Source organism: Enhydra lutris, unplaced genomic scaffold (genome assembly GCF_002288905.1).
Source record: "Enhydra lutris kenyoni isolate GAN:26980312 unplaced genomic scaffold, ASM228890v2 scaffoldscaffold24, whole genome shotgun sequence".
Classification (NCBI taxonomy): domain Eukaryota; kingdom Metazoa; phylum Chordata; class Mammalia; order Carnivora; family Mustelidae; genus Enhydra; species Enhydra lutris.
In genome coordinates this window covers 29,637,055-29,912,877 of record NW_019154108.1, presented here as the reverse complement: position 1 = coordinate 29,912,877, position 275,823 = coordinate 29,637,055, and the positions used below count along the sequence as shown (strand labels likewise).

The 275,823-nt window shown below is 47.3% G+C and overlaps 3 protein-coding genes across 6 annotated transcripts in view; 1 reads left to right on the top strand and 2 right to left on the bottom strand.

Moving 5' to 3' along the window:
• LOC111150822 (dynein axonemal heavy chain 14) overlaps positions 1-21,786 on the top strand; it is a 319,964-nt gene extending 298,178 nt beyond the window's left edge. The window contains exons 81-85 of the mRNA XM_022508439.1: positions 13,863-13,975; positions 14,867-15,006; positions 17,361-17,521; positions 21,031-21,177; positions 21,571-21,786. Of these exons, the coding sequence (XP_022364147.1) occupies positions 13,863-13,975; positions 14,867-15,006; positions 17,361-17,521; positions 21,031-21,177; positions 21,571-21,786 (777 nt within the window). The remainder of the gene's footprint in view (positions 1-13,862; positions 13,976-14,866; positions 15,007-17,360; positions 17,522-21,030; positions 21,178-21,570) is intronic.
• Positions 21,787-23,871: 2,085 nt separating this feature from the next.
• LOC111150734 (lamin B receptor) lies at positions 23,872-43,079 on the bottom strand. Of its 3 annotated transcripts, none has more exons than XM_022508300.1 (14): positions 42,996-43,079; positions 38,826-39,004; positions 37,163-37,366; positions 35,279-35,362; positions 34,834-35,029; positions 33,675-33,871; positions 32,639-32,693; positions 31,381-31,572; positions 30,698-30,801; positions 29,679-29,804; positions 27,080-27,248; positions 25,547-25,627; positions 25,328-25,450; positions 23,872-24,951 (listed from the first exon to the last, which is right to left on the bottom strand). In XM_022508300.1, the coding sequence occupies exons 2-14, from the start codon at positions 38,988-38,990 to the stop codon at positions 24,791-24,793; spliced, it is 1,857 nt and encodes a 618-aa protein (XP_022364008.1). In that variant the 5' UTR covers positions 38,991-39,004; positions 42,996-43,079; the 3' UTR covers positions 23,872-24,790. The 3 variants fall into 3 exon arrangements, with proteins under 3 accessions (XP_022364008.1, XP_022364009.1, XP_022364010.1); XM_022508301.1 differs by lacking the exon at positions 42,996-43,079 and adding an exon at positions 41,456-41,507; XM_022508302.1 differs by lacking the exon at positions 42,996-43,079 and adding an exon at positions 39,278-39,597.
• A 34,109-nt stretch (positions 43,080-77,188) lies between these two features.
• Positions 77,189-209,757, bottom strand: LOC111150887 (ENAH, actin regulator). Of its 2 annotated transcripts, XM_022508567.1 has the most exons (15): positions 209,721-209,757; positions 147,440-147,605; positions 137,195-137,372; positions 111,899-111,983; positions 97,951-98,255; positions 96,081-96,191; positions 93,588-93,892; positions 92,542-92,687; positions 92,335-92,392; positions 91,654-91,702; positions 89,730-89,796; positions 87,032-87,094; positions 83,785-83,863; positions 80,854-80,911; positions 77,189-80,060 (listed from the first exon to the last, which is right to left on the bottom strand). In XM_022508567.1, the coding sequence occupies exons 1-15, from the start codon at positions 209,723-209,725 to the stop codon at positions 80,023-80,025; spliced, it is 1,713 nt and encodes a 570-aa protein (XP_022364275.1). In that variant the 5' UTR covers positions 209,726-209,757; the 3' UTR covers positions 77,189-80,022. The 2 variants fall into 2 exon arrangements, with proteins under 2 accessions (XP_022364275.1, XP_022364276.1); XM_022508568.1 differs by lacking the exon at positions 87,032-87,094.
• Between the last annotated feature and the right edge of the window lie 66,066 nt (positions 209,758-275,823).

The following is a 275,823-nucleotide window of genomic DNA, read 5'->3' as shown; positions in this document are numbered from 1 at the left end:
AAAAAACTCCATGCCTTCTGGATCTGGATTTCTGTTTCCTTCCCCAGATTCAGGAAGTTTTTGGCTGTCATTCAGATAGCTTCAGTATTATTTCTTCAAATAAATAGACTCTTTTTTTATTTTATTTTTTATAAACATATAATATATTTTTATCCCCAGGGGTACAGGTCTGTGAATCGCCAGGTTTATACACTTCACAGCACTCACCATAGCACATATCCTCCCCAATGCCCATAACCCCCTCACCCTCTCCCAACCCCCCTCCCCCCATCAACCCTCAGTTTGTTTTGTGAGATTAAGAGTCTCTTATGGTTTGTCTCCCTCCTGATCCCATCTTGTTTCATTTACTCTTCTCCTACCCCCTTAACCCCCCATGTTGCATCTCCTCTCCCTCATATCAGGGAGATCATATGATAGTTGTCTTTCTCCGATTGACTTATTTCGCTAAGCATGATACCCTCTAGTTCCATCCACGTCGTCGCAAATGGCAAGATCTCATTTCTTTTGATGGCTGCATAGTATTCCATTGTGTATATATACCACATCTTCTTTATCCATTCGTCTGTTGATGGACATCGAGGTTCTTTCCATAGTTTGGCTATTGTAGACATTGCTGCTGTAAACATTCAGGTGCACGTGCCCCTTCAGATCACTACGTTTGTATCTTTAGGGTAAATACCCAGCAGTGCAATTGCTGGGTCATAGGGTAGTTCTATTTTCAACATTTTGAGGAACCTCCATGCTGTTTTCCAGAGTGGTTGCACCAGCTTGCATTCCCACCAACAGTGTAGGAGGGTTCCCCTTTCTCCGCATCCTCGCCAGCATCTGTCATTTCCTGACTTGTTAATTTTAGCCATTCTGACTGGTGTGAGGTGGTATCTCATTGTGGTTTTGATTTGTATTTCCCTGATGCCGAGTGATGTGGAGCACTTTTTCATGTGTCTGTTGGCCATCTGGATGTCTTCTTTGCAGAAATGTCTGTTCATGTCCTCTGCCCATTTCTTGATTGGATTATTTGTTCTTTGGGTGTTGAGTTTGCTAAGTTCTTTATAGATTTTGGACACTAGCCCTTTATCTGATATGTCATTTGCAAATATCTTCTCCCATTCTGTCAGTTGTCTTTTGGTTTTGTTAACTGTTTCCTTTGCTGTGCAAAAGCTTTTGATCTTGATAAAATCCCAATAGTTCATTTTTACCCTTGCTTCCCTTGCCTTTGGCGATGTTCCTAGGAAGATATTGCTGCGGCTGAGGTCGAAGAGGTTGCTGCCTGTGTTCTCCTCAAGGATTTTGATGGATTCCTTTCTCACATTGAGGTCCTTCATCCATTTTGAGTCTATTTTCATGTGTGGTGTAAGGAAATGATCCAATTTCATTTTTCTGCATGTGGCTGTCCAATTTTCCCAACACCATTTATTGAAGAGCCTGTCTTTTTTCCATTGGACATTCTTTCCTGCTTTGTCAAAGATGAGTTGACCATAGAGTTGAGGGTCTATTTCTGGGCTCTCTATTCTGTTCCATTCATCTGTGTGTCTGTTTTTGTGCCAGTACCATGCTGTCTCGATGATGACAGCTTTGTAATAGAGCTTGAAGTCCGGAATTGTGATGCCACCAACTTTGGCTTTCTTTTTCAATATTGCTTTGGCTATTCGAGGTCTTTTCTGGTTCCATATAAATTTTAGGATTATTTGTTCCATTTCTTTGAAAAAAATGGATGGTACTTTGATAGGAATTGCATTAAATGTGTAGATTGCTTTAGGTAGCATAGACATTTTCACAATATTTATTCTTCCAATCCAGGAGCATGGAACATTTTTCCATTTCTTTGTGTCTTCCTCAATTTCTTTCATGAGTACTTTATAGTTTTCTGTGTATAGATTCTTAGTCTCTTTGGTTAGGTTTATTCCTAGGTATCTTATAGTTTTGGGTGCAATTGTAAATGGGATTGACTCCTTAATTTCTCTTTCTTCTGTCTTGTTGTTGGTGTAGAGAAATGCAACTGATTTCTATGCATTGATTTTATATCCTAACACTTTACTGAATTCCTGTACAAGTTCTAGCAGTTTTGGAGTGGAGTCTTTTGGGTTTTCCACATATAGTATCATATCATCTGCATAGAGTGATAGTTTGACTTCTTCTTTGCCGATTTGGAGGCCTTTAATTTCTTTTTGTTGTCTGATTGCTGAGGCTAGGACTTCTAGTACTATGTTGAATAGCAGTGGTGATAACGGACATCCCTGCCGTGTCCTGACCTTAGCAGAAAAGCTTTCAGTTTTTCTCCATTGAGAATGATATTTGCGTTGGGTTTTTCATAGATGGCTTTGATAATATTGAGGTATGTGCCCTCTATCCCTACACTTTGAAGAGTTTTGACCAGGAAGGGATGCTGTACTTTGTCAAATGCTTTTTCAGCGTTTATTGAGAGTATCACATGGTTCTTGTTCTTTCTTTTATTAATGTGTTGTATCACATTGATTGATTTGCGGATGTTGAACCAACCTTGCAGCCCTGGAATAAATCCCACTTGGTCGTGGTGAATAATCCTTTTAATGTACTGTTGAATCCTATTGGCTAATATTTTGGTGAGAATTTTTGCATTTGTGTTCATCAAGGATATTGGTCTGTAGTTCTCTTTTTTGATGGGATCCTTGTCTGGTTTTGGGATCAAGGTGATGCTGGCCTCATAAAATGAGTTTGGAAGTTTTCCTTCCATTTCTATTTTTTGGAACAGTTTCAGGAGAATAGGAATTAGTTCTTCTTTAAATGTTTGGTAGAATTCCCCCGGGAAGCCATCTGGCCCTGGGCTTTTGTTTGTTTGGAGATTTTTGATGACTGTTTCAATCTCCTTACTGGTTATGGGGCTCTTTAGGTTTTCTATTTCTTCCTGGTTCAGTTGTGGTAGTTTATATGTCTCTAGGAAGGCATCCATTCTTCCAGATTGTCAAATTTGTTGGTGTAGAGTTGCTCATAGTTTGTTCTTATAATTGTCTGTATTTCTTTGGTGTTCATTGTGATCTCTCCTCTTTCATTCATGATTTTATTTATTTGGGTCCTTTCTCTTTTCTTTTTGATAAGTCTGGCCAGGGGTTTATCAATCTTATTAATTCTTTCAAAGAACCAGCTCCTAGTTTCATTGATTTGTTCTATTGTTTTTTTGGTTTCTATTTCATTGATTTCTGCTCTGATCTTTATGATTTCTCTTCTCCTGCTGGGTTTAGGGTTTCTTTCTTGTTCTTTCTCCAGCTCCTTTAGGTGTAGGGTTAGGTTGTGTACCTGAGACCTTCCTTGTTTCTTGAGAAAGGCTTGTACCACTATATATTTTCCTCTCAGGACTGCCTTTGTTGTGTCCCACAGATTTTGAACCGTTGTGTTTTCATTATCATTTGTTTCCATGAATTTTTTCAATTCTTCTTTAATTTCCTGGTTGACCCATTCATTCTTTAGAAGGATGCTGTTTAGTCTCCATGTATTTGGGTTCTTTCCAAATTTCCTCTTGTGATTGAGTTCTAGCTTCAGAGCATTGTGGTCTGAAAATATGCAGGGAATGATTCCAATCTTTTGATAACGGTTGAGACCTGATTTAGGACCGAGAATATGATCTATTCTGGAGAATGTTCCATGTGCACTAGAGAAGAATGTGTATTCTGTTGCTTTGGGATGAAATGTTCTGAATATATCTGTGATGTCCATCTGGTCCAGTGTGTCATTTAAGGCCTTGATTTCCTTGTTGATCTTTTGCTTGGATGATCTGTCCATTTCAGTGAGGGGAGTGTTAAAGTCCCCTACGATTATTGTATTATTGTCGATGTGTTTCTTTGATTTTGTTATTAATTGGTTTATATAGTTGGCTGCTCCCATGTTAGGGGCATAGATATTTAAAATTGTTAGATCTTCTTGTTGGACAGTTCCTTTGAGTATGATATAGTGTCCTTCCTCATCTCTTATTATAGTCTTTGGCTTAAAATCTAATTGATCTGATATAAGGATTGCCACTCCTGCTTTTTTCTGATGTCCATTAGCATGGTAAATTCTTTTCCACCCCCTCACTTTAAATCTGGAGGTGTCTTTGGGTTTAAAATGAGTTTCTTGTAGGCAACATATAGATGGGGTTTGTTTTTTTATCCATTCTGATACCCTGTGTCTTTTGATTGGGGCATTTAGCCCATTAACATTCAGGGTAACTATTGAGAGATATGAATTTAGTGCCATTGTATTGCCTGTAAGTTGACTGTTATTGTATATTGTTTCTGTTCCTTTCTGATCTACTACTTTTAGGGTCTCTCTTTGCTTAGAGGACCCCTTTCAATATTTCCTGTAGAGCTGGTTTGGTGTTTGCAAATTCTTTCAGTTTTTGTTTGTCCTGGAAGCTTTTAATCTCTCCTTCTATTTTCAATGATAGCCTAGCAGGATATAGTATTCTTGGCTGCATGTTTTTCTCGTTTCGTGCTCTGAATATATCATGCCAGCTCTTTCTGGCCTGCCAGGTCTCTGTGGATAAGTCTGCTGACAATCTAATATTTTTACCATTGTATGTTACTGACTTCTTTTCCCGGGCTGCTTTCAGGATCTTCTCTTTGTCACTAAGACTTGTAAATTTTACTATTAGATGACGGGGTGTGGACCTATTCTTATTGATTTTGAGGGGGGTTCTCTGAACCTCCTGGATTTTGATGCTTGTTCCCTTTGCCATATTGGGGAAATTCTCTCCAATAATTCTCTCCAATATACCTTCTGCTCCCCTCTCTCTTTCTTTTTCTGGAATCCCAATTATTCTAATGTTGTTTCATCTTATGGTGTCACTTATCTCTCGAATTCTCCCCTCGTGGTCCAGTATTTGTTTGTCTCTCTTTTGCTCAGCTTCTTTATTCTCTGTCATTTGGTCTTCTATATCGCTAATTCTTTCTTCTGCCTCATTTATCCCAGCAGTGAGAGCCTCCATTTTTGATTGCACCTCATTAATAGCTTTTTTGATTTCAACTTGGTTAGATTTTAGTTCTTTTATTTCTCCAGAAAGGGCTTTTATATCACCGGAGAGGGTTTCTCTAATATCTTCCATGCCTTTTTTGAGCCTGGCTAGAACCTTGAGACTCGAAATTCTGAACTCTAGATCTGACATATTACCAATGTCTATATTGATTAGGTCCCTAGCCTTTGGTACTGCCTCTTGTTCTTTTTTTTTGTGGTGAATCTTTCCGCCTTGTCATTTTGTCCAGATAAGAGTATATGAAGGAGCAAGTAAAATACTAAAAGGGTGGCAACAACCCCAGGAAAATATGCTTTAGCCAAATCAGAAGAGATCCCAAATCATGAGGGGGGAGAAAGGGGATAAAAAGGTTCAGAAAGGGGGCACCTGGGTGGCTCAGTGGGTTAAAGCCTCTGCCTTCGGCTCAGGTCATGGTCCTAGTGTCCTGGGATCGAGCCCCACATCGGGCTCTGTGCTCTGCAGGGAGCCTGCTTCCACCTCTCTCTATCTGTCTGCTTCTCTGCCTACTTGTGATCTCTGTCTGTCAATAAATAAAATCTTTTTAAAAAAAAAAAAAAGGTTCAGAAAGAAAAAAATAAAAAAAGAAACAATTAAAAAAAGAAAACCAATAAAGAAAAAATATAAAAAGGAAATATATATGTATATATATATATTAGATAAACTAGTTAAAATCATTAAAAAAGAAAAGGGTAAAAGTTAAAAAAATTTAGCAGAAGAAGAGAAAAAAAATTGAAAAAGAAAAAAAAATTAACTGCAAGGCTAAAGAATCATGGGGAGAAAGCCATGAGTTCCGTGCTTTGCTTTCTCCTCCTCTGGAATTCCACTGTTCTCCTTGGTATTGAAACTGCACTCCTTGGTAGGTGAACTTGGTCCTGGCTGGGTTTCTTGTTGATCTTCTGGGGGAGGGGCCTGTTGTAGTGATTCTCAAGTGTCTTTGCCCCGGGCGGAGTTGCACCGCCCTTACCCGGGGCCGGGCTGAGTAATCCGCTCGGGTTTGCTTTCGGGAGCTTTTGTTCCCTGAGCGCTTTCCGTAGAGTTCCGGAGGGCGGGAATCAAGATGGCGGCCTCCCGGTCTCCGGCCCGGAGGAGCCGAGAGCCCAGGGCCCCACTCCTCAGTGCGCCCTCAGAGAACAGCGCCCAATTACTCCCGTCACCCTGCCTCCGGCCGCGCTCCGAGCTGACCGAGCCTGCGACCGGTTCAAGGTAACCCCGAGCTTAGAGCTCACTCCTCGGCTCTGTCTCTGTAGCCGGCTTCCCCGTTCTAATACCTGTAAGCTCTGCGACACTCAGACACCCCCGATCCTTCTGTGACCCTGCGGGACCTGAGGCCACGCTGACCCCGTGTGGGCTTCACCCCGGTTAAGCCTCTGGAGCGATGTCCCTCAGCGGAACAGACTTTTAAAAGTCCCGATTTTGTGCTCCGTTGCTCCGCCGCTTGCCGGGAGCCGGCCCCTCCCCCCGCGGTCTATCTTCCCGTCGCTTTGGATTCACTTCTCCGCCAGTCCTACCTTTCAGAAAGTGGTTGATTTTCTGTTTTTAGAATTGCTGTTCTTCTTCTCTTCGATCTCCCGTTGGATTTGTAGGTGTTTGCAATGTTTAGATAAGCTATCTAGCTGATCTCCCGCTACCTGAAGTAGTCTCAGCCTGCTACTTCTCCGCCATCTTATAAATAGACTCTTATACACAGGAATTTCCTCTTTTCTTTCTCCTTCTGGGATCCCAATCATGTTCTTATTCTTGACAGTGTTGCCGAGCTCCCTGGTCTATTCTCCACCGCACCCCCCCCACTCCCCTCTCTTTCACCTGCGCAGCTTGATTACTTTCCATGACTCTGTCCTCCACATTGCTGATCTGTTCTTCTGCTTCTTCTAGTCTACTATTTACTCCATCTGGTGTACTTTTAATTTCATCTACTGAGTTCATCTCTGATTGGTTCTTTTCTATGTTTTCTGTCTTTGTGGAGGGTCTCACTGAGGTCTCCCCCCTTTCCTCAAGTCCAGCATCGGTATGACCATTACTTTATATTCTCTATCAGGCGTGTTACTCCTCTCCGTTTCACTTAGATTTCTTGCTGTGATTTCTTCATGTTCTTTCATTTGGGACATATTCCTTTCTCCTCTTTTGTCAACTCTGTGTCTGTTTCTGTGTGACAGGAAAGTCCACTACATCTCCTGCACTTGGAAGTAGAGACCTGATAAAAGAAGAGGTCCCACAATGCAGTGTCCCCTGGTCCCCGAACCTGGCACTTCAGGGTGTCTCCCTGTGTGTTGTATGCACCTTCCTGTTGTGGCAGAGCTGTGTTTGCCTTCAGTCCCGCCTGCAATGGCTCTCTGCCTGTTGCGGGCAGAGTCTGGTCCCTGTGGCGTTAGTGGGCCAGTCAAGGGCTGCCCTGGGCTTGAGTTGAGTCAGACCAGGTGTTTACCAGAGATGAAGTAGCTCCAAACTGCAGGCACTTTCCCTGTGTTGTCTCCTGAGCTTTTGGTGGTGGGCGGGGCCTGCAGTCAGACCAGCTGCCCACCCCCAGCCCACTGCTGGGGTCACAGTCAGACTGGCCTGTGGTTCTCCTCCCTCTCCCTGGAGTGGGGCTGGCCCCGTCTGGGCTGCTCGCACACTCACCCCAGAGCAGGGCTGGCCCCTGTCCGGAATGGATGCACTCCTGCCAAGGGACCATCGGAACGGGGTGGATCCACCACATGTGCGTGGGCAGGGGTGCAGGTGCTCGGTCTGTGCGCGTCTGCTGTGGGAGGGAAGCTGTGCTGGAGGACGGGCTGGAGGGGGTGTGTGTGAAGAAGATCCGGGAGGGAGCCAAGGCCGAGCTGCCAGCATCCTCGGTGGGGAGCAAGCCAGTTGTGCTGCTCCCGCAGGTGTCTATAGGATGGGGGAGGGAGATGGTGCTTGCCAGCCCCTTCGTTCCTGGAGGGCTCTCCCCAGGATCTCTGTCCCTCCCTCATAGGCTCTGTGATGAGTAAACAGCTTCAAGTGCTTCAAACCGGGGCCTCTGTGCTCTATCTCCACAGACTGCTGTTCTGTCCCTTTAAGGGCCGTTCCCCTCACCCTTCAGGCTCTACCCAGAGACAGGCTTGCTGATTTTTTTTTTTTGTTTTAAGTTCCCAGTGTTAAGCCCCAGTGATGGTTAGAACTCACAAAGTTAGGCCCCTCTGGTTTTCAGAGCCAAATGTTGTGGGAATTTGTTTTATCTGTGTGGGTCTCCCATACCTTGGGTGCCTGGGGTGGAGTCCGTTCCTCTTCCCTGTCTACACCTGCCGCATCCCTCCCTCTCATGGGTGGTCTGCAGGCCCTCACAGACCCTCGTAGACCCTTGCCAAGTCCATCCTTGCAATCCATGAATTACATCTTTGAAAATTTGCCTCCCCATTAGAAATTAAAGATTTTTTTAAGGTTTTATTTATTTTTACAGAGAGAGCAAGAGTGTGCACAAGCAGGGGGAGGGGCAGAGGCAGAGGGAAAAGCAGGCTCCCTGCTAAGCAGGGATTTTCCCCATGTGGAGCTCCATTCCAGGATGCTGGGATCATGACCTGAGCCAAAGGCAGACGCTTAACCAACTGAGCCACCCAGGTGCCCCTAGAAATGATTAAAGATTTTAGAGACAGAATACAAGTCAGGGGGAGTGGCAGAGGGAGAGAATCTGAAGCAGGCTCTTTGCTGAGCATGGAGCCCGTGATGGGGCTCGATCCCCACAACCCATGAGATCATGACCTGAGCCAAAATCACAAGTTGGATGCACCACCAACTAAGCCACCCAGGTGCCCCTAAAAATTATTTCTAACTCCAAAATTGCACTCCTGGTGCTTTGAGAGTCACTTACACACTTGTACGGAGGGGCAAAAAATTTCATTCCCCCACATGCACATTCCCAGCCGAGACCAAAAAGGTGACATTCTGTTTTCTTCTCACAATCTGTTTAGTGCTACATTTTTCACATTTTTGTGCTTTTTGTTGGTGATTTTATTGCTTCAAACAGCTCCCAAGTGTAGTGTTGGAAGGCAGTGTGGCTTTCCTGCGCAGAAGGCTGTGATGTGCTTTATGGAGAAAATATAGGTTCACTCGTAAATTCTACTGCTATTGCCCATGGGTTCAGTATTTATGAATCAATACTACAGAGAGGTCTTTAAACACCAAATGCACATAAAACCAGATGATTTATTGACTGGGTGATAGGTGATCAGGAGCAATAGTTCAGCGTTCACTAATGTAGTGTTCACAGAAACTGACCTACTGCAAATGAGAATCAGCTGTGTGTGTGTGTGTGTGTGTGTGTGGTGAGAACTGGAACAAAACATACAGAAAAATTTTCGTGGGGTGACAGCATTCGGAGTGATTTTTTATTGCTGCCCCATCCTTTCTATGTTTTCATACTTCTGCAATGAGAATATGTTGCTTATTATAGATAGAAAAAAATTGAATGACACTTTCAAATTAAAAATTACAAACAGAATATGAAATGGTTACTGGGACTTAGCCTTAAGCAGAAAACCAAGTGTTAGAAAATTTATTAGAAAAGGAATAAAATCAGCCATGACGTTCTGGTAGCAGGAAGGAGGAGATAAGCAAGGATTGCTGAAAAGGGAACATGATGTTGAACACAAAACCGTTGCTCCAGAGGCCACATTCTCCCTTTGAGCGAGCCTCCCCTCAAACGTTGACTCTCACACCAGATGAAACACCAGACACATTAAAGGATGCTTAACCTCCGTTGTCATCAGGAAAATGCAAATCAAAACCCCAGTGAGCTACAATTTCATGCCCACCAGAATGAGTAGAATCAAAAAGGCAAATGATAACCAGCACTGCAGGGATATGGAGAGATGGGAACCCGCGTGTGCTGCTCCTGGGAATGGGAAATGGTGTGGCCACTTCAGAAGGTGATCTGTAATTTCCTCAAAACATTAAATAGCATTACCATTTGACCCGGCAGTTCCACTCCTAGGTATATACCTGAGAGAAATTACAACCTAACCACACAAAAACTTGCCCTGAATGTTCTAGTGGCATTATTCATAATAGCGAGAAGACAGAAACAACATTCCTGATGAACAGACAAACGATATGGTAGGTATGTAGATCGCATCGCTATACACCAGCACGTGTACACAGCAGATTGTCACCCATCAAAAGGACAGACCTACTGACATGTGCTACCGCACAGACGAACCTTGAAAACAATGCTGAATGAGAGAAGGCAGCCCCAGAAGAGCACACGTGGTAGGGTTACGTTTCCAGGAAAAGTCCAGAACAGACAAATCCCTAGAGACAGAAAGTAGATTAGGGATTGCCTAGACAAGGTGGAAAGGCCAGTCCCGGAGTAGCTCTGGGAGAAGCTGAAGTAGGAAGAGAAGAGGGATGGTCTGGACAATACCAGCACAAAGGGGAGGGAAGGAGCAGCGGAGCCAGTGCGGAGAACCAGAGAGGAAGTTAGACTCGAAAGTGGTTATGGAAGCCAGGGCAAGAAGGATGACAGAGGTGACCTTCAGAGAATGGGTGCAAAGCAGGATAGGTGGGAGGGGTGAGGGCAGGCTCAGGAATAGGAAAAGTAGAAGGTTGCTGGAGACCCCTGAGGAAGGACCAAAGGCAACAGGTTCAGAGTCCGTGGGAAGAGGGGCCAGGAACCAGTGAATTTGTCAAGAAACTGGACCGTAAAGAAAAGGAGGTCATGGGGCAAGGGCTGAGGGGCCTTTCTTCTCCCCCACCGCAAGGAGGATTTTTTAACTTTATTGAGGAATGATTGACAAATACAATTGTGTATGTTGAGAGTATACTGTGTGATGATTTGATAAACATTGTAGAGTGATTGCCAAGATCAAGATCATGAATGTGGCCATCACAGGTAACAGAGTTAACTCTGCTTTAGGGTGTGTGGTGGTGAGGATGCTTATGACCTCCTCACAGCAATGTCTGAGCTCCTCAGCAGGTTCTTCTTATAACTGAAAATCTGTGCCTCGACCAGCATCACCTCCATTTCCCCCTCCCCAACCCCCAGCAACCACCAACCCATTCTCTGTCTCCACAGAAATGGCTTTTTTTTTTAGATGCCACACAGAAGCGATACCACATTTATCTTCTTCTGTCTAGCTTACCTCACTTAGCATCAGGCCTTACGAGCTCATCTGCGATGTTGCAAATGGCATGATTTCCTTCCATTTTCATGGCTGAGTAATATTTGATTGTATATAAATGCCACATTTTCCTTTTCCCATAATTCATCAAAAGACACTTAGCTTGTCTTCATATCCAGGCTCTTGTGAATAAAGCTGTGACAAGCACAAGACTGCATATTTCTCTTCAAAATACGGCTTTCCGTTCCTTCATGTACACTGGTGGAAGTTCACGTGGTAGTTCAAATTTTCATTGTCGAGGAAATACCATACTGTTTTCCATAATGACAATCATTTTAGGGGCACCTGGGAGGCTCATTCAGTTAAGGATCTTACCCTTGGTTTCAGCTCAGGTCATGATCTCAGGGTCATGGGACTAAGCCCGCCTGGGGCTCCATGCTCAGCACAAACTCTACTCTCCCCGCTCACGCAGGTACACCTGCTCTCTGTTTCTAAAATAAAATAAATGAACCATTTTCAATTCCTGGCAACAATGTGTAAGGGTTTCCTTTTTCCACATTGTCATCAATACTTGTTATCACCTGTCTTTTAATGAAAACCATCTTAACGTGTGGGGTGACATCTCCTTGTGGTTTGGTTTGTGTTTCCCTGGTAACTAGTCATGTGAACCACCTTCTCATGGACCTGTTGGCCATTTGTATCTCTTCATTGGGAAAAGGTTTCTTCAGGCCCTTAGCCCATTTTTAAATTGGATTGTTGTTTTTTCGCTGTTGAGTTAGATGAGGGCTTTATATGTTTTGGATTTAACCCCTTCTCAGGTGACTTGGGAATATTTTCTCCCATTCTGTACATTGCTTTTCTAGTTTACCAGCTGTTTCCTTTGCTGTGTAGAAGGAATATAATCTCACTTGTTTATTTTAGCTTTTGTTGACTGTGCTCTGGTAACTTATCCAAGAAATCATTGCCAAGACCAATGTCAAGGATCTTTTTTCCATATGTTTTCTTCTAGAATATTTATCGTTTCAGACTTCACATTTAAGTCTTTGATCCACTTCTACTTCTGTGAGTGGTATAAGATCGGGATCCTACGTCATTGTCTTGCACGTGAATATCCTGTTTTCCCAGCTTCATCTGTTGAAGAGACTGTCCTTACCCCAGTTTGTGTTCTTAGTACCTTGTCAAGATCAGTTGACCATACATGACTGGGTTTATGTCTGGGCTCTCTATTCTGTTCCACTGGTCTATATGCCTATTTTTATGCCAGTACTGTATTATTTTTATTACTACAATGTTGTAATAGAGCTTAACATCAAGAAGAATGATGCCTCCAGCTTTGATCTTCCTTTTTAGAACTTCTTTGGCTATGTGGGGTCTTTTGTAATTTCATAAAAATTTTAGGAAACTTTTTCTATTTTTGTGAAAAATGCCTTGGGAATTTTAATCAGGATTGTGTTGAATCTGTAGACATTTTCGCAATGTTCTTCCAATCCAAGAAGACAGGAAATCTTTCCATTTGTATCTTCCTCAAGGTCTTTCATCAATTTTGTACAGTTTTTAGTGTGTAGATCTTTTACCTCTTTATTCCAATTTAGTCCCAAGCCTTTTGTCATTTTTGATGCTATTGAAGATAGGATTGCTTTCTTAATTTCTCTTTCGGATAGTTTGGTGATAGTTTGTTGTTAGTTTGTTGTAGAAATGTGACTAATTTCTCTATTGATTTTATATCCTGCAACTTTGCTGAATTCATTTATTCTAGCAGGTTTTTGAAATCTTTAGGGTTTTCTATATATAAGATGACGTTCTCTGCAGAGACAGTTTTGCTTCTTCCTTCTGAATTTGCATGCTTTTAATTTTTTTTTCTTGCCTAATTGCTATGGCTAGGGCTTTCTATACTGTGTTGAATAGAAATAGTGAGAGCAGACATCCTTGTCTTGTTCTTGATCCTAGAAGAAAGGCTTTCAACCTTTCACCATTCGATATGATGTTACCCATGGGCTTGTCATGTGTGGCCTTTATTATGCTGAGGAACATTCCTTCTAGACCTAATTTGTTGGGGTGGTTTTTTTTGTATTTTTATCATGAAAGGTTGTTGAATTCCGTCAAATGCTTTTCCTGCAGCTATTGAAGTGATCATATGATTTTTTCCTTCATTCTGCTTATGTGGTACATCACACTGACTGATTTGCATGTGTTTTCCCTCCTTGCATCCCGGGGTGAATCCCACTTGATCACGGTTTATGATCCTCTTAATGTGTTCCTGAATTGCTAGTATTTTGTTAAAGAATCAAACAGGTAGGATTGAGTGTTGGGTGGCTGTGTGTTCAGGACAGAAGCGCATACACAGGGCAAAGAATGGAAAGCTGAAGCTACAGCAGAGAGGAAATGATCCAGAAAGGCTTTGCAGAACTGGAAGGAGGAGTGGCAGTTCACTAGTGGTGGGTGAGTTTATAGGATTTGGTATAGGGGAAGGCCAGGGAGTTCAAATTGCTCACATCTAAAGGCAAGTAAATTAAGCTGTCCAGAGAAAGGGAAAGGGGCAGATCGAAGGACTTGATATAGAGGAAAGCCTTCAGCCAGGATGGAAACAGCAGGTGTTTTGTCCAGAGCACAATTAAGATAATGCTGCTTTCCCCGGGTATTAGTTTCCCATTTCTCGTGTGCCCTCCGCTAGAAAATGGCATCTTCCTACCAAGTTACTTCTCCCTAGAGATTGAGTACATTACCAAAGTTTGCAGATATGTTTCTGATAACATCAAAGATAAGTCTTTAAAAAAAAAAATGCTGTGCCTGTCTCTGAATCCCAACAGAAACACGCCTACATGTCCTGTAAGGCACTGAGTTCCTGGGTTAATGATCTCATCCAGCGAGTGAATTTCTTCAATACTTGGGCCAAAATGGCTTACACCACGATACATCATCGGTATGGATGAAAGCCGCTTTGCGTCTCTTCCTTGTCTGGGCTTGGGGCTTCACAGCTTACCGCATCATTTCATATGCTTGGTTTTTGGGGTTCTCAGAGCAGCATGTGAAGTTAGCAAAGGGGAAGGGACTGTTGTCTTCAGTTTAGGATGGGGACCTGGAGACACAGGGTGCTGGGGGTCCTGTCTGCTGTCCATCCATTCCAAGGGACAGACAGGCCCAGACCTGGTACCTGTCTCCTTCTGTTACTCTATGCTGTGTCCTGGGAAACTGGCAGGGGGAATGTGAAGGGAAATGAGAATCCAGTATGTGTCATTTTTAAACATGTTTAATACATAAATTGAAATCATTTGAACACGAGAGCAGCTGACACAGCAGGACACTCCCACGTCCTCACATAGTTGTCATCAAGGGCCCTGTGACATGCAGGAGGCACTATCTTTCATTGTCCTAGCTGCAGATGTGAGCAAATGGAGGTACCAGACATTAAGTAGCTGGCCCAGAGATTTGCCCCCAGAAAGTGGGAGTATTGAGATTAGAACCCAGAAAATCGGGCTCCAGAGTCTGTCCAAACTCCCTCTTGTGCCGTGTAACTCTGAGTGCTGGGGCATGTCCTCTTCAAGAAACCAGCAACTCTGGAACAATCCAGATTCCTCGGGGCACAGCCAGGACCCCCCCCCCCCCCACATCAGCACCCCCCACCCCCCCAAACCACGGCTGCCTGGCACGGGCAAACCACAGCCGGTCTCCCCTCAAGTGCAGGATTGGGTCCCAAGTAGGGGGAGCTTGAGATGAAAGGGGAAGGAGGGGCCTGGGAGGGATGGTCACAGGAGCCCATGTGATGGCCGTGCCCTTGACCTCTCGCCAACGCCCCCCACTCTGCCTCTAACAGGTACATGAAATTCGTCACAACCTGGCAGCATTCCACGCCATCACCTGCCCAAGCCCCCAGATACCCTGACAAGGAACACAGTGATTTCTTTGAAGGATTTCCTGCAAGATACTGGCTCCCAGCTTTCTTCTTTCCACAAGGTGAGTATGAGAACCCAGGCGCGTCAGTGTCCAGGCCCCCTGCTGCCGGCCTCCCTTCTCCTCCCCTCCAGCATGAGAGCCCCAGGGCGGTCTCCCTGCCCCCCCCACAGGCTGAACCCAACCAGCCCTGCCAGACCGCACCTGCACTTGCAGGGCCTGGAGGCCACTGAACTGTGGGGTCCAAGGCTGACCCCACGTCCCTCTCGGAGGCCGCACCCTCTTCTCAGGACTCGTGGAGGTGGGCTCCTGCCCACGGAGTGAGTCTGTGCTTCGGCCATCGTGACCGAGTAACAAACGATGCTGGGTCTCAGGTGCCACACTCAGCACAGCCGTTGGGCAGGAAGGAGACCTCCCAGCTGACCGTGGCCACCGGTGTGTGACTGCAGGCGTAATCCGGGAGGCACGGGGGCAGCGCCAGCTCTGTCCTCACACCCCGTCATATCCCGAGCACCTGATTCAGCCCCTGACACCTAAAAATCTCTTGGCAAATATTTGTAGAATGATCGACTCTCCGAGTGAATGTATGTGACTAAAGAAACAAAGGAATACTTCCGGGGCACATGTGGGAGGACGGAAGCGGAGGTCAGGGAGGGCGACCAGGAGCAGCCTGCTGCCCGTGAGGGACGTCCAGGTGCCAGCGGCCAGAAGGACAGGACTGGCCCTGTCACGGGCTCGCCAAGAGCCTGGGCCGCTCCGAGGACGTGGGGGACACAGGCTCATCATGTCCTGTGTGCTCTTACGGGCTCCTGCATGTCGCCATCCTTGTGCTCAGGGGAAAGCCGCGGCACAGAGACATTACGTGGTTTTCCCAGTCACACAGCCAGATGCACCTGCAGCGAGCTGGGAACATGGTGGGTCTGACTCGGAAACCCACGGTGTCTCCGAGTGAGACACTAACCTGGGGGCCCCATATTTGTTAGAGCCAAAGGGCCCGATGCGAGAGGGGAAGAGCGCACAAGGGAGGTAGAAGGTTCCCACAGCTCGAGCGCAAGCCCCACGGCAGGCGAACAGTGCAGGAGGAAGCTGGAACGGTGGGCATGGACTGGCTCTGGGGGGGGCACAGAGCACCCGCAAGGGAGTCTGCCCCCTCCTGTGGCCCCAGGGGCCTCTGCCACATCCCAGGCCAGGGAGGAGCATGGGTAGGGTCTGCTTGATTCTCCAGGTAGGACTTGGTGGTGGCCTGAAAGGGGCCTGGAAAATAGTCCTAGATGGACCCCGAGGGAGCAGAGGGTTTGGAACAGTTCCCAGCTCTCTGGCCCGGACAGCTGGGCAGACACTGATGCCCTTTACTGCAGTCAGGGCACGGGGGAGGAGCGAAGTGATAAGCGGTGAGGAGACAGCCACCTGCAAGACAGAGACGCTGGGGGAAGACCACACGATGGCCAGTGAGAGGCTGGCCTTGCGGGGCTGGAGCTCAGGAGAGACGGGGGTCTCCACCGATGGTGAGGCAGCGACGCGGAGTGCTCAGGCCACTGTGGGACGGCTGCGGCCAGCAGTGCAAGGACGTTCACGGCCCTGACCCTCTCTCCTGGAGCCTGCGGAGCTCCAAAAGGCCACGGAGGAGGACAGGAGCCACTTGGGCTGGCCAGCGCAACCCGAGTTACAGGGAAGTTACAGGGAACTCAGAGAAAGGCTGTCCCAGGCAGGTGGCAGGCGCACAGACGCCATGGGAGGTGCCCAGAGCAGCAAGTGGAGGACACAGGCTGCGCAGCAGGGGCTCGACTGCCCAGGGGAGGCATTGCAATTCCCTCTGTGAGCACTGGTGTGGGGCAGGGGCATGACAAGAGTCCAAAGTAGGACGGAATTCCTTATGCAGGATGGATTAAACCAGGAGAGGAGCTGGCAGCAAGAACAAGGAAGAGGTGCGGGTAGGAGTGTTGGTACTGACACGCAGAATGCAACCCAGACTTGACAGAGCAACACAGAGTAGGTTCTAGGCTTGTGTGAATGGAAAGAAAGTCCAGTGTTTTGGCTTCAGGAATGGGTTGTTCCAGGTGACTGCCCTGTGTCACTCTCAGCCTGCCTCCTCATATCCTAGCTCTGTTTCCACTGTCTCGGTCTCATTTTTCCCACCTGCACACAGCATTTCTCATGCAACTGAGGGGAGAAACAGCCACCACAGCTTAGCAACTCCAGGGGAAACGTGCCTGCCTTTGCCCAGGGCCTGGAAGCCATTTCCTGGGAAAGACGCAGACACCCTCGGGTCTTGTACTGTCCCTGGGACCCAGCTTTGTTGCCAGGGGAATGACGTACATCAGTGTCATTTCCCTAGCCCCTGGGAACCCTTGGGGAGGACACAGCCCCTGATCCCCCTGACTCCCCAGGAACTGGTTGGTGTGTGCTTTTCTCCAAAGCCTTTCTTACTGCTGTGCTTCAAGACTATGGACGGTCCCAAGGAGTCTCTCTAGACACCCTCACCTTTACCCACCATGTGGCCTCGGATGCCACTGACATCAAAGACGAGTTCTCCATAATCATCCAAAAGAAACTCAACATCGTCAGGAGAGCCTTTAAGGTACTGGCGCACTTAAAACAGAGTGAGTGTCTGTCTGTCCATCCAGCCCCTCCCTCAGCAGCCCGCCCGTGGCCTTCCCCTGGGCCGGGTGCTCTGCAGGTCCGGGTATGCACAGATCCTCGTTTTTCCTTTCTTTTTTTTCTTTAAGTGAATTTTTATTACTTTTCCCCACTTCTTTTAATGGCAAAATACACAAAATGTAAAACTTTTTAACCCAGTTCTAAGCATACAGTTCTGTGACATGCATGCTCCAAGTCCGTCTCCAGAACTTTCCTCAGTGTGGATCTGTGGAGAAGGTGAGCCAGCTCTCTGCTCTCTCCTCACAAGGACATTAACCCTACTGGATCCGGACCCCACCCATGCGACTTCATGTGACCCTAAATACCTCCTAGAGGTCTCATCTCCAAATACAGCCATGCTGGGCAACGGGGCTTCACCACGGGGATCGGGGGGCTGGAGGGTGGACAAGATGTTCAGTCCATAGCGGCACGCTTCCTCTGCCAGTGGTCACCCGGGTTGCTCCCACCCCATCTGTTGTGGAGAGTGCTTCTGGGACCTTGGGGGCACAAGGGTTTGAATCCCTGCTCTCGAGTGATTTGGGTGCAAGTCTAGGCGTGGGGCCGTGGGACCATTTGGCTAATCCTGTTAGAGCAGCTGAGCCAGTCTGCATTCCCGCCGGTGGCCCACGAGGGTCCCCCCCGCCCCACATCCTCACCAACACAGAGTTTTCTGGGTTTTGACCGTAGCCGTCTCGGTGGATGTGAGGTGGAGTCCGCTGTGGTTTTGAGGTGTGTCCCCAGCGACGAGTGACACTGAGCATCCTTCGTGCACTCCTCGGCCGTCCGTGCACCTCCCTTGGAGAAGGTCTAAGTCCTTTGCCTGTTCTTTGCCACGGGTTTCTGCTGTTGAGTTGTAGGAGTTCCATGTGCAGCCTGGATATTAATTTCTTACTGGACATGTGGCTTGTATGTTCCTCAGTCCTGCTCTGCACCTCTCTGCTCCGGGACCTCGTCCTCTGCTGCACGGACGTTGTTCATTGTGACGCAGACGAAGCTCGACGTGTGTGTTATTTCTCGTTACTGCGCTGTGGGTGCCACAGCCAGGAAATTGCCAACAGTGCCAAGTCACGAAGCTTTCTGCCATGTTTTCTTCTGATGAGTTTTATAGTTTAGGTCTTAAGTGGTCTTGGATCCATTTTGAGTTCATGGTCTGTGCGGTGTGCTGAGGTCCAATTTTCCCAGTGCAGTTGGCGCCTTAGTGGCAAATCATTTGAACATATACGGGTTTATTTCTGGGTTCTCTGTTCTGTCCCACTGCTCTCCGCGTTCATCTTTTGGCCAATAGCACACTGTTTTGGTTACCGTCACTTTACCATAAGCTTTGAAATCAGAAAGTGTAAGACCTCCAACTTTTTTCTTCAAGATTATTTTGTTTACTCAGCTGTCCTTGAGACTCCTTATGAACGTAAGGATGGATTTCTCTATTTCTGCAAAAATACTGGGACTTTGATAGGGATAGCACTGACTCTGTAATCACTGGGCAGTATTGACACGAGTGTGGTCTTCAAATCCATGACCTTGTTGTCCCTTTTGAAAACTGTCCTGTGCATGCTTTCTCTTCCAGACAAATTTGACACTAGGCTTATTACATTTCATTTATGCATAAATTCAGCAGAGAATTGCTATCCGTTTAACATTGAGCCTCTCCGTATAGAAACATGGTTTGTCTTGCCCTTTATTCAGGTTCTGTTTCCTTCACACTTCTTAGGAATGTGTGGTTACACTGTTTTCCTAAGTGTTTATGATTGTTGCTATTGAAAATAGGATTTTCAACGCCCCACGTCTTACTCTCTGTCGTTAGCTCTCTACCTGGGGTTATTCGCTCCTGAGGTCAATAAGAACACGGCCCTCCGAGACTGCAGAGTCTGACTTCTGACACCGACCTCAAGTTTGGGGTTTCCCACAACGACCTCAGATAATTTGCTGGAAAGACTCGTAGGACTCCAGGAAACACTACACTTCTAGTTTTATTATAACAAAAGGATACAGAGCAGAACTAGCCAAAGGAAGAGACACATGTAGAGGGCAGACTTTAGGACTGGGAGGCCCCCGACACAAAGCTCCCATGTCCTCAGCAATGCACTACCCCCCCGGTGTCAATGTGGAAAAGACGGAGTGCTCACCTGAGCTTTGAGCTTTGAGGTTCAGAGTTTCTGACTGGGGTTTCACTCTATAGCCATATTTGACTGAATCACTGTCGGGCTGATGTCACTTGGCTCAACGTCCCAATCCCCCAATCTCGTGTTCGCTCTTTCCGTGGCTGGCCCCGATCCTGAACCATCTCATTAGCATAAACTCTCTGGGGACCAAGCCTGCAGGGTGGTCCCAGGAATAAAATCCTGGGGTCTACAGGTCACCTCCCAGGAACCAGAAAGAAAGGCAAATCAAACTTTTTTTTTTTTTTTAAGATTTTATTTATTTGAGAAAGAGAGAGTGGGGAGAGGGGCAATAGGAGCCGCAGGGGAGGGAGTGGAATGGGGAGAAGCAGGCTCCCCACCGAGCAGGGAAGAGCAGGGAACCGGTGTGGGACTCGGTCCCAGGACCCTGAGATCACCACCTGAGCAGAAGGCAGATGCTTAACTGACTGAGCCCCCCCCCCCAGGTGTCCCTCAAATTCTTTATTATACTTCCTTATACTCATTTCTATTTTTTTTTCTAATTTAAACTGGCCAAGTTTGTCTACTTTATTTCCTTTATCAAATACCAAATTTTGCCTTTATTAACTCTAATGGTGTTTTCTATTTACCTCTTTAGTTCCTTCTGCTTTCGGGGAATTTATTTTACTGCTCTCCTACTAGCTTGTGTTTATTTTCACCGAGGCGTGCCATACGAGGAACATGAGTATTCCACTCAGCACCCCCACCACGCCGTAAGCAAATGCGGCTGGCACCCCTCCCTGGGGACGTCCCCACACAGGGGCTCCCTGTTCTGGCCCTTCTCTGCCTCCGCTGTGTCTCCAGCTCTGACTCCCTGTGAGCGGGACTGTGCAGTCTGGACCCTCCCGTACCTGGGAGGGAGCACAGCTCTGCAGGGTCCCAGCGTGTTTGCACACCACGGCCGACCTCACCTGGGGGAGCAGAGAGCTGCTGTGTAGGCCTGTTGCGATCCGGACTGCGTGAGCGTTACCGTGTACGTCTTCTGATGGACACCAGTACCAGTTTGGCTCAGATACCTGCGACCTCAACTGAGGGCCATGGATGGCTGTACGGCTGTTTCACAGGGGTCATACTGACACACACAAGCACCAGGAACGTATAGGGCTGAGGTGAACAACATCGGCCCTCACAGACCAGGAGGGACCGCCGTACTCAGAGAACCTGGGAAGACACCCTGGGCTAGGCTGGGCTGGGCAGGAGGCGCTCTGTCCCCTCCGGGACCCTCCGCCAGAGCTGCGGCTGAAGGCAGCGTCGCACCAGGGGACCCACTGACGCCATCTCTCTTTGATCTTAGGGAACAGACAGCACACACGTTGGAGTACACATTTTTGGTTTATTCATCGAGGGGGCAAGGTGGAATCATGAACAGAAAGTTCTAGAAGACTCGCTGCCTCGTGAGCTGTGCTGCAGTTTTCCTGAAATCTACTTCTTGCCAACAAAGGTAACCACCCATGTGCTGATTAGTGAGTCAAGCCTCCAGGCTTTCCCTGGGGGACACCAGCCCCTCCTTCCGGTCCCCACTCCCTCCAGCCTCCCTGGGACGTTTGATGATACACTTCAGATGGCAAACGACATTTAAAATAGCCCAACATACTGAATGTGAACGTCTGAAATAGATGCTACGCCAGCATCCAATGTTGCTTCTCAAGACCGTGTTCTGTGCAGTCCTGACGGTCAGTCGGAAAGTTCCAGTCTCTGGCGTAACCCGCATACGCAGCCACAGACCCAACTAGAAATGTGTGCAATGTATGATCGTCCCCCAAATCTAGCGTGTGGAAGGTGGGAGCCCCTGGTTTGCAATGTGACTATAGGAGTTTTTGTTTGTTTTTTCAAGATCTCTACTGACCGAGCAGATGCTTCTGAGCAGACGGATGCCGAGCTCTACACGTTCGAGTGCCCCGTCTACCAGACACCTGAGCGGTCAAGAACGCTGACGACCACTGGCTTACCGTCGACCTCTCTAACCTCAGTGTATCTACCCACGAGGAAACCTCCTAGTCACTGGGTCACAATGCAGGTTGCGCTGCTGTGTGAGAGGAATGAGAAATAAACGCAGGTACCAAACCACCTCCTGTTTGACTTGCCGGATTCACGTGTTTCGAGACCGTCGCGGGTAGCCAGCACCCTGCACGGGGACATCCGTGTTCACCGCCCCCCCCCCCCCCGTGACCTGCAGGGGGACCCGCCGGCCGCTCTCTGTGCTCAGCTGTAACCCAGGTGAGCAGGGCTCCCTTTCCCGCACGTGGAAAGCTCCGCGCCCCGCGAGCAACAGTGACCTCTGCGGTTATGCACAATACAAGAGACATGAGGGCTAGTTCTAGGGAATTCGTTCCCTGGCTGCGCGGAGCCCAGAACGGGACCCCACTGGCCTGACCGCGGGCCTCCGAGACAGGCGGATCTTTTCAAAGGAGGGGTCCTGAGACGTCCCCAGCCCCAATCCCACTGGAACCCCAACCCCAAGCGGGCAGCACGCTCAGTCACCATCAAACTGTGCTTCCGCCGGCAGGATCCTTATTACCGAGCGTGGCGTGGAGCACAAGTCGGAACTGGGGCCCTCAGGCCACTGCATCCCACGGGGTGTTGGCAGCAGCTCGCATCTGGGCCAAAGCTGACGAGTCTCGCCAGAGCTCACTGTGCCTGGAGCGCACCCCGAAGCCACATCTGTGGCCCCCTACCCTCAGCAGCGGGCGCGTTGGCACAAAGCCCCCTGTGCGTGCGCAGACGCCCAGCGAGCCGCTGCCTCCATGGCGAGGGGACAGCGCGGGGCCCACACCCAGATCCGTGCTCGCCGCCAACAGAACAGTAACATCTTTTGTGTCGTCTACGAGCTTGAACTGTCTGAAGGTAACCGTCCAAAAGTCACATAAGCTAGTCAGACACAGCGGTGCCGAAAAGAATGAAGGAGACCTAGTCGCTGTCGGTTAGAAACGAAGAAAACGATAGTTGATCCAATTCACTTACTTAAGTAGCTTTCGGAATTAAGACACAATTTACTAACCGTCCGTGAGCTCCGGAAGCCGGGGCCTCTTCTCCCCGCATCCAGGAGTAGAGACCAAGGTGAGATCTTGCCTTCACTCACAGACACACAAACACCTCACGACAGGCTCAGTCTCTCCCGTGCTTAGATGTTTGTGTGGCTCGTATAGGCTCGTGAGAGCAGGACCGACTGAATGGTTTTGTTTCTCAATTTTCTCAAACAAGGACTAAATACATGGTCACGATCTGGGACCTGAGATCCTCAACTAAGCCCTTCCAGCTCCAGCCTATAGTGAGCCTCGATGCCAAGAGCCGTGGGCCCATGGGTCCAGTTTGCCTTTTGGAGCCCCTGTGGCCCTGGAGGGTGGCAGTGGTCCCCTCGGGGCTCCTGTGTTAGCACCAACGACCCCAGAGTCACAGGCAGGGAAAAGAGGCTCTCGAGTGCAAACGACAACATCTTTTTTATTTCCAACTTTATCTCCAACTTAAAACTTCATCATAAAATTTGTCAAATGTATCAAAACCAAAATGAACAACAAATCGTAGCTGAAATCCGGGAAGGCCACACTCTGCTGGCAGAGGCTCTCTTCTCCTTACTGGAGGAAGAATGAAACGAGCTCCTTCCTGCCCCCAGCAACCTCGGTCAAACGAGCACAGAACACACGGGAACGCTCATTCCGACACCAGGAGAAAAGCAGAATCCAAAAACTGCCTGCTTACGTCAGTGCGAAAAAACACGGGCAACTCCCCCAAAACAAGGCTTCAAGAGCAAACTGTCTTGGGGACCACCCTGACTGAGCCAGCCCCACACCGCCCAGAGGCCGCACAGAAGGGACACGCACACCCACGTATCTCGCATATAAAATGCATCCTTAAAAACCCAAGCACACACATATTAAATTCCCCTATATTTAAGATACTGAGAACAATTTAACTTTGAACACAAAAATTTTAGCGAATTTGCTACTGTTCCATTCTAGGACAATTAATAATGAGACACTAACAACTAGAACTCAACAGCTACAGCTAGCCGCCCTACACACAAGTATTACTAAAGGATTTTGAACTCTTGTTCTTCGAGGAACGCCACCCTCCTTTCCAGGGAGCAGCGTCCTGCAGCTCTAGGGATGGTACAAAATACAGTCTGAACGGCATGACATCAGCAGTAGCAAAACCACAGTTTTATTTCAAAAAGTCAAAAAACATACAAAAATATCAGCCTGAAATGGCAGGTTTTCAAACACCGATCTGTGTAAAAATGTTTAAATAGTGATGTTACTGCAAAAATATATATTCTATTTTTTTCTATGGGCAACAGTTTATAAAGGCAAACGAACGGCTGCAGTTGAGGTAGCAAAGCCAAATTCACAAACTTTGGATTAAGAAAAATAACCTTCCTATGTTTTAACAGCATCTTTATACAGCGTTAAATGAATTCTATTGCTTTGCCATTTTTAATCAACATGTATTTTTATAAAACTTAATTTAAAATACTGCAAATGTTTTTGTTAAAAAGATACTTAGTCCTATTTCACATTCAAAATACTGTACAGAAAAATCCGAGGTCCCCATATATTACACGAGAGCTGGGTATTTACACCTTCCAACGCAGCTCTAGAAGCTGAGGGCAAGCCAGTGGCTCCTGACCACCTCGCCCCGCCTCTCCCCAGAGAGCAGTTCATGCAGGACCGGGGTCTACGCTCAAATCACTTAACTAGGAAAAGGAAATGGATGCAAATCCTCTTCTCTGAATATAACAAAACACAAGTGCTTCGAGGGTCACAGTTGGTTTCACGTAAGAAATACCACTGACAAAACCATCACAATTTGAAAAGTCCTCGAAACCCATAGACACCTGTGGTATCCTTTTCAGTGCATTGAGAAGACTTTTAAGAATGGAGCATTTCCCACTAGAAAGCCAATTCTAACACCTTCGCCTGTTTCCTTCTGTTCACGGCTGTGATTTAGTAACGATAAACCTGGGGAGGTTAAAAGACCACTTGGCTCCATAGTCCCGACTGGAGCAGGAGAGTGAGGACCAGCGGAGGCGCGGCGGCAGGGTGGGAGGCAGCGCGTGGCTAGTAGATGTAGGGGATGATGCGGTAGGGCACATGGCGGCGGTACTTCTCCCAAGCCAGGCCGTACTTCCTCCGGCAGTGGCGCTCGTCACGGGCCTCGCGGTGCACCAGCAGCACAGCAAAGTAGATCACGTAGAAATAGGGCAGAATGTGCTTGAAACCTGCGGAGCGCAACAGACGCGTGAGGTAGCTTCCCTGTTTGTCCCCCCAGTCTTCCCAAGTGGACCGTGGGATTGCTCCCTTTTCCCCCATGCTGGGGAAGCCCCCCACCCCCAACACGTGGCAGAAGACGGCATCTGCGTGACAGGCTCTCCAGGGCGCAGGGCCAGCCGCGCCTTCTCACACGCCCGTCCTCTCCTGGCCCTCACCGGGTCCTCCTGTCAATGCTAACTTCACTCCCCTAAGTGATCAGGTGTAGCGGCCGGTGTGGGAGTGGCTTCCACCAGGGGAGTCACAGGCCCCCCTGTGGCCCCCCAACTCTGCCCCTAACCCCTACCCCCCAACACGGCACACATGGCGCCCCTATGCAGTGCTCACCACAGGGGAGGGACCACGCCAGGGCCATGATGAGATCACCCAAGTAATTGGGGTGACGAACGAAGCCCCACCATCCAGAAACTAGAAGATTTTTTCCGGTTGAAGTATGGATAGTTTTTAGATCTAGGTGAAAATAAAAATACATTTATAATGATCTCTACACCAACAGAGACGCAAAATCTTTATGTGAGGAAGATATAAATATAAACCGATACTTACGTGCAAGCTTTGGGTCACTGGGATTTTTCCGGAATGCATTTTTCTGAGAATTTGCACATCGGAAGATTACATATCCACAAACTGTAATTTTTTAAAATTTTCATGTTAACAATTTAGATCAATATAATCAAATACTTAAAAACATTTGTAACTTCACCTAGAAATGATTTCTTTGCTCTGAGGAAGTTTCCAAAGGATGGAATACTTTGAGAGGTTTTGAACTCAATCTCAGAATGTCAAAAGAAAATAACAATCCTGAAATTTCACCACCCACGAAGGGGATGCAAAACCAGCCCACGCAGTTACATCACCAATGAAACCAAATACAGCCCCGCCTGTAATAATCCCATCAAGGCTGGTGTCGGCAGAATCCAGAACACAGGGTGCAGCCGCTGGAGCCCAGCACCTGCAAACCCGAACACGGACGCCCGGGGACTCGGAATCAAAGCACAGCTCAGAGCGGGACCAGGATGGCCTGTGCGGACACCACCAAGTCCGCTGCCAGCCTACAAGCTGCCGGCTCTATCTCGGGCTTCAAAGGTCTAATGGGCCTTGACATATCCCAGCCTGTTCACCACACCGTCCAGCCTCCGGCCAGCGCGGGACACCAGGAGCCCACCCGGAAACAAGGCACTCGCCGTCCTGAGCAACACCCGGGCCTGGCGAGCATGGGTCACCAAACCAGCGATGAAATGCAACCAACGCCAGGAATCTTCTCTTCTGCCACGGACACTACTTAGCGGAGTAAAACTCGCTCTATTTGACGCTCGTGCTGCTGTTCCTACCCCACCTCGGGTGCGGGCCTTTACCACACAGTGGCCTAGAGGAAGAGCCACCCTGACTCGCGTCCACATCGCCGGCGATGCTCCTTGTCTCCCACTGAGCTGCACCCCGCCCCTCCCCACGCTTCCCGACCCGCTCACACGTGAGAGCAAACACCCTACCCTCCAGTGAGCCCTACACTGACTGATGTTCCCCAGAGCGAGTCTGCTCTGCCTTCACCGTGACCTTCCTTGGGCTGTAGGTCCCTGTTAGTGCGCCAGGCCCCTCAGCGTCTGACAGCAGGCCGGCCTAGCACGCCAGGACCAACCTTCCTGCATTCCAAGGTGCCCACCAGACAAAGCAGGCCTGCAAAAGAAAAACCACCAGAAAACGAAGCATCCATGCTCTCTACGGGCGCAAGAATCTTCTTTACAAGGGCACCTGGGTGGCTCAGTGGCTTAAGTCTCTGCCTTCCCTCAGGTCATGATCTCAGGGTCCTGGGATCGAGCCCCACATGGGGCTCTCTGCTCAGCAGGGAGCCTGCCTTCCCCCTCTCTCTCTGCCTGCCTCTCTGCCTACTTGTGATCTCTGTCAAATAAATAAAGAAAATTTAAAAAAAAAAAAAAAAGGATCTTCTTTACAGGCATCATGAACTACTTCCCACCTGAGCTCATTACACCCGCTGAAGAGGGCGCATTGGGATGCGGAGCTGTCGGAGCACAGAGACTCGGCACATGATCTTTAACCCTCACAGACTCACTCAGTACTCACGTTTCAGAGCAATAATCAGAGAGGCCATGGGCCAGGACACTTCATTGGGATGGTTGACGAGATAAAAGGCTTGCAAGCTGTAGATGAAGGGAACCCACACTAAGTCTCCAAAAGCCAGCATGAATCCAAACCCATCATGGGTGATGTCCATGGTTGTCAACAATGCTTCCTGCGAGGAAAGAGCGGGAAAAGCCATTTTTAATGCCCTTTGGGGGATGAAAGTTTCTATGTTTCAGTTATACAAAGTACTGGTTCCTAGTCAAATTCATACAGCACTAGGGGAGGGCACATCAACCAGAAGGGTTTTAAGGAGCAGGGGAGGGGGGTCTGGTTCCGGGGCACATGTCCCCCACCTGGTCACTCCACCATCTCCATCTCGGGTCACCCGACCCACTCACTCCGCGATGTGGAAATAACGCATCTTGGAAAGGCTGCAGGTGCTCCTGCCTCTGCTCGGAGCAGCCTCCTCCGACCTCAGCCTATGGCCCCCCGCCCCGGCCACCACCCCCAAGCCCCCTAAGCCACCTTCCTGCTCCCCCCTCCCCGACCAGACGAGGTGCTTCTCGACACTGCACCTGCGTGCAGGCTAAAGCCGCTCTCCGCAGCAGGCCACAGGACAGGCGGGACATCGAGTGGTCACCTTGTCCCCAGCATACCACGCGCCTGCTCCACAGTATGTGTTCCCGTTGTTTGCGGAAGAATAACATCACCAACAGCCTTTGCGTCCATTCCACGTGTGCCCATCAACCTTGCGATCGCATCTGGCTTTTCCTGTCCACCCTCCACACGGGCCGCCTGACCTCCTCCGCGAGCAGACACGCCCTGTATGGGCCTGGTCGGCGTGGGCCTGGTTGTGCAGGCTGGACTCCAATGGGAGATGCCAGTGGGGCCAAAACTCAGGAGGCCCTGGGATTCCCCGAAGGAATCCCTATTGACAGAGGACAGGCGGCAAGTGTGCACCCTGGGGAGGGACCGATGGCCCAGGTTAAAGAAACAAAGCAGTCACTCCAAAGACTGTTTTCCACCAGAAAGACCATGGGACACAAGAATGGGGGTCAGCAAGTTCCTGCGCGTGCCAGGTGATTCCGGGACATGCACCACTGACCACAGGGGGGTGGGGGCGCAAGTGCCACAGGGAGCGGGCACAAGGGGACCCCAGGAGTCCCGCAGAGATGCCAGGGAACGCTCGCCTGTGTTTCACCACATTTCTCAGTTCCTTCCAGTCACCCGACCTGGTGAGGCAACCCCCGCCGGGCACCTGGCCGCAGCCAGAGGCTGAAGGCGGCCTACGCAGAGGCCCGTTCTTCCAGAAGGCTGCGGTGCCCACGAGGCATGGGGACGGCCCCGCCCAACCTCATCCCTGTGTCCCATCCCAGAGTCGACAACAGACAGCATGTGGCCCAATGTCCAGAACCTAAGAACCCCCAGCCACGTCAATGGGACCAGCACTGCGAGTCAGAAAGCCCCAGTCACTGACAAGCTACCAGAAAGCGGGTTGGGAAAAAAAGCCTCTGAGACAATGAAGCAACAGGGAAGCCTTGTCCAGTTCAGGCCTCCAAGGGGCCACTTGCCACCTGACAGTGGGAGGCCACGCCCGCCTGACCAAGAGCACTTCTAGGTTTTCTTCTACAGCACGTCGCCCCAGGTGGAGACGCAGACCGCGGGAGGCTGCAGGAGGCCGCGGGAGCTCCCCAAGGCGCTGGGCCAGCAGCTGAGGCTTCATGCCTCTGAAGGCCCTAGTGTTCCCGGAGAGAAGGCAGATCACTGAAAGACAAACAGCGGGCCTGCCGAGTCGCCGTGACCATGCTCCCAGCGGCCAGCCTGGCCACCCGACCCCACGGCCCACAGGAGCCAGCCCAGACTCCAGATGCCAACAGACTGGGACGCAAACCCGCTTCAGGACAAAAGGACGTCAGCTGCCCGTTCTATTTTTAAAACTGAGAGAAATCTCGACTTGGGATCCGGAAACACGGATTACAAAGACACTAGGAAACCGGTAGCATAGGGGTCAAACATCAACTTCAAGGCCAATCTGTTCAGCTAAGACAAAGAGTCTTCAAGGGGCAGAAAACACTGACTGCTGCTCAGTGTGAGGGAAGCCACGGGTTAGGAACCCGGCTGGACTTAAACCGGTTTCCTCCATCATCAGGACTTCTGACTTCTTATCCGTCGGGCCAGAGCTAGTATTTTGCACATTTTGAAACACAACCATAAAACTTCCATCACCCTGTATGGAAGAACTAACTGTCTCTTGATGATCCGAAAAGCACTATCCTAATGATAATCTATCCTCTTTCGTTTGACACAGTAGTTAAGAAACTGAGAGTTACTGAGGAATCCGTCACACTTGCAGATCTTGAATCTGTCACACCCAGGAGCAGCCGAGACACAGCGGCACCAGCAAGTGCCCGCACACCGGGCGTTAGCGCTCACCACGTCCGCTCCAGGCTCCGCGCTGGCCTGGGAGGGTGCCGGGGGTGCAGGCTAAAGCCGCTCTCCGCAGCAGGGTGCCGAGGGGTGCGCGAGGGAGGCCGAGGCCCCGAGCGCTCAGGCAGGCCGCCCACCCGACTCCCGAGGCCTCTGCTCTGAACATAATTACCTCGTTCCAGAGAGCATCCACCACGTACAAGAGCTGGAAACTGTTCACCAAAATCATCGCCAAGGACGGAGCGGCTCGATTCTGTTCCTTCATCTCCGCCAAAAGCATCACCAAGTTCACAACCACCTGAAAGAAGAAGGGCAAGTACCGGCTCCAAGTGCCTCCCCAGGCCCCTGGCTGCCACCGGGGGAGACGGTCGCCTCACTGCCGAGAGAGCCACAGTCGCCAATGACCACAGAGTGACCTGCGGGGCCGAGACGCCAACACCACACACCGAGGTGGGACTCCCCAGGCAGGACACAGGGTCACCTCCATGGTGCTCTTATCAAAAACGCATCTCCAATCAGGAGAAGACGGCGGGCCCTCCACACAGTATGTGACCGGAACGCTGCAAGGGGCAAGGTCCCATGAGCCGGGGAAAAACTCCAGGAGACAAAGCCGAGTCACAACCACATGCATTGGAGGCCTGTCTGGCAAGGGTCCCAGGACAGAGAAGGCCAACAGTGGAAAAAGAAGGGAAACCCAACAGGTCTGTGGATTCAGCTGAGAATACCGAATAATGGTTACCCCCAGTCCTCGAGGCTACGTGCTTGTGCCTCATGTTCACGCGGGGGACAAGCAGGGAACGGAAAGGAAACCTGACTCCATTTCTGCAACTCCCCCACAGGTCTAAAATTAGGTCAAAATTCATTTTCTTTTTGAAGAGGACAAGAATACATTTTTTTCTTACATGAAATTTGCCTAGACTATCACATTCCTAATAAATACACTGACAGAATCAAAATAAAACATACCCTTAATGTTTCACACCTGTAACAAGGGCATCTTAACCACATGGACTCTATTTGCAGGGAAAAAAACTTCAAATACAGATTTGTAGAAATCTGTAATTCCTCCTAAAAGCAGCTATAATTATTCCTAAAAACCCACAGCTTCCTCGAAATGATCTACAGTTTTTTCTAAATGCAAGATTAATGTGTACTCCTGGACTGAAATTTAATGAGAGGAAGAGGACATACCCATCCGATCAGTCCGGGGCGCAATTCACAAAAGTATTTGAGATCAAAAGTACCAATCCGAGGATTAAGCTCACGGCCAATGAAGAAATCATAGACGGCGTTTCCTGGAAGGGAAAAGTTCTTACACAAACAGTACAGCCACTGGGAGGTTTATGGCGAGCACAGCCGCCTAACCCCAGGGCCCTAGTCCAGCCGCTTGGGGGTCCAGCAGGTAGTGGGCGGGCGGGTGTGTGCACCAGTGAGGACGGGGCGTGAGGACCTGACTGGAAGCACCGAGGCCTCGAGGGCCAAAACTCCTGAGTTTAAGGAACCAGAGCTTTTTTAAAATGTAGACTCGCAATTTTCTAAAATAAGCAACTTCATATTTTAAAATGTTTGAACACTTTAGGTCAAGAGTCAACCTATTTGTGATCTCTGTGACCTGGCTTGCTCTCTTTAAGGATATTGAACTACTTGAGACCAAAGGAGAAAATCCTAACTTGTGATGCTGAGGTGACTAAAACACTGGGGACTAGACTTAAGTCACAACAACAAGTTGTGATCGAGTGACTGAAAAAGGAGGAGAATCGACTAGGAGCATAGGAGAAAAATACCGAATATATTTTTTCCCTTTAAATATATTCTCCTTTCCGAATGGACTCCATGCCATTCTCCCTTCCTCCCCCTGGGGGTGTGCTGCTCACCAGAGCTGCCAGGGGCCAGGGCAGCCGGGGGGGCACCCGCAGCCCGTACAGCCAGGTAGGCGCTGAGGCCCACGGTGGAGGTGAAGGCAGCCAGCGCCAGCTGCAGGAAATGGTCGTAGACGTAGAACAGCTCCAGGCCCCAGAACACGGCCGCCCCAATGGCCGCAGCGGTCAGCAGGAAAGCATAGAACCCTGCACACGGGGCAACACAGACACGTTAGCAAGGCCCAGGCTCAGCCAGAGGCAGGGAACCTCCGGGCAGAGCCGTATGCTCACCCAGCTTTCTACCTGCTGGAACACACTTAAGGTATCCTTGTGCATTATCAACAGTCATTATGTGCTTTTAAGAGAAAGCTGAAAAGTGCACAGAAATTCACTATTAAAAAGCTGAGAAGGGGGGATTCCTGAGTGGCTCAGTTGACTGAGTGGCTACCTTCAGCTCAGGTCATGATCTCAGGGTCCTGGGACCGAGCCCCCTGCTCAGCAGGGAGTCTGCTTCTCCCTCTGCCTGTTGCTCCTCCCCTGCTCGCATACTCTCACTCTAGCTCTCTCTCAAATAAAGTCTTTTAAAAATACTAATGAAAAGGTAAAATATAAAAAAGCAGGGAAAGGGACCCAGGGGTCTCTTGGAGCAGTGCCGTGACAGGGCTAAAACAGCGGCCGTGGGACGCTCATAGGGAGGAGAGGACCATGTTCCAGGCAGGAGCCCTGCGAACGCAGCCAAGGGATGTGCAGAGGCCAGTGGCTGTGGCAAAGAGAGGCTGGCTCTCAGGGCAGGAGCAGCCAGGAAGGCCACACAGGATGGGACCTCCTGGGCCAGGCAGTAACCCCAGAGGATAAAGTACACAGACTAGGGTGATCGCTTCACTCAGTGCTAAGTATTAGCAGGAAAAGCAAACCGGGTGGCAGCAGGAGCACCCGAGGGGCCATCCCCGCACATGGCACGTGGAGCCCACGGGTCAGTGTGAGTCCCGGGGCAGCCAGCAACATGGACACATGCAGGAGCGCAGTACCCACGGGCTCTGAGCGAGCATCAGATCTGAGTGTTAAAAAAAAAAAAATCAGGAGCACCCAGGTGGCTCAGTGGGTTAAGCCTCTGCCTTCGGCTCAGGTCATGATCTCAGGGTCCTGGGATCGAGCCCCACATCAGGCTCTCTGCTCAGCAGGAAGCCTGCTTCCCCCCCTCTCTCTGTCTGCCTCTCTGCCTGCTTGTGATCTCTATCAAATAAATAAATAAAATCTTTGAAAAACAAATAACCATTCAATCTATACTTGAGTCTTCTTCCATCAGTAAGAGGCATTCCTTCCACAACCTGAAAAGGAAAAAAAGTTTTTTTAATTTGAAGCTTTAAAAAGCACAACACTCTCCCAACATCTAAATCCTGAATTTCACCACCTTTCAGCAGCATAGACAGTGACAGGTGGCAGACATATCAGTGGCACATCATGTGGGGAACCCTGCGGGGGTGGCTGACACAGCCATCTTGGGGAAACTGCTCGGCCCGGGCTGCTGGACCCCTGGCCCCGGCCCGCGAGCACTGGTTGGCCACGCGCTTGGAAGGCAGCTGCCGCAGCTGCAGGAACACAGCACAAGCCCATCGTCCCACGGCTGAGGTCCTTGTCTGCAGCCGCCCACTCCAAGCCCGGCTACCCAGCCCCCCTGCCCCGCGCCACATGCAGACTCATCCCACAGACTTACGTGGTCTTGGTCCTCACACACACACACGCATGCACACGCACACATACATCCTCTCAGTCGTTCCATGAACCCTCCATGACCAAGAGCTAGGGAGCAGCCCGCACGTGCACTCAGGAAACACACACCTCCCTCGGGCTGAGTTTAAATAACGTCCGCCTGCCAGACGGCAGCCACATCCTACTCCCCAAAATGACTGCTCAGCAATGCTGCCTCGTGTAGGAGACACCGACATAGTGTCATTCTGGGGCCGGACTCCTCCTCCCCCTCATTGGCTAGGACAGGGAACCCAGGCCTGGGGGCCACCACGGTGGCAGCGGAATCCCACATGCGGATTTCCAGCGCCCCCTGTAGGGTCCTTATCTAATAACCACCACGCGCGGCTCTAGCCTGTAAACGCGCAAGAACAGACACATACATGCAGATCTATCAAATCTGTAACCGTGGAAACTGCTTTTCTTATTCAACATTACCTAGTTTGAAGGTGGCTTACCTCAGCTAATCTGAATGTGTGCCTGCACTGTAGAGCTTTACCCTAAAGATGCCTGAGGTGGGGGGAGGGGAACCACAGCAGTGTGCCCTCCCAGCAGGAACTTACCTTCCCGATAGGCAGGAGGTAGAACAGAGCCTGAAGAAAAAACCAGAGCAGATAGACCCCGAACACTCTGGTTTCCCACAGATCAGACAAAGCTGGCAAGGGAGGTGGGAAATTCAGAAGACGGGGCTCCTTCTGTTTGCACATGAGCAGCAACAGGAAGAGGAAGGCCGGCAAGCCGAGCATGATGAGAAACGCACCTGCAAACACCGGGGACCATTTGAGGTTCCAATTTCAGGCCAGTCGATCCAGTGCTTTCACTTTTCCGAGGCAGAACCAAAGGGCAGCTAAACATCTGACCCTGCTAAGGTACCATCAGCAACGCCTCACCCCTATGGTGCCCGGGGGGCAAGCGCCCGCAGGCACAGAGACCAGCAGAGACAATGGTCCCCCTCACAGACCAGGCTTCATGGCATTTCAAGTCCTGCCACACGGGAGCAGACAGGGCGAGATGCCAGCAACCCAGCCATTGGAACATCTAAAATTCATGAACCTCCTCATAGAAAAGCCAGCAAACATCCTGTCCCCAAGCTTCCAGAACTGGGCCAGTGCCCCATGCACAGAGCACACGCAAACACGGTGACGGGGACACTGTCGCTCGCAGCCCAGCCAGCCCGGTTACAGCTACGATCCTCCCGGCCACGAAGCCAGGCAGGACTCTGAACCTGTGGGCCCCGAGTGGTTTCTTTTACATGAAATGGCATCATTTTCAAATTACGACCCACTTCAGAACACTGAGGACTCGAACACCTGAGACCCTGGGTGCTCGTGGCCCTGCCGGGCAGCTCAGGCACCCACCCCTGCCCGCGGCCACTGCTGTGCTTGGACTCCATTGTCCTCCGCTTACCCTTCCCACACCAGCCTTCCCTTTACCTGCTGCATTTCTTTGTTCAAAACCACAAGCAGGTTGCCTGAAGCTTTAAGTACAGCCACATGGGCACCCTCTCCACTCTAGGACAATCGTCAAAAATGCTCCCACTGCAGCCCTTTGCACCTGCTATGCCTTCTGCCTGGAGGGCTCCTCCCCAGGCTCCCACGGGGCTCACACTCCTGCAGAGGGAGGCCCTCCCTCCCCCGCACTGCCCCACAGAGCTCACTGCCACTGCCACCGCCACGGCCACTGTCACCACCCTCCCTGTGCTAAGCCAGAGCAGCAGCCTACCAGGGACTCCACCGAACTCCAGGGCCTTGGTCTGCGTGGCTGGCTCTTCAGAGGTTTTCCATAATGTAGATCCTTTTGTTGCAACAATGTTTTCTTCCTTAGAATCTATGTCTTTTAATTTGATCTCTTCTCTTCTTGGCCGAAGGCTATACTGTGTAGATATGTAACGACTTTCTTCTGACAAATGGAATTTTTCCTAATTAGAAAATAGAAAATAGGAAATGTTTACAGTCAATAATTATCATTAATGTTACCCCATTAACTGACTCAGCATCTTAATATAGCCGCTCACTAACAAGAAGAAATCTGTTAAATGACATTCAGTCCTAATTTAAGGACAGAATTTTAGAAGAGATTGTAAGATTATGGTATACAGTGTGACTCTCGAGAGAAAGTCACATTTATGAAGAGGTCAAGTGCCAGAGATGAGAAGGACGCCCTGTACCTCAGTGTTTCTGGGGGGCAGGCCGTCCCTCTCTGTGTGCTCAGGCTCCCCGTTGTATCTGCTGAGGCTGTTCCCAAACGGCTTCTAAGGTGAACACAAACCGTTATAAACATAAGAATCGTACCTTATTAAAGAGACCATTGTGACAAAAACTTGCTATTATGAAATCAAATAAAATAAACCAAAGATTCTCACAGCTTCGATTCTAAAAGATTTCAACATACTTTTGTTAAAAAGGAAAAGGAATAAAATTGATGAGAATTTCCCAATCGGAAAGGATTGGATTTTACAGTATAGCTTTCTATGTGAGATCTTTCATCTTTTAAACATAGACTGTTACAATGTCATTGTCCAATGGCAGACACTCTAATAGTCACTATGAGTTAGACAAAGTAAAAACTGGTCAATCAGTTCCCTGAGTGCTCGGGCGGGAGGGAGGGGGGGCGCACCCACATTCACTGCCCCCAAATAGCCACCAAGGGAAAACTAAGACATGGTGGGTACTCCGGGAGGGTCACCAGCAACCTGCAGACCGCCCCCCGCTGCCTGGTTTCTACAGAGCCCCAAGGTCCCACTGCCTGTGTCCCTCTCCTCAAACCTGCCTCCCCTTTAGGCAGCAGAGGGAACGCGTCACCGGACCAAACTGGGGAAGTGGTCCAGGGCTCTGCTGGCAAGGAGCACAGCCAGTCTGTGGCTCTTGGGTCACGAGGACTGTAAGAAAGTCACATTGTAAACACAAATGGGCACTAAATGCTAAAAATGAAAAAGTGACAGAAAGGAGCACACAGCATCTGTTCCTTAAAATGTGTCCCCTGGCGGGCCCTGAGTGCCGTTAACCGACAGAATATTCAAGCTCCTCAGTAATCCTCAAAGGCAAGGGAAAGGGGTGAGCCGACAGTATATGGCAATCAAACTGACCAAAAAAATTACTACTAGAATTCTCTGGATGAGAAAATGGGCATTCACACACTGTGGATCTTGGCAGAAACCTTGAGGCAATTCAGCCACATGCATCAAAGCCTCAGATCCGCTCCACCATCTGACCTGGAATTCCGCACCTAAGCACCGACGTTCGGGAAACCTCAGATGCTGTATAAGAGTATTTATTTACAACAGTGAAAATTCCAAGGAAAAGCGAAATGCCGATCATCAATAAGGGAGCTGATGCTAACAATCACATCACGTCCGTATGATTCACGGACAGCCAAACGGTTCTATACAGCAAACGATGTATAAAAATACAACTCAGGTTATTCCTAATGTTTTAAAATTTAAAAATCTGACTATAAAACTGTGTACCTAAATCCAGTTTTTTAGGGTTATTAAAAGTCTGTGTGCATTTTACCCAGGAAAGAAAGAGAATAAAAGATCATCTTTATTCAGTTCTTTTCCTTCAAAATCATTTCCATTTGGCCTACCATCTGAGACATCCTCGTGCGCAGGCCTGTAGCTCCTGCACACCGACCTTTCCGAGCTTCAGCTCAGAAAGCAATTCCGTTAAAATTATGATGCCCAGTAATGATGCCAAGACCAAGGATATGTTTTTGTAAAACACAGTTTCCTTATTTTACACAAGAACTTTTTCAGTTCAACCTACAATCCACATCTACGTCAAATTTAAACCCTGCTTTTTTTAAAGTCCCGATACTAAACCGCACTCCTGTAATGGAGTGCTCTCTTGCACTGGTGTTCACAAGTACTGTACTTCCCGTTCTTCCAGCGGGTCACGCACTCTTCCACAGTCATCACCTTAGATGCCACGCATCCCTGCCCCGTCGGCGCGACTCACTGCGGCCTGAGTAAGCACGCACACGAAGGGGAAGACGGTTTGGGAACGAACCCCGGACACGGGTGCAGGCCTCCCGCGGGCCTGACTACACGCACCAGCACCAGCGGAGTCAGCTTCACTTCCAGGACTTCCTTCCTCATCTCCTTTATGTCAGCCTGGTGTGAAGCAGAGGCGGATCGACGGGAACTCCTCGGTGGTCGACCAGGGGATCGGGAGCGTGACCTTGACCTACTCCCTCGGCGTCTGGAGGGAGAACTGGAAGTCGAGCCACTTTTCCTTTGTCTAAAGGAAGTTAAAGGCTAGAGAGGGACAAGAAGGCACAGAGCTTTAGCACAAGACAGACCTGAAGGAGAAGAAGATGCAAAGCGTGCCCAGTACCATCAACTCTGCGATCACCCCGGGGCCTCAGGGCAGCCAAGAGCCTGCTGGACCAGGCCAGCCAGACGCTGCCATAGTGGCCCACCTCCCACGGGACACACAAGGCCTTTCTCAGAAGGTCCTGCGCAGGACGGATGTGTCCAAGCCAACCACCTGTGCGCTCTGCCGACGGCACCTTCAAGAGCAGCAGCCCCTGACACCGGGTCAAACGGAGACGAGGGGACAAGTGGACCGCACCCAGCACCACGAACCCTAGCCCCCAGGGGCACTCGCAATAGCCACCCGGGAGGATCTGGAAAGCGGGGGCTCGGCTGGGCGACTCAGCAACACCTCCTTCTGCCCTCTTCTCTCCCACCTGACTCTGTGGCCCAGCAGCTAGGATGGCTTTACTGGTTGTAAATGATGCCAAGCAAAAACAGAAGAAACGTGAACCTTCGTGACCCGTGGGAAATACTTTAAATTCTCACTCCAGTGCCCATTAATAGTTTCATCAGAAAACAGCCACGTCCCCTCACGTCCCAACTACCTGAGCTGCTCTCGCACTGCAGAAACCACACGGCCCGTAACGCCTAAAACCATCACTATCTGGCTTTTGGTTCAAAAGCTTTGCCAACCCCGGGCCAAAGTACTCAGATTGTGGTTCAGAGGCTGTGGGTTCAAGAACTGTTTCTCACATCTACAACCAAAAACGAAATTGAGACTAGACGTGTAGAAGTCTTCACAGCATTTCGACAATGTGATTTTACACCTGTCGGATCTAACACTGCAAAGTCAGGGTTCTTACCGCACATCTGTCTTCCAAGTGTCCGGCAAGTCACTTCTATGATATTTCACGTAAGCACTTCTACACCACAGAGCAGATCATTTAAAGCCCCCCCCCCCCACCAGAGAGGCTGAGAAGCCCTGGGCCAGACCTAAATCTAATTACTGTCACTCTCCTGATGAAATCATCGGTGCTCGCGATGAAGCCCACATCTCTCCGGTTTTGCTCCCGTTAATCCTGGGCTGGCCCTCACCCCCTGCACACTTGGCCGCCTGTGTCCACACCCACCTCCCACCCCCTGGCCAAGCCTCTGACCAGAGCCGTGAGTTCTCCCTATTTGGCCTCAGCACCCCCAGTGCTCTCTGCAAGCCCTCCCTGAGACTCCACACACACCAGCACCACCCACCAAACTTCCCTCACCAAAGGCATGACACGATCACAGAAGCGGGAGCTTCTGGGACCAGGATACCACGACGCACTTGTGTCTCCCCCACCTGAAGCCCAAGTGTGGCCCTGCACCTCCACCCGGAGCCACCTGACCACTGTACGGCTAAAAACGCACCACCAGTCACCTCCCCATCTAGAAACAGACTCTGGCAAAGCAACGGAGCACTTACCTTGATATCATTCTCCTTCAGCTCAAGTTCGGTGCCGTCTTTGTACTTGACGGTGTAGAGCTGGGACTGGCTGTCATGGCTCAGAATTTCGACTTCATAGTAAAGCGAACTCCCAGGCCACCGACCTCTCACCACCTCGCCATCAGCAAATTTCCTACTTGGCATTTTGAAAAATCAGCCTGAATGGTTTAAAAGAAAAAACAAGGAGTCACTACATCCACACTCACATGTGTCTTTCTTCCACAGACTGAACACTAAAAAACGTCTTTCCAAAGTGTTTAACTGGCAGAGATTTTAGGACCAGAAAAGGCTCCTGGAGTGGCGGGGAGGGGAGGATGTCTGAGCCCTTACTGCAAAGGGGAGAACAAAGTACCAAGGACATGAGAACAGGCAGCACGAAATGGCAGAGTGGGGACGCATGAGGCTGTTGTTTCCGCTAGGGCGTATCTCACCTGGAGTCACTTTACACGGGGCGCTCTTGCCACCGCGGCACCTGCCGGTGACACGAACAAGCAGCCGGACAGAAAGGCACCAAGCGGTGTGCACTCTGCAAAATGCTATCACCCGAGTGACCAGACTTCTTGCTACTCAACAAGGCACGTCACAAAGGACACATTTCCTGATTTATAAATCCACACACAGGGCACCCTGCTGAGCCCTGTGACTCTTCATCTCTGGGTTGTGAGTTCAAGCCCCACACTGGGCACAGGGCTTACTGTAAATAGATAGATAAATAAATTCGTATATAGTCTTACAAAGGCTTTAAAACCTTATTTAATTTTGGGGGCGCTTGGGTAGCTCAGTCAGTGAAACATCTGTCTTCAACTGAGGTCATGACCTCAGGATCCTGGGATCGTGCCCCACAGTGGACTTCCTGCTCAGCGGGGAGTCTGGTTCTCACTCCCTCTGCTACTCTCCCTGTTTGTGTTCTCTCTCTCTCACTCACACACACAAATAAATAAAATCTTTAAAAAAAAAAAAAGTGTTGGGGCGCCTGGGTGGCTCAGTGGGTTAAAGCCTCTACCTTCTGCTCAGGTCATGATCCCAGGGTCCTGGGATCGAGCCCCACATGGGGTTCTCTGCTCAGCGGGGAGCCTGCTTCCCCCTTCTCTCTCTGCCTGCCTCTCTGCCTACATGTGATAGCTCTCTCTCAAATAAATAAATAAAATTTAAAAAAAAAAGTGTTTCATTTTTAACACATTACCTCTATTAAAAACAATAAATTCTAAGAAACCAGCCATCTGGGAAAATCAAGGAGGTAAAACTAACATTACTATAAGCCACCAACAAGGAAAAAATTATTTCAAACCCATAACGAATAGCAAATGTGGGGTGCTTTCATAAAGTTTTCAAGTCTTACAGCTAAAATCCCAAACACGCTCCAGCAGATCTGCCGACCACACACGGGTGGGCGCACACCCACTCGCAGCCGGCATCCACCCTCAGTTCCCACGTTCCTTTCCACATGGCCCCAGAGCCGCGTTTCAACCACTCCAAGAAACCAGACGCAGCCGGCGGGGATGACCACTTACGGGAGGCCTGCTGGCCACCCTTCCTCAATTATCAAGGAGGGCTGGGTGCTGGGTGCCTCCAACTCTCGGGCAGCACGCTTTCCCCGTCAACTGAGGAGCAGAGTCCCGCTGCCCTGGGACAAAACTGAGTGCCGCCCCACCTCCTTCTGCATCAGCAGCTCAGCATCTCCTCCACCTCCTTCGGCCAGCTGGCCAGCCCCCGCTAGCCGGTCCGGCCCCGAAGCCTGCCGCTCAGCCGGCTGCGGCCAAGACCCGATTGCCCGAGGCCGCATGGGCACGCCAGCAGCTCTCCGGAGTTAGGAAAGGGCGAAGCGGCGTTACCCCACCCCTCCAGCGGGAAACCTTTCATAAGCACATTTCCTCACTGTTAATTGCCTGAGAAAATACTTCACAAACTTCACTTGTTTAGAAAGATAGCAGCCAGGCTGGGAGATGAAAGCAAACCCAGCCACTTATCCAGTGATTAGAGGGTGTCAGTCCAGCACACGCGAGCGGAGAGGGTGCTCTGGGCCGGCGCCTGCCTGAGATAGCATCACGGGCTAATGAAGGGGTGCGGGCTCGGACCGGGGGAGAGGAGCCAGAAGCTTCAGTGCTGAAGTCACAGCCAGCTGAGGTGGCATCTCAGGGGCACTTGGCAAGCAGGGGGCAGTGGACGCCTTGGGCCATGGAGGAGGGACAAAAAGGAAGGTGACAATGGCGAACCTTGCCCGTTTCAACATTCAGGTGCGAGCGCCTCTCAATACTAAGAAAGAGGAAGGAAATGTGCACTTCTTCTCTCTTGTGCCCCTCCACCTCCCCGGACCCCCTAAAATCAAACCACTGTTACTGGTACTGATGTCCAGAGGCTGGTCAGCCGGGGTTGGGAGAAGACAACTGTATCTTTGTCCACGAAGACGCCATTCCAGTTTGAAACAACTCTCCAGAGACTTAAAAAGCCTCTGGAGCAGACACTGTACCTTTCTGAACGTTTATTTATTGCCATTTGTTAGCCAATTAAATATTTTGGGTCGCACAAATTAAGATATGTTATGGATATCTGTTAGGTTGCTAAGCTTAATTAAAAAAAAAAAAAAAAAACAACTAAGACTTGGAACTCACAGCGATGTTTTCACTGGTGGCCGAGGAAGCCAGCCCTCTCCTTAGGAGACCTCTGTGGTGTCAACAAATGTTCCAGAAGATGAAACCACAACACTGTGCACACCTCCACTTTGCCCAAGCTCCTCCCACCCTGGTTCTCCTCCCACCCTGGTGACGGCACCGCCACCTTCCAACAGACTCCTCTGCAGGGTGAGTCCACCAAGATGGGACACCCCAGCCTCACTGCCGCGATGCACGAGGTCCAGACCCACCGGGAAAGGCTTCATTCAGGAGGGACATCTCAGCCCAGTGGAAAGGAAAAGCTTGTTTACTGAGAGGCTTTTTGCTGTGAAGCCACACGCTTACTAACTTCCCTGTCAGCCCTAGAATCCTCACACATTTGAGCTGCGACTTGTTACTATTTATCAAGCCCACAGCCCTCTGCCCATGGAGACCACAGTGTTACAAGGATGTCTGGTTCTCTTTCCCTCACTTTCCCAAACCAGTCCAAATCCGGCTGAGAAAGGGAAACTCAAAGGAAGTCTGACGGCTTCCGTTGCACACCGGGGCCCAGGGCCCAAGGCCAGCCAGGCAAATGCCTGCCCCTGCCCCCGCCCCCCGCCCCCTGCCCGGGATGTAGGACACCTAAGAGACACCACCGCCCAGGCGTGCCTGGGCAGACGGCCCGACCCCCCTAAGCAATCTGAACACGCCAAGGTAAGGTCCATTCCCTTGCGGTTCCCTCTTACCCCTCCTCCCCTGACAGCTCTCGGAAACAAGCTGGGCGGCCGGTGCTCTGTCCACACCTGCCCTCTCTGGCCCTGCGACGCCGGTCTCTCTGCCACAGCTACTGCCACGGAGGCCGGGCACCAGCACACGCGTGCACGCGGCACGGAGTTGACGCCGCAGGTGCGGCAGGTGAGCGCGGACGCGGTGCGGGGGCGGTGGGGGGGTCCGGTGCGCCCCCGCCCGGGCGCCAGACCAGGCCCCTCCGCGCTCAGGTCTTAGAAATGCCGCTTGAGGCCGCGGGCCGGTGTCACAAGGGCTTTTTTTAAAAGCCTTAAAACGGAGAAAACACAGGATCGAGCGCGCACAGCTCGCTTCACTATCCGCTTTCAGAGCGTGGGAGTCCGGGAGCCAGTACGGCAGCCGCGCCCTGTCCCCGTCCACGCATCCCTCGTCCCCGCAACCCCCCCAGGTCCCCCTCCCGCCCCCCCGGCCCCCCATCCCCGTCAGCGCATCCCCCGTCCCCGTGACCCCCATCCCGAGTCCCGAGTCCCGCCCGCCCAGGCTCCCCCGTCCCCCCAGTCTCCCATCCCCGTCAGCGCGTCCCCGTCCCTGCCGTGGCCGCACCCAGGGGCCCCAGGCCCACCACCGCCGCCCTCCCGGCCGACACCGCCGCGGCGCGCCCAAAATGGAGGGAGGCGCCGGCGATTTCCACCTCCGCTCCACTTCCGCCGCGGCCCGGCCGACCCCCTGCAGGGGAAGCCGGGGCCGCGCATCCCCTGCCCCCGCACCCGGAGGCCGCGCCGCGCTGGGCGGCGGGCACGGGGACGCTCACCTGCGCCGGGCTCCGGCGGGACGTGAACGGCTGCGGGACAGTAGCCGAGCAGCACCCGGCGTCGGCTCCGCGCGCACGACGCCGCCCGTCACGCCCGCGCCCGCGCCCGCGCCCGCGCCCGAGCCCGCGTCCCCTCCCTCGAGCGCGCGCCTCGCCGCGCCCCCGCCCCGCCCCCCAGCGAGGCCACCCCGGTCTCCCATTGGCCCCTCGGCCTTTTGAATCGTCCCCGGCGCCGCCGATTGGTCGTGCGCGTGGCGCGTCCGCCCCGCCCGGCCTGCCCGCGGAGAAGGGGAGGAGGCGGGGCGCGGAGCCGGGCGGAGCCGGACGGTCCGCCCCGCGCCCGCCTTATCGCCGCCGCCCAGACGCCGCGCCCCCGCCCCGCCCCTGCGCTGCTGCCCCGCTCGGCGAGGCGCTGCGCGCTTGGGGCTGCGGGCCTTCCTGGCCAAGGAGATAATAAGAAGCTGCAAAGAAAACAATCAATCCGCGCGGTGACCAGTCCAGACCAACTGTCCGGGGCCGCGGGTGCTTCCTGCGAAGACGCTGGCAGAGCTCTGCCAACCGTGCTGAGGGTCTGCGGCCGCCCGGCGCGGGCTGCGCCCCACTAGGCGCAGGGTTCCTTTGTCCTGAAGGCGGCGGGACCTGGCCTGGGCCGCGGGGCCGGCAGGCGGGGGGGTGCAGCGACCGGAGCGGGGGACAGCGGTGGCGCGGGGTTCGGGGCGCCCGCGGGCCGGGGGTCCTGGCCGGAGGTGCCAGAAAGTACGCAGTAATGTGCACGCCGGGGACAGAAAACTCTTGCCCTAAAGCGCTGGCTACCACCCGCATCCCACAAGTCTGGTGTTAACTGGCCTGCGAAGTGCCTGTCGTTACGTTAACTCCGAATCTGGTGCGGATCCTAAACCTTTATTTTCTCCAAGTTATATTATTCGTTAGTTGGTTTCCTTCCTTTGAGCTTGAGAGTTTAAAGAAGTCCACTGAAGTTCCCTGTTTTGGCAGTGTGGTCTTCAAGTATTTGTTAACCCGACACTAGGCTAGCCTAATTTAACTAGGTTAATTTAAGTGAATTTCAATTTTGAAAACACTGTTGCTTAAATTATAGTAATAAACAGGCCTTTGCATTGAAAATGCAGCTTTGGCCTCAGGAGTTCTCGTTTTCTCACATTTATAAACTACAAGACACTCAAGTATACTACGTTTAAAAAAAAAAAGAAAGAAAGAAAAGAAAAGTTAATACATTGAGCTTCCTCAGACACTCACATCCAGTGCAAAAGTTTTCATCAGAGCCTTTCCAGAAAACAAGTTCTGATATCCAGTTGTCTTCATGGTCATGGAATTTTCATGGACACTTGAGCTTGAAATATCCACACTGCACTCCAAAGTCAGAAAACCTGATTTTTGGTAAAGCTGTAGGCCCGCATTGTCCCAACGTTTAAGGCAAGATAACACTGACCCTGTCTCATTTTTTTGCAGCAGAAATGAAAGCGCTATTCCAGGTATAAGGGGCCCTAAGGTAGTCACTGTTCCTAATGGTCACGCAGCACTGTGACCATGTGCTGGTGACAGATGACTGGCTCTCATCTGTCCTTCCCAGGACCAGGATTTCAGAGAACTTCCCTTGAGAAACATATTTGCATTTCCTGGATCAGTTCCGTCTGTGAAATAAAAGATTCTCTTAAAAAAACACACACACTTTGCTTTCTAAAAAGTGAGGTTTACAAAGCCTCATGACAAAATGAAGTTAAAAGATTGTAAATCACTAGAATGAGCTGAGTGAACATTCTACCTTATAAATGACCAAAAACACTTTTCAAAACAACTGATTTTGACATCGGAGAAAGTAAGCAATACTTACTGTTTATTTCTAGTTAGTAGACAAAAGGACGTTGTGAAAAATCAGACTGATACCTAGGTTAGTTTCTCAATAAAGGAAGGGTTGGTATGTTGTTCCTCTCAGGTTTCCTCTAGAGACTACTAAAAGTGTGTATACTGGGGAGTGGAGAGTTTCTAGGGTTAGTTCTCAGAGAGATGCTTGTCAACCACAATTAGCCAGTTGTGGATTTTCAGAAAATACCAAGTCAGAGTCACTCACAGAGCCATGTCTTGGCACTGCTGTCGTTAATATAGCTGTGAGTGGCACAGTCCCCTCCCCCACTGGCAAGGAAAATGAGGCCGTGGGGAAGAAAAGCTCATGGCCTGGGCCACTGCCATAGCCAGAGACCACACCCGGGGCCAGGAAACCTTGCAGGGGAAACAGGAGCCTCAGGTGGTGCGATCCCCCATGGGGGGTCTTTGCTTCTGCTTCCCAGAGGGTGTGGACTAGGAGGACTGATACAGTCCTTTTGAAAAAGAGGTCTAGACACAATTTCATATGGCATGACGAAATCCAGTTAGACTACTTGGGCACTGTTTTGTTGGTTTTGTTTAAAGATTTTTTTTTTATTTATTTGAGAATGAGAGAAGGTGCATACAGGAGGAAGAGGAGGCAGAGGGAGAGGGAGAAGCAGACTCCCCACTGAGCAGGGAGCCTGGGATCACGATCTGAGCCCAAGGCAGACACTTAACCAACTGAGCCACTCAGGCGCCCCGGTCCTGTTTTATAAGGAAAAAGTTGTTGGACACTGGAGGTGCAGAAAGCCTTTCATGACATGGACGTACCCCAGGGGCCATCTGATAGCACATTTCTACCATGGTGTTTGATCTGAATCATTCCTATTCACAGAAACAGAGTTTGTGGTTACCACCATGGAGTAATTAAGTCCATCTCAATAACAATGACCTTTTCATCTTTATTTGAAACACTTACACGTAACAACCAAGGTAACAACAACACGTAACTTACACGTAGCGCTCCTCTGCTTCTTTTTTCTTACTGTTTCACTATCAGAAGGGGCGGCGTTGAAGGCATGGACGCAAGTACCCTGCTCTCCTCAGCTTCATTGGAAGAACTGAAACAAAGGACTATCTTAAGCAATTCAGTATGAATATGTGATTTATTTTCTGCCCCAGTATTCAAGCTACACACTACCGAGAGCTCTTGGATCCGTACTCAAGCCAACTCTGTACAAATTTCAAATACATCTATGTCCAGGATGCTCTAAAAACATAGAATCACATGTACCTGTCACTTATGGAGGGGTGTGTTCTGAATAAAATGATTCACCAGACTCCTGTGCTCCAAATAGGTGTTAGGTTGTGCAACCAAATAGGAGGCTCTTGCTTCAAATATAGTGAAGAAGTGTAAAATGATTATGCAAATTTTATTTTGCATAATTAATTTATACAAATTAAAATTATGTTTAAAATATTAGGCTTCATCTCAAATATTTTATATCGTCACCCTCAAACATGTTTTACGCAGATCTGATTGCACCGGATATCGTAGGAAACGAAGATTACTGTGATCTAAAAGTGAGTCTTTGAAGGTGGGTGCTGGGAAGGCAGACAGACGAGTGGTCCTTCAGAGCCCAGACTTGGGGCATCAGAATTAAGAGTCCTGGAGGAGGGGTGCCTGGGGGGGCACAGGCACTTGATTTTGGCTCAGGTCACGGTCTCTTTGTCCACGGTATTTGTGCTTTTGTGACTGGTTTGTCCCACTCAGCACGATGTCCTCGTCATTCATCCATGGGGTAGCAGGTGTCAGAATTTGCTTCCAGTTAAAGACAGGGCGATATGCCCTTGTATGTACATGGCATGTTTTGCTTATCTGCTCATCTAGCCAGAGACATGTACACTGCTTCCATTTCTCATCTCCTGTAAATAAAGCTGCAGTGAACCCAGGTGCAGAAGTCTGGCTGCTCTTCGCGGGATATATACACCCAGAAGAGGAATTGCTGGATCATATGGTAATTTTACAAGCTGCTGACCACAGCGGCTATGCCCATTTTTATATTTCCACCAACAGTGCCCTAAGTTTCCAATGTCTCCACAGCCTCACCAACACTTGCTCTTTTCTGGTTTTTGCTTTTATTATTATTTTTTTTTTAAGTACCCATCCCGATGGGGGAAAACTGATCCTACCAATGTGCTCATAAAATAAATATTTGTTATTTTAAAATAATTTTATTATATCATACAAGCTTAGTCAACCCCACAGGGCACCCTGCAAATTCTGACTTAGATTAAGCACGATTGCTCAAAGATACTCAGTGGTATTTGTGCCATGAATTTTTGGGTTTTTGGTTTTTGTTTTTTGGGTTTTTTTGCACAGCACGAGATGGGTTCCAGCACAGCGTAGTTCAAAATCTTGCTAACGTCTTGAGGCCAAAGCTGAGAGTGAGAAAAATGCTGGCAAGCGTGTGAAGACTCTTCCAATTTCCTCAGGAAAATACGATTTGAGAAGAGCTGAAATATAAAATGTTAACAAAAGTAAATTACCGTAAAAGCACACTATTGGCTCGAGTCACTTCATCTCGGTGTAAGTGAGGCAGGGTGGGGGAGAGCCAGCCTCGTGGGACTGTCCTTTGCAAAATTAGAACATTTCTCCGAGGGGAACTCTGTTGTTAGCAAATGCTGGGGAAGCCACAATTAACCCACCCGGGTTTCCAAGGAGGAGAGACACATGTCAGACCCTGTGAACTGCACCCAGTTTTGCAGAGCAAGTGTTTTGGACACATAAGCACACATGGAGTCCAGTGTTAACATCTTCCTGTGAAATACACACAAGTGGCGGGGGGGGAACATCTGATTCTTGTTGTCAGCTCAGGTCATGATCTCGGGGTCCTGGGATCAAGTCCCACGTTGGACTCTATGCTCAGCGGGGAGCCTGCTCCTCCCTCTGCCTGCCGCTCCCCCTGCTTGTGCTCTCTCTGTCTCTCTAAAATGAATAAATAAAATATTTTAAAACATATATACACACAGGGAAATAGTAGCCAAGAGAGAGGATGGCTCTCTTTCAATTCCAAGAGTCCACGCCAGAAAGAGCTGGAGGAATTCCGTCTGTGGACTTAGGAGTTGGGGACACTTGCATTGGGGCCCCAGCCCTCTCCCCCAACAGGTACTTGGACTTTATTTTCAGACTGTTTCCTTATCTGTAAAATAAGAACTATAATAGCCACTATCCCCAGGGCTGTTGCAAGGTGTGAATTTAAAAAGAAGTAATCGTGAAATACTTCTAATTTCTTAATTTATTCCCTCAGCAACACTGGATTGAACTCTCAAGATGGAAGAAATTTGAAAACAATATTAAAAAAATTTTTACAACAAATTCGAAGAATGCCTGACATTTTTGTGTTTATCAAAATATGGTATAAATTAATGGGGAGAGGACGAAGTGTCCTGATTTTGAGGGATTATTTCAATAAGGCTTTCCAGCAAGGCCCCACATGCGGCCGGACAGTCGGACTGCCTGGAAAAGCAAGCGGAACCAGCAAGCTGGTGTTGAGCTCATATCCCCCATCCCCACCCCAGGAAGGGGACCTGCAGTTCCTTTACCATCCCTAAAAGACTTTAGAGTAACTAAAATGGAAAAAAAAAAAAAAAGAAAAAGGTCTTTGCCAGCATTTGGAAGTAACTCAGAATTCAAAAATATTCCCCCGAAAAGTACTCATAGTGCTTCATGATTTTATAGTCGCTGAGTGATGGCAAAATGCCAGGGACCAGTTGGCAGAAAGTCAGTCCTCCAATGGCTTGAGTCTGGTCTTTTGCTCCCACCCCGCCCCCAACCCTGCACACTCTGAGGCCTCTGCTACACATTCTGCCTTTAAATACATTTTGCAAAAACGGAGGCAATTCCCACGAGGGCCTCTGAGACAACCCCCCACGTCTGTCCTCTGAGGATCCACCTGAGGCTGCAGGAAGAAAGCTCTGGCCACAGGCAAGAGGGGCAGCCGGGGATCCTCAAGTTCACATCCATGCCCACGTGGGAAGGAACTTGCTTTGTCTGGCCATGGACTCAGGAGGGTTTCATGATGAGTTTCACCTTCTGTTGATGAGATCTGAGTTGTTTTTAAATGTTTATTGCTTGGGGTGCCTGGGTGGCTCAGATGGTTGTCTGCCTTCGGCTCAGGTCATGATCCCAGGGTCTTGGAATCAAGCCCTACATTGGGCTCCTTGCTCAGCAGGGAGTCTGCTTCTCCCTCTGCCTGCTGCTCCCCCTCCTTGTGCACACTCTCTCTCTCTCTCTCAATAAATAAATGAAAAAGATCTATAAATGTTTATTGCTCCCAGTGCCCGTGTGCCAAATGTTAGAAATTCTGAATCCACTTTGTTAATATTTAACGACATCACGAGCTCTTCTCTCAGCTCAGCCGCTGCTGGTGGGGGGCCGGGGTACTAGTGTTCATATTTCTTTCAAAGAGAGCGCAGTTTCAGGACGCCTGGGGGGCTCCGTCAGTGAAGCATCTGCTTTGGGTTCAGGTCATGATCCTGGGCTCCTGGGATGGAGTCCCACTTCAGGCTCCTCTCCCTGTCCCTCTGCCTTTAATAAATAAATGAAATCTTTAAAAAAAAAAAAGAGAGTGATTTCTTTTTTTTTTCATTTTATTTTTTTTTCATCATTTAAAAAAAAATTTTTATAAACATATAATGTATTTTTGAGAGAGTGGTTTCTAATCGGCAGGCAGGAATGGTGGAGCAGGGGCTTGCCTCACGAGCTCGCTGTGGATGGACACACAGGCAGGCTCACACGTGAGGACAGAAGTCCGTGTGTCTGGGCCCCCCAGCTCAGGAGACCTTCCAGAACCTCCTGGTGGCGGCGAGCCCACAAAACCGAAAGCAGAGGGGCCAGGAGCTCTTCCGCTGTTTGTCAGGCACCTGAACAAGCACGGAGAGAATAAAACAACATCTGAGCCCTTTGTTTTCTGTTTCAAGTTTTTAAACAGGAAGAACAGGAACAGGAAGAAAGAACAGGAGGGAAAAAGGCTCCATTGGCAAGAGAATTACCCAGCAGGGCCTGGGGCACCTCTTTAATTCCAAGGCTCCCTGGAGGAGGGGTGGGCCCCCATCAGGGTGCTCGGGAACCTGCAGAGCCCTGGGGTGAGGGTCGGGGGCTGTCGGGGTGCACCGGTTGGGCTCCGCGCGGGGCGGCAGAAGGGCCCCTTTTGGCCAACAGACCTCCCATGTCATTGTTTTAGTGGCCTTTGTGTCCCTGGCCTGGGATAGGCCAATAAAGACCTGTTGGGTGGATAAGGAACAAACACAGGCAGGGACGAAAAAGGCTGAGAAAGAGTGGGAAGAGGAGAGGAAACAAATGTGCCCCCCTGGGAGGCTGGGCCCAGCTTCGATGACACAGACGTCCTGGCTCAGCGAGGGACAGGACAGTGAGCGACCACCCAAGTCACTGCCCATCGCCTTGCCTGGGAAGGGGTGATGGAGACCTGGCGGAGGGCAGGGCAGCCTTGAGAAGCGCTCGGGTGGAGGCAGGCTGGTGCCTTCACAGAGATACACTGGCCCGGAGACCGAGCAGGGACTGAAGGGATCGCAGGGACAGGGGAGCCACCTTCGCCCACACCTGCCCGCCGCCCCCATGCAGGAGGAACACTGGGCCTCAGAAAGATGCCAGAGACCGGGAGGCCAGCCAGCCACGGCTCAAGCCCCGCCTGGGTCCCAAAGAGACGTGATGGGCTTCAGACACGCTTCTGTGGATCCCTGAGATCCACGATGTGTGGATCTGTGCCCGCGATCGGCCCTCCGGGCTCCGGGAGGAGCCCCGCTGGAGCGGCTGGTGGGTGGGTGGCAGGCCCTGCTGAGAGCTGGCTGCAGGGGTGGGGAGGCCTCGCTCTGACCTCACTTCCTGGGGTGTAAGGTCGTTGCAGGCCCTGCACGTGAGCAGGAAGTGGGCAGGGCCCGCCGTTTTGCCTGGTGGTTCATGAAAGAAGAAACAGACAAGTCATAACCTCTGCGGTTCAGTTTATGTTGCAACATGGAAACCAGGAAGCTTCCCTTAGTGGAGGCTGAGGTGCCAACCTCGGGGGGCCGGGGCTTGTCTGCTGGAGGCCGAGAGGGGGGCCGGCCTTTGTCCTGCATGGGAAGCAGCAGGTCCTGGCACAGAAACGTGCCCCCAAATGTAACCATGTCATCACAATGGGCCCATCAGACAGAGTTTACAAGAACAGTATTTTTTTTAACACAGAAGGAGTTTGGTTCTCTCTAAAAACCGACGGCCCCTCCCTGAGCTTGACACAAGTGAGAAGCAGCTGGAGTCAGTGGGTAATGGGAGCAGGGGACACACTGACGCCCTTGGGTGGGGTCACAGGGCGTCCCAGCGGGCAGAGCCAACCTGGCCTTCTATGTCTGTGGATCTGGTGGGTCTTGAAACCCTGTCGGGCATCAGATAAACAGTCAGGAGTCCCCACCTGGATCAGCAAGTGCTCACTGCCAGAAAGTTCCACCTGCAGGTGGGCCCCGGGGAAGCCACGGGGAGGGGCCAGAATTTCAGCGGCGATTTGCCGGTTAAGGACAGAAGTACCGATGCTTGGTGAGCTGAGGCATCGTAGCAGAGCCGCAGGAGGACACAGCCTCTGACATTCCCACTGGAGGCCCCCCCGCCCCGAGGCACAGGCTCCCAAGGCTTCAGGGACCACGGGGAGTGAGGAAGCCAGCCTCCCTGCAGCTCTCGGCCATGGGCCACCTGTCCGAGCAGGACTGGGAGTGGTCTGTCTGCTCATCGTCTGTCAATGCTGCTCCTCCCGAGTGTCACCTTGTTCCAAAAGATGAGACCCTATTAACCACATTTCCAAGTGCACCCCAACATGGCCCCCACTGCTGCTGCCATGTCCCTGGTGCCCCAGGAACATTGGGGGGCACCCCCAGGGTGATCATCAGAAGTACTTGGATCTTCATTTGGGGTTTAAAATAAATACGCATTTCCTGGGGCAGGGAGGTAGCCGGAAGTCCCAGCGGGTGGGGCTCTCAGGGTCTGGGGCAAGTGGGCTCCAGAGGCCACAGGGGGAGCTCCGCCAAGGGCCGGCTGCCGCTACCCAGCTGCCGGGGTGTGTCCCGAAAGCCGGTCCTCTGGCTCTGTTTGGCTTCTGAGAACAAGGACACCTGTCAGGGCGGGAGGTGCTGGGGGTGTGGCACGATCACACAAGGCCGCATGTCCTCCCAGGAGGACGACGCCCTGTTCATGGGGTGAGGGGGAGGTTTTCACATGGGGGGAGGGGAGGACATCTGCAGAGACCTGTAGTCCCCAGCCTTCGGCTGCTGCTGAAGGGACCTCCTGGCGGAGCTAGGGAGCGAGTCCCAAGTCCTGCCCAGAGAGGAGCAGGTATTTCTGCCCCGGGGCCCTTGCTGTCCCCCAGGGGCCCCCACCTGGGCTGCACTTTATTGGGAGGACATCCTGACCAGCAGTTCCTGCCGCGTTTGGGAAAAGGCCCCTCCCAGGGACAGACCCTGTAAATTAAAAGGTTCATGTCAGAGACACTTTTAATAATGCCAGATGTTGTTGCCAGCAAGACAATACGATACAGTTGGCATCCTTGAGGGATGGCATGGCAGGCTCTCGGCCCAGTCCTGAGATCCTGAGCCTGCGGTGAGCCCACTGCCCTTGGGACATCAGGGAGGGGGATCGCAGGGTCTTGCAGGTAGATGGTGGACAAAGGTCCCCTCATTCAGGCCAGTGTTTTCGAGCACCTGGCACTGGGGGACAGCCTGGCTATGGCCGAGTGGGAGAGACCAACAGGATAGCGGGCTACAGCGTGGGGACATTCCAAAGGGACCCAGCACGCAGGGGGAGGCCAGTCCCTGAGAGCAGGACCTCTGGCTGCCTGAGCCTCCCTCTTGTGCAAAATAGAGAGAAAACAAAGGAAAACAAAACAGTTCTGGGGGGCAGGAGGCCTGGAGCAGGTTGGATCTCAGTGACCATCCCTCTCCCAGAGTCCTGGCCTGGTTGTCCATGGTGCCTTGAGCAGGATTCAGGACATCGGGACAGACTCCTAGCATAGTAGCACCCAGAAGGGGGCCCTGAGACTGCCCACCCCTCCGCTCTTCACTGGCTTCATCCCCCTCCCCACCCCTCTGTGCACTCAGCTCTAGTCACTCCAGCCTCCTTGCTATGGGCTTCTACCTCAGGGCCTTTGCACATGCTGCCCTCTCTGCTAGAACACTTCACAGACACTGTGTGGCTCTCTCCCTCTCTTTGTCAGGTCTTGCCACCATATCACCATCTTGGTAAGGCCTTTCTTGACCACTCTGTTAAAAAACACAGCTCACTACCAACCCCAGACTTTCTTTCCTTTCCTCTACAGTACTTCACATCAGACACATATGTCACTCCTTTCACCTTCCTCTGCTGTCTGGGCCTAGAAGAAGAGCTCCCACGGGGCAGGTGGGTTGTCTGCTTTCCCACCCCTAGAGCAGTGCCAGGGGGCATAGCAGGGGCTCCCTAAATTCTAGGGGAGAGAATGGCTGTAGAGACTCGGCTTGGTAGAGGAAGCCACAGACTGCCCCTTCCTTCACAAGGACAGAGGTGTCTGTGGGTAATCGGATGCCCCGTGAATGGCAGCGTGGCAACGGGAGCGTCCCTTTGACACCCACTAGCAGCCAAGCCCCTGTGCAGGCTGGTTACCTCCTTCCACAAGGGCCGAGCAACTTCACCAGGTGGCCCTCTGGAGATGAGCCTCTGAGACTCTGTGTTCTGGCAGAACCTACCTCCTGGAAGCTTCATTTAACTTTTTAGAAAACTTTCTAAGAACCATGCCTGTCAGAAACCCTCTGACTTTGCTGTGTCCCCACCTGTCAGACTTGGTCAGGGAGAACAGGAGACCCAGTGGGAGGCTGGGAGAGGATGCCAGGCAGAGCCCCAGGTGCGTGTCCCCTCCGGGGTCTGGGAGCTCTGTGCAGGCTTCCGGTGCCACATGGCACATGGTGCCCCATGTGTCCATGACAGGTGTGTGCCCCCCCGCACCCTACCAGGAAGGCGGGCTCAGTGCCTGCTCCAGCCAACTGGGTCCTTTGCAAGGATGAGACAGGGCACCGTGGGTGCCAGAGGGGTGCAGGGCAGCCCAGGGAATGGACCTTGTCCTCTAAGTCTCGATTTCCTTAATCAGTACAATAGAAATGCGCTTCTCCCACCCATGTTGGGCGCAGCATGATTCACAGCAGCCATCATTCAGGACGTGCCCATGGACAGGCGAGCAGACGAACGAGATGTGGCTTACTGCATGTCTCCGACGGAACATTCTGCAGTCTTACAGGAAGAAATCCCAACACCTGCTACCCTGTGGACGAGGCTGGAGGGCATTACGCCAAGCGCAGTAAAGCAGCCACAAGAAGACAAACGCGTCATTCCCTTCTCTGAGGTCCCTAGAATAGCCAAATTCATAGAAACAGAAAGTAGACTGGTAGGTGCCTGGGGAGGGGGGATGCATACCAGGGACATTACTGATGAATGATCGCACGGTCTATGGTCTGAGAAGGTGGAATGTTCTGCTGATAGGCGCACAAAAATTTGAGTGTGCAGAATGCCTCTGAACTGGGCACCATACTTTTGTGTCTATTTTACCACCATACAATAATTTTTTAACTTCTAAATTCAGCTGCTTGCGTGAATACGTGTCTGGGTGCATTCCGGCTACAGAATCCCTTGGCTGGGGCGCTGCGAGGTACTTATGTGAGGGAGGCGTATGGTGTAGTGGGCAAGATCGTACGTTCTGGAGACACAGTTCCCACGTGGAGACCCCCGGATTCTCATCAGGCAGCCATGCAACCTTTGGAAAGTCAGAGCCTCCGGTGACACACAGCAAATCCTCCAGATAAGGGCTCACTCTTGTGAGCTGTTGCAGAGTGGGCGGAAAAGCACGCCGGACTCTGCAGGGAAAGCAGCTCCCCACCAGGGATTGGGGCCCATGGTCTTATCAAATCCAGCCTGTCGACGACCTGACATTTCCCATCTCGTGACTCAGCCAGAGTGACGGGGATGTCTGCGGAACAGTGCGAGTGCCTGCTGCCCCCCACCCCAACCCACAGGCCCACCCTTACAGCGAGTCTCGGGAGACCAGAACCAGACCAGTGTGCCAAGTGCTCCACACTCCACAGGAAATTACAAGAGGTCTTTAAGCAAAAGAGTGACCCAGTTGATTATTTTTTTATTCAAGAGACCCAGAAGAGTCCCCCCAAAATCTTGGAAAAGAACAGAGATGGTGGACTCACACTTTTTGATTTCCAAACTTACTCTCCGTAGTAATCAAGACTGTGTGGTACCAGCAACAGGATAGACATATAGATCGATGGAATGGGATCAAATCCAAATCACCCTCACACTTACAGTCCACGATTTTTGACAGGGGCACAGATACAATTCAATAGGGAAAGGATAGTCTTTGCAAGAAATGGTGCTGGGACAACTGGATATTCACATGCAAGAGAATGAAGCTAGACCCCTATCTCACACCATATAAAAATTAGCTCCAAATGGATCAAAGACCTAAGTGTAAGAACTGGAATAGAGGGAAATACAGGCATAAATTTTGTGAGGTCAGATTGGGCAATGGTTTCTTAGATACGATACCAAGCGCATCGACAACCAAAGGAGAAACATAGCTAAACTGACTTCATCAAAATGAAAAGCTTTTGTACTTTCTAAAGGCCATTTAAGGACACTATCAAGAAGGTGAGAATACAACCCTCAGAATGGGAAAAAGTTTTCCAAACCAAGCATCTACTAACAGACTTGTCTTAAAAACACACAAAGAACTCTTATAATTCAATAATAAGATAATTAACCTAATTTCAAAATGGGCAAAAGATCTGGACATATGTTTCTCCAAAGAAGATCTACCAAAGGCCAACAGGCATATGGAAAAATATAACATTAGCATCTGGAAAATGCGAATCAAAACCACACCACTTCATACCTGCTAAGTAGAGAGGAAAGAAGGGAAGGGAGGAAGGAAAAGGAAAGGGAAGGGAATGAAAGGAAAAGAGGGAAGAAGGAAGAGGCAGAGACAGAGAAATGCCAAGTGTGGATAAAGATGTGGAGAAAACGGACCCCTCGTGCTGTGTGGAGCAGGTTGTACAACAGTGCAGGCAAACACTTGTCGGCGAATTTCACAGCAGTGTTCTTCACAACAGCCAACAGACAGAAACAAGTCCTTTGGTGGAAACCAAGAGTCAGATGCTTAATGACTGAGCCACCCGGGAGCCCCAGCTGTTGTATTTTTTGAAGGTGTTCTCCAGCATGACTAGAGTAGGGAGAGCAGGAGGGTAAGAGGAGAGTAAGAAGGCTGTGGGGGTCATTCAGGGTGGAAACGACAAAGGTCAGGGTCCAGGACTGGGGGGTGGGGCCCGAGGATGGAGTCCTGACCCAGCCTGTCTACCTGCTGGGGCGGGGCTCAGGCTTACTGAGTACACCTGCGTGGCAGGTCCGCGGAGTAGCTCCTTCATTTCTTCTTCCCCATAACCCTGTAAGAAGGGCACAGGTTTTATGCCATGAGGCTGGGGCTTGGAGGGGTTCCGGGTTCCATCTCATCTAGGGTTCCCTCCTGCTCTCTCTCATGGGTCTCGGGATGTCTGCTGGAGGCTGGAGGGCAGGTGTGGGATGGTAGGGGGAGGCTGGGGGACACGTGTGGGAGGGAGGTGGTAGCCAAAGCCCCCTTTGGCTGTATTCAAACACATACAAACCCAACTGATCAAAGATACACAAATCGATCCCCTAAAAAGCAGCTCCCTGAGGAAAGCCCTCCTGTGGCTCCATAGGCCCCCCCTCCCCGCATGCTCCAAGCAGGGCGCTGGGCTCTGGGGGAGCCATGTCCCCGCTGTCAGCCAGCCTCCTGCTCCCCTGTGGACCCCGAGCCTGCACAGGGTCCCTCTGCCCCCCGCCCCCCGTCAGCACAGGGAACACGCAGTGGGCTAGACTGTGAAGACCTGGGGACCGGGCAGGCCACATCCCGGGGCGCAGGGCACGGGGAGGATGGGCCAACGGGGCAGGTGCAGTCGGGCTGCGGCACAGGGGAGTGTGGGAGGTTGGGAGAGATCTGCCTACACCAAGGCCCTGGGATCCCGGTGGGCCGGGGCAGGGGGAACGGGGGCTCGGGCAAGAACCAATAAAGTCTTATTGGAACACAGTCCTGCTCGACTCTGTGTACCTGACCTCCTGCAGACTGTGGACAGTCACTCACCCCTGAGTAAGAACGAAAGGACCAGGCCTCGCTGGCCACGGGGACTCAGCAGGGCTGGAGGCGGCGGGCGTGCAGCTGGGGGTCACCTCGGTGGGGCGGGTGCCGACCGGAGCCCAGGTGGTCAGGGCCCAGGGGGCTCAGCTGTGCCGGGAAGGCAGCTAGCAGCCTCCCATTCGCCCTGGCCGCCTGAGGCACTGGGTTGAGAAAGAGTCTGAGGATGTCATTCTGCTCCGCAGGAAAGGTGTGGAGAAGGGCAGGAGGAGGTGGAGACATGAGGACCCCGTATTTTCCCCTCACATTAAAAGGTCTGTTTTCAGTAAGTTGAAAACAGATCAAGCTTGACTGCTGGAATTTCTTCTTGGCTGAAAAATAAAAGACATCATCTTGGGATTTGCTCACGTCTGAAAATTCTGAGCAATTTCTTTGTTCCCTTGCTAATGCCTAGCCCCCAGAGGCTTGTCCGGGCATCTGTCCAGACTCAGGCCCCTGCCGGCGTGTCCACCCTGCATCCTGAAGGAGGAAGTGTCTTTGTGCTCTGAGGGCTGCCAGGCCCACGTGGAATCCCCCCGGGGTCCTGGGGCACAGCCCAGAGCGAGCCTGGGCCTTGGCTCCTCCGGAGGGAGGGTGCCCTTTCGGGGTGGGTCCGCAGAGCTTCCCCGGGCAGCGTGAGGCAGCGGATCCCTGCGCCTGGCTGCGGCTGCCCAGAAACACCCCGTGGGGGGCATCTCGGAGCCCCTGGGGGGCAGTGCTCAGGGAACAGAGGGATCCGCGGGCTTGGGATTCCCCTTGAGCCCATGGAGTGGGAAGGGGTCCCCAGAAGCCGAACATGGGTGATCTCCCTCCGGGAAGTGCAGGCTTAAAGTCAGATTCGTTTAGTTTAGGAAATGGTGTTTGCTGCTTTCACATTTCAGCATCACAGAGTGATTCTGTGGTAGGCAAGTAATAGAGACACTGACTTTAAAAAAAAAAAAAAGGCAATTCCTTGGAAAGAGGATGAGCAGCAGCACAGACCTAAAGGCAGCACAGCATCCGGGCTCCCCTGCATTCCTCCCATCCCCCACGGCGGGACACCATCCCAGAGCTTACACCACCAGGCCCTGCGGAGCCCTTGCCACGTGCCCAGCACAGAGTGGGCAAGTCTACCTGGGCTGTTTAGTCGTCACGACAACCTCTTGAGGTGCACATTATTGTTGTTCCATCACCCCAGGTTTGCAGATGTGGGAGCAAGGCACAGAGAGGTTGAGTAACTCACCAGAGGTCACACAGCCAGGACCTGGAGAGCCAGGAATGTCTCTACCGCTCTACTATGCTGCCTCTGTCAGGAACTGGGTGCCCCCTTCCCAAACACCTGACAAGTCACCAGGGAGGACATGCAGGAAGAAGGCGGACGGGCCGCCAGCACACACCTGTTCATGTTCCAGTCTACACAATAACCCGTTTCCTCATCTCAACCACACCATACTCCCCTGAGGAAACCGAGCCCCAGCACATTAAGTGACAGACCTGGGGCCTCTGCCTGGGGCCACAGCAGCTGCTGGGGACGGCTTTAGGAAGGTCTCATGCTCACCTCGTCCTTGGCAATCGCGGGGCCAAGGGACGCGGTGGGGGGGTTGTGGGGTGGGGGCAGGGGAGGGGAAGCTGCAGGCCCTATTGGTGCCAGGACACCCAATTCACATAAGCACCAACTTCATTCAAAGCCTTTCTGATCAAGCCCTGTGTCCCACTTTGGGTCCTGACCCTGAAAGCCACCAGAGGAGAGGCATGGATCGAGGTCAAGGTCTCCCTGGCCCAGGACCCCAGGACGGTAAACCACCCGCTGAGCCACCGGAGCCGCTGCCCACTTCCTGCCCGGGTTCTATGCTAGGGCGGAGGCTGGCTCTGGGTCAGGGTGGAGGCTGGCGTGCAGCCTCCGGAAGAGGGCAGGGCAGGGCCACGGTGGCGCAGGACCATGGAGAAGCAGTGCGCAGCCCTGGGAAACAGTGCAGGGGCAGCACGGGGCGGGCTGGAGCCCCTTCCTCTCTGTCCCTGGAGGATGCTGAGGCAAAGATGCCGCAGAGAGAGGACTGCAGGGCTGGGGAGAAGAGGCTTCTCAAGGTCAGAGGCCAGAACTGGCTGTCCCACCCGAGAAGAGGAGAAGGAGCTTTCTGGCCCCACGGATGGCACGATTTGTGCCTTCTCTCTCTTGCTCATTCTTCCAAACCAGAAGAAAGGAACCAGCTCCAGCAAGGGACTTGTGTTCTACCTGCTGGCCCTTCCTGAGGGGAGGGGGCCGAGCGCTAGAAGGTGGGGATGATCTCATGGGCTCTGGGCCAGGAGACGCTCCAGCCCGAAGTTAGGGTGGGAGGTCCCTAACTGAGAAGGCATGGCTGCTGGGGAGCAGGCAGGAGCTTCTCCAAAATCATGTACTTGCTCCTTGGCTCCTTCCAGAAACACGCAGAACTGAAAAGCAGGTGCCTCGCCATGGCCCAGAGGAGCTGCGTGCTCCCCAGATGAGGCCCTGACCCCAGGAGGGATTACTGGGCAGGAGCAGGAGGGGGCTTGCGCGAGGGGACCCCCGAGGGGCTTGCCAGCTCCACACCCCGAGCCCCTGAGACAGGAGGGGCGTTGCAGGTCGGAGTTCCCAGGGGAAGCTGCTACCGCCATCCCCCTTCCCCCCAACCCCCAGCCCTGTCCCCTCCCCCCACCCACCAGAAAGAAGGCAGGTCACACGCTGGGGCTGCCTGGGCACCCGCAGGAGCGTGCCTGGGCATTTTTGGGCCAGGAACAGACCCTAGCCCCAAGTTTTCAGGCATTCTGCCGGGTCCCCAGGGGATCACACACCTCATGCTTGGTGTGGCCTAGGGGCTCCTACCCAGGGAACTGCTCCCTGTGGGATCCAGAGTCCCTGTCCAGACCACGAGCTCCCCGCCTTGATGCTGATAACTATGGCAGTTCGGAGCTGGGGTGAGCCGGGGGTTGGTTTGTGTCCTCTCTGAACTCCTAGCCCCCCCGTACCCCAGAATGTGACCTCATTTGGAGAGTGGGTCTGTGAAGCAAATAGCAAATTGGTCTCTCAGCCCCTGGCTCCTGACCTAGGCAGGGCTCCCAGAACACTTGCCATTTCCTGGGGGACAGGAGGGTGTCTTTTTCTAAGGAGGCGACTCTGAGTGGGCTCCCAGGTGGAGGCGGTCACAGGAGAGACCAAGCCACAATTAGGAGAGGGGCTGGAAATGGACTTAGTGAGCAGTCATGCCTACACGATGAGGCCTCCATATAACCCCAATAGTAGGTTCTGGAGGTGCGGGGAGGGTGGTGCACCCCGCCAGGGCCCGGAGCTCACATGGACCTTGCCCCACACGCCCCTCCCTCTGGTTGTCCGTCACCTCCTGTAATAGATGGGGAAGCAAGTCAGTGCTTCTCTGTATTCCCTGAGCCGTTCCAGCCGATTAATCACCCCTCCCCGCCAGGAAGGGGGTGTGGGAACCTCCCTGATTTATGGGTCTGACGGAAGGGCCATCTAGCAGGACTGAGCCCTGAGTGGCACAATGCCCGGGTCGCCGGGGTCAGGATTGAGTTCTACCGTGGGACACACAGCTGGTGTCGCAGAATTGCTTGCTGGCAGGAAAACCCCACACCGTTGGGGACCAGAGGCGTCAGAAGTGAGATGCTGTGTATGAGTAGGAAAGGAGACACTTGGGGAAGAAACACAGCAGGGAGCTGAGCTGCTGTCTTCCCTTCTAGACCATCTTCAAGAGGTAGTCCAGGGGCAGGCGGCGAGGTCAGTGGGGTGGGCCAAATCCCATACCACTGGTGTGCTTGTGGGAAGTGAGGGTTTGGGTGCAAACACAGAGGGAGGGAAGATGGAGAAGACACAGAGGAAGACAGCCATCGGTAGGAGCCAACCTGCCCTTCCAGCCTTGATCTTGGCCTTCCAGCCTCCCGACTAAGAGTGGGTTCAGACACCCCGTCAGGGGTACTTCATCACGCAGACCCGGCTGACGAAACCAGAGCCCCTGTGGGCTCTGCCCTCTCTCTCTGGGGACCCCCATCCCTCCGTTTACTTGGGGGGGTGCTCCACAAGGACATGTCGCTGGGGAACCTCAGGACACCTGGGCTTCTCAGATCCCTTCACTCTTGTCTGAGGCACAGGCTCCTCTTGGCTTGGGACAGCTGCTGGTGCCCCCCCCAAGGGGGGGGGCCCCCCCCCCCGGGCTGACCTCCAGGTGGGAGTGCACCTGCTGTTACACCAGCCTCGCTGGGGCATTTGGGACCCGGCTGCCAAAAGCTCCCTGGGAGCCTTGTGTGAGATTTTCAGGTTGTGTAGCCAAAGGAAAGAAGTCAGGCGTAAATAAGTCAGCATGAAGATGGGCGTCTGTGTCTGCAGAGCTGGTCCGTGCCCCCAGCGCTGGGCATGCTCTCTCCGTGTGTTCGTGGCACCCCGCATAGCGCCTCGCATGTAGAAGTTTCTCAGCACATGCATGGCCCTCCGGTCCCAGTCCGAGCTCAGAGGAAGGAGGTCACTGGCAGGCTGGGAGGCAGCCTGCTCAGCGGTGGGCACTTGCAGCTGGCATTTGCAACCCCAGACTGGATGTCAGGAGCTCCTGATTCCCAACCAGCGGTCAGCTGGCCGCTGCTGGGTGACCTGGGGTGACTCCTGCTACCTGCTCCACAAGTGGGGACCCCCAGCACCCCCAAGCCTGCAGCTGGCCCTTCCCACGGGCATAGCAGGGAAGAGGGGACAGACACCAGCGGGCAGAGCGACCTGCGGCCAGCAGGTAACCAGCACACTGGGCCTGGGCTGCGGGCAAGGACAGGCTGGAGGTGAGAGAGGCTCAGGTCCAACTCTGTCACCCTGACAAAGGCAGTGGCACTTCCCACCCACCTCTTCTCCGAGCTGCCCCAGCCAGTCACACAGAGATTCCTGCTCAAGCTGTCTCTGCTGGATGTGAGACGAGAGGGGTGGGCCTGCCTGAGTCATCAGCCCAGTCTTTACTGGGGGTCTGGGGCTTGGACGGCTGGGAGAGCGCCCCTCTGCACTGGGACTGGGGAGGGGCACCCAGGAGTGCTGTGAAGCCTGCAGCTCCCTCCCCGGGACAGACCCCATGCTGAGTGACCTCTCAGGGGAGCCCCAGGCTGTGAGGTCCGACCAGGCCACTGGGACCAACTGGAGACCAGGGGGAGGGTGGTCCGCCCCTGGCTAACCTGAGGGGGGCATTGGCTCCAGCTCTGGAGCCATGGTCAAGGTCATCTTGTTGGCCCCTCCAGCCAGTGACCGAAGGAGGCAAGGTTGGAAAGCCTGGGTCCAACAGTGCACAAGGGGAGGGTCATCCCCCAGCACCCAAGCAGGAATGGGGCTCCCAAACCCCTGGTGGCCTCAGTGTCCACTCAACGGAGAGGCATCCACTAAAATCAAAACACCTAAAGAGACCCAGGGGAACAGCAAGGAAACCAAACCTAGTTCTCCCAGGGACCTGTCCCTGCCTGCCCTGCACTTCATTCCCCCTCCCCTGCTGGGGGTCAGGATGCTGTCCCTCATCACCCAGGGGTGGGGGACATGTCTCCATGCTCGCCTCATCCTCTCCCATAGGCCTGCAGCTCTCTAGTCATGTGCTCATGTGGGATTCACTCCCACAGTCTGTCCCCAACCACAGGGACACCACGGCCTCAGAAGCCGGGCACCCCAACCCTCTTCCTCGTGGCCTCCTGCCCCCAAGTCCTCCCTCATCCTCGCCTCTCAGTCTGGACATGCCATTTGCTGGTGACTTCCCCCAAGTGGGGTATCCAGGACCCAACATCATTCCCGGGAGGGGTCAGGTCAGCTGGGCCCAGGACGGCTCCACACACACCTTGGACACGCTTCGAGGTCCCGTCAGCTTTCTTGGACTCGGTGCTGACTGTGCAAAGAGCCAGGCTGCATGTCCCATTTCTGTCACTTCCACTGTGCACACCTCAGCCTCAGTTTCCTTAACTGTCAAACGGCTGGTGGCTGCCAGGGGGCGCCCAAGCGCCGCCGCTGAGCATACCGGAAGGGGATGGTCCCTCCCTGAACCAGCAGCCCTTCCCCCAGGCCTCACCTGCCCTCCTGGAAGATGGTGACCCACCCCCAGAAGGGCATCCAAACCTCAGGTGCTGTGGCCAGTGAGCAGGGGTGGGGGCAGTGACAGAGCCAAGGCTGGCTTTCTCCCCAACAGTCTCCTCTGCTCACCTGGCCTCAGGTGTCTCAAGCTGGTCCTCACTGTCCCCCCTTGTTCCCACTACCTTGCACAGGGCACCCACGAGCCTAAGAGCTCCCAGGACGGGGTCCCCTCTGTGGAGGACAGGCAGGCATAGGCAGGAAAGTAAAAGGGTCTGGGGAATGACACACGGGACACAGAAGCTGATACTTGAAGTTCACCTCTTCCTCTTGGCAATGGAATGGGGGCAAAACCTCTTTCTGGTCAGAGTGGGGAAGGGCACAAATGCTTACACAATGCCCCTTCCTCTTAGTGGGGGATGAAGCCGAAGGTTGGCATTTTGATCTGGCTTAGGGAAAAAGTTCCATTTCCAAAGTGTCTGCCAGGACTTTGGCAACCCAGGGAAAATCATCAGGAAGACGTATCTCTGACGGTGAATTTTACATGTCAAGTTGCCTCGACCATTGGGTGCTCAGACATTTGGTCAAATAGTATTCTGGTTGCCTCTGTGAGGGCATTTCTCCATAAGATTAACATTTAAATCAGCAGACGGAGTAAAGCAGATTGCCTTCCCAGAGTGGGTGGGCCTCATCCAATCAGTTGAAGGCTTGAACAGAAAAAAAACGCTGAAGCCCCAGAGGAAGAGGGGAAATCTTCCTGCTTGACTGTTTCTGAGCTGGGACATTAGCTTTTTCCTGTCTTCAGACTTGAACTGAAACCAGTCCTTCTTGGGTCCTGAGCCTGGTGGCCTTTAGATCAGAACTATATCATCAGCCCTCCTGGGTCTCCAGCTCGCTGATGCAGATCTTGGGACTTGTCAGCCTCTGTAATCACATAAGCATGTAATCACATGACATATCTACATATGATATTCCTTATGTGTGTATATACACATATCCAGTTGGTTCTATTTCTCTGGAGAACCCTAAAATGCAGGATCCTAATCAAAAGAGCAACACGGCACTGGCAGAGAAAAGTCCTTTGGGCATATGGAGGAAGATGGTACATGTGCAAATGTGTTAAGTCAGTATATCCTCTTTGGAGTCCATCCTTGCAAACAACTGTAGGCAGTGGAAGTGTCTTATGCACATAAAGACGTTCATGAGGACATTGTGGTTTCCTCCTCCTAGCAGCCACTGTCCCCCTAGTAAGGGGCTCCACCGCCTGGTCAGTCAGAGCAGCCTGCTGGCCATAATGACTGGCTCAGGGCTGACACATGGCCAAGCCAGGTCAATTAGCAAAAATGAGATTTTATTCAGATTTTGCAGGAACTGATTTTTTTTTCTTGTTAAAGGAGCTTGCTTTTTCTTCTGAGAAGGCTTCTGGCAGCCACCTTGTCACCATAAGGGAGATGGCCAGTCTGAGAATCCAAAGCGTAGAATAAAGTCTTCGAGCCACTTACGCCCCAAGCCTGAGACTTCCCTTGGTCTTTCATTGACATAAGCAACATTTCCCTTGTTTGATTCAGTGTAAGTTTAAAGTGTGTTTCTATAATCCTGATTCCACAGGTTGCACTGCTCTAATAGTGGGACACAAGATCATCCAAAGGCCATCAACAGTAAGTTGATGAACTAACTATCCAGAGTCCTAATAACAAAATGTTTCACAACAATTAAACAAGAGGACATGGATCTGTTTTTGTAGAAATGAGTCACTAGAGTACTAGGTTTTTTTAAAGGTACTAAAGCAGCAACAGAATATGACCTGGGAAGTATGTAGCAAGTACTTTACCAATGGTCACCCCTGGGGTGTAGAACTGTAATTTAAATATATATAAAGCATATATATATAAAGTATATACATAAAAAATATATATGCATATAATTTTTGTGTTGTCTTATCCTTCAGTGCTATCTTGTTACTTTTTTTTTTTTGAAGATTTTATTTATTTATTTGACAGAGATCACAAGTAGGTAGAGAGGCAGGCAAAAGACAGAGAGAAGGGGAAGCAGGCTCCCTGCTGAGCAGAGAGCCTGATGTGGGGCTCGATCCCAGGACCCCAGGATCATGACCTGAGCCGAAGGCAGAGGCTTTAACCCACTGAGCCACCCAGGCGCCCCAATCTTGTTACTTTCTAATCAGAGTAAGAAACAATTATTTTCATCTTGGAGAAAGAGACTATTTGACAATTTGTGTTTTAGAGCATTCTGAATATCCCTGTATCAAAATGGCCACTTCCCAACACACCTATTAGGATGGCGGGAATCCACAGGCTACAGCCAATGCTGGGGAGCAGGGGGAACAGCAGCATCCCCACTTGCTGGTGGGGATCCAAAACGGTGCAGCCACTTTGGAAGACATTTTGGCGGCTTCTTATGAAACATACTCTTCCCAGACCATCCAGTAATCACGCTCCTTTGTATCTACCCCAAGAAGATGAAATTCACATCTGCACTCCAATCTCCACATGAATTACCCAAACTTAGAAGCCTTCTATAGCTTCTGTGTTCTTGTGCCTCAGTACTCCCAGCCTGGGATGCCCTTCACACATCTACCCTCCAAGGCTGGTATCAGATGCCGCCTCGGCCACAAAGTCTCCCTTGTCCTTCATGCCTTCCTCTGAACTCCCCCAGCACCTTGCTCCTATGATAGAAACTGACTAGCAGTGGCTTGTTTTTCCTTTTAAGTATGGAGGAAGGTGGTTGCTGATTAGTTCAGTGACTCAGTAGCATCAGATCCGTGGTCTCTGAGATTCTCTTGACCTTACCCTCATGACTACAAGATGGCTGCAGTTGCTCGGAGATCATACACTCACGTCACATTCAAGGAAGAGAAGTGAGGGGCAGGGCAGGGTAGAACGTTTCTCATTTGCCTTTCTCCAATCCAAGAGTTTCCAACAGGTATCCTCTTCATTGTCGAGAACTGGACCAAGGCTGGACCTCTGCTTCTGACACAAAGGGAACTTAACTGAGACCTGAACAAAATGGGTCATGGCAGCAGGAAAGAAGTGGGGGAAAAGGCTATTCTGGGGATTCTTTTTGACCCTCTTTATCCATTTCACCCCCACCCCATGTCTGGCAACCACCCATCTCTTCTCTTTATCTCTGAACTTGCGATTTTGTTTTTTAGGTTCCACATACAAGTGAGGTCATATACTATTTGTCTTCCTGTGACTTCACTCAGCACGATGGCTCTCACGCCCAGCCATGTTCTTGCAAATGGCGAGTTCCATTCTTTCTTATGGCTGAACAGTACCCTGTGATCATATATGAAATCACATTTCTTTCTACGCTCATCCACACAGACACTGGTTGCTTCCACGTCTTTGCTGTTGCAAATCATGCTGCAGCGAATGTCGGGGTGCAGGTAGCTTTTCAAAGTAGTGTTTTCATTTTCCTCGGAGAAATATCCAGAAGTGCCATTACTGGATCATTGCCATTACTTTTAAATTTTTGAGCAAACTTCACACTGATTTCCACACTGGCTGCACCAGCTTGCATTTCCACCAACAGTGCATGAGGGCTCCCCTTTCTCTGCATCTTCACCGACACCTGTTATCTCTGTGTTGCCGATTTTAGCCATTCCGACAGAGGTTGGGATATCACTGTGGTTGTGATTTGCGTTTCCCTCTGATCAGTGATGTTCACCATCTTCTCATGTGTCTGTTGGCTCTCTGTATGTCTTCTCTGGAAAAATGTCCATTCTGATCCTATGCTCATTTTTACTTTTTAAAAGATTTTATTTATTTGAGAGACAGAGATAGCAAGAGAGAGCACACATGGGGAGCAGAGGGGGAGGCAGACTCCCTGCAGAGCAGGGAGCCCAATGCGGGACTCGGTCCCAAGACCCTGGGACCATGACCTGAACTGAAGGCAGATGCTTAACCGACTGAGCCACCTAGACGTCCCCTCTGCTCATTTTAAAATCAGACTTTTTTGCTATGGAGTTGTGTGAGTTCTTTTTATTTTGGATTATTAGCCCCTTGTCAGATATATGGTTTGCAAATACTTTCACCCATTCTGTAGATTGCCTTTTCATTTTGTCGTTTCCTTTGCTGTGCAAAAGCTTAAGTTGATGTCCCACCTACTTGCTTCTACTTTGCTGATTTTGGTGCTTATCAAATGGCAATGGATGGTCTCTGCCATGCTCCTGCCTCCCATCCTAGAGAAGGGGACCCTGGGCAGGCGTGTAAGGAATGCAGACTCAGTTTCGGGTACAGCAGGGAATGGGGCAGACGTGCTCTGAACTGCATGCAGTGAGGTCGCAGCTGGGGCCTGTATGCAGCCGAAAGGGGGGAAGGGCAGGCCGGCTATGTGAGGGGGGTGCCTGGCCCAGCTGGGGCAGGACAGAAGCTAGAGGAATGGTGAGGGGCTCATGCAGTCTCAGGGGAGGTGGGCCTGGGCCACAAAGGGTGGTGCGCCAGCACAGCCGCTCTCCTGGAGTTGGGAGACTCTGCAGGTGGCACGTGCATGTGGGTGCTGGGCTCTAGAGATGCGCCCAGCAGCCCTGGGTATGTGGTCGCCCCAGGACCAACTGTCCAGTGCACAGAGACTGCGAGAGTCTGCTGGGAGAGGAGGGGGCAGCCGCCCCACCTGTCCTGGTGACTTGGCATTTAACACCTGCTCCCAGAGCCTAAGGCCAGCCCAGATTTCCTACCTCCCGGCCCATGTGTGGCCATGGGGTAGGACAGCACTGACGGGGGTCTTTGGAAAGGCCTGGTGCCCTGCTGGAAACTTCCAGCACATTGGCACTGTGTCTGCCCGCCTGCCCTTGGGGTCCTCACCTTAGACCATCTGGCAGAGGGCTTTGGGAGGTGGTGTGTCGCACCCCTGAATGTGGAGACTGAGCAGCTGTCTATTTCAGTGTGCAGACAAGGCTTCTTGGCCTCTGCGCACAGGTCTGACATCTGATGGCCCTCAGTGCGCTGTGCCCTCTTGGAGCCCGGGCCACTGTCCCAGTGTGAGCAGCAGGCGTGCAGACTGCAACAGCCGCGGTGTCCTCCTCCGGGGCTGGCAGATGGCCCTGGGGGCATCCAGCGGGAGCCTGCCTGGCACCTGCCCCGACACAGCAGAGAGCGGCCATGGGAGCAGCACCACCTGTGGTCCCCAGGGAGCTGCCATGGCCATGGACAGATCCTCCTCTCCAGGACATGGAGCTGTGGCTGACAGTAGACCCTCCTAGCCAGGGGTTTACTGTTCCCAGGCCAGAACAACCCCATGGAATGAGACCAGGACTCAGACCCAGGTTCACAGGCTGCCTTGCCACCAGGGCAGTGGGGAGGGCCCTCCGGGTGACCAAGCCAGCCTCCCCCAGCGTCCACTGTTGGTGCTCTCCTGATGCCAGGACTGTAGCAGGTGGCTCCCCAGCAGGGTGAATGGGAGGCAACGACCAGACTCCTGTGGTTTTGCTCACTCTGGCTGGGAGCAGTCCAGGTGCTCTGACGGCGCCCAGGGTCCTGCTGGGTGTTGCCCGCCGGCCCACCAAATGGGACTCAGGAGCATGCCACCTGTGGCTTACATTCCTTATGCCCCCGTGGGAAGGGAAACGTGCCCCTACTGATGGCCCAGCAGCCCACCCGGGGCCCCCACCGCCACTGCCCAGAAGTGAGGACCCTGCTGTCCCTTTCAACACTGAGAACCAATCTCAACTGGTTATAGACCTTTCCCACACAGTGCACGCCGGCCAAGCCAGACACCACTGTGGGTTATGCCACACACTCGTACAACTTCTGCAAACTGCGCGGTCCTAGATACTCGAGATACCCTGTGAACGTCGGATCCACGCTCTGCCTCATGGGAACCTCTGAAGCCCTGCAGAAAGCAGTCTGGTGTGGCCCGTGCTGGGGTGCGGGGCGCAGTGTGCCTGCTCCCCAATTCTCTCCCTCTGCTCGGAGGCCCCCTCTGAGCATGCCTCTGCCTGCGGCTTTTATCCCTCAGCCCACCCCCAGCCCAGGAAGCCCCTTCCTATCCCCTCCAGGCAGCACCCATTACGTCATCTGCTCTGTAATGTCAGCAGATGTGGCTCACCAGGGTCCCCACCACCTTTGGGCACAGGGGTGGGCTGAGCTCCCTCACATTTGCAAACCAGCTGGACCGGGCTCCCCTCCTCTGCTAGAGGCGGCCACACACAGGGCAGCCGTGCCAGGACTCAAGCGGGATGAGCTGCCCCTGAAGGTGATCCCGGGCACATACTAGGCCCAGCACTGCTGCTCCCAGCAGCCGACACCCAGAGAAGCACCCGTGGGCTCGGCAGACACGTGCTGGAACATTCAGGGTGTAGCTGCCCGTGAGAGCCTCTAGCTAGGGGCTGCGCCATCACACACGGAACAGGGAGGCAAAGAAATGAGACCCGGAAAAGCACCACTGCACTTACACAAGCACAGATGAGGTCTCCCGTGGGCACAGACGGTGGCTGGGAGGGGGCACTAGGGGGTTCTGCGGTCACGGTGATGTCATTTCCTGAGCTGGGTGCTGGTCAACAAGTTGGTTTCGTGTGCTGCTTCGGTGAGCTGTGCGTGTATGTGCTCACATACGTGCTGTCTGTGCTTTACTTCAATTAAAAAAGAAGCCAACACAGTGGGGGATCCTGGCTGTACCCTTTCCTGGGGCTCGGGTGGCCCTGTCAGGGGACAGTGACAGGAAGCAGCCTTGACCAGCCTCTTAGCAGTGGGCCGGTATCTCCGGAGGCCGAACCCTGCAGTTCCGTGCCCAGCCACGTGCCCAGCCATGCACCCCCGTGCACCCCCGTGCCAGGTCTGCAGCTGCCCGGGAGGGTCAGAGAGGCACTCTTGAGTCTTGTGACACCGAATGTCACAGCCAGCCTGACATGTCTGTGGCGGGGACCCTGAGCCCCTGCAGCTGTGTCTCAGCACAGACATGAAGCTGGGGCTGGGATGGGCTCTGAATTCCCAAACACTGAACCTTCCAGCTGAGAAAAGAAGCACTAAACGCTAGTCCCAACGTCTCGCATGTCACTCGGCCGCCCCAGGGCATCCTGCGGTCACAACTCCCAGCCCACATCCCAGGATGTCACACCTCACAAGAAGCTCCAGAGCAGTGCATTCCTTGGGACCGAGGGGACTGGCAAACTGGTCCCCTGAGGGGGCCTGTGTCAAATGACGGGATTTAGCCTGGAACCAGAAGCATCAAAGAACACAGGAGACCGAGGGCAGCTCGGGATTGCTGTGTGCCTCGCACCCCCCCACTTCCTGCCCACCTTGGGGGATTCTCAGGCATTTGACCCGGAGAGGAGAGGTCAAGAACCTCAGCCTAGTTAGAGATGAGGCCACCAGGAAAGGAAGAGGAAGTTGCTCTAGTGGGTCGGGGCACTGAAGGGGGCTGCGCCTTCCCTGGCTCGCCTGACCAGAACGACGCTGCGCAGGAACTGAAACCACCAAACCGTCACGTCCTTCACACCAATGTGCCAGCGAGCCCCATACCAACCACATCCAAACACCCTTGGCTGGACGGACGTCCGATGTGGAATCCTTGTTAATGACATGGGGTCGTGGACCTGCCTTGGGTTTTCCAAGCTCATGGCACTGAAGGACGCTGCAGTGGCCCCAACCTTGGATCGCACACTAAACGCAGTCGGTGGTCCAGAGCACAGGGCATCTGGGAGGCCCAGAGAAAGACGAGGGTGTGTGCATCGCTGTTCACTGACCCGACGGGCTTCCAGGGTGTCTGGGCTGCGGCACTGGACATCCCAGCCAAGAAAGTGCCGAGATCCCTGGGGCGCTCTGGGGGACAGAGGGAAGGGTGGCACTGGGCATGGACGCAGGTAGCCTGACACCCTCCCCAGCGGCGGGGTGACATGCAGAAGGTACCCACAGAAAGCTCTTGAAGCTTCCAGAGTGGGTCGTATTTTTTGTTTTTTTTTAAGTTTTTATTTGAGAGAAAAGAGAGGGAGAGAACGCAAGCAGGGGCAAGGGCAGAGAGAGAAGCAGCATCCATGCCGAGCGCGGAGTCCGACATGGGGCTCGGTCCCAGGACCCTGAGATCATGACTTGAGCCTAAACCAAGAGTTGGCCGCCTAACTACTGAGGTTATGGTGCCCCAGAACAGAGTGTATTCTGGGGTGCCTGGGGGGCTCAGTTGTTGGGCATCTGCCTTTGGCTCAGGTCATGATCCTAGAGTCCTGGGATCGAGCCCCGCATCAGGCTCTCTGCTCAGCGGGGAGCCTGCTGCTTCTCTCCCTCTCCCACGCCCCCTGCTCATGTTCCTTCTCTGTCAAATAAATCTTAAAAAAAAAAAAAAAGAACGGAGTGTATCCTCACGACGGAATCACCACCTGTAAGGCGGAACACAAAGTCTCTCACACCGTCTTGGAAAACGAAGAACAGCCAGTACAATGAACGCATGTCTCCTCTGAATTATCTTGTCTTCTTTCGAAACAATTACGGAAAGCAAGCAGCTGAAGGGCGGAGCAGTTGAAACAGCAAAGCTGCAGAGGAAAGAGAAGGGGGGGGCTCCCAGTGATGTGGCCCTGGACACAGTGTGAGGCTGCAGAGCTCCACCCCATCGGGTCCCGGGTCGCGCTGGGTGTTCTTCTGGCAACTGACCCTTGGCTGTAGATGTTCTATGTGCGTCCCGTGCACACACAACAAACTTCACGACCATTCCCATGGCCACCTGGAGGGCACCACTCCGCGCACGGGCACTGCTCCCATTGGCCGGGGCCTCCCGCAGGGCCTTTCCTTTCTCTCCTATCGGAAACTTGGGCACAAGACCCGGGGGGTGCCTAATCCTATCTGCCCCGAAGGCCAGCCTGGCTTCACAGCTCACCCTCCCATCTACTTCCCCCTCTGGAAGTGGGATGCCAAGCTTGGAAGGTAATGCTCCCCGACAATAAGTCCCTCTGTCATCTGGGTTCACGGATGATTTGAGCCAAGCAGTAATCTACAACTTGTTGCTTTAAGACTAGTTGGGACCAGTTTCCTCCACTCCTGAAACTGAGCCTGGCCCATCATTCAGAACTTCTACGAGATAAAACACAGCGTTGTGCGTGTTTAAATAGACCATAAATTTTTTTTTCTTTCTTTTTTAAAGATTTTAAGAAAGAGAGAGAGAGAGAGAGGGAGGTCTTACGTGCACAAGCAAGAGGAGAGGCAGAGGGAGAAGCAAGCTCCCGGCTTTGAACAGGGAGCCCGAGGCAGGACTCCATCCCAGAATCCTGGGATCATGAATTGAGCTGAAGACATACGCCCAACTGACTGAGCCCCATAGGCACCCCTAACTATAACTTCAAAAGCATGATTTCTGTCCCCGCTGCTCTAAGAGGCTCACTCCCAGATTATAAAGCCCACATTTTGTGGGCTGCCTGTGTTTACATCTTTGGCAAACAGCTCTGCATGATCTTCTGAGGACATGTACACACATTTCTAGCCTTAAAATCTTTAGCAAAGCAAGAGAACATGAGAGACTAACCCGTCTGGACCATAAGAAAAAAGCACATTTAAATTTTATGTATTGTGCTATTCTACCGAATGCGTCTGGCCTATCGACCTGGTAGGTCTTGGGAAGGAAAATGTCTCTCACGTTCCAGATCTCCTCATGGAAACGGCAGAGACCGTGGAATTTGTCCTTCTCACCAGAAAGCCAACTCACGGCCTCCCACGTCCCTAGAAACAAAACACAGAGCTCCATACCAGCTCTCCGGTCCCTCAGATGCCTGCTCTCGGCCCCAACAGGTTGGCAGGAGGCGTGGTGGTGCTGGTTTTTGTTCAGGTCAAGTAAAGGAGGATCTGAAAACGCCTCCCAGAGGCGAGGCGACAGAAAGCTTCCCGCCAGTGCCACAGGGCCCAGCGGCTGCCTGCCCGGTCCTGACACACCCACGCTCTGCCCCCCAGCTCCGAGGAGAGGCTTTCTGTGCATTTCCATAATTACAGACTGAGGGAGGCTTCCTCGTTCAGCCTTATCAAGCAAGCCAAAAGAGGAATTTCTATGAAAATATGTAAATACTGTAATTGAGTTTGGGATATTTTGCATGAACTACAGATGTCTCGAGATAGAATTTTCCTTCTAGCTCATTCACTTTCGTTAGAAACACTTCATTTTCCCAAAAAAGAAACACTCCTAAAAGGAAGAGCATATCTTATTGCTAACACAGAATTCCAAAACACACGCACACCCCCGAGAACCACAGTCCAAGAACGTCTGCCCAACAGGGATCCTGTCCTGTAACGCAGACCTTCTAGGGCGACCTCTGACTGTGCCCATTACACCGTCCTCTTGTCGAGGCCAAGCAAGGACTCAGGACAACAACACTCACTCCAACAGCCCAGAAGTCGCTAAGATTAAACTGAGGAGCATTTGGGGAGGAGAGATGACCCATGTGCTCCTACGGAATGACAGAGGGCACGGGACGGACAGCTGCAGAACGTTCCTCCCTGAGAAACACAGAAAGGCAGCTTCCTCCACATGGCTCCAAGCCTGTTCACTGAAGCAGTTCCTGGACCAGAAAAAGTCCAAACGAGGATGTCCAGCTGTGGATTCGAGGTTGGACGTCTCACACGATCCCACAGCACCATGACAGCAGGTCTCTGTGAAGAGTGGCAGGTGCTTCAGGGCGGAGAATGCATGGACACTGCCAAGCGGACATCCATCGCCCCCTTGGGCACCACCAGCACCTTCTGTGACAGCCCTGACCTCCATGGTTCCCACGCAGGATGCATGTTTCTCAGTTATTAGGATCTAAGATTTAAAATACTTACAAACTGCACTCAAGATCGGAGAGCAAAAGTCAAGGCTTTCTTCCCTTCTCTTGAATCAAAAAAGAAATCAACCCACCAGCCACTGGTTGCAGAGGAAGGTGGAGGTAGACCTGAGAGGCCCGACCCCGCAGCCCCAGGACCCCACGCAGCCAGGGAGCTCCGGGCATCAGCCCTGGAAAGGGCCAAGGGGTGGCTTCCTCCAGAGTCTGGGAACACCACTCCCTCTCGAGCAGCACAAAGCCCTAAGTTCACGGTCAGCAGCTTGATCCGGGGGAAGGAGCCAGGGCTGTGAACACCGCCCACACCACTTAGCAGCTGAAACAATGCCAGGCTTTAACACAGCTTTCTCCTGAACGCCTATCCCTCCCGGCACACATCTCAGGGAAGCTCCCCTCCTACCCCTGCCAAGATTCAGGGAACAAAGTCCCTGCCTCCTGCAGAGCCTCTCAGGGCTGCTCCGGGCACGGTGTCAGTCCTTCATGGGTCCCGTCAGCCAATCCCCACCATGAGCACAGACACCGCCAGACTCGCGGGCACGCAGGGCCAGGGAAGCTCGGAGCCACCTGGCACCTGACGCCAGGGCACGCAGGACAGACCACGTATGCCCCTGAGCTCACCCTGGGGGGTAGGGGAGACCAAGGAAAATCCCAAGTTGACATTTCTCATCTAAAATTTAATGAAGCTAATTTAAAATACCTTTAATGTTTCAAAAAGGGACTTGCAATTTCCATGGGTGTGACCACAGGCACAGAAGGTTTGAAGGTTTAAGAACCAATGTTAAGCTGCCTGAGGCACGTGCACCACGGCGGTTAGCCAAAGACCTCTCTTTCCAGCCTCTGCAGACCAGCACCAAAACCCTCGTGCCAGCTGGGGGACTCAGTACCCCGCACTGTAGACTCCTCCTCCTCCAAGCATCATTTCTTGCGGAGTCCAAAGGACCAGCGGCGTGCTTTCCTGCTCATTCTATGCCTTCTCGGAAGAACCACCCCTTATGAAAACAAACCGAACCATGAACATTATTCACTGTTAGTGATTCCTTCCTCACATATTTAAAAAGTTCTGTTACCCACTGCTAAAGAGATCATTCTCGGAGGTGAAGGGGAAAGAGTCAAATTTACACATGACGAATGTGGAAGTTGCCATCTGTATACAGACTTTCCATTTACGGCGCAAACACAAACTTAGTCCACTAATGAAATACGTGAGCTTTCCCAACAGCTGTCACTAAAACAGAGTTGTGTTCTCTCGTGTCTAGAGGCTGGTGCCCTTGGTGCAGAGACTTCAGTTTCTGGAGTTTCCGGGCCATAGACTCCTGTCATAATTCAAAGTCTTCGCAGCTATGATTTGTTCAGACTTAACGGAAATAACCAATACATATGGCCATCATTCCTTCACATCCCAAGTCACTGGGACAAATTCACAGATTTACCCTCTCATAAAAATGGTTACCTTATAAGGAAAAACTGCTTAGAAAGGTGGGTGAATTCACACAGCTTGTACACAAGCAGTGTGTGAATGAGTGTCCTTCCTGGAAGACCCCGGCCAGCCCTGTTGTCCCTGGGCCGCAGAGCCCCGGCCGCCCGATGTTTGCTGTTGTAGCTGTTTCTTTTCTAATCAGTCTTAGACTTAAGTTGAAGGCTTTACTTTTCTAATATTATTAGGATGTAAAAAAATCTCTTCTCAAAAACTCTCTAGAATCAACCTAACGAGGACAGAGGAAGCCTATGGCCCGTCTGGATGTTGGGCCCCCACGGTGCTCAGTCACGGAAATGTCCTTCCCAGGAGGGCTGCCCACTCCAGCGTCTTCGCTAAGTGTGCTCAGACGCCAGAGAAGGCTACTCGTGTAAGAGCCAGCGTTCTTCACTTCGCACGGCACCGAAGGCACCTAGAACAACTCCGTTCACTTATATTCACAGGTTCTAACACATGCTTCGGGTTCTGACAACTTCAAAAGCATCCGCGTATAAATACTAAGTGGGTTTTCAGTCACAAGTCAGAGGTATTAACCATCAGCCCTTTGGACGCACTCTGGGACCCCTTTCTCATCCCTCAGAGTTCTGAGGAGACGTATGGACACAAATTCGTCTTAACAACAACAGGTTTGGGGTTTTGAAGTAAACGTCTTGAGGAAACAGGATTAGAGGACAGAGACATGAAGGAGCAAGAACCCTGAAAGCGTCCTTCCACACAGAGCGCTTCCTGTGGTGCCGTTTCCATGCTGCCCATCGACAGACTTTAAAGATGATGGGGTTAAAACGTTATGACACAGCACTCCTGTGTCAACTGTGCTCTGCAGGGTAACACTTAGAACTGATAGGCCAGCTCTTCACGGCACTTGAAGTACAGAGAGAACTTAGGAGACACAGAAGTTGTGGTTAGGCAAGTTGAAAAGGTTGCAATCTGTTACTTAATTCACTTTTTTTTCTTTTTTAAAGATTTTATTTATCTATGAGAGAGAGGGCAGAGGGAGAGGGACAAGCAGACTCCATGTTGAGTGTAGACCCCACGTAGGGCTCGATCCCATAACCCCAAGATCATGGCCTGAGCTAAAAGCAAGAGCTGGTCACTCAACCAACTGGGCCACCCAGGCACTCCATGTTGCTGAATTCATTTCCGAACAGGAAGCAACTTCTAGTTTGTGGGTGAACATTGTGATTTATACATGAAGGGAAGCAAGAGTCAGAGACGGCTGACATTGTTGGAACGGTAGACCACTGGTGAGATGGCTGCAGGTGCCCAGGAGAAGTGGTGAGGAGGACAGAGAGAAACCCGGGGTGTGGAGGAGGAGGAGAGACGGGATTACTGGACCTCTCATGAAGACATCAGTTTAACAACAGACTCAAAATCAGTATGGCGTGAAGTCAGACAGTGTCCCTGCTCGCACGAAGGGCCATGACATTGGCGTGCGAAAACCACCATAGATCGGACTTCACTACGCTTAAAATTCAGGGCTTGGAAGGCCTTCCCCCCCCCACAAACCACATAAAGGGAAACGGTGACTGTGTGAGTTTCAGCATCTACGCCACAGAACAAAACAGTAAAATTAAACCTTTGTCGCTCTCTCAACAGGAAGAGTAAGCCATTGCACTGAGGCGGGCCGAGGGGAGACAGAGAGCGGGGACACACGACAGCCATTTCAAACCAACAGGAGACGACCAATCACGTCTTCCCTCTTTCTGTGTTACTCAGCATTTTCGACTTGGGAAATCTGGGAGGAACGGTGACGAGCTGTGTAGGCTTTAGGCAGTGAAGTCACGGGCTTTGCACACTCAACAGGACTTATTTTAGAGCCGACAGATTATTTCACCTAAAGTGTCACAAACAAGCCACATGTATATACTGCAAGTTTATTTCAATCACACAAACAAAGTTAGCGTGTAGGAAATTGAAATGAAACAGTACGGTAAAAATAGCAGAGAACCGAACAATTGAAAAAGGAAGCACACCTAAAGCATGAGAGTCCAACATTCATCAGTGTTTCATCTTCAGTTCGGACTGACGCGTGAGGCTTGCAAACTGCGGACAAACCGGGAAACCATGACGACTACTTGGGGGAGATGTCAGCACCGCGTTAAAATGTGTACATTCAGTTGGTTTGCAATGGGCTGCTGGCCATGTACAGAGCATGTAGGACAGATTTGTCACGGGTCACATCACAGTGTTGAGGAAAGAAGCGCCTTCCTGTCGTCAGAAAGGACCCCCTGAACTGCACGCAGCTTCGGACACCCAGTGAGCACAGCACGATCACCGTGGGCACGACGGGCTCCAGGGAACGTCACCTCACTAAGGAAAGTCACTTAGGCTTCTGCTTCCCATCTTAATTACCGAAATCTCTAACGATGACAAAAACTGTCCCGCAGGACAGCCAACATGTACAGTGATTGGGAAGAACACGTTGAGTGATCCGGGCGAACGCACACGGATGGACCGCGATGTGACCCAGCACTGGCTCTGTCCCGTCACAAACATCCTGGGAGGACTGGACCAAGGCACGAGACAGCGAGCGCAGACGGCAGCCCCTCACGAAGGTCCAGCGTGCGGCTCTAGTCTCTTCTCCGACTTTGGACCACTTGTACCCAGTACTCTAACCTACCAGAGACTAACTTCACTGACAAAAATCAAGTGATTGCTCACCTGATTTATAGGGGACAGGAGTGTCTACACCATCCAAGTGTTTGTATAACCAAAAGGACAAAAATAAAGATCAAAGTGCCTCTGCTTTCTTCTAGAAGACAGTACGTTAGAGGCTGGCTGCAGCTTGAATGCCTTTCCTACTGCTGCCTGACGATGAGCGGTTGACAGAGAACTGCACAGCTGAATTAGGATAGCTCATCCATCACAGATTAATCTAAAACTGAACTCTCTACAGAAACAGGAACTATTTAACAAGGAAAACAATTTCCTCACTCAAACCCTTTTGAATGGTAAACTATGCTACCGACAAGCTCTGTCTGACCGAATGAGGTTACAAAATCTAGAAAGCAGATGAAAATGGATTATTTCTTCAAAATTTTAGTAAAAACTTCAGATAATCAAAGATTTCAAAGCAAATATGGCACATAACTGAAGCATAAATCAAGATGGAGAGCCTGGAGAATTTGTGATTTCCTAAATTAAGAAAAAAAAATCTATCATTGCAACATATAGGATTTCTCCCCTATTTTAATCTTCGCGAGTTTCCAGGAGAAGGGCATGGGTACGCCCACACACACCCGCGTGGGGGTGAGCGGGGGTCTAGGTCCTTCTTTTCACCACCTGAGTCTCGCTCGGTCACAACAAGACAACCACACAGAGCCCCTCACTGGTCCCCTCTGCTGCATGGTGTCCGTGACCTCAGTTTCTGCGGACATCAACTACTTCATGTGTTTCCACGTAACAAAATTCAAAAGCAGCTTCTCGGTCAGGAACACATACCTGTCCAACTGCAGGGCACCTAGGTAGTAAAGCAACTGCCAAATTCAGGGATCGGATATTCGAGTTCCGCAGTACGACGTAATCCCTGGGAAGCTCAGAATCATGTTTCAGACCATTGAAATTACTCAAGTTAAAATACGAACAGCTGAACACATGATGTAAAAGATTGAGTACTTGGTTCTGCTAACATATTTACCAATTAAAGTCACAAAATAGTCCTCATTATTATTCATGCAGGTAATTGAGAAAAAAAAGTGCAGAAATTAACTTTAAAAGAAAAATTATTCCTTCCCTTCCTCCCGCCTCCCCCATACTCTACAAAAGGTTTTCCCTGGGACCAGGCCTTGAAAAGGCCGCTACGTATTAGTGGGACATGCATTACTGTCTGCAATTAAAAAAGCTAATTTTGTGGTGGTTGTAATTACATTATAAAAATGTCCACATGCATAAATCTAAAAAAGGTTGAAAACCTACAGTAAGTCTACAATATATTGTTTTACATTTGACCACTGGTGTGTTATGTAGGAGTCATAGATTTTGGTAAAGCATTTTAACAATTTAGGAAGGCATCTAAATCTTTAAATTCTGGACGAATTTTATGTTTTAATCTACAAAATTGCATGAAGGCTAACTCGAGAGACTTCCTATCATTCTAAAATTCCTCAAGCCAGACAAACCATTTTTAGGACACTTTCTTATAAATATCACCCTTGGAAAGCACATACAATTCCATTTGTTCCACATTTTAGGATCTTAACCTACACAGGGCTGATCTCCATCCCTCACGGAATATCAAATGTGATAGGAAGACAAACCTGAGAGAAACATTTACAATACAATTGTGTAACTTGCTCCTTTCTTCGTCAGCACTCTCTGAAAACAAACTTCTTAAGCCTTTCTCCTCTTTATTTTAGCAATGGATTGTGAAAAACGTGCGATTTTGTCTTGACATGAAAATATTTCAATGCACGGCGATCTTGCCTGATAGGTTTAGTATTTTCTGCATAACTATGAAACAGGAATTCATATCCGACTCTTTCATCCTGTTGAAAAGGTCAGAAAAAAGCAGCAAACTGGGAGGGAAATAGCTTATCGCCAGAATAACGCGTCTGAAGGCTCGTGAGGATGTTGGTTTTCCTCTTCCGACTGTTTGTCTCCACTTTCTTCTCGCAGCTCACAAATGTAGGGGTTTGTTGTTAACAGCTGTGGTTCGCAGGGCTCTTTCTCCAGACTAGAGTCCTATTCCTCCTCGGTTCGTCTCTCTACGCAGAATTGGACTTGCTCAGTTCTTGCCTGATCGCTGGGCATGAAAAGGAAACGTATTTCAAGTAAATACAATGGTGAGGTAAAATCAGTGAGAGATTCCTTCTAAGAAACCTCAGTGGCTGTCTGCAAACTCCCAGTAACAGAGAGCCAAGCAGACCCTGCATCTGCTGCTGCACAGACTTTGCTTTTCTTTTCTTTTTTTTTTTTTTAAAGATATTATTTATTTGACAGAGAGAGATCACAAGTAGGCAGAGAGGCAGGCAGAGAGAGAGGAGGAAGCAGGCTCCCCGCTGAGCAGAGAGCCAGATGTGGGGCTCGATCCCAGGACCCTGAGATCATGACCTGAGCTGAAGGCAGAGGCTTAACCCACTGAGCCACCCAGGCGGCCCCAGACTTTGCTTTTCTTAACACAGAGACGGTACTAGCTTGTGTGCACAGACACACACACACACGCACATGCACACGCTCATTCGCACTCTCCCTTTCGTGTCCACAATGATAACACGGACGTTGTGGGCTCAGAGTCCATAGAGAAGGCAGCAGGTTGGGATGTGAGGCCAGAGACGGGCCCCTCTGCCTGGACTTTGTTCTGATGTTAATCAACCCCTGTCACGTAGGGACCTCGTTTAATCCCAATTTTTACAAATAACTTCCACCGTAAGAAGGAGAGGGCTCCTTTCTGACATCCTAAGCCATGTGAAGGGCAGGATACTATGCAAAATTGTTTTATGCCCTCCAGTAATAAACTGGTTATTTTTTATGTGCATTTCCTTAAAAATGGGTATTCTCCAACATTATAGAGTCAGCAAAGCTGTTTATATACTCACCATCAATGAGCTCTTCTTTTAGCTTTGTTAATTCTTTTCTCATTTCATCTAAAATGTCCTAAAATATTAGAGAAAAACATCAGAAATACAGGGAGAAAAAATTACTGCTACAAATATTCTTGCTCATATAGAATTTTAAGAATGCATGAAGTCTGCTGTATGGTTTCTGTTGCCGGACTCCCTCCCAGACAAGGCTAAGCGCAGCCGGGCAACTCCTGTTTTAACAGTCTTCCCAGTCTTCACTTATTTCAGCCTAGCGAAACGGGAAACATTACAGTGCTTTCTAACACTAAAAATAATTCTGTCATCCAGAGAAAGGTAGGCTTCAGGTCATTTCTAGAAAAGATAATAGGCTCTGCTTTTAACCTTGTCTTCTGGGAGCAGCATGGAAGATGGTGCGTAGGGCAATTTCAGGGAACAGGAGATGTAAACCAGATAAGCAGATCCTGGCCTGTGTGTGATCCAGTTTGAAGTATGGGGTTCCTTAGGAATCGCACTATGGCTGCCAAACCTTCCTTCAAGGAATCCGAGACTCCCCTGGAGCTGCCTCACGGGCTGCCCTACTTGGCAGAGGCGAGGGTGGATAGGCCCCACCTGGATCTATGTGGTCTGACAGGGCGGACGCAGGCACATGCAGCCTCTGAGCACTGGAGATGTGGCCAGTGTGAAATGGGATGCGTTGCCAGGGTAAAACACACACCAGATATCAAAAACTTAGCGCATTAAGAAAATAACGTGTAATAATTCTTTAGTAATGTTAAAATATTGATTACATACTGAAATACTAATTTAGTTACATTAAATTAAATTAAATACATTAAAATGAATTTCACCTATTTCTCCTTACTTAGTTAATATGGCTATCAGAAATTTTAAAGTACTTGTGTGAGCCCTGTTTGTATTTTGATTTAATACTGTTGTTCTAGATGCTTCTTCCTCCATGAAGACCACTCCACCTTCAAATATTTCGCAAAATCTGTATTTATAAGTTCACTTTGAAATAACGGACCATCACCCCACCCCCACCCAAACTTAAAAAAATCATTGAGAACAGGGGCTCCTGGTGGCTGAGTCAGTGGAGTGTCTGACTCTGATTTCAGCTCGGGTCACGGTCTCAGCATTGTGAGATCGAGCCCTGCGCCCGGCTCCGGGCTGGGCATGAAGCCTGCTTAGTAATTCCTCTCCCTCTGCCCCTCCCCTCCCCAAATTGCCAAGAACAGTGTCACATGCCAGCTGAAAGGGCTCCGACACGGTGACGCAGTTTGAAGAGTAACACCTACCCTTTGAATGATTAGTTTTCATTATGGGACCTTTTCTAATACTGCACACCTCAGGTAAAATTAAATTGCTCTAGTTTAAGGTTCATTTTCTTAAAAAGCTTTTCATGTTTAAAATAAGGTTGAAATTACCAATTAGTATAATAACTCCTCCACTTTACCAATGAGGAAACAAGCACAGAAATTATTAGTACAGACTATCAGATATCCTTACTCAAATTATAGTAAAATCAGCCCCAACAGGAAACCTTTCCTCTCTTCTCCACTATTTCAGATAGCCAAAAATTTACCACGTGTTCAAGTGTGTGCAAGCATCTACTTTAAAGTGTTTTTAAGAAAAGAAAGCCATGTTTAATATACAGGAAAATTAGGGCTTGATCATCAATGACCTCAAGCTTCCTTTTCAAACTATGTAACTCAAGTTAACTTTTCTAATAGTTTTGCAACATAAAAATCAGATTTATCTGAAACTGGCTTTGAGGAACGATTTGGGCTCTGATCCTGACTCAGCTGCTGACCCAGCCATGGGACCGAGCCAGGTAACTCCTCGGAATCTCAGACACCAAGTCTGAGTCTACACACTATCCCACAGGCCTCCCACGAGGACCAGAAGACAGCACCATACTAAGAGCCCTGCTGGCGCCTGGCCCGCACATCTACCAGCAGGTCAGTCTGAGGCTATGACAAGGACTTGGTGTGGTCACTGCTCTCAGAGGCCCCCAGGGGTGTGGGGCAGGAAGACCAAGGAGACAAGACCCTGCTGGTGGCAGCAACTCCGGGTTCCGGTCCGTGAAACTGACCATTGTCTAAGGTGTGTACACGGGCCCTCCTTTAAATTTTTCTTAACACTACCAATTTTTTTAAATTGTTTTACCTCTCCTGGGAATTAAATATTTTAAAGCCCCACAGCTCTTCTAACCTATCAGTCCTTCCCCTTTCTTGTTTGAGTACCTATGTGTATAATGCAGAGGTATCCAAAATATGGACAAGATCCTTTTCTTTTTCAGAAAGTTGAGAGAATTGTTCATACTGTTTCGTTACCTATCTCTCTCACCTAGCTGGGCGAGTGCTCACCATTCAGTACATAACACGCTCATTTTTGATTCCTTAATGACCACTGGCCCCTGCCCGACACTATAGAGTTATATACTTCTACAATATTTTCTTAGCATAAATTCTTGGAAGTGAAATTATTTGGTTCAAAGGTAAAATATTTATTTTTAAGGCTTGTGATCTGTTTTCCTAACCGCTTCCTAGAAAATAAAAGTATCTGAGAATCCCCATTTCCCCGACATTCTTGCCAAAACCAGATTCACTGGGTCCCTTTTTGCCAATGGTAAATGAAAAGTGCAACCCCATTTTCCTTTACAAATACATACCACGCGCTGACACTGAAAGCTGACGTTACGCCATTAAGACACCTGCCCCACCCTCCACCACTGCTGGAACTTTATGTGAACACACTGAACCAAAAAAACGAAGATTTGAAAAAAACAATTTGGTACTCATGTTGCTGTTTCCTTTGTACAGAAAGATCTAAACTCTATTTCCCAGTATATTCACCATCCGTCAAATGCCAGCACAGCAGACATTTTTACAGAGAAAGCAGTGCACGCGGCGGGAAAGGGAGGGAAAGCTACCGTCAGGCGCCTACCTGCTTCAGCCTGTCGTAGTCTAGCCCCTCCGTCTGGACGCCGTTGGCACTGGGCTGTGATGAAGGTGCAGATTTTGGTCTGTACAAATGGAATTTCCAGGACAGGTAAAAAATACTTGGGATGTTTAAGGAGTTCACAAAAAATTGCAAATTTATCAACCCAACATCAGATTTCGGTACTTTTCTTAAAACACAGATATTAAAAAGTTAACTGTCAAAGTTGCAGGACTGATTAGAACAGAAAATAGGAAGCATTTTTCACTTTGCTCAGTGTTTCCATTTCTTTGTAAAGAAATCAGACAATGGTGACAGGATGACGGTGTTCCTTCCGCAAAGGGCAGAGGAACACGTTCTCTGCGTAAGAGATGGGAAACGGGGCCGTCTGCAGCACAATGACCAGGATTGGACACGCCAGATGAGCTGCGACATCGAGGCCCGGGGAACACAATCTCATTCTTCTGAAAGTGTGCAAACCAACCACCAAGATGCATCAGTTTACAAATCCGATGGTTTATAGAAAAAGCCACTTTAGTAATAAGCACATGATCTGTTCCATGTGTTTCATGCCATTTCAAGCATCCAAATAAATAAGAATGATGGGGAAATAATTAAAAGATTCATATCCAGTTGGCTATGTGGCTGTTTCCAAACAAGTTTTTATGGAGATGCTATCTGAACAAGTTTCCAACTACTTACACAAACTTATTTTGCCTTAAAAAAAAAAAAAAAATAGGGCAGTGCCTGGGTGACTCAGTCAGTTAAGCGTCTGACTCTTGGGTTTCAGCTGGGGTCATGATCTCAGGGTCGAAGGACTGAGCTCCACGTGGGGCTCCACACACCATCGGGAATCTGCTTGGGATTCTCTCTCTCCCCCTCTCCCTCTGCCCCTCCACCAGGAGCACTCTCTCCCTCTCAAATAAATAAATCCTTAAAAAAAAGAAATGCCACACAGATGCAGTTTGCCAATTATTACTACACGCTCAGAAATTTAGCCTCTCTTAAAAATTCAACATGAAGAAATAAGTCTTAGAAATTAGGTATGCCTTAAGCACAAGCTTCAGTATCAAATAAACCAGTCATGGCTCCTCTCCCATTCCAGCAAGTAGAGAAAATCCCAGCGGAAAATCTAGAGTCTTAACTGGGGACTCCTCTAACATTCTGGTTTAATACTATTAAGTGGCCACAATTTGAGGACCACAACTCAGTGCAGATGAAAACTATCAGCTGAGTCATGGATCTTCAAGTTTGCAGAGGACCAACGTCACAAATCTAAACCAAAACTGGTATGCACAGTAACTTCTCAAAGTTATGACTTCATAACTCTTAAAGGCATATTATGCTCCAAACCCACAGGCATTGCTGGGGAAGATGAAATAGTAAGTTAATTTGCTTTCATATCAAACATAACAGCTTAACATGTTGTTATATAAAGCAAGTCGATCAATTTCATTTTATGAGACCTCGGCTGCTCTGCTTGGACAAACCAGGGAAACCAGCTTTCAGAAAACTTCATTCAGTAAGCCTGAGCGAGGCACTAGGACAAAAGAACACTTACTCCCAGGACGTATTTCCTTTCCGCTTTGCGGAGGGGACTGCTGCACCCCCTGGTCACAGAGGAGGCACTGAAGGCCCCGGCAGGCAAGGCAGGCACTGTGGCCACAGGCCGGTCTGGGGAACACCCCTGACGGTCCATACACTGCATTTCAGTCACCCACACTGCCTGGCCCTGCTCGCCAGACTCACACTCTTCATTACTTAGCTTCTCTCTCACTTTTCACATTTAAGTGGTAAAATCAGTGAACACTTTTCTCCTAAGTTATATAATGAGTATTCCCAACGTTCACATGAGTATCTACAGTATGCTAAAGTTAACCGGGCAGTGTGTTATGAATATATCTGTACTTATTAAAAACACATTACTGTTCCATAATAAACGATCGAGGAAACATGCAATTAAGAAATTTTAATTCATGCTAACATGCAATCCACCACCATCACCATGATGATTAACTAAAGGGGGGAACTTTTCATACTGAAGGAAAGAAGTAATCACCACTCTTTTAAAAAAGGTTTATCAACGTTATCCTATCAAGGGGCCCTAGTGGGAAAGCAGCAAAAAAACTGAGAAGATTAACAGAAGATCTCATTAAATGCTATTTTCCTATGTACTAGCAAATTTTCTAAGTAAGTCTTCTGGTGACAGTGATTAAACTACATTGAGAAAAGCAGGAAAATTATTTCATGCTTGTAATATAAACATTTTATACAGATTCCACTGACTGGCAAACTTACCAAATATTTTTATCATCAATAGCATGAAAATAATTTGGCCAAATACAGTCTGCAGAACTCCTGACTCACTGCCATAGGCACCCCTCCATATACTGTTTAAGTCATGTTCCTAGTAGACTTTCACTACTTTCACTTGCACAGGATAATATGGGCGTACCTCGGTTATTTATCATCTATGGGTTTTCACCACAACTGACAACAAAGTATGAGGCCTTCCCAGAGGTTACTGTGTTACCTTGAAACAGCTGCCTAATAACTACCACAATATTTAAAGTCCCTGTTCTGCCAAATCAATTCTAAATATAAGCTTGAACACTTGAGGAGTTTTAAAAAATTGTCAATTTCTTTAGTTAAGAAATACGTGGTTCTTAATTTTAATTTAAAAAAAAAAAAAAAAAAAAGGTGTCACAGGACTCGTCCTAGAAAACCAGCTGCCCAGGATGGGAGACGTCAGATTGGGAAAGGCACGTAACCTGCCCCCAAATGCGGACAGGCCGGGGATGTTCCTCCAGGAATACGCTTCTCACAAGTGCAGCTGTGATGTAGTCCCGTGTTCCATGAACTTCCAGTACGAGTCTCCTACTCTACCTTTTAAAGGCTGTCTCAAGCTTCTAAGAAGAAAAGCCTTTAGAGGAAAATGCAACAGCTACAGAGGGCCTAGAGAAGACACAGGCGGCCTCATACGCCACTCCAGCCTTGCTGGGGTATATGCTGTTCATATGTATCCTGATCCAACTAGGGAATCAAGGCAGGAGAATAAACCCTATTAACTTTCCTAATCAAAATCTCTTCGTGTTTTTTAAAAAGTGCTCTAAATAAAGCTAAATACAAAAGATTTGCTCTTCCTCAAGTCATCTCCCTCGTGGTGATTACCAATCCAGGTAGAAAAAGCTCAGCCCTATCCTGAACATGTTATTCCGAAGTCTCAAACCACAAAGTCACACCAGGATGATACCTGTGTAATGAATCATAGGACCTGTTGTCAAAAACAATCTGATTTTTCCTTGGAGAATCCCGTCTATGAAGGGGAAAAAACCATTTAAAGGGAAACACAATAGAACTTTTAAAAAATAATGCGCACTATGTTCCTGTTTTATAGATTTGTAGTCAGAGCCGAACAATGAAAGGAGTCCATTAACCTTAAAATGATAGTTTTTTTTCCCAATATGAAAGGAGGTACTCGGACACTAATTCTAGTTATGTAACATACTCGTTTGACAGCTGCAGAGAACGAAAAGTAAATCGTGGTGCGTTTGCGATGACCACCTTTAGAGAGTGCACACATAGTAAAGGCTACTCCACAAGGTACCAACAAGTACCGAAACACAGTAGAAATCACTGTAGCCTTAAGTTCGCAAAATTAACTCTTCTCAGAAAGCAAGCATGTGAACTCTCTTTCTACCTTGAATATAAGACCTGTGAGCTCTTACTGAAAACCGTATAACTTACAAATTTATCAATGGGACATTCTAGTCATAGTTTAAGGTAATTTTAACAACATTTTTGCTTTTACCCCACTACATGGCATCTTCACTGAATAAATACGGCACAGTGCAGCACCTCACGTGCATGACCGGAGTCAATCCATCCCACCCTAACACAACCTCGACATGGACGTTTGTAAGAGAAAGGGGTTCTTTCCCCACCACGCAAGGATGAGGTGCACATCAAGTGGCCATATTAATACAATGGTTCTCAGCAGGAATGGGGGAGAAAAGTTGGGAAGAAAAGCCATACAGTTTAGTCCTTCTAACATACTTGCGAAATCTTTTTGGCTTAAAACCGCTTGGCGTGAAATTTTAAGACATGTATCACTGGCTGGCTCAAATCTATCAAAAAGTGTATGAGTGGTCAGAAAACGACCGGGCGTTTCCAAATTTCCATTTCAGGAAAGGTGAAGAAAACCAACCTACCAGAGCAGAACACCATTATGATACACTGCTAGATAATAAGAACCAATACTCGGTTAATCTACAGAAAAGTCCTAAAAACGAAAAGGTGACTTTCAGAACACTTATCAAACTTCCTTTAGAAGTCTGAATAATCTTTTAAAGACTATTTTTTAAATGAACCTAAACACATCAAGGAACTTTTATTCCACTTGGGAGAACCCACTTCATGTCCCTCCATGGACTTAGGGTTTGCTCAGGCTCACCACAGAACCCCTATCAGTAAGGTACAGATGAAGAGTAGACATAAACAGGAAGATTCTTCCCTGTCCCATTTCTGTCTTCAAAAGATACATGGGACATCACAGTTCTGTGCTCTGATATGTACTTGATAAATCAGGCTTCAAAATGTGCTAGTGGAGAAAATCTATAAAAACTACCAGAGACACACTGGGAGGCCACATCAATCAGGTATCTGATAAACGTAAATGTGTAATTTTCTACTCTGTTGAAACCATGTCCACCAAAAGCAATTCTTGCATTTTCTCCTAAAATAAAATACATTCATCTTATAGTCACAGAGAAACTAAAAGCTTCTACACGGTTGAAAAGGCTTTGAGGAACTTAAGAAACTGTGCTATCACCAAATCCTTCCTACCAGCACAAAGAACCACATAAAAAAAAGTCCAAATTTAGATTTAGGCTAACATTGAACAGATTTGTGACAATGTGAGGTCTATCCTTGTTTTTTATTAGTTTTCTATTATTAGAGCCAAGTTTGCTTTTTAAGAGGTAAAACTAAAGCAAACAACTCAGAAAGAAAAGGCCAAAACCTTTTTAGTCTCTAAACACATACTTTTTTTCTGGAAAAAAAAGTAAGTCCTTTAAACTATCTCATAAATCCAGAAAAAGTTTCATCTATGTTCAAGACCTGAGATATATATTTAGTATGACAATAAAATATGCATAGCTAAGAAATGCTGAAATTTGCTAAGACCATGCCTCAGGGCCCCTGGGAGAAACAGAAATTCACTAGTCTTGTTTCTGGGCACTCTTTCCTAAGTTGATTTTAACTAGAAGTTTCAACTGAGAGAGAAATCAATCTTTCTACTTCACAAATTCAAAACTTCAGGTTTTGTTTTGCTCTCTCTTAAACATTGCAGGCATTTCTCTCCTGCTGCCTTTCAATTTAAAACATAGAAGTTTCTTCGAAAGATTATATTACCAAAATGAAGGCTGTCATTTTGAGACTACTGGGGAAACGTGACTACATCACATAATATCATTGTTCAATGTTAGATTTCTTGAGAGCGATAACGGTACTGCGGTCACACAGGAGGATACCCTGGTTCTTAGGAAAAGTGATGAAGGGTTTTTGCAAACTGCTTTTTCACTCTCCAGAGGAACACAAAGGCACGTCTCTTTGTGTCTCTGCCTTACACCAGTGGGGCAAAACTAATAACTGGGGAACCTGGGTAAGGGGCATACAGGCATGTGCTCTACTATTCTCTCAACTTTTCTGTAGTTTTGAATTTTTTAAAATAAAAAAATTGGGAGGAATAAAAGCGAGCTTAAAATTTCAGGCAACCTGTCTAAACAGTAAGCATCCAGACAATCGCTAGGAAAAACACCATGGTGCTCAGCAGGAATAGAATTCCAGGTTTTATCTGCTTCTCTGTACAATTTCAAATCCACCACTAGAGTCCGGAGAGGTTAATTTCTTTTAGATACATGTGTAGCATAAAAGTCAGAAAGTAGACATACCTGGAGATAACAGGTGACTTGCTGCCATTCATTGTATTTGTTCTTTCCCAAGGTTTTCTTGTTGGTTCTTTAAAAATAAGGAACATAAGTTATGAAGTGCCCTACATGCTCCGAGTAATTTATTGCAAAAAAAAAATAACAAAATACTAAGTAACCTTAAATATGCTTTTGTACAGATGAAAAGTTTTTAGTTACAATTCTGAACTTTAATTAAAATCTATTAAGGATCCTAATTTGTAGATGAGAAGATATTAATAAGCAAGTGTGACGAGCCCCCAGGGAGAGCCGCAGGCCGTGAATCTCCGACAGCGGAGGCCTACAACCAGGAGGCACACCACCTCTCTAGCAGAGCAGGGCTCCCTATCAGAGACGGATGTCTCAGCTTGGGGCCCGGGTAAGCATTAGGGAGCGTAAGAGTGAAATTATGAGCAAATCTCTATAAAAATATGGTCATCCCCTCTGGCAGGGTGGGGCAGATTCATAGTTCTTAAATTGTACATGGTTCTGTGACTCTTACAGTGGAGTTCTACAGTTTTTGTGTTCTTAGTAAAAACATCTATGTTAATTTTGGCTTCTGGAAGAAAGATAAAGCTATTACAGTAAGTAGTTCATAAACCAGAAAAAAATTTTTTTTTAAAGATTTTATTTATTTATTTGTCAGAGAGAGAGAGAGAGGGAGAGTGAGCACAAGCAGATACAGTGGCAGGCAGAGGCAGAGGGAGAAGCAGGCTCCCTGCTGAGCAAGGAGTCCGATGTGGGACTCGATCCCAGGATGCTGGGATCATGACCTGAGCCGAAGGCAGCGGCTTAACCCACTGAGCCACCCAGGCATCCCAAACCAGAAAATTTTTAATGGAAGTAACATTAACAAACTGAGCTGAGTCCTATTTAGGAAAAAGTCACAATATTTACCACAGTACAGCCTTCAAAATATTGAATAATCACCATTCAATAAGGAGAATGTGAGATTCTTTTTTTCTTTCTGACAAATGGGTCGCAATCACACAAACAGACTTTTTTTTTTTTTTTTAAGAATTTTTTTTCTTTTTTTTTTTTTTTTTTTTTTTTTTTAAGAATTTCTAAACAATGGAATTCCAAAGGTCCCCGACAGTCTCCAACCGAAAATGGGTAGGAATTAACGTGGATATTTCCCTATAAAATCAAGGCCATTATAGATGTTAACTCATTGAAATTACCAAATTTATTCACATCACTTTATTTTAAATTAGATAAAAAGCTGAACAGGTAGATCTGCTCTTCGCTTTGGCCGAACACAGGGAACGGCCCCTCCCGTCCTCGTCACCGACCCCGCACCGGTCAGGTGCCTCCAAGGGCAGGTAGTTTGTTCGTATTCTACGGAACAGCCTCGCAACCTAGAGTCCTTGACATCAGAAACCTCACGGAGTTCAACACCACTTCCCCAAAGCTGTAATGAAGCCTCTTTTTTCCTTAAAAATGAGAAGTCTTAGTTCCCCGATTATCAGTATTACCCAAAGGCATGGTCAAAAGGACAGCGCTCTCCATCTGAGAATGTTCTGAAATGGACATCAGTGCTAACTGCGTGCTCACCACAACTCCACCTTTAAAATTCCGGGATTAAAAGTCCTTCCCTTTCATCTAATCATGTATGTCTCCATGCTCTAGTGAATCACCTTAAATCATCAACAGCTATACACATGGAATGTGTAAAAATTATGATTTTTGAAGACAGAATCATCAGATTCTGATCTTTGGGTTTTGACGGATCTTTTCAAATCACGAAGGCAGAGGACAAGCAAGTCGCTGCTTTTAAGGATGAACGAAAAACAACATTTCCATCACCAGGCAGGCACTTGGCTCCAACATGGGTAAATAGGGCATTTCCAGTTGAAGAGTATTAGTATTTTGAGGTTCATAAAGGTTAAAATAGAGCTCCTGAACTTACCGGGTGTACTTGTCGACGAGGCCTTAGAAGTTACAGGCTCTGACTCTTCCTAAACAGATAGGAACACTTATTAATCACACGGAGCCTACCAGAAACCTGGAGCAGAGACTCAGAGGCTCACACTCGTCCACACCTAACACACCTGCTACGTTGCCTGCCGTGCCCTTCATCAGCCCCCTCTGCCTTCCATCGAAGCCCAGACCTGCCGCCTCTGTCTTCCACAGCCCCTGTCCGGCCCCGGGCACTGCTACCGAGACAGGAGTCAGGGCACCGGAGCCCAAAGGTGGCAGGGAAGCAACAGTGCGGCGTGTCCGACAGGGGCACACAGAGTGGACTCGGGGCGGGGGCACAGCTAATAACCACGGGGCTCCCAGCGGATCAGTCTAATTCTTTCCTTTTCAACTCGAGGAAAGAGAGACCCGAAGAGACTCCGAATGCCGAGTGAAGATGCGGCACTCGCTCCCAGCTGAGCGCCGTGCTCCCCCCACTGCGGCCCCACCCTGGCCCATCTCACAGGAATGCTCTGAAAACGTGACACACCGGGCTCGAGACAGCCGTCCGTAACATGTGCAGAGCTGACATAAGAAACTGAACGTCCAGCTAATCTTGGACTTTGCTCTCCTAAAGAGCTACGCCTGGCTTTCCCATTTTCAGTTGTGGTCGACTCTCCTTATTACTTACGTTTTTGTCCTCTTTTTGTTCTGTTTCTACTGTTGATCCCTTTTCAGCAATTCTTCTCCTAGAGAGAAGGGATATCCGATTTTTAAAAATTCATCTTAGTGTAAGAACTACTCGGAAAGGGAAGAGCCACATCTAGTTACACTGCACTTGGCCTCAACGAACACAGCCCTCTCGGTCCTGAACGCATTTACACGGTTGCTCACTCACCTCCTGGCCAGCAGGGCGCTCATCTCTTCCATCAACCCACTGCCTCCTAAAGGAAGGGGTCCATTCCCACGGCCCGTGTCCGACTTCAAGGAGGCCGCGTTCACACCGACGGTAGTCCCTCCGCTTGGGAAAGAGCCATCCTCCATCTTAATGAGAATACAGACTGTGTTTAGGACCTTAATTTCAATACAAACATCCAGATATTATTTTTTAAATCTTTCTAAGAACCTGTGGCATGACTGATACTAACATTCTATTAATCAGTGGAAGTTTCATCCCAGTTTACACCAACAATAATGGGATAAAACATTATCACGTCTCCCCGTTCCCTACACTGAGGACACGTCACTGTTGTGGCAAAAAAAATGTGTAATCTGCCAAAACATGCATAATCCAAATGCAATCTTGAAGAAACTATTGGGGAAACCAAACTGAAGGGCAGGCTCCAGAGTCAGCTCTGTAGACCTCGCCCAAGTCAACCTCATGTATGAAACTGTGAGGAATTGTCCCCGATTTTTTGGCAAACTCGGGACCTCACAGCTAAATGTACCAACTGATCTCGGGCTAGAAAAGAAAAGTGCCCTAAAGGACACTGTTGGACAATACATGACATTTGAATACACTTGCAGATTAGAAGAGTCCATCAACTAAACCCCCCATTCCTAAGCACTCTCCAGTGGGCATGGAGGTCAACGTACCTGTTCCCACAGACCACACACTCCAGCGTTTAGGGAAATGGGGGTGCAATGTGTCTGACTCACTCTCAGTTCAGACAAAAAAGGGAGAGTGTGTGTGTCCCACAGAAGGAAACCCATGCACAGAGAATAATTAAGCAAATATGACAAAATGTGAAGTGGTGAGACTGGGCAGTGGGTTTACAGAAGCTGCATTCTCCTGACTTTTCTGTAAATGTAAATTAGCTCGAATTTTTTAATCAGTGAAGTAACACTGGGTTCATGAAAGGAGAAGGCAGTAAATAGGCTACCCCAGTCACCAAGGAGGAAGAGGCACAAGCAGACAGCACAGAGATGGGAAGATGCATTTACCCGGGACACTTTCCTCAGTTTCGCTCCGGCGATGGCAGCCGCAAGTCCAGTCAAAGGGCGATTGTCTTCAGACGCAGATCCGGCAAAAAATCCAGATGCAGGGAGTGGGGGAGCAGGAGGCGGAGGAGGAGGCGGGGGTGCTTGATTAGGAAGAGGGGGCGGCGGGGGCGGGGGTGGAGGCCCTGCAGCAGGGAGTGGAGGTGGAGGCGGAGGCCCCGGGTGGGGGTGCAGCACTGCTGGAGCCGGCACCGGCCCCGGAGGGAGTGGTGGGGGGGGCGGAGGTGCTGGTGGTCCCAAGACAAGGCCTGAGTGAAAGAGATGTTAAATAAGACCGTCAACAACAGAGCCGCTCGCTCGGGGCGACCTCGTGGACAGGGATGTGGGATGCCTCAAACATTTCCTGCCTATTCGGGAATTGTATTTAAAATAACGTTTAAAGTCTAGATCAGTGTTAAAAAGATACTAAAATGCAAAGCCAAGTATGTGAGGTCTTACTTTAACGTTAGAGCTTTATTAACAGAACTGTGTGACAGTCACCCAGCTCCACCTCTGGGGTTCCCAGGGTTGGGGAAGTGCTTCTAAAATCTGTGATGGAGGCAGCACCCTGAAGAAGCAAGCCTGTGCGGAGGACTGCAGTTAGGACGGATGGAAATAACAGACCCCCAAGAGTCTGTGTGAACCTGTCACTGTTGAGACCTGGAGCCTACACCTGTGAAGACCTGCATTTATGCTCTGACAGATGGCCACAGTGGCTGGACTGAGAACAGGACAGGCGGGGGGGGGGGGGGTCCCCAGTTCAGCATCTTAAAAACGTTCTGCCTTCAAATGCCATGTGTACAGAGTCACTGAAGTGAAGGGATCTACCAGAACAAATACAACCTGAAAGTAACGGCCAGAAATAATTAAATTAAATGATACAGAATTTGAAGCTCCTCCTAGTCTAGAAGACAGGTAAGAGAGAAATGTCTCCAAACCTTGTAAAAATCACAGAAGTGAACGAGAACTTATTCAGTATCAGAAGACCAAATTTAAAGGGGTATTTTAGGACAAATAAGATGCTATTCGCACATGGGGTGGTAATTTTTTTTTTTTAACTGTAAACAGCAGCAGCTCTTAGAGGAACACAGAGCAAAAGACTGCTTCTCTCCCTTGGACTATGGGCTGTAAGGGCTCAGCAGGTGGGTCACACGTGACCTTGTCAGGCTCACGGTGCCTCCCTGTCTGGCATTACTGTCGTGGGACACAAGTCCGCATGCACTAGAATTCCGACTCAGTGTTTAAGCATAACTGATGCGTCCACAAGGAAAACATATTTACACACACAGCAATAACAAGTCTTATTACTTAAGAATAAAGATTTTTTAAAGGATATTTAAATCTAGGCTATAATCCTGGTTCTATGTACAAATTAGTTGTCACGTTCCTTCCTGTAAATCCTGCTAAATCCTATCACTGCAAAAAAGGTGGGGCGCCTGGGTGGCTCAGTGGGTTAAAGCCTCTGCCTTCAGCTCAGGTCATGATCCCAGGGTCCTGGGATCAAGCCCCAAGAATCGGGCTCTCTGCTCAGCAGGGAGCCTGCTTCCTCCTCTCTCCCTGCCTGCCTCTCTGCCTACTTGTGATCTCTGTCTGTGAAATAAATAAATAAAATCTTTAAAAAAAAAAAAAAAGAAACAAAAAGAAAAAAAAGGGTTGCCAAGCATCTCCTTATTCACTTACGGAACCAGGTCCCTCTCTCCTTACAAATAATCTAAACTTAGAAGACCACGTCCTCCCTCTCCTGTTACCATGACGGCAAGTTGGGGCAAGTGGAGAGGGTGGGAGGGATAACTGCGGAAGATGCTTTTTCTCTTCCTGTCCCTTCAGGCCACGACTTCCTGTAATTCTATAGCATGGAATCGGCTGGGGCACACATCATGCCTGCCATACTCCCCCCACCCCTTGTGCAGTGTTCAGGCTGCTCCTTAGGATTCCAAGTGTACCTAGTCTAATGTGGGAAGCCCAATACAGGAGAGGCCAACATGAAACAGGGCCCAAGAATCGGAACTGTTCAGGAGACTCCAGGATCACACACGTCCTGAATTCAGTTGGGAACCAAACAGAATCTCTCAATTTCCCACAAATTAGAGGAAGACAGGTTAGGTCATGTATTTACCGTGTAGCTAAATGTGTCAAGTAACGTTTTCCTAGTGGGGTTTACAAGGGATGTGCCGCGGAGGCCCTCAAACACGGAATACCCCTCCAGCTACAACGCTGCGGGAGACACCAGACCCCAGTCAGTTCGGACACTCCTCACGCGGATCCTCCGGCTGCACTTAACCCAGCAGAAGGAGCCTCACTCCTCTGCTACTTGTTTAAATTTCAGAAAGTCGGGCACAGTGACACAGGGCTGCTCGCCTCTCCAACCCACCCCACCTCCCCACGCTTCGAGGCAGTGACATCTGCTGACACCACGTTTCCAGGACGCGTTGTCAGCAGCAAAAACGGAAGCCTTACCCTGTTGGGCTGGAGTCTCGGCCGGCTGAGAGGCTGCCTGCAAGCCTGGCTCAGAAGCAGAGGAGTCCCCCAGCACAGAGTTTAGAGGAGTCTCCGCAGAGGCAGGGGCAGCTGCAGAGGGAGAAGGGAGAACACTAGGCTTGGATGAGGGAGTTGAGGCAAGAGGGGTGCTTGGAGGAGGAGAGGCTTGAGATCCACAGTGTGAGCGCGGTGCGAGGGAAGGCAGCGGAGGCGGCGGCGGCGGCGCTGCTGGCCCTGAGGTAGGCGGCGGAGACACTGGACATGGGACAGAGTCAAGCGGCCCATTGGGTGCTGTTGGTGATGGAGGCATTGGGGGCACAGGAGAAGAAACACAAACAGGGAGGACAGGCCTGGGCCCAGTCGCTTTGCCTGGGGGGCTGCTAATCATTACTGGAGGAGATGGAGGGAGGGGCGAAACAGTGGAAGTAGACCAGGCACAGGGCTTCGCAGCTGAAGGCTGAGAGGAGGGTGTGTTCACAGGAGAAGAAGGCCGAGAGTTTTTGTTCAGAGGACGAGGAACTGTAGCGTAATGGGGAAGAACAGGGTGGAAGGCTGAACCTACAGATGCTGCAAAACGTGTCGCTGAGTGTCGAAGTGGTGGTGTAGGGGGTGTGGAAGTAGGTGGCAAAGCGGTCACTACAGCATAGTCGGGAGTGGCCTCCGACACCGGAGCTGAGATGACTTTAGCATAGGATGGAGGAGGTGCCGAAGGAGGCTGGCAACTGGCATACTCAGGAAGTGGCGCGTTATACAGGGAGCTGTCGGAGGATGGAGCTGCACAGAAGGTGGGAAGCAGCAGCAAGGACAGGATAAAAAAGGAGAGAGAAAAAGGGAGCTAGTAAAGCCACAAAACCAGCATTCAGACAAAATGTACAAATGTAGACCACAGTTAGTACCCAAGAACTAAGCACGTGTGCAAGAACTGATCTCACCCGAGAACGTGTGAACTCGTTCGTGCATTTTGAAACCCAGAGGAGGAAGAAATCTGTTTTCTATTTAGCTGATAAGTATACTGATAAATTGCTTAAGCTTATCCCTTGCAAGAACAAGACTATCTTAATTCTCATTGTTTAGCCCACTAAAAGGACATTAAAATTACAGGACCACAAACAGAAGAATACATCTGCTGGTCTTTCAAGAACAACAAATAGCGCAATTGGCAAAAAGTTTTACAAAGGGCTAGAAACCCCCTATTCAATGCTTATTTGTGGATAAGTGTTGTTTTGTCGGCTATCACCCCAGAAAATAACTAGGCAGTTAAAAACAAATATTGCAAACAACAAACCAACCAACCACACTGGGACCCACAGTGAGACCTTTGATACAGGCCATATGGAATAGAAAGATCATTCTGAAATCCTATTCCAATAAATGTCAATTTTAATGACTGACTCAAATTTTCACTTTTCTCTTAACCCTTACGTCTTTCAATAAACTCCATTGGATTTAGACATTTTCACTAAAATTTTGCAATACCAGGACATCCGTAAACTACTTCATCAGTTTTAGAGAGGGTATTTTCCTCCTTCGACAAGTCTAAGTGCCATCAAGCACATTTCTTGAATCCTATAGGATTCAGGACAGTTGAGGCAACCTCAAAAGGGAAAGAGATTCCTAGTTCACGCAACATAAAATGTTTCCCATGAAAAACACACTTGCACTTTACAGAAAGCCGGACTACAAAGAGCTTTCCTAAGTCTCCAAGCAATAAGTGCCATACAGAGAGGACTAAGAAAGTGGTAAAGTGGCAAGTGCTGCATATTTTGCCCTGTCCACCCTCCCCGCACCCAGCGCCCCATACCTGGTGCACCCCGCACCCCCAAGGCAGAGCCCGGCATGCACTTCTTACCGGCGGCCGACAGCCTGCGCTCACGCTCCCACTCCAGCTGCTCGCGCTCCAGCTGCTCCTGCCGCTCCCGCTGCTCCCGCTCACGCTCCCGCTGCTCCTGGCGCTCCCGCTGCTCCTGGCGCTCCTGGCGCTCCCGCTGCTCTCGCTCGCGGTCGATCCGCTCCAGCCGCTCCCGCTCCAGCCGATCCTGCCGCTCTCGCTCCCGCTGCTCCCGCTCCAGCTGCTCCTGCTCCAGCCGCTCGCGCTCCGCCCGCTCCACACGCTCGCGCTCCAGCTCCTTTTGTCGCTGCTGCTCTTGCAGCTGTCTGAAATGTAAAAATTTTAACAATCAGAAATATGCAACAATGGCTACTCCTCACTGACAGCACCCACTCATCCAGCTGAAGCTCTGCGCGCCTTAGTTCTGGGGCAGATACCAAGTGGAGCCTCCGATCAGCCAACGCCCACCAGTGAAGAAATGGGACCCGTCAAACAGCCAGCGTTCCAGACAGGAAAACGACTTGGCCTGATCAGCCACACACGACACCAGCGTCTCACTCTAGTCTGCACTGTTCACGAATGAAGTACTACAAATAAATGAACTCCTGCTACCGAATGCTCACTGTACAAGGAACACATCCCTTCAGCAAACACAATGGCTGGCTGCAGCCGTAGCTCCGCGGCAGTTGGCTTCTTTTACTTTTGTGCCTTGTCCCTACGGCTTTGGAAGGACCGCCACCAGCAGGTTGGCTAGGGCTGAAATGGCACCGTGTCTCAAGATTTGGATACATGGCTCCAAACTGTGTTTGGGAATGGTGACTGGGCCCACAAGCAGCCCGAGAGATGAGAGCTCCCTTTCTCCTCTCCAACACTGAACACCATCACCGTTTTTACCGGCGGCCAAGAGGCTTGCTCCCTCGGACAGCCCACACTCTGCCCTTTCAGAGCGCAGCATCTGACCCACGGCTGGATGCGCTCTGACTGGCTTGCTCCCGGGAGAGTTCAGATTCCATGCTCGTGTGAATAGCTCCTTTCTCTATTAAAGGTGATAATAACCCTTTGTCACAAACGCTGGTCGTATGTATTTTCAACTGTTATTATTGCTTTTTAGATGCCTTTGATTTTTAAAGTTTCATTTAAAACTACCATGTGTTAACTTTGTTAAAGTCGTGATCTGGCTTGTAACTTTTCCACCGAGAGTCTAATGCTGGTATTCCTTTATGTGATCTGCCTTTGCGATCTTTCTTGGCCCCTTCTCACAAGGTTATATAATTACACGTTTTTACAACAAAACTCTTAGTTCTATGAAATTCATCTTGGGTTTGGGATGTGTAATAAATACTGAGCTACATCACAGCACCATTTAGTTGCTTGTGGTCCTGATTTGGGATGCCAACTTCATGTGTCTTCACTGTTTCTGAAATTCCAGCGTGTTCTGTTGGTGGATCTGTTTGGTATGGCACCAGTTCCTTGATACTCTGACATCTGAGATAAACACCTAGTAGGGTGCAACCATCCTTATCACTCCTTTTTGAGTTTTTCTAGGTGATTTTCAGACACTCAGCTTCTTCTGGGTACATTTTGGAATCCTTTGTTAAATTTACACCTTCCACCAAGACCTAGCCTTCTCAATTCTATTAATGCTTTATTAAATTTGAAGATCAATGAGAAAAACATTCATGTATCTTAATCTCCTTGTCTAAGAATGTACGGAATGTCTCAGTATTTGTGCAATTAAATTAAAAATCTCCTTTCACTCTAGGACTTCACTCCTTCACTTCTAGAACTGATGCTAAAACGTGAGGCCCAATGTATATGGCTCTGAAACATACAGTTTAGTTTCAACTTCCACACGTATAGGTAAAAGAGCAAGCAAATGTCTCCATGTATCCAACCCAACCTCAACAATAGTCTTGGTATAAAAGTTAACTCTCCCCAAAATAAAAAATAGCCCCATCTTATATGTATTTCATAGCATTGTAGGTACGATTAAATGAAGCTCTTTAAAAAGTTCCTGGGGCATAAAAACACTCAATAAATGTGAGCTACAATGGGGAATTTCACATGTGGACTTCTCTTGGACTGGCTAATACACCGCAGGGTTCCTAGGAGAGGCACAGCTAAGTGACAGACTGTGGATGCCAGCCTTTGTCCCTCCCAGCACTACCAGGAAACCACTTTTTCTCCAGAAATCTCTCCCCTTCATGTTTCCTAAACTAACTATAAAAAGGAAAGAGGCTACTTGACAAGTGAGCCAATCCCACTTGTCTCAGAAAAGCGGAGAGGCTCTCTCTGGGCCTATCCCTGTACTTAACAGTACCTGCATGATGTGTGTGTGGGCGGGGGGGGGGGGGGGTTGGAGCCCAATGGTGGCGCTCTGTGTGAGCAGTCGCTGCGTCAGACACTGGCCACAAAATTCTAAGGCAGACCTTTAGGGTACGGTACTGACTTCGTGATCCTGGCGGACAGAGCACTGGCTGCCACAGTTTCGGAGGGGTAACAACAATATTGGTGAAGGCAAAAAATTCAGGATATTCACAAGGATGTTCTCAATAATAAATGAGAGAAGAGTTGGTTCTTTTTCTAATGACCTCTAAATAAATGAACTCAGCTAGGACTTACATTTAAAACACACCATATGTGTCAAAAAATAGGAGCACACACTATACATGTGATACTCTAAGCAAGCTACTGGGTCCAGAAGGGAAAGACACACCCGTGCTATTCTAATTACAACGCACCTGTGTACAGAAGCTGAGGGAAACTGTTTAGCTTCAGAGTGCGGCAGCTCCCCAAGAAATCTAGGACAAAATGACACAAGTTCCTAGGCCCTTTTCTGTTCCCATGCCATCTCTTTCATTTTATTCTTTTCAACACAATACAGGTACATAAAGCTTATTAACAAAAACTAACAGTTCATTGTTCCAACCTTCCCACCCATTTCCAATTACTGTCAATTCTTTTGGGACATTTCTTTGAACTTCAGACACTGCCTACAGGTAACTCCTGTAGCTCCCTCACCACACCCAAGCCTCCCCCAGCACAATCACAGGAGAACACACCTTCCTGGTGAAATCGATATTCAGAATCTATGTTATTAATACAGCTACACCGAACAGTATCCTAAGACTACACTACATTTCTCTTCTTTATTTATTTTAAGTCATCCCCACACCCAATGTGGGGCCGGAGCTCAGGCCCCTGAGGATCAAAAGTCACAAGTTCTTCCAACTGAGCCAGCCCGGTGCCCCATGCTGCATTTCCTACTGACATTCTTTGGTTTGGTTTGTTGTGTTGTTTTGTTCTTTTTACCTCACAGGACACGGCCACTTCTCTAAGCCACACATGCTTTTATCACAAAAATAAACTCAAGCCACACATAGGAAGCCAGATCTCAAAGAATTACTGCATGACGGCATTTACAGCCAGGATTCCTGATTTAGGAAGATTATTCCACACGTCAGAACGTCGTATTTATTCAAGGGTTTTCAGTCTTTCAAGATCAAGAACGTCTACTGATATAGGAAAGGAGTATGGTGCCAGAGAGATTCCCCAAGCTCATGGGTAGTGAGTGGAAGAGGCAATTCATAGAGCTGCAAGAGATTTTCTTAATTTGAAGGGGGAAAAAAAGGAGGTGATGAAACTCCCCGGTAATTTTTAGCCTGCTCCCTGAAGGGATGCACATCTAAATATATTTCCCAAAGTGGTGTGTCAGAAAGAAAATCTCAGACTTACAAATCTTTAGCAGCATGAATAATCCCCACCTTAAATGGATGATATATAAACCTGACATTCATGTTTCGACCTCTAAAGCAGGACATCTATATTATCTTTTTAAGGGGACAGTTTCCAAGTTTATAAATCTTGCTTCGCTTAGAAGCATCACTGCCGACTCACAGACAGGGAACACACGTGACTCTTCTTCCCAGAGCTACATCTACAACCGTTCTTTACTCACTGTTACAACCACCAGAAGACTTCCTCACAATACAAAGGCTTGAATTCTGAACTATGCAAGAATTCTGCCAGACTAACTCTTAAGCTAGGATATGCGTTTTACATCAACTTGGAAGTTTCTGAGAAAATATACAATTTTTCAAAGACAATTATAGGGCAAATGACCAATATTATAGCCACCAAGAGCATTTAAAAAATCATCAGAAATCGTTCCTCCCACCACCAAAATACCTATTTCCTCAAAAGAGCCATCCCCAAATGTAAAGAGATTCCCAAAGAACTAGCCAAGGATGAAGTTAAAAGCTTTTTCTTAAATATATTCAGACACAGTTTTAATTTATGTTGACTCAAATACTTTTTTTTTAAAGCAAGCAAAATATAATAAAAGTTTAAAACTAAATTTAATACGGCCTTACCTATGCAGAAGAGTGTTAGGTCAAGAACATTTAAACTTTGACACAATGAAGTAGAGGAGAGCAGATCTGGCAAACAACCTGAGTTGATAACATTTAGTAACACTACAATGTTCTTGACATTTGTCAGAAAGAAAAAATTACATGACTACGTTCTGATCACATCATATGGATATCTCACTTCTCTCTTAGCAAACCAATGGAAAGCGGACAAAACAAAACAAGACCATCAAGACATCACTCTGCGGGCCGTACTTACAGGAGGAGTCGGTCGACTCTTGGACCATCCTGCCTGTGAAGGCCGACTGGGGGGCTGTACACCCTCATTGCTGCCCACTGCCTGGTGCTGGGACAACCAGTCCCCTTTTATAACTTTCAGGTAGCCGTGCTGATCTGCTAACTATTTATAGACATTAACTAAATTGAGTTCTATGCTGAGACTAAACACAGGACTGAGTCATGTTTCTTAAATACGTTTTTCATCACTATCGAAGAAGCCAAATATTAGTAATATGAGTAGACACCAAAAGCTGATATTAACAAATGAAACAAAAATGAGTAGAAAACTAAACCATACTAACATCATGGGACGACAGGAAAGGTACGGGACTGATTAACATCCAAAGTCAACATTTGTTTCGTCAACTTGAACTCACCCTCACAGAAGTAAAATAATGAAATGTATAAAATACACGCACAGATGGGGCGCCTGGGTGGCTCAGTGGGTTGAGCCTCTGCCTTTGGCTCAAACATGATCCCGGGGTGCTGGGATCGAGCCCCGCATCGGGCTCTCTGCTCAGCGGGGAGCCTGCTTCCTCCTCTCTCTCTGCCTGCCTCTCTGCCTACTTGTGATCTCTCTCTCTGTCCAATGAATGAATAAAATCTTTAAAAAAAAAAACATACACGCACAGCAGGATGACAAAGTTTGTAACAAAACAAGAATCCCTTCCCTGGGGAGGGACCCTGCCTGCTCCTGATTTCTCTCTCCAGAAGCAACTATTTTCAATCTGGTACTGAACTTGTGTTTCTAAACACCATGGTGTGCTCAGAGTGGCTCCTTCTTAGCCCCCAGACTGCCGTTCTCCCGCACAAAGGAGCGCATACCCACCCCTCCAACCCGCAAAACCTCCCTCTCCTCATTCTTCCAACCAAACCACACTGTCACTTTGGATACCCTCATCAGTCACTTACATTATTCATGGCTGGTCACATTTACTTTTCAGAGCAATTCTTCCTTGTTCTGGTGTTTAAAATCACTATTTTTTTCACTGATTCTTTTTCTTTACACTATCCCTGCTTCACCCCAAACTCTCCAAGAGAATGATGAAGCCTCTTGAGGTAGAGCCTGCCCCACTCCTCTCTCCAGCTTCTGGTGATGGCTGCTATTTCTCGCTGTTGCTTGGCTTCCAGATCCATCACTGGAGTCTCTACCTCCAGCCTAGGATCTTCTCCCCATGTCGGTCTCCGCCTTCACGGGGCCATCCTGTTTCCGTATTTTTCTCCTCTTCTCAGGACACGTCGTACTGGGTTAAGAGGGCCCACCCACTCCAGTATGACCTCATCTTAACTAACTAATCTATCTCCACAAAGGGTCACATTTTGAGATACTGGGGATTAGGACATATCTTCCTTGGGGGACACAATTCAATCCATAACATCCCTCACCAACACTAGTTTGGAAATTAGAAAGTGGATAGCCATTTCCTATCTGTCATGTTACATAACCGATGGGCTTCAAAGCCCAGTTGACTTTCCTAGACAAACCAGATTCTAAATATTGTTTAAACTAAATGTTGTTTAAACTTTTCTTTAGTAATTAATTTCCTTTTTGAACTATTTCAGAAGGCTCGAAAAAACAACTTAAAGAGTAAGAATTCTTAGTTATTAATTAAAATAATCCATTAATAATTTATGGTTCTGAACAAAAATCCTACAAGCTTGTTAGGTGTACCCAACATACATATGCCTGAGAAGCACATCACTCCTATCATTCTCTCCCCACCCATCACTCACTGTTTGACCACCAACTACAAACCACTTGCCTGCCTTCAAAAATCAATTCCTAATACCCCTCACAACAGCTGACCTAAAAGAAATACATAGTTTATTATAACATGAACTTCATACTAAAACAGAACTACCCAAATCTTACAGGTGAATATTAAGATGCAAATGAATCTTCATTTTCATTGCCCTTTTCAGTAATGGTGTAGAAAAGAGTCAGTTAGGGAGCCAAAGTTAATAAGGTCCCCAAATAAAAGTTGGTCAAGGGTACTGTATCCATGCCTCTGAAAATAAAACCAAACACAAGAAAATTTATTTCTGTATAAATAACCACAGGAAATAAGTTTTGGAAATAGAATTTGTATTGGAAACCCAACTTCTGAGCAGACCACATGGTGTATCCCACCGCCACCATGTCTCCTCAGCTGCAGACGATGGTCCCACAGCCTCACACTGCTGCAGAGATGAAGGCCAATGCTAAGCCTGTGCGTGAACACCTTCTTCCAAGTACAGTTTTACCAGAGGCAAAAACAGATCCTGTGGGATGTAGGCCAAAGGAAATGGCATATACCTTTCTCATAATTTGAGAGTACTAAAGTGTTAAAAAGCAAAGTGCCTTTTTATTACACGACAAGTTCAGGAGAAAAACACTTTACAAGCTGGACACAACCTACTTGTCCGACAGTTCCATCACAGGGCTTTCTGCACCCCCGTGCCCCTGCGCATCTGCTCTGTCTACCTGGAATGTTCCTCCCTTCGAGGACCTCAAGTTCCTACTCCTCTTCCTCTTCAAGGCACGGCTCCAAGCGCATCTCCTCAAGGAGGCCTCCCAGCATCTCCCAAACAGCACAAACAGAAAAGTCTAAGCAGCATGAAAGTGGGGTGTATTATCTTATTTAAGAGTCCCCCAAGCCGTACAAACACATATATTTTCTGCCTCTCATACCTAACACCTACAGATACATGAATTCAGTACCAGAAACTTCTTGGCTTTTTCTCAGAGACTTTATTCAGGTCTCTACTCTCAAGGAGCCTAGAATGTTCGCTGTGGAGGCGAGGCGAGGCTGTATGAATACATGGTAAAATATAAAATAAGAGAGTGTGTGATGAAGCCGTAAGGGTTCAGAAAAGCCACTGGTACACCTGGAGAAGAGTCTACAGACAACAACGCAGTCAGAAGAAGAAAATGCTGGTGAGACAGCCTGGAGAGAGGAGACAGACGCGCAGGGCAGATCCTCAAACATCAGGCCAAACGGTGAAGCTGGATGTGAGCAGGGCCGGCCCTCGGGAGTGCTGAGGGTGAAGCGACACAGCAAGACTGTCTCAACTCATATGCAAGTCTCCCTGCACTCCAAGATTCTACTGGAATTCCAAAAAGTTGTATCTGTCCATAAACAAACTCATGACGAAGTAGAAAACCAAGGGGTCGTCAGCAGACCAACTCTATCATCAAGGTCATGAAAGCAGAAACAGCAGAGAGGAGTGTAAGCCAAACCTCTCTCCTCAGTTTCCATAGAAAGGTATATCCAAGTGCCCATTCAACCTCTTTACGTGGATGTCCAACCTCACCTCACTCTCATGTTCTCGAAGTTCGCCTCTGGTACCTCCCAATGAAACCTGCTCCGCTCAGTCTTCTGCATCTCAGTTAAGCACAACTCCATCCTTCCCACTTGCTTATTAGGTTAAAAGCCACAACTTCTCCTCCTCTTCATACCACACACACGCCCACCAGAAAGTGCCAGAATCTGCCTTCTCACCACCTCTGTAACTTGGCGGAAGCCACCATTACATGCCGCCTAGTTTCCGTTCACAGCCTCCCTGGTTTTCCCGCTGGGCTGTGCTCACCGCCTCCATCTGTGCTTCTCCGCAGGCTGGTGTCGACAGAGCAGCCAGACTGGCGGTTTCTGTGGTAAGCCACATAGTTTCTATCAAAGCCATTCAGGGGAGCCGGCTGCGCATCCAACTCTTGATCTCAACTCAGGTCGTGATTTCAGGATCCTGGGATTGAGCTCCATGTCCACGCTCTGCAGAGAGTCTGCCTGAGATTCTCCCTCTCCCTCTGCCCCTCCCCCCATTCTCTCTGAAACAAACTCTTAAAAAAAAAAAAAAAAATTCAGGGGCACCTGGGTGGCTCAGTTGGTTAAGCATCTGCCTTCGGCTCACGTCATGATCTCAGAGTCCTAGGATTGAGCCCCACATCCGGCTCCCTGCTCAGCAGAGGGTCTGCTTCTCTCTCTCTTTCCAACCCTCCTTTCTGCTTGTTTGTTCTTGTGCGCGCGCTCTCTCTCTCTCAATAAATAAGTAATGAAAAATGCCACGGCCCCCCTCTCTCAGAACAAAAGCTACCTTCCCTGCAATCACTGGCCAGGTCTCCCACACGATAGGACTCTCCGTTAGCGTCACACTCTCCCGGCATTCTTCCCCTTCTATTCTTGCTCTCTCTGCCCAGGCCACCGTGGCCTCTTCGTTTGTCCTCGTGTACACACACACACACACACACACACACACACACACACACACTCTCTCTCTCTCTCTCTCCTGCCCCAAGGCCTCTGCACTGGCTGTTCCCTCTGCATGCAAAGCACTTGACCCAGACACCTACTTGGCTGGCTCCTTCCTTGTGTCTCAGTAAGACCCAACCTGACCAGCCTATCTAAAATTATAACCGGCCTTCCCTTGCCCCTCTGCCACACGCACTCCCTTCTGCTCCGCTGGGTCTCCCCCCAGAGCACTAGTCACCTTCTGCTATGTCTACCGTTTACTGTCGAATGGGGTAATAAGGCTGTTTATGCCCAGACCCCACTCCCTGCCCCGTTGTGTCGTTAAGCATGGGGAACAAACGGTGCCCGGCACCTCCTCGCCGCGCTGCAGAGAGGAGGCAACCACAGCCAGCACACACGGAGAGAGGCTGTGGTGGATGCAACAAGAGGAACCTGGGGGAGACCTCCCGTGAGGCCAGTGGACACAGAGGACGGCAGAGGGTGACATGGCCATGATCAGGCTGACTCAGAACCTCGCACCTTGTCTGAAGAACAGCGGCATCCACCACTCCCTCCTCCCCAGCCTCAGGTCAGTGGACGGGGTGACATTTGCCACAGAAGACTGTTCCCTAAACTGGACATGCCGCCTCGGGTGAGCCAGGGCTCCTCAGCACCTGTGGGACCCCACCCTCATACCCTAAAGGAGAGCCTGCCAGTCCACACGCTCCGCCTGCTGCCACAGACCTCCTGGAAGCCCTCCGGGTCAGGGAGGAATGGGCCGACCAGAGACCTCACTTCCATGACGCAAGAGGAAAGCCAAGCCAAGGACTGAGGCCAGGCCATCTCATCTGTTTAAAAAGAAACACCACTTAGGATGACCAGGTATTTGAATAAAACCAGTAAAACAAACCAACTCTGTAGGAAGGAGAAGATTCAGGCAAAGGAAGAGAAACAGGAGAGGCTTAAGATATAGTCATGAATTTGGAACAGGCTGTCAAAAAGGGAATAATTACAAAATACAAAAAACTCCTGGAAATTAAGGTTCATCTTTTGATAGACAATCTACTACTACGTTATCCCCACTGGGTGGCCGTGAGCCACGCATGTGGCTCCTCAGCATTTACCATGTGGCCTGTCTGGACAGAAATCCATAGTAAGTGTAAAATACACACCAAATTTTGAAGACTCAGTATGAAAAATACAATGTAAAATACCTTAGCAACTTTTATACAAATTTCATATCGAAATGACAGTACTTTAAATGGACTAGGTTAAATAAAATGTATTTTTAAAATTAATTTCACCTTTTTTTTTTACTTTTGCTAATATGGCCACTAGAAAAATTTAAATTATATATATGGCCCATATTGTATTTCTACTAGAAAGTGCTGGTCTAGACTATACTGTTAAAAATATTACCAAGAATACAGAAGCAAAAAAATGAGAAAAGAGAAGTATCATGATGAAATAATCCAGAAGGACCAGAATTGACTAGTAGGAGTTCACAAAAAAGAGAGCAGAGAAAACAGAAGAAATGTTTAAATGGGTGTGAGTCTTCAAATGGAAGAGGTCCATTAAGTACAGACCTAAAGAAAAAAAAATGATGAAAAAGAAACCACAGAAACCAAAAACTTCAGTTAGTGACATATTCCTGAAAACCCAGATTACCATGGTTGACAGGTTTAAAGGGATTCCAGAAAGGGGTGGGTGGGGGGAATATCACCTGTGACATACAGCCAGAGTTAACAACAGATGTAGGAAGACTGCAAATCTCTAAACTGTGAAGTGAGAAAACCAGGGGGTGGGATGGAAGTGCCGGGACAGGGGTGTCACAGAGCAAGGAGCACAGAGACAGCTCCAGTGAAGAGGCAGGTTCAGTGTGAATGAGAAACCAGCAGCAAAACTGAAAGGAACAGCTAATGGAAGCCGGCCAGGGAGGCGGACAAGTCATACTTCCTAGTGCGGAGGCTTGGTGGGGGAGGGTAAGAAGCCCCCAGCCATCACATGACCATCAAGAACTAGAAACAGAAACATATTATTTTCATGCTATGGGAGAAGCCATCAGAAGTACTAAACGTAGAAATGGTTAGGCATGAAATTCATTCTGGGGATTGATATGAAGGGAAGGGCATGACTGCATGGCAGGTGACCTCTCCCCATCTTACGCCCTCTGGTGCCACATGGGAGTGTACCACGTGCAAACAACTTTAAGAAGAATTAATCTGAAAGAAATAAAGTGGGAATAGCTGAAAGGGGTCTGGGTTAAGGACCAGAAAACCAACTAGAAAACACCAGCGGTACACAGAAGAACAAATCCTGGGCGAGTTGTTAGTCCTCACAGTGTCAGCAGATCCAACAGGCTGTTAGAGAAAGAAGTCAAAAGGTACACTGGGACGGGGATGGTCAATGAAGAGCATTACAGGCCTCCTGCACAGAAAGCTTGGGAGGAAAACTGAAGAGAAAAAGCATGCACACGAAGAATAAAATCCTACGGGTTTACACTGCAGTATTAGTGGGACACCCAAATGCATGAGCTCCATGACAGGACTTCTCACAGCAGATCACCTGGTGGAACTGAGAGGGTCTCTGACCCTCTGAAATGATACACAAATTCATGTCTACATGCATATTAGAAGGGTGGGAGGTGAGGGGAAGAGGGCACGTGTCACTGCTATCACCCAGTTCCCGAAAGGATCCACGAATGGCTCCATTTCGTGGAAAATACCACATGGATCTCAGGTACAGGATCACAGCTGTCCATATGGAAGCCGCCAGCATAAGAAGAAACAACACTATGCAACCCTATCATCAGTCTATCGAGGCAGACCATGTACAGAAGGAGCATGAGGACAGCTCGTGCACGCGTGCATGGAAGAAGCTGGAGGGGCCTATGGGACAGGAGGCGAGAAGCCAGAGAGTCTGAAGGATCGAAAGGAAGAAAGCAAAGAGGCAGACGTGCATGAGCAGAAATCTCAACCAGAAACAAGTCAATGCTGGAAGCAGCGTTTCCAGGAGATTTGAGCAGACACAAAACAGATCCACCGGGTAAAACAGGAAGTGGGTGGAGGAGAGAGAAGGGACAGAGATGAAAATTAACATCGACAGAGAAAGACAGTGGTATGTGATAGGTTTCCCTGAAAGAAAGAAGAGGGGCGCCTGGCCGGCTCAGTTGGTGCAGCAGGTGACTCTTGATCTCAGGCTCATGAGCTCAAGCCCCACACTGGATACAGAGTTTACTAAAAAGTAAAAAATCTTTAAAATTGTTTTAAAAATTAAAAGATTTTAAAAATAAAAGAAAGAAGACTCCATGTGGCTATGGACAGAAAATAATTTTAAAATGTATATCCATTTTTCAGAATTTTGGATTTCACTCTTCAAAACAACTGAGCTCAAGTCTTGAACTAAACAAGTAATACAAACACCATCCAATTTTCAAGCCCTGCAGTAGCCTTCTGCACACAGGCAGACAAGCCTCAAGTCCTGGGGAGTGCCGCAGGGCCAGCCAGCACTCGGACAGGACCAAATCAGACACAGGGCACAGCAGTTTCACAGCGGTAGGTAAAAATTCACTCAATATTTACTTCTACTGAAACTGCAGGTTGCTAGTTCTGAATGACATCCGTGTAGTGGATCCCTCATTGGAGGGATCACTGGCAGCACCCTCTGCGGGCTCCAACCTCTGTTCTGTGTTGTCCCCACCCAGCAACTGTCCCCGGGGGGCCCCTTGCTTGCCAAGCCATGATGCCAGAAATTATCTGTTATGTTTGGGTTCTCTCCTGGTTCTTCCTAGCTTTCTACAAATGGTATTCCTGATAATACCATGATCTTTTTTTTTAAAGATTTATCCATTCATTTGAGAGAGAGAATGCGGAGATGGGCAGGGGCAGAGGTGGAGTAGATGCTCCAAGCGTGGAGCGTGACCAAGGGCTTGATCTCACAACTCTGGAGATCACACAACCTGAGTCGAAACCAAGAGTCAGATGCCCAACGGGACTGAGCCACCCAGGCGCCCCATGATCATTTTGTTATTAATCACTTTTCTGTGGGGGAGGGGCAACAGAATATTATAATTTCTAACTCTTGGAATTGTTCTGGTATGTTTAAAACACTCAATATAGAACTGAGATTCTATCTCTTAAACTTCCCTTATTTCTACAAAAGTTTTATTTGCACGTTATAATAGCATCACTCAAAAGAGTTGCATAGATTTTCATCAAATTTGGGGGCTATTTCTGGAGCGACTGAACTGAATATAAAAGGCTGTGACAAAAACAAAATTCATTTCAGGAGGCCTTCCCCAAGAGCTAAGCAGTTACACCCCCAAAGCAGCCAGTAGAGAACATAGTAGAGATCCATCTGTCTGTCTGTCAGGGGAACATGACACATGTATCAAAACAACATGGAGAATCTGAAGAGCGGTTCAAATGTGAGATCCAAATCCAAGGTCACAAGAAGAAATGCTGGCTTGGCATGGAACAAATGCTTATCAAATGGAAGACTCCATCCATACCATGGTTATCAGCTCTCTAAAATAAAACAGGTGACCTATAGTGATAAAAAGCGATATCAACATCACCAAAAATTTTCATTTGTTTTAAAATGGGACACCTGGTTTAATTTTCATTACTGTATGTACCTGAATTTTATAAAACTATTTTGTTATGAATTTGGTAACTTAGAGTTCAGAGACTCTGCTAATTCAGAACAACTATACCTGAATGAGGCTGTATTAGGCTTTCCAATGTATTTCTTTATAAACTGAACTGAAGCAACGAGATAATATTATTGACCTCGCCAAACCAGCAATTTAATCATAAATAGAATGAGTTTGTATTCCATTACTAAGCAGGGGTAATATCTCAAGATCAATGACTTCTATGAACAGCCAACAAGATTTCGACTTTCTACTTAAATTTGTTATGTGAAAGCCATAATGACCATAGATCAATATATAACCGCTATAAAAATAAGACTCCTTGAAGTCAAAGTACTGTGTATGCTGCTAAGTGACTTTTAAACAGCTGACAAGACATAATCCACTTTCGATATTAGGATGCTCATAGGTCTTCTGCAGTAGAAAGAAAAACTGCAAAGAGCAACTTATAAAAAATTTACCTTCTTTGAATTTCCAATTCCTCTTGTGATGGGCCATTTTGAACTTGGGCAGGTAGTTGAGAATTTTGTCTAGGCAATGTTGGCCCTAAAAAAGGAGGAAAACATTATAGATGAACATTATCTTTATAGTTAGCTGGATGGAAGAGATAAAATCATGAGAAGAATAACATAAAACCATCACATATTTACGAATGTATCTTCTTTTTTTGTTTAGCAAAATAAAATATAAGCTTTACATAACACACAGCAAATGAAAGACTGCAACATAATACTGTCATCATCTCCAGAAGGCTTACTTGAAACAAATGGAAAACATCAACGATAAAGGAAAAATAAACATTTATATATGAAGAGCTTGAGGAAAACAAGTGTTCAATGAGCATCTGAATAGGCACCTGAGCTGGACGTTTCTAAGACAATGAGACATTCTCTTTGGGGTACTTATTCATGAAGTGGAGAGGGAGAACTTAAATGAAAAAATCAGAATTCAAAAACTCACCTAAATAGAACACTGGAAATGAAAAACAGGAGAGAGAGAGCATGAGAACCTTATTACTAAGATGAAGAACGCTAATGCATTTAACAAATTTGCCCAATTTAAGCTGCCATTTTTATTTAATGGGTTGGCATTTCCAGAACTGGTGAAAACAAACATTTGCTAAATTTCTATATAAAATTAACCTACGTATCTGAATTTTTAATGTAACATAGATCATAACTTTTCATTTGGGGCTAAAAAAAAAAAAAAAAAACCCAAAATCAAAAACAAAACAAACAAAAAAACCCACCCAAAAGCCAAAAAGCTACGTTCAAACCAGCATGGTTCGGTCACGAGAAACTAATGACCATCCATTCCCACATACCATGTGCAGTGCAGACCCATTTTACCATCTTATAACAAATGCCACTAAATATGGGACAATTTAATGTCACTGGATATAAAAATTAAATGTGTCATGAGAGAAATAAATACTGGACCTAATATACGAAGCCTAGGGTTAAAACAGAACAATCTTGAAATCTAACCCAGTAAACAAATAGAATCCAGTAAACAAGTAAATCTAAGGTGCCAGGAAATGCCCCTAACAGATATTTTGACAGTGTTTTGTAGGCCGCTAGTACCAGAAACAAGTAAGAGAGAAATGCCTCTTTGTACTAACGTAAATTTTTGGTAACTCTGTGCCGTGCTAGGGAAGTAAACCTTGCAGCTAGAAGGATGAGGTTCCGGCAATTTTGGTATGGCACTGGCATATCCCAAATGTGGAAAAACAGGTAAGTGGATCTAAACTTACCTACTAAATTTTTGTTCTCATGTCTTTACCCATTTCTAGATTATTCATGTAATTTGTCCTCTAAAAGACAAGATACATGAAAATTGCAGTGATGTATTTCATTAGATTTCCTAAGTCTGCTATTTTGAAAACCATATAAAGGAAATATTAAAATATATTAATTCTAAGTCATCAGTAACAAGAACAAAAAATCAAAAAGCGTTTTAAGTTAGTGTTAAACACACACTTAAATTTTTGCATAAATGAAAAACAGAACTTGTCTAGTAAACAGGCTGGAATTCTTTCCTTCTTTTGGAAATGAACATACTGATGTAAAACAGACTGTCATATTAAGCCATAAACTAATGTCTAATACTCATAGAAGGAAAAGATGTCTTATCTCTTCCAGCAGAAGGGGGGACAAACAGAAGACTAGGAGTGGAGAGTAAACACGAAAAAATATAAACTAAACTATCTGGGGGAAGTATTTTTTATTCCAAAGTTGCATTTATCCAAAAATATTAAATGTGAGCACTTAGCCTGGAAAACTCATGAAACCATTCTGGCTTAATTATTTTTTAAATTAATATTTGTTATTTAAGTTAAAAGCTCATACTGCTCCAATAATTAAACAGCTGGATGCCATGGGGTCAGAGAGATTCATCCAGCACCTATCCCAAAAAAGGACACCGACATACTGCTCACATGTAGCACAGGCATTTGTGACCTCCATGGTGATACGGACAGATGAAATTCCCCAATATAAAACTACCGATTTAAGTTTTAAGTCAAATACACAAATTCAAGTAAAGGGTGTCAAAATTTCAATTCAACCCTGATTTTGTTCAACAGATTAAAAAAAAAAAACTAACAAAAGTTTGATTTAACTCAAAAAAAGTTTGAATGAGAAAAAATTATCTAATTATCTTTTAAAAACAATTTACAGAAACTGTTCTGGATTTCTTTTTTTTTTTTTTTTTTAGTTAAAAAATTAACAAATTTGTTTTAAAAGGAAGTTTTAAAAATGTGGAACGTATTCTCTGGCTGGTATCATTAGAAAATTAATTCACCACAAATTTATTCATGTAGCCGAAAGAGGAAGATCCTTTTAACATGAGGGGAATTCTGATCCAAGAAAAGCTCTCCGAGTGTATTCTACATGGTTCTTTGTGGTAATGGGCAGCTTGTCTTTCCACACACATCCCCTCCCTGGTGGGCCGGAGAGGAGGGGCCTCCCCCTGGGGTCTTCTCGCACCTGTATTTAGTCTAGTTGTCTTGTCTGTTTCTTCGCCATCAGTACTGTCAAGTCACAATAATGAGCACACTCAAACTCATGTGTATTTAAGAGAATGTAAATATACCATAAGCACTGCATCGAAGAGTTCAGGGTCACTTAACTCCAGGGACACAATCTCATGTTTCCTTCTGGTTGGTCCCACCCACAGGAGGGTCTGGACATGAAGCAACAACTAGGAGCAGTCAAGGCTGCCGGCTGCCGCCATGTTTTCTGGACTGTAACCACTACTTCACATCGGTCATAGATTCCTAAATGAGCATCTGTGTTCTCATGGAATGCAAAAAAAGGCACTTTCCTATCCGGTGGCACAAGACAGTATTCTTATGAGCATCCTATGGTGGCTAATGGTTCTCTTTCAGGAAAAAGGAGAAGAGACACGTGAGCCTGCCTCATCCCTACTGTGGTGTCATGAAGAATGGTAGCTAATTTTGAGGGTTATTGCCTCTGTTTTATTACCAGAGCCGGAGACAAGGACTGATATTAATCTGTCCTGGCTAAAATTCATACAGCAGAGATGTGACTTAGTTTCTAATAAAGAAAATGTGTCCATGTCACTGATAGGTTCTCTATAAATGATGGAGAGCAGAATAGTGTGTCTCTCGAATCCAGGAATGAATGGCATTTCAGTCTTGACTTAATACTGAGTTTTGGCTAAAGCACACTGCACCTGCTGTCACATTTTAATTTCCACAAATCTGGTTTCACACTTAGCCACAGACTGCTTAAAAACACAGGACTAAAAGACCAGGAGGTGTTATTATACACAATACAATCAAGTGTAAACTTAGCAATGTGGTAATTATATTATTGTACACAGTTAAATCAATTAAAGGTAATAATGGGGAAAATCTGCTTTTTTAACACATTATTTTACAACTTAAAAATTCACCTTTATTAAGGGAAAATCAATCCTCTCTGCAATTGGGTAAATTGTATCTATTACTCTGCATATGGAACTCAACATAGTAAGTAGCAAAGTACAGAACATCAGCATGAACTAAAAAAAAGTCCTAATAACACCAATATGAATAATAACTCAAGGCTAGTTCAAAAGGTGGCCTAGAAGAACCCCCAGGAGGAGGCCGAGAGAAGCATCGCTTAGAGTCACTGATTAAACCCTGGGAAGCAGGGAGTTAGGAAGACCAGCAGCACAGGCTCACTGATGGGACCGTGTCGTCCGGAGCAAGCCAAAAATGGAACTTTAGGTGATTAAGAAATACACCAGAGTTTTTATTTTTGGAAATTTTATAACACATGCTTCTTTGCCTCAACCAGCAGTACATAAATTTTTAAATTCTAAAGAATTAGATAAAGAAACAATATCAGAAATACTGAAGAATCACATCAAAAACTGAGTCACGTGGATAAAGTACACATACACGGCTGAACTGTTTATATAAAATTTTAGCAATATTAATACTTTATAATTATATGTCTCATAGAACAACTGGGCCAGTCAAGGTATACAGGAGTAAAAAAAAGATCTATATATTAGGAGTCAAAAAAAAAAAAAAAAAAAAGTTCTAACACTTACAAGTCATTTTTTGAACTTGGTTTTCCAAACAGAAGGTTTTAGAATCAAATAAGGATAAAAAGAATTCAGAGGAAGGTGTGCGTGTCTGTGTGTGTGTTCGTGTGTGTGTGCACGCGCACAAAGCTCTATCCTCGTGTAAGGGCAGGAGCACGCACCTAACTGTGACTCGGGGAAGCTAAGGGACGTCTCCGGCTCGCGCATGCGAACACCACATAGGTGTGCGCGCGTGTGCACAGGAGTGCAAGAGCACTCTGTGAGCCCAAGCTCACGCCTCACCTACTGCAGGAAGAAGGCGGCCATGGAGGAGCCGGAAGCAGCAGTGGCTTCCACCCACCTCGAGACACATGTGCCTACAGCTTCACTCGGGTGGAGCAAACGCTCCCTTCGGATAAGACACATTCACAGTCCTTGACACATACTGAGGTGCATGGATTCTGTCCCTTCAGTTATAAATTAAAAGACTGCCTCAAACAAAATAGTTGAAAACAAAAACGAACAAACAAAAACCCCTCTTGCTCCCATGGCAAGAACTGCGGAAGAACTCACTGGAAGACCCTCACCCTGACTACGTCCTAAGAAGCCAACTCAAAAGCTGCCCGAATCACTACGTGAACCACGACAGATAGAGAGCACGACATAAAACGGGAGCTTGCTGGATACCCCGAATACCACAAGCCAGACTATGGCCTACGGAAACAAAAGTTATGGAAATGTGCAAGTAGTATGTACCACAGCTTGAAAAAGGAATGTAAACATAATGTTGCTTACCACAGAAAATACATCGCAAATTAGTGCTGTCCTGGGTAGCAGCAACCTTGCTCTGGGCTGCAACAGACACCTGGTGTTAGAAGCTTCAAAGGACAACGGGGCCGTCTGAAGAACTTCACACAAACTAAAAGGTGCTTTCAAAGGTTCAAAATGTTTTTATACATACGTCCTATCTAGATCCTCATTCTGGAAGCTCTGTAATTTAATAAAAACGTATCTTCTTTAATATAAACTTTAAAAAAGAATTTTTATGTGTAATCTTATTTGTGGAAAAACCCTGTAAGAAGCCCCAGACCAAATGACGCACTTCTAGCTTCTTTCTGGAGTTAGACAATCAGAGAGTGCAATCAATCCACATTTCAAAACCATATTTTGAAAAGTAAATGGAACTGAGGTACAGGAGGTCAGCTTCCGTAGCTGACTTAATTTCACAGTATCTACCCTCTTGAGCATTTAGAAGACTTTGCAGCTGAAAAAAATTCAGGGGAGACACTTAAAATTAACTTAACCTAAGAAGAATTCATTTCTACTAGTTGAAAAAGACAAAAGTCGTTTTAAACAGCCTGTAGCAATTAAAGTGTTTTATAGTCATTGATGTAAATAAGAGTATCTTCATTGCACTCTGAAAAAACATCAGAACTATTCACTGTTTTACCAAGCCATATTTAATGATTCCTTTTTTCCCCCCAATATGTTTATATACTTGACAAAATATCTTACTAAATACACGTGGCCACTTCAAATAGCCATTTATTATTTAGGCTACCTACATTAAAATTTACCCTAAGTATTAATGAAGTAAATTCTCTTTAACAGAAAAAAACTCAGTGAGAAGAAGGTGCTAATTTATGAAAAGGGGAAGGGCTTATATAAAATCAAGGTGACAAAATTGGGATGGGAAAAACAAAATTAAAAATTTTCTTACTATTACATTAGTGACATTTATAACTTTGTATCAATAATTTTCTATAAAATTCCAAAGAAATTCTTTTCAGCATAGGAAAGATTTTCTTTTTCCCTCGGTATTAGCCAAAAAACAATGAACAGATTAAAATATAGTGACTCAAGAAAGACTGCATAAAGGCAAACAAGACAGACAGTATTTTAGATTTCCCCAAACTGTGTTCTTTAAATAATACAATTTATGCTAATTAAAAAAGTTTACATAGAATCAGAACCAAACCAATTTAAAGACCATACATCTGAAAATGGCAATAAATCTTAAATAATCAGAATTTTAAAAATCATTTTTAGATTTAATATCATCCAATTAAGTTTAAACCTTGCTTTAAAAATATTACATACAGCAGATATTTTCAAACACAAAATAAATAAGATCGAGAAATGTCACCTTTGCTAAGTACTTTCAACAACCCTGTCTATTATATTATTATTATTATTATTATTAAAGCCGCATGCACAACATTCACTGTAATGACAGGAGAGAGACCACAGGCATACATGTAACATGTCTACCAAGTCAATCACATCATTTCAAAGGAGACAAACAATTTAGGAAATTTTCTATAGTTATATTTTAAGTTTAAACTTTAAAAGAATCTGTCTTACCAATGTCTGCAAATGACTACTCCTGTAAAGCCTTTATTAATAAACATGCCTGGTCTTCAGGTTTTACCCTTCTGTTCCTTTAATTCATGTTTAAAGGGAAAAAGAGTAAGGAAAATATAAAAACTTTCAAGAAAGCCCTGAGACAGGATCTCGCCTCGGACCGCAAAGCGCCTGCCAGGCTGCGCTGCCCATCACACTGGCTCAGCCACCTGACCGCTGTCGGAATGCGGGGAGCCCACGCAGACCTCACGAGACCCCCCACTCGCCACCAGAAACTCCCACTCTTGTCTCCGTTTACGCCTGCTAAGCACCACTCTCGCCCTCGGTATCTTAAGGCATCTTTCTACGGACTTCCACTGCTCAGCACCGCATCAAATACTGCTCTCCGTCCGACCAGGGCACTTCCTGCCGGATGCTGATGCCACTTGTCCAGGCTCAGCTGGGGGGCGGGGGAGGGTGGGCAGTGCAAGAAGCGGCAGTCACGGCCCCGACCAGGCGGGCGCAGGAATGGGACGCCTGCGGCAGGCTAATGGTCCGCGCGAGTGCCAGTGCTCCGCACACCCGCAGAGACCCCGTCTCTCCAGGTCAGCCACAGGACCCATCAGGCTCCGCGCTCAGACGAGCACGGGCCCTGAAGGAAAGTACGCGCCGAGGAGGTTAAGATGCGCCAAACCCACAAGATGTAGCATCTGTACTGGACTTCTGGAGAAGCGAAATGAGCTCGTCTATCAGCCGCTCTCCCCGAGACAGTCCTGTCACGGGGGTGCCCACCACTCCCCTCAGGGGTTTGGTCTGAGTGGCAAGAAGGAAGCAGCCTGGGTGAAGCGGCCACGGCGACCACGCCGGGCTGTTTGCATCTTATCAGTACGACATGCTCCCGCCAGAGAGAATCACAACGGCAGACCCTCGGCTACAGTCCCCGACGCAGCTGGCGATGGGGCTATTATCCTCTCGGCCTTTTTTCTGAGCGGTCAATGAGATAATGCTTGCTTAAAGCTGGTTTTACTTCACTTTGCTCTCTAGAAAGCTGTCTGTTGAGGGGGCACGTCCATCACCAGCTTCCAAATGAGCAGCATTCGTGCTCTGACCATCAGTAAAGCCCCCAGGTGTGACCCTCATGACGGCGACGCTCTATGACATATGTTTTAAAAGGGAACAAAAGCAAATGTGTGTGTCTGTGCTAAGGTGTCAAGAACAGAACGGAGGAAGACACTGCAGTGGTGTGGCTGCCTGCAATGAAAAAACAAAAACAAACAAAACCAAACAAAATCGGGCAGCGCGGACATGCCAGTGGTGCAGCCACTGCTGCGGAACAGGATGGAGGTTCCTCAAAACTTAAAAGAAACAGAGCTACCCCCCCCATCCAGCAATTCTGCCTCAGGGCATATATCCGAAAGAGATGAAAACAAGATACCCAAGAAACGCCCACACCCCTATGTCCGCTGCAGCCTCAGTCACATCAGTCAGGACGCCGCAAAAAACTACTGTCCATCCGCGGGTGAACGGATCAAGAGGATGCAGTGTGTGAGATACTCTATTCTGGAACCTTACGGAATACACACAAGGGTGTATCACTCAGCAGTAAGAAAGAAGGAAATCCTGCGAACTTGGGTGGACCCTGCAGGCATCACACTAAGTGGAATGAGCCGGACAGAGAAAGACAAAGACTGCAGGGCATCACTCGTGTGTGGACTTGAACAAACAAACAAACTTACAGAAACAGCAGAAAAGTGGCTGCCAGGGCCTGTGGGGAAAAGGGAGGTAAACAGAAGCTGGTAAAAAGGTACAAACTTTGAGACATAAGATGCATAAAGACCAAGGCTCGAATACACACATGGTGACTGTGGTTGACAGCACTGTACTGTGTAACTGAAATGTGCAGACTCACCCACCACACACACACACACACACACACACACACACACACACACGTGAAGATGACAGATGTGTTAATTAACTGGATGGGAGGGATCCTTCCACAATATATGCTATATCGGGTCATCATGACATGTGCTTTAAATACCTTACAATTTCGTTCGTCAATTATACCTCCGTAAAGCTGAAAAAAAGACACATACAGACATATATGTGGGTCTCATTCTACAGGACCCCGTGCCAGCAGACACGAGAATCACAACAAAGACCAAACTGTGTTCAGAGTAATGGTGTTTTTAAAGGGCATTTTAATACATTTTCAAAAAATGTTCATATTTTCTTTTAAAATACATGCAGTTTTTAATAACAGAAAATCTTTATATATCTCAGGAGTGTCATGGATCTCTATCGACACATGAAAAAATGCCAACATACAAACTTCTCTCTTGTGTCGTCGTGCCAAGTCTCAGGGAAACTGTACAGGTGATGGGGTTCCCCTGCCCTTTCGATTCATGAATCCTTCCCCAACTTATGCCCTCAAGAAACATTTTATTCCTTTCTCAGCAAGTGCAAGATGGCTGCTGACAGCTGATAGACTGCGGAGAATTCCTTACAGGCCTGAACTACGATAGTCCCAACGTGTCCCCAGCCCACACCTGTTCTTACACCATTTATCTTCAGCGGTGGAATCAACGACTCTGTCCCCAGCTAAAGAAACCATTAGAGTCGACCAGAATGTACCAGCCTGCCACATCCCGACATTCATGAAGGGGAGACTGACCCACGTCCCATGTTTACTTCCCTGCAGGGCCCTCGGCCACCACGGGCACCAGGATGCACACGCACAGTCTGGCAGCGGCACTTTAACGAGCAGGATCTGCTTATGGCCGGAGCCCGTGATCTATTCAGTGACACAAACCAGAAATCCAGGGCCCTGCTCACCCCTTCCTTTTCATTACGACTAGTGAACCGACTGCCAAGCCCTTCCTGTCCCCTCAAAATCCCTCTCTCCCAACAGCCTCTGCTGCCCCGTGACCTCTTGTCCAGACAGTGGTTTGCAGAGGGACACACTTACCCCAGAATGCTGACCACACACAGGCATGGGAAAGAAAACACCAGCACTTCTATTTCTGTTCATTTTTCTCTCATGCCTTTTTTTCCTTAGGTTTCATAATATATGCAGAATGTCAACACCCAAGTACACACACTTACACCAGACACACACACAAGCAGGGATCAGCTCCAACACTCGCAGACCGCTAGCCCTGACTGTGGCGGCAGCATCGCCTCACGAAGCTGCCCCTTCTGATCTCGGTAAGACCCCCTTCCCCACAGCAGCCAGTGAACCAGATCAACTCACCTCCCTCCATAAAACGTCATCGATTGCTTCCCACTGGTCTTCAGCTAAACCTCAAACTCCAGGGCCCTCTCTCTGTGATGTGACCACTGCCTCCGTCATCCAGTTCACGCTGTCTCCCCAGGCTCCAGGCATGCCAGTCTTCCCACCTTCCCCATGGGCTCGCCCGCAGCGCCTCCCTCTGCCCGGCCCCCTCCCCGACCCCCTTCCCCGGCTCCCTTCCCATGCCCTGATGCCCACAGTCGTCTTCCCCTGGGTGGCGGGAAGATTTCCTTCCATAGTAACTAGAACTTACTGATAGTCTACACTCAATGTGAGTTCCCATCAGGCCCCTACAATGAGGACAATCATTACCCCCTTTCACTAGGAGTTTTTTTTCCCTATTTCAAGTTTTAGCAACCATTTTCTCCTGTTAGCCACTTCAAAAAATCTTGAAAGGATATAATAAGCATGAATATAAATTAGGTAATTATCAAATTATCTAAGAAACTTGAAGAATCTGTCTGAAGACTTAGGAGAGAGGTTTGAGTACAAAATTATAATTAGGCAAAGTGGTCCAAACTTCTACTTGGTCGAGAGACAGACCCAACAGGCCCACAACAGCCCACAACACTGGAGACCAGCTGGGGGAGAACAACCAAGGCACCCAGCTCAGCGGGGAAGGCTGACTGAGGCACCGGCAGGAACACAAGGACGCCTCGGATCATTTTTCAGAAAACTCATACCACTTCACTCCCTTATCCACATGGAAGGAGCAGAAACACTGTAACCAAGAGAAGTGTTTGCACTCTCACCATACAACAGAGACTTTCAAAGTCCCTGTCTCTTCAGTCCTGCTTTTACAAAACAAAAAGAATTAAGAGAATCAAAAAAGGTATCAAGTTTCTAAGTGAATGCTCCTGGATGTGGGAAAAAATGAAGGCAGGGCAGCTGTGGGCAGGGGAAACCGAGCCTGGGGACAAAAGATGACGTGGTCAGAGATTTTGCAAACCCGGTCAAGTGCTTCCTCTGTTTGCATTCAGCTCGGCACACACTTCTGCTGCAATTCACCACGGTTTAAGAGGTTGAGTTTTTTTTTAAACTAAAGAATCTGCAGAAAGCTTTCTGCTTTGCTTTTAAGCTCTTTACTTTAAAAAAATGCTAAGATTCGGTCATTGCATTCACCATACACCACAGCCCAACAATTTTAAAATAAGAAAGCCAACTACTGAAATGTGAGAGTCCCACTGGCACAACTTAGCACACCTAGACATGTGACACACGCTTTTTATTACGCTGGACTTCTCACACTGCCATGCGTGACCCACACTACAAGACAGCTGGAACCATGAACACATCACGCTGAACAAAAGCCGGTCACAAAAGAGCACGTATCATCTGGTTCGACGTACAGGGAACGTCCAGAATAAGTGAGTCTCCAGAGAGCAACTCCATGGTCGCCAGGAGCAGGGAGGGGTGGTGGCGGCGGCTCCAGGCTGGGGGGCTGCTTTCCTGTGTGACTGAACTGTCTAAGGCTGACGGCGGGGACAGCTGCTCAACCCGGTGAAAGCACCGACCACTGGGCCGTACGCCTCACACAGGGAAACACTGTGCGAAAGCTCCAGAAAGCTGTAAAGGAAAAATACAGTGCCATGGTGGCTTTGTGTTCTTTATCTCAAAATCGTTTTTAACACAAACTTGAAAAGTATTTTGACCCCTATCACCTTTCCCTTATGGAAAATATAAAAGGTGATTGTGTCCGGGTGGTAGGATTTTAGGTTTTTTTTTTTCTTTCTTCTCTATGTTTTTCTGCACTGCTTAAATTCTTAAAATAAGCACACAACTTTTTAATCATAAAAACAAAAAACAAAACAAAACAAAAAAAACCACTTATCTTCCCCTGAAAAACAAAATGCTGTGGAAATCAGAGTTCCACTAGCAAGAGCTCTGGCTGGCTGAGGACCCTCCTGACTCTGGCCTTAGATCAAAGAAAAGGACACAAATGATGAAGGAAGGGACCCCAACAATGACACCAGGGTGACCCCAAGGGTCTGGATGGGCTACAAGGCTAGGATGCCCTTTCCAAACTCGAGAGCTGGTGTGGGAAGGTCCGTGGCAGCGCCCCTGCCAGCAGGAATCAACACTGAAGGGGTTTCTTAGGTGGTGCCTCTGAATACCCATGCGCTCATCGGGATGGTTCATCCCAGTGACACCAGTACAGCAGGCTCCCTGTCCATGGGGCCCAGCGCCTGGCTCTCATCTCCGCATAGGAACTCCAGCTACTCCAGCATGGAGACCAGGAAGCAACTTCTACCAAAAACCACATCAGGCAATTAATACTTGCAACGAAAGTACACAAATTTACTTTTTGAAACTCAAAAAAAGGTAAAGTTTTATTAAAAGGATAATTTGGTTAAATACATAAAACACAAAATAAGCTGGGCTTGTTCACATGGTGCAGGGTTTACCACTGGAGCTGCTGGAGGAGGTGGGGTGGGGGGCTAGGAGGACAGAGGCAGAGGGAGAAGCAGACTCCAGGTGGAGCAGTGAGCCCAATGTGGGGTCTTGATCTCAGGACCTTGAGATCATGACCTGAGCTAAAGGCAGAGCCTCAAATGACTGAGCCACCCAAGCACCCCATTACTCTCTAAATACACTGTCTCACGAATGGCGGTTAGCGGGCCATAAACTCGGCTGCCTATTCAAACGTGATGGTTTGCAATGGTGATGAAGAATTGGTTTATTTACTCAAATAACACTAAAAACAGAGATCGTTTATGTTATAAAACTTATAAAAATTAAGGAAACTTTAAATTATGAGTGTCACAGGTTCCCACTCTTAATAAAGTGTTACTCAATAAAGTACTTCTTTTTCAGGAAAACTGTACACTTACCTTTTAAATTTTATATATACATACATATATATATATGTATATATACATATATATACATATATATATATTTTTTTAAGATTCTATTCATTTATTTGACAGAGATCACAAGTAGGCAGAGAGGAAGGAGGAAACAGGCTCCCTGCTGAGCAGAGAGCCCGATGCGGGGCTCGATCCCAGAACCCTGGGATCATGACCTGAGCTGAAGGCAGAGGCTTTAACCCACTGAGCCACCCAGGCGCCCCTTAAATTATATTTTTAATATTTATTTTCATCTATAGGTTTCTATTATTCTACTTTCTTCATTAGACATTTTTCATGTTAAATCTGAATCTTTTAACTACTCACCCTCTAAAAATAAGATGTAAAAGCAGCAGTAATTCATTGTTGTTTACAAACAAAATGGGGGTTGGGGGGGTCTTCAGTACCAGCAAGAGCCTGGAAGGAAACACCATGAAACGCCAGGACAGCCCGCGGGAGCCCGAGGTCCCTGTGATGCGCTGTGTGACTGTGGAGTTATGGCCTTGTACTGTCTCCTCAGAGTTAGCGGTCTGCCTCGCCGGACTTGAAGATGCTCAGAGGTAACATCTGTGCCACATTCACATCCTAATGTGAGCAACCAGCACGACCAGCTTGGCACGGAGTAACTGATATATTTGTTTAGCTCAAGTGATTTTTCACAGAATCCACTCAAATGAAAGAGCTTGTAAAAGGTATACTGTGTGCTAGTGGTCGTCTAAGTACCTTTACTCCAATCCATCTAAATGATGCAAATGGAAGATGAATAGGAGAACAAATCAATCTGTACATAATTTTATTAAAAAGGAGAGATACATAAGACCAAAAATATTTAAACAAAAGTCAGGGAAATAAAACTGGTTTTAAATTAAAACAAAACAAAACAAAACAAAACAAAAAAACCTTTGGGTGGATGTATCTGAAGTTTTTAATGGACTGTAACGTTGGGATCCCATGAGCCTCCAGGAAAGAGGGAATTCTTTACAAACAAGGAAGCAGCCTCGTCCACAGCCACTTTCCAATATGAAGAAATTCAGGTGAGGGCAAGTTCTTTGCCCAGTCCTTAGGACCGAGAGCCATCAGAAGGCAGGGCACAGGAGCAACCCTTGAAGGGAGGCAGGACAGCAGAAACCAGAGCTGTCCTGAGAAAGGCAGTCTGGCCATGCATCCTCTTACCATGTACCCTCCTAACAAGCTTACCTGGAGCCTGCGTGTAAGCAAACCCACACTCCACACACTGCTGCCATTGCTCTTCACAGAAAGGTGAAGTGCACGAGAAACACCAGTGGGACATCTAGAAAACACTTGCTCAAAATCATACTGTACTGAGTAGAGGGGAAGTTTCGGCAGAGAAATAAAAGCTGCACTAACAGACAAGGTGGGATCACCTCGGTCCTGAACACCCCCACTTCGGGGGGATGCGATCTTGAAAACAGAACTACACTCTGCAAACGGAGGCAGATGTGTTTATTTACAAGTGAGGAGATGTCATTCAAGCCGAGTTCCCCAAAGAATAGCATGGATCCCGCTGGAGTGGAAAAACAGTTATGGTTTCCTGCGAACAGAATTCTAGACACGCTGACATCCACTCATGGAAATAATGCTACCAGGTACTATTACTGCATTAAATACACTTGAGAGTTGTTTATAGATCACATCTTAGTCCAAATTAGCAGGCAGTAGGTCATCAGAGATGCTTTGAGTAACTTGATCTGTTTGTGCCAAGAGAATCTGCTAGTAAAGACTAGCAATGTCACTAACTTTGGTTCTGCCAAATTCATTTATTCAATCCAGAAATTAAAAGTTTAAAGTGTTCTGAGAAAACACAAAGTTCCTCAGTGGTGAAAGCAGCAGCAGAAAAAGCCGCGGCCCGGGATGCAGGGGGCTGTTTGCTGAATGTACAGTCCAGAGGGGCCAGAGCCCAAGGACCAAGAGCCACATGAAGGAGCTGCTTTGTTCTAAGAACAACGGAAAGCAAGCAGAACGCTATCTGGTGCCCACGATAGCAGGACTGCGACAATCTACAGTGCCCCACATCAATGCAAGGTTTCCCCCCCCCGCCCCCGGCAGTACTTGTAAAGAGACCAGAGACCCACTTCCTGGTAATTAACGTCACTCATTCAGTCGACATCTTCAGATTGGGATGTACGCTCCTAAGGCTTAAATATATGAAGACTAGGGACTCTAATTCTGAGTAAGAAAAGGTAATTCTTGTGTTTAGCACAGCATTACCACAGTAAAGACCAGGACAGTATCTGCAAAGGAAAGTCCTTACTATAAATGCATTTCTTCCTACGTCAACGACACTGTCATAACCAAATACTCCCGAAAGTTTCCAGAAAACAGAAGCCGTTTGTTTTCTGGTGTGAATTTTCTCAGAAATTGCAAAAGCCCACAGAAACAGCAGGTCTACCTTATGAGAACTATTTTCAGTGTCTTCCGATGAGCAGCTCGCTGTGTTCATTCTACCTCACAATCACCACTCTGTCCCTCTGCTGAGACACACGCTGCCAGGCAGACCTTTCGGACTCGTCTGTCTTCTCTACCCAATTCACAGCCTCTTAAGGTCCACAATTTTGAATTACTCATTTTTGTTTCTCTCATAACACGTAACACAGAACCTTATTAAGAGTGTAAATAATTCAGTTCCCTGTGGCTTTTTTTCTTTAGATCATGAGACCCACCTACCTCTTGGGAATTTTCTATGGGTTAACGAAACAATAGTCTTTATACAATACCGACTTCAAAGATACCACTATTTAATACCATCTTCAAAAGACTGATTAGAATTTTTCTGTCTTGCCTACTAGAACACAGAAACAGAAATACCCAATGTTCACTCAGAGACAGCAATGTACGCAAGCTCTTTGCTGAATGCAAACACAGACAAGCCACAATACACCATCCCACCCACAGACCAATACAGGGCAGTCCAAATCCAGCTCTATGAATGGCGGGGCACCTCGGCTGCCCTGTGTTGTGACTGGTCTCAGCAGAGAAGTAGGTCCTGCAAGTCAGTTCTCACCATCAATGAAGAGCAAGGTGGAGTCTGTTTTATTAGAGCTGCTCCCTACTCCCTACATCCTTACTTAAAGATGGAAAAATCTAACAAAACAGGTAGCAGAATTTCTGACATCCAGCAAATACTTCTCCAATTTATGAGCAACAAACAGGACTAAATTTTAGGAATACAAGTAAAGGGACTATATAATTACCACTCTGCTGCAGTAAAATGTGCAAATAATCAAGGATGACATCCCAGATCACGGCAGTGCCACTCATTAAATTTTAAACTGTCTGTAAAGTAAGCTGAGAAACGTCATCCCCAGCCAGACCTGAGTCAGACCTGACAAGAGGTCCCGCCACCAGAGAAGCAGAGAAACAAGAATGACAGGCAGAGAGAAGAGCGTGTAGACAACAAACTTCAGGCCACAGGCACCTTCCATAAGACTATGACATGCAGATTCAACAGAAAAATCTTGTCTCTTATAGTCATTCGGTCACATCCTTCTGCAGCGGGCCCAGCTCCAATTCCGCACCGTAAGACTAACACCACGCCCGTGAACAATGCAGTGTCAGACCTGAGTCACAGCCACGCTGAAGTGCTTTCCCCAAACAGCTAGCTATCTGGAACTTCAAAGTCTAGAAGCAAATATTTTCAACTTCATTTATTACACGGATTACAGAAACATATAATTCAACTATTAGAACATCACTGTGGAAATCACAAGAGAAATCACAAACGCACCAATGAGAAACCAGAACCTGAACTTCTAAGAGGCAGAGCTCACACAGCCACAGGGGTTACTAGTGTTGGAGAGAAGATGGTTCCAAATCTATTGCTGGGCATTTTTTATACGTGCAGCAGGAAACAGACCCCCATTCTCCCTGCTGCTGACAGGCGGTGACAATCCGGACAGGAGTGAGGTCTGCACTCTGCCCACTACCGGACAGGCCCAGCCTGGGAGGCATCCTGATGGGAAGCACAGAAGATGCAGAACAGAGGGAAGAATAATGACAGAAGAAAGGCTCCTCTGTTGTAAGCAAAGCTAGGCTTATCTTAAAGACACAGAGTCTTAAAGAGATAGAAAATATGGAACCCCAATTGTCAACCACTAAGAAGACAAGAGCTCTTTGCTAGGCTGCCTGGAAAGGATAAAAGCCATTGGAAATTCTCTCCTCAGTCCACAGTGCCCCTGATGATTAATGAGGGCAGTCATCCTCAAAGGTTCTGGTCCCGGCCCCCTCATACTCTTAGACATCATTAAAGACCCTGAACAGCTCTTGTGAAGGTGAGTTATAGCTACTGTTATTTGCTGTATTAAATAAACAATATTCTTCCAGTTTTAATTTCTAGTAATTCATTTTAGAAATAGTAATTCTTTTCCAAAACAAAATTATTTCCCAAATAAAAAATATTAACTATTAGCATGACATGGCTTTATATTTTTACAAATCTCTTTAATGGTTGGTTTAGCGAATACACCTGTATTATTTTATTTGCTTTTGCATTCGGTATGTTACAGCACCTTGCTTTGGCTGAAATGTAAGAAGGAAAAAGGAATGCCTTACAGACTCCCTGGAAGGGTCTAGAAGAGGGTCCTCAAGGATCCCTGGAGCACACTTCTTAAATCCTGAGTAAGGGCTTTCAACTTAAGATTTCTGATGCTGCAGGTGGCTTGGCCCAAAGAAAATGAGAATATGGAGAACAGTTAGATAGAGACCATAATCCAGGGATGGCATTGCTTCTTGGCCTTTTGGCCTAAGATCAAGTGCAGAATCCAGGGATGGCATCAACCCCTCCGATGACAAGGGGACGATGAAGGCATCTACAAACCACTAGTGGAAGCTACAAGGTAAACACTCATTCAAACTATCCTGACCAAGAACTAGCAACAGAGTAATTCCAAGTATGACTCACCACAAATACTGGAGGATAAAGCTATCCTGAACAAATGAGAAGGATGTAATACCTTAGTGTTTACCACTGGCACTAATCCAGTCACTTTCTAGTCCCAGAACTTCAAGATAGCTCTTGCAGGTGAGGCCAAGGGAACAGAACCAGCGAGAGGCAGCCTTCCAAGGGAATCTGGGTCTGGTGCACCCACTGAAAGTAACGATGCCTGCGCTCCATCCTGGGGAGAACAGAGATCCATCACCCAGATCACTTTCCAGAAGTGCTCAGTGCCCCCTGGAAGCGCAGCTGAGGAAGGGAGAGACATGGGCGGGAAACTAAGGCTTAGAAGTATGATGGGTAGGACACAGGAACTAGAAGCCTGACTCAGCAGCTCCTGACCTGTTTCACAGCTGAAAACCCTTTTATTACTTTAACTAACCCCTTTGGACTAGACGTTGGGAGTGAGCCTGTCCAAAGAACCTTTCACAAGTAATCAGACATGCAGCTGGTCATGTTTTCAATTCAGGTCCTGGGGCTGTTTAAGCTTTCTTACTGGCATCTTGGCACAATCACATAATCACAAAAAGATCCAAAATTTCCTAAAATGTCAGTAACAGTAGGTCAGAATTTCTGATAGGTTTTAAGCGGAGTATCTCTACAAAGAGCTGGTAATTTTTAGTCCCAAGCAAAAAAACTTAGTATCTGAGCTAGCGGTGTAACATCACCTGTCACTGGAATGTATGGAGCAGCACTGTTCCTTTAGCGTTCCAAACTGAGGGAGAGCATCTCACAGCTACTTGTTGTGTGGTAGTCTTGTGGGTAACAAACTGAAAATCACTGTTCTAACATGAAAGAAATCATCTTCCACAGAATAGGACATACACGTTACATTCATGTTAACTGTCAGTAAGTTACTGAACTGGGGCACCCGATGGCTCAGTCTGTTGAGCCCAAACCAAGTCATGATCCTGGGACTGGGCCCCATGTTGGGCTGTGCTCAGCAGGGAGTCTGCTTGAAATTCTCTCCCTCTCCTCCTCTCACTAATAAATAAGTAAATCTTCAAAAATGTTGTTACTCAACTTGGGGCTGAACACATTTGCTCTCTAATTTCATTTTCAAGTCTGTAGAAAAAATTAATAGTTTCTTTGCCTGAAGACAAAACTGTGTCTATGTACCTTCCTTTCTGAAACCTGGACTCAGATTCACAGTAAAAATTGACTTTATGTTGAACTATGTTTTCACTCCAAAGCTAACGGTCATACCACGTCTCCCACAGACGCCGTCCTCGCCTGCAGAGCTCTGCCAAGGTCCTGTAAAATGGGCAGCCAGAAGTCCTTCTCAAGGAAAACAGGCACCTAAGGGGGTGAAGCACTAGAGTATTGGCTTCCCGTGCACTCACCTGACTCACTGCTGTCATGCTCCCGTCTCAAGTTCCCCTCTGTTCTCGTGATTTCTGTCTCCACGAGGCATCTCATGCTTGTCCCCCTTGCCTCCAGCAGCTCCCTTTTCAAACCACTGCCACTTTCTTAAGCACAGTTTCTTTCCCCTCGCTCCACCTGCTCAAAAACTCCACTAACTCCATGTCTCCCAAAGGCCCTTCTTGATTAAACCTAGCTTCTGACTTTCTCCCCAAAGGACAAAACAGGCAAACAAGGCTCACTCCTTCCTCTCCCGTTCTGCCATCTCCCGGCTCCCTGTGCCTACACTTCATTTACCTCCCTAAAGTAGCTCCAAAAGCCACCTCATCAACACCTGCCCAGAGGCCCCTCTGCAGACACCTCATTCCCCTTCAGAGAGAACTTCATCTGTGCCTCAGCGGGGGCTTTCTTTCAGGGACGATGGGTGTGTCTTCTCTCCCCTCCAAGATAAGAACCCCTGGACAGGAGATCTGAGGGCATTCAGATGCACCCATACCATGGAGGAATTAACAAACTTCCTCTGGGAAAAAAAAAGGAACAAGGCAGGTCTTCACCAGGGAGTGAAGACAAGGAAGAGGCTAAAGAAAACCAAAGTCCTTCCTCGAAGCAAGTTAACCCGTATTGCAAAATTTTCCAGGTGTTTATAAAGATTAGCATTCAAAAACAACATCTTATAGCTTTGTAATACTAATGTCTTCATCTCATTGAATTCCCAGCATGATCTCCTAACATGGTCTCCAAAGGAAACAGTGGTAGAGAAGTTAAGAGAAGGCACCCGGCCACCACAGGAAAGGACAGCATTAGAAAAGTTAGAGAAGGCACCCGGCCACCACAGGAAGAGACTGGCTCTGACTCCAATTACAAGTGCTTTCCACTAAATGAAAGACCTTGAAATCTTACTAAAATACATGAGACAAAAAGTAAATGAAAGCTCTTTTCTTTCCTATTTTCTGGCCCCAAAGTGACTTTCCCTGATGATGTTGATTTGAAAAGCAGAGAAACAGCCCTTACCCCAGCTGTGCCTCCCCCTCTGGGGCTATGACCCAAGGGAAGTCCCCTGGGTCTTAACAGTCTCTGTAACTGGACACTAGAGACACAGCTCCAGCAGATCAAGCCCCCGTGCCTGTGAAGACTGTGAAATTACACGTGGGGGAGAGTACGGAAGAGGTAAGGATAAAAGCAGGACGTGACTGGACCCACAGAAAGCCGGTCCCACCCACCCGACCCCCAAACCTGTTACTCACTGCATCCTGAGGAGCAGCTAACACTGTCTGTCTCGAAAGAGGACTTCAGTAAGGTAAGTTGATTGGGGAAAACTCAGTGAAAAATACTGTCCAAAAGACAAGCTCTGGGATTCTTTCAAGGTCCGATCTCATAGGATTTTATGAGGGCCTTAATAAAGTGCTCCAAATGTAGCATCTCCAGAATCAAACCCGTGACCCAGGGCCCAGAACCACACCCGCCCCTCTCCTCCTCTGGCTAACGCCATTTTTGCCAGTGGCCTGGATGATGCTTGGTGGCTGGAGGGACATGTCTGTAATCACCTCACAGCACCCCTGCCTCCTTCCTGGCCTGCCCATCACAAGTCACTGACAGAGATCCTAAACGTGTTTTTTTTTTTTTAAGATTTTATTTATTTGACAGAGAGCAAGAGCGCGCGCGCACACACGCACACACAGAAGGAGAGACAGGCAGAGGGAGAAGCAGGCTCCCCCGCCAAGCAAGCAGCCCAATGCAGGGCTCAATCCCAACACCCCTGGATCATGACCTGAGCAAAGGCAGACGCTTAACCCACTGAGCCCCACAGGTTCCCCCACCTAAATGGGATCCTATGTAGTGGTCTAGCTGTGGGCCCCAGGGCAGGTCGCGTGACCTTCTGTAAGCCTCACTCTTCTCTCCAAGAGGAAGACACCCCCAATGCTGCAGGGTTATCATAAAGACCATCAGTGATATGCATGCCTAGGAAGGACCAGGCATACAGCAGGCACCTAGTAAACAGACCATCGTTCTTGCCTCAGACGGGCTTTATGGACAAAATGCAACAACACCCTCAAGGACACAGCAGCCAGAAGTAGAAGCATCACCTCCTCGTCTCTCTGGTCCTCTTCCTCCGTGACGGCTCCGTTTCAGGGTGCCACCTTTCTCAACTGCGGCATCACAGCACACCCTAACCAGGCCAGGCCTGGGGCGCATGCTAACCTGCTAACCAGCCCACCACGTCCGTGCTAGAGCACACACCTGCTCACAGAACATGCTCCTGGCCCCCTCGCAGGTGGTAACTCCCCGACCCGGAAGATCCGGCGCCTTGCCACACACAGCGGGACACAGGCCCCTCCCCGCCTTCCCTGCTTTCTCTCTCAGATCTCTCTCCTCTGTAAATTCTCACACCTAGGCCACAACACTGCCTCTCCGTTGTTTCCCAATGCCCCCCCCACCCAGACCATCTAGAATGTTCTCCTACCACAGCCGAGGCCTACACATTCTTCAAATCATACCTCCAGCATCATCTGCTGTTCGAATCTCCCCTGGACCCCGGAGTTTTCTTTGGTACTCCCCAGTCCTTGGTGCGCACCTCACTCATGGTATCCTACACACTGTATCCTAACGTGCTGATCTTGTTTCCAGTAGCCCCAGCCCTGCTGAAAGCCCGGAGGGCAAGGGACAGGCCTTAGCCTGTTAGCATCACTCCCCACGCCTGCACAGGGCCTAAGCTCAGAGCACACTGGATGGCATCTGTGATAGGACCTTAGTATTGGTCCCATGAAACATGCGATCTGCAGGCCTGAAAAATAAATGTCACTATTAACAAGATATTTCTAGGAACTTTTTGAGATTTCTAAAATCCAATTAATTCTAAAACATATCTCCAAAAGATTGAAAAATGCGAAGATAAAATTCATATAAATGCTCATACTGAAGGTATATCAGACCAAATTTCCAGTAAGAGTAATTAATGGACTCTCTATATAAAAATATTTTTTAAATCTGAAGAAAAATTTAAACATGAGAATCGCATTGTATTCTCTTCTTCAAGCTATAAAATATATCTTACAGCTATAAAATAAATCTAGCAAAAGCAGTCTTAGCTAATGGTTAAAATATTTTAAGGTTTTCCCTCTACAAAAGTATGCTTAATCTTGGTCAAGAAGAATAAAAGTCGAATACACTTACTGGCTATGCTTACAATTTTCCTTTTTAAAAAGTGAATTTTTAAAATTATTTCCTATTTTCAAATACCCTCAACCTTTCTCAAAAAAAATTGTGCAAATTTACCTCCACTAATCATCACAAGACTAACTTTACATTTTATATAATCCACAACTATTTATCTGCAAAACTGTTACAAATATACTTGACAAACAACACAGAAATAAAAAATATCGGTCTGGATAATGCCATCCGAATGTAAGCGTTTAAAAATCGAGTCTATCATTAGAGAAAGGGGAGAGATACATTGTAGCATTTGGTACAGAAGAAGGAAGGCTAATTCAACTCTTTTTCAAAAACGTTAGAACATGTGATTTGTGGTTTTAAATTCCAAATATAACTAGCTGTATTTAGCACCTCCTGTACTTTCCAGTATATTAGATAATTGCACACCAAGTTAAAAACAAAATAAAGGAAAACATTCCTGCCACCCTCCTTTTCATAAAAGAGATGGAAATATCACACACACACAGAGCACCTTATGAAGGTCAGTATGAATAGCCCCAAAGAAAGTAGTTTTTTCTTCATTTAAAAAATGTTTGAGGGTTTAGAGAACTCAGGGACAAGGGAAAGGTGAAAGGAGAACCAAGTGATTATGGGTTTTGGCAAAACAGACAGGCTAGTACCTCAGCCCCTGCTCTGGAGAGCCGCGTGCTGCCTGGGCGGCTTGGGCTCTGAGCCCCCAACAGTCAGAGTGGCGCCACGGTTTTGCATGTGAAGGTGCTGAGGTTCTCAAGAAGATTCTGTCTGAACAAAGGTACGCATGACTTTAAAAACCTAAAAATCACTCAGAAGGATAAACCAACATTCATGGATAATACTGCTATTAGCAGCTAAAAAAACAAAAAACCAAAATGAACAGAACTATTCAATATTGAAAAATGGTTTTACAATGTGGCAAATCATTAAGCAGCAGGAAAGACTGATGTCTGCAGTCACTTCAGCTTTAGGAATGTTTGTTTCTGCTGCTTCTGATCAGAGGTTCACTGGGTATATTGTTTGCTTAGGGAGGGGACACACACGTTAAGCTTTTCCAACGTGGTTTTGGCAGGAAGACAAAAGATGATTTCAGTAAGGAGCTGGCTGTGAGCCCGAAGCGAACAGCTGTGGAAGGGGAAGGCACGCTCAAGATGAGAGGTGACATTACTGGGTACGGTTGTTTAGGTGGATGGGACGGGCCCACTAAATAACCCCGGGGGACGGGAGACACACGTATCCTACTGTGCAGAGCTACAGAGAAGACTCTAGCCTTCTGACTCTCAGCGCCTGCCTCCTCCTGCGCCTCCACTTCCAAGTCAGTTAATGCCATCAAAGATCAGAAATCAGTTTACTACAGTAATTTATGAGAAGTCATTTTCTAAATAAACCCTCTCCCAGGCTTTGTTTTCTCTGAGGAAACCCAATCCTCTCTGCAGGGAGCCAGTTAAGCCAGGCCCACCTGTTCCACCACTATCCCCGTCCCCTCGGCCTGCACAAGACAGGCCTAGGCTGTGACTCGGAAGAGAACAAATGTCAAGATCATCTAAGAAGAATCTGTTACATTTTTCTGCCTTACCAAATGCTCATGGCTAGTGAGATGATGGGTGATTTCCCCACTTGCCAAACTTTCTAGAATGCGGAAACTACAAGAGAATGTAACAGCGTTTCTCCACACTAAGACTCACTGATTTCAAAAGATGGAGCTCAGAAGGAAAAACATGAGCATTTGCATTCTGAAAGCAAACTGCAGGACTACACAGGATAAAAACGATCCTTTCCATTGGGTAAAAACAAACCGATGACAAAATGAAAAACAATCATTTTAACCACTTTAGTAACATTTAGTTCCTAACATCCAGGGACACTCTTTTGAAGGTTCAGAAATAAAAATGCTAGTTTGTTTCACACATGGGGAAGCCAAACTTCAGTGTCATATATACACCCTCTACACTTTGGGCCTTTCATCATTTGGTGTGCAGCTGGCCTCCCTGTAGGATACGGAGCCACAATTCTAGTCTCTCTGCTACAGTGAGACCACAACAAGGGGACATTCTACCCCTGCAGCAGAAGGCAGACAAGAGACGTGCACGGGGGCACTCAGACAATCTACACCTGAGACATGCACACCCCAGGGCTTCTCTAGGCTCTGCACTAACAGATGAACCAGCAACTCCTGAGGCTTCTCAAGACAGAGAAGATATAAGAGCTATGTACCAATTCTTTACAGAAATCTTCATTTCTTCAAAAGAGCTCATATAAACCATCTACAGGCATAAAAAGGTGGTTTTGGCAAGATTCCCATATGTCTTCTTGCTCTGTAATTCATATCTGAAATAGACTAAGCCACAGGCTAGATGTTTCAACCCTTCTTAGAATAAGACACAGTATAAATAAAATTTAACATATCAATAACAGGTTTTGAAACTCTACACCTTAACAAGATATCAAAAATGAATCTGTCTCTCCTCTTAAAATATATAAATACATTTTGCTTAAGGCACATTTGTATATTCAACATCACTACTAAGCACACAACAAAAGCAAGAGAGATCACATTTACATTATTTTACATAGAACTTATTTTTAGAATATAAAATCTCTCTCTCCCTAAAGAGTTCACCACACACTGGTGTATTCGTTTTCAATTTTGTGAACCAAAACTAAAACACAGTTCATCTCTGATACATACACAGATTTAAATCCTGCGTTTTAAAACAGTGAATCGTTTCTGCTTCTCTTTTTTTAACCACCACGCCGTGTCAGAGGAGAGGCAATTCATGGCTCGCACCACCTGAGGGCGCTCCTAAAATCTTTAAACAACTTTCAGAATCAAGTTCTCACAAACGAAGATGAAAGGAAATCCAGTCCTACTTGAAGTTCACAGGCTCAGCAGTGACTTAAAAAATGTGTTTCAGAAAACATGTGTTTCTTCGTACAAGGGCGAGATGATAAACACACATAATTTATCTCCACTGCATGTTCTCTGAGCCTCAAATCACGCAACAAAAGCTGAGGTTCTAGAGGAGGAAGAGCAGAACTACCTTCGAAGGCGAGTTAAAAATTGACTGACTACCCAATATCATGAGATCATCCCTCTAGACCATATGCTTTTCATCAACAAGCCAAAAATTACATTTCTGTAGAGAACAATAGAAATTCGGGAATTACTTCAAATACATTTTACACACACATATACACGGCACTTGGAGAAAACAAGGAAACCCGGACACCGTACCTGTTTCCTGGGAATTCAACACCTCTAAGGCGTGCATCATGGCACTTGCGAAGACATTGGCATCCTCCTTGCTGCCAAAGTTGAGGCCGTACACCTGTCGAGCATCTCGCCACTGGTGGAAGGTCTGCGTAGCCTGATTGTACTTCAACCCCTTAGGGATGGCACAATTTATCACCACCTGAAAGATACAGATGCCCCCACAGAGTCAACCTGATATTCAGCAGAATCAACAGACCTTGACTGAGTGTTCTCACTCAAACCTGGTCCTTGTGGGCCTTGGCAAAAAAAAAAAAAAAAAGGTTAAAAACCATTCTCTCAGGTAACATCAGTCCACAGAAATCACAGTCTGATAGAAGGTAAGCTGTCTGATGTTACAAAGGTCTGCCTTAAAATAGTAAGTCGGCAGAACAAAAAAAAACAAACAAAAAACAAAAAACGACACCCTCATTAAATACATTTTAACAAGCTCATTTAAGTATTATACATTCAGAAAGCATGTGAAACATAAGCAGTGAACGCTGCCAGAATCCTGATCAAGAAAAAGGAATGTTAACACCAGAAACTTCCTTTGTAAGAAGTCCACCTCCCCAAAGGTACTAGCCACAGTTCCAGGCTCACAGATCAGTCTTGCAGGCTTCTGCAGTTATGTAAGGAGAGCTACGCGGTACATATGTCACGTGCCTGCTCTCTGTCCTTCACGACTGTTTACGGGAGTCAGCTATCTGTCGCATGCAGCTCAATTTATTCTTTTTTTTTCCTTTGAAGATTTTATTTATTTATTTATTTATTTATTTAATAGAGAGAGACAGCACAAGCAGGGAGAGAGGCAGGCAGAGGGAGAGGGAGAAGCAGATTCTCTACTGAGGAGGGAGCCCGATGCCGGGCTCGATCCCAGGACCCTGGGATGATGATGTGAGCCAAAGGCAGGCGCTTCACCAACGGAGCCACCGAGGTGCCCCATCTCTGGCTTCTTCGCTATCACTCTCTGCGGTGTTCCATCTTATCAACCACGCTTATTTCCCCATCCTCCCATTCATGAACATTTGCATTACTTGCAGTTTGGGGCTATTAAATGAGTGATGTTATGAACATCCTACTAAATGTCTTCTGCTACCCATGGGCACCCCTTCTGCTGTGCGTACACCCAGGAGTGGCGCTGTCATGGCCAAACACATGCTCAGCCTCAGCGGACCGCTCCCAGCAGCCCTGCAGATCCGTTCTATCAATCTCTGCTTCCACGGCGGCGTACGACAGCTTGTGTGAACACACACACAACATTACAACTGAACGGTCCGTCTTTATCTGAGCACTTCTGGTAGGTATGAATACCACACCATCCTGCTTCCAATCTGCATATCCCTGATTAGTAACGAGATATAGTACTGATTCGTGTTCTAACAGCCACATGGATTACCTTCTTCTATGAACACCTGCTTAAACTACATCTCTTGCCGTTTTTCTGCTGAGCTGTCCATCTTTTTCTCTATTGATCTGAAGAGTCCTTTATACATTCTAGATGGGACCCCACCCTGGGTAATCCAGGCTGCAAAAAGCTTCCCCCAGCGTACAGCCTGTCTTGTCACTCCCTGAATAGTGTCTTCTGATGAATGCCAAGTTCATAACTTTTATTCAAGTCCAAAGTAGCAATCTTTTCCTTTCATGATTAAGGTTTTTTCTAACTTGTTTAAAAAGTGCTTCTCAGGGGCGCCTGGGTGGCTCAGTGGGTTAAGCCTCTGCCTTCGGCTCAGGTAATGATCCCAGGGTCCTGGGATCGAGCCCCACGTCGGGCTCTCTGCTCAGCAGGGAGCCTGCTTCCTCCTCTCTCTGCCTGCCTCTCTGCCTACTTGTAATCTCTGTCAAATAAATAAATAAAATCTAAAAAAAAAAAAAAAAAAGTGCTTCTCAATTCCAAGACCATGAAAATATTATCCCACATTATTTTAGGAGCTTTACTGTTTTACTTTCATAGTTACATCTCCAATCCACCTGGAAAGTTTAGCCTCTGGTGTGAAATAAGGCTCAAGTTTCCTTTTCATTTCTATATGGCCATCCAATCAATCCAGCACTATCTATTAACTGTGCTGCAGGCTTCCTCATTTCATAAAGCAAGCATCTAGATGGCTGTTTTTGTTCTGCTGGTCAATATGCCTAACTTTGAGCCAGCATCAGTGTCTTAATTACGTCGCTCTATCCTGAGCGTTGGCTGCCACTGGAGTATGTCGTCCTCACTCTATTGTTCCTCGCTGTTGCCGTGGCTAGCCTCAATTCTCTGTGTGCATCTACAGTTTTATATGCAGACTATCAATTCTGCATGATTACACAATCTGCCTCTCTCTGCTTTTCACTGGAGGGTTCAGTCCATTTATTAGTTTCATGTAAATTACATACGAATTTGGGTCTAAACCCATCCCACCTTCTTTTAGAGTGTTACTATTTCTTATTATACCCTTCTACTAGCTTGCTAGTTATACAAGCTTTCACTGCCTTAGAGAGTCTGACAAGCATCAGCACCTCACTGTTACTTTTATAAAACAGATGACCACTGGGATTTGCCCATATTTACACCTGCTGCTACTTTTTATTCCTTTTGCCCTTCCCACGCTTCTGTTGGGGCCATTTCTGATCGTTTCTGCAACACGGCAGAATTTCAGTTTCTTTCAAAGCAGATCTCGTGATAAATTCTCTCCTTCTGTCAGAGAATGTCTTTAATTCACCTTCATTTTCGAAGAGGATTTTTATTACATAGGTCACTTGTTTTCTTTCAAACCCGCTGCCTTCTTGGGTTTTGATGCTTCTACTAAGAAGTCAGCTGTCTGCGGCAGTATCTTCAAGCTGTTGTGTCTCCACTGGCCGCTCGCGGGTCTCACACTGCACTTAGCTTATGATGATTTTGTATGATGGGTTTATACATGGTTTTCTCTGTATCTATCTCACTTCAGGTTTACAGCATTTCTAAGCGGATGTTCTATTATTAATTTCTGAAAATCCTTTTTCATTACCTCCTCAGTTTTTCTTCTGCCCTATTCTCTCCTCTCCCCTGGGCCTCTAATTACATATATATTATACTTTTTACTATGTCCACTATGTCTCTCTTTTTTTAAAGATTTTATTTATTTATTTGAGAGAGAGAGAGAGAGAGAGCACGAACGCACATGAGATGGGGGAAGGTCAGAGGGAGAAGCAGACTCCCTGCTGGGCAGGGAGCCTGATGCAGGACTTGATCCCAGGACTCCAGGATCACGACCTGAGCCAAAAGCAGTCACCTAACCAACTGCGCCACCCAGGTGCCCCCACTATGTCTCTTTTTTCTCTTAATCCCCTTCACCTCTTTCACCACCACCCACCAATCCCTCCTCCCTAAGCAATGCCCCATTTATTCTCTGGATTTATGAGTCTATTTCTGTTTTGTTTGTTTTGTTTTATAGATTCCACATGTAAGTGAAAATATACAGTATTTGTCTTTTATTTTGTTTAGTGTTATAACCTCCAGATCCATCCGTGTTGTTGCCAATGGCAAGGTTTCATATTCCTCTTATGGCTGAGTAATACTCTACTGTGTACACACACCACATCTTCTTTATCCACTCGTCTGTCAGCAAACACTTGGGTTGTTACTTCCACATTTTGGCTACCGTAAATACTACTGCAATAAACATCTGGGTGCATGTACCTTCTGGGGTTAGTTTTTGTTTCCCTATGTTTTTTTATGCGTCCATATTTTTCCTCTCTCAGAATTTCTTAGTTTCAGTCTGAATATGTTCTTCCTCTTTCTTGGGTGGGGGGCAAAGGAAGAGAGCGAATCCTAAGCGGGTGGCCCCTGCAGCACAGAGCCTGATCTGATGCAAGGCTCCAGCTCACAACCTCCAGATCACAAGCTGAGCCAAGCAAGCCACCCAGGTGCCCCTGAATATTTTCTTCTGACCTATATTCCCTTTACTGCTTCTCTTTAGTTGGCTGGAAAACCCACCACTGAACTGTTAACAGCACCGAGCTTTCAATTCTGAAATTTCCATGTGGTTCTTTTGTCAAGTTTCTATTCTCTGCTAAAATTCTCACCCTCGTGATACTTCCTAGAATATATCAAGCACAGTTACTCTAAAGTCAATTCTGGATTCCTGGTGGGACTGTTCTGTTACCACTTGTCTCGCCTCCTCACGCCAGACACCGTGTGTGGACAACTATATGGAAATCGTGAAGCCTACAGTGATGCTCTATTTTTCCAGGAAGAGTCACATTTGCTTCTGGCAAGCAGCTAGGGAAACTAGCAATCTGAAATCAAGTCAATCCCAGAGTGAATGACGTGATTAGAGGCTGGGTATCAGTTCCCATAAAGACCAGCCTCATTCTGAGGCAGACCTCTTCCCAGGGGATGGGGCTTCAGGGTCCCAAATCATGGCCCGGGGATTAGCAAGAAAGTCCTCCGCCATGAGCAGGCTCTAAGTCCCAGTGCTTGTTCTGCTAGTCCCAGAAGTCAGCCAAACGCTCCGCTCAGTCCCCTCTTTCAAAACTGAGACGCGCCTCTAGGTAAACAGAGGCCCAAAGCTGGGCACACTTCTCTGGTTCTCTCCTTTCAGATCATGGACCCGTAATTCTTCTGTCACGTAGGCTCTCTAAGTACTTTCTTCTTAGGATTATTCCATCCGATAGTGTTGGTTCTCAGAGAGAAGCTCTGTCTGTATTACGTCATCCACCAATACCCAAACTGGAAATTATTTTTAAATACGATGACCGCCTAAAGACATTATTCCAAACACAAGCTGACAAATATTTTCTGACTCCACTTACTTGAAATACCTATAGTAATCAAATTCACTAAAAAAAGAGAAAAAAGGTAGATTGAAGGTTGTCAGGGACTAAGGAAAGGCAAACTGAGCCTGTTTCACAGGTTCGGTTTCAGCGTAGAAGGAAGACAAACAGTGCTGACGGCTGCACGCCAACAGGAGTGAACATCACACCACCAAACTGTACACTCAGATGCGGGTACAATGGTCAATCTCCCACACTGTCTATTTTACAATTTAAACATGATGGCCTCTGCCATGTGATGTTTGTATGTACCGGGGCGGGGGCCACAAATCATTATCAGAAAATTGTAAGCCCCATTTAAAAAAAAATTTTTTTTATTACTATTTATCTGACAGAGAGAGAGAGACAGTGAGAGCAGGAACACAAGCGGGGGTGGGGGAGAGAGGGAAAGCAGGCTCCTCGCTAAGGGGCTTGATCCCAGGACTCCGGGGTCACAAGCTGAGCTGAAGGCTGACACTTAACAACTGAGCCCCTAGGCACCCTACAAGCCCCATTTTTAAGGTGGATCTATCCCCTTGCTAGGCAAATAGTCTCAGAAGATGGGCAAAGAGAGCAACGTTCACTTATTCAATCGTTCAGCAACAGAATGTTACAAAAGAGGAGGAATATGCTACTTAAATCCTACTATGCACATCACTGGTTCCCTTCCTCCACTGGGAGAGACTGAACATGTTGATTCAATTACTTCATTCCTTTCTAACTTTCAAGGATAGACAGTAGCGTACATAATCTCAAGAAACTTATTTTTTAGTTATTTTTTACATTTTATTAAGTAGGCTCCACGCCCACCATGGGGCTTGAATTCACAAAGCTGAGATCAAGAGTTGCAGACTCTACTGAGCCAGCCAAGTGCCCTTCAAAAAAAAAAAGAAAAAGAAGAAGAAGTAAAAGGGAAAGCAGATGTATTCATGTAAGACTAACTGCTTGCTCGAGGTCCACTAGGGAGGTCACCCTCAATACCCCCACCCAGGGAGCCTGAGTCTGGATGAATGCTAATGTTCCATCTTCCACATGTTCCCCCACTTCTAGCCACATCTTAGTAGAGCAAACCATGCACTAGGCATCTATCCTTCCTTGTCTTCTTCGCTCAGTATCCCATCCTGTCTATGAAGTTGCTCATGACCCTCCCTTCGCATCTTCTCAACAAAATGACCATTCCTGTATGTATGCTTCACTGTGCTGCAAATTACACGTACCATAACTGAAACAACGCATTCTTTACTGCAGCTTGCTTTCAAACCTAAGCACAGTGCTTAGAACATAATACCTGCTTAGTAAGTGTTAAGCATATTTTAATATGAATGAATGTATTATGTTGTCTATTCTAAGAATAAATGGTTTTTTTTTTTAATGGCTCTCACTACAGAAAATTTAGGTATTATTTAACAAAGTATAAAAAGAAGTTTCCATTTAAAACAGACAAATAACCATTAAAAAATGTAATAAGGTGGCAGTGCCTGGGTGGCACAGAGACTCTTGGTTTGGGCTCATGTCGTGATCTCAGGGTCCTGTACTGAGCTCTGTGTCAGGCTCCACACTCAGCAGGGAGCCTGTCCTTTTCTTTCTGCCTCCCCCCCCCAAAATAAATAAATGTTTAAAAAAAAAAAAAAAGGATAACAAGATGATCTGGAATTAAAGGAAACCAATTAGGAGCACCTGGGTGGCTCAGCTGGTTAAGCATCTGACTCTTGATCTTGACCTCACAGCTCAGGTCATCTCAGGGTTGTGGGTTCAAACCCCCTGTCAGATTCTCTCTCTCTCCCCCTGGCCCTCCCACCCCTAGAAAGAAGGAAAGAAAGCAAACCAATTCTTCATTAGATTTATTCTTAGGTACATTATCATTTTTGTTATTTAGCAGTATCTTTTCTTTATAAAATTACATAGCTGACCCCCACACAACACGGGTTTAAACTGCATGGGTCCACTTACACATGGACTTTTTTTTTAAACAATCCAGTGCTGTAAATGTACGTTCTCTTCCTTATGATTTTCTTAATGGTATTTTCTTTTCTCCAGCTTACTTTATTGTAAGAATACAATGCATAACACATATAACATATAGAACACGTGTCCATTGACTATTTGTGTTATTGGCAAGGCTTCCGGTGAACTGCAGGCTATCAGCAGGTAAGCTCTGGGGGGGAGTGCAAGGTTACACAGGGATTTTCAACTGAATGGGAGGTGGTGAACTCAACCCCCATGTTGTTCAAGGGTCAGCTATATTTTCAGATTGTTTATTGCTACTTACACAAAAGCCCTACTGATCTTTATAAACTGATCTTCTATCCAGCAGCCATACTTGACAATGTTATTAGTTCTCATATCTCATCTGCAGATGCTCCTGGGATTTTTTATGTAGACAACTGCATCACCGGGGAATAAGGTCGGCTCTGTTTTCTCCTTTCCAATTCGTACTGCTTGGATTCCTTCCTCTTCTTATCACTAGGTTACCTCCCCCTCTGCACTGCTAAATGCAAATGATTAAAGCTGAAATCCCCAAGTAATTCCTGAGTCTCATGGTAATCCCCTCCAACATGATACTATCCTATAAGATGTTGGATGTATGTTTACACTATGAGTCCTTATTAGCTTAAGAAAATACATTTTTAGGGCCACCTGGGTGGCTCAGTGGGTTAAGCCTCTGCCTTACACTCAGGTCATGATCTCAAGTCCTGGGATCAAGTCCCACAATGGGCTCTCTGCTCAGCAGGGAGCCTACTTCCCTCTCTCTCTCTGCCTGCCTCTCTGCCTACTTGTGATCTCTGTCAAATAAAATATTAAAAAAGAAAAAGAAAATTCATTTTTATGCCAAAGGTGCTGGAAATTATTATGTATGGATTTCATCAAATGTTTTTTCTTAATCTTTTTTTGTAGGTTTTCTCCTGGCAAATTACATTAAAAAATTATCCAATGTTAAACTAGCCTTACATTACCAAGATGAAGACAAACCTTATTTGGTCAAGAGGTGATAATTTTTCCATATACATTGTTGCATTTGGTCTGCTAATATCTTATGGAAGACTTCTACATCTATGTCAATGCTCATAACTGAGGCTAGCCTATAATCTTCCTCTCTCAAACTGTTCTATGTTGCAGATATCAACATTATACTAGTCTCATAAAATACTATTGTTTAGAACAGTGTGTATAAAACAGGTTAATACCTTAAAGGTTTTTAGATTTTGTTTGTGAAGCTCTGGATTCCCTCCCTCCTTGTTTTTAGATTTTGGGGGTAGCCTATTAACTACTGATATATTTTATGACAGTTGGTCTGTCTTCTGTTTCTCTGCCAAACCTGGTAAATTATGTTTTTCTACAAGATGATCCATTTCTTGACTAAAGCTGTTCATAATATTGTAATTGATTTCTTTACTATAATAACCTTTTTCAATCCTAATACTGTTTATTTTTAATTTTTCATTTTTTATTTGATTCTGCCAATTTTTCCATTCAATGAAACAGCTTTTGTGTTGTCAATTTCCATTTCTTTTTTATTTATTTAACATCTCCTTTTATTTTTAGTATTTCCTCCTGCTTTCTTTGTGTTTGTCCATCAAAGGACAGCTTAGACGTTTTACTGGTTTCTAGATGTAACATCCTGTCACTCCAAAGTCTTTTCTAAACATTTTTTATCTTCATAATGATTTCATCTTAGTGTCACAAATTACTAAGAAGTTTTTTTAAATCTCCAACATTCTAAGAAACATTCCATTTGTCAAAACCTAGAAGTGATAGTTTACTTATGAATAAAAATGTCAGTGTTTCATATGAAATTTTCCTGACATATTTCTAAATTTTTTCACTCATTCAGGCATAACTGATACATAACATAATAATATCCAGGTGTACAACATGATTCAATCTAACTATTTTTAAATAGTCATTTTCTTTTCTGCCAACTTTTAGATATTTTAGGGTTGTTCATCAGTACTATGAAATGATCAATTCATTCAATTTACCAAAAATGTCATACTGGTTTGACATGTTGTATTGAAAATGCAAGTTCACTTTCTCCTCTGTAACAGCATCTTCAGGAGCGTGTGCTTTGTCTCGGGCCTGACCCACAGGGGGCCACTGTGCTGGAGGGAGAGCCCCCGGCAGTACCTGGGTTCCCCACCAGCAGCGAAGTTTCCTGGTACGCAGACTGGGGACCAGAGAAGAGCCGCACAATGGGGCAGAGAGCGGGAGGGGTTGACCGAGGAGGGAAAGAACAGGGTAGGGTGGGGTCCAGGGGGGCCAAAAGAGGGAGAAGGGACCCTGCGAAGGCAGGAAGGGGGGCAGGCTGGGCAGTTTGCATTAAGTAGGGGAACTGCTCTATCCGTAGGCCGACTCCTTACTGCACGCATTTCTGCGGGGTGTCCCAGGAGGGTCACCAGTGTCTGTTAATCTCCGGACCATGGCTGTGTAAATGAAGCTGGAGGCTCCCATCTTTCAGAAAGCCACAAACACCTTTGCCTCCCAGGCTGACAGTGTGCAGGCTGGCATGCAGCCCCGCCCTGCACCCCAAACTGTGGTCTCAGAGCCCGACCGCTCACAGGCCCACAGCCACTGCGTGCAACCATGACAAAGCTAAGTCCCCGATATTTGCAGTTTGTAACCACCATCCTATAACACAGGACTGCTGCAGCACCCTGCTACACACCACACCTCAGGGCGTCCCAGTGGAAACCTAGGGACCTGTCCTTGGTTAAGGACTCAGCTGGAAATCTGGTCCACTTTTCCTGCACGTGGCTAATCCTGGTTGATTCCACCATCTTAGTGGAACCAAAAGTATTTCCTAAGCTGTCCTTTAGAGAAGTTCTTGCTGCTATTAGCATATACTTAATGCTAGCAAGACCCCATCTACATTTTCCTCTATCTACTGCTCCTGGTCAAGAAATCAAGTCATCTGATAAATTCCGTCATCCTTCTGAGAAATCCAGGGTGGGAAATGGTTAGAAGTTTAGTTTTCATCCCGGACATGCGTCGCAAAAGCCTAACTCTCCCAACAACCTTGACACCTACAATTTTTCTATCAAACATGAGTTCAACAGTACTTTCTGAAACTATGTACACTTTCAACTCTTTCCTCTAGCCCCACACCTTCGGCAGGAAATCAATTCCTTAAACATACAATCTGCTCCTTAAGTGGTATTTCACATTTTTGTTTGTCCTAAATTTATTCCAGATTCCCAAACCTAGTTAATTGGAAGTCCAAAAGACCTGACACATGTTCATAATTTAAAGTTGTATTTATATTTTTGGGCAATTAGCTCTAAATCCTCACCCAAATGCATGGCTCCTAAAAGGGGGAAACAATGGGAAGGAAGACCAGTACCTGGTTCTCCCACACAGAACGTGCTGACTGCACTGGCAAAGCACTACTGCAGCTCACTATTTCACAAGTTCTTTTGTAATTCGAGACAACTTGCAGCAAGAATTTAATTAACAGACACTTACCTGATGGTCCTGAATCTTCCTGCCCACCACTCGGAACGTGTTGTTGCCTGTGTGGTGATAGATGTGAACTCTGCTGAACCCAGTGGAGCCACCAGCTGGTACCCACTTCTTGTTGGCGTCATCGTACACCATAACAGCAGCTCTTGCCTGACAGATACTCTGTTCACTGTGAAAAATAAAATATGCAAACTTAAGATATTTGAAATATGCTAAGTTTCCCATACAGCTATGCAGAGTTAGCAAACAATCAGTGCTTTCCTGGGTACTAGAACAAGAAAGACAGTGGCTTCTGGCCATTATGAGCAGAATCTAATGCGGAGAAGAGACCAAAAACTGAAGTGTGGTGAGGGACCGGAGGAGGTCCGGGTCCACAAAAAGCAGAGACAAGCAACACAAGAATGGTTTTCTCATCAAATACGTTGAGGATCTAACATGCTCATGAAACTGAATACAACTGCAAGTATAAATTAACCACTATTTGTTCAAACAGACATCTGCTTATAATACTGATGACCTGTGATTACCCACTCTTTACTGGCAAGATTAGTTTTACCATCAGGTTTGCCTCAAGGTCTACAAAACAAATTCTGATAAGCTCTATCTGCCCCTTGAAATACAGAGAGGCCACCAACAATCAGTGAATGGCAATGAGACTAAGGCCCTGTTTCCATTTGGGAAGACGAACAACCTATGTCCTCAATTTCTTCATGTAAAAATGAGATAATTTTTAAAGATCCTTCTAGATTTTTAATTCTAAACTTCATAGACAAATATTAATGGAAAGACTATTTCCATGATCCAATCTTTAAATCTCAGCTTTGTTTCAATTATCTGTTACCAAGTAAGACTGAGATACATACAGAAATAAAATGTAGAGATGATCTGAATTGCATATTAAGTACTAGGTTCATCTTTTAAATATTCTATAATACTACTGGGGGAAAAAAGACTGATTTGAATTTTATTACTTCATACCATATCTTATTTTTTAGAGTCAAATTCCAAGAGTGAGCAACAGATGAAAAGATACACATCTGACGCTTAAAGAGAAGTTAATGGAGATGCCCCTAAGTAGCTCATCCAACCTCATCCTTAACAAAAGCACTGCTCACCTACCAATTTTAGCCTCAAAGATTTTAAACCGCTAATCACGACAGTTCTTGGCCAATACCCTGAAAAGCAAAAAATCCCTTTCAGGCCCTCCCCTCTTACTCACACTCCTGCCCCATCCCTCAACAGCCTGTGCTTTACTCGTCACATGACTTGATGACAGATGATCAGGGCAAGACCCACAGGGGTCACAGGACTGAGTGACAACGGTCACTTCAGAACAGTGAGGTCATCGTTATTTCTAATTTTCCATCAGAGAAACTTTACAAAACCTAACTCATAACAATGTATGTACAGCACAAACAATGAAATAGAGTGGTACTGTCTAAATTTTCATGTTGCACTGAAATTTCTTGGTACAATAGTCCTGGGAATAAAAGCAAGTTAATGACAAAAGTGTGAATTATTTCTAAACACCTGATTAAAGAGCATTTGTCAGCACAGAAGTTGAAATCTCTTCATCACTCACAACAGAAATACTTGTGAAGTGACAGCATTTTCAGGACCTCACACAAAGATTATGTGAAAAAAGCTAAGGCAAAGTGCCCCTTACAGCAAATAATCCAAGAAATCTACTAATAATCGTAAATAACAAAACAGTATTTTCCAGTTTTCAAAAAAATTAGTATTTTGGACACACGTTTCCTGAGGATTCGTAATTCAGTTTCTCCTCCAGAAGTCCCAATGGGATCACAGAAGCCAAAGCAATAAACCCCCACTTGCTGTAAATTAAGCCATTCCATGACTAAAAACAAAACAAAACAAAACCCTTTTTAATATACATAGGAAACCTAAAACCAAGAGAGCTCGACATAATGTCCCCACTGTTTCCTCCATTTTTCTCCACCATTGCACTGGAGTGGGCAGCTCGAGACATTCCACACAGTGAAGTACACAGTTAACTCAACAGCTTCAACTCACCCTTGATTAATCAAGATAGATACAAGCTACATAGCAATCAAGTGTCTGGTCACTTCCATTGCCCAGGGAAAGCTATCACCACAGAAAGACAAACAGACATATCCAAGCAGCCAAGAGAGGACACAAATGCCAAAATTAGTTGACTAGTTTTCTAATGAAGATGAAAAGAAATCAGGAGCCTGGGTGGCTCAGTGGGTTAAGCCTCTGCCTTTGGCTCAGGTATACTCTCAGGGTCCTAGGATCAAGTTCCACATCGGGCTCTCTGCTTGGCAGGGAGCCTGCTTCCTCCTCTCTCTCTCTCTCTGCCTGCCTGTCTGCTTACTTGTGGTCTCTCTCTGTCAAATAAATAAATAAAATCTTAAAAAAAAAAAAAAAGAAATCTTCAAAATGAGATACTAAAAATACAGACCCAAATCTAAGCAAAGACAAGAAGCACAAAGAAAAGCCAAGATTAAAGAGAAGAAAAAGTAACACGCTGTGTGGCAAGCTGTGAGGGACAGGTCATGCCCGAATAACTCTGTCGTCCTACAAGCCATGGCAAGGCCCAGACAAGAAGCAATGGCACCGCCCGCTGGGGTCCTCAGTGATGAATGCAAGCCAAGTCCTTCCAATTCCATTCCACAGCATCTGAGGACCTGTCCTCACTAGACAGACATCTGTGTTGTCATAAAAATTATCTGGTCTTTGTCCTGGCTCCAGGCACAGAGCTCCTAAAACCCCTGGAATCTCCCGGTCAGGGAGTGGGTCTACGCTTCACAATGCGGGCCAGCTACTGGAAAAACCACACCATGCTTAGAGGGTGCAAACTTTCAGTTCCACTGCACCCCTCACCTCTGCAGAGGGAGGAAAGGCCAGAGATCGGGTGCACTCACCAATGGGCAATAGTGTCCTCCACAGTCAGAATACTTCATGTGCATCTCCGTTCTCCCTCCACTTTAAAGAAACCAACTTTGCACTCAAGACAAGGCACAACTGTGCCTTAGGAAAGAAAACGGAGAGAATTCTCGTCACCAGACCAACACTAAAAGCTTACCAGAAAAAGGCTACAGAACTAACATGTATATTTTAAGAGACTATAACGTTTACAAGCATAAATCATTTTTAAGGACACCAAGCTTGAACCAGTTCAGTGATCCAACCTTCATCACCAGGACAGGTCACACTGGATTTGAGGGTTTCCACTACAGGGCACATTTAGGAAATGCTGATGAAGATTTTCTCCTTCATATTCCATCCTGGGGCAGGCGGGAAAGAACCACCTTGCTAAGATTCAGAGGGAAAGCTGCCTGCTAGTGACAGGTGCCACCGAAGGACACAGGAAAAGACATGAAAGAGACACACAGAGACAAGAGGAAAGGCAGCAAACAATCTGTTTTCTGCAAGGCGAAGAAACCATCTGGGAGGCAGCAGTTCCAAATATGTAGAAAAGCAAAACTTCCCATAAAGACCACATAGGCGTACATCACTATTCTAAGAAATACTAAGGTTAAAAAGGGAAAAAAGGGAAAATAAAAGGGCGCCTGGGTGGCTCAGTGGGTTAAACCTCTGCCTTTGGCTCATGGTCTCGGGGTCCTGGGATCAAGTCCCGCATCGGGCTCTCCACTTAGCATGGGGGCCTGCTTCCCCACCGCCCCCCGCCTGCCTCTCTGCCTACTTATGATGTCTCTCTCTCTGTCAAATAAATAAATAAAATCTTAAAAAAAGAAAACACCAACGTGTCACTACTGAACTCATCGCACAACATCTGTATTCACGTGTTAAGTACAAATGCAATTGAGTTTATTAACTGATCCATAGTCACAAAAGAAGATGATCCATCTATCTAAGGCAAACAGCATGTTTCAGGAAATGTTTCAGCACATCTGTTGGGTTGTCCTGTAGGATGAAACAAATCTCTTACAATGGGGAAAAATCATTGGGTTGGGTAAAATGTGGAAAAAGTACCTTCGAGGAGGCGCTCACTGCACGCAGCCGTGCGTGTTCAGAGGTGAGGAGGGCATCCCCCAGACACCCGGAGGCACCATCTAGCTTTAGTCATGACTACACCTCTTGACTTGGGCAAGCACACAAAAGGCACAACCCGGTCAGCATGACAGTGACAAGAAGAACCGCCCAGCTCTGCCCACAATGTAGCTGGAAAGAGAGAAGTGACAAAGCAAATGAGAAGGCACAGCTCCGGAAAACTCAGAACCACACGAGAGGAGGAAGCAAGGAAGCAAGGACAAGAGCTGGAGGCATCTGTGGGGAGAGAAGAAAATGAAGTCGTGCTGGGCTGAAGTCAAGGGAACAGCAGGACAGGAAAGAGCCTGGGTGGAAGCCTGCCTCAGTGCACGACTCAGGCTGGGTACTCAGAAGGAGGCCGGCCTTACTGCAAAGGAACACAGGCAAATTCAAGCCCTTCTGCCTTTCCTGGGGCCTACAGGAAGGAAGACTAGGTTCCCAAAGGAAAACAAATGGTATTTTCCTAAAAATTAAAACCAACTGCTTCAGAGGACTGTGCTCTACCGCTATCCATAAACCAGTATTTTTTAAATACTTAAATTTAAAAATATGTTTTAACGTATTACTTAACTGCAAGGACAAAAATCCTAACAAAATGAAGGAGGTAAAATGTACTAATGGTACCACTCTCTGTACTCTCTAGTCCAGACTGTCACATCCCCTCTTAAAATCAAGGTCATAAAGAATCCCAATCACTTTACATCATCAAAGACCTAAAACCCAGAGACGTTTCGGTGACACAGGTCATTAATTCCTGAGCCAGTGCTGTGGAGAAAATGACACTAATAAAAATATGACTATATGAATACAACACAAAGTATCACACACTGTTCTATGTGCTTTGCCTTTATTAATTCATTTATCTACCCACCAACCTTACTGGTAGATACTGGTCAGCCAGGGGAAGAAGTGGGATTCAGAGCAGCCAGTCGGCTTCAGAGTATGGATTCAGAACCACTCTACTTGAATAAAGTGGACTCTTTCTAATGAATAAAGTAGACTCTAATGATCAATTATATTAGTTCCACAAAACCACCTCCTCAAAGTGTTCTACTATTTCCACATTCTTCTTCATGTTCTACTTTACATGAAGCTAAGAGAAAAGAACCTGGATACGACGGACTCTCAAACAACATGGGTTGCAACTGTGTGTGGATTTCAGGTGGACACAGTGCAGTCCTGTAAATGTTTTCTCTTCCTTTTGAGCTCCTTAACATTTCCTTCTCTCCAGCTTACTTTATGGTAAGAATACAGTATATAATTCATACAACATACAGGATATGTGCTAATCAACTGTTCATGGGATGGTAAGGCTTCTGGTTAACAGGAAGCTATTCATAGTGAAGTTTTTTCAAGTCGCAAATTATACACAGATTTTTGACTGCGTGAGGGATCAGCACCCTAAACCCCATATTGTCCAAGATCAACTGTACGTACAATGGAATATCAGTCTTAAAAAGGAAGGAAATCCTGACACCTGCTATAACACAGATGAACCTTGAGGACATTATGCTGAGTGAAATTAACAAGTTACAGAAGGACAAATGCCATTTACGTGAGGCACCCAGAGCAGTCGAACTCAAAGACAGGAAGGGGAATGGTGGTTGCCACGCGCTGGAGGGAGTGACAGGTGAGGAGTGATTCAATGGGTTGAGATTCAGTTTGGGTCGATGACAAAGTTCTGGAGATGGATGGCAATGGTGGTTACATAACCATGTGACTGTACTTAAGACCACTGAACTGTACACCAAAAATGGAATAAAATGATAAATTTAGTTATGTGTATTTTGCCACAATGAAAAAACATATATAATAGCTTTAAATATTAAGAAAATGTAAGAAAGTACTTTTGCCCATCAAAGAATAAAACTATATTCATTAATCTTACTTGCATTTGGGTGAAGGTTGTATCTTAACACAAATTTTAGGAAATTAGTATTAATAATGAAAACAAAGATGATGACATTTTCTAGAATGAATCTAACTTGTTATGATAAGAATTTAAAGTTTTGTTATCCTCCTTGGAGATACTCTGCTACTCTCATTTCTTTCTCTCTGCAAGACTTCTCTTTGGGTTGTTACTGACGACCCATCGCTTCCTTGTTATAAACTCAGGGTTTAAAATCTCTGACCCGTGTACATTTCTGGCCCCCGCTATAAGTACACACTATGAGAAACAATTCACATCTCCTTCCCTCCTTCCAACAACAACCAGACAGGAGGCTCCAACTGCCCCCAACTTCCTAGTACTCGTGCCCTTGTGTGATCTTCTATTCTTTGGCAAAAGTTACAGAATGTCATTTCCAAGGTTAATTTACAGAATCAGTGGCTTCCATTTGTGGGGAAGGCCCATGACAAGGCCACACACCAGGAAGGAACGGATCCCCCTCAGTTCAACAGCCCACAAGCAACTGAATCCGACCACTAACTCTGTGAATGAGCCTAGAGGCAGCTCTTCCCAGGGGTGAGGTGGCTCAGGACCACAGCCCTGGCTGGCGTCTGGACGGCACTTGTTTACCAACGCGCACCCAGATTCCTGACCCACAGGAACCGTGTGGTAATGAACGCGTATTGTTTGAAGCCGCTGCAGTTTCACTGTCATTTAACTGTATGGCCATTAAGAACTACATACCACACAGACCGGACACCCTCTTGTCTGTCCCTAATACCTTAAAACTTCCCCCCCATTATATTAGCTTCAGGTATACACACGATTCAGTATTTGTATATACTGTGAAAATGACCACGATAAATCTAGTTCACATTCACCACCACACATAGTGAAAAATACGTTTCTTATGACGAGAACTCTGAAGTCCATTCTCTTAGCACAAATGTACAATACAGTACTTACAGTATTTCTTTTAAAAGCCAAGATAACCTCAAACTCATACACCCCATGGCACTTGGCACATGACAGACACACACAGCACATATTCTTTATCTAGCCCCCCATCTCCTTAAATCGAACTTGCAGCGTCAAAGACCAGTTCCCAATGCACCAGGCACACCTAACAGCATGAGAGCTCACACAAAGTACAGACATTCAGAAACAGTCACAGAAGGAGAGATACACGGAAACACTTCATTTCAATATCCTAGCAAATCTTCCCGTTAACAAGAAGTTTTCCTCAGAATGACTAAATAGAGGTTATTTCCCCTTTTTCCTGAGGCTTTTTGCCTCACTTAACTTTCATCAGGTTATATACCAAAGCAGCCCAAAGAACATTCAAGCAATTGAGTTAAAAATACCCAGGGGGCACCTGGCTGGCTCCACCAGAGAGGCGGACAACTCTTGATCTCGGGAGTGTGAGTTCAAGCCCCATGTTGGGCATAGAGCTTACTTAAAAATAAAATCTTTTTTAAAAAGTTTTTCAAAATAGCAAGCCTGGCTGATTTTAGCTATAAAGACACCACACAGGGCCAGGGTAGGCCAGACTTGGAAGTAAAAATGGGTATGGGGCTGGGCTGGACGCAGTTTCACTTATTTCTCTTTATATTCTCACTCTGGTAGGTTATTAATTTCCTGAGGTAATAATTCAGTAAACATGTATGAGCAACAGGGGAAAAAAACAGGTACCACATAAGACTGGGAAAGAACTGAAGCAGAATCCTGTAGGATCTCAACTTCCTCCCCGCTGACAAAAATCCATGCCAAGAGGGTTCTGCTTCTGGCCGGCTCCTTCCCAAATGACCCTCCCATCGATAAAGCTATGAACTCTGGGTAAGATGGACAGAAAAACGATCTGGAAGTGCTAAAGAGCGATCGGAAAGGAGTCCGCTCTGGCAGAAAAGGAACAACGCAGGAAGAGATCCCTGAATTGTACTGCTCCCAGCCTGAGGACAGGACCCAGGGACGGTACCACCTGGCAGATCGGTGCCAACAGAAAACGCCAGTCTTCCTAGTTTAAAGAAGCAAAAGCTAGAGTTGAGGGCAATCCAGGGGGCTGGAAAAGTGGCGGATAACTCTCAGGGAACACAGCGCATGGAGAAAGGCGGGCTAGATTCATGTACACACTCTGCCTGCCCCTCCCGGGGAGCCCTGACATGACGCGGGTGCCAGCACCTTCTAAGCACAGCACCCAGCAATGGCTGACAGCTACACAGACTGAATGTGCAGTTCAAGTTCAGCTAAGCTACCGGCCTGCCGGGACATCACCAACACCATTCAGGGCACCTCAAGGGCACCCACAGTGTCCGCAGCATATCTCAAACCAGGTCCATCAGTCCGTGAAAATACGCAGGGGTCTCCAGAAAAGGGACAGGTACAAGAGCCCACGCACAAGTTGAAGGCGACGAGCGCTGGACTGAAGGCAGCTACTCTTACTGCGTCCAAAGGCATAAAGTAAATGCACTGATAATGGAAAGACAGGAAATATCAGAGGAGAAATTCCCACTACTGAAAAATATTGTTTTCTTTATTGTTAAACTGAAAATTCTCTGGATGGCTCAACAGAATGGAAATGGCAGGGGAAGAATTGGTACACTTTACAATATATCAATAGAGATTACCCCATATAAAGATGAGAGAGGAAAAAAGACTGGGGGGGGGAGGGACAAGCAGTGGTTCAGGGGCCTGTGGGGAGCAGCAGCAGGTCTAACATACACGCGGGAAGAGTGCAGGACCGCAAAAAATAAATAAATAAAAGTGAGGCATAAACACATAGAAGCAACCCCCACAGGCATACTGTAGTCCAAGATGAAGAGAAATGTTTGAAACACCAGAAAGAAATGAAATATTACATACAAGAGAACAATTCAGATGACCACGAACTTCTCTTCAAGAAGCAACAGGGACACAAATGTCAATCCACACCGCACACCACGCAACAAAATTAGTTCAAGACACATCATCGACTTAAATATACAAGCTAAACTCAGAAAGGTTTTAGAAGGAAACAGGAGAGGGTCCCCATGAACTGGGGGCAGGCAAAGTTTCAGCAAAAGTCATAGAAGAAAAGAGTTGGCAAATCAAAATTTATTCTCTTCAAAATACACCTTTAAGAAACAGAGTATGTATGAATATAAATAATAGCTCAATAAAGCTGTTACAGAAAGACAGACAGGAGGGTGGAGGGAATAGATAGGCAAGGCGCAGAGGAGGAGAATAAACACAAAACATGAATCTGGCACACATCCAGGATCTGTCTTTTAAAACTACAACTAAATACAGATCTTCCTCGACTCATGACGGGATGGGGTTACATCCTGATAAATCCATTTTAAGTTGAAAATACCCTAAGTTGAAATGCATAGAATACAATTAAACTACTGGACTCCTCTCTGAGCCTTGCCCACCGTAGCAGCGCTCAGAACACTGACATCAGCCTGTAACACAAAGCTGGTTTCACAGTCAAGTGTTGATTCTCCCCCACAACTTATGCAACATGGGACTGGAAGTGAGACGCGACGCACCTCTGCAAATACAGCATGGCCGCATCAGCTGCTGCCCCCACGCCGGTGTGGCCAACAGACCCAAAGAGCGCCCAAACTGCCACCAACAGGAGAACAGGCAACTGTGGTCCGCTCACACAACACCCTAGCACCCAGCAAGAACCTGCAACAACGCAGGTGACGGCACCTGCACCCCACCGTGAAGGAAGACTTACACGAGAGTCCACATTCTGTGACTCCTAACAAATGAAGTTCTAGAACTGGAAACGCTAATCGATAGAAGACAGTGAGCAGAACATGGGGTGCCTGGGTAGCTCAGTGGGTTAAAGCCTCTGCCTTCAGCTCAGGTCATGATCCCAGAGTCCTGGGATCGAGCCCCACATCGGGCTCTCTACTCCATGTGGAGCCTGCTTCCTCCTCTCTCTCTGCCTGCCTCTCTGCCTACTTGTGATCTCTGTCAAATAAATAAAATCTTAAAAAAAAAAGAAAAAAGAAAGTGAGCAGAACAGTGGTTACCCACGGGGGAGAGGGATAAAAGCCAGGAGGAAATGGGAAGGGAACTCTGCCCTCGCCCCCACAATGTTCTGTGTCTGGAAAGGGGTTTGGGTTACACAGGCGCGTGCATCTGTCAAAACTCACCCAGTGGTTTATTTCACCATGTATATTTTGCCACAAGAGGAAGGAAAACTATTACTGGGCCCTAGTGAATGATACACATACTGAATACTTAAAACACCGTGCACTCGTGATTGAACCTTACTTCTTGGACATACATCTAAATAAATAATTTACACACACACACACGGAAATGGATAAATGGACAGAAATGTGATGAAGCAAGTCTAGGAAAATATTAATGATCAGAGAGATGGTTGCCAGAAGCGGCGGATGGGAAGGAGTAGGATATGGAGGGAGTCAAAAGGCACAAACTTCCAGTTATCAAATCAGTTCTGGGGGTATAGAGTACAGTTACTAATAATATAATGTATATCTGAAAGTTGGTACAACAGGTCTTAAAGTTCTCATCATAAGAAAAAAATATTTGTAACTGTGTGTAGTGACATATGTTAACTAGACTTAACTGTGATGATCATTTCCCACTATAAGCATCAAATCACTATATGCTGTACACATGAAACCAATACGTCAATTATATTTTGATAAAAAATGAATATATATATATATATATATATATATATATATACCCACACACATAACTTTTTCTTCACATTTGTGCCAAAATCCAATAACCATATAAATTTCACACTGCTGAAAATCAAAGTCCTGGAGAATGTTTAAAAAAGTGCTAATGGTAGAATCTAGATTGTGGGTATACATATTTTCACTGAACAATTCTTTCAACTGCTGTTTATGTTTGGAACTGCTCATAATAAACTTGTGGGGAAGGGGGACTAATCAGAACTAAGTGTCCATGCCTGTGCAGCCTTCTCTCTAAAGCAGCTAACTCTGTACACGCTTCACACCTGTAATGGAAATTATGCAGAACAGTACATTTTTAAATCTTCATTAATAAAAAGGAAAGACAAAAGACTGGCATGTTTTATTTTTCCACATTCATTCAAGTAAGAATTCTAAAAGTTTTAAATTGGATCAGTTTAGGAACAATGTGTAGATGAAAATGAAGTCTGGCAGCAGGGTAGTGACTAGTCCCCTCCCCCTTGTTGTCAGCTCGCGAGCACACACACATGCATGCACACACATGTACACATGTGTGCGTGCATGCACGCACGCGCGCGCACACCCCCCCCAAGGTTTCCAGAGCCCCACAGCACAGTTGCAATAACAGCTGTAAGTGCCATAAAGATATTTACAGCCCCTACTTCTCTCCTGAGCTCCAAACCCACAGAGACAACCACCTAGCATGCATTTCTACCTAAATGTCACAAACACCTCAACATACCACCTCCTTTCTTCCCCCATCCTGTGCGCTCCTGCCTCCATTTCCCATCCTGGAGGAAGGGTACCGAAGACCCCGCTGTCTGGGCCCGGCTGGAAAGCCCAGCACTAGAGCGTCTCCAGCAGGCCCCTGTCCCTTGGGCCCCACGGCCACTCCCGGGCGCCCCCCTTCCATCCCAGATGACACTCGTCTCTGGCCCCCTGCGAGCAGCTTGAGCACCAGCCCGTCCCAACAAGGACATGGATCTAAGCAGTACCCAGAAAATGCACTGTCCCACTATCTCCACATAGGAGACTCCAGTTCAGAATATTTTAATTAGGGCTTTGACAAAATACATTTACATTTCTGCTGCCTTAAGGAACGCCCCTCTCAGAGAGACTGTTGGAGGCGGTTTATTCACATTACTCATCGACCAGGTAACGCAGAGACCTTAGATTTCCTCACAGAACCACCTCAAGGTCCACATACGTCACCAAATTCACCGGCACACCAACTGGGCCCTTGCCCCCCACGGCGCCCGGAATCCAGAGAGGCTTCCGGTCTCGCGCTGAAGGTCCTGCAGAGCAGGCGTCTTTAGATGGACCAGGGCCAGACAGGGCCTCCGAGCCTCCGTTCGCGCGCCTGCAGTGTGGAGTCAAGAGAAGCACCTGCGTCCTAGAAGCGCCCCAGAGCAGGAGCACAGGCGGCACACAACACTCACGCTCTCCGGCCAGCAGAGGCAGCCACGAGCTGAGCAAGGGCCACGAAGAAATGGGGTTCCCAAATCATATGTGAGTGTGCCACCACCGAATGACGACGGCACCCCCCTGGCCTGTGATGTGTGCACAAATCACCGGGTGCGTGTGTGCCGTAAGCATGACCGACTCCCCATCCTCCATGCTTGGGGCTCCCCGACACGTGTGGCCACGGGGGGCACAGGGGATGTTTGCGGACCTGGGAAGTCACCACAGCCTTGAAACGCCCCCAGCGCACTGGCACACCAGCACACTGCTCGGCTCTCCCTGCCAGGGCTCAAGCCTAACTTCCTGTTTCCATTTAAATGAGCTGCTACTGCATGTGACCTACAAGGAGTGTGGGCTCACCAAGTCCTACTGAGCTGCTTTTCTGTTAGTGTCTAGTATTTGAATTAAAAGTCAACTGAGGGGCACCTGGGTGGCTCAGTGGGTTAAGCCGCTGCCTTCGGCTCGGGTCATGATCTCAGGGTCCTGGGATGGAGCCCCGCATCAGGCTCTCTGCTCAGCGGGGAGCCTGCTTCCTCCTCTCTCTCTCTGCCTACTGTGATCTCTGTCAAATAAATAAATAAAATCTTTAAAAAAAAAAAAATAAGTCAACTGAAAACCAGATCTCTATGAATATAACACCCAAGTACCTTGAACACTCTGACGACTGCACCTGGACACTGCTCGAGCCGGCAGGGGGCCAGCTGAGGCAAGCCTGCTTTTCCTAGCATTCTCAGGAATCCCTTTATTTTCCAAGAGAACTTCTTGGACATTCATGGGTCCAAACCAGGCATTTACACAGTCTGGCAAATATATTCAACATTCACCAGCTGCTCACTCCTGCTCAAAACGACTTCCTATGTTGTGAAATCCCGTCCAGAACGCTGGCCTGTCCACCACAGCTGGGAGAGCACACTGTCGCCTCTTTTCTGTGGAAGGCCCCTCCGTGCAGACCAGCACTCCAGCCCCTGACCACGCCAGGCCAGATCCCTCGGCACAATGAGCTCAATCAAATAAGGCCAGCATACTTCACTTCTGGGAACTAGACTCTGCGACGGCCACACACCACAAACCCCAGGAGGGATGATTCGAGACAGCCCACAGCGGACTGTCAACACACATGCCCGACATGAGGCTGGGAGCCCTGACGAGCCTATGGCCAACAAAGATCTTGCAAGATTCATGTTTCCTATTAAAATTTAATGAGTACTCTGCAATTCACTCCCTCACACAGCCAGTCTGAATACGATGTTCCGTCCTCAAAACCTTGCAGTAAAACAGACGCTCCAGGTGGGTATGCCACATTCACCCTGTGGTCCGCGCCACGTGCTGGCACACTGTGCAGCCTGGCCCCAAGGGGTACCAGTGCCCCAGCAGGAGAAGGCAGACATACCCGAGAGTGCTGCTGAGCCACAGGAGGAAGCCTGAGCTTCAAGGCCTGCCACAAAAGCCTCGCGTGGGGCAGGGGAGGGGCACGAAACTGTCACTGTCACCGACGACAGAACAAACAGGATAAAAGCAAGGAATGATTTCGGCGCCACAAGCATATGATGTTTTGTTCACACACTTTGGCAGTGTGTTCAGAATGTAATTATAGCACAGCATGATCGAAGAGAATTACTGGCCGTCCTCTGAAAACCAGCAGCCTGCTTCTATCCTGTGTCTTCAGCCGAATATGAACTGCATGACACGCAAGAGACTTTGGAATGGTGTGTTCTATGCTCTACAAAACGTTCAAACAAGATGGAATGCTAATTGTTACATGTTTAAGAAGGGGAAAAAAGGTGCTTGACAAGAAGGCCTCCGTGCTGCGCTTTTCCGACACTCGGGGCAAAGCGGAGTTATCAAACAGTCAACCACGCCTGCAGGCAAGAGAGTCCACTGGAACCTGCTGGAAGCGTACCTGCGATTCTCACACAGTCTCAGCTGTAAAATTCTCTTCCATCTACCTGAAGAAGCTGAAATGGGCATGCACAGATTCAAAGTTGAGGTGAGGCAACAAACTCAAAGACAAGTTTGCTACCCTGAGAGCCAAGCACACTGCTTCTCTGGTAGCCGGCTAGATTCAACGTTTAGGGCAATTTGGTCTTAAATGGCTGTGAAAAGTGACAAGCCATGCAGTTTTTATTTTTTCAATTTCAGTGATGACATTTTCAAGCAGAGCACAAAATCTACGGGAATTTCTTCAGGGAGATTACATCACGACAATCTACTAACTCTCGTCATTCCCACTGAGGCAACAGTCTCTTCTCCCCATTCCATTAATCATGCTATTTACTGCCGGGCATCCGGAAAGCCTTCTTCGTCTGACCACCTTGTTAAGCGCTGCTGCTCATCTACCTCCCAGTTCACACCCAGGTGGTCCTCTCAGACTGGCCACTTCCCACACCAGCACTTACATAGGTCTGCGACGCCACCAAACTCCGGTAATCACCTTACCCCAGATGATTCCCACCGGATTCCCATCACCTGTTAACCAGCCCCGGCGTTCCAGCATAGAGAGCTGCATCACCTCTACCCACGGTGCTAATACATGAGGCATAGTCAAGTATTTGCTGAACAGCGAATGAGCAAATGAACATACAATGTCCACGTGACCACAGACCACCATTATTTAAAGTTTACAAACTTTTTAAAATTAGAGATCACCTTTCAGAAATAACATGAAACTTTGTATTTTAAGTCAATGGGGGAAATGTCTCCTTACGTCTTTGCTAAAAGTATGATCCATGGGGATGCCTGGGTGACTCATTTGGTTAAGCCGCTGCCTTCGGCTCAGGTCATGAGCCCAGGGTCTTAGGATAGAATCCCGCTTCCGGCTCTTGCTCAGCAGGGAGCCTACTTCTCCCTCTGCCTCTGCCTGCCACTCTGCCTGCTTGTGCGTGCTCTCGTGTGCGCACATTCGCTCTCTCTCTCTCTCTCTGACAAATAAATAAATAAATCAAATCTTTTTTTTTTTTAAAAGTATGATCCATGAAGGTTAGACACTATACACTAAACAAATATACAAAACTGATACAATTTAAGAAAAATAGGCATACAGAAAATAATATATACAGCGTCAGATCTATTCACTGAAGCCTGGGAGCAACTCAATCTTAAAACTACCACGTTAATCATGGCACAAAGATTCAAACTAAATCTTTCTACTCATCAATTCATTTTAACCAGATGAAGTATGAAACTGAAGCAGATTTAATGAAATGCATCTTGACCTGAGCAGGTGGTCACTCTTACTCTAGCACCCAGCAAAATGATGGGCAAGCACTCTCGACTTCCCCCCAGTCTCCGAATCACGAAATAGGCTTTGTCATGACACACGGATACCTAAAATACTGCACGTGCAGAATCAGAACATTCTAACGTATGATGTTCCTACCCACATCCTCATGTGTTAGCTTAATCTCTTAAATGTGTAGCAGCTGACTATCAACTGGCATGGGACCTAAATCCTGATCCGATTTCTCAAAGTAATTCACACAACATCTCTAAGCAACAGCTGTGTAACTTTTATAGTATATCTAAAAATATAAAGTTCAAACATTAAATGAATTTCATCTAACATTTAGGAATATGACTGAACAAAATACAGTCAACTCAATTCATGTTAAAGAAGTAATTTAGCAGAAAGCAACCTCAAAATGACGAGTAATCCAATTCATAAAAAATAAAAACGTTTTGGGGCTGCATTCTAATTTTAGAAGTGCCCTTTTTTTTCCTTCAAGATATATAATGCCTACAACTAACCATAGAGTATTCTTTTTATCATTATTTCCCTACTACTGAAGAAGATATTCCATTTGGCTAAAAATTTAGAAACTATAACTTTTCTCATTATATTGACATATTTTTCAGCCCTCCCACAACCGTAACCAAGACAGACTTTTCTGAACCTGCCTCATTGTGTCATGCCACCTTGTCATACCGATACTCTGCAAGTCCAACTCTCGTGAGACCAATAGCTACATCTCACACGAAGTACTCATGGAAAAACCCAATTTTCAGGTACTTCTTCCCCTCAGTAACAAGCGCAAGAGGGACCTATACCATCTGAACTGGTCCCTCTACCAGTCAGACCTGCTGCTTGGTCAGCTGAGAGTCTGGAGGGCTCGCACTGAGCTCAGTCTTCCGGGGTCTTCAATTCCCTGATCTCTAGACTAAAAGGGTTCCTAATATTAGCCACGTCATATTACAAAATAAGACCACACAGAGCCCTATAGTGATGCTGTACAACTTCAGGTGGGGGGGGGGGACTTCAAATAAGTCTTTTCCAAAAAGTTTCACTGTTTAAATTTACCAAATAGCAGTTAAATTATGCTACAAGAACAACCAAGACTACAAATACTCTTCTCCAATTCTTAAGCCGGAAATGAGTGATTTAGTTTCTAGGAAATTTTACTTACTTGGTCTAGGATTAAGATTCAAAATCTGATCTTCTAGATAGCCATTTCTTTTCAAAAGCCACTAAATAAAAACATAATCAGGCGAGGGGGGCCTGGGTGCCTCGGTCAGTTGGGCACTCGACTCCTGTTTCAGCTCAGGCCATGATCTCGGGGTCATGAGATCGAGCTCCCTCTTGCCTCCATACTCGGTGGGGAATCAGCTTGAGATTCTCTCTTGCTCTCTCTGCCCCTCCCCACCCGTTCTCTCCACCCGTCTCTAAAAATAAATAAGTACATCTTAAAAACATAATCAGGTGATACAGGCACAAGCTGGGTGGCAAAGGGTTAAAGATCATGGTTTATCTCATAGTTGGACAGGCCGTTCTTCACACAGCTGCCACCTTAAGACTTCCATCTCTCTCTATAATGTTCAGATGAAAATGAAAATTAAACATCTGACCAGTGAGATAAAAATGGTAAATAAGTTGAACAAATGGCCACAGCTGTTGGTGGCACAGATTCTGTCATTCTGATGAGCACCCCGGGGCAGAAGACTTAAGGGAATCCCCCCCCCATCTCTCCCCTCCTTTCTCCCACACTGCAGGACAGCAACAGAAGCTCTCCAGTCACACCTGGACACCATTCCTACCCAAAGCAACCACACATTTATGTTTCTGTTCTGGAAAGAAACAGATATTCTGCCAGTGGTAACACAGGACAATTTAAATCTTTACCCAGGGAGACTGTGTTCTGTAACGGTAGTGCCTTGGAACAAGGTTAACAATGAAACCCAACCTGTAACCCAAACTGGAGGACACTAAACAAAATAATCCTCTTCATCAAAAAGGTCAAGGTTAAGAAAGACTGAAGGACTTGCTCTGTATTAAAAGACACATGATAATGAAATCTCACATCCCATCTCAATCGACTCGTGGATTAGAAAATACCGCTTTCTTTTGCTACACTAAATCTGAACAAATTTTCATAAATAATGCATTAGGCCCATAAGGTATATTCTAAGATCATGTTCTATGGTGAACCAGATCTAAAGTCAAACTGCTGAACTTTTAAAATTTAAATCTTTACTTTTTAATCAATGGCATTAAGAGTTTCCCTCTATTTAATGTTTTTTACAATCATTATCTAGTTATATGCTTCCCAATGACCTCCATCTTTGCAACCCTCAGCAAGGTCAGTATTCTAAATTCCTTTTTAAAGATATGGTAACAGCTGCAAAAGCCAGAAAGAACCAGAGCAGAGCGCCCAGCAGGACCCAAAGACCCTTCACACAGGGTCTGCTACACTCACATCCTGTGCGGTAAAGTTCACAAAGAATAAAGATGTTTCTTCATACAGAAGTGTCAAAACCTTATTTGTAATTCTTTTAATTTACTTTAATCATTTAAAAAGAAACTATAAATTACACCATCCTCGGGGCGCCTGGGTGGCTCAGTGGGTTAAAGCCTCTGCCTTCGGCTCAGGTCATGATCCCAGGGTCCTGGGATCGAGTCCCACATCAAGCTCTCTGCTCTGCGGGGAGCCTGCTTCCTCCTCTCTCTGCCTGCCTCTCTGCCTCCTTGTGATTTCTGTCTGTCAAATAAATAAATTAATTTAAAAAAAAAATTACACCATCCTTTGCTGTCTTCTAAGCTAACCCCACACAAGAGTACACAGGAACAAGAAAGTGAGAAGGAAGGAAGGAAGAAGAGAGGGGAAAAAGAAAAAGGCAAATGAGAAAAAGAAAAGGAAAGACAGAAAGCTATCCATAATGAAAGGAACTAAAAATCCTACATACATTCAGCTTCCGTGGGCGGGGGAGGCCTCACCAAGAACATGAAATATAGTAAGGCACTTGTCTCATTAGAGAAGGTATAGTCTTTGGTAAATGTTTAAAACCAACAAAAGTAAATGAACATACACGTTTTAAGTGAAGAGTAAATTATGCTCAAGTGCACGGGCACGCTCACAAACTATGACTTTGAAACCAAAGGACGAAGAGTATGTCTATCGGGAAGGCAGGAGGGGCAAACAAGAACAAAAGGAAAGCAAACAATATAAAAGACAAAAGCTCGAAAAGCAGTAATACCCAACAAAATATAATAGTAAAGCAAAATTATAGAGGCATGGTAGTGAACAGAATAAAACTACTATCCTATAATAATGTTTGATTCATGCAAAAATCTATGAATGCTAAACAGTGGGTTGCAGCTGCTGGATATGCATTCGGTCTCAAAGCATCACTCCACAAAGTACTTATCAATAATGAAGAGACACAGATGCCTTTATAATGAAGAGATGTGATGTGATTCCGCACCACCTTAACCAAATGATCAAACCTAACACCCCAGAACTGGAGACGATGGACATCACTGGCCTCCACATGATGGGCTAGGAAGAGCACAACATGGCTACGCAGTAGAATAGTCCTGCCTCAATGGTTAGCCTACAGGTGCTCCAGCAGAAACAAACAAGCAAACAATCCTGCAACGAGCCAGGACTCCTCAAACTGGCAATGGCAAGCCAGGGAAAAAAGGCATAAGAACCATTTCCAGAATCTAGATTATAAGAAACCAAAGAGACAGGTTGGACAAATGGAACTGATGAATGAATGGAGTGGAGGGGCAGAGCAATAAAGAACATGAACTTGGGGCCAGTCAGCATGTTAGACAGCACAGCACCAACATTAAACTCCAGTCTGATAACTTCACTGTGATGACAGGGCAAAGTGCCTGTGTTGTTCACATTTGGGGGAACTGCGTTCAACTCCCAAACGGTGCACCAAACACAAAGAAAAATTAAAAAGCAAATATGAAAAAATATTAACCAGTATGCTGGTGAATCTACATAAAGAGTACATTAATTTTCTTTGTAACATTCTTATAACTTCAAAAATTTTCCCAAAAAAGTAAAGGAACATAAAAAATACATAAAGAGGTTCATACTGATAAAAACCAAAGAGTAAGCTCTATCCCATGAACACATTCACCCTACACAGTATGCCTTGAAATACAACTAACAGAACTGTAGGGGGAAACTGACAATTATTTTTAATTGAATCTACTGTTCAGAATGGACAGATCAAGCAAACAAAATATAAGCAAAAACATCAAAGTCCTGAAGAACACAATTAAAAGGCTTGAATTAGAAATACACAGAATGCCACCCCAATAAAAGAGAAAATATGCAGGTTTTCTAGCAATCTGAAACATTTATGTAAATAAGCCAGGTACTGGGCAAAAGGAAGCTTCATTAAATTCCAGAATCTATCTTACAGATTATGCTCCAATATAATGCAATAAAATTAGATGTAACAAAATTACTACTAAAAAATTCCCAAATTTAGAAACCAAAAAAAGTATAATTACATAATCTTGAGGTTGAAAAGATCGGTAAAAGTTAAGAAATATTTAGAAAACATGTGTGTCAGAGCAAAGACAGAGCTTAAGAGGGATGTTCGTGGCTTTAAACACACGTAGCAAAAAATAGAAAAGATTGAAAATTTTTAAACCAAAAGAGGAAAACCAAAGAAACAGAAAGGGAAAAATGAGATCCGCAGAAGTCAATGAAAATCTAGACCAAGAGAATGGAGAAAATTAATGCCAAAAAATGTTTCTTAATAAATACTAACAACCCCTAAATAATAATAATAAATATATAAATACTAACAACCCAGATAAAGTGGTTTTTAAAGAGATAAGAGATTAAAGTGGTTAAAAGTAGTAGAAAAACAGATAAAAGACCCAAGCGTAGGGAAATCATTAGACAGATTTTCGTAACACGGGAATTTCAACTACACACCAAAGAATATGTAATCTAGATGAATGGCCAGATTATCACAAAAAATACAGAGGATCTGAATAGACTGAAAAACAAACCAAAAAATTAAAGAAACTGAAATGGCAATACTCTTTTCACCCACGCAAACACCACACTCAGACACTAACACACACAGACATATACCACACACACCACACTCACACACACCAGCAACAAAAACTCCTGCCTGAGACTATTTTTATTAGGTAGAGTCTACCAAGCTTGAAGAAACAGTTTATTAGTATGTTAAATAAGTATGTTCATCAAGTAAAGAGCAAAAGCTGCATAGTCCATTTAATCAGACCAGTGTTGTCTTGATTTGAAACCCGGGGAAAGTTAAAGCTAATTCACTTACTGAAGTAGGTGTCACTGAAGTCACTGGCCAACCCAGTAATGTATTTTAAAAAAAAAAAAAAAAAAAAACACAAGATTCTCCATATTAGAAGATAAAAGAAAAAACATGATTATCTCCACAGAAGCAGAAAAATCTGAAGGAATCCATTTAACAATTTTTAAAATATTATCAAGCGAGGAACAGAGAAGAGAGTTTCCTTCTTTTGGTATAAAGGTTATATATACCAAAAGCCATGACAAATATAGAGGAACTTCAGATGCATTCCCCTGAAGTCAAAGGAGGACTGCAGACAGCCCAGCCAACACCGAAAAAGGAAAAAGAAAGAGCTAACACTCGGGAGGAAAAGAGAATACTGGCACAAGTGCCACAGACGACATCACCCATCTATGAGAACCCATCCACTGCCCCTCCAAAATCTGTACGTTTGGGCAATCTCAAATTCTAGTTGGCCTCTTCAAGGAGCTCAGTAAATTGACCCAATATATTTATGCAAAAGCAATGGTTAATCAATGCCTAAATCAACCTGAAAAAGCATCAACTTGCACAATCAGATAGGGAGACATACTATTAAATTACAGACACAATAGTATGAACAGTAAGGTGTGAGCACAAGAACAAGGGCCAAGTAGAAAACAATGGAACTTTCTTCATGACACAGGATGAAATGATAACTTAATAAAGGAGAGAAGGGGAGCGCCTGGGTGGTCCAGTCAGTTAAGCATCTGCCTTTGGCTCAGATCTTAATTCTGAACTCCCAGGATTGAGCCCCACATCGGGCTCCCTGCTCACCGGGGAGCCTGCTTTTCCCTCTGACCCTCCCCCTTCTCATATTCTCTCTCTCTCTCTCTAAGAAATAAAAATCTTAAAAAAAAAAAAAAGGATAAAAAAAAGCACCACAAATCAATGGCCAAACAATGAACTGTTGAATCGATGGTTCTTGGCCGTCCAAAATGAGGACTCTAATTTAGAACATTTCCCTAAGTAAACTTAAGTAATGTAACAAGCATTTAAGATTACACATGGGGGATGCCTGGGTGGCTCAGTGGATTAAGCCGCTGCCTTTGACTCAGGTCATGATCCCAGGGTCCTGGGATCAAGTCCCGCAGCATCGGGCTCCTTGCTGGGCAGGGAGCCTGCTTCTTCTCTCTCCGCCTCTTCCTGCCACTCTCCCTGCTTGTGTGCTCTCTCTCTCTGACATATAAATAAATAAAATAAAATCTTAAAAAAAAAAAAAAAGATTACACATGGAACTTCTTGAAACTTCAAAGGATTTTTTTAACAACACATAGTTTTTTTTTTTTTAAAGATTTTTATTTATTTATTTGACAGAGAGAGATCACAAGTAGACAGAGAGGCAGGCAGAGAGAGAGAGAGGGAAGCAGGCTCCCTGCTGAGCAGAGAGCCCGATGTGGGACTCAATCCCAGGACCCTGAGATCATGACCTGAGCCGAAGGCAGCAGCTTAACCCACTGAGCCACCCAGGCGCCCAACACATACAGTTCTTTATCAGAGTTTAAAGTACATGTTTAAAGCTTGGACACTTAAATAACCCCTGAAAGAATTTAAGATACAGTAACTTGCAGGTCCCATAAAATTTTTAATTATACAATAATACTCAAAATTAGAGAAAAACAGGACAAAGTACACCTTCAAACAGACGCATGCTTTTCTCTTTGTCCACAACGCAGTTTCACAGACAGGGAGCTGCTGTTTATGCTACCATGGCCTCAGACCACAGGAGAGGCTCATGGCAGGCACAATGGGCTGCGAGTCACACTTTATTTTCAAAAACAACACTTAGAGCCTATCAATCAAAATGACTGTGAAAACTACATTAAGGAAAACATCTGTATTTACCAAATGTAGTTTTAAAAATCAGAGATTGAGGGGGCACCTGGGTGGCTCAGTGGGTTAAGCCTCTGCCTTCGGCTCAGGTCATGAGATCAGGTCCTGGGATCGAGTTCCACATCGGGCTCTCTGCTCTGCAGGGAGCCTGCTTCCTCCTCTCTCTCTCTCCCTCTGCTTGCCTCTCTGCCTACTTGTGATCTCTCTCTGTCAAATAAATAAATAAAATCTTAAAAAAAAAAATCAGAGATTGAGCCAATATACAAAATCATAAAAACCCACTTTATATAAAATTTCAAAAATTTAAGTAGCATATGGCTATTGGACTGAATGGTCAAAATAAAAATTGGTAGTCACTCATAACTGTAAAGAAAAAAAGATCATGGCAAAATCAGAAATGTGTTACATATGACAAATGAAAATACCACCCAAAAGCCTTTCACATATCGGGTCTTAAGGGGTGAATCTTATTCAACTATAATTCAAGGTAAAACTTTTTGTGAGCACCATAAATTTCTGCTAGAAACTTCTAATAAGCAAACACCTGAGTGTATGCCAAAAAATTTTTAGTAGTAGTATACATTATGAGTAAAAATAATAACAGTCATTCCACAAAATAAACTCAGAATCTTAAACAGGTTATTTTCAGTGGTAGACAATAAAAACAGGAATAACTTGTCTCTTCATTTTGGAAAAAAACAAATTCCTAGTGGATATTCCAGGCAAATTAAAGCCCAGACTCTTCTACCATTTTCAGCCAACAAAGTTACTACTGTTCCTTTTTCCTTTGGACAGGGCTTCTACCTTTGTGGGGCGGGGCGGGGGGGGGCGGTGGCAGAAGCAGGTGGGAAAAAGGTACCAAGCAGCTACTGAACAAGGGAGGACTGCAGAGTGACCTATCCACTCGAAGTGAACACCACGGTGTAAAACTCCCATGTGTTAACACAGAATACTAGACTATATTCCTAACAGTATGTAAATAACCTAACAGTAGAAATCCTCCTTTTTTATTCAGCTAAGTATCACAAAAAAGCAAATATTTTTGTAAATGGTGAAAAAACAAGATTTGAAAATAAGCATAATAGAGATGGTTTAAGTAAGCCCTAAGGGAAAAGATTACAAAATGGCTGCAGGCTGACTTTAGTCACCATTAATTAGACATTCCAGTAGGGGTTGTCAAGGGTTAAAACAATGCACAAAGGGGATGATGTCAGCCTACAGCGTTGATTTCTCACAGGGTTTATGAAGGAAAATCTGCACAACAGAAAAACAATTCCAAAAACATGAACCTAGAGCAATCAAGGGCTTGTTCATTTCTGAAATGCAAATAGGAAATACCAAATTAAAATCTTAAAAAAAAAAAAACACCAACATCTTGTCAACAGGCATTATTACTTTGAAAACACAACAACAACATCATAAAATAAAGCTCAGAACATGTAAAACAAAGTGCTACATCTTCCCTTTCAACAGTCCTCTATCTCACAAAAACAGTACTTCCAATGTACTAACCACGTCATGAATTACTATAATCCAATTTTAAAAGATTGGAGACAAAGATCTAGCTCTTAAATTGTACTGGGAGAAGAAGAAAAAAAAAAAAAGCTGCCATTTTTTTCCTCAGTATTTAACCAAGCTAAGCTGTCAAAGTTAAAACTAGGCACTGTTCTTGTAATGCGCAGGCTCCAGTCAAGACACAGGGAGGGAGGGAGGATGTGCTTGTGTGGTAACTTAACTGGGTACCAAGAAAAACCCAAGCACCGTCACAGACACAGGTCAGTTACTGGTCTCCACTGAAAACCAATGCTGACCGACCCCAGGAGTCCCTCTGAAACATGGTGCACCCGGGCTTACACCATTTTTAAACTAGCATTATCCCATGATTAGAAAAGCAAAAAAGCACCTAAATAGATGTATTCGAGAAATGACTTTGACACTAACTACAATTAGAAGGAAACACATACTGTCTTGAAATGAAAAATGATAAATACTATTTAAATTTTTAAATTTTATCACCCATTGATGGAGTTTTCTAGTGAAAAGGTGAGGAATGCCAAAAACAAAGAGCACCAACGGAAGCAAGGATTGCTCTCCCACCCACTGACGAACCTGACTGCTGACCTTCAACAGGTTAGCTTCACTCACTACCCTGCCACAAGCTTCGCAACCATGACCCACTCAATCCTTGGAACAATCCCGGCAAACAGGTACTGCCGCTATCCCCATTCTGCAGATTTGACAATACTGAGGCTCAGATGTTAAAGACCTTGCCTATGGTTATAAAGGTACTAAGTCATAAACCCAGGGTTCACACTTGAGCCATTTGAGCACAGAATGCTTCCCTTAACTACCAAGTGGGTATGTGTTTGGTCTTTTCTGGGTTTCAGCTTCTTCACCTGTGCAGTCAAAGGTTCTAACTGTACAATCGAAGGTTCTAACTAACAAAATGCAAAAGCAGCAACAGAGGTTTCAAGTATTAGGACAGATTTAGGAGTGGAAAAGAGAGTAAGAGAAACACAAATGCCCAATTAAAAAAGGACAATTCACAAAACATTCAGAGAAAACAGAGATGAAAAAAACACCCCAGTTAGCTATGGCAAAGAAATGCAAGCTAAAACAAGATACCCTTTTAAATCCTGTTAATGCCCATCTGGGAAAAAGGTGTATCTTGTTGATAAAATGAAATGGTACAAGCCCTGCCAAGAGCTGTTTGTCCTTATGCATCAGGAGTCTTTGAAATGCAGATATCCAACTGATTCAGCGGATTACAATGTTTATAAGTGTATTCTGTAAGTGTATCATGTATGTACAAATGTTAAGCCAACAACCACTCATGATGATGGGAAATTCCAACATGAGACCAACTAGGTAAATACATTTTCAGGTTGAACTTTATGAAACTGTCGATATTTGGCCACTTGTGAATTGAAATACACAGAGTAATTTTAAAAATAATATGTATCTCTATTTAAAGTTGACCTTTTAGGACGCCCTGGTGGCTCAGTTTAAGCGTCTGCTTTCGACTCGGGTCATGATCCCAGAGTCCTGGGATTGAGGCCCACATCAGGCTCCCTGCTCAGCGGGGAGTCTGCTTCTCACTCTTCCTGCTGCTCTCTCTGACAAAAATAAATAAAATAAAATCTTTAAAGTTGACCTTTTAAATATCAAAGAGGAAAAAATAGGAGACAAACCCCACTATTTTAGGTAAAAAGAAAGGTCAGTAAAGAGAATCAACTCTCCGCCTGGTACCTTTACAGACATTGTCTCTAATTTCCTACAGTTGCCCTGTAACGTACTGTTACTCTCAGTTCACAGGTTTGGGAGCAAATCTCAGACAGGTTAAATAATTTGGGGAACTAGTCAAAGGCGAGGCTAGGATTCAAAGCAGACCTTCATGTCTGACTTCAAAGCCTGTACCATCTCCAATCGGTTACTTCCTCAAGTGTATTAGAACTAATATCATATTATCAATAACAGGAAGACATCCAGGACATAATAAAATATTTTCATGAAATAATACTGCTTTCAAAGCAAAAAAGACCATGAAAATACATGTTGTGGGCTCAGCTGTGACCCCACCCCTCAGAAAGCCACTGTATTTAGAGATGGGACCCTTAAAGAGGTGATTAAGGTAAAACGAGAGCTCGTACAGCTGGCCCCATCCAACCTGACTGCTGCACTTAGAAGAAAAGATGAGGATACAGACAGAGGGCAAAGTGAAGACAGCGAGAAGGTGGCCTTCTGCGAACCTAGGAGACAAGCCTCAGAAGAAACTGGACCTACCAATACCCTCTTCCTGGACTTCCGCCCCAGAGCAGAAAGAAGGTGAGTTTGTGTCGATGAAGGCACCATCTGTGGTGTCTGGTTCTGGTGGCCCCAGCAGCCTACTACGCTGCCCTTACTCTGAAAGGACTGAACGCTGTAAAAACCTAAACCTGACCCCTCCTTCCCGTATTAAAGAAAATATGCTTTTAGACAGATTACCCAGAAAGCACCAAAAGAGAACATTTTACAAATACTTTTAATGAAATTTGAAATGATTTTAAAAATATACCTCAATTTAACCTACTGGAATTACCATATTAAACAGCTTTGGTAGTCCATTCGATTGCAATCCCAAAACGAGCCCTTCTCACACCTATCTAATAAAATAACCTACCTTGGTCCTGATTAATGCAGCAGACGGTGCCAACCACAAAGACCTGAGATGCACAGCGGAGTAGTGGTGTGTCTTACATGTCCAACACTAAATCATGAATGATTTTTTTTTTAAGATTTTATTTATTTATTTGACAGACAGAGATAACAAGCAGGCAGAGAGAGAGGAGGAAGCAGGCTCCCCGCTGAGCAGAGAGCCCGATGCGGGGCTCGATCCCAGGACCCTGAGATCATGACCTGAGCCGAAGGCAGCGGCTTAACCCACTGAGCCACCCAGGCGCCCCATGAATGATTTTTTTTTTAAAGGCAGAGACCACAAACAAGAGCAGAGCACCACAGCGACTACCGGTGTCAGCACAACTTGGGAGCTGGAAAGCAGATGGATCCGTGCTGATGGACTGAGCAAGCTGAAGAACAGGGAAATTATCTCATGGAGTCATTGCTGGTACAAACAAAGAAAACCCTAGAAAGGCTCTGGAATCAGGAATGAGGAAGGCTAAAAAGAACTGGCTGAAACACCCCAGAAGGAGTCATCCATCAAGTCCCCAGATCCCATAACCCAAGCAAACAAGCAGACACGGAGCCCTCAGCACTGCCAAGTTCACAGGGGAAGGACATGAACAAAGGCGTTTCTGAGGGAGGCCCACCGGGAAAGATCACCACCAACAGCCCCCTGCCCGCCTCCCCCAGCTCAGCTGCAGGGTCTCCGCAGCCCACCTTCGCCTCTCAGGCAGGAAGACCCTTTTTTCCCTTACAGGAAAAAGGACCTACAGACACTGACAGCTGAAAGTCTCTCTGAGAAAGTCGGATCCAGCGGTCTGGCCAATAGAGCAACACCCCTCTGTAAGGCTCCATCCTCAGGAACGTGCCTCCCAACTCACGGTAAGAGAAAAACAAAACAGAGCCTCACACTTAAATCTGACAGCCAAGGACCATGGAACATTCGTGAAATCCTCCAATTTGAAAGATAAGAAACAAAACAGAGGGAAGGGAGACATTTTTTATAAAACAGAAACAAGACAATGCAGGGAAGAGGAAATTTTTCTAATTACATATAATTGATATCCTCAAAGGGAAATATTCATTGGTGAAATAAGCATTTTATTAGAAGAAATATTCATTAAACAAAAAACCCTTTGAAATTAAAAAATAAAAAATAAACAGTAAGAAATTCGTGAATCCAGTAAGAGTTGAAACATAAATAACAACAAAGATAAATGAGGGGGGGGGGCCTAGTCCAGAAGGCCCAGAAACCCCGTATGAAGCTCTTCCCTTTCAGACTGCCCATTACCAAACAAACAAATTGCTGAGCACTCAAAGGCATATGCTTCTAGATTTAAAGCATCCCTCAAAAGCCAGCACGATGAATTGGTTTTTACAGACTCACATTAAGACACACCACAAGAAAGTTTCAGAGCACCAGGAATAAAAGGGAAGTTTCTAAAGCTTCCAGAAAGAAAAAACCGGTTTCTTCCAAAGGACTGAGAAACAGAACGATATCCAATTTTTCAGAGCAACCCAGGAACTCAAAGACACTGGAGCAACACCTTCAATATCCTGAGGAAGAATAATTTCCAGCCTTGACTTCTAACCACAGCCAAATTACCAATCAAGCGGAGGCTCTAAGAAAAACATTCTTAGACACTGTAGGTCTATAAGAACTTGCTTCCCAGGCCCCATTTCTCAGAAAGCTATAAGTGGTAAGCAATACAGAAAAAAGGCAAAGAGAATTCACAGGACAGTGAAAATTATACTGTACGTCAGCCAAAAAAGCAACTGGTCCAAACTGGAACAGAAGGTTAAAGGTATCCAAAAAAATTTAAAAAAGCCGCTGAAGGATGGCCTGGTATGTTTGTACTGAAAGGAGAGGTCACCATTGGTGGGCTAGTCTGAGACCAAGAAAGTGGTGAGAGTGTGAAAAACGAAGCACAAAACGCCAAAATTCACCAAATCTAGACTCGACAAAGTCATCTGCAAGGAAAATGTGACCACGGTGTACCACAAAGCTCAGATGAAAACATTACTTATGTAATCATAATAATACCAATCTTGGTTAAGATTGTTGTTACATAACTGTATCTAGAAGATGAAAAGAAAAACACGTATCACGGGGAGGGAGGAGGGACTAAGAAACTAAATCCCTACCTTCCACAGTGGGAAGTCAAGGCATAAATTCTAAAACTGGAGCGAGTCAAGAAATGTTTGAAATACCAAAAAACTGCAGAAGAAGGATGGAAAGGTGGCAGTGGTTCTTCTGGAAAGCTGGATTCTAGAAAGGAAAGGTACAGGGCCAGGGATTCCTTTTTTTTTTAAACTCTAGGATCTGTGGAACTATTTGACTTCATAAACTATGTACTACTTTGATAAAAATTAAATGTCAGAATCATGCTTTAGCTTTTAAAAATCATGCTTTAGAATAATATTTAATTACACAGGAAAATATCCACAGTACATTACCAAGGGGGAATCACATTACAGAACATTATGTTCAATAAAAAAAAGAATAGAAAATAAACATACCAAAACTGGTTTTTTCTGTAGTGGCGGCATTATTTTCATTTTCTTATGTAAGCTTTTCTGTATTGTTCAAATTTTCTAGAATATACACGCATTACTTTGTAATTCAATTAATTAAGTAAAGAAGAAGTAAAAGGTCAGTAGAGCCCAAAGACCAAATAATTAAATAATGATTCCTGTCCCAGGAAGTCACTTAGGCCCCATTGTGTGGTTAAAAATAAATTTGTAATTTTTATAATTACTATAAAACCCTGGGGGACACTCAAAATCTAGCAAGAAAAAAAAAACAATGCCAGGTCCCCATGCCAGAAGTTGTTCTCATCTTTTTCAAGCGTCCTTACATTTCATCTGTCGTAAACTTCACACCAAGATTACAAAGCTCATAGAGCTGACTTCCAGCTTCAAAACTCTAGATGGAGCGATCACTTCGTAAACCTAAAATGTAACCCAAAATGCTGGAACACAGAAACAATTTAGAACTTCTCTTATGTCCAAAACGGAACTAAAATTAAAAGTGGGGGTGGGGGAAAGGGCAACCAATAAAGTAGAGGAATATTTACAAAACAGAAGTAGTACAACCACTACAAACGCTGGATTTGGCCCACATGCGTTCGGAGGAAAAACAAATACTCGAATGTTCATGACATTGTAATATCCCAGCATTAATCCAAATGCTCATCAAAAGTAGAATGGATAAACAAACTAGCATTCCACACAGTGAAATAAATAACAAAATGAGTGACATGCACAAACGACACAAAGCTGACGTTACACCGAGGCAGCAAGACACTGAATACGTACCGCACAATTCTATTTAGGTAGGGACCAAAACAGGCAAAACTAATCTATGCCGTCACACGTGAGACAGTGGTTACCCTCTGAGGACAGACTGTGACTGTGAGAAGGCAGGAGGGCAGCAGGGTTCTCTTTACGCTCTGGATGCTAGTTACATGAATCTACTAAGTTAGGGATGACTTATGATATGTGTTCTCTCCATTACATGTTCTTCTTCAGTAACAATTTCAAATGGAAGAGTGGTAGTACTCAAATGACCAACACAACAAGCACATGAGAAGATATTCAACATCAGTAATTATTAGGGAAAGACAAACAAACAAAAAAAAACACAAGATACCCTTCACACTCACTAAGATGGCCACAACCAAACAATAAAAACAAAAACAAAAACCCTAAAAATTAGAGCTGGCAGAGGACGTGGAGAAATTGGAACTCACATACATTGCTGATGGGAGTCTAAAATGGTGCAAGCACTGGGGAAACCAGTTAGACACATCAAGAATAAGTTAAACACAGACTGACCGCACGACCCAGCAATTCCATCCCTAGATCTATGTCCCGAGGAACTCTACAGGACCTCAGACAAAAACCTGCATATAAATGTCCACAGCAGGGACGCCTGGGTGGCTCAGTTGGTTAAGCAGCTGCCTTCGGCTCAGGTCATGATCCCAGCGTCCTGGGATCGAGTCCCGCATCAGGCTCCTTGCTCATCGGGGAACCTGCTTCTCCCTCTGCCTCTGCCTGCCGTTCTGTCTGTGTGTGTTTGCTCTCTCTCCCTCTCTCTCTCTCTGACAAATAAATAAATAAAATCTTTAAAAAAAATAAAAATAAAAAAAAATAAATAAATGTCCACAGCAGCTCCATCCACAGCAGCCAAAATGAGAAACAACCCAAATATCTGTCTACAGACAAATGGAGAATCAAAATGTAGCTATCTATATACAAGCAATGGAATGAAAAGGAATCGAAGTGTGAAAAAGAATTAAGTATTGAAGCTTGCTACAACACGGATGACCCTGACACCCTAGCTAGATGGGAGACCAGACACAGAGAGCCACACATTTGGTTCCATTCATTGCAGATACCCAGAACTGGCCAGTCTGTCAAGTCAGAATGCAGATCAATGGCTCCCAGGGACTGAGGGGGTGACTGCTTCACGGGTATGGGGCTTCAAACAGTGCTGGCAGTCACACCACATGACCAAGGTACTTAATGCCACTCACTCATGCACTTTAAAATGGTTACCATGGGGACGCCTGGGTGGCTCAGTGGGTTAAGCCACTGCCTTCGGCTCGGGTCATGATCCTGGGGTCCTGGGATCGAGTCCCACGTCGGGCTCCTTGCTCGGCAGGGAGCCTGCTTCCTCCTCTCTCTCTGCCTGCCTCTCTGCCTGCTTGTGTGTACTCTCTCTCTCTGACAAATAAATAAAATCTTTAAAAAAAAAAAAAATGGTTACCATGGTAAATTCTGTGTTAAATCTATTCTACCACAATAAAAAAAATGTCTTTGAAAAAAGGTAACCCTTAAATGCAGGCCAGGATATGGTTAGCATTTAAACTAAAAACAATCCATTTTGCAAAGAATTTTGGCAATAAATAATTTAAAAAGTTATCTTTAGGGACACCTGGGTGGCTCAGTTGTTAAGCGTCTGCCTTCGACTCAGGTCATGATCCCGGGGTCATGGGATTGAGCCCCACACTGGGCTCCCTGCTTGGGGGGGAAGCCTGCTTTTCCCTCTCCTACTCCCACTGCTTGTGTTCCCTCTCCCACTGTCTCTCTATCAAATAAATAAATAAAATCGATTAAAAAAATTCGTTTTTGTCCAAGTTCATATTTCTCCTTCTGAGAACCCTAAGAAACAAACAAAAAAAAAACCCTTTAGATCCAAAAGTGCTCATTATAACATTTGTAATAGCAAAAAAACCCCCCAAAAAATAACTAAATGCCAAGCTATCAGGGAACAGGTAAGTAAATCAACAATATATTTATAAAATTAATTATGCCAAAATGAAAAATGTTTACTGAAGGCATCCATTATAAAATAGGGGAATATTTATATGAAGAAGCAACTGTGATTAAAAGCAAATAATACAAATTCTATAAACACAAGCCAATTATTGTAAAAGACTCAAAGAATGTCTACTGTGGGTTTGCTATGGACACTGTATTTTCATTCTACTTTCTGTCTCTTGAACAAAACAAGCTCGTTCTCATCTCGGGGCCCTGGGACCTGCTCTATTTAGAATGCTCTTCCTCCTCACCTGACACCTCCTCTCTCCAGTCAACTCAGACTTCACCCCTGAGAAGGGCTTTCCCCTACCCACTCCCATCACAACAGGCCTTGGTGCACCCCCCCACCCCATCCCACCTTTTCCCACCCCACAGTTCATCTTCTTTACACTAACTTGAGAGTAACTGACTTGATTTACTGGTACAGACTGCTTCTCCGTTCCCTACTAAAATACACCCCCTAAGTACAGGGACTCTCACATTGTCTATATACACATCCCAGACAACTGTACCTATCAGCAATAATGATTATTTGTGAAGCTAATCAATAAATGCTCATTGACTGGTTAATGTGTTTCCTTTACTTTCCCACAGTTTGTCAATTTTCTGAAGTATATACTACTTTTCTTTTTAATCCTATTTTTAAAGTTTACTTCAATGCTTAAATATTATTTATCAAGGCAAAGAATATACAGGACTTTGTTGGATATTCCCAAAGGACAAGCCAAGGGTCTAGTTTTTTATCACAACCACAAAAATAACTAGTTATAAATCCTTCCTAATAAAGGATAATGCTCTAGTACACTTTATAGCCTATCTTATCTATTTTCAGAAGCTTAGAGAGCTCAAATTTCAAGTTCCATAAGGTGTTTAATCACCTTTCCCAACACCAATCCTCCCTTCATTCCATCACCCATGCCCTTCCCCACCATACGACCTTTGAGTGCCATTTTAAGAGTCACATGTAATTTATGAGAATTATTTCAGAACTCACTGGAAACAGTATGCAAAAATATTAAATGATGTTGAGAAGTAAATAAATTTAATCTTACTCATATATATGAATTTCAAATTAAGATACACTAGAAAAGCAGCCTAACTATATTTGCTTTTCTGTTGATCTCTGGTTGAAATGCAGTTTCACAAGAACATAGCTGTATATAGCATTTATAATTATATTTATATTGTATCCATATACAAAAATTGAAAAGAAAAATATCCTTTTCTGAAGACAGAGCGAGTTGAAATGTTCAAGAATCAAAAGTGCTACCGCACTTTGTAGGCGACAATGCCAGATTCCAATAAAATACAAGCATTTAAAATTTACCATCATTGTTTCCATTTGTCATTGGAAAACTGCGCCCATCCACTAAATCAAAGTTTGAAGATGCCTGGCTTAAATGCTAAAAATCTACTGAGCCAGCAATATAACCTTGAACATCCAAAAAAAAAAAAAAAAAAAAAAGTCCTGTCATTTTATCATTAGAAGAACTTTGCTGGTGTACTGACAAATGTGCCAGCCATTTTAAAAGTAGATTTAAATCCTACTCACAATGATACAACCAAACTACATATACAAATAGACCTCCAAGTTCTTACTCTTCAAGGCTCAAAGATACCACCAGAGACCTTCAAGATAAAAAAAACCTGCTCCGGGAACACAGAAAGACCTTCTACTGATGACTGACAGCTTACAGCTCAAGCCTAAATAGACCCAGGGGTTGTTAAGATCCTGGCTCATAATTTAGACACATTATCTGGTATTTAAAGATGAGCATACATTCACATTAAAAGTTACCCACCACAGGTTCTTATTTCTGTAGTATTAAATAAGTGTTCATTTGGATGATCAAAAGAATCTCAACAGAGCAGTACTAAGTCACAGGGTGGCAATTAGTGTCTTCTGTAAAGTCTTGACATAATTAGAACCATCATAGCAGGTGAGATATCTCACCCCATGGATGCCACCCCAAACCCACTAGGCAAACTCAGGATTCAATCAACTAAGTAATTCCACTACCAACGCTTCTAGAAATTATTAGAATTTAAATTCCAACACAAAATATGGATATGATAAATCATGCCTCATACAATCCAAACAATAAGAAGGCATTTGTGTCTCTGCCATTGCCAAAATGGTTAAATAATATATAGCTAATTTTTTACATTCTGCTACCACCACTCATAATTAAACTCTGAGCAAAAACTAAGAGCACACAAGCAACATTTTTAGTTTGCTCAATATTAGCTGTCAACCACTCTTTAAAGGAAGCTCCCCTAAACAGAAAGGTTATCCATTAGAAGCATTATCAGCCAAAACGAAGTGAATGTAACAAGAGGACTGAGCAGAGAAAACACTCATTCTTGGGGCACCTGGGCAACTCAGTGGTTAAGCGTCCGCCTTCGGCTCAGGCATGATCCCAGAGTTCTGGGATTGAGTCCTGCATCGGGCTCCCTGCTCCGAGGGGAGTCCACTTCTCCCTCATCCTCTCCCCCTGCTGTGCTCTCTCTCTTGCTGTCTGTCAAATAAATAAATAAAATCTTAAAAAACAAAAACAAAAACAAAACCCCTTCATCCTTGAAGCAAAGGAACACGATTTCAGGAACCAGGAAGCAGATTCAGCCACATACCAATGTGCACCTAATCCCCAAATGGACTGTTTAGCAGCCGCTGCCCCAAACATGTTCCTGGAGGAAAATGACAACTCCCTGAAAGCAATCAGCCTTCCTAACATTCAACTTTTCGGTAACTGGGGAAGAGAAAAAGGGAACCATGGGCCAATATCCCTAAAAACTTAAATCACCAGCAGCCCTTTGCACAAAGGACTCACCCATCTCTCTTAAAAAAGAATGGACATCCAGATACAAAACTGCCCCAAGGATTGCTTTTAACCAACAAGATGCCAATTTAGAATTCCTGTCTCCTTTATTTCTCTCCTTCTAAGAGAATACAGCACAGAAATAACAGGACAACAACTACCTCTGCTCCTACCGTCACTCCTGCTTCATCACTCACTAATAAGTAATTCAGAGATCCTAGACAGGTGCTCAGGGCTCTTCCCATCCATTCATTCATTCAGTCCAGAAAGATTCACTGAGTGTCCACTAAACATCACACGCTATCCTACCTTGTTTTCCTCTGAATCACTGATGAATCCTCAGTGATTTCTGTACTAAAACTCAACCAGAAATTTTAGTCTTACAACACTGAAATGAAAATGCAGAGAGCCACCTCTGTGCCTTAAATTTCCAGGTTTTTTTTAATTTTTTTAAGACTTTATTTATTTATTTGACAGATAGAGATCACAGTAGGCAGAGAGGCAGGCAGAGAGAGAGAGGAGGAAGCAGGCTCCCTGCCGAGCAGAGAGCCCGATGCGGGGTTCGATCCCAGAACCCTGAGATCATGACTTAGAGTCGAAGGCAGAGGCCTAACCCACTGAGCCACCCAGGTGCCCCAAATTTCCAGTTTTTAACTATCTTTATACCAGCAACTACTAGGAAGCCCCTTAAACCCAACCAAACAAAACCCCAAAGGATTCTGACACACCAGAAAGGCAGAAGGTTAAGAAAATCCCAAGACTCCTACAATGGCATACCCTGAATTACAGAGATGTCCAACCCACAACCATTCATCTCCCAAAAAGCACTTGCCAATGCTTTGAAGCTAATGAAAAACACGCTGTACAGAATACCAGCCAGTACCTACTGATTGGACACTCAGAGAAACAACACAGCTTCACAGATCAATACTAGCCATTACCACTGCAATGTATTCCGGCATATTCTATTCTTTCAGTTCAGATAAACGCTGTTAAAAACCCAGTTGGAGGGTGTTTAGGTCATGGTCTCATGGTCACCTGGGTGGTTTAGGTCATGGTCTCAGGGTTCTGGGATTGAGCCCTGCATCCCACTCTCTGCTCACCAGGGAGCCTGCTTCTCCCCTCTCTCTCTACCTGCCCCTCTGCCCACTTGTGAAATCTGTCAAATAAATAACATCCTAAAAAAAAAAAAAAAAACAGTTCGAAGACCACCACCCTAAACAGTCCTTGCTTGCCCTGCTCCCCCCTCCTCAGCCTTATTTTGGAGACAGAGGAAGGGAGGCGAACTCCTGGAGAGGAGAGCCATCCAAGCCGGGAGACTCAGGAGTCCCTGTTCTCAAGGCAGATGACGGAGAGAGCAGCATCGAGCGGAAGGGGATCTTCAAACCTGGGCATTCCACTGGGAGACGCTGAATGGGTGGTCCTGGAGAAATATTTTTAAGACCTATGAGGTCAATTTTGCGGCCCCAGTACGACAATGAAAATCGCTGGTGATGACAAAATATACCGAGTTGCCCATATCTGACGGGTTTTGTTTTGTTTTGTTTTGTTTAGAACATCTTAAACTTTTTGCCCTTTGCGGGTAACCTAGACCACTTTTGAATGGACATCCGTGGAAGGCCAGTAACCGCCTCGAGCGAGCAAGCGCCAGCCGGCGGCCCGCGCTCACCCCTCCCGCGTCCCTGTGGAATGAAAGCTTTCCCGCCCTCTCAGCACTCTTCAGATAGGTTGGACCGGAGCGGGTGCTAGGGCTGGGGGATCGTGCCTCAGTGCTGTGGGGAGCTGGATCACGAGGTCGGTTTCGCCTGCTAGCTCCCAGTTTCCAGCACGAACTAATGGCACACTGGCCTGCCCCTTTTCATCGAGGTCCGGTTCACAGGTCTTCGGTGGTTTGAACGTGCACTCTGCAGCGAAGTCAACTCCAACCCTGACGGCCCCCCTCCCCTTACCACATGCAAGGCCGCCCGCATCCGCCCCACCTCGTCCACCCCTCATCCTGGCCTTCCCAGGATGCAGAGCGGCAGCCATCCCAGGGTGCCCCACGCGCCAGCAGCCCCGCACTTCCTGTGCGCGGGCCTCAGACCTCCCAGAGCTGTACGGGGCCCAGCAGGACAACAGCGCAGCACCTGTGGCGCCCCGCCACCAACCCCCACCCACCTCCAGCTCGGCCCACGGCCCGGACCGGCCCGTCTAGCTCTGAGTCTCTTCCGCCCCGAGCAGCCAAGAAGATGATCCTTTAGGCAATCCTTTCCATCCCTGACAATCCGGCTCTCGGCAGGGCCTCGGGCTGCTGAACGGAGTCTTCTCCGGGAAATCCCTGCCCCATTTCCTTTGCAGAGTGCCGGCTCCTACCAGCAGATTTGGTCGCTGGGAGAGCCCTTCACACCCCGGGCCTCATGTCACCACCACCCAGGCTGTCGCTGCGTCAGTGCTACTTCATGCACAGAAAACCTTCCCCAACATTTCCCCCTGCTCACGCCCTTCTGACTCACCCCTGCGGCCGGGACCACAGAGGACATCCGAGTGACCTCTCTCAGCCTCAGGGCACCACGGGTTAGTCAGGCGGACAGAGAGACGAACACTGCACGCTCTCACTTGCACGTGGCACCTAAGAAGGCCAAACCCATAGAAATATACTAGAGGGGGGTGCCAGGCGCTGGAGGGGGAGAGGCGGTCGGGGTGGGGGGGGCTACACGACTGTGAGCTCAGTTCTGGTCAGTCTACAGCGCGGTGACTTCCTTCGATGAGTCGGATGTTGTTAAGACAGGGCGTCTTAAATGTTCTAGCCATAAAGAAAAAGGGGATTATGTGAAGGTATGGAGGTGGTGAGGTTTTCACAACGTACACGGATCAAATCTGCACGATGCACACTTAAACTTCCCTACGTTGTCAACAGCGTTTCTCCATAAAGCTGGGGAAAACAGCCGTGCACGCGTAAACGGTCTACCTCCTCAACACTGAGGTTACTTTACACACACACCATGAGGATCCTATCACACCACCCACCAAAACCCTCAGTGGTTTTTACTAAGTTATTTTGAATTCAGACCTCTCCCATATAGCACAGGAGCCTCCAACAACTGAACACATCCCACCACCTGGGCACATACTTCGGCCCCCAGCTTCGTTGTCACCTAACATGTCCAAATATAAGCTCTCTGCGACATGTGTGTTCTCTCTTCCTAAACTACTCCCACAGCGCAAGGGGACAGCAGCATTTGGTCTGGTGGACAGGGATCATTCAGACCTGCTCATGCTCTCCCACAGTCTCCTCCGACCCCCTCCTTGTAGCCCCCGCTCCTTGTAGGAAAGGCTTGAAATGCAGCTGAAAATGTTTTTACCCCCAACATGAAACATTCTGTGTACTATCACGTTAGACGCATAGAAAGGGTGTTTTTAATGTGTCATCGATCAACTCTTTAAAAAGTCTTATTAAGGGGCGCCTGGGTGGCTCAGTGGTTAAAGCCTCTGCCTTCGGCTCAGGTCATGATCTCAGGGTCCTGGAATCGAGTCCCACATCAGGCTCTCTGCTCAGCAGGGAGCCTGCCTCCTCCTCCTCTCTCTCTCTCTGCCTACTTGTGATCTGTCAAATTAAAAAATATATATATATTTAAAAAGTCTTATTAAGACCATGTAACAATATGGAAAAGCGTTAATGATACGTGTTAAATCAAAGAGATACCAAAGCTCATGCATTCATGCATCTTAAGTGTTAGGGTTTATAGGGAACGTCGTTCTCTTTCCTATATTCCAAATTTTTTTGACAGTGCTTCTAATTTTAAATTGAGGGTGATGGATATGTTCCCTAGCTTGCCTGTGCTGATGGTTTCATGGGCACATACATGTCAAAACTTATCAAACTGTACACTGTATATAAAGTGTACATTAATGAAGCGGTTAAAATGTCTCAGGGGTATGCCTGAGAAACTGCTGCACAATGTCATTAACCCAAACCTCAAACATGTAACTACAGAAAAGCCTGGAAGGAGGGGGTCCAAGCAGGAATCTGCTCCATAAAGTCAAAGACTGAATTTCAAAAGGAAGAAAGGACAAACCTGAAAAAAAGAAAGATATGCTTCTAAAGAAACTCCCCTCCCCGCCCACCCACCTCCACACACCACCCAGTGCACAGAAGCCTTCTCTACTCGGAGCAAAAAAAACGTGGAAGTTAAGGCATTAGAAGTGGAACTTTTGTACTGCAGAGATTCGGGATTACACTAAAACCCAGAAGAAAAACAGTCAAGAACTTTCAAGGCATTAGAGTTCTTCCCATGGATTTAAGAAATCTCAGGGGAAAAAAATCCAAAAAATAGGCTTAGAGAAAGGGCCAACATAAAACAAAGAGGTGGCAGGTTTTTTGTTTGTTTAGGGACATATGCTTCTTGTGCTTCACTTCTCTCTTCTATTGCCCCATTTTTTTTTGTATTTTATCCTATAATTAGTAAATTAGTCCATTTACTAATGTCCAAATGTTTTCTAAAATGTTTTTCCCAAATTTTATTTTTTTATTTTTTTTTTTTGCTTTGCTAAATATTAATCAGATACTTCTCCAAGGGTTCTCAGATTAAAGGGTAACCCTTTTGTGCTGGGTAGCTATTCTAAAAAACATCTGTATTAACCTGTTAAGTAAGGAAAGGAAACAGCCAACATGTCTTTTTATCAAGGAATCAAAACCCCGTAATTTCATCTATAAATCCAAAGTACAATGACTCATTAACAAATCTCTTGGAAGAGATAAGAGACTTTAAAAGCTAAAAGCTGGGGAGCCTAAGTGGCTCAGTCCGTTGGGCAACTGCCTTCAGCTCAGGTCATGATCCTGGAGTCCCAGGATGGAGACCCACATCAGGTTCCCTGCTCAGCAGGGAGTCTGCTTCTCCCTCTGTCCTTCCCCCTCTCAAGCTCAAACTCTCATTCTCTCCCTCACAAATAAATAAAATCTTTTAAAAAATAATAAAATAAAAGCTAAAAGCTTTGTAATTTAGTGGCAATTGAGCAATCTGTCCTTGACAACAAAAGGGTGCTCTGTTTCCCACATCCGGTCTCAACTGCAAGGTGAAGAAACTTAAAGATCCCCTGAAGGGGACATACCTGGGATCCTGGTTCTTATGACACCTGGCATGGGGTCAGTTCTCCGCAGGCCACAATCTTACGTGGCATGTACATCCTGCATCATCAAGTAGGTGGGATGTGAAGTGGCTTCTCCCCTGCTGACACCTGATGGTGGAGTGCCGTGGTCAACAACGTGGATATGGAACACTCAGACACCAGGTCCAAGCATCCCTACTGTCCTACACGACCCACCCCAATGGTGGAGTGGGCAAGAGCCAAGCAACAGTCTTAATGTAAAAATGAGTTTTCAGGGGCGCCCAGAGTAACTCCTGGTCAACCAAAATTGCTCATATTCTTCTCATCCCTGAGGTCCAAAGGCAGCTCTGATTCTGGAAGAGGTGTACTTCCTCAGCTGACTTGAATTTCCAACAGTTTCAACGAAATCATCTTGCCTACCATATAGAGACAGCTTACATATAACTAGGGCGGAGTCCCACTGAGACGGAAGAACACTACTTAGGAATACCTAGTGACTTCTGGATTTGTATCGACTGTGTTATTAATATTTCATCTCTTCTATTTCCCCCTTTTTATAAAGGCAAAAGTACAGTCACAGTCAATCAGTGCACCCCACACTCCGTACAAGGGCACTAACAGTGCACTCCCAAGCCAGCAGCTCATCCACCCTGCCAACCGCCCAGATTCTTGTTCGTCAGCTGATGTGAAAAATACAAACCTGAGAACCAGGAGCAGTGTCTGCAGGCACGGGGACACATGAGAGCTCCCACAAGTAAGTGTCCTGTGTCCTGAGCAAGAACTTCTGGACTCAGTCATTCAGGAGGATGCAGGCAAACCTTCCCACTAGAAGAAAATGATGGAATCTAAAGCTTACCAAACGAGATGGAAGGCATTTGCCTTAATAATTCAGCCCTTTATGTTATTGTTTTAGTTAGGACTCTAAGAAAACGCTGTCATTGCAAGACCCATTTCTCAGTCAGTGTAATTTGGTAGGAACATACTGCACACGTGGATTTGGACATGTGGTATCAAAGGTGCCTGTTAGATACACAAATGAATTAAGTTCTCAGATGACTCAGAGTTCTAGAGCTCACGAGAGACAGGGAGCCTGAAGTTTAAATCTGGGAAGCAGCAGCACACGGGGCATAAAGAAAAACTGGGAGGAATGCAAGTCTGACAGGAAGAAGAGAAAGACAGCGGAGGGAAGGACCCAGGGATGCAGCCAGTGTGATAAAGAGAGAATCAAGAGCTTCAAGTCCCTTAAGTCCAAATGGCTCAAGGCCAGGAGGGCTGACTGTGCTGGATGCGGTGACAAAGCCCAGACAAAGCCCAGGGTGACCAGGAGTCCCTCAGCCTCCTCTCCTCAGAGAAAACATTCTTCTCAGCACATGAGAGTTGGGAATCCTGTAACAACGTTTCTTTTTTCTTTTCTTTTTTTTTTTTTTAGATTTTATTTATTTGACAGACAGAGATCACAAATAGGCAGAGAGGCAGGCAGAGAGGGAGAGAGGAGAAAGCAGGCTCCCTGCTAAGCAGAGAGACCGATGTGGGGCTCGATCCCAGGACCCTGGGATCATGACCTGAGCTGAAGGCAGAGGCTTAACCCACTGAGCCACCCAGGCACCTCCTGTAACAACCTTTCTGAGAAAAGCCACTCGACCTCCAGAGTTGCTAATGATTTTCTAGCTAGAGAAGCAACAGTAACTCAGGCTACATCCCAGAAGCACCCCCTGGACCGGTGGCTCCTGAACCTCATTTGGGATGCGTATGCTGACTGTACAGAGCCCAATGGCAGGGGGAAGGAGACAGCCAAACCTATTCCTGCCCCCAGCTTCCAAGGGAATGGCATTTCCAAAGACTCACTACTTTGTCCCACACCCTCCAACTTATCAAAGCAATGAAAGCAGAAAGAGTCCGTTGCTTCACGCATCCAAAAGGGCACAACAGTAAATGAGCGCTTACCTGGGCAGCAAATGCATCACCCCAGAACTTAAAGAGAGCCAGAGGAGATGGGGGTAATCAGGCCTTCCTCCTCCCAAACGCAATCCCACCACCTTTAGAGTCTAGGTGTGATTCAGGATAAAGGCCCAGTGGAGCCATGAGTCAATTCTTGTAGATTTAAAGGTCAACATCAAAACATTCTCTGCCGCCGCTGCCGCTTGCCGTGAAATGGACACTCTGTATATTTGCAGGCTGCCATGAAAACTGGCACAACGCTTCTGGAAAGCATTTGGCACTGTGATTCAAGAGCTTTTAAAACAGTTTCTATTTATTTGGAGATCTAATACTATTTCTGGAAATCTATCTTAAGGAATTAGCTGCAATTAGGAGGAAAAAACCCTTTGAGTCCATAAAAGCATTATTCATTATAGAGAATCACTTTAAACCATGTAAATAGCCATTTAAAAGGAAATAGGTAAATTACAGTGAAATATGCAACTAATAAAATTGAGTTTTTTAGAAGCATAGAAAATGCAAAACTTCAAATGAACAAAATATGCAGAGCTCATAATCAAATGTGTACATGAATGCACAAAAATAAAGGGAGGAACTTTTTTTTTAAGATGGTGAACAGTGAAGAGAAATGGAAGTAAACTGTAGAGCCAATCTGGTTGATCAGGATGGTGCATACAAATTAGGGGGGATTCAGGCCGAGGAGTCTCAAGGCAGAAGATGTGCCAGAATATTCACAGGGGGAGGGAGAGAGTCAGAGGGAAGAGTGGGTTCTTTAGCTAAAGAATGGGAGGAGAGAAGCACCTGGGTGGGCATCCGACTCTTGATTTCGGTTCAGGTCATGATCTTGGGCTTATGGGATTGAGCCCCGTATCAGACTTTCACTGGGCATGGAGCCTGCTTGGGATTCTCTATCTCCCACTGCCCCTCCCCACCCCTCTAAAATAAATAAGTAAATCTCTATTTTAAGAAAAAAAAAATGGGAATAGAGATGTGGTCCCTAGCAGAAAGAAAATCCATCATCTCTTGCATTAACAGAAAGCTCCAAGGACCCCGGGCACTGCCCTCTCCTGCCTCACTCCAGCCTACTGCTCCTCATTCAAGATTGCAATATGAGCATCAAAAGGTTCTCCATGAAGAAGAGGAACATGAACTCAGAAAACACTCAGAAGCAGAAGATCCAATGCTGAAGGGCTTCAGACTTTGGATGCATCACATCAGAATTCCCTCCTAACAACCTACCTCCCTATATACATGTGTTAGGCTACCAGAAAACACCGTGCATTCTGCGCACTCTCCCAGAAGGAACAGCATGGGAAGTGGTCCAGAAACAGGCCGGAAAAGGGCACTAAATCCTCGACACGTAATTAGCCGTAACATTTATAATTTGACACACAATTCGCCATAATAGAAAACACAAACTGCATCCTTTTAAAATTCATGACATACACAATTTATAGCCAAACTAAATGCAATAACAGTCCAAAATGCTGGCAAAAGATACTAAATTTACTTGAAAAAATTCTGTAGCCTTTTTTTTTTTGGGGGGGGGTAGTTTTGAAAAGATCATCACTCTTAACCACTGCACAGAAAAGAAAATGATTCAAAGAGAGGGCGCCGTCTCGTGGCAGCTGAGCGCATGGGTCTGGACTCCCGGGACCAAACCCCGACTCCGGCCGGCTGGCTGCGCGTCCTGCTCTGCCTCACACAACGTGTGCTCTCTTGGAGCAGAGTAAAAGCACCGTTTAGGTTTGTCACGAAGATTAAATGAGTCAGTTTATCAGAAGCACGTGGAAGACGACCTGGCCTAGGTCACTAACTGGCCGCACAGCCTGTCCCTGGAGGAGGAGAGAGGGGGCGGCCAGGACACACTGTGAAGGTGCCCAACGCAAACATCCCACCCCTGAGACAGGAGACAGTATGTATACTGTACCACCATGTTCTAGAAAAAGGCTATTATCTGTCATCCACTTGCTATCAGAAGATTTTGATTTCTCCTGGAAAAAAAAAAATAAACTATTAGATTCTACATGAGATTCTATATAAGGCTAGGAATCCTGTAAAAATAATCTTTATCAAGCAAGCCCTTCTGACATCAACTTCTGGACCCATACTTCAAAAGAAACAAATAAAGCTCTGATGTTCCAATTACTTCACTTGAATTTTCCAGCAAAAATGTACTCGTTTTTGAGTAAACAGTAACAAAACAAATAAACAAATACAATACAAAGCAAAAATATAAAACCCTTTCTTTGAACACAGCATCTCAGTGTAACTTATATGTGAGAACAGAAAGACCTCCCAGGCCTTTAAAGTAACCAATTATAAAAAGCAAGGAAAATCATCTTTAAACGTCTGTTTTAAAAAGAAACCTTGCAAAATAGCCCAAAACCACTTCTCTCCCATTACAAAATGAGCATGTGGTGCGAAGGGACACAGAATACCAATTTCCGATACCCTGTACTGACTGACAATGCTTGTTGCCTGGCAACGAGGGCCCACAGGCTGGAAACAGCACAGAACTCCTTTTCTCCACTTGCCAAGCCACAGTTAACCCTGTCGCAGCTGAGGAGGGATGCAAACACTGTCAGGCAGAGACTACCGCCAACACCCACAGCCTAATGGTAGAAAGTCTAAAGCCACAGAAACACAGGCCCAAGTCCCAGCCCATTTATATCTTGAGAGCAACTGAGATGCCTTTACTCTGCAGGTTCCCTATGTACAAGGAAAAAAACAATGCCCAGGGGACACATTTCTTTGAAATGCATCATTTGTAAGAATTGGTTTAAAAAAAAAAAAAAATCCAGGATGCCTGGGTGGCTCAGTGGGTTAAGCCTCTGCCTTCACTCATGTCATGATCTCAGGATCCTGGGATCCAGCCCCAGATCGGGCTCTCTGCTCGGCGGGAAGCCTGCTTCCTCCTTTCTCTCTGCCTGCCTCTCTCACTACTTGTGATCTCTCTCTCTCTGTGTCAAATAAATAAATAAAAATCTTATTTTAAAAAATCCTAGGTAATAACATACCCATGCATCTTTTGTTTCATAATTTAAAAGAAGGAATTTGAGTGTTTCATTTTGTTTTCTAAAAATCGTAATTTATGAATGAGGGCTGCAATTTCCTAACAACTTAAATTTTTCCTGATTTAAAATGTTATTTGAACTATTTTTATGTATTACCTTATTACCTATACAGGTAATTAGTAACATTTCATAAAACTTTTTTTCGACAGAATTCTGCTTCATCTAAAGACCAAAACATAAAAGCTTGTCATTATTCTTGCCATGGCTTTAAATACGTTCATTGTTTTGGGATTTCCCCATTTCTTTTGTGAAATGGTTGCCACACTCCACCTAATAAACAGATTAAATACCAGATAAAATAAACTTAAGAGTGGCTCTCAAACTTTTCGAAGATGAGAAGGCCATTTTAAAGTCATGACTTGTACTTTTAATGTACATTGACTGAGAAAATTGATTGAAAAGCACTTTGGGGGGACCCCTGCCCTGGGTGGCTCAGTCAGTTAAGTGACCGCCTCTTGATTTCAGCTCAGGTCATGTCTCCAGGTCGTGGGATCGAGCCCCATGTCCCCGTGTCCCCCCCTCCGCACTCAGCAGGGAGTCTGCTCAAGATTCTCTCTCCCTCTGCCCCTCCCTCTCTCTCTTTCTAAAAAAAATAATAAAATACATATAAAAGCACTTTGAATTTACTACCTTTGAAATTAATCTGTATAATATCTTAACGGCATGTACATATTTACTTGAAATATGATGCATGCGAATTGAAGGCTGGCAGCTTAGGATCACAGGCAAAGCTTGGTGCACACAGGTATATAAGTACTCTGCAAAATAATCTTACAGCTGCCCTCAGAGCCCACAAATGGGAAGTCGTTAATCTACCAGAAAAGTTCAAATCATTTTGAAGACCTAGGGTAAAGTACACCCTTTGGTGTACTTTGGAAATGAAATGAACCACTCCCAGGTTCGGGTCTAGGCTCCGTGGCTTGCTGGCCATGCTCACTCACGCACTGTCTCTGTCTCTCTCCAGCCAGAGCATCGCCGAGGCTAATCCCCCCACTGCAGGTGGCTGTGCCCTTCACAGCCCATCAGTATCATTCCTTTACCCTGTCCTTCAAAGACTTACAAAATCTGCCCCCCTCCTTACATTGCCCATCACTTCCTTGCTGTACAAACTGAGAGGAGAGCAGAGACAGCACAGGATGTGATCTTAAGGTTGGACCTCAAATCGGAGCAGCAGCACTAGAAAGTAAAAGAATTACAGGCTGTATAAAGTCTGAGGAGCAAAGTCTTTGAAATTAGGCAGGACTCTGATTTGAATCTCAGCTGTCATTCACCAACCACGTGACTAAACCCAGGATTCCTCCAAGGTAAGTGACCACACCAATCTCATGGCTTATCCTAATCCATTATATAAAGTGATTCACCGGAAGCACCTAGCAAGTCGCATGGCCTGACCTTAAATGTACAAGTAATAGCTTTTACATATCACAGATTGACATATTTTACAGAAGGGGGAATATTAAAAGTTGTCATATGTCACTGGCTGCCCCACTTGGTTTGTACCCAGCGTGAGCAAAGGTTCACCTTGGAGATACTGTGACCTCTAGCCAGGAATTCATGCCCTGTGCCTGGCCTGTATCGAGCTGCCAGATCAGTGAGGAAAACTCATCAAGTCTTTGGGACACAAAAGTTCATCATGAAAATATCTTTTAAAACAATGAGCTAATTAAATACTTGCATGAACTAACAATGAGGTATAACAATTTCTTTCAATGGTTTTTTTTTTTTTTCATTTCACTTGTGTTAAAATTCAAAAGTTGATTTTTTTCATCTTCATGGAGTTCCTAACTTAGAAATGGGATTTTTTTCAACTGATTTCAGGACAGATTTTCTTTCTGAAACACTATTTAGAAATTGTGGTGATGTTACCAAGCTAACAGATGTGTCTTTTGTAATAAAAATAGGGAACAGCAGGGACGCCTGGGTGGCTCAGTTGGTTGGGCAGCTGCCTTCGGCTCAGGTCATGATCCCAGCGTCCTGGGGTCGAGTCCCACATCGGGCTCCTTGCTCATCAGGGAGCCTGCTTCTCCCTCTGCCTCTGCCTGCCATTCTGTCTGCCTGTGCTTGCTCTCTCTCCCTCTCTCTCTCTGACAAATAAATAAATAAAATCTTAAAAAAAAAAAATAGGGAACAGCACAAAAATCACCTTTTCTCACTTAAACAAAACATTTAAATATTTTAAACGTTAAGCTTTTTTTTAACTTTTCAAAATTGTACAGTAATTCCTGATATTACAGAATTTAGAGTAATAGTTCTCGACTGAGGGGACTTTTCCAACATGCAACATTTGAGGCTGTCTGGAGACATCTTTGGCTGTGGCCACTGGCGGCCACTGGAGGCCACTGGGGGACGATTGGGGTGAGCTACTGGCATCTACAGGCAGCAGCCTGGACAGCCCCCACAACACAGAATTATCTGGCCCCGAACATCAATAAAGCCTGATTGAGAGGTTGGGATTCACAGTGGAGGTAAAAATACTTTCTTTCAAAATGACTAGAAATATCCAGTTTTCCCAGCATCATCTGGTGAAAAGATTATCCTTTCCCCATTGAATGGCACCCTTACCAAAAGTCAACTGACCACAAATGTGCAAATTTCATTTCCAGATGCTCCGTCTAGCTCCAATGGCCTACAGGGCTGTATCCACACTGGAACCGCACTGCTGGGATCACTGCAGCTCTGGGGGAAGTTCTCAATCAGCAAGTGGGAGTCCTCCAGCTCTATTCTTTTTCAAGATTGTTTTTACTACTCTGGATCCCTTGAAATTCCATCTGAATTTTAGGGTGGGCTTCTCTATTTCTGCAAAAAAAAGCTGCCATTGGGATTTTGACAGATTATACTGAACGTGTAGATGACTGTAGTACTGTCATCTTAACATTATTAAGTCTTTAATCCATGCACAGAGCTCTGTTCATTTAATTAGACCTTCAATTTCTTTCAGTAATATTTTATAATTTTTAATATACAAGTCTTTCACTTTCTTGCTTAAATTTATTCCTAGGTATTTTATTCTTTTACATAGTACTATAAATAGAGCTGCACTCTTATGTCCTTTTTCAGACTGTTCACTGCTGGTATACAGAAACACAACTGATTTTTGTGTGTTGATCTTATGCCCAGCAATTTTGCTGAATTTATTTCTTAGTTCTGGTAGCCCTAATGGATATTTTGCATGTGTTTCTATCTAACGTGTGTGTATGCATGCATCCCCCCAAATCTGTCATCTTGGGCAGTTAGCTGATCAAAGGGAGAGATGAAGGAGACCAAAGTTGTGGCCCATACCATAGTGGGAAACTCAGACAGGAAATAATGTTGAAATCCTAACACCCACCCCCCCACCTCCCTTACCTCCCGACCCTCCCACCTCCCACCCCTGTATCTCAGAACCTTACTTGAAAACAGGGTCATTACAGATGTAATCAGTTACAGTGAGGTTACACTGAGGTAGGTCGGGCCTTTAATCCAATAGGACCAGTCTCCTTAAAAGAGGAAAACACTACACGAAGACAGAGACACACAAGGAAAGGTGGCCATATGCCCACAGAAGCAGAAGCTGACTGACGCATTTATATAAACCAAGAAACGCCAAGGACTGCCAGCAAACACCCGAAGCTGGAGAAGCAAGGAAGGAATTCTGGCTCAAGACTGCAACATAAAAATCCCGAGTTTCCAACCTACTGGCCTGCCCTACAAATTTGAGATGCAAGATCCACTCATCTGAGTTTCCAGCCGGCCTTACAAAGTTCAGACGTACCAGCCCGCATCACCATGCCTCAACTCCAAACATCCACCAGCAAAGGGAAAGAATACATCTGGAGCTCGCAAAAAGTAAACTGCTTTGCTTCACAACCGCACCCGTGATCTGTATAAAAACGTTACCAAATCAGTTTCTGATTTTAGTACTTTGTGCAGATTCAAATAGAACTGCACCAATTAATCAGTTAAAAGGAAACAGAACTGCTGATTGGGTGATAGGATACCTATTTGAATAAGGGTTCCAGGCAGGAAAAAATAGACTTGATGTGTCGTCCTTATACTGCATAAATATATTAACATTTACATATGGAAATTTCTTATCCCAATATTACACCATGATACCTTCACTTTGTCACTTAATCATACCTTTCCGCATAACTTGATTATAAGGGTATAAAAACATACTGTATTTAACTCAAAATTGTTCAAAGTACTATCTTAATACCATTGAAAAATCGCAGGATTCAGCTAGAGAATTAAAATGGGAAGGCCTAAAACAATCAATAATCATGACTTTAGTTTTTAAATTTATTTTTTAAAAGTTATTAGAAGTCCCTGATGATGCCCAGCATGTTACAAAGTGCTTAGGGAAATGCACCTGAGTAAAAGCTTACCTTTAATTTTTTGAGGGAAAACTTACGCCTGGAGTAGTACCAAATGCTCTGGAAGGTGAACAGATGCTATCAGCCCAAGAAGGGAGTGATCACTAAAGACATAAAGTAAAGAGAAAGCTGAAGCGAGAGACAGAGTGGGCACCAAAGCAACTTTCAGGAAGACAGAACAGAAGAAACAAGACCAAAATCCCATGGGCACCTTCGGGGAACCACAGACAGACCATCCTGAAAGACTGGCCCGGCGAAGGCTCATGAAGGTGCCGAAGGGCCAGGTGGAGACGTCCGTCCTGAGTGCCACAGGGACAGGTCAAGGGTCTCAGAAGCAAGTGTGGGGCCACACAGCGCCCAAGCACAAGGACGGGAAAGTCGGGGAGATCCGAAGGTTGATGGGGGAAATGGGAGGCTGGTTCCCCACGATGCAGATGATGGCTCTACAGTTCGGGGCTTTGTTTTTCAATTTGAAGATTCCTCTTAACACATTTTAAACATCATTTTAAAATATAGGTTCTCGGGGCGCCTGGGTGGCTCAGTGAGTTAAAGCCTCTGCCTTTGGCTCAGGTCATGATGGGGGAAGGGAGTGTCTCTGCTCAGCAGGGAGCCTGCATCCCCCTCTCTCTCTCTGCCTGCCTCTCTGCCTACTTGTGATATCTGTCTGTCAAATAAAATCTTTAAAAAAAAATATATAGGTTCTCTAAGAGTTTAACTGGTTCCTTGCTCCTAGAGTGCCTAAAAACAGAAGTCATTCACATTCAAAGAAAAAAGGCCAAGGAACAGTCAGAAGCCTGTACTTATTAAAAATAAAAGTAAGGGTGCAACACAAAGAAAAGAGTAACTAGAACACACCAAATCCATAAATCCTCTAAATGCACCACAGCGAACTGCAAAACAAGGCAATGGACTGTTAATCCCATTTTGCACAGAAAGGATCTGAGATCTGGACAGCCAAGGGAAGATCTCACAGCTGGTAAAGAGCAGAAAGGCTTTGAAGCCAAAGAGGACTGTTAAACTTGACTATCTCTTCTCAAAATGAAAACACCTTGAAAAACTTCCACATCCAGAGGAATATAAAAAGATGATGGAGAGAGTTTCCTTAAAGTTGATGATTTGAACAAAATAACAGACAGGTATCACAAAACACTAAACCAATACAAAATAATCCTGTTGTTCTCCCTTAAGTAAAAAAGACTACAAGAGAAAATTTTGAAGTATTATTTGCAGATGACATTTTGAAAGAAAGCAAACACAAATATATGAAATGGTCTCTACCCTCAGGATACCACATACCACTCCTCAAAGCTTGTGAAAAGCGATTAATGGCTACTCCCCCCACGAAACTATAAGCACAAGAGAATGCATCATGTCTATGCACATCTTTACCTTTTTAAAGTGGTTTCTGAGGATTTATCTTACTGGGCCACATCACTAATTTTGGAATCACAGAGCAAGAAGAATCATGCAGGAATCGTGCCCCTAGACCATGACCAGTTCAGTCTTAATTCTAACAGTGGAAGGAGGCCACTAAAGTGTGTTACTCAGGAGAGGAGCTGACCACAAGGGAACCGCAGAAAGGGCTGACTACCGCAGAGACAGCAGACTGGAAGGGACAACAGAGCCACACAACAGCGAATCCAGAAGGACATGTCTATGAAAACATAATACAGGGCAAAATAGGTCCAGGGGTCCCAATAGGATGCATTGCCGGACTCCAAGAAGATGCCAGGTTGCCCCAAAACACAAAAGGAACCCTAACACAGAAACATTCACTAATGAACTAACCGTTTTGAAACTCGGTCCCTATCAGCTATCTGTGCCCGGCGGCACTGGCTCTGTCGGTCGGTTTCCCCTCCACCCCACTGGTCTCTCGGTGACGGGCACAGGCTTCAGTGACAAAGCAATGCGAGCCACGAAGGACGTGCAAGTGCGAGCCTCATGAAGCCACTCCAAACGAGGAGCACGTTTCCAACCAGTGGCAGAGCCACAGAAATGACAATCTGAGAGGGACCCTGATGGGGCAGGAACCTGGAAGAACTTAATGAGTGGGAAGGGTGCTCTGTATGCGGACCCGGCTGGTGGCTACAGAGGCGTGCACACACAGTACAGACCCACCAAGCTGCATGTACGTTTGTTAACGAGCACATTCAGCAGTAGGTGGATTACACCTTCAGGGGAGAAAAGGGGACACTGGAGATGACCCTCCTATCTCCGAGAACCACAGGGTCTGAACTTGAGGCCAGCGTGGGGCGGAGCTCAAAAACACCAGTGCGCCTGCGCTGCCATGGGCCTGACGCCAGCTCTGTCTCTGGACCCAACGACAGGTCAGTAAATGTGGACGTTTAAATACGTTCAGTCTGTTCCTTGCCGCTGAAAGCATTTTAACAGTTACAAGCAAAGAATAACTGGAGAAAGCTAACAGAGATGAGGTAACAGGAGGTTAAAAGGAAATAACTGGAAATTGAGGTAAACCCCGGGCCTTATTAGTGGAGCCCTGGAGTATTTGGGTGAAATGACCTTCTGTGGGATTATACTAGAAAAATCTATCACGACAGGAGGGGTATAGCTCCATCCTATCTTACAATTTTTAAAGAAAATTATATAAAAACAAGAACTAGCACTTGCCTCATTCTTGTTCCTCTAAGAATTTAACACAGTTGCAACCACAGCATGAATGTTTTCATAATTTTGTTTCGTTGTTCAGGATTAAAGCCAAACAAATGAAGCCTTTTCTCCCCACCCTGGCTATCGCTGAAGTGCCGCTCAGTCTAGGCCTGCCCCTTCCACGCAGCCCTGTCTCGGACCAGTTACCTGCAGAAAATAAAGCACCCTTATACGATGAGATCACGGAGAAAACAAATCATTCCTGACACATCAACATTTTAGAAAACTTAAATACACACTTCAGTCCGCACAAGTTAACCAGGACAGAGAGGCCCCTGGGCACACTGGTTGAGAACGTGAGCTCTAGAACCAGCCTGCCGGGCCGGGACCCCCTATTCCACCGGTTACTAGCAGGTGACCCTGGGCAAGTCACCGTAGCCCTCTGTGGCTCAGAGTCCTCATCTGACTCAGTAACAACAGCTCCTACTACTTTGTAAGTAATTGGAGGAGGGGCACCTGGGTGGCTCAGTCGTTACGCGGCTGCCTTTGGCTCAGGTCATGATCCCACCACGGTCCTGCTTGGCAGGGAGACTGCTTGCCCCTCTCCTCCCAGCTCCTGCTCTCACTTGCTATCTCTGTAGATCTCTCTCAAATAAATAAATAAAATGTTAAAAAAAAAAAAACTTACTGGAGGAATATCAAACAAGAAATAGGTAAAGCATTTCAGGCAATGAGTACCCAATAACCATTAGCGGTTAGATTTCAAAATCTAAGAAAACCGTAGAATATAAATTCTGACTTTGGAATTAAGTTCTTAGCAAAGGAAAAACTTCTTTAAAATCCCAGACATTATGTTTAAATACAAGCACATATATTTTAAGTAAAATTAAGAAAAGCAAACATGAGAACAGATGTACTAGCAGTGTAAATGAGCTGAAAGTTTAACTTCTAAATATAGAAGTTTTTTTAAAGGTAGCGCATCAAACCTACTGAACTAGAAACTATGTGATGCTGCACCTTCCTAGAGATGATGTGAGAAGTCTGAATACGGAAACAGAAGAACGGAAAACTTTATATTATCAAAGGGTCAATTCTGTCCTTTACCCATTATTAGTCCATTACCTTAACACAATTCAAACCAAAACCCCAACAGGGTTAGGGATATACCTTTTCTTTTTATTTTTTTTTTTAAAGATTTTATTTATTTATTTGTCAGAGAGAGAGAGGGAGAGAGAGCGAGCGAGCACAGGAAGGCAGAGGCAGCCAGGGGCAGAGGGAGAAGCAGGCTCCCCGCCGAGCAAGGAGCCCGATGTGGGACTCGATGCCACGCTGCTGGGATCATGACCTGAGCTGAAGGCAGCCACTTTACCAACTAAGCCACCCAGGCATCCTTACCTTTTCTATTTCATTTTTGTTGTAACTGACAAAATAATTCCACGACTAATCTAGAAGAATGCACTAAATGGAAAAGTAAAGTTCTGAAAATCCTAAGAAAAGGAACAGTAACTTCACTTCTTAGACATTAACACGTTATAAACTTAGAGTCACTGAACTGTGAGGAAACAGCACAGAATTTAATAATTAACGAGTCCAGATCCAGAAGCCAGTATTTATGGAAACCCAGGACACACAGACATGGCATTTTAAACCAACGTGAAAGGATGGGTTAGTCAACAAAGGATACTGACAGGTGACCAAACACTCGCTATTTAGCTCGAGGCCAACCTAACGTCTCCCACCTGACACCACAAGAAACTGCAGGTGGCTTACACTGAAGCATAAATGGAACCACCAAAGGAAAAGAAAACACGGGCGTACACATACAGCTTTCGGCTGAAGAAGGCAGAAACGATCAAGGTTAAGGACAGATAGCTGTGACACGAAATGGTTGTGCTTCTACACCAAAACAAACAAAACTCAAAGACAAGGTGAGGAGTCCATGTCTCCCCCCACCCCGCCCCCCCGTAACTCTGGGCTTGAGCATGTGCCTGGCTTCTGCGCAGGAGGCTGGGGAACAGGTTGTCGGCAGAGGTCTGATGAGAGCTTGCGCACTACGATGGCCACTTCTAGGTGAGAGACAGACGCACCACAGGAGCCCAGCCAAGGGATGAGACCACACGGGCGAGTCCAAGGGCACCAGCAGCAGGCGCACCCAGCCAGCTCACACCCGGTCTACCAGGCAACTGATCTACCTGCACGACGAAGGGCTACTTGTTAACCACATAATAAATCACTGCAAGAAGGACTGAATATCCCACGGAGAAAACAGACAAAGTGGACCGACAGACAACTTACACAAAAACAGAGCTGTTCCATAATCACATAAGGAAATGTCCGATTCTCCTAGTAATCAAGGAAATGCAAATCAAAACACAGAAGGGTGCCTGGCTGGCTTGGACAGTGGAGTGTGCACCGCCTGATCTCAGGGTCAGGAGATCCGCCCCACATTGGGTGTGGATAATGCCCTAAGTTGGCCAGAAGGTCAGTTAACTGGAACTCTCATGTATGTTGCTAATCTGGTAAAAGTAATAAAATTCCCTTTGGCCTTGTAAATTGACCTCACTTATTATTCACTCACATATTTATTGTGTACTTATAGAGGCCAGTGCTGGGAACTAGGAACACAGATGAACCAGGACCTTAATAATTTGGGTTTCGTTCTAAGAGTATGAAGATGCCACCAAAGGCTTTAGCAAGGATTAACAATAATTGGTGGCCACTTTTAAGATTATTCCAACTGCTGCATGGAAAAGGGGGGAATGAGAATGGAAACAGGGAGACACTAAATGTTCCCATGACAGGTGCCTGGCTAGATCACTCGGAGGAACCTGACTCCTGATCTTGGGATTTTAAGTTTGAACCCCGCACTGGGTACCAAGATCCACTTATAAATAAAATCTTGGGAAGCCTGGGTGGCTCAGTCAGTTGAGCATCTGCCTTCGGCTCAGGTCATGATCTCAGGGTCCTGGGATGGAGCCCCACATGGGATCCTTCCTCTGTGGGGAGCCTGCTTCTCCCTCTGCCTGCTGTGCCCCCTGCTTGTGCACATGCGCTTTCTCTCTCTGACAAATAAACAAATAAATAAAATCTTTTTTTAAAAATTAAAAATAAATAAATGTTCACATGAGGTAACAGTGGCCTATACTTAAGCAGTATCAAGGAGAAGCAGCTGCAAACACACAGGTCGACCTCCCAGGACCTACTAATAAAAAAAAGCAAGAGAAACGAAAAAAATCCTGCTGATTCTACTACTAGGAATTTATCACAAAATACAAGTAGATGTACAAGTACAAAATATCAAACATGTACACAAAGACATATATCCAAAGATGCTTATGGCAGTTTCATAATAACAAAAATAATGAAAAAAAATCTGAAAGTCCACCCCCTAAGATATAAATTAAGTAGATTAAAGTCATCCAAAGCATAGTGAAAAAATACTGTGCAGTCACTTAAAATTACACAGCTTGGTATTTAGTGACAAGGATTACATAGAAAGGTGCCAATTACAAACCATATAATGTAGTATAATTTCACCTTTACTTAAAACATAGACATACACACACAAGCACATTTACAGCAGCATATGTGCATTACAAAAAGCCTAAAAAGCTACAAATCAAAACAGCAAAATTCTGGATGGTCTAGGTTTGAGTTATCAACATCTTTAAACTTTCCATATCTTCTAAAATCTACATAAAACCTGTACTGGCAGTTTATAACGCAAGGAAAAAAGTCACTAAAACACAACACAACACTGACCAGGCATTTATCAGGACAACAGTAATTGGTTCATTCCCTCAAAATACTACACATACGAATGATTAAAGAGATTACAAAGTCATAAAAATAACCCAAGTTTTTAAATTAAAACTTCAGATTCATGAATTGTTGAAACTGTTAAAAACTGAACTGTCCCAAGTTGCTCAGGACGCTGGTATGAGAGGAGGGGGAGGGCCATCTCAGGACTCAGGTCTGAGCAGATGGTCACAAGTGGGAGCCACAGAAAGAGCCCCTCACTGCAGCCCGCGCTCCCCTGTGATCTGACCTAAAGGGCTCTTCATCTGATGCCACCTGTGCTCTGCAGATCTCGAATCTTCTTCCCTACCAAGTCGGCACAGTCAGGGCCCACCTGGGCTGTCTCCACTGTGTGACTCCTCTGGACGCGGCCACCATGGACATCCGTGGACTTGCTCCTGTGTGCATGAAGGCTTTCGCTTCTCTGGTATCCACACCTGGGAGCGTAACTCCGAGTTTCACTTTGTAAGGAACCGCCGAGCTGTGTCCTAACGCAGCTGTCCCATTGTACAGGGTTCCTCACATGGTTACCACAAACTGAGGAAATGGCAGACTTTCATGGAAATAAGGGATTCCCTCCTCTCAAGTCCATTTCATGTGCCAAGTGCCATGCCAGGGTTTTCTATAATTTCTGATTTAATTTTGCCAACAACTCTATAATGCAGAAAGCATCTCCATCTTACAGAAGAAATTCAAATCTCAAACTAGAACCTACTCCAAAACCAACAAACTGGTAAATGTCAAAACAGAACCCAAATTCAGACTGACCTCAAGGCCTGTCCCCTTAACCCACTGCCGTGCCCAGCTGTAAACTTAGATATATGGACACGGCTTCACATCAAAATGGTTCTTCGGAAAAGCTGCATGTTAATTAAATTTATTAGAATCATTATAAAACAGAAGCTTCCCCATATACAGAAATTTCTAGAACATACGATGTCTCTTGCATAAACCACATCCCTCATTTATTTTCTTTAGCAAAGAACACTTACATGTAGAGTTACTTAAAACCTATCTACAGACTGCCTAAACATTATACAAATTAGCTTCTTCCATCAAAGTCTTATCAAAGACAAAAAAAAAAAATGTGGGCACCTTCTGCTACAGACTGAATTGTGCCCCCCCCCTCAAATTCGTAGGCCGAAGCCCTAACCCCTGATGTGACTATATTTGGAGACAAGACTTTTAGGAGATAATTAAGATTAAATGAGGTCGTAGGGTGGGCCCTAAATCCACAGGACTGGTGACCTTACAGGAAGAGAAGAGAGATCTCTGTCTGTCTCTAAGTCTCCACACAGGAAGAAGTCTCCACCACAAGAAGGCAGTTTGCCAGGAGGTAGTGGGAGCCCTCCCAGAGCCAGACCACACCAGCACCCTGATCTCAGACATCCAGCATCCAGAACGTTGAGAAAGTTAAGTTGAGGTTCGAGCCACCCAGTCTACGCTATTGTTTGTTATGGCAGCCTGAGCTGAGAAATACATCTTCTTTGTATCAGAAACTAAGCAATTACCGGCATTTTAAGCACTGGTGAGAATCAAAACAAAGGAGGCACTAAGTGGAACAGAAACAAGCTAACCCAAGAGACACAGAAAAAAAGCGTTTTGCTCAAAACAGTTACAAGTCCCATATCAGAGACTGGCAAACAGAAAGACCCGCCTTCTATTAATTCAGAATGCAATGAGACAGGGCAGGATTCTGGTATCCTCCAAAGAGCTTTGGAGCTGGACAAAGCAGAGTCACACTCTTTTTGCCATTTCCATTTGTGTCTGAGTAAGAGACAAACTCTACACCCAATCTTGTGGTCCAGATACTGGCTTTTGTTTTAATTAAATTGACATTTATTACATGCCAAATACCAGAATGTACCCTCTAGTACCCAGTCCAGCTTAAAGAATGTTAAAGGTGCTCCAAAAATGGTGCTTGTTATTGCCAGGGAACAGATTCTGGAAAAGAAATCCTGGGCCAAAGCCAAACATTGACATGAGCACCCTCCATTTGCCAAATATTTTACCAATACCATAAACATAAAAATGCAATCCCTGCCCTCAAGGGGCTTACAATGAAACAGGACAGAAAAATCCATTATTTATAAAACAATGTGATAAATGCAAAAGCAAAAAATATATACACAGAATATATGGGAACACAGGGGAATGGCTGGGGAGGGGGGGTGGGTAGATAAATCTGGAACTACATCCCAGATGGTTGACAAAGAATTCCATTCTTGCTTTTTACTCCAGAAAGCTTCCTAAGCCTTTACTTGGGGAACCACCTACTGAGGTACAGCTCATCTCAGACTCTCTCCTTTAACTTTTACTCACACTCAATCCCATTCATCATTGGGGGGGCGGGGGGGTGTTGTGATTTAAGCAACACAGAGAAGGGTTACTTCTCTTCCTCTCCCACGACCGCATAAAAATCGAAATCACATTTTCCCAAATCCTTCTCACATCCATGATAAAGACTGGGTGTTTTACAAGTTACACAATCACCCTAGATTTAAGCTGTGTGGAGGGTAAGGAACCAAAACCATCAGACTGGGATGTCATTTCTTCTAGACCAGCTAAACGGGGTCCACCTGGTTATTCTGCCTATTCCACTAGGCGAGCAATGTACCGGAACCCTGGAACACTGTGCAAATGTCAGTAAATCTTCTCCGTGAATCCAAACTGTTACCAAGATTTATATACTTAATAAACATCTAAAACACAAACCCATGCCTACATAAGGAGCGCTGGCATTCCCCCAAAAATGCAAATTTGGCTGCTGCCCCTAAAATAAACCTCTGTGGGAAAGTCAGACACCGAACAGCTACAATGTAAGTGAAGACCAGCGAGAACAGAGGCACTTGTATCTGCATCCATTCCCGGACATCCCACTTGACACTCGACACAACAATCCTGTGAAAAAACAGGGTATGTCCATTTTTACAAGTTTGCTCCATTAACGAGCAAATCTTCTGAGCCCTGATCAATTGACACTCTAAAATGTGCATGAAGCTTATTATTACCATAAAGCAAAGTAACAAAAAATCGTAACAAGTATCCCGAAGGTTCTAAATATCCACACAGGAAGGAAATGGTAAAAGATCAGTTTCCTGACTTATGAAATAAGAAGGCTGGACTGGATCAGGTGATCAAATAAGGAGCATTCCAGGAAACCCTCCCACCACCACTCTCTGGGACCACGACCTCCCAAAGCAACCCCGAGGGTGAGGACATCAAGCACTCTTTCCCGCCAAGCCCAGAAACGCATTTATGTGCCGATCAACAAGAGAGCCACTACCTGGAGAAGATAAGCAAAATATAACCTACTTACCATCCTGGAACCAGAAGAGGCCCAGAAAGGTAAAGCAGACTACCCCAAAGTTTTACATAACTAGTCTAAGAGCTGAGCCCCGAAACAAGAGAAGCAACATTACTGTACGTGCTACACAGCATGCAAATATCTTCCCTTCCACGATCATCTGACCTCCACTACCCCGTCAATAACCGTCCCTTTTTACATATTTTAAGACATGGATCAGTGAAATCACGTGATTAGCTGCAGGTTCCCCAGCTAGCCAGTGGCTTCGATGAAGCCTCACAACCCTACCACGCCTTTTCTAAGGTGAGAAAGTGACACAGTAGTGAGTAGAAGCGTGGACTATTTACATACACGACGGACCCACAAACATCAAAGCAATAATCTTCCAGGCTCTTCTTACCCACTAGCCTACGTACAGTTGTGTTACGTCAGAAAGCTCCTCCTTCTGTAAAAAAAAGATCCTGGGGCTCCTGGGCAGCTCAGGCCATTAAGCATCCTCCCACTCTTGAGTTTTTGGCTCAGGTCATGATCTCAGGGTGGTGGGATCAGCCCTAAATTGCACTCTGTGCTCAGTGGGAGGCAAGATTCTCTCCCTCTCCTTCTGCCCCTCTCTGCTTGTGTGCTCTCTGAAATAAATAAATCTTTAAAAAAAAAAAAAAAAAAAAAAAAAAAAAAAACCTGGAGTAACCAACTAGTTAAAAAAAAAAAAAAAAAGGAATCATTTAAAAGGCCTACACTCTATTACTACTACATATACACACACCTACCTCCAACACAAATCATCTTATTCTTTTGAAATATTACCGAAACAAAAAATAGTAGAACCAAGAAGCTGGAAGTTATGGTAACAAAATTACCAGTTTTGGGGGCCTCCTCCTTTTCACCATATTGTCTGAGAAACTTTCTCATTTCTTTAGAGAATGTTCTTTAAGCAAAGTATTAACCAGTAATTCTATATAGAGCTTTTCACATGTGTAGAATGCCTTAAAGATGGTCTCAGGAATGTAAAGCATTATCCACTCCCCTTCTGCCTAGGAATATTACACCCAGCCAGACTGCTATTCCTGAAATTGAAGTCATCGGAGTGATCTTATCACAAATACTTAAATGGCAACATATCCTCTCTTCGGAATTCTGACCAACTGCATGGAAATTCCTGCCCATCCGTTCTTTATTTCTGTACAGACTTTAAACCATCAAGTACCTCTTAATATAAAAAGACTCAATTTAATACCATAACACTAATGTCCTACTGTACTTAAAAGCATCACTGAGATGAAGTCAAATATTAATAGAACCTGAAAAGCCCTTTCTTAAGCACTGAAACATCCCAAAGCTTTTTGCACCCGACACAAGAACCTTTTACTTCCACACCAAAGCAGCCTACTTTCCCCAGGATATAAGGAACGTGCACAGGGGAGTTGCACCAACCACCTACCAAACAATCCAATGCCTACCAAGTGAAAAGCTGATCCTCTTTTGTGCTCTTCAATTATTCAGAATTCGCCTACGAAGAATCGCTGTGGACTACCTGAGCAAACCTTTCAGACCTGGCCACCCATGTTTTGCTCTTATGCTACTGGAAAGTACCCACTCCAAATTCAGTAAGGAACAGAGCAGGAAGTTTAGAAATTTACAAGTTACTCTGCATTAGAAAAGGAACTTATAAGTGAACAGGTAATTTACCTGTGACACACACAGGACAGGGATCAAACTTCATTGAATACCCAGAACTTACTTCTTTTTTTTTTTTTTTTTTTAGTTCATAACTTCTGAATCAAAAAGCTTTATGATTTTATTTTAAAATACCCCAGTTTTCGCTGTTCTACATTTCTCAATGTTGAGAAAAATTTACCCAAATTGGGGGGGGGGGGGAACACCTCCTAACTTCTGGTCTGCAAAACTCCTTACAGCATTGAGTCTTTAAGACAGAAATCAACAATACATGCTATTAGAAGGTATAACGTTACATATGTTTTATTTTAGTTCCTGCGTTTTCAAGGACATCAGTACCCGGATTTAAAAAGAAAAAAAAAAAAAATGCTCAAACCCATGGTTCAAGTTTTTCCGGCCGAATTTTTCAGAGATGTTGTTTCTGGTCTGCACGCCATAATTACATTTTAAAATGATCCATTACATTTGAAAATAAGTTGTGTGGAATGACTAAGGAAAAGGGGTCACTTTTCCTTAAAAGCTTTAAACACATTTTTAAGGCCAAGAAAATCAGCGTTTGTAACTTGGAATCGGAGAAAACAGAATTCAAATCCCCAGTAAGCTGAAGTGAAAAACACAGTTATGTCACACAAAAACATATTTAAAAATAAAAATGGCAAAATGTTCAAGCTGGATAGAAAAAAAAATAAAGAAAACTAGCGTTTAAAATGGAAACTACTTAAATTGAGAAAGAATCCCAATGACATGACATTTTCTCGCCAAAGCAAAGGAATCTCAAGGCTCTACCGCTGAAATCTCATTGTACTGCGTTATGAAGGTCTTGGCAACGGCTGGCCATTAATCTCGAGCACAAAGGGGCCTCCGCGGCGAAGGCAACGAGAGCCCACCTCCCCTCGAGGCCGAGCGCAGCCCCCCGCGGGACCCCCGGCGGCAAAGCCCGGAGGCCCGCCCGCCCCGAGTCCTGCGCCAGCCCCCGGGGCTCCGGGCGCCGAGCGGGCCGGGGCGCACAGAGCGCGGCGCGTCACCACCAGCAGGGCGGGCCGGGGGGACACGCAGCCCACCGCGGCTCCCGCGCGGCCACCGCAAGCCCGCTTCCCGACCGCACGCTGGCAACGCGGCTCCGGGGAGGACCCGCGGGCGGCGAGAGGGGAGCGGCCGCTGCAGTGCCTCGCGGCCGCCCCGGAGCCCAATGCGCCCTCCAGACGCAGGCCCGCGCCGCGCCCGCGCCCCCGCCCCGCCGGCGACCGGTCACCTTCCAGTGCTCGGTGCCCACCGCGCTCAGGCACCCGCTACCGCACACTCGGGGCTCCCAAACTTTTCTGCCCTCCCCATGCCCCCCCACCCCCGGTTCCAGCCGGGATGAAGGCGCACGACTCCTCACCTCCGCCCGGAACAATACCCGTCTCCCGGCAACGCGCACGCCAGGGCAAGCGACCCCCTCCCCATCCCTATCCCGGGGCCGGGCCGGGCGCGCGGGCGGGGGAGGGGACAGGCCGAGCAGGACCCCGGGGACGGCAGGCGGCGCCGCGACGAGACCCAGCGCTGGGTGCGGAGCGAGGCCCGAGGGACAAAGGGACGGAAGCTCTGGGGCCGGGCGGCGCCCGCCGGGGGTGGGGGCCTCCGCCGGGTCGCGGCGCCCGCCGCACAATGGCCCGCCGCCCCCGCCCGCGCCCTCACCTCATGGTGCCGGCGGCCCGCGGCTCCCCGGCGGCCGGGAACGCGGGGGGCGCGAGCCGGGGCCTCTCCTCCCGGGGCGGGGACGCGGCTGGAGGACGGCGGACGGCGGCCAGCGCGCGGCTCCTCCTCCGGCGGCCGGCGCTACACCATGTCCCCGCACAAAGCGGCGGCGCGGGCCGAGCGCGGGAGACGCAGCGGAGGCCGCGAGGCTGCGAGGGCGGGGGCCGAGGCGGCCGGGCCGCCGGGTGCGCGTCGTCCCCGCTGCGGGAGCGCCCCGCCGCCCTGAGAGGGAGCCCGCCGCCGGGCCGAGTGCAGGCGGCGCCGCAGCCGCGCAAGAGAGCCGCGAGCGCCGCGCGGGGCCGGGGAGGCGGGGCTCGCGGCCGGGGAGCACGCAGGCGCCGCCCTCGCTCCCGCCCCACCCCCCTCCTCCCCGCCCCCACCCCACCCCCGGGGCGGGGGCGGGGCGGGGGGGGGCGCACGGCGAGGGGCGGGGCAGGAGCGCCCCCGCGCCAGCCGACCGAGCCCGCTGGCCTGCGGTGTGCGCTCGGCGGAGTCCTTTTGTGGCCTCGGGCCCGCCGCCTGCTCTCCCCCGCGCCCGGGTTGCGGGGGCTGCGGAGGCTGCGAGCTCCCCAGCCCGCACCTGGGCGGGGGCGGGGCACCTAGTCACGACAGGGGGGCCGCATTGTCCTCCGGGACCGCCCGCGCGACGCACCAGTCGGGAGACAAGCTCCCCGGCAGTGGGCATGACCTCATCAGCGAGCGCACGCGGTCCCGGGCGTGGGGGGTGGGGGGCGGGGGCTGTCGCCGGGCGGTGGAGGGGCGCGGGCCGGGGGGGTTAGTGGGGGACCCGGCGACCAGGGGTCAAGGGTCCTGTCTTTCACGGGGCTTCCAAGTCACCTGCTTGGAAAGGTAGCTGCGGAGTGCGGACGCCGCAAACTCGTAGAAAGCCCCGGGGCGGGGGGCGGCCTCCAAAGACAAATCCCCTAATCAAGTAAGGCTTCAGAATGGACAAATGGCAGGCGTCCTGGAGTCCCGACGACGAGGAGGAGGGGGACGGGGTGGGTGGGGGGAATTCTACTGTACAAAAGGTGGCTGGCGTGGAAAAGGTCCCCTGCAACCAGGTTCGGATCGCTGCACCATCCGGTCCAAGATGGAGGCCCTAGCATGACTCCAGGAAATCTATTCAAAAGTTTTGGTGTGTTATTTTAAGATGGACGTACAATTGCAACTGTACTAGGACACTGGAGATCATGTGCACTTCCAGAAGCAAAGCAAGAGAGTGACAGTCATGCTTGGTCAATGCCTGCCTCGTCTCTCATGGAACTGTGCGGCCCAGTTTTAACTATAAAAAGCTTCCCCCGGTTCCAGTTTCCGTACTGAAGGATTTTCTTTTCGGGACCTGCAGCCCCAAGCCGATAGCCCTGTGGAAGCAGTGGCCTGGAGCTATGGCCCAGGACCGGGGTGGCCTCAGGTAGTAAAAAGCTCCGTGCGTCTGCCTTAACACGGTGTACTTGGAGAACGCTAATTTCCACCCACATAACTAATTACAGCTTACAGCCACAGAGAGTTTTATTCAGGGATCTCCAAGCACGGAGAGAGAACAGCCTTGCCAGTCAGGTGTCCTTGTTGCAATATTGCCAGCAGAGATAGGGAGGCAACACGGACTGGGCCAGGCCCGCGCTGGGCACCCCTAGACACCATAGCTACAAACTATGAGGCGCACCGTTTGACCATCAACATAAAACACAGGCAACCTCAAAGAGGATCCTCCAAATCAACTGAAGACCATTGGCTGGGATGCTTTGTTTTTGGAAAAGGAATAAGACACACTGAGCCATCATGGGGGAGGTATGAATAAGACAGACTCGACCACAAAGAACTAGCACCCATTTGCCCTAGTCAGTTCACAGCAGTACAGTAAGCTCAGCAAATCTTACATTTCACGGAAAACTCTCTCAAAGGGCCCAAAGGGGGTGGAGATTTTGCTGTAATGACTCAGACCACCTCCTCCTGCCAGAAAATGCCTTACAGATGACTCCATAACCCACTTCGCGTTTGTGAAATTTAATCCATCCGCACTCAGTAAGCCATCTATCACATCGTCTTTGTCCTAACAGCAAACATTCCAATGGTATGGGCACCAAGTGGAAAAGGCTGCTCTTGTTTTCTACGTTTATTAAAAATGTACCAGCCAAGAGTCTTGGCTGCCTATGACCCTTTCCATCCTTTGGCATGGCAGCTCTCCAGCTCTAAGTTGGGCATACCGTTGCCTTTGGACTTGGATATTGCAATGGGTGGCCCGACCTTCAAAGGTCATTCTGTGGCAAGCAATGTGTTGCTTGTGACAAAATGTTGTTGCTTCTCATTCACATTTGGTTTAACAGTCAAAAAGGGGCAAAGAAAAGCTCGAGCTTGGGAAATCACAGACGAGTTCTGGTCACAGAGGAAACTTTGTAGAACATGTTGCCCTGTGGAATTAAAGAATTTTAGAGACGGAAAGAATCTTAAATCCCTCCCACTCGTTTTTCCAGAAGGGGAAAGGGAGACGTAGAGAGGTTAAGTAAACTGCCCACTGACACACAGCCACTTTGTGGGGGAATGTAAACCCAGGATTTCCAGGGACAGGTTTAGTCCTCTTTCTGCCCCCTGAAACCCCCTATCTATAGCAAAAGAAGAGCGGGGTGAAGCGGTCCGAGTTAAAGCTGATTCTCTTCTCATAAACCCTGCTTAAAGGCTAATTTTTAATTGAGTGACTAGGCTGGATGGCGAAAATGGTTTGAACACCTAGAAGAAGTGTTGCCCAGCCAGAAGCCCAATGCCCGGCCTTTATGTAGGCACCCAGATGTTTGAAAGGTGAAAGAAGGCAGGCAGGCAGGAAGGAAGGAATGTCCACCTGTTCTAATCAAAGATGAAAAAGAGACCATTCATCAAAAGAAATGGATTCTCCTCTTAATGCTAAGTGTGTGAGCCTCCACGTCCCCTCCTCCAGCAACACCCCAGCTGGATAGGACCGTAGGAGGTCTGCTCCAAGCCCTAGGTATTCACAGCCTTGGTGTTGGTCTACACATCTGTCAGTGTGCAGCCAGGCGTGAGATGAAACAGAATCCATGCTTCTGCTGAAGATGAGTTCGCTGCTGGAGTGTTGTCAGTCTGGTTCGGAGGGCTCTCTCAGAACACGCCTTGTTTAAATCCGTCTGATAGCATCAGTGTGGGCTTGTCCTCCATTTATGGGCATGAGGAGGATGAATGACTAATGCAATTCACCCGTCAGGAAGTCAGCGTTATGGATTGTAGGCATGGTCTCCCGGGCACCCAAAAAAGGATTCTCCAGGAGTGACTTAGGGAAGAGCAGGTCACTCAGAGGGAACGTGATCGTATCCTTCCTTCTTCTCTTATCAGTATTTTTTCTTGTGTGGCCGACCAGCTCATGGCATATCGTTTATCTCTCCAAGAAGGGGAAAAAAGAAATAATACAGAATGTGATGTTCCAGTAGGATTCAAGATATTCTCTTACTCATCTTTCAGCCCTAGCTGCCCATATATAATCTGGGTCCTAAAATATTATCAGAAGACGTAAACATGAGGGGAAAGTATTTGCCTCTGACATTTATGTTTTTCTCCATTTGTCATTTTTCTCCCTTCCAAATTAGGACTTATTCTGTTAATTTCATTTCCTCTTCCCAGAGTCTCTTTTCTCAGTGCTTCACTGTGGTAACTTGACAGAAGATTCCCAAATCCTGAACTGTTACACTGAATTGGTAGACACCATATTCAATAAAATGTAGTACATTATTTCCACAGAATTCAGCCATGGCTGTGATTCAAAGATTATTGGGGAGGGGGAGGGGCAGAGGGAGAGAATCCCAAGCAGACCCCATGCTTAGCAGGGGAGCCCAATGTGGGGCTCCATCTCACGACCCATCATGAGGTCGTGATCTAAACCAAAACCAAGAGTCAGATGCCCAAAAGACTGAGCCCCCAGGTGCCCCTGCCACAGGTGCTATTTAAAGAATACAGCAGGTGGGCTCCAGTTCTAAAGAATTTTTTTATTTGTCTATTTTCAGAGATAGAAGGTAGAAGCAGGGGGAGTGGTAGGCAGAGGGAGAAGCAGGCTCCCCACTGAGCCAGGTGCCCAACATGGGACTCTATCCCAGGACTCTGGGATCATGACCTGAGCCAAAGACAGATGCTTCACCAATTGAGCCACACAAGCATTCCCCTCTGCCCCGACACTTTTTTTTAAAGATTTTTTAATAGATGGGCTCCAGTTCTAGATAACAATCAAATCATGGTGCTTTACAGACTGGATCGAAAAGAGACACCACCACAATCCATTTCTGAACCCTCACGTCTTCTAAGATCTGCCGGCAGCTTGGGAAGAACTAGTGGTTTCCCTCTTTCTTGCATTTACATTGATTTACTTGTCCCATTTACTGTAATCAGACTCTAGAATACCAGTCAATCATCTTAGGGACATTACAATCAGGTGACAATTGACCTTGGAGTCTTTCCTCAAAGGGGATCAGGCAGAAAGTTAATAAAGAAAAGATGATTTTCTGCCTAATCACAGTAGCGGAGAAAGATAGTACCACGAGGCTGTATCCTGAACGAGCAGGCTGTCCAAAATGAGTTCACACAGCTTCACACTGCATTGTCTGTGGCTTTGCTCAAGAGCCAGGATGTTTGTTGCAAAGTTCATTAAAAATCCCAGCTATCGAGGGGGGGGGCACCTGGGTAGCTCAGTGGTTTAAGCCTCTGCCTTCGGCTCAGGTCATGATCCCAGGGTCCTGGGATTGAGCCCCGCATTGGGCTCTCTGCTCAGCAGGGAGTCTGTTTCCCTTCCTCTCTCTCTGCCTGCCTCTCTGCCTGCTTGTGATCTATCTCTGTCAAATAAATAAATAAAAATCTTTAAAAAAAAAAAAAAATCCCAGCTATCGGGGCACCTGGGTGGCTCAGTGGATTAAGCCACTGCCTTCAGCTCAGGTCATGATCTCAGGGTCCTGGGATCGAGTCCCGTATCGGGCTCTCTGCTCAGCAGAGAGCCTGCTTCCCTCTCTCTCTCTCTCTCTCTCTGCCTACCTCTCTGCCTACTTGTGATCTATCTCTGTCAAATAAATAAATAAAATCTTAAAAAAAAAAAATCCCAGCTATCTTTCTCTTTGAAACTGTTGCTAAGCATGGTGATCTGGCCAGAATCTAATTCAAGAAAGGATCTTTGACTCTTCATTCTCTTAAGTTTAATGTCAGAATCCAGAATCCAGAATCCTCTGGTCAAGTCTTCCTATAGTTGAAAGAAAAGCAGCAACCTCCAGCAATCATTGATCGCTACCACCAACTTATGAGGAGGGAAGACGGTGACGTCATATCCATTCTGTGTATGAAGAGGCTGAGTCCGTAAGCAAGGTAGCTGGTGGCTGAATTCTTGGTGCAGCAATCAGCGAATTGAACTGCAGATCAAAACTTAAAGAAATTAAAGGCAGAACCCTTCCCCTCTCCTGTCTGTGCTAACAATCCCTGCTTTAGATGGAAGCCCATATGGAGAGGCTCTCCATCTGAGAAAAGTAATGGTCTTAGAGTCACAGGAATGTGAGCGATGAGTGTGGCTAGATAATCCGCTGGTCAATAATGGTATTTGCTAACCCTTGAGGCATTTACATACCTAATTAAATCCTCCCAACATTCCTGGAAGTGGGGCCCATTCTTTCATCCTTGCTGGGCTTACAGCTCATGCAAGTGAAGCCCAGGAGGGCTAAGCAGTTGATGAGAAAACTGGAAAAGCCATTCCACAGGCCACATTTTCAAGCTATGCACAAGAGAGCCTCATCTACGTCACTTCCTCTGAATAAAAGAGAGAGAGAGAAAAAGACTCATGGTCCACTTAGGAAATGGGATTAACATATTTAAAAACAAAACAAGCAAAACACTCTCAAGTCAACCCCTGGTAGCCACAAGAGGAGGCTGCCCAGTAAATCATGACATCTGGTCTCCCAGCAGGAAATAAACTACACCCCAGCCCACCCCACCCCCACCTTAGACACAGATATGTGTCCTGGTTTTCAGGCTGGTACTTCGCTCAATGGAAGCACTCATATGAGTCTCCCCAAATGAGAGAGCTCTAATAATGTTTGTTCGTTTGTTTTCCAGAATAATAACGCTACTGAGAAGTGACCAGAGGTAACTCACTCCTTCAGCTTGCCTTTACCTCGGCTGTCCCACGCACACAACTCGCAGGGGGGTACAGAGCTTAGAGGAGCAGTTTCTTAAGCCAACCCAGTGAACCAAAAACTCATATGCAAACGCTTGGAGTATGTTGGACTATGTTAGAGTATTTTTTTCATTGAATACATGGCAATCAACAAACATGGTGGCCAAGACCAACAAACATGGAGGAAGCCAAACCCTCAAGGTGCCTAGAGAGGTGTGTACATTCTCTTTATTAATCTTCCAATTGGTTATTGGAGAGCCTAGACAGGGAATACCACAACCCCTGAGTGACTCCATGCTTTCTGGAGCTTTGATCTTTTGCAAAGGAATTGGGCTCAAAAGTCTGTCTAGGATGAGAGTTGTAATATCTGTTGGTATATTCTCTTGTGAAAGACTACTTTTTAAGGACTGAAGTACTCACTGAGAATGTACCACCAATCCACATGGTTGTAATAATTCAGGGAAAGGTCTTGAATGCAACCCCACTTCCTGTCTTAGCTTCCCATCTATGCTTTCTGGTATAACTCGGGTAGCATTGCATAGCTGTCAAGCATCTCGGCATTAACTTTTCTTTAAATAGCTCCTGTTTGGGGACACCTGGGTGGCTCAGTCAGTTAATTCTCTGACTCTCGACATCGGCTCAGGTCATGATCTCAGGGTTCTGGAATCAAGTTCTGGAAGTCTGCTGGACTCTCTCCCTCTCCCTCCGCACCCCCTATCCCCCCTCAGAGTGCAAGCAGAGGGAGGGGCAGAGGGAGAAGGGAGAACCAGATTCCCTCCTGAGTGGCGAGCCTGATGTGGGGCTTGATCCCAGAACCCTGAGATCATAAATTGAGCCTAAGTCGGACACTTAACAGACTGAGCCACCCAGGCACCCCCTTTTTAAAAATATATAAAATAAATAAATCTTTAAAAATAAACAGCCCCTGTTTTGTTTGGGGTTTTTTGCAATGTTGCTTTCACTGAACATCCCACTGAACTTGAATTTACTCAGTGTCTCTCACTTGCTAACAATATTTCCCTTCAAAGTTTCACAGTCTGGTCTTTTCCTTCTTTTCACCTTATTTTCTCTCCTATTACTAATGAGATGGTAGTCTCAACTTTTTTTTTTGAGTCATTTATATCTTCAGACCTCTGTTGAGTGTCAAGGCTGGTTTGGTGCTCCTTCCTTCCTTAAGGAATGATGCCCAAATTAAGTTAAGAAACAATTCCTAAGACAGCTGGCCTGTGATTCTTCATGGTCCCCTGGTATCCCAAGCACTGGACAGTCTGTTTAATATTGAAAGTTGAATAATCGAGCCAAGTGCATAGTTTATGGCAGGTTTGACTCCCAGAACTTTCCAAAGTAAGCCTGTTCTACGAGTGGATGAGGGGGATACAAGTAGGGAAGGGAGAGTCAAAGCAGTCTAGGTGTGAGCATAAATGCATAAAAGCTATTGACATGGGGCAATTTGATCTTTTGGCTGACTCCTACTCATCTGTCATCAACCCCTAGCATATAAGGCACTTAATCCTCTCATAATAGGGTTTCTAGTGAGAGGACACTAAGGGGAGTGTAGTAAGGAGCCCCTGATGCTAAATCTAATACAACTATTCCACTCTTGCTAGCAACGTGGTCAAGAAAAGGAGCTCGTCTGCTTTGACCTTCCATCCAGGTTCTTTTGTCAAGATTCTGATCACAATGGACAGAAACCCAATTTGAAGTACCTTAAGCAAAAAAATAAATTAACTGTGTGTTTCTTTTTTTTTTTTTTTAAGATTTATTTATTTATTTTGGGGTGCCTGGGTGGCTCAGTGGGTTAAAGCCTCTGCCTTTGGCTCAGGTCATGATCCCAGAGTCCTGAGATAGAGCCCCATATCTGGCTCTCTGCTTAGCAGGGAGCCTGCTTCCTTCCTCTCTCTGCCACCTCTCTGCCTACTTGTGATCTCTCTCTGTCAAATAAATAAATAAAATCTTTAAAAAAAAAAAGATTTATTTACTTATTTTGATGGGGAGGGGTCAAGGGAGAGGGAGGGTCTTTAGCAGACTCCACTCTGAGCGCAGAGCCCAACCTCATGACCATGGGATCATGCCCTGAGCTGAAACCAAGAGTCAGACACTCAACTGACCACGCCACCCAGGTGTGCCTGACGGTGTATTTCAAGGATCGTCTTCAGACTAGCTAGATAGCTAGATGCAGGGCTCAATGTCACCATCTCCAGCTTCGTGTAATGACCTGTTCTCTCCTACTGTGCAACGTTCAATTTCACGTTCTAACAGCCTTTTGATCCAAAGGCTGGACAGTCTGTCCAACCAGCAGGGACTCTGGACCAGCTTGAGCCACATAACCATCCGGAACCAGTCATGAAGACCTGAATGAAGAGGTTCTCCAGTTAGCCAGAACCAAGTCATGGGTTCACCGTGTGGTGAGATTTTTTTTTTATAAAAATGATCACAATAAATATAAATTATTAAACACTAATAGATAATATTACAATAGTCATAATAGATAATATTAAAATACTAATAGATAAATATTATAATCATCATAATAATATCCGTGCCTTTGGGTTGGTCTCCCACACTGATGCTGAGGTTGATCGTGTGATTCGTTTTGGCCAATGAGACGATAGCAAATGTGATGCAAGCAGGGACATACAAAGTCCTGCCCTTACTTGTTGCTCTCTGGAAACCAAAACTGAGATGGACGCGTGAAGGAAGCTGGGCTGATTTGCCAAAAGACCAAAGATGACATGGATAGAAGAGAGTTGCCCGAGTTGAGGTCCTAGACCAACAGCCTGTCAACCCCCAGACCATGAATGAGGTTTTCTAGACCATCCAACCCCACCTGAGCTGACCCCAACCAAAATGACTCCCCAGTCAATCTATGGAACCATGAGAAACAATGATCATCGTTGTAAGGCCACTGAAGATATGGGACACTTTATTATGTAGTAAGATGAATGCATAAGCCAATTCTCTTCTTCAAGAAGTGCCCACGGTGTTCGAGTACAATGCTGGTTGCTACCCTGAGGTGGAGATCTGTTCTAGAAGATCTTGCTCTACCTGAAGGATGTCCACGTTGGCCCAGGCTCCGATATCGAGGGATGCTCCGAGGACACCTCAGAGTCCATGTGGTGACATCACAGCTCCTCACTGGTTGGTTGGTTACTATACTTTACAGTTCTCCAAGCAGAAGAGAGCAGGAAAGTCAAGACAGGCAAGTGGGAACGAAATGATAAAAATGCAGGACCGTAGAGCTACCCAGTGGCATGCAGATAAGAGAGGAGGGCTTGAGGTCAGGCTCAAGAATTGCAACTCGTAAACTGAGCGATCAACATTCTTGTCCCCTCTCTGCTCAGTTTCCTTTTGTTATCCACAAATCTTCAGTAAAGTCTCACTGGAATATTCCAAACTGCTCCCAGCTGGTACACAAGACATGACTAGTCTTTGCTGATGCTCAAGTTCAACGTTCTCGTGGGAGCAGCTCCCCTCCTAGACCATCAGTTTGGTGGCAGAGTTAAATAGGAGGAAGAAACTCCCTCTGAGCCACCAAATCTGCAGAATCACTTGGCACGGTTCTCAGTGAGAGACTGTTGTCTGGCTAAGGAGCCAGGCAAACGTTGGGCTAAAATCACGTTTCTTTCCAATTTGAACAAGACACTGAGGTCATCCCTCAGAAGAGTTCAAGAAGGCCATGTCTCTCCAAGGAGAGAAGAGGAGAGGAAGTGAATAATCCTGGAGGTCTCAGGGCAGAAGTTCAGACCTTGGCCTCCTGACGTACCAGGCAGCCATCCAGGGGCGTGACTGGAGGGAAGCGAGAGTACAGGAGAGATCCAAGGAGGATGTAAGAGGCAAATGCAGGGCTTAAGGCACTTAGGTCTGATGGAAGTGGACATGAGGGTCAGGAGGAGGGAGGAGCAGGACAGATGGCGGGGAAGGAGAACCCCTTTATACATACCTGGGGCGAAGTGGTCTGGGAGAAGTCCTGGAAACCAATAGATTACATATCGACATGCATGTTTCCCCGCCAGACCGCTCAGTGGTTTTCTCATTAGGGTCTCAAGTCACTTTTGCTGCCCTGAGCAGGTTGACTGCGTTGTCATGCTAGAGGACCCTCTTAAAAGGCTGCGATAGACAGCCAGCTTGCACTAAGGGAATAATTTCTCATGTCAGAAAGCCTAGGAAAAGCAGGGATGACTGGTGTCTCAAAGCGTCAAAACCTCATCTGTCTTTCATTCCCCCCATCCCTGCCCTGAGGATTAGCTTCTTCCTCTCAGACTGGCTTCTTCACAAGACTATAACCACAGCTACGAGCACTTCCTAGCTCCCCTCCTTCTTGGCTGTCAGAGGGACTGCTCTACTCCAATGAACTGTGGGCAGTGGGGGGCAGGAGGGAAAAAGACAAGCCCCAACTGACTTGCTTGGGTGGTGTACTGGTACACAGTCTGGCTGCAGTCCCATGCGTGGCCAGAGAGCCCTCCTAGAATCAGAGCCCTGCAAGGAGAGAGTGGGTTTTCCTGGAACATAGAAATAATACAGTTGCAAATTCTTCTGGCCTCCCTACAAAGTTCTTCTGCTTCCCAGTGGATCACTAACACTTAAGGAGTAAGACAGAAAAGAAGAGAATAACGTCTAAATCATGGCATCACAGCTATGGACCAAGTTCTGGGCAATGTTTCTCTCTCTGTTTTATCTCATTTCATCTCCCTCTATATTTTACTTCTCCACATTTTTTTTTCCTTTTAAGATGTTATTTTTAAGTAATCTCTGCACTGAATGTGGAACTCAAACTCATGACTGTGAGATCAGAGTCGCAGGTTCTCCAACTGAGCCAGCCAGGTGCCCTTCCATATTTCTTCTCATCTGGACGTAGAACAAAAATCATGAATGTGAGAATAAAAAGGAAAATAAAAAGGAAAATTTTAAAAAAAGTTTTAAAAACTTTCTTTAAATGGGAGTGCCTGGTGCCCTCTCCCTCTGCACCCCACCCCAACTTATGCTCACTGTCTCTCTCTCTCAGATAAATGAAATGCTTAAAAGTGAATTAATATACTTTCCTTAAACAGCAGTATTAAAGGTAACCCAATGGTTTTAAGCCTAAATACATAAGTAGAGCAAAGATGCATTTAAAGAACAGAAAAAGGTAAAAATAACATTTCAAACAGGTACGAGGTAGTGTGAATCCTTAAATTATTCCTAATTCTAGTGGAGTTTATGATTACCCCTATTAACTTTTAGTTGAGTTGCTTTTTACAACTGTGTAGAACAGGGGCTTTGTATTATATTGGCTACTGAATTTTACTATAGACTTCTCTCCCTTTGGTTAGTTGGATGGAACAGGAAGTCCTTTCTGTATTTGTTCCTGTCTGTATTTGTTTGGCTTATTCTAAGACATCAATTCATAATTAAATGGAACCAAGAGGAAAGCCTATAAAATCAGATCAACTACCATGTTTTTAGTTTATTTCATCCACCAAGTTCAAATTCATTATTTTTAAATAAAATTGATTATGATATCATTTATATGGAATAAAATGTATCCACCTCAAGTGTACATTATTTCAATGAGTTTGGGCAAATTTACATGCCATGGGACCACCAGTACAATCAAGGAGTAGAAAAAATCCATCACCTGAAAAAGTTCTTAGGTGACTCTTCTCTCACCCGCAGCCTGGCAACCACCAGTCTGCTTCGGGTCATCATAGATTAGATTTGTTTTTTGGGGGGTTCTTAGAAATGTGAACACGTCCTATGTACTCTTGCGCTGACTACTTTCACTCAACATGAGGTATTTGTGGTTAGTCCATGTTATGTCCATCTGTAGACTGGTCCTTTTTATTGCTGAGTACTATTCCATTGTGTGGACATACCACAATTTCTTTACCCATTTATCTGTTTATAGACATTTGGGTTGCTTCCAGTTTTTAGGCTATTATGCATATAGCTGGTATGAACATTCATGTATACATCTTTGTGTGAATGCATATTTTCATTTCTCTTGGGTAAATATTTCTATTTGGAATGGCTGGATCGTCTGGCTAGGATATATTTAACTTTACAGGAAACTTCCAAGCTGGTTCCCAAAGTATTGTCCCTTTTACGTTCCCACCAGTGGTAAGAGTTCTAGTTGTTCCACATCCTGTCAACACTTAGTATGGTAGGACTTTCTCATTTTAGCCAGTCTAGTGGATATGAAGAGCTAACTCACTGTGGTTTTGATTTGCATTTCCCTGGTGACTAATGATGTTGAGTACCTTTCTGTGTGCTTATTGGCTGTACGTATATCTCCTCTGTTCCTCATTATTTCCACTCATCCACTTTTAGGCTCTCTTGTCTAGAATGTAAATTGCTAACTCACCTCCAGTGTAAATCAAGGTCTGATCGTATCCTCCCTGTACTTATAAGCCTTCCATGGAGCCCTATTTGCTCAGAATACAGTCCACACTTCTTAGCATGGCATTTAACCTTTCTACCAGTTGAGCCACATGACACTTTTTAAGACGAATTTCCTGATGTTAATCTTCCCTATCTTTTCCCTCTGACCCCCATTCCTCCCCACACTTGCACCTTAGACTGTCGACCATTTCCTAACCCTGCCATATATGTGTTCATGGGGTTGTGACTCTCTCTCATGCCATATATTCTACTGGGGTTGCCCTTTGCTCTTCACCACATGAATGCATAAAGCTCAGCTCAAAGTTCTCTTCTTCTGGGAAGCCCCCCCCAACCTACTCAGGTAGAACTCACAGCTATCTTTGTGTTTCAGTGGTCCTCAGCACACACGGTCTGCTAGGTGCCTGGTCCTGGGGCTGCCTACCAGAGTTTAACTCTTCAAAAGCAGCTGTGATGTCCTACCCCTTCCTGCATCCCAAGGGCTTTGCCTTGACTCGTGCTTGGTAACTCTGGCTGACTGAATGGGGATGTGCATCTGAGCCGATAAACCTGAAACAAGCCTTGAGACCAGGGTTCACGCTCCAGAGTCCTGTATCTCCTTATCTCTACGTTGAGTGTAGAAGAGCCGACTCATAGTTTCTTTCCAGGTCTAACATTTTTTAAATTCTATATCTAGTGCTTGAAATCCAGTTAAAAGAGTAGATGTCACCATACCCTGAAACCAGATGACAAGTCCAGTGGTGCTAATTAGATAACTGGATTGTAGTTGAGTTTGAGGCTTGGAGGAGCAGGATCTGATTCATTATAAAGTGACAAGTTGAAAATGGTGGCATTCTTCTTGATCACTTCTGCTGGCAGATGTGATAATGAAGAATTGCACCATTTGGGTCTAAATTTACCATGCTACAGCATGCAACAATTCTTTTTCTTTTTAAGATTTTATTTATTTATTTGACGGAGAGAGATCACAAGTAGGCACAGAGGCAGGCAGAGAGAGGGGGGGAAGCAGGCTCCCTGCTGAGCAGAGAGCCGGATTCGGGGCTCGATCCCAGGACCCTGGGATCATGACCTGAGCCGAAGGCCGAGGCTTTAACCCATTGAGCCACCCAGGCGCCCCAATAAATAAAATTCTTTTAAAAATAAATAAATAAATAATTTTAAAAATGTTTTAAAGTTTGTCTACCAAGTATAACAAGTTAAAAATATATGATGAATACATTTTTTCCATACAGGATATAACAAATTTTGTTTTAAAATATTTTTTTAAGTATATTTATTTATTTATTTAACAAAGAGACACAGCGAGAGAGGAACACAAGCAGGGGGAGTGGGAGAAGGGGAAGCAGACTTCCCATGGAGCAGGGAGCCTGATGCAGGGCTGGATCCCAGGACCCACATGCCCCACAAATATTGTTTTAAATAGTGCGAATTATCTATAATATTTTTTTGACCTATAAATCCAGAAGTTTCCTCCCCATATGATTACCCTGGAAAAAGTTAGAAATGGAAGCCATCTATGATAGCTTCTTAATTTCTTCCCAGAATTACAGCATTTGTTAGCTGGCAAGAGCCAGAACCAACTCTACAATTTGGATTTCAAATTTAGTAAGTGGGAAATCATTTGTAAGACCCAGAATACGCGAAGCTACAGCAACAACTTTATCCTTCCCCAGCATTTCAGAAGGACCACAAGCACACGGCCAGCATTTATTAATTGCTCTATAAAAAGACACACATGGGGCGCCTGGGTGGCTCAGTGGGTTAAAGCCTCTGCTTTTGGCTCAGTTCATGATCCCAGGGTCCTGGGATTGAGCACCGCATCGGGCTCTCTGCTCGGCGGGGAGCCTGCTTTCCTTCCTCTCTCTCTGCCTGCCTCTCTGCCTACTTGTGATCTCTGTCTGTCAAATAAATTTAAAAAAAAAATTTTTTTTAATAAATAAAAAGACACACATTAAAAAAAAAAAAAAGACACATATGGAGGCATCAGCCCCAAAGTTCTAAGAACATCAAAGCACCGTTAAAATTACTGTTAACTGTCCATTAACTCTGAGTTGAAAGCTGCTTGTGGAATTATTATCAGGATAACCTTCCAGGACGCTTTCATAGTTTTAAGGAATTTCATCCAAATTAGGAATCTTCTTCTTCCCTGACAGTTTGAGAGCTGCATTGAATTGACCCATACTACATGTGTCTTTCCCATAAGTAGCAGATCCATATTCCTGCCATTTAGAAAAAGGTACCAGACCAGAGCGACCTCTCAGGGTGTCTGTCTTCCACCATCTATAAAATGAGAGTTGACAGTCTTGGGCAGGAGTCTACCCAGTGGAACTCCTGTGAAAACTGGTGTAATTTTTTTTAAAACTCTACAGTATCACCAAGAAAGTCCAGAACATGGACACCTCCCCAACAGATGATAAGAAGTCATTATTACTTTTTTCAGGATTCTTACCATACAGCTATTAAAAAGTAAGTGAATAATTTAAAAATGTGATGACATGGGGAAATGCTCTTAACATATTATGAAGAGTGAAAACCTGGCTACCAAACTGGAGGAATAGAATGAGATTAACTTTTTTTTTTAAAGATTTTATTTACTTTTTGACAGAGAAAGACAGCGAGAGAGGGAACACAAACAGGGGGAGTGGAAGAGGGAGAATCAGGCTTCTGGCTGAGCAGGGAGCCCAATGTGGGGCTCAACCCCAGGACCCTGGGATCATGACCCAAGCTAAAGTCAGATATTTCACTGACTGAGCCACCCAGGCCCCCCACAGAATAAGGCCTTTTTATTTATTTTTTGTTTAAAGATTTTACTTTTAAAATAATCATTACACTCAAGTGCGGCTCAAACCCACAACCCCAAGATCAAGAGTTGTACACTCTACCAACAGAGACAGAGCCAGCTAGGTGCCCCAGAATAAGGGCAATTTAAAAAAGTAAGAGTGGGTAATCCACAAATCCATGAGCACGCACGGCAGTATTAGGAAATGACCCAGAATCTGAGGAGCAAGCCTATGTGTGTTGAGGGGGGTGACCAGGAGAGAGAAAATGCAGAAGAAAAATGACAGCAAACAAATGTATCTATACATATGTACTTACACACGCATGTGTCTATATACACATTAGTATCCACATACACGTGCGTGACGTGTGTGGGCTGTGTGTTGGGAGGTATAGAGAATGGACAGACGTGCACAAAAACATTAACCAAAGGGGGCACCCCACCCCCCTCCCTCCGCCTACTGTCCTGCCTACTTGTGCTCGCTCTCTGTCAAATAAGTAGATAAAATCTTAAAAAAAAAAACAAAACACCTAAGTTCTCTCTAGATAGCGACACTATTTTCTTTCAGTTACTTTTCTACAACTTCTAAACTACCTACAATGAATGTACATTATTTTATAACAAAAAGCTATTTTTTAAAGATGTATTTATTTATTTATTTTAAAGAGAGGGAGAGTCTCAAGCAGACCTGACTGAGCACAGAGTCCGACACGGGACTTGATCCCAGGACCCTAGGATCATGACCGGAGCTAAAACCAAGAGTCAGATGCTTAACCGACTGAGCCAACCAGGCACTCTCAGTAAAAAGTTATTTTTAAAAAGATCTTTTCAAATAAATGATTACAGGTCTCTTTGAAATAGCTAGTTCTCCTGTGCCTTAAGAACACGATTTTTATGATCGTTAACTGGTGCACAAAGTGAGACATCCCTACTTAACTTGTTCTTGCTTCGTGTAGGAAACCCCCCCATGATCCAGAGGAGAGTCTGAAAGCTGGTGGTCTTCGACATCTAAAAGATAGCCAAGAACTCCTACAAAGGCAGAAAGGGCATTTGACAGAAAATCACAGGAGCTGGCAAGGACGCGGAGAAAAAGGAACCCTCGTGCGCTGTTGGTGGGAATACAGACTGGTGCAGCCGCTGTGGACAGCAGGATGGAGGGTCCTCAAAAAGTTAAAAATAGATTGACTATATGAGCCAGCAATCTGTGTAAATCTGGGTATTTACCCAAGGAAACTGAAAGCAAAGAGTCAAAGAGATATCCGCTCAGCCACGTTCAACAGCATTATTCCCAATGACCAAAAGGTGGAAGCAACCCAGGTCTGCAATAGCTGAAGAAATGGAAAAATATGGTCTATATCCACACAATGAAATCTCATGTACCTTAAAGCAGAAGGAAATCCCGGGGCGCCTGGGTGGCTCAGTCAGTTAAGCATCCGACTCTTGGTTTTGGCTTGGGTCGTGATCTCGGAGTGATGAGATCAAGTCCCAAATCAGGTTCTACACTCAGCACAGAGTCTGCTTGAGATTTTCTCTCTCCCTCTGCCTCTCCCCTCAGTGCTCTTCTTTATCTCTAAATAAATAAATAAATCTCTTTTGAAGGGGCACCTAGGGGGCTCAGCCATTTAAACATCTGCCTTTGTCTCAGATTGTGATCTCAGGGTCCTGGGATCGAGCCCAGCGTCAAGCTCCCTGCTCTGCGGGGAGTCTGCTTCTCCCTCTCCCTCTGCCCTCCCCCAACTTGTCTGCGTGCACGCTCTCTCTCTCAAATAAATAAATAAAATCTTTAAAAAAAAAAAAAGGGAAGATTATTCTGACACACCCTTCAACACACATGAACCTCGAGGACATTTTGTGAAGTGAAATAAGCCTGTTGCAAAAGACCAAACGCTATATGATTCCATTTATCTAAGGTCCTTAAAGTAGCCAAATTCATAGAGACAGAAAGTGGACAGGGGGTGACCAGGGGCCAGAAAGAGGAGGAAATGCGTTTTGGTTTTGCAAGAGGAAAGCCATTCTGGATGGTTGCACGACACTGTGGACGTGCTCAATGCCGCTGAGCTGTACACTTAGAAAGGGTGATGGTGGTAAATTTTCTGTTATGTGTATTTTACCACAATTAAGACGAATCATTTGTTTTTTAAAGATTTTACTTATTTGAGAGAGAGAACGCAAGCAGGGGGATCCACAAAAGAAGAGGGAGAAGCAGACTCCCCGCTGAGCAAGAAGCCCAACTCGGGGCTCCATCCCAGGACCCTGGGATCATGACCCGAGCCGAAGGTAGAGGCTTAACCCACTGAGCCACCCAGGCGCCCCTGGCATGTAGTATTTAAAGAAGTGCTCCATGAGGATCACTTCTGGCTGATCCAACCCCCCCCCCCCCCACAAAACAGAGCTATGACCCCCCGCCTTGGGGTTGGGGGAGGGCTTTCTTAGGGAAATCAGTTTTGCAGTGCTGGAGGACCAATGATCAGCTTTTACGTCACAAAATGTAAATGCCACAGTTCTGGCCTGGAGAGACAAAGACAGAGAGAGAGGCTGGGGGCTGACTGTGGTCAGCCTGTGGACAGCGCTCTCCCGGGGTGGCCCCTGGACCCCTCACCCCCTTCAGTCAGAGCAGCTTCGCCTCCATTAGGAAACTTTGGGAAACCATACCCCAAAATTCAAACATGTTTCTGCTTCTAGAATGGAGGTAAAGGCTGAGGACTCTCCAAAAGAGGCAGGAGCCAAATCCCACACTCCCCCGTCCCAGGGTGAGCCACCTCCCCGGGCTAGCCTCAGGAGGCGAGGTCAGGGTGACGCTCTTTATCCCACGCGAGAGGACTTGTGAGTGGCGAAGCCAGAACTCACAGCTTGCGTGGACTTAGTCCTTCACCCCCAGCCTGTCGTCTCTGCCCAGGATCAAATACTCCGACGTCAAGAGAGGGTCTCGTTTTCAAGTTTACATTCCCGGGACCTAGCCTCCAACTCTGGGGTGGCCGCATACCTAGAGAACTCTGGACGTGTCACGGAGCTTTTCCGAAAGTCGGTTTTCTCACGTGTAAAACTGTGTGTGACTCCCCTCCCCTCGGGTTGTCATGAGTGTTGAATGAAATGACCCAGCTTTTGTGTTTCAAACAGATTTTGAAATATTTATGTTGAAAATGTTGTGTCCTGAAATGATCAACATTTTTATTTATGGAGTGTCTTACAGTCTGAGGTGCCAGAGGCCACATGCTCCTTTTTTCCCCCTTTTTTCTTTTCTTTATTTTTCCGAGGCGGGGTGGGGAGGGGCAGAGGGAGAGGGAGATAGAGAATCACCAGCAGACACCCCCCCCCGCCCCACTGAGCATGGAGCCCTACGCAGGGCTTGATCTCACGACCCTGAGATCATGACCTGAGCTAAAACCAAGAGCTGGGGATATTCAACTGACAGAGCCCTCCTAGGCACCTCTTCTTTAGAGGTTTTTTTTAAAAAGAGATAGAGCTTTTCTGGGTCATCTTGCTGCCGCCTGCCTGGCTTTGGGTAAAGTTGGCCCTGCCCTCCCTGCGTAGGCTCCTGGCTGCCCACCTGCCTCCGCTCCTACCCCACCCACAACTGTGTCTGACTCTCGCTAGCCATCCAAAGGTGGGGGAGGTCCGGAAGCGAAAAAAACATGAAAAATAACATCTCACGTGGAAGCAACCCAAGCGTCCACCAACAGACGAGCAGATAAGCAAAATGTGGCAGAATAGAGACAAGGGGCGGGGGGCGCCTGTGTGGCTCCGTGGGTTAAAGCCTCTGCCTTCGGCTCGGGTCATGATCCCAGGGTCCTGGGATCAAGCCCCGAATCGGGCTCTCTGCTCAGCGGGGAGCCTTCTTCCCTCTCTCTCTCTGCCTGCCTCTCTGCCTACTTGTGATCTCTCTCTCTGTGTCAAATAAATAAACAAAATCTTAAAAAAAAAAATAATAGAGACAAGGGACTATTTTCCAGGCTTAAAAAGGAGGGAAACCCAGAGACATCTGGGTGGCTCTGTGGGTTGGGCAGCTGCCTTTGGCTCAGGTCATGATCCCAGGGTCCTGGGATTGAGCCCAGCGTCCGCTCTCTGCTTAGCAGAGAGTCTGCTTCTCCTTCTCCCTCTGCCTGCTGCTCCCCCTGCTCATGCCACCCCCCAGCATAAATGAAGCTTGAAGGCATTATTCTCGGTGCAATAAGCCAGTGATGCCACTTACATGAGGTACCTGGAGTAGGCACCTTCCAGAGACAGAAAGTCATGGAGAAGTTACCAGAGCCTCGGGGAGGAGGCCTGGAGGGGTTAGGATGGGCAGTGCGGCTTTATAAGATGGAAATGTCCCGGAGGAGGCTGGCAGTGATGCTAGTGGAACACTGTGAATGAATGTGCTTCATACCACTGAACTGGCCCTTAAAAATAGCGAAGATGGTAAACTTCATGATTTGCATATTTTACCACAGGAGGAAAAAAATAAAAGTAACATCTTCTAGCAGAAATTTAGGGATCTCTAAGGCCACTTGGCTTATTACGTCTCTAGTATGTTCTGTTTTCTCCTACTCATTCTGGGAGGAGGTTGGTAAGTAAATTACATCTTAATTTCACACCCACAGTAGGAATTATAAGTGGACAGAGGGTGATTTGGGCATCTAGAAAAAGTGCCACTTCCCTGCTAACACAAACTCCGGCAAATTCTCCCAGCCATTCCAGAAACTGCTAGCTGCTTTCCCGGCTCTCTGTAAAATGTCTACGTTTTCGAAAAGCTTAGGTGTCTCTGACCCCTTTTGGAAATGTCAGATAGAATTGTTGTACTTCACTAATTTCCCATCTATGAATTCATTCATCTTAAAACATGAATCACATGGACGGAACCCCAAAATTCAGTAACTTGAAATGCCTGTCTACACGGGGCTGCCTAACCAGGAACAGAGACAAATACTTTGCTTCAGCAGAGTCCCACACTCCTCCCCTTGTTTGAAGGAGAGCCTGTCTTGTTCTGTGGAATGACTTCCTTAACAATGAACCATTCATTTACTTGTGATCACACCAGAAGGAGAGAATTACCAGTTCTGCAGAGTAGCTTTTTAAAGCACGAAATTAGCTTTCTGGGGGGTTAGATAGGCTGGGAACAGGTAGGGGTAAGAAATTGGATCTAAATTAATTCAGCCCGGGCTACCCAGGACCTGGACGCTGGTTCCACACTGACGTCCTCTGTCCGAGTTCTAAACGGGTGGCCCTATTTCTGTTTTTAATGCAGAGAAATCTTCATCACACTGCACACAGCTGATCTAAGAGGGACTTTATCTGATCAGCACAGCAGAAGGAGTGAGAGCTGAATGGGCTGAGTGGCCTCCTGTCCTCTCTCTGAGAGCCAATGTAGAGAGTGGTACAGCAGCGGTAGGCGGAAGAAAGCATCTGCTTATCCTCTCCAGAAGACGTTTTTCCTCCAGAATCGTCTACACAGCATTATTCAGCTGCGTTGAACTCTCCTTAAAATTAAACAACTCTGTTCAGGGGACACTTAAAACAAAGAGAAATCAGTGATATCATGACAGCCTTAGTCACCAAAATTAGTGATGGGTTTTAAGGCAGGAAGAAATGAGTTTCTGGATGACAAAGTTTCTGGATGAGGGACAGACGGTTCCCACAGAGAGCCCATTGGCATGAGGAGCTGACCTTGGGAGAAAGAACACAGATGGAGATCAGCAAGATGAGTGCGCACGAGAGAGGGAGGAGAGGGCAACATGATCTCAAGCTCTTCACCCACCTTTGATGCCTGAGAACAGAAACCATCTCTCCCTATTTCTGTACATTTCAAACACAAGGACCCAAGCCTCCAATGTCTACATTAGCATGACTTTCTTATCCCACTGTGTTTAAGAGAATTGTTTTTCTTTCCTGGGATGCCTGGGGGGCTCAGTCAGTTGGGCATCTGCCTTTGGTTCAGGTCACGATCCTGGAGTTCTGGGATCGAGCCCCACGACGGGCTCCCTGCTCAGTGGGAAGCCTGCTTCTCCCTCTGCCTCTTCCCCTCTCCCCTGCTCATGCTCTCTCTCTCTCAAATAAATGAATAAAAACTTAAAAAAAATAGAATTGCTTTCCTATGCCTGGTGACAGTTTCACAGGTAAATAACCTTCTTGTTTGTTATAGGAACTTCCAACTGTTTCAGCAAAAATCTTTAACAGTTTTTGTCCAAAGACCCTTTGAAACCCTTGCTGTTCCCACTATTATAGGACAATCTTTACCAGATGGACTCAAGCCCCCGTGTTGAAAGACTTGCCTGAAACCAAATGGCCAGTTCTTGATATTCTGAAGACCTTGCCTTTTCTCCTTGGAGACGCTACCAAAACTCTGTCGAGGGGGTATTCTCCTTTTTCCAAGTAAGCAATAAACTCTGCTTTCTCCCATCAACGGGTTGTGCTGGCGTGATTTGAAGACCCAGCATTTGACACACCGACATGCACAACACACACGAAGGTTAGTTGACAATCAATATTGACTGTGATCTAGTGCTTTATAATTCACCAGTTGCCCAAACTTCATCAACTTTGTCTCACTGTGCCCATTTACCACCATGAGGGGGAAGGGTAAGTCAGTACTGCCTTCATGACAACTTCACAGGAGACAACAGGAGCCCAAGGACCCTGAACACCTTCTTTGAGGTTAAACATCCAATTAAAAAGCAGGCTAGAGGGGCGCCTGGATGGCTCAGTCATTAAGCGTCTGCCTTCAGCTCAGGTCACGAACCCACGGTCCTGGGATTGAGCCCTGCATCGGGCTCCCTGCTTGGCTTCTCCCTCTCCCACTCCCCCTGCTTGTGTTCCCTCTCTCGCTGTGTCTCTCTGTCAAATAAATAAAACATTTAAGAAATAATAATAAAATAAAAGGCAGGATAGAATCTTTCTTCCAGGTCTCTTGATTCAAGAGGTCATCATTATGATATTTTGCATTCCATTAAGAAATAAAACATTTGCCGAAATTGTAAAGAACCAAAATGTATTCGTCTGCTGGGACCACAGTAATAGAGCACCCCAAACTGTGTGGCTTACAACAACAGAAATCATTGTCTTACAGTCCCGGAGACAAGAAATCCAAAGTCAAGGTGTTAGGCGACTCATCCTGAGGGCTGTGAGGGGAAATCAACTCCATGCCTCTTGCCTAACTTCTAGTGGTTTTCTGGCGATTTATCGCATTCTTGGGTTTCTGCCAAGAAACTTCAACCTCTGCCTTCATCATCACACAGCAAGTTCCCTGGGTGCATGTCTGCATCAGATTTCCCCCTTTTTATTGATATTTTTATTTCTATTTCTTTATTTGTGCAACTTGTGCTGGTGCATATAGGCTCGTGCCAAAACACAGTTCGAAGAAAACAACCTGTTTTGCTCACAAAACGTAGACAAGGAAAGTGGTGTGTTACAAACTTGGGTGAATTTGTTCCGGAAAGCTTTTCTGCTTTAACAGTCAAGGGCCCACCCCAAGGGCGAAGGTTCTTCTCCTCAGCAAGGGTCTCACCTGACCCATTTACCCACTACGAAATCAGGTTCCCATCTGCAGCACCGAAGTTTCACACAATGATCGAGGATGGCCCAAGGGGGTTGTTCTTTCTCTTTTTCTTCTGTTTGTTTGGTCCATTTTGTCTCTATTTCAATAGGGAAAATTTTAATTGCTTATTGGAACAGATGTGTTTTGAGTCAATGGATGAGATGTTTTTATGACTATATTCATGTAATGTCGCACACTTCAAATACGATATACACAGATACACACATGAAACCTGTCTGTAAGGATGAACTAGAACAATAAAATCAACACAGTGAAACTCACCACCCAGCTGAAGAGCCAGAACACTGCCCTTCACTTTCCCCTTCCCTGTGTAACCTACTGGATCCGTTGTTTGGCTTTGCTGTGTGTGAATATATGTTGGCTTTTTTTGCTCAGCTCTTTGTTTCAATGTTGTGGCTCTGAGATGTACCCCATGTCCTCACATCGCTCTAGCAATCGTCCATTGTGTTAGTGCTCTAAAGTTTACCTGGAAAATCACACTTGAGTTCTTTACTGTGGTTTGGTTTTTTTGGTTTTGGTTTTTGTTTTTCGTCCTTGTGAATAATGAGCATTCTATGGGTTTCTCAGCACCTGTGTCAAAAGTTACTCTGGAACATTCGTTTTCAAACATCTTAAAAAATGTAATATTCTGGACTCTTACTATAAACATATTTTACATGTATAATAACAATTGTACACACATGGGAACACACACATGGATGACATGATTTATGAGACGGAAGTTATCCTTACTACAGACGATGTCCTTTAAGTTTTTCTACCCTACTGTATTTTGTTGGGTTTGTTATAGACACTGGTTGTGTACCAATAGATCGGTTTGGCGGAGTCAACGTTATACTCAGGGATGTGTCCTGAGCAGCACTGTGTGAGGGTCAACTGTGTGTGCAACAGTGCGACTGCCAAGTCCTAGCCACATGCATGTTCAACTTGCCGGCAAAATGCCCACTTCCTTTCCAGGGGGACCGTACTGGCTTGCGCTGCCTCTGGGCAGGTGGGAGAACCGTGCAGGTCCGCGCCCTCCCCCACACCTGCTCACCCTTGCTCACCCTGCTAGTGAACAGTGACACATGACTGTGGTCTGCATTTGCAGTTCCCCGAGGAATGAGGAGCCTGGCAGTGTTTTGAGTCTTTCCTGCCCTTCTCCCTGAAATGACTAGTTGTGTCTCTCGGTCACTCTTCTGTTGGACTTTTTGACACCGCAACTTCTGGACGATTTGCCTCCCGGTATTGGCTCAGCTAACCCAGAGCTTAGGCGGGAAGATTACCCCGTTTGGGGTGCACTGGGTGCCAAGGTCCTTGAGCTCATCTGAGACGGCTAAGAGGAAAACTAGTACCCCGTTGTTTCAGCTTTACTACTGAAGCCCTCCATGTACCTTTGACAGGAACAAACCTGCGTCAGATATTCTTCCTCTCTTGGCCAGACCTGCTGACTTTTTCCTTTGTCTCATTCTCGAACGTGCAATAGCTGCTGAAGACTGTCGCCAGCCTCTTCTCCCGGGCGCCGCTGCGGGGACAGCAGCCCATGTCCCCTTCCCTGTGGCATCTCTCTTCTGCCCCCCTTGGAACTCCTTGCTCCTCGGCTCACCTGGCACTGGGACTCTGGGCCCCCGCACGCTCTAGAGGCTACCTTTGCGGCATCCAAAATTAAACCTTCAGCTGAAATTCTGGACCTTCCCTCTTACATGCTCCTCTCCTCCCTGGTATTTCACCAGAAGGGGCAGAGAACCGCGGGCACCACCGGCTGGTGGCACTGCTGTGGGTCTGCTCACAGACACCAGGAGGGCTTTGGGGACTTTGGGGGGGTTGTTTTGTTTAAAGATTTTTACTTAGTTATTTAGAGAGCGCATGTGAGCAGGTGGAGGGGCAGAAGGAGAGGGAAAGAGAGAATCCCAGGTGAACTCCCCACTGAGCTCGGAGCCGGACACGGGGCTCAATCCCACGACCCCAAGATCACGGGCTGAGCCGAAACCAGGAGTTTGACGCTGAACCCGCTGGGTTCCCCAGGTACCCCCTCTAGGAGGGCTCCCATTATGGTGAGGTCCGCACAACCACATGGTAAAACAGACGGTAGTTTTCCACGCTGACCAGGTGCTGATGGGGGTTTGTGCTGTTGACTAACTCCATCATGGATCTAGCACCCCAGTGTCATAAACCAAAAATCAAACATCACCCTGGCCTCTGTCATGATGCATGTAGGACCCAAAAAACAGGTGAAGTTTAGATTTGCCGCTGATGTGATCTGGAGCATGACTCTGGGAAGACAAGGGTTCCCGGAGGTCCTGGCTTGCCCGATGATGACATTCTCGGGAGCAGCTCCGGACCCTGCCTCCCCCAGCTCTGGGGTTCTCTACCTGGGTTCCGCCGCTGTCCTGGAGGTGACATCCAGCCCCCTGGGCCTCAGCCTCCTGGATGCCGAGCCGGCAAGAGCAGCAGGACAAACAGGCCCCGTCCTCTGTTTCAACCAGAGAAGCCTCTTGCTCACTTTTTCGTAAATAGAACCCTAGGTAAGAACTCATTCTTAAGAATGCAACTTCTTTTTTTGAAGTTTGAAAAACACAGTGGTGGCTTGCCGTGAAGCAAAAGCCCTCAGAAGACTGGGTCGAAGCTAAGGGCTCCAGGCCAGCTTCTGCCGATGGTTTCTTTCTCTTCAAATAAACATGGGGCTGCTGAAAGGACACCTTTCCTTCTTTGTTCTTCCCCTGACATCGCGATGACTGCTCGGGGGTCCACAAACGTCCCTGTCCCAGCAGCCATAACCTTCCGTTTCCTTACTGTGGCCGACAGCAGCTGTTTCCCCAGATCAATGCTCCCCATCGTCCCCAGTAGCGGGGTTTCGGCCCACCCAACCGGAAGCCTTTCTGGCTCAGCTCAGCCCAAGGACTCTGTTGCCCCGGGGGACTGTGAGCCCCCATGGGGTGTGGAATTCCTTATCATTTGCTTAAAAAGAATCTGCTTGCTGGGGGAGGGGAGGTGCCTGGGTGGCTCCATCGGTGAAGCCTCTGCCTTTGGCTCAGGTCATGATCTCCAGGTCCTGCGATTCCAGCACCTTGTCAGGCTCTGTGCTCAGCAGGGATCCTGCTTCTCCCTGTCCTTCTGCCCCTCCACCTCAAATAAATAAATAAATAATACCTTTAAAAAACAATCTGCGTAACCACATATTTTCTTTCTGCTCTCCCAAAAGTAGGGCACTAATGTGGTGACCACCCTGCATGCCTCACGCAAACAAGGACAGCTCTGGGGACAGAGGGACACTGGGATGGGTCCCCACGGGCTGTCCCACCGATGGGGATGGCTCACCTGCAGATTGGAACAAGTGTCTGCATCAGTTGCCATGTAAGGGGTCTGCTGCCCTATTCTGTAGCAGAATCAGCAAATCCAGTAGTTTCAGAGTTGGGAGAAGGCCCGGGGCATTGACACCAGTTCTGGGATTTGGGGGAAGAATCTGCTTAGGGATTTCTGAAGTCCTGGGATCACAGGGAGCTGGAGTATGGGGTGGGAACATACATTCCATGGAGACGGAGAAGCCCATGGCAATGGGGAGCTTCCCTCTCCTGGGTGTGGGATCTGCCGCCATCCACTCAGGGTGCCGCAGGGACAGAAATGATGCCTGCCAGGCACGGCTTGCTGGAAGGATTCGGCTCAGGTCCTCCAGTGAGTCTGAGCTCCCCTCTGACTCTTCTGACCAGGACCTCTGCTCTAGGGACCCCACCCCAGTTCAACCTCTTCTGCGTGTAGAGAAGTCGACCGAGCTCAAATGACTTGTCCAAGGTCTCACGGTGATTTAGTGATGCAGCCAGGACTAGAAGAAGCCAGCACCCCAGAACCTGCTATCTGTGCAACCCTGCTCCTGGGCTGCTGATCTCTCTTCCTCAACTCGGAGCAGCACGGAGACAGAGAAGGCGCAGGAGGCCCTCGGGTGACAGATCGCCTGGAAATAGGATCCCACAACATCCAGGAATAAATGAGTATCGAGCCAATGGCTTGATATCTGGAAAAGACCATCACCTCCCCTGTGGACACCTGGAGCTCCGCTCTCAAAATGAATGTGTGGGGAAAGCATCAGATTCTCAGAAGACAGCATATTCTCCACTGTTCAGACATTTCTCCAGTCAACACCTTTCTGGCTGAAAAGAAGGAGGAAAGCCCCACTCAGGCTCCTTTCTGCGGCTCTCTAGCTCAAGAAGGAATCCCATGTTATAGCATTGCCTTATATTTTGGTCCCTTCTCTCCCTTCTTTTAAAAGTTTAAAAAATCATTGAACAGACAAGGGTCACAGCTAAAAATAAACCCTCATTTTCCTGGCATTACTGTGATGTCATTGACCATGTTCTTCGGTCTCCAGAATCAACACCAGACTCACAGGCAGGTGGGCGCACACTGGGAAAGTCAAGCCTCAGCTGGCAAGCAGCTTCCAGAAGCCCGTGGCATGGCTGTAGCCTGAGGGCTGGGCTCTGCCAAGAGACATTCAGCCTGATTACTGCTGGCCTCCAAGCCACCTCTCATCCAGAGATCTCACCCAGATTTGTCGCCAAGCCCCGGTGCTCACACCTCCCCGTGGAGGGAAGAGTCAGTAACTCTGTTTTTAGCGTAAGGAAACCGAGGTTCCACCAAACAAGGCAACAGGCTAAGTGGTTGGGGCCGTCTCCAGCCAAGTTAGAAATAAAAATGGAATGGGGCGCCTGGTGGCTCAGCGGGTTAAGCCTCTGCCTTCAGCTCAGGTCATGATCCCAGGGTCCTGGGATCAAGCCCCGCATCGCATCGGGCTCTCTGCTCAGCAGGGAGCAGCTTCCCCCTCTCTCTCTCTGCCTGCCTCTCTGCCTACTTGTGATCTCTGTCTGTCAAATAAATAAATAAAATCTTAAAAAAAAAGAAAAGAAAAGAAATAAAAATGGATCTTGCCAAACAACCAGGAATATCTGCTTCTCTCTGTTATTCTCTGGGCAGACACCAAAAGGCGGTCGACACACAAAGGGTTAAAAGCAGGGGTAAATAACATTCCGCGGTGTCAGCTCAGGACAGGCCATATTGGACATGAAAAATAGAAAAACAGTGCTCTCACTCAGCTTCGTAAAGCCAGCAAATTTGTGGGTTTGGGTTAACCGAGGCTGGAATTCTAGAGAATTCCAGAGCTCCAGGAACCCAAGAGTGGTAGACCACGGGAATTTCTAGCGGTTGGGTTAGAAATCTTCAATGTCAGCGTTCATGCTCAACTGAGCTCAACATGTTCACCCAATACATAAGGAACTTTGCTTCCATTCTTAGGCCAATACGGAGCCCAGATGGAACGGAGGAGCAAAAAGTCTATATTCATTTGAGACTAAACGTGGCCACCAGTGGTGGAGAGCACTCTCCGTGCTTCCCAGCAGCTCCTCCTGCCTGGCACTGGAAGGCAGGGACACCTCAGGCTGCAGGGACAAGGCAGAGAGCACACTGTGCAATTGTCATCCAAGCCATAGGCCGTCACAAGTCCCTGGCTGGCTGGGTCTGAAGGCTCCAGCTCCCCAGGGGGCTGGAAGTCTCTGGAGGGCAAGGACTTCCTTACACTCTTCTGCAGGTCACGGCATACATGACGACTGCTCCGTGAGCCAGGGTTTTGTCAGGGTGCGCCCCTTTCCCCTCCCTGTGTGATCGCAGAACACACCAGGCAGTCTTGGGAGAAGCCAGGGAAGTCGGGTCCCTGCGGGGGCTGGAGGGTCCGTCACTGAGATGAGAGCAGGACTGGTTCACGGGGAATGGTCCCCTTTGGATCTGGTGGTGCGGCTTGGCGGGAAGAGGGAAATGGGGAGATACTGGCCTGGGGCAGAAAATCTCAGTTAAGGGGAGTGGGTCTTAGAGATGGCCCAGGCAGCACGCCACCTCTGGTTAAGGACACTGTGCTGTATATTCAGACACTTGCAAGGGAGAAGATCTCAGTTTAATGGTATCATACACAAAATTACAATAGTAAGAATGCAAATGAGGGGCCCGGGAGGAAACTTCAGGAGGGGATGGCTCGGACCAGGTTGCTGGCCTCCCAGGTAGGATATTTGGCTCCAGACACAACAAGTTGTCCATGGGAAATGTGGAGCTTTTTCTAGGTCAATCACACCTCAGTAAAGTGCATGGGGTTTTTTTTCAGGAAAGAAAGAAAGAAGTGCTGAATGTAGAATGTAAGTCAGCAAGCACCAGCCGGAGCCCCCCAGCACATGGACCCCTGCCACGGCCTTGAACCACAGCCCCTTTCCCAGAACAGTGGCTGTGGTTGGACTCCAACCTTCCAGATTGGGCCCCGCATCCTACAGAGAGAGAGGTCCTGGAAACCTAATTTCCGCGAAACCAAGTTGACCCCAGATAGATAGCCCACCACCACCACAGATGTATCCGAGGAGCCCAGAATCCAGCTGGTCACTCTCTAGCATCGTGGGGAAAACCCAGGCCTGGGGTCAGGACAACAGGAGCTCTGGTCATGGTCCCACCCTACAAATGTGTCCTTGGCCAAGCTTCTCTCTGCACCGCAGCTCCTCTGAAGGGGGGAGAAACCAATGCATCATTACTAGACGTCTATGCAGAGGCAAGAGAGTTAAAATGTTAGCAGCAAGCTTTGGTAACTTCCACCCAAATCTTCTAGAAGATACTAGATTCTGCAGCATTCTCTCTCTCTGGTTTCCCTGCTGTGCGCTTCAAACATGTCTGTCAAGAGCTGAATCTCCTAGCTAAAGCATAGGTCTGAAAATCAGAAATTCCAGCCCGTTTTTCTCTAAGTATTCTTCTCTGAAATTTGGAGCAAGTCATGAGACCATTCTCTGTCAATGTTTACTCACATACAGAATGGGGATAATAGTGTCCCAACAACAGTGACTGCCCACCAGCTGAGTCCCTTATAGCAATGAGGTCCTCGCACAGTGACCAGGAGCCTCACCAGAGCCATGTCTGCAAGATTTCCAGGGCTAGCTGTTACCTCCTTCTTGGGACAAAACAAAGATTATGTCAGAGTTTGCTAAGCCGACAAAACTCTCCTGTTTCACCTTGAGCTGGAGCTACAGGGGCTCGCTTCCTCTAACCATGGGCCAGCCAGTGTAGAAAAACAATCCACTTCCGGGTTCCAACATAATCACCAGCAAAGCAGTAGAGGGGCCAGTCTTGCTTTGTCCAGTGGCGGTAGTGACGGCGAGCTGAAGAAAGAGCGGGGAGACGGGGCCAGGCCAAGGCAGAGGAAGCAGGAGCGATGGCCTCTCCCTGGACCAACCACCTTCTTTTTTTCTTTTTTTTTAATATTTTATTTTTAAGTCATCTCCACACTAAGAGCGGGGCTTGAACTCACAACCCTGAGATCAAGAGTCTCCCACACACACCAGTCGTCCCTGGACGACTTCTGCAGAAGCCTGAGGAGTCTGGCTGGGTGCCTCCTCCTGTGTCCACAGATCTGAAGAGAACAAATTCCCCTTGGCTTCAGAGGGCTTACTCCACGGTAAACGGGGGTTCAGAAGACAATGCACAGGGATATTTGCTCCATGTATTTCCACGAACCTGGACTTCCTAGGTCTGAGTCCTTGACTGGCTAGCCTGAGGAATGTCGACGTGAGGCAGTCGACGCTTCAGCTTTGTCCCGACATCCGCAAGTGACAGGTGCAAACGTATGACACTTGAACATAAAGAATCCTCTCTTGCCATCACAGGTGACAAAGCCCAGAGTGACATTTGTCAGCCTCAGCGTGCCTCTCCTAGCCTGAGTTTATTTATAGAGGTGAAGCCTTGTGTCACCCTGTCCGCATTCTTGCCCATGTCCCTGTGATCCAGGGCGTGCTTAAGCAAGCTGGCTGGTGGACAGTAAGGGAGGTCTGGAATATTTATGTAGAGTCGAAGACGAACATCCTTTGGTATCTGAAAAGTGCGGCATTAAAAATAGCCGTCCAAATATTTCACAATCAAAAGAGTCCGCTCCGAAGCCCTTTGGTTGGTTCGTTTCCCTCTTTCATAACTGGAAGACTTCTTTGTGCCTGACTGCATCTGGGCCAATGTCATGTTTGTTATGTTTATATAGTAACCAAAAACTCCGGATAAATATTTATGTAGTTACAAAACTTTTCGCAGACCCCAAGCTTGGAATAATCCGAAAGAAAACTAAACACTCCATTTTGGGCAGTCATAAATCCCCCGTTGTCCATGTGACTTGGACATCAGGAGAGGAGGAGGAAGCCCAAAGGACTGCCATATGTCTGCCCTGAGCGGGCTCGGAGGGGTCGGGGAAAAGGGGGAGAGAGGAATGGGCTGCCCAGGCTGGTCTACACTCAGCGTCCCAACAGCTGGTAACATGCCCCGCGTCGTTCTGCACCTGTCAGCTGTTGGCTGGTGGACGTCTGTGTGATAAATGAATAATGGGGTCCTCGGGGCTCTTCTTACACTAAAAAATTCAGGGCATATGGTTCTGGCCAGTTCTCTCTCCCATCCCATGGTCCGGTCATTGCGGAAGTACATTTGTTCCCCAGGCCATTAAAAGGAGCATCATAGCTTTTAGGAGAACGTGGAAGCCGACACCGCAGGGCATTGGTCTTCGGGGACATGATCTCAAACACCCACATTTGAAACCTCCCGCAGCATCTGCTCGGGGTCAGTGAGGTGGGAGTGCGGAGAGAAAGAAGAGCCTACCAGGAGTTGTTCCTTTGAATACTTAAAGGCCAAGTGCACGTTGGCCCTGGTCATTGGTTGAGAAATTCCATGCTCCCAGGCACGTATGCGTGACAAGGTGGCTGTGGGTTCCCAGTAATTTGGGGCCGGGGTTGTATAAAAGAGTAACAGCAGCTGTGTTTGCCTCTCAGCGTTGCTGTGAGGAAGGAGGACAGCAATCGAGGAGGTGCAGAGCATGGCAGGGGCACGGACGCAGTGGTCAACATTCCCCAGCTTTGGAGATGCAACCTCGCTGCCCACCCTGCGAGAAAGAAGCTCGGGCCAGAGACACCGTTAGCTGGAACTACCAGAAAACTTGGAGTGGAACGTCTCCACGAGGGCTTTGACCCAGAGCAAGGATGTCTCTGGTCCTGTTCCCCTACAGCTCCAGCCCGGGTGTGTAGCCATCTGTCCCCTCCCAGAAGAGAAACCCTTCCCTTGCTGGGGCTGAGTCAGCAGAAGGCTGGCTGCCCAGGGGGTGCAGACTGCGGGATCTTCTAGTCTTTGAAGAGTTCAAAGCATTTCTAGAGGCCAGGGGACGTGGGTGACACTTGAAATAGTCCCTGGTGAGGGCAGTTGTGGTGTCCCAGGTCATGCATCTGTCCCTGGGCCTGGGGAATCCCTGACAAGTGGTCGTGAGAGCCTCACATTTGTTCTCTGTCTGGAAGCCAATGGCTCTGGGGAGGCGGCGGGCGGGGGTGGGGGGTGGTGTTGGAAGGAGGAGGAAGCCAGACTCTGCCCCTGCCACTGGCGTCCTCCCGCCATCCCTTTCCTCCCCACGGAAGTTGTGGAGTCTGAGGGGGAGGGAGGCTCCCCCTTCTTTGGAGCAAGGAGAGGGCTCTTCTTTAATCCTGTTTTCAGGACAGTCTGAGGTCTTTTTCCACTTTGAAATTCAAGTAAATTTTTCCTCAAAAGGAATCGGACCCCTGGGGCCCTCTGAAAGGCTTGGGAGCACTGAACACAACAGGAGGAGGACTCATGAGGCTAACGGGCTTTTTCTGAGCATCTACTATGCACCTTGCAGTTTCGGAGGCCCTGTACACACCACTGCCCTTCCTCTCACAGAGCAGATCCCCAGTACCCTGGTTCCTGAGAGGCCTTGGCAGAATCCGCTTACCTTCCTTCCCCCCCACCTGCCGACAGAAGGCCTCCTGGGTTTTTAAGGAGTATCTCGAAGCATTTTTTTCCTTCTTAAATATAGTTCATAAAGTTCCCTGGTTATTAGAGTAATGCCCGTTCATGTCAGAAAATGTGGAAAACGTGAAGTGCATTAAAACATAGCCATTCTACTACCCCCATAGAACTTTCCAAGTTTCTTTTAAGGTATTTTCCTGTGTATCTATTTATAATATTCCTTTTTCTTTTTTCCCCCCAAATTGGGAACTGGAAACTTTTTAGACTTAATGTAGACTTACAAATCAACTTAAGATACCAGGAAGACTGTTTTACCCAGAGAAGCAACCACGGACTTCTCAAGTTCAAGTACAGTTCAGAGAGCTGACCAGGCGGTTTCTAAGAGGGGACCAAACTTGGCAAAACGCCTGTTTCCCTCCCGATGGAGGTTTTAAGTGCCCGATGATTTGTTTTTCTTGCAGTTGGACCACTTCTCAGTGTAACTGGTGGCTATTAGCATCTTTAAAAGTTCTTAAACCTCTTTGGGCGTTACTCTTGTTCCAGACGTTACAAAAATTTAGTGACTGAAAATGGACATATGTTAAAGCCTTCCCCTGCCAGCTCAAGGTCATGGGGGTTATATCTCCGTTCTCTTAATTTAGAGCTTCAGCCAGACCCCATCAGAGGGATTTCACCTCCTTTAAAAGCCAAGGAGCCCATACTATGCGTACAATTCAGCATTTGATGTTTTCTGTCAGCCTCCCAGAAAGCTGCATATGTCCCTTTGAAAGGTCAGTCCTCAGTCTGATAGCCCTTGGTGGGATTCTCTCATGGGCACGAGAGTTTATGCTCTGTTCTGAATCTATCTTCGCTGCAGAGACTCTAACCAGTAGCCTTTTTCCTGCTTTGTCTGATCAAATGGAATTACTGGTGGTAGAGGCTGCTTTGCTTGGAAGACAGCCTATAATCCTAAAAAGTCCTTGACGTTGCAGACTTACAGGCCTCCAGAGAGTGCGTCTAGAATTGCAACGTCTTCTCTGCCCAGAAGTATAGCTTTGACTGCCCCCCGCCCCCGTGTGTGTGTGCATAAAAGATCCACGAACTGTTTTGGCCCTGAATCTAGTAAGAGCATGTATCATGTAGAGACTCAGAATAGAGAATGCTTCATCCCTGAGTGTGGTAGAAACCCTTTTTATTGCTTCTCAAAGGTGCTCGATGGTGCTGAGGGACCCAGTTGGCAGGCTGCAGGGTCAGGTCAGCGGGAGGGACCTTCCGGTGGCTTTTCCACGGGGCTATGTGTCCGCTTAACGAACGGGATGGACGCTCTGTTTTGCCAGAGCCCTGTGGGCCAAAGATGGAAAGAATGTGGGAGCTGTGTCACGGACCACAATGGTGGCGTTCTGTGTAATTTGAAGACAAGATTCCTTTGCCATGTGTCACTCAACTCCTGTGTTAACTCCTTCGTCAATATTTCGTAACCACCATTTTTTTTTTTTTGCCAGTGCCCACATGCAAAGATGGGCTTGCACTAAAAAAATAAATGAGAACAGCACATTCCACATTCTGATGTGTAGTGTAGCCGCATTTTCCACCCGAAGCCTCGATGCCTGCCCTTTCCCGTTCAGGAGACAAAAGACACAAGGCAGAGAGACTGGTTCTGTTACAGCTCCCGGTGAGAAGGGGGACAGGACGTCAGCAATAAAAGCAAAGCCTTCTTCCTTTTGAATCATCTAAACGTCCAAAGATGGGAACAGCCACCGGGAGAGAATGCCGCACGGTACTCTTTGATCTGATTTTACAGATCGTCTATTTCCAATCAGAAAGTTCAACTCCTTTCAACAGCCAGAGTCAGGAAACCAGATTCACAGGGCCTCCATTGCAGGGACAGGACTTTTTCTCATGTAACGAGGAGACGGGAAGGGGGCGGACCAGGCTGGTCCACGCAAGACTTAGCTGCTTCTGCCTGTCCCAGCAGCCTTACCATGCTGGATTCTGTCCTAGTGCTTGTCCCCTTACAGTGGCCAGATAGTGGCTGTGCCTCTGGGATCCATTTTTAAGGCAGGAGGAAGGGGACAGGGCCATGCCAGGCGGGTGCTCTCCGGGCATCTGGGACGTAAGACATTTCCGTGAGCCCAGGGCCGATTCTGCTGTTTTCTCCGTGACCAGAGCGGGGTCATGTGGCCACACGCCACAGGCTGGGTTCCTGACAGATGTCAACGGCTGTGACCCGTGTGGCGTGGACATTGCAAAGCACTGTCGCTTATGGGACAGCAGTCCCAGAGTTCTGTGCATAGCTGAAATTGTAACAGGTTAATTCCCCATGATCATTATTATGAAAACGCATTGGGTTTAAATTAATGGAAAAGTAAGACTTATTTAAAAACTCAGTCTGACCATCTTAACTCCACACGCCCCCCCCCACCTTAAAACACTTTGGAAGCTTTCCATAACTTTTTTTTTAAGATTTTTTTTTTTTATTTGAGAGAGAGTGGGGCAGAGGGGCAGAGGGGCAGAGGGCCAGAGGGCCAGAGGGGCAGAGGGAGAGGGAGAAGAAGACGACTCCCCAGTGAGTAGAGAGCCCGATGTGGGGCCTGATCCCAGGATCGAGTGTGCTAAGGCAAATGCTTCACTGACTGAATCACCCAGGTGCCCCTCCATAGCTTTTAAGATCAAATGCAAATTCTTTTGACTACCCTAGAGGCCGGCAGGACATAGTCTGCTATTCATTTCAGCAGTCCTTTACCTGCCTCTCAGCCTCAGGGCCTTTGCACCTGCCCTTCTACTCAGAAGCCTCTTTTCCCCCTCTGGGCCTGGCACCCCCTGCTTATTCTTTAGCTCTAAGATGAAAGGTTCCCTAGGGAAGCATTCCAACCTGTCCGTCTAGCTTGAGGCACTGTGATATGAACTCTAAGTACTCTAATCTTCTTAGCACTTATCTAAATACTATTTGGCAGTGAACTGTTTCAAGTCGGCTTCCCTGTGAGAATGTTAGTTTTGTGGAGGCCCTAATGTTCTAGTTTCCTGCACCTGGTTTATCGTCCGCCATACAGTAAGCACTTAACAAATACTACTGGATGAATGGAGAAGTTTTAAACGCATGAGACAGATTTTGCTGATAATAGGCATTTGCGCTATTCAAAGTTTGGTCCGCAAACCGATGCCAGTCTGTAAGACATTGACGGGTCATCTGCAACAAGGATGGACACTGAACACCAGTGTTTAGAAACTTCTATAGCAGGATTCCTAGGTGGCTCAGTTGGTTAAGCGTCTGCCTTTGGCTTGGGTCATGATCCCAGGGTCCTGGGACTGAGTCCCGTGTTGGGCTTCTTGCTCAGTGGAGAGCCTGCTTCTCGCTCTGCTTCTCCCCCTGCTTGTGCTCTCTCTCTCTAAATAAATAAGAATCTTTGAAAAAGAAAGAAAGAAATTTCTATAGCAATTTTTAAAGTGTCACTCAATGGTTTGAAAATTTAAAAAAACATAGAATAAAACTAGTCCTTCAACACAGATAGTTTAACGTTCATTGCACTAATAAAAGGCAAGGAATGTGACTGCACCTCTGTGTCCTCACCCGTAACTGGGAATGATGATGACAGCATCGTTGTAAAAAACGCTGAGCCGGCCGATGTCACGCAGAGTGTTTGGAAACATTATAGGAGTATCTGATATTACTTGGCAATACAGGGGAGCGCCGGGCAGTATAAAAGAAGAAAGGGTTTTTTAAAAAATAAAACATGGTTTTGATTAAAATAACACTTGGGCTATAAAAGCCCAGGGAACAGAGATTGATATCAAAGGACACAGAGAACAAACAGCCCACTAGGAGGACGGGAGACCGTGTGTGCCTGAGGCAGGCCAAGACCTGGCTCTGACCTCATAGCAAGGAAAATATTTGCACCGCAGAGCTGGCAAATTCGTGCAGAGTTCTTATGTTGGAGAACTTGCAGAGAGGTAGGGATGGAGGAGGATCTGGGTTTTGCTCTGAGATTCTTCTCCAGCACAGAGTAGAGGCCTGACACTCTAGCTGGAAGGCTGCATCTTCTTAGTTGAAGGCTTTAATGCAAAATGCAAGGATGACTTACAGGTTTCTTATGAAAGTCTGGTCAGTCATTTACACTTTAGTATGAAGAACACATTTGAGGGAGCCTCTTGCTCACTCAATCCTCTAACCCCACTCTGCCCCTGCAAATCCTGCCCTTCGTATTCAGCTCAGCATACTTTAGGCTTCAAAATCTCCCCGGGAGCCTCCAGCCTTGCTGTCCCCCCCCTTCCCCGCCAGGACAGACAGATGGACAGACAGTGCCATGAAACTCAGCACATACTTGCATTCCGCCATCCACTGCTCCACTCCACGTGTGTTCATCTCAATCACATCTCTGCATTCAGGGACCACCCCTCACACTTTCCATTCCCCTCTCCCCCGCCTAGTACAGAGCTGCACACAGGACTGGTGTTCAGTGGATTCCCGCAGGGTGATGGAGAAGGTGAGGCAGAGAACCCCTTGCACCTGTGTCAGTGGGGTCAGGGCTGGGGACAGTCATTCATTGGCGACCTGAAGAGGGCATTTTTGGGGGTGGGGGCAACCGCACTGGAGGGTGAGGAGGAAGGAGGAAGGGGGCGGTGAGAACAGGGCAGGCAGGAAGTACACAGGAAATCCTGTTTCTTCTCTTTTTTCCTTCTCCTTCCTTACAATCGTTTTCTTTCCGTTTGATCAAGGCGTAATGGGCCCGCCACCACGTGTTAAGTGTGCGCAGCACGAGGACCTTCCACAGTGCCAAACCCCTACCTCAGCCGCTTAGGTTGTCTGCATGTCTGGAGCTTGTGAACCTGCCGTGAACTCAGGCGTGCAGGCATCTCTTGGACACAGGGATTTTGTTTTCTTTGCATAAACCCCCCCACGAGTGGAATTGCTGAGTCATACTGTGGTCCTCTTCCTGTTTTGAGGTACAACTTGCATCCTCGCAAGCAAGGAGACTGGGTCCCTTTGCTTTATGTCCTTGCCAACACTTGTCTCTTTCATTTTGATGCAAAGAAGTCCTTTTTGAAAAGAGTCTGTTGGTGAAGAGAGGCAGAAGAGAGGCAAGTGTGGGGGGAAGGGTGCGGCTGAAAGAGGGAGGCGGTGTTCCAGACTGGAAGAGGCCATACAGGGAACAGGCTGTGAGTTGGGGGTGGGGGATATGGTTACAGGTAAAGACAGAGGGGAGAGGTGGAGAATCGTGGTCCCCAAGAGGCCTGGGATCAAGGGTCCCCAGAGGAAGAGTGGCTAACCTCGGCTGGCAGGAGAGACCCCCTCCTCTGCGGGGACAGAAGGAAGGAAAAGTGGGTGAGGACACAGAGACCGAGCAGTGGGAAAGAAATGGGGGGGAGGGGTGGAGGGAGTGGTGACTCAGAGAAGCACGAACCCGGGTCTCCTCCGGGGGAAGCCTGCCACCTCTTCCCACCTCCTTCCCAGATCCCGAGGCTCAGGATTGGTCATGGAAAGAATGTGTGCAGCTGCTGCTGAGATACCAACAAAGAGTGTTCTAGAAGGTTCTCAGCACTCTGGCACCTGCTTTCCAGGCTTGCATGGAGCCACAGCTGACCCAGCAGGCCACTAAGTCCACTGGCCATTATGTCCCTCAGTTCCTTGTGCTTTGGGGAAGCAGAGCCGACAAGAGAGACTCCCGCTCCACCTCCAGGGCTATGGGGAGCTGGCAGGAGCCAGGCAGGCAGGCCCTGGGAGCCCACAAGGGGATCTGCCCAGCAGGGCTGAGTGCAGGGCTATGGGAAGCTGGGTCCTATCCTCACAGAGAGCCACTGGCCACAAGACTGTCCCAGGCAGGGCGAACGGCAGGGGCAAGAAAGAGCTTGGCATTTCCGGGGACTGGCAGTGGGGCGGCATGCCTGGGGGCAGGAGGGGGACCGCCAGGAGGCAGGTGAGCATGGAGCCTGGACTCCAAACCTCTGGAGTCTGGGTTTCATCCTATGGGAGGGAGGGAGTTTGGAAACAAGGGCCTGGAGGGATAATGCTGGAGGTGAACAGACGGGAAGACACCTGAGGCACAGCCACCAAGGCCTGTCATCCACTGGCAAAGGGGACGTGAAGGCATCCCTGTTTCTAGCTGGGGGCTGGGTCGGGAGGGCTACCGGTTCATCCCAAGGGGCAGCAGGAGGAAGAACCAGCCTGTGGGGAAAACTGATGAGCTTGTTTTTAAACATGTGGACTTTGAGGGCCCGTGGGGAGCAGGAACTACAGTAGGTGCTCAGATGCTGTGTCTGGGGCCCCGTGAGAGATGGGTCACCTGCCTTCAGCTCTGGGGGTGACAAGCCACGGAGTTGCTGGGATGAAGGAGGGTGGGGTGAGTGAGGCCCCAGCAGGCATGCACGCCCTCCCTGCAGAGGAGGGGGCCTCCCACAGGACCCTGAGCGCTGCCCCCTGCCCTGGGCTGTAGGACAGCAGTAACACTCACCCCGGCAGAAAGGATCCGTGTCCGGCATGGGAAGGACCCTTTAACCCCCAGGACCCTCTAACCCCAGGACCCTCTATCATGCCCACAACAACCCACTAAATGACACGCCCTCATTACCCCCATTTCAAAATGGGGCGGATTTTCAACTGTGGCCCACACAGTTGCCCCAGTCGCTCAGTGTCGAGGTCTGGGAACAGGCAACTGTGGCCACTGTCACCTTGTGTCCTCTCAGTGAAGCAGGGATGGGCGGTCAGTGGAGGGGTCAATGAGGAGAGCAAGGTTGCCCACGCACTGAGTGGTGGGACAGATGAGCACCTGCCAGGGCCCATGCATGGCTCCTGGCAGCCCGGGTGGGGGGCACCTCGCTGCCTGGGTCGGGAACACTTGGCGGCCAGGGGACAGAAGCCGAGGACAAGGCAGCCACACAGCAACGACAAGTGACCAATCTGTTTTCACCTCTCAGAACTGCGGGTGGGCCTGCCTTGGAGGTGCCCTATCTAGAGCACCAATTTAGTTCCAGAAAGAAGGAGGCAGGCTGGCTCCCCGCCAGGACCAGCACAGGTCAGAACAACAGTCTTACCGAGTCTTGGAGAACAGAGGGCCACACCCATGTCATTACCACCCTCAGAACCTTCCATCTGCTTTTGGATCCACCTTGTAATTTGTCCTAACATTCTTTTTGACCTTCCAAACCTCTGTAGCGTGATCTTTTTTGTCCTGAAATGTCCATTCATTCGTTCATTCCACAAATGTTTATTCTGCATCAGGCAGCGGCCCCTCCAGAGCCGGGGCGGCACATCTACTTTGGTTGGACCAGAATGGAAGTGCCATGAATTAGGGACTTTGATGATTTTGTTCATTGCTCCATTCCTGGAGCATGAAACAGTGCCTGGCCATCATAGGTGCTTGGCAAATGTTTGCTGGCCACACAAGGCATTGACCATGAAGACCCAGGGTTTTAAGCTTTAGCCCTCACTTTTGAGACCCTGTTCACACCGGCCCCTTTTGGGGCTCTGGGAAAGGCCCTACTATGGGCTGTCATGGTGATGTGTTTTGTTTTTGTTTTTGTTTTGTTTTTAAGATTCTATTTATTTGAGAGAGATTGAGAGTGAGTGAGCACAAGTGGGGGAGAGGCAGAGGAAGCAGACTCCCCACCAAACAGAAAGCCCAACACAGGACTTGATCCCAGGACCCCAAGACCATGACTTGAACTGAAGGCAGACACTTAACCGACAAAGCCACGCAGGCACCCCTGGTTTCATATTTTTATAAAAAATTTCAAAAGCTATTTTAAGTAGTTGAAACCTCTGTCTCTAGCCCAGCTTCCCCCCATCACCTTCCCCTGAAGTCAAGTGACCCTGGAGTGGCCATGGGCATTCGGAGACCCAGCTAAGAGGAAGTGGTGTTAGGAATACACTTAGTGTGGGCCATGGAGACCTATTTGTGTGTTATGCATCCTTCAAGGTGTGTGGCTGAATTGTTGTTATTTGTCCAGTATGGGAATGACTTCCAGGAGTACTTCTGCCCTCCACTGTGGACACTCACGGGGCATGTCACAAAGGACCGGGGTCAGATGTGGTGTCACAAAACTAAGTGTGTCCTAGGCTCCTGGCACTGGAAGTTTGTGGACATTAGAGAAACAAGATCTCTCTTAAATAGGGTCTCCAAAGTTGTTGGAGCTTGGGGACCCCAAAACCAGAAACCCCCCTTAGCTGGATGAATGGGCAGATCTAATTCCTCCCTGCCTTGAGAGACAGTCAGTCCCTACTTTTCTTTGGCGCTTACGGCCCACAAAGTCTGGTTCAAGGTTTATGCTTGGTCCTCAGACATACATCAAACCTTTCCAGTAAACGGTCCATCTTCCTAATGTTGCTCTGGTGAGAACAGCAGCTAGCTTCCACTCAGATCTTCAGAAGTGATCCAACCATCCAATTCTAATTGCCTTTAAACAATAACCAGATAAATATCGTCACTGCCCAAGTCTTTGTAACCAATGATTTGTAAGCACTGTCATCCCACCTTAAGCAATGACTCTCAGAGGATTTCCGGCGATGCTCATCCCTCCTCCTTTCTCTCATTCCTTCTCTCCTCCTTTCCCTGTTCGTTCCTTCCCTTCTCTCTTCCTTCCTTCCACGAATATGTTGAGCCCTTACCATAATTCAGGCCCTGGGGATAAGACATTAAATAACACGCAGTCCCTTCTTCAAAGAGCTTTTAGTCTAGACAGGGGAGAGGGAGGGGGTTGACTGGCCACCCAGGTGATGGCGGTCCCTGATGCTCACTAAGGAAGGTGGTGATGTGCCGACGGGCGGGGCAGCCCACTCGGGCTAGGCAAGCCAGGGAACGCTCCTTGGAAAGGCTGAGTCAAGCTCTTGGCAGTGGTGCTGTAGCCCTGGGTGGAAGGGCGAAGGGACTGGATCAAAGGGGCCCAGATCTGGCTGATGATGAGAATCACCTGGGGGAGCTTCGCGAATCCCAGACCCACCCAGACATACTGACTCAGAATTTCAGTGGGTTGAGCCTCAGGAATCCACCTTTAAAAAAAACAAAAAAACAAAAAAACACCCCAGGGAGGTTTTTGATCCACCAGATTTGGTGATGTGGTTGCCCTTTGTGACCAGTGGGGGATAAAGACCCTGCAGCAACGAGGCATCCTGGGGGGCAGGAGAAGGGGGACCGAAGCCGGCAGGACCCAGGGACGGAGAGCCTCTAGGTGACGCAGGCAGTGTAGGCTGCCCTGAGACCCTGCGGCTTTCTGTCCCCATGGGGCGGGCAACGACGAATCCCGCCTCCACTTCTTAGTTCATGAGACAGCTCATTGTGTCATTTACCTTTAAAAAACCGTTTACCTTTAAAAAAACTTTAGGGTACCTGGGTGGCTCAGTCAGTTGAGTTGGGTCATGAACCCAAGGATCCTGGGATGGAACCCTGCATCAGAATTCCTGCTCGGCGGGGGGCCTGCTTCTCCCTGTCCCTCTGCCTGCCGCTCTGTCTACTTGTGCCCTCTCTCTATCTCTCTGCCAAATAAATAAAACCTTTTTAACGTAAAAAAAATAAAAAACCAGTTTTATTTCGATGTAATTCTTATGCCATAAAATTCGTTCTTTAAGAAGTTTAGGATTCAGTGGGTCTTACTATATTTTGAGTTGTGCCCGCATCACCACTCTATAATTTCAGAATGTTTTCGTCACTTTAAGAAAGAAACTTGAGCCCGGGAGGAGTCTCTCCCCTCCCCTCCCTTCCCCCTCCCTTCCCCTCCTCCAGAGACTGCCCCCCACCCTGCTACTTTCTCTCTCTAGACACCAGTCTGTTCTGGACACTTCACACACATGGGGTCACACGTATGTGGCCTTCGTGTCTGGCTGCTCTCACTCAGCGTGTTTTCAGGGTCCATCCACATTGTATATATCCATCCCCTTTGATTGCTGAAGAATGTTCCATCACACGGACTCATGTACCCGTTTGTCAGCTGATGGATATCTGGGTAGTCTCCCCTTTTGGGTAATAGGACTAATGCTGCTATGCACACTAATGCATAAGATTTTTTCTTAAACACAGGCTTTCAGTTCTCCCAGGCGTACATGTAGGAGCAGAATTTCTGGGTCATCTGGAAAGGTCATGTTTAACGTCTTGAGGAAGAGCCACATTGCTTTCCAAAGCAGTTACTCCCCTTCATGTTCCCACCAGGAGTGTGTGAGACTTCTGCCTTCTCCACACCCTCCCCGACTTGCTGGCAGTCCTTGTTTTCATCATAGCCATCCTCGTGGGTGAAGTGGTACCTCACTGTGCTCCCAATTTGCATCTCCCTTGTGACTAACGATGTTCAGCATCTTTCCACGTGCTTCTTGGCCATGTGCATATCTTCTTTGGAGAAGCGTCTACTCAAAGCATATGCCCTTCTCTTTTGAAAGGTTCAGACTTTTATTTTTTATTGTATTTTATTTTGAGAGAGAGAGCATGTGGGAGTGGGGGTGGGGGGAGGGCCAGCAGAGAGAGAGAGAGAGAGAATCTTAAGCAGACTCCACACCCTGCACGGAGGCTCTCACCACCCTGACATCATGACCTGAGCTGAAACCAAGAGTTGGACACTTGACCAAATGAACCACCCAGGTGCACCAGCCTAAACTGGTTTTGTTTAAACTTTAAACTTTAAACTTTATCTTTTAAAGTTTCAAAACTGCATTTTGTTTTTATTGTCAAGTTGTAAAAGGTCCTTAGATGTAATAAATAGGAATCCCTTATCAGACATATGATTTGTAAATATTTTCTCCCATTCTGTGGGGTGCCTTTTCACTTTCTTAATGACATCCTTAGAGGCATTAAAGTTTTTAATCTTGGTGACACCAATGTATTTTTTCCTTGGTCATTGGTGCCTGTGGTGGTATATTTAAGAACCCACTGCCTGGGGCGCCTGGGTGGCTCAGTCAGTTAAGCGTCTGCCTTTGGCTCAGGTCGTGATCTCAGGGTCCTGGGATCAAGCCCTGCATTGGGCTCCCTGCTCAACGGGAGGCCTGCTTCTCCCTCTCCCACCCCCCGTGCTTGTGTTCCCTCTCTCACTGCCTCTGTCAAATAAAAAAACTTAAAAAAAAAAAAAAAAAAAAGAACCCATGTCCTGATCCAGCCTCCCAAAGATTTGCGCCTGTGTTTTCTTCTAAGATTTTCATGGTTTAGCTGTTATATTTAGGTCTGCTTCCAGTTCCTTTTAATATGGTTTGATAGAGGGTGTCAACTTCGTTCTCTTGCATAAGAATGCCCAGTTGTTCCCAATACCATTTGTTGGAAAGACTATGTTTTTCCCTGTTGAATTCCCAGTGCCCTTCTTGAAAATCCACTAACCGTACGTCAGGGTGGATTTCTGCACTCTCGACTACATGCCCTTGACCTATACCTCTATCCGCAGGCCAGCACCACCCTGTCTCGACTCCCGTCCCTTTGTAATAGGTTTGGAAATCCAGAAGTGTGAAAGCATGCCAACTTTTTGCTTGGTGGTGCTGGTGGTGATTTGGACTCTTCCGGGATTTCTATATGAATTTGGATCCACTGTCGATTTCTGCAAAAAAGGCAGCTGGGATTTGGTAGTGATCGCATTGGAGTCATCTCTAGTGACTTTCGGTGAGGTCACTAACAGGAATATTTACCATCTGTTAATACTCAAGTACCTGTTACCTGTTTGACAGATAGGACACAGGCTGGAACAGGTGTTTAAAGCTTTTATTTATTTATTTGAGAAAGGGAGAGTGAATGAGAGAGAGAGAGAGCACATAAGTGGGGAGAGGGGCAGAAGGAGAGGGAGAAGCAGGCGGCAGAGAGCCCAACGGGGATTCGATTCCAGGACTCTGGGATCATGACCTGAGCCGAAGGTAGAAGCTTCACCGATGGAGCCCCCCGAGGTGCTCTTGGGCCACACCTGGCCCTGTGTGAGCCAAGCTAGTAAATTAAAAACAATAGTGCAAAAAAAAAAAAAAGTGCATTCAGGGGAGTTGGGGGAAGCTTGAGTGCAATTCATGCAAAGTAACCGCAAAACTAATCAAGGATCCTAAGGGGGTACAGGGCTGGTGGTCCCCATCATGCCTCCGCTCATCACCAGTCTGCACCCAGCACAAGTCAGGCGGACCCCAGACGATGACAAGGGATTCCTGTGGTCCACCAGGCAGGGGCCCCCTCTGCAGCTGCTAAGCCACACGTGACCTTAGCTAGAACAAATTACCATAATTGCACGTAATAGGTGGGCACCGAGCCAACAAGTGTATTCTTTCCCAGAACAGTTGATTCATTCGGAGCAGACAACATATACCTTTACAGTCTTGACCCAGGGCTACATTCGTGCTCCCGCTCTTGGCATAATACAGTCCTGAGGGACCTGGCCTGGCAGGGGATTGAAGACACCATGCTCAGCACACCAGCCAGGTAAGCAGTGACTAGTACATCAAAGACCTTCACAGCACATAACTCCAAAGAACAGGAGGAAAACACCAAAGATTCAGGGGTCTATCATGTCAGCAACACTTTCAGGGGCCTGAATGTCTGGGTCGTGCTGAGATGTCCCCTCAAAGTGAAGGACATGTTGCTGGCTCTTGGACCTCCCAGCACAAGGAAGGAAGCACAGCCCCTGGCCTCTGAGACCTGCAGGTCGCATCTTCCAAACCGCACGCTGGCGGACATGGAAGCCTGTCCACTTTAACCAAAGCCAAGGGCAGAAGGGGGCCCTGTGGAGAAGCTCCAAGCTGTAGGGCCAATGGTCCTACTCTGGGGCCATGTGACCCGGCTGGCCCTAGGTCATGAGAGGTGTCGGCGAGAGCGCTGACGCGTCCCCATGGGACAGTCACAATACGCATTCCCAGGGTCCTGGAGCAAGGCCACCCCATCTGCAGCAGAGACTGTTGTCCCTTTCTGGAGAGCTCTTGGCATGCTCTTAGGCCCTCAGAGAGACCACGACCTCGTGGCCAGGCAGCCAGAACGGCTCCTCGTGAGCTGGGTTCTGTCCAAGCCATCAGGCTGTCCTAAAACGGTGCACCAGGAAACAGAATTGGTAAAGCAAGGATTGTCTGCGAGCAGGGCTGAAGGGCGCACATGATCTAAACCAGCTGATGGGCCAGATGCCCATCGCTACCGACCCGGGCCCTCTCCCTCCATGGCTCCGTGTGCTTCCCTGGACAGCTGGTTCTCAGAGAAGGAAAGATCCAGAGCACGGTTCCTGGATGGCTTGGCTCCATACCGGGGTACACACTGCAAATGGATGCCAGCTAAACCAGCTTGTAAGTCAGAGGTGACCTTGAAAGACAATTCGAGGCAGAGATCCTCTCAACGGCCAGGCCCTCCGGCAGTAAATGTCATTCCCACTGCTAGGAAAGAAGAAGTGTCTGGGTTTAGAGTAAACAAGAGCTCCTGAGTAGCAGTGAGGAGTTCAGTCAAGGACCTTGAAAGAGAAACACTTGAAGCTGGGGACTAGGAAGTCTGCAGTAGAGGCAGCTGGATAGACATATGGGAGTGGGTGTGCTGTGGAAAGGTCCTGGGTTTGCATGCTCGTGCCCCTGAGATCTGAGATAGCACCCGCCAGAGAAGTGCTAATAGCCAGGCGGGTTAGCACAGCGCATGTGTGAGCCGAGCAGCCACAGTAGGGACGGAGGCCGGGTGTGGAACCGCCACTGACCCAGCCACCGCCGCCGTGTGTCCAGCCTGCCACCAAAGAGACCAACCCTCAGTTCTCTCTTTGGTCTCTACTCTTGAGAGGAGCCCCCCCACACCCCAGTTGTTTTACAAGGAGTAGCCATTGGATTTTTTTTTTTTTAGAGAAGACTAGCAGAAAACGGAGTACCTATTAGGCGTGTGCGGAAATGACTACATTCGCGTCTTTAAAGCCAGAGAAGCAACCAGCAAGGCAAAGATGACCAGAGCTGAATATGTCAACATCTCACACTTGTGTGCAGAGGAAGAGACCCCAGACTGGGGACGTGTGCATTCCGTGTGCGACATAGGAGTGGTTAGTGGGTGTGAGGACTTCGACGCACAGCCAACCCGACGTGTGTGAAACGGGCCAGGACCCTAACACACACCCAGACTCTCACGAGCAGCACGGACCAAACAGCATTCAATACCCGCAGCGAGTTAACAGCGTCAGGTTGAGCAGATGGTTTTGGGCACCAAAGAGTTCTTATGTCACCGCATGGACTGTGTTCTTAAACCTGCCTTTCAGTGGCTGGAACGGATTTCACAGGGGAAGAGACACTGCCCTATTTTACTTAACTAAGTTCCCTTTTTTTTTTTTCTGTCTCGGTAATTAACTTTGTAAGAATTAGACAGACCCTCCAGGGAGGGCTTTGCCTTCACTCCACGTGGGGCCTCAATGGACACCTGCCTCCAAGGGCTCCATGTTCAGGCCCCCAGCACAGGCGCCCACAGACAGCTGCCCCACACCCCGGGGCCCACGTGACCACGAAGGAGGCACCAGAGCAGGCCCATGAACTTGACGCCTGCCCCGGACCACCTTGTCAGTCAGAGGGAGGGGTGAAGTATCACTACGGGGCACTGTGAGGACGGCGATAGACCCTTGTAGTCTGGGGCCTGAGAAGAGGGAGTGAGAGCAACCCTGCTAGCCTGTCCGCTCAGGGGACCTGTGCTTCTGGTCTCTGTAACGCCAGGCTCCTCAGGGTCAGAGGGGCTGGTTTCGAAAGAAGAAACACTTCCACCCAGGGACACACGGAGCTCTGGCTGCTGTGGCTGGGCTAGGCCAGGCTCCTCATGCTGGGTGACCCACAGGGGTCACGTTAGCTGCAGAAATGCACCTGTATCAGCAGGAGAAGGCAGGATACTCCCCCACAGGAGGGGCAAGAGGGAACATGTCTGGCACACGGGCGACCCATTTGGGTGACCCTTGATTTTCCCTTGCCCCATTTTGACAGCTAATGGACAAACACAGCAGCTCTGGCCGAGAAGGGCATGGTGGCCCGGGGACAGACCCTTCAGAAAGAAGGGTCCGGATCCCCCCACCGGGTAACTGCCTGGGCTGGCAGACATGCCGCTTGTGGGTGAGGGGAATCTAGAACGGACAGAAGGTCAGCAATGCCAGGGGCTGGGGTTCCTCCCCGGAACCTTCCTTAGAAGTTCTCCAAGAGAAGCCCCCTGGGATTTCGGGGAGCCACTCCCCAGACTTCTAGGAAGGAGCGGATCTGAGTGCACCAGGATAGGTTATCACGGATGCTGTGATCCCATCGGGATGGATGCTGTTCCCCCAACTACTTGTGGGGCCACCAGTGCACAGCCTGGTCCCTTCCCGAGGGCCACCACATCCCATGCCCCGTGGAATCAGGTGGAACGGCCTGGCCCCGCACCCGAAGGCAGAATAGTTCTGACAGGCTCCCCTCGAACTTGGCCGACAGCTTCAGGGGACTGCTTCCTTTCCCCGCTGTGGGATCAGACCCCAGAGCACTCCTCGATAGATGTCCCACTGGCCAATGCCAGCTCCAGGGTGGCCTCTGGGAGCCCACCTGTGACAGTGACATCTGAGTGGATCCAAGGGGAACAAGAAGGAAGACCCTTCAGGCAAATGGACAGCTGGTCCAAAGGCCCTCAGACAAGAGTGTCCGTGTAGTCAGAATAGCAGAAGCCTGACTGACTGACTGCAGGGGAGGGAGCAAAGGGGCCTAGTGGGACCAGGAGACAAGATAGATCACATGGACCCCAGGCAGGACCACACGGGACCTAGAAAGTCACCCTGAAAGTCACCCCCAGGATTCACTCAACTGCACCACTCCATCGTTTTGATACAAAAAGTAACAAAGTCTAACCTACCATGTAAAGGAATTGTTCAGGCTGCTATTATTTGGGGTGAGGATGGTCTCCAGGAGGCTGTCTGGGAGGGTACGTTAGTGACCCACGGCAGCCAGGACAGCAGCTCAGACCAGGGTGACAGTGCAGAGTCAACAGGTTTTCTGAGAGATCGTGAGCAGGTGTTAGAGAATGAAAAACAGTTAAACCAACAGAAATTCCTCCCCCTGCAGTCCCCTGTGCTCTCAGATAATTGATATTTACGTCTAGTTGATGTGGGTTTCTAGAGATCGTTATTAAAATTTTCATAGGATACATTGATGCAATCTATTATTTTCAGGTAATAAATCTTGAACATCTCTCTCACTTTCTCATTGTCAGTTGATCTACGTTGTCATTTATAATGAGTTAACTTTCCTAAAATACAATTACGTGGATAATTTTCATGATTACACGTAATCTCTTACTTAGGGACTTTGAGGTTATTTCTTAGTGTTTTACTACAATAAGCCAGATCAGCAATACCGTGGACACGGATCTGTGTGCTCACGCGCTCTTACTCTAGGATGATATCTAAGGAACGGGGGCTACGGGGTCAGAGAGCGTGCACATGTCTAGGGTTTTTGAGATGGACTCCTAGTTGCCGAACTACTGTATCTCCACAACACAGATCTAATTCACACATGAACGGGGGTTTTTGTCCAACAAGTTTGCACAGAAATAAGCAAGAAGGAAGTCACAAGTTCTCTTTGGAAGAATACTTTCCCAGGCAAGGATAGGACTTGAGAAAAAGGGAAAGGAAGAGCTAAATAGAGGGAGGGCAGCTGAACTTGTAGAAAGTGAAGAGTTAGGTCTGTACCAAGGGGGAACAGAGTTTCCGGAAGCTTCCATCCAGCTTGGCCTCTAGTTTATGGCTCCCCACGGTGTGCAGGCTCCCGTTGCTACTGCTGAGTGAGTCGTGGACAGCCCTGCAGAATCTGTCCTCCCACCCCTTGCTTTTCTGTTCCAGCCCGGCCCCCTCTATCGCAGGCTCCATGTGATGGGACCTCCCCCCGCCGCAACCACCATCTCCTGTGCTTCTGTTCCAGCCTTGCCCCGTGCTGTCCTCCCTCACTCTCTCAGTCTGCTGAAGACCGTTTCTTCCCTGGAGGCCTGGTGCAAACATGAATTCTCTGGAGCTTTCTCTGGACAAAAATTATTACCCTCTCTTCCGCTGGGGGAGCAGTTTCTGTGGTGTCAGTTGCCTCCCGCTAGACGCAGAGTTCCCTGCAAAGGGTATGCCTCTTTCCTCACTGGACTCCAATGCCAGGCATGCAGCAGGTGCATAGTAAATCCTGGCCAAACCAGGCTGACTCAGAACCAGATTTAGGGCACCTGACCCTTGCCCAGTGCCTTTTCGAAGGCCTGCGAAGCAAGCATGCCCATGGCCAAAAGGTGGAGAGGATGCGTCTCTCAACTCCCTGCCAGCCACTTCCCTTACCTGTGAAATTCCAGCAGAAATTACTTCTTCCGGGTGTGATATTACCTACAGTTCCATTACGAACATCCTTGGGAAGAATCGATTTTCTTCCACTGTTCCACTGTTAACTCTACTAACTAGAAGGTATTAGCTCCTGTCTGAAGCGACAAGCAGCCTACAAGAGCTATGTGCAGGAGGGCCTGGAGTCTGGCGCGTGTTCATCAGCATTGCAGGGAGACAGGTGCGGGTGGGGGTGAGCAGGTGGGAAGGGTCCGTCCTGCATGGGGCACCGTGGACGGAGGTACAGGGGAGCAAGGGGACGGGGGTGTCCACGCGGGAAGGATGCATGCGCTGAGGGGAAGACGACAAAGGGAACTTCCCTGGGACTTCCCGGGACAACCGTGTTCCCTACACAGAGTACTGATCCCCGGCTCTGATTCCCAATCACCACCGGTAAATCTCGTTTTTGCTCGAGTGCCAGAAAAGTCTCAGGTAATTTTCCAATTTCAATTCACCTTAGTCTTAAAAATAAATACATTCCTCGTGGCATTTTTCCGAGGGGTGGGTGTTTGATGAAATCAAGTGAGTGACACCAGAGTGTCACAACTCCAGAAAGGTTTCATATCGCTGGTTGAGAGTTTCCCAGTGAGTGGGAGTTTGATGAGCCGAGAAACGGAGTGGCTTCCAAGTCACTCTGCCCCTACCACGCTGATTTGCAAACACGGAACCTTCCCACATTGCCGCAGAGCTCCCAGCCCCAGGGTGAATGAACCGTGCAGAGCTGGAGAAAAGGCTGGAAGGGTGTGCGAGCAGTCAGCGGACAGCCGCAGGACCCTCAGTGGGGGTGGGGGGGAGGCTGGGCCGCCAGGTTAGGGCACAAAAACCTTCCCAGGACCTCTTGGGACCCTGGCAGGTTGGACCCCTGGCCTCACATTTTCCTGTAAATGTTTCCCCACTTAGGTGGGTTCAGGGTTGCCCTGCGTCTGAACACCCAGGTAACTTTTATAGCTTTTCTCAGACCCAAGGGCTCACTTCCTCTCCCTCTGGGTTTTCTCCTTTCAAAACTCTGTATAGCTACTAATGGGTAGCATAGGGATAACACAGGTCAGGCCTCTGTGGACATTTTTTTTTAATTTTTATTTATTTATTTATTTGACAGACAGAGATCACAAGTAGGCAGAGAGGCAGGCAGAGAGAGAGGGGGAAGCAGGCTCCCCGCTGAGCAGAGAGCCCGATGCGGGGCTTGATCCCAGGACCCTGAGATCATGACCTGAGCCAAAGGCAGAGGCTTTAACCCATTGAGCCACCCAGCTAACATTCTTTTTTTTTTTTTTTAATTTGTTTGACAGAGAGAGAGAGAGAGATCACAAGTAGGCAGAGAGGCAGGCAGAGAGAAGGGGGGACCAGGATCCCTGCTGAGCAGAGCGCCCAATGCGGGGCTCCATTCCAGGACCCTGAGATCATGACCTGAGCCGAAGGTAGAGGCTTAACCCACTGAGCCATCCAGGCACCCCCACCCCGCCCCCAGCTAACATTCTTAAGCACCTGGGTGGCTCAGGGTCCTGGGATTGAGCCCTGCATCCGGCTCCCTGCTCAGCGGGGAGTCTGCTTTTCCCTCTGCCTCTGCCCCTCCCCCAGCTTTCACTCTCTCAAATAAATAAATGATAAATAATAAATCTTTTTTTAAAAAGTTCTCTTTCATACTCTGGTTTCTCTTCAGATCGCATAAATCTTTCGCCTTTTAAAAAAGTTCTCTTTCAAATGAAATCTATACCCACTGTCCGTATACGAAACAAAAAAGAGAAGAGGTCCCGTGGCTGAGCTCAGATGGGGACCTGGAGCCCTGACCCGCCCACTCCCAGCCCCTGGAAAGCCAATCTGTCACAGGTTCCAGAATTCCACCATCATCCGAATCGCAATGTCTCCATCTCCACGGGAAGTTTTGTCATCTGGCATTTCAATGGCTGCTTTAGAATATTACAAGAGACTTGGCAGCGCCCCAATGGGAGGGCCAAGCACCTGCGTCCCGGCGGGAAAACCAGCAAGCAGCACTGGGGGGGTTGAGGGACCAGTGCCAGCCCCACTCAGTGGCTGTCCTGCCACCACCCCGCTTGCTGTGGGCATCACACGGTGCACCTGCTTGGGTAAATGCCTTGGGGAGAACCAGGGAATGGAAAAAGGGCAACACGTGTTTTATGTAGGTCGGACGACACGTCTGCTTTCCTGCCCAGCTGAGGGCACTCCCCACCCCCCCCACAAGGAGCTTGCCTGCGGAGGCCCCTCTGGTAAGCTAACAGGAGACGGTCATGCCTAGCCAGCCACTGATAAGCCAGCAGCAGGTGCGTACGCATGTCTCCTGGGATTCCTCCTAAAACTTCAGGTCCAGGCAGGGCCACAGGAGCAGCCTCCATTCTGGGTCAACTCCTTAATGCAAGATAGTTGTTGACTTGGGATTTTTCCTGGAAGAGAGGAGGGGCTCAGCCCCAAAAGGGAGACCAGAGGGAGCAGCTCTGGTATTGGAAGTCTATGAAATGAAATGCATTCTTTGCAATTGATAAACTGTTCCCAGGCCAAGGTAGGCATGAGATCAGGCCCAAGTTAAGGGCTGATTTCAGGCACCTGCTGGCTTTAGAGAAGGAGGAAAAGCAACCAGCCCTGTCCTCCTAATTCCCCTCGCCAACCAGGCCTAGAAGGTTCACCATGTTCTCAGTGCAATTCAGGAGCTCACTAAACATCCTGTCCTCAGAAAACGGACCCACCCAGCAGGGCACATGACAAGAGTGTTTCTTTTCTGGAATCTGGGACAGATTGCAGTGCTCTTGTGGTCAAAGGCATGAGTTTCCCAGATGAGGGGTGATGGTCCCCAGAGCCAGAGCCCCACGCTGAGCTCCATGGGTTCCCCACTTGGTATCATCCTGAGAGGCAGTGTGGGGAGAACAGTGAAGGTCCGGGAGCTGAGAGTAGGACTGTCCGAGCTCAGCCCCCAGCCTCTGTAACGGGGGATAATGATCAGACCAGGGTCCAGCACACAGCAGGTGCAATGGAAGTGGGAGGCCCTTAACTTTGACCCCTGGATCTATCTCTGTGCTGCCACGCTCCCACAATGATTTCTTTTGGGTGCTGAGCACAGAGGCTGCCTCTGGCTGTGCTCCCTGTTCCCACCCAAGGCCCATCTCCAGGACTTCACGGGGTGACATGCATCCCGGACGAGCGCCAACATCCCTGCTCCAGAACTTGCTGGCAGCAGATCCCCTCGTGATTTGGGTGGAAAAGGTCATTTTTCATCTCTTGCCCTAAACTGAGAGGACCAACAGTCACATGGTGGTTGTGAGCATCTATGAGTGGAGAGGCCCGGGCAGGCACACCTGGAGCAGGCAGGGGAGCCTAGACATTCGGGAGTCACACGCCCTTAATTTCGCTCTTTGGCTCCCCAGTGTTCAGCCAGGTCCTTCCATGAACTGGCGATAAGCTAGCACTGAGACTGTTTTAAGGAGAGATGATGAGAAAATTGCCAAATAGAAAGTAAAGTGGGCATAAATGCTTTCCGCGATGAAACTCGGTCCTCCGTCCTCCCTTGGGCAACCCGACCCACAGCATAGGAAACGTTATTCCAAGTGCAGCGGCCCTGGGATGAGCTGTGGGTCTGCTCCCTGCACCTGGCCAGCCTTCCGGAGCCAGCGGTCTGGGGCCGGGACCCGCTGCGCCGCCCCGAGTGCCCATCCCTTCCTGGGATCCCAGCCAAGATGCCACGGTTGCAAATTTCTCTCCTTTCACAAGAAGCTTTGTTCCTGGCTTGAGTGCTCACAATGGCTGTGGCCATCTCTCTCCATTCTGTTTTCTCAGCTGTAAACTTCACTAGCTTTTAGGGAGTCCTTATTATATTCCAGTCACTATGCCAAACCCATCCACTGACACCAGCTTGTTGACTCTCCGAGGTGGGTGTCACCGCGTTCCCATTTTATCCGGGAAACAGACACCTGCGGGAGTCAAGTTAGCGAAGCGACACAGAAGACAGGGGCATGGCCGGGGTTCTAGCTCAGAGCGCATTATCGCGCTTGCCCTACATTCCGACATTCCCAGTCTCAGAGGAGAGCGATTCGCCGTTGGGAGGGGTCGATTTGAGGTTCTGCCCACGGCGTGGGGAGAGATATTTTAAGTGTGGCTGTTAGGGGTGCTGTGCCCTGGGGGACGAGGACCAGGGATGGCGTCCTCCTCCTCCATCCTGGACACCAGTGCGTGGCCCCAGGCTTCTGATCCCACAGCAGGGCCCCGATGTCCTGTGCTTCATGGGCCACTATGGTCAGTACCCACTGGGGCTAAGACAACCCACCTCACGAGTGCCCACTGGCTGAGGAGACTTCCCACAGCTTGTCCGCCCCAGACTCTTCACGAGGCCCCGTCTCGTGGTAAAGGGCAAGTGAGGAGGACACGCCAGAAACAGAGGACAGGGCTCACCCCTCCACGCTTCTCGCAATTCCCCACGCAGAGATTAAAGTATTGATCACTGGCCTCTCTATCAAAGGCACTGAGATGTACAGCAAAGCTGACCTGCCTACAGATCTGTGGATTTTTTTTTTTTTTACTTATTAAAAAAGAGGCCCTTTCTGACCGTTTTTCCTAGAGACCGGGGCAGAGACTGCAGGTTCCTGCCTGATGCCCATTCTCCTTTTCCCCTAATTGTAAAACTCCATGTTTATCTGTGGCAGCACTGGGCTCCTCGAAGTCTGCATGTGCAAGCTTTCCTGGCCAGTGACGTAGCAGGGGAGGAGGTACAGGCAACTTTCAGGACATCTGCTTAGACTCGGACAGCAGGTCGCCTTTCTTTTGCCCTTTGCTATTTGCCGTTCTGCCTCTCTCCTGATACCTAGAATGCAGATGTGATGGCTGACATGCCGTAGCCCTTTTGAACCATGAGGTAACCCTGGGGATGGAAGCCCATGCTGCAGATGGTGCTGGAGAAAGCCAGAGCACCTTGGGGTTCCCGATAACTTCATGGAGACACCATGCCTGCCCAGAACGGCATCCTTCTGGACTCCTTTGACACCAGAGAACGTGCCCTTGTATCTGTTGTATAAAGTCTCACTCAATCCTAGACGGTGGGTCTTATTTGACTAAAGGTCCCAGAATGTCTCTCTAGACTAGGGCCCCTCAGTCCTACCTGCTCTCTCTGCCTTTTAAGCACATATATGTGAGTTTCCCTCATAGTGTGACAATGCACAGAACGTCTGGTCACCCGTGCAAGTTCAGAAGGGAGTTCATCTTGTTCCTTCTTTTGCTTTTGCCACAGTGTTCACTCCCTCCTAGGGCTGAGAGCAAGGGGGAAAGTGCGCGTGGGCCAGACAGTCCGATCTGATACGAAGAGATTTAGGGGAAGGTCACACTCCGTGTTTATCCCGATTTGTGTTCCGGGGCCTTGGCCTGGCAGGAGAGGTGGTGGGAAGCAGGGGGTACCCCCAGGGAGCCCTGGTCCTGGCCCCATTTGACTGCCTCTCGCAGACCTGACAATATCGAGGCAGCTCGAGGCCTGCTGCTTCTGCTCCTAACAGAACATTTCTGTTCACATTGGAGGTGAGAATAAAGTGGTTGTAAGTAGCAGAAACCAACTCGGCCCAGCTCATGCACGAAAACAAGTCACTGGCACCGTGGCCACGGAATGTGACAGAATCAGGTGCTGGAATGTATGGGGAGTGTCTCTCCACGTCTCGTCTCTGCATTCACGTCCGTGCTACTTTTCCTGCTCTATGATGGGCTTTCTGTGCCTTCTGTGTACAGAGTCACAAAACTGAATCAAATAATGATTTCCTGGTTCCCACGTGGTCAGAAGACCGGCCCTAAGGAGACTTTCAGTCTCAGTGCCAGGTCCTGTGGCAAAGACACCAGCTGGTCCAGCTTGGTTGAGAAGCCCTTCCTGGTGTGCAAGCCACGGGCAGGGCAGGGGGCTCCAGCTGACTGCTGTCGAGCCCACGCCGGCAGCCACAGGCATGCGAGCTGGCAAAGCTGGGGAGGAGGGTCTGCTCTGGTCTCCCCCACACCCTCCGACCCGCACAGCACTGACAAGATTCCATGGGAACTTGGTGTCTCAGACCAGCGTCCGTGCCCTGGCTGGAGTGAGGACCAGTTCCACGGAGGTGGAGAGTTCTGTCGGCTCTCTGCATCTCGAGCCCAGCCTCCAAAGTAATCCTCGCAGATAATGCAGCGTCTGAATAATGCTGATGGTAGGCACGCAGATACCCAGTACAGAATGAATCCATGCTTTCTTGGAGAGGGAAGGGGGCAGGGGGGCAGCAGGGGAGGGAAAGGCACTGGAGAGGGATGGCAGAGGAAGCAGAAAACACTCCTGAGGCAGATTCATTTTAGGGATTCGTATTCAGAATTAGGGAGCGAGGACAAGCCCTGTCTGGGAGCCTGCAGGCACAATCACTTAGTCCCACAAGGCCTCAGTCCCTGGACACTAAGCCCTACTGGGCTGTCGGCCCCTCTCTGGCCCTGGGATACCTGGCTACCTTGGGGTCCCTCCTAGTCTTCGTTTCCTTATCGGTACATAGACCTTGGAGTTATTGAGATTAAATGGTGTAATACGTTACACACTTCCTTGTATAGGTGTATAAATATTTATTCACTCTTGCGAAACAAGGCTGGGTGTTCTGCTGTTTGGCGGGAGGTGGGGGCAGACCAGGGTGCCCATCCCTTCCCTTCCTACAGGCCTGGGGCTCTTCGAGGGCACGGAAGTCACCAGCACGTTGACTGTCTCACACAAGAGGAGCCCTGCCTACTCCTGGGCCCTCTGGTTCCTCTCTACTGAAGGAAGGCGAAGTGATCCTGTCTCCTGTTGTGTCCTGTGTCAGAGGGCAGGCTGAAACACGTGGCTGCCCAGGGAGGAGTGAGCCTTGGGCCCCACTGCCTCCAGGCCTCCTCCCAACCTGGGTTCTGTCCCTGCTCTCCAGCCCAGGTAGGCCTCTTTGAATGGCCCTACTCCTCCCTCCTCCTCCTCCCCAGCCGTCCTAACCCTCAGATCTATTCCCAGCTCCTTCAGCCTTGCCCCCTCTACTGCACTGCTCTGGGATGCCCTGCCCCCACCACCTCTCCTCAGGCTCCCTTCTCCAAGCTCTGTCTCCTACAGGGGACCAGAGAGAAAATGTGTTCCAGGTCCCTTCCCCCAGAGGCTCCCCTCTTCCCTCCCTCCCAGCCCCAGTTTGGCCTCAGAGCAGACCGTTGGTGATGGTGATGGTCATTCCCATCCTCCCGGGGAGCCCCCATGCACCTTCAGCAGTTGGGGATACAGTGACCTAAACCAAAGGGAAGAAACAGGAAACATTTTTTAAAGAAAGAGAAAGAACAGATAATTTCCAAAGGACATTAAGCTCTATTCAGGGACACAATCTCCAATCAACAAAATGAAAGGGGGTGGGGGGTGGCCCTAGGAGACTGGCTGAAAGGCAGTGTGATGGTAAGAATGTCCTAGAGCTGGGCTTCTCACCCAGAGCCAACCCCATCCCCAGCCCCAGCCCTCTGGGCCTCCCTGTCCCCTGGGGCTGCCTCCCGGATCACATCCAAGGTTTCCCTCAGGGGCATAATGGCAAGACAGGTTGGCTGACAGAATTCTCTTGAGTGGCCCAGAAGGAATGATCCCTCGGGCTGTTTTTGGGAGCACTGAACAGGGTCCCAGGCTGAAGATGCAGGCGCGGGGAAGTGTTTGACTTCTAGAAGGAGGGGAGAGAACCCCTGAACAGTCAGGCCTGGGTTCCCCCAACCCCCCCACCCCCACCTGAGGCGGTGCGGCCCTCCCAGCTAGCTGGGGCCCCGAGATTGTTCTGGGGGCAGAGAGAAGGCTCTTCCTCCCTGGGAGACTCTTCCAGAAGCCTCTTTCCTTTCAGGGTCTTTTCTTAACATTCGAGTCAGACAGGAAGCAAATCCGAAGAGAAGCCAGGTGCCACCAGATGCTCAGAGAAGGTTCTAGGGAAACAGGAGCTCCAGACCCGGCGTCAGGGCATTCGCCATCCAGGTAGAGAACTGAGACACGAAAAGACATTAGATTAGATGTTGGCCGTGCATTCACACATCTGGTGTGACTTCAAGAGAAGGGGTATTTCCCTGAACTTAAGACTGGGAGCTCTGAGACTTGCGAAGACGCTCGAGTTGTCTGGGATTCACACTGGTTCTTCCTTCGAAGAAGTCTCGGAACTCCCTGCCAGCATCTCAGGAACCTTGGTCAGATTCCCCTCTTTCGTTTTTCTCCATTCTGAGGCCAGAATTGCTCATCCTCCCTTCACAGCCAGGAAAGTGAGGAAGCAGGCCAGGGGCCCGCCTGCCAGGCAGCTGGCCCAAGGTTTCCTCAGACCCGACGGTTCAGCCAAGGATTTTCCAATCCCCACTAGCATCCCCGTCTTCATGCACAGGATGGATTCACTGAGTGTTTAATTGAGAAGTGCACTCTTGGAAGAGGCCTGGTTCAAAGAGAGTCAGAGACCACGCCGGGGCTCACTGTGGATATGGTCAGAATGTAACACAACGTTGGGGGGCTCAGAAGGATGCTGTGGGGTGCCAGCTCGGGGCAACAGTCTTCTCTGGAAAGGGCCAGGTCCCAAATAGCAAATAGTTTAGGATTTACAGGCCAGATGTCATCTCTGTTGCCCCTTCTTCTCCTTCTCCTCCCTCTTCTTCTTCATCTTTACTTTTGAAAAAAATTTGTGTTAAAGTACACATAACGTAAAATTTACCATCTCTCCCCGCCAAGGGAAAGGATTGTCCCCAGTACCTGTATATCCACATGCCAAAGAATCAAAGTGGACCCTTACCTTACGCTATACAGAAATTAACTCAAAATAGATTTAAAACCTAAACATAAGATCCCAAACTATAAAGCCCCTGGAAGAAAACAAAGAGAAAAGCTTCAAGACGTTGGATTTGTGAAGATTTCTTGGACATGACACCAAGATCACTGGCATCAAGAACAGAAGTACACAAATGGGACGACATCACACTTTAAAACTTTAGTGCGTCAAAGGACACCATCGGCAGATTTAAAAAGCAAGCTTTGAAATGAGAGAGAACATTTGCAAGTCACTTGTCTGATGACGGTTTAGGGTCCAGACTATGTAAAGAGCTCGCACAACTCAACAACATAAAAAAATCAAAGAACCCAATTAAAAAAGAGGCCAAGGACTTGAATAGACGACATTTCTCCTAAGACGGTATACACGGCAAACACAGATATGCTCACTATCACTAATTATCAGAGAAACAGAAATAAAAAACCACAGTGAGGTATCACCTCACACACCCACTAGGAGGATCCCAATCAAAAGGAAACAAACAAACAAAAAAACAGTAAACCGTGAGTGCTGGCGAGGATGTGGAGAAGTTGGACTCTCAAGCACTGTAGGCTGGATTCTGAAATAGTGGCGGCCACTGTAGAAAACCATGTGGTGGTTCCTCGAAAAGTTAATCCACATCCAAAAGAACAGAAGCATGATCTCAGAGAGATGTCTGCACACCCATATTCTGAACAGCGATACTCACAGCAGCCAAGAGTTGGAAACAAGCCACATGTCCATCAGTGGATCGATGGGCACAAGGTACTAGCTACACACAATGGAATATGACTCAGGCCTCAAAAGGAAGATGATCCTCTCCCGTCATGTGTTACGTTCCTTGGAACTGGGGAGAACCACGAGGACGTCGTGCTCAGGGATATAAGCCCATCACAAAAAGGCAAACACAGTGGATTCCACTCATAGGAGTGAGACCTCTAAAGTAGATTTCTAGAAACAGAAGGTAGAACGGTGGTTGCTGACTGGGGAAAGACTGAGAATCATCATGTGATGTGTATAGAGTTTCAGTTTTCATAAGACACAAAAATCCTGGAGCCCCATTTTATAACAACATGAAAACACCACACTATGAAACCGTATGCTTAAAGATGGTTAAGATGGTAAATTCTGTTATGTTTTCACTACAATTTTTTTAAGGCATTCAAAGGCCCAGCCAGAAAAAACTCTGTTGCCATCTGAACCATGTTTAGTGTAGCATTCAGTGTGTGTGTGTGTGTGTGTGTGTGTGTGTGTGTGTGTGTGTGTGTTAATCACCCTTTAAAGGTATGAAAAGCCGGGGTGCCTGGGTGGCTCAGTGGGTTAAAGCCTCTGCCTTCGGCTCAGGTCATGATCCCAGAGTCCTGGGATCGAGCCCTGCATCAGGCTCTCTGCTCAGCAGGGAGCCTGCTTCCTCCTCTCTCTCTGCCTGCCTCTCTGCCTACTTGTGTCTGTCAAATAAATAAATGAAATCTTTAAAAAAAAAAAAAAAGGTATGAAAAGCCATTGGGTGCCTGGCTGGCTCAGTCAGTTAAGCATCTGCCTTCGGCTCAGGTCATAATCTCAGGGTCCTGGGATTGAGTCCCGCACTGGGCTCCCTGCTCAGTGGGGAGACTGTTTCCTCACCCCCCTTCCATCCCCCTTCCCAAACCCCTGCTCACACTCTAGTGTGTGTGAAATAAATCTGTTTTTAAAAATTGTGAAAAACCAGGCCACAACTAGATTTTGCCCATATGCCGAAGTTTGTTGACCCCTGCGCTAGCTCAATGCACACAAGACACAGATTTGGGACAACATAAAGGCTCTCATCCAGGTCAAGGGAAGGAGAGCCCATACAAGAGATGGTCAGAGCTCCAGACCAGCACCAGGACGGTTGTCAGACTTTCAGCTCCACCGCCTACTGCTGTACAATCTTAGACAAGTTACTCCCCCTCTCAGTCAGCCCCTCTGTAAAACTGGGGCAATAACCAAACCGTCCCTCTGGAAGCAGAATGAGGATTAAATGAGATAATACGCAGGAAGTTCTTGGTGTATTATCTCAGAGCATGAGAAGACCACAGTAAACATACAAAGGAACTCTGAGAAAGTCATTGGTTCATGACACTGTCCCGACTGAAGCCGCTGGAATCCCAAGATGAGGTCACGGTCAAAAGCTTTAGCTCAGTCTCAGGCTTTAATGCAGGGGAGAGGCTGCTCCCACCAGATAGAACGAGGGTGACCAGAGGGTCAGGAGGGGTAGGGGATGGGGGGATGACAAGAAAGAGATCCTGGGGCAAGCTGGGTGAGGCCAAAGCCTCACACCAAGGCGCCCACACAAGCCCTGCCTCTTTGTTCCAGGGACTGTGACCCGTGGCGACGGGGCCAGGCACTGGGAGGGTAGCTGTGCACACCCAGGCTCCTTTACAGGCATCAAAGAAATTCAGGGTCAGGGTGAGGATTCCGATACTCTCCCCATAACACTGGATTTGAAACTGCCTCCCCACCTCACCCCATGCCTTGTCAGCAGCGTTCGTTCCAGGTGCCCTGTGTGCATAGCCTGGTGGGAATCCGTGGGAAGTGAACTGGGAAACCGACTACAGGGGCTCAGCTGTGGCCGTGGCAGGCTCCCAGGACTGCAGGCAGGTGGTCACGAGACCCGGGCTGGCTCCAGATCAGGCCAGCAGAGCTTCCACAGCAGGGGACGGAGCCTGGAGGGGCACACGGGCCCCTCTTGGGTCACTGCGGGACTGGAAGGGTGCCCTGGGCCAGGTGCTGGGCGGGGATCCCTTCAGGTTTAGAGGAAAAACAACCACAGATCAGATTTCAAGGCTCGGAGTCTCTCCATCCCTCCTTCCAGTCCTTTCTAAAGAGCTATGGACCTGGAATTCCTCCCCCCCCCCCCCCCCCCCCAGCCAGAGGTGGTCTGCAGGCACCTCGAAGCCCCCAGGTGTGCAGTTTACATGGGTACGGAGACAAGAGGAGTCCCGGTCCGGGGAGGACCAAGCCTGGGAGGTTCGGACACGGAGGACAGAATGCCTGCAGGATCTGCACGGGAATCTCAGCCAAGAACAAAAAGAACCAACAAGATGAAATCCCTCCCCACCCCCCCCACCCCTCCCACCCCCACTCTCCACTGGAGCCAGAGTTTTCTTAAGCGAAAGCTACTGATGTTCAGAAAAACTTGCATCCTGTGCAGGGACCCCACTGCCATCAGGAGCCCCTGGAGCCAAGGGAGTGACATCCCTGCCCACTCACCCTGGGACCCCTTTGAAGTGTCAGCAACAAATGCTTACACGTTATCCTTCCCAGGGTGGGTTAGCTTCCAAACTCCAGGTGGGCTATGATGTGGGAAATAAAGGCAGAAGAAAAATTATTAAATTTCCTTACTGCCTAGACCCCACTGTCAAGTCCTTGAGACAGGCAGAGTGACCTTCCTCTAGGAGCTCAGCTGCCTTGATGTTAATCCTTCGCTAAGGGCGAAAGGCAATCTTAACCCAACCCCCAGGATCTTGTGAGTCTACTTTAACATATAAAGTGTCCTCTGGAGACTTCCTTTATCTCTGTCCCCCAAGATACGTGTTAGTAATCATCCCCAAGCATATGACCCACCGATACACATCTGAAGGGTCTTATGACTAGGGTTTTACTAGACAGAAATAAATGACCTTTTCTGAACAATAGCTAGCCCCACAAGGTCCTGGAAACCTTGCTTCCAAATTCCTTAGAGACTTATGCTCTCCCTAACCCCCTCTTCATGACCCCAGGGCAGCTCTTTCTGCCCATGGGTCCCGTCCCTGTGCTTTAATAAAACGAACTTTCTGCACCAAAGATGTCTCGAACTCTTTCTTGGCCTTCAGCTTTGAACCCTAACGTCTCTTCTACATCACTGGGAGTTAGGCTGTTTATAGCCTAGAAGTCCCACACCTCCTCTCAAGCCATGTCCATTGGCGTCTGCAGACCAGGGGTTCTCGGGCTTCATCAGACTCCAGGTCCAGGCATCAAACCTCCAGCTCTGGCCGGAGCCCCCCACTCCAGAAGGCAGCCCAAGCTAATACAGGGAGGGGTATTTTAGACATCGTGTCCCAAGCTGGCTTCCTCTAACTGCATATCTAGTTCCTACCAAGACGAAAATCTACATTATTTTGCATTTTAAACAATTTATCAGTCTTCCAAAGAGTACTGATTGATGAGTAGCAATTAACAACGAAGTAATCAGTTGCAAATTGCCGATAATTGCTGTCATTTCAAGTGTGCCTTTTTTTCCCTTCCTCTTCATTTTCTTCTCTCTGCTCTGCCTCTGATTTTTTGTTTTAAGTAAGCTCTTGTGCCCCAAGTGAGGTTTGAGCTCAGGGCCCCAAAATCAGGAGTCTATGCTCCACTGACTGAGCCAGCCAGGCGCCCCTCAGTATCCCCACTTTAGAACCCAGCCTTTGCCTGTCTCCTATTTCTACAGTTCTGAACCTCACACCACCCAGCTCAGTGTAGAACGTACAGCTAAGGACAAATTGCCTGGTTATTAAGTATGCTCCAGTGTCATGGTTAAGGGCAGACACGGGCTCAGGAAGCCAGAGTTCAAATACTGGCTGTGACTAATTGACTGTGTGACCTTAGGAAAGTTACTTAACTTCTCTGGACTTCCGTTTCTTCAACTGTCCCTCATTAGGTTGCTATGAGTATTAAACTAAAGTGCCAGCATATAGTCAATATTTAATCAATGTTAGCTATTTTCATAGCTAATCCTTTTTTTTTTTTTTTTTAAGATTTTCTTTATTTATTTGAGAGAGAGAGCGCACAAGTGGGGGAGAGGGAGAGGGCGAAGGAGAAGCAGATTCCCCACCAAGCAGGGAGCCCGACGCGGAGCTCGATCCCAGGACCCTGAGATCATGACCTGAGCTGAAGGCAGGCGCGTCACCGACTGAGCCACCCGAGAGCCCCCCATCACTGATCTTAAGCGTGTCCTACACTTGGTCACTGAGTGAGGAGAGAACATGGCCAGTGCGTGGAGGGCCAGACTTCAAGGACAGCCCAGAAAACTGGCCCCAGACATTGTTTATCTCTTCTGACATCTCAGGGTCCTTTAAAAATCTCAACTTAATCCATTTTCGCAGGATTTCCTGGACCTGGATGGAATCCCATATAATTACCCCGAGAGGGTTAGTGACCTGCTCAAGGTCACTCGCCAGGGTCAAGCGCAGGCTGAAAATAGAAGCTGGCTCCACGGTTACCTCTTTGTCTCAGCAGCTTCCTCTCTGTGTGGTTTTGGCAGAGACAGATCCCCCAGGCGTGGCGCAGCAAGGGCAGCAGTCAGAGATGCCTCCTCGGTCAGCATAGCCTTGACCGGGGGCTTTGGTCCCCTTGGCCTCCTGTGGCCAGCTGATAATTCCAGCAACCGCCGGGCCCTCTCAGAGCGCTCAAAATTGTACTCCCTGACCTGCCTTTCACAGGCTGCTGGAGGGAGAGGAGACTGCAAACCCAGAGCGGCTCGGCTCCCGGACTCAGCCCTTCCAACACACACTTCTCCTCGCCTGCCCTTGCATGCACACCAGCTCCTGGGAAGGAACCCATCATTCCCTTGCCGCTTCCGTAAGCAGGAACAGTCCTCTGCAGCCAGCCCCCAGCTCAGGCAAGTGTCCAGGGACCGAGCTGGCCACCACCCCGTGTGTGACAGCGAGAGCTCCCGCCAGGAGAAGAGCGTGTAACGAATCGCCAAGAAAACTCATCCTGTGTGCGTGTGTGTGCGCGTGTGTGCAGACACCTCTCTGCTCTGCCTTTCTGGTTACAGAACTCCTTGCTTTTACAACGATCACAGTTAATCATTTACAGAGGTGCCCCCACCCCCACTCCCAGCCAGGTTGTCACAGGGTGTTTGCCACCTCAGGCCCTCAGACGGCACAGGCAAGGCAGGTATAAGGGGACAGGTAAGGCACAGCGACCTAAGTTGGGGTCCTCCCCGAAGAGTGGACTGAGGCGGGAGCACCAAAAGATGGGAGAGTCCGGACTGCCAGACTCCTCGAGGGGAGAGATGCAGAGGCAAGTGGGACTCAGATCAGGAAAGGACAAAAGGATAAACAATGAATTCCAGACCAAACTCTCAGGCAACTCCTATTGTCACAACACGCATCTGGGGTGACAGTCTGGTGTGCCAGCCTTTCTCCTCCTGGTGGCCGGAGGTACCGGAGGTGAGATTGGAGGGCGGCCGTCTCCCCAGGACTGAGGCCGGGAGCCCCAGGCTCAATTCCTAAGCCTCCATGTGTTCTCTCTGCGCCATCAATCAGCGGCTGCCTCCACAGAAACTTCTGGCTCACACTTTCTGCTCACAGGGCTTCATGTCCACTCACTATTACCTTCGTGCAGAGAATACCAAGCTCCATCTCCCTCTGGGTCTCTGCCCTCTTCTCCTTTACAAACTTTGGCAGGACAGATAAGACAAGTACATGGTGCTGCTTCCGGGAGAGAATGTGCTGGACCCCTGCTCTCAAAGTGTGCCTGCCTCTGGGTACCCTGGCTGGCTTTGTCAGCAGGGCGTGTAACTGGATCTCCACACCCCGAGTCAGAGCCCCACATGGGGCGTCGAGCTTACTTAAAAAAAGAAGAGACGATTATGGAGAGGATGGTTGGGTTATGGACATTGGGGATGGTATGTGCTATGGTGAGTGCTGTGAAATGTGTAAGCCTCACAGACCTGTTAACCCTGGGGCAAATAATACATTATATGTTAATAAAATAATTAATTTTAAAAAAGACTTTTTTTAAATCTCGGAAAAAAAATAAAATTTTTTAAATTTAAAAAAAAAGGAAAAGAAAAATAAGAAGAGATGAGAGATCAAAGTGGGCCTGCCTAGTATTCCAGAATCTGATTTTTTTTAACACTGGTTATTAATATTTACATCAAATAATAAGAGCTATTTACTTGCATTTTATATGCATTTTTTAAAGATTGATTTATTTTAGAGAGAGAGTGCACAAGCAGGAAAGGACAGGGAGTGAGAATCTCGAGCAGTCACTGGCTGAGCACTGAGCACCATGCAAGGAGGGCTTGCTTTCACAACCCTGAGGTCTCAACCTGAGCCAAAACCAAGAGTCAGACACTCAGCTGACTGTACCACCCAGGTGCCCCATCCGTATTTTATTTATTTTTTTTTAAAGATTTCACTTATTTATTTGACAGAGCAAGATCACAAGTAGGCAGAGAGGCAGGCAGAGAGAGAGAGGAGGAAGCAGGCCCCCCGCCAAGCAGAGAGCCCGATGCGGGACTCGATCCCAGGACCCTGAGCTCACGACCTGAGCCGAAGGCAGAGGCCCAACCCACTGAGCCACCGAGGCGCCCCCCATCCGTATTTTTTTTTTAATTTTATTTATTTATTTGACAGGGACAGATCACAAGTAGGCAGAGAGGCAGGCAGACAGAGAGAGAGAGGGAAGCAGGCTCCCTGCTGAGCAGAGAGCCTGATGTGGGACTCGATCCCAGGACCCTGAGATCATGACCTGAGCCGAAGGCAGTA

Coding starts and splice junctions, on each gene's coding strand:
- LOC111150734 (XM_022508300.1), bottom strand. CDS start 38,990: ATGCCAAGTAGGAAATTTGCTGATGGCGAGGTGGTGAGAGGTCGGTGG. Junction 35,030..35,278: donor TGCCCCCCAGAAACACTGAG/GTACAGGGCGTC, acceptor TTTTCTAATTAG/GAAAAATTCCATTTGTCAGA. Junction 25,628..27,079: donor TCTGATTATTGCTCTGAAAC/GTGAGTACTGAG, acceptor AAAAAATTACAG/TTTGTGGATATGTAATCTTC.
- LOC111150887 (XM_022508567.1), bottom strand. Junction 92,393..92,541: donor AGCGCCCTGCTGGCCAGGAG/GTGAGTGAGCAA, acceptor CCTTCTCTCTAG/GAGAAGAATTGCTGAAAAGG. Junction 80,061..80,853: donor AAAAGAAGAGCTCATTGATG/GTGAGTATATAA, acceptor TTTCATGCCCAG/CGATCAGGCAAGAACTGAGC.